This window comes from Anolis sagrei, chromosome 2 (genome assembly GCF_037176765.1).
Source record: "Anolis sagrei isolate rAnoSag1 chromosome 2, rAnoSag1.mat, whole genome shotgun sequence".
Classification (NCBI taxonomy): domain Eukaryota; kingdom Metazoa; phylum Chordata; class Lepidosauria; order Squamata; family Dactyloidae; genus Anolis; species Anolis sagrei.
In genome coordinates, this window is record NC_090022.1 from 102,489,586 (window position 1) to 102,737,939 (window position 248,354).

Consider the following 248,354-nt stretch of genomic DNA (forward strand, 5'->3'; position numbering starts at 1 on the left):
AAAAGATTTTGGGAGTTGTAGCTGCTGGGATTTATAGTTCACCTACAATCAAAGAGCATTCTGAACCCCACCAACGATGGAATTGAACCAAACTTGGCACACAGTTCTCCCATGACCAACAGAAAATACTGGAAGGGTTTGGTGGGCACTGACCTTTGGTTTTGGAGTTGTAGTTCACCTACATCCAGAGAGCACTGTGGACTCAAACAATGATGGATCTGGATCAAACTTGGCACAAATACTCAAGTGTAAACACTGGTGGAGTTTGAGGAATATAGACCTTGACATTTGAGACTTGTATTTGCTGGAATTTATAGTTCACCTACAATCAAAGAGCATTCTGAACCCCACAAACTAAAGAATTGGGCCAAACTTTCCATACAGAACCCCCATGACCAACAGAAAATACTGTGATTTCTGGTGGTCTTCTGAGACTCTTCTGATGCCCCCACAACCCCCCCCCCCAGGGGTCCCAACCCCCAGGTTTAGAAATGCTGCCTAAAGGCCATCCGGTCCAACTCCCTTCACCAGGGCAAGAAAACATAATCAAAACCCTCCTGAGAAAGAGCCACCCAGTCTAGATATAGATAAATAGATATGATTCACACACACACACAAAGCCAGATATAGTATCATAGATTTCAAAGGGACCTCTAAAGAAGGACAATGATATGTTGCATGTTCCAGAGTAAGCAAACCAGACAATCTCTACATCAACACTGACAAGAAATACTGTTTACCCACAAGCCAACACTATTTTCCAGGTCACCAGACTGGGCCACAGGACGCGTGGCAGGGGGCAGCTAGTTCAGAATAAAACTGTGGCAATAGAAGAAGACATTCTCAAAACAGGAACATTTGCAGAACTTTCACATATAGCACTGTCAGAGACCCTAATTTCTGTCAAAGCCTTGAGGAAAAAAAACTTTATATAAGTTCAATTCAGGTATACCCACAAACAAGCAAGCTTGCCAGTTACGTTTTACTAAGACCTGAAATTCAATGTAGTTCAGCACATGGAACCAAACAGAAAAGCATTGCAAGCCACTTTTTAGAGTTTTGCACTCTTTCCACAGATACATTAAGGGATGCAAGCTTCACATATCTATCATGTGTAAGACCCAGAAAACACTCTGATAACATAGGACAAAATGTTTCTTAGGCTGACAAGATTAGGAATTCGGATTGTGTGTTACAGAGAGGATGAGATAAGTGCTTTAGAAGCAAGGCAATAGTATTTTTGCTACTTATTTTATTGGAATTTCCCAGCACTGTAGAGATAATTTCAGTTACCAGAAGTAGGTGATGCTTCTAAAGCACTTGAGATCCAGCGCTTTTGGAGACCATAAAAATTATACTAACAGATCAAGACTCAACAACAGTCTTACTTTACTATTCATCTTCAATGTCAACTGCCTTTCAATTTTCAAACTGTTCAACAAATTGAAGAATGCTTTAATAGAAACGATCTAAAGAAAAACTATTTTGACAGCATTATCTATCAACTTATGGATATCAACTTGACCCCTTCCTAACACAGTGCTCCTACAAGGAGCAAGTAGATTCATCCTGAATTAGGAAGTTTTCTATTCTTTAAAAAATATATTTAACTTCTTTACAAAGCTTTATTTTTGATGTTTAAAGACATGTTTTACTTCACTTATTCTACCTCTTACTCTTCTATCAGTTGCATGACCGAACTGTGTTATAACACCTGGAAATACAATAGCCAAATATTTATTCTTCAAAAACTCACGTGATTTTGTTGATTTTGTCAAAGAAATTCAGTATTACATTCTTAAGTTACATACCATCTGAATCAATGATGGGACATATTGAAATCCGGATCGTTTTCAGGACAAAAAGAAGAAATCTAAAGTACAAACAACATTCCCCAAATTCTTGGTATATTCCACATGCTGAAAATGTTTTTTCGGTACCCCCATTTGCATGGCCACAATATTTTTAATTATTCAGTTTATTTCCAGGGGGCAGGGGGACAATCTTAGAGGTTTTTCAATATCCCACAAGAGAATATACTGTGAAACCCAATTCTGTTATATGAAAAACTGAGGATCAAAAGTCATAAAAACCATGTACACAATAGGCATCTGGCAGCATTTTCAGACAACTTTTTAAATTTATTCTGACATGCTATAAAGGAATAAATTACACTGTTAAATGAATTTGCCAGCAGTAAGAATATCTTTCAGCTGGATTAAGGTGAGAAGGACAGCCTAAGGCAGTAACCAGTAACCCATGTGAACACCACACTCCGAGGGGCTGCCTAAGAACAAGAGTAAATCTGATCATATCCACTTCACAAGAACTTGAAAGAAAAATCCTCCTTTTCAAACCCTCCATATACTTCCAATTTAAATCTGTAAAAGCTAGTTTTGCAAACCAGTCCAGCCAATGTGAGACAACGGCAAGACTAGTGAGTTGCTGTGATGGCTCCAAAAAGATGCCTTTATTTTTATTCAGTCCCTTGTTACAGTGGGCTGGGTATCAATGCAACAGATTATAAAAATGCAAGAGTGCCCCTCCCCATCAAGAAAAAAAATACAAAATTTATTTTAAAAACAAAAGTGAGGAAGAGTTACAACACTAGATCTAAAATGATTAAGAAATAGGACTGTTGCTTTAACAAATGGCCTTGTAGTTGCCTGTTTTAAAAAATGGCGGTGTCTAATTTAGATTGCAAATTATCAAGGCAAATTAAAAAAAATCTCATTTCCTTACAGAAACAGTTTAGTTTTTAATGAATTTGTAAACAAAAAAGCTCCCATTTCAAAATAAAAACAAAATCCCAGATTGTATAGATGTTTACAGTGATTACATTTATCTAAGCAACTTACATACAGTTTCGTTGTAAGATGTTAACTAAATTTGTGACAAATATGCTTTCTCCTTTTATAACAAGAACATTATAGAGTTAATGCAGAGTCCTAAAGATAATCTAGTAGTCGCTAAGTTTCTCTTAAGTCTTCACTTTAGATGCTGTTACTTCTAGCACAGGTAAGCAGGCAGAGTCTTTCATATGCTTAAAAACTGGAATCTTTGGTTACTACCGTGTCAACTGGCTTGTTATGTCATTCAGACACCAGCAATTATAAGAATGTTTTAAGTGTACAACTTTCAAAACCAGGGAGGAATACCCAGAAAGAGTGCACAATTGTGAGCATGTACAATTATCACAACTGTTCCTGAAGACTTGTTCATGCCATTCTTCCAAAACAATGAGATCTTGTAAGCAGTGTGGTTCAAAGTAAAAAGGTTACAAAAATTGGCATATGCACAATTCTTTCCACCACTTTTGTGTCAACCATTCAGTTAACTTTTCCACTTGAAAAAATGCAATAGAAAACTGGACACCATGTTCAACTATCTCAGCAATATTCACAATTACAGCTGCTACAACTCAAAGGTGCAGCATCAACACCACTGCCCAGAGCCAGTTTATATTGAAATTAAGTTCTTTACATCAAGTAGATGGCTGCTCACAACCACTGGCAAGTGTGTTTATGAACTAAAAATTCCTAGGATTTGGGGAGTGATACATCCTGCTCCATTCTGCTCTGCTTCATCTGTTGTCGTCTTCATGCTCAAAAACCTGGAAAGCAAACACAACACTTTGATATTAGGAAATAAGCTGTTTTTTGTAGGGTACTTTAACCAAGAGTTATGGTCTTCTTTAAGGAAAAGGCTGCACTCAGTTGAGTTCATCTTTTTCAGAGGCACTTCCCCAAATGTTCTCTTTACGCATAATTGAGAAAGACATGCAAGAACCCTTTATTCCTTGTCCAATCACCAATGGCTTCAAACTTTGATGACAGATCAACCCTCATAACCCCGGTTCAAATGTTATTAATGAAGTATTTATCATTCATGTTAGGGCTGGCAACAGTTAAATAATTTGTTGACCACCACCTGGTATAGCACATCATCTATTTTGATTATAAAACTGCTAATGTAGGAACACACATAATTGTTTCCTATTATGTTGCTCAGTCACCTGAGGGCTGAGAAGGGTGGTATACAAATACAGTAAATAAATAAATAATAATCTGAACAACTATTTTTTACTCAATTTTGCCTATTAATATTGGCCTCAAATTAATTAAAGATTGCAGCCCTTATTCATGAATGCATAGAAACAGAAAGCAGAATCAGGCAGTTATATTACTAACAATACTATACTACTCAAATATTTACTCTTTGAAACCTGTTATAGCTATATTTGATGCAATCTTAGAATTGTATAACATGGTAGAATCATTTCCTACGTTCTCAGAGCTGTCAATGTGTAGCTGCTACTCTTACATATCTCCAGATATATCAAGATTCAGAATGTGGATCCAAGAAAGGAATCCATTCTGGGAAAGGTCAGATATGGATTTAATCAGTCAGTATCTCCAGTAAAGTATGAGTAACACAAATGATCAAGAAACCAAAAATGATGGGTCCACAACAGAGCAACAGTGCCTTGTTTATTCTTCTGTTGTACATACAAATTCCAGTAATTTCTAATAGCATTCACTCTGCAAGATGTATAGTTAAGACATAGCAAATGAATTAATTCTGGAAGAGATTTTCTGAATAAAAAGGAGGATACCTTACACTAGCAAATTGTTGCACTGTTCATATATAGAAATCTGTTTGATCACAACAAATCTAACATTTTATTGGAGTGATTCTTCAGTCAAGGTATTTGGCTTATGCATGTCTCAAATGGCAACACTACTGAAATCGTCAACAGTGTAGACTGGTGACAGTAAACTGCATTATTCTTAGCTTAAATAGTAAGAATCATAGAGGCATATTGGTGTTACAATGATGAATATTACTCTTTCAAAAGGAAAATTGAAAAGCTGCAACTGCACCTGTTTCAAGTAACAAGGTTAGAGCACGTATCTAAGGATATAAAGTCATAATTCATTGAATGCAAATTAAGGTTACTTAAATATTTTTCAAGTCCTTGTAGAGTTTCTGTAAAGGAACATAACCAATCCAGAAAAAATAATGTAATTCCCCCAAGAACCACAAGCAGAAAAAAATCAATTTCAAGTGTAATTGGTAACTATGAGGCTACTCTACTCTGTATCAGGTGTGGGCAAAGTGCAGCTTCTGAGTGACGTCCAGAAGAGTCCTCCTTCAAAGTGAGAAAAGGATAAACAGCACCATCAGATTGGTAGGTGGGATCTGTCACTCAACAGCTATTTTCCCACCACTACACCTTTTGTCTCGGGCACAAATAAGCTCTCCCCATTCCAAAAGAGACACTCATGCAACTTCCCATTTCTAAAATGGGCTGTTCTTGACAAAGAAACAAAACAAGCCCACGCTTGAAGAAGTGTAGCTAGCCCAGAGCCAATGGATAGGAGTGGTGGTGGGATATTGTAAGGGGAGGTAAGAGCGCTCACCACAAAGAGAGGGAAGGCAGAGAGAACATGAAGATAAACTACACGAATGATTCCAACCTGCTGCAAGCTGGCAGACCATTCCAAAAGGAATGAAATAAATTCCTGAATAGAAAGGAAAACTTGGAAGAAATCTCAAGAGTCCCCAGATGTGAGCACCGCTTGGCCTTATTGGGAACAGAAATTGCAAGGGAGATGCTTTATGGCACATTAAATCTGAAAGAAGCAGTTACTTCCTTCCCTTCTAATAAGGGTTGGAAAAACAGGTTTAAAAACAGCATTTTCTTTTTTGTTTAAAACTGTTTGTTTTTTCTTTGGTTTTAAACAGTTAAGTTTGGGCCCTCTTTATTCATGGATTTCAAACGTACAGTTTTGATTATTTGCGATCTTGTACCGCCGGCCACTGCCTCCTGAAGTCGGGGTTGCTGTTAGAACATCTGTATGGCAGCCTCATCCTCAGGAGATGAGGGATGGCGAGGGACCACTGTCCATGCCATACTTGGCTTCTGAAGATGGGGCTGTGGTGTGAAAATTCGCACAGCAGCCCCACCTTCAAGCAGTGAGCAGGAGGGCTGTTTGGGAGCTGGGCTGTCACTTGTGTCTCCTTTACTGGGTGAAACAGACACATGGCAGACAGGAGGAGGAGCAGGCCTCATTGATCCTGGGGTATTTCCAATCTTGTATCACTGTTCTTTTTAAAGCTGTCAATTTTCGTTTACAATACATAACAAATATGATCTGCATTTCCTTTTAAATATGCATGACATGAGACCTGTCATATAAGGGAAACATGGAACCTAGGAACACAAACACAACACTGCCCTGAGAAACACTCTGGATTGTTTCACTAAACCCGTTCTTTTCAGACACAATCTGCTGGGAGAAACACCATTAATACATCATTATAGCCATGAATTTTAATACCTTTAATGTACTTTCTATCATTCTGACTGCTTGGTGTAACACAGGACTTGTTAAGGCTGGATTATTTTTTTTAAAGCTACTTGAGAGCAGAAAGATATTTTAGAGTTTTATTAATATTATATTTCATGGGTTGATTATATGACTTTTGAAGAAATGCATGCTAATTTGGTATTTTCCAATTGCAGACTTAATACTAGTTACCGAGGTGCACACAGGCAGAGTGGAAAAACTGCTGAGGTGCAAGCCCTATGGTACTGAACTAAGTAGAGAAAAGCTATAATTAAATCAGTAATAGAATGTGCATTATTCATACAAGTTTAAATTATCAGTATAACTCTAAAGGCACTAGTTCCCATTTTATCTTGGAAGTTAAGCAGGATCAGTTCTGATCAGTGCTTGGTTGTGAGTCTGCCAACAAGTACCTTGAGATTAAAATATTACATCAGAATCTATTTGTCACCAGAATCCTTCATTTTAAAGATGGATTTTCTACAAAGTTCTCTGTGAGCTGCCTCTCCAAAGAAGAGCTGAGGCTGAGTGAAGTAAAAAAAAACTTAGCATTTTGTGATTATCATTACATACATGCAAATCTACACCACACAAATTGCCTGATCATCCTACATGAACCCACTTTTTGTTATCAACAAAGCACATACAGAACACCCTTACCCTTACCTTATACTTCTACTCATATTAAAGAAAATGCCCTGTTAAGGTTCCCCACCACCCTGCGAAGACAGGGGTTCAAGAAGACATGAAAGGTAGGGTGAGGCTTGCATACCGCATACTGTCAATCCTCATGTGAACAGGATGAACCCCTCCTGAGGCTACAGTCAGCTTGTGTTTTAGCTGGACCAAGTTGAACAGGACTTCATAAATATACTGTTCTTATTACTCATTTCTAAATTACACTACATGCATTATCAAATAGGCACTAAAAAGAGTTAACTATAAACACTGTATCTAGGATACTGATGTCCTTGTAGACAAAAGTCTGTTTGGAAAACCAGGTGTGCATGTTTCCATGGCTATAATGCCTAACTATCTTCAGACTGTTACAGTGTACTTAGCCAAACTAAATAGCGGAAAAACTAGATGTCAAGCTACATCTAAACAAGTGCTTTCTTACAACTGGTGGATTCAACTCCCATGTGAATTAGTACATCAAGAGAGACATTTACAAATAAAACAATTAGCACTCATAAGTATTGTTGTCATTGTTTCTTGCCAGCCTCTCCCCATAAACAGAGGCAGGGAACAGCAACACTTAAAATTGGCAAAAACACATAAAATCCATACATATTAAAACAGCTACTATATAATTTAAAAATCATAATTTTAAAACCACCTGAATGGGTCTGATGGGAAAAAAGGTCTTCATTGCCGTTTTAGATTCAGACTGCATATTCAGTCATCAAATCTCTTCCAACAGGTCACTTTTATGATGGGTTTATTCAATAATGTTAATTCGAGTAAAAAGAATTACCAGTATTAGGTAATTGTTAAGTTTTTTTCTTTCCAAATTATGCTATCATGAAAGTAAGATAGATACATTTTTGTAAAATTAAGTGTCATGAACTTGAATAGCTGACATACAGCCTTGACGGTATGGATGGGTTGAGAAGAAGTTGCAACATTCTGTCCATTTACTAAGCATCTAATTTGTAGTCTGGATTGAAAATACAGACAAGGAAAAAGTACATGGCCATATAGCCCGAAAAAATCTATAACCCAGTGATTCCGGCCATGAAAGCCTTCGACAAAATAATGAAAAAGTAGTTTGGTCTTTCTTTGTCTTAGAACTGGATTTTGTTACTTTGTTTCTTCAAGAGCTCTTCTCAAACATTTCAAGTGGTTTCAGTAAAACAACTAATTTTCAGCAGCATGCAAACACTGTATGTTCCTCTTCAGCCAACGATGAGCACTACTTCTATTGATGTGGGGTTATGCTTCAGATTATTGATTGAATAGGCATTTTAAACGGTCCACTGATTTATCCACTGACTCTAGACATCTATTATGGGGTAATTTAATTGGATTTACCTCTTCTTTTCAATGATGATGAGACAAATGTTGTTGTGTCCAGGTATTTTCCAATTTCAGCAGTATCCTTTCTACTCAGAGGCTTTAATTATTCAACAGAACAATACTATGTATGCTTAGAAAGCCCACAATACTTTCTGAAATGTGTTTGCAAATTAAGTGAGCAGCTTAAAAGATGAATTAAATAACACTTACAAATATTTGTATTCCTATTATCTTGATGCAGATTTTGTAGTTTCATTAATGTACAGTTAAAATATATGCCTTATCACTTTTACTCCTTTAAAATTAGGAATTTCTCCCATCGGGGTCTGGAAAACATCCATGTCTTTTGCTTCCATAGAAAAATATCATTGTGGATGTTCTTCAGTAAGGAAGACAACCCACCAAGTTATATATCAGGTTTTTGTTTTGTTTTTTGAAAAAACATACAATTCACATTCCATTGCATACACTGTTGCTAGTATTGTTTCAATAATGTTTATTTTACCTGGCAGAAAAATCATGATCTTAACAACTAAAATTAAAACACCTAACCTGTAGCCGCACAAATAGTCTAGTTGCATTTGAAAACATGTTTAAAAATTCATTTCAATCACAACAATTATCTATAATGTACATTTTATTGTCTCGTGTGTTTCTTGCAGTACTGGGTACAAGCAGATGGTATGAAATTGTAGACATGAAACAAGAAGTTAGTTTATGTCTAAATTGGATCTTTGAAACAAAAACAATGAAGGTCTTCTTGCATATTGCTTGAACACCATACTGGACTATATCCACTCAATTTTTAAGCTGATTTGTGGAGACCTGGGAGCTGTTAAAGGAACTATGAAGAAGTTTACAGGAGAACTAGTTTGCTCAATGAAGCTGCTATGCTTCAAAGTAAAGAATGCTGGCTATAAAAAAGGTATGTGTGTGCCATTTAAAGTGAGGATACTTGGCATTCCGATATTTTTATTCAGTGGCCCCATATGCTGTAAAAGATGTAATCTCCAACTCTGCCTTGGACTTAAGATTTAAGACTGAACCTCCTCACTAGTTTCCTGAAGTGTCAATCATATATAATGCACTCACTTCCATAAAATGGACTGAGAAAAAGAAACTACAACCATAAATTGTTAATGATCTAATCCAGTGATTCTCAACCTGTGGTTCCCCAGGTGTTTTGGCCTACAACTCCCAGAAATCCCAGCTAGCTTACCAGGTGTTAGGATTTCTGGAAGTTGAAGGTCAAAACATCTGGGGACCCACTGATCAGGGTGTGATTTAATTACAATGTGATAGCACTCTTCCTGTAGGGTGTTTGATTACACTGATAAAAATTCAGTAGTGATTTGAAATTTGAAATAAATAACCTAATGGCTATTACAACATCAGTACAGCATCAGAAAGAACAATTCAAAGAGCTTTACTGACCAGTTGATCCAGGCTGTTCAGGCATGTCCATTTCACCTGAAACGATGTCCTCTTGAGAAGCATCTCTTATCATGAACCAATCTGTCAGACATTTTTTTTTTGCATTTAATGTATTTCTGTTTTCTTGAACTCCAATAAATGTCTTCCCCAATGTTTGTTACCATGCCAATAGTCCAATTTTTTTTTTCTGGCCATAGCCAGTTGTGACCTAAAACTGATGTTGGTGAGTAAACAATTCCTTCTGTATAGTGTGCTGCTTCTGATGGATCAACCCCACAAGGACAGAATAGCCAGCAATCTCTGGGAGTAAGTATACTTCTGACAACACAAAATACTATTTGTGTATAGAATTTGGAATCGTGTTATTTCTTTTTACCTCTCTCTGTACACAAGGACATACACTTGGATAATGTTGCTGAAAATAACGTAATCAAAAATACAAAAGCAAGATTTACTGAGCAGATGACTTTTCCACATTTTGACAATCTCCAACCATGTTGTTTCATGGGTAAGATTAATAAACATCTATAATTTTTTCAGGGGAATACATTGTACTGCTTAAACAGTGAAGAGGGTATAATATAAGACGGCAAGGGTATGGAACTAAGCAGAATAGAGCAACCTGATACAAGGAAGGATACCAACATCTATGATAACTTGCCACGGCCCTAGAAAAACTCGGTGATTTAGATCAAATAAGCTCAGCCCACCGTGTTCTCCTTTTGAACATAGAATCATAGAGTTGGAAGAGACCTCGCGGACCATCCAGTCCAACCCCCTGCCAAGAAGCAGGAAAATTGCATCCAAAGCACCCCCAACAGATGGCCATCCAGCCTCTGTTTAAAAGCCTCCAAAGAAGGAGCCTCCACCACACTCCAGAGCAGAGAGTTCAACTGCTGAACAGTTCTCAGAGTCAGGAAGTTCTTCCTAATGTTCAGGTGGAATCTGCTTTCCAATAGTTTGAAGTCATTGTTCCGTGTCCTAGTCTCCAGAAAACAAGCTTGCTCCTTCCTCCCTATGACTTCCCCTCACATATTTATACATGGCTATCATATTTCATCTAAGCCTTCTCTTCTGAAGGTTAAACATGACCAGCTCTTTAAGCCACTCCTCATAGGGCTTGTTCTCCAGACATTTGATCATCTGGGTCGCCCTCATCTGGACACATTCCAGCTTGTCAACATCTCCTTTCAATTCTGGTGCCCAGAATTCGACACAGTATTCCAGGTGTGGATGACCAAGGCAGAATAGAGGGGTAGCATGACTTCCCTGAATCTAGACACTATACTATTTACTAGCTGTGCCCTGCCACGCGTTGCTGTGGCCTATAGTAAAACTTATCAAAGTTGAGGTAGATATCTGGACTATTATGAAAGAGAGGTACCTACCTATTCCTTCCCCCTTTTCCTCCCCCTTTCTCTCCTTTCTTCCTTCTCTACCTCTTTCTTTCTTTCACTACTTGGTTTCATCCTTCTCTCTTTCCTTCATTCCCTCCCTCTTTCTTCCTTTGCCTTTCTTCCCTTCCTTGTTTGCTTCCTTCTTTCACTTTTTATTTCCTTTTATTTTACCACCAACATAACAATAACAATAATGCAATGCATTGCCTCTGGGACCTGACACCTCTCCCATTCCCCCTAAAAGGGTCTCATAGGAAGAATAGCATAATAATAATAATAATAGAAATAACAACCTTGCTGTGGCCAATCTTCCCTCTTTCTCTCCTTCTTTCCCTCCTTCCTTCCCTCCCATCTTTCCTTCTCCTCTTCTTTCTCTATCTCTTTCCTTCCTTCCCCCTTTTTCTTTCTTTTCTGCTGTCTCTCTTTTCTTTCCTTCCATCTTTCCTTTCCTTTTCTTCTTCCTTCTTTCTCTAACTTTCCTTCCTTCCCCCTTTTTCTTTACCTCCCTTTCTCTTTCTTCCTTCTTTCCTTCCTTCCTGTCTTTCCTAGATTTTGACAGGGCAGGAAGGGGTGGGGTGGGGTTTGGAGGTGGCGTGAAGTAAAAGGAGGTAAGATTGGGGCGGGGGAGTGATGGAGCATGGGGTTGCGTGTGTGCGTGCGGCGGCGGGGGGAGTGATGGAGCGTGGGGTTGTGTGTGTGTGTGCGGCGGCGGGGGGAGTGATGGAGCGTGGGGTTGCGTGTGTGTGTGCGGCGGCGGGGGGAGTGGGGTTGCGTGTGTGCGTGCGGCGGCGGGGGGAGTGGGGTTGCGCGTGTGTGTGCGGCGGCGGGGGGGAGTGATGGAGTGTGGGGTTGTGTGTGTGCGTGCGGCAGGGGGTGTGTGTGTGCAGGAAGCGGCGCGGCGGGGCTTGGAGTGGGCATGGTTTCCGCAGAGGGAACGTTGGCCGGAAGGCCATGTGCGCACGCCAGGGAACGCCAATGCGCATGCTCAGTTGTTTTGCCGTTTTGTGAGTGTGTTGTTGTGTTGTTTTTCATTTTGAGTAGATATGTTTGTACCTTGTGGGTTGTGTTATGGGCATGGGAATTTTGGTTAAGTTTCGTTGGGGGATTTTTGAGTTTTGTTGTTTTGCCGTTTTGTGAGTGTGTTGTTGTGTTGTTTTTCATTTTGAGTAGATATGTTTGTACCTTGTGGGTTGTGTTATGGGCACGGGAATTTTGGTTAAGTTTTGTTGGGGTTTTTTTGAGTTTTGTTCTTTTGCCGTTTTGTGAGTGTGTTGTTGTGTTGTTTTTCATTTTGAGTAGATATGTTTGTACCTTGTGGGTTGTGTTATGGGCATGGGAATTTTGGTTAAGTTTCGTTGGGGGATTTTTGAGCTTTGTTGTTTTGCCGTTTTGTGAGTGTGTTGTTGTGTTGTTTTCCATTTTGAGTAGATATGTTTGTACCTTGTGGGTTGTGTTATGGGCATGGGAATTTTGGTTAAGTTTCGTTGGGGGTTTTTTGAGTTTTGTTTCTCCGTTGGATGCCCCTAACAAATTTATATATATAGATATGCAAGCCAAAATCCCATTGGCTTTTTTGCCGGTTCATGACATTGTTGGCTCACATTTAGCTTGTTGACTATGAGGACTCCAAGGTTTTTTCACACGTACTGCTGTTGAGCCAGGCGTCCCCCATTCTTGCATTTCATTTTTTCTCCTAAGTGGAATATCTAGCATTTGTCACTGTTGAACTTCATTTTGTTAGTTTTGGCCCATCTCTCTAATCTGTTCAGATCCTTTTGAATTCTGCTCCTGTCTTCTAAGGTATTGGCTACCCCTTCCAATTTGGTGTCGTCTGCAAACTTGATGATCGTGCCTTCTAACCCTTCTTCTAAGTGACTAATAAAGATGTTGAACAGGACCAGTCCCAGGACGGAACCTTGTGGCACTCCACTCATCACTTCTTTCCAGGATGAAGAGGAAACATTGGTGAGCACCCTCTCGGTTCGTTCGCTTAACCAATTACAGATCCACCTAACCGTAGTTTTGCCAAGTCCACATTTGACTAGTTTGTTTGCCAGAAGGTCATGGGGGACCTTGCTGAAGGCTTTACTGGAATCCAGATATGCTACATCCACAGCATTCCCAGCACCTACCCAGCTTGTAACTCTATCGAAAAAAAAGATCACATTAGTCTGGCATGACTTGTTTATGTTCTTATTTACTCTTGTTCCACTATGTTGTGTATGGGTAAATTCAGTTTGAGCGTTTTACTCCTGAATGCTTCTGTTTGTTATTTTGGGTTCCCTTCTTTGTTTTTCAGAGAAAAGAGGGAAATGTAAACTCCCAGTTAAGAATTGCAATGTCCCTCCCTTCTGAACAAAGAAACTGCTTGTTCAGAAGAAATTCACCACTGCTTATAAAAAAGAGCTGCACTATGATATCTGAGGCAAATGTAATCACATCCTCTGGCTTTGAAGCACCTCAAAGTATTGCATATTCTCTCCAGCAAAGAAAACAATGTGGCTCACAAGGGATTACTTTTTAAGTTTCCAAATGTAGAATGGCCCTGCCAGTTGATTAACAGGCATAGAAACAACTGTAATAGCAATTTCCACCAGTCTATATAACCAGGAAGAGAGAAAACCTGGACAAATATTGGGCCATTCAGTAAAGTATCAAAAAGTGGATTTGCTGGTAGAATCCGTCCTCTCAACTTTCACTTTATGAAGGATATGAATCACTTAGATTTCAAACGTATCATTACAAAAATTATGTTTTTGCACATAGAAATAAGAAGCGTAATTTGCTGCAATTAAAAAAACTAACATGGAACACTGGAAATAACACTATGTAACAACATTTGAAAAATATTCTATTCCTGGTTTGAAAGTGTCATTCCTGTTTATTTTTGCAGTGCTAACTTTGAAAGTAGGTGTTATACTCCAAAAACTTCATTTTTGTGCCCCCCACAGACTATGTTGAATTGATTCAGACTATGAGATATTCACTGAAAATCTATAGCAAAGTGTGCTGCAGGATGTCCCGCAGAAACAAAGTTTTTGCAGTTCAATAAACTTTGCCATGTTTTTATGATCGAACCAGTTAGGAAATGACATTTATAACCCAGAAACAAAAATCATGTTACATAGTGTAATTTTTTGTTCAACACTGTCCAGATGGTCACAGATTCCACGTATTAAAGTATACAGTTTCTTCAGTGATGATCATAACCTTTCAATGTTTATTATAAAAAACAAATTATATCATTATGGTTTATTAGTACATATTTACAATTATTTAATTTAAACTTGATTTTAATAATATTTAAATATAGGATTATAAATTTGGATTTAAGCTCCCAAAATTCCCAGTCAGCTTAGCAGCTGTTAGGAATTGTGAGGGCTGAAATCCAAAACACCTGGAGGACTACAGGTTGAGAACCACTGACATAGGCCACCATTTAGTCTCTTGCCTCCAAAAGAAGCTTGTTACTGCATTTCCAGTTTCTTATATTGATCTTTAAAAATGAGGTTTAGAGAAAATCTCCACATATCCCTGTTTTTCTTCAGTTCCAACATTTGCAAAGGGCTCATAATGGCTTTCCTCTGCTTTGGAATTCCTTTGCAAATGCTCTATCACAAGACATTTCACCCAATGACACACACTTCCTCAATGACACTCTCCACCATTCTCTTCCAATCAAAATCTGCCTCCATTTAAATACTACCCTCCTGACAAGGCATCCAGCCCACACATATCTATAATTTTCTAGAACATCTTCTCCCCTGAAGCCACTTTATTTTTCGCCCAGCTTTTTCATCATCCTGAACACTTCACATTTTGAGAACACAATTCTGGGAAGAAACAGAGAGGCTCTCAGTGGAGAATGAGAATCTATAATACTTGTCTCCACAAGATTTCCACCATGGTTTGCTCTTCATGCAGGAACCAGTCCTGACTCAAGTCATCCAATTCAGGCTGAAGAGCTCTACATGTTGATGTTAAGAGGTTGCATTTACCTTAGGATTTCATTTGAGACCACATTCTTTAAGAAAACAAAATTGTACTATAGCTGATATAGAAACTTAGTTTAGATTTAAAAATCCAATTATGTATGAGCCCTGCAGGATAATTCATCCATTATAACTGAAGATGGAAAATTGAGACTCTTAATGCTAATGAATAAAAAACCATCACCCAAATGCTTTAAGCAGAACATCAAATAAAGTCCTATTTAGCTTTCCATCTTCTGGAAGAGTAAGAGTAAGACACCAATTCCCAAGCACCTGCAAACTGGCATAATATAAAAATGAACAGAAATGTTCCCAGTAAAGTGTTAGGTCTAGGATTTTGGATCATACAATTCATCACGTTCCCAACACCGAGCCAGTTTATTTTGAAGAGGGGTTAATGCGGGAGCAGAAGATGCAGTGGTTAAAATGACCCAACATCCCCAAAGAAATGATATGAAAAAACAAGGACACTTGGTTTAAAGTTAGTAGTCAAATTTTCCAAGGACGTCCATTTTCTTTAATACTAAATAGCCAAATGTATGTTTTTATTGACCTCCTTGATCTAACACTTAAGTTCACCGACATTATCCAAATTAGTGTTTATTATTATTTTTGGACTGTAACGTCACTTGGTTCTTGGCTACTAACCTTTCATGTTACTCTTGGATTTGTCAGTTTGCTTGCCTGTGGGGGTTTGGGCTTGTTGCCCCTGCCCACTGGAAGAGGCTGCCTGCTGTGCTGCTTTCTGCTTTAACATTGTCCAGTCAAATGTGTAGTCATACTGGTGATTCAAGGTCCTAGGGAAAGAGAGAGGAAAGTGCCAAACCAAATTTCCACTGCAACACAAAACACACATTACTTTTATATACCAAGCAGGTTTTACTCAAACTAAAAAATAGGTAAGCTAAGTGGAAGTACTTTTCAAGACAAATATGATTTTACTTAAGTTAATAAAACATACCATAGACATTTAGTAACCACTTCAGAACACTATAATTCTAAACACTTATGAGTTATTCATATCTGATATGTTTGTTAAAATGTATATGGCTATTTTTCACTCAAATACTGACCTGAAAAGGATACGGAATAACTGCCTCAGATACATATAATCAGGAGCCTCTTCAAAGCGCAGTCCACGACAGTAGTTCAGATACATTGCAAATTCTGCAGGGAATCCCTGTGAACAGAAGCATTCAGACCATGACTTAAAGGTAGGCTGCCCTCTAGATCGTAATTCCAGAAAGCATTAAACATAATGTAAAAGTATTTTTTCAAAAAGCAGAGAGAACAAAGAAAATTAATGCAAGGTAGTCGAATCATCACTGGCGGAATATCACTATTAATACATGGAATCCAACGCCTAATGTAACAATAATAAATTCACAGAATGCCTAAGATTTATTTGCTGCTTTAGTAAAGAAAATGCTGTCTGTTGCCAAGACAGTTTACCATTTTGAAAATATAGTTTAATAAGCTTACCTTACACAAAACTTCAACAGGAGTAGACATCTTCTTTTCACTAATCTTTTCATACTTCTGCTTCTTTGTTGCAGCCTGTGGAACATGTGGATCAATGTAAGTGACACAAGGATAGTTGCAATATCAGATAGGCTGTGACTTAGAAGGCAAAAGGCTTTGTATGAAAACCCCAAGTTCGGAGTTTAATGTGGAGTTCATCAAGATCATTCTGATTTCAAATTTTTGAATAAAACTGCAGTCTAGCACCTGAATCACGTAGTTATCACCTGTGGCTGTTGTCTGTTGCTTACTAAAGACAGGCTACTAACACAACTGTCTTACAGTATGCACCATTTAAAGGTTACAAAATGAGACTGCACCAGAAGACATGTATTTCCAAGAGAAAATGCTGTTGTCTAACATCTCGTAACTATAGCGAATTATCTGGATTATGTAATTTGTATATCAGACTGACAACTTTTATCACTTATGGTGTTTTGCATTAATTTTTAGTTTTATCTTAATTTTGTATGTCATGTATGTTTATATTATCTAATATGCTTTATTTCATGGTTGTAAGCCACTCCAAGTCCATTTTTGGGAGATAGGGTGGAATATAAATAAAGGTGTGTGTGTGTATCTCACCAGTATATGTTCCTGCCTCACTTTCTACACCACTCTAACGTTTTACAAGTGTAAACCTGTATTTTTAATAAGACCTACAGTAGGCTTCAATTGACAGATATGGCTATTCCATTTGACAAATCCTAAAAATGGAGATTTAATCTTTCCTCCTATACTTAAATCTAAATGGAATTAAATGACAGAAATACTGTGTATATTTTCTGGCAGCATTTCACAACCTGAAGCTTCTGGGACTTGCCAACAAGTTAGCAAAACTGGAATGACAGATGTACAATAGTTTGATTGGCCAATTGTTTACTATGATTCTTTCAAAACAATAGGAACAACCAGTAAGATCTTAAAAGATTACCTTTAATCCTTGCCATGGCAGGCTGGTTCTGTTAAAGTACATCAGTACGTATCCTAGTGACTCCATATCATCTCGACGACTGTAAAGAAAAATGCTATTATATTAGCCTGCTAAAATTCATGACAGCTTTTATAGGGTGTCTTAACAAAGTAGGTTGCTAGTGTTTCAAGTAAAAGTTCCAACTTGTGAGATTAAACAGCAAGAATTACAAAGGGAAACAAATAAACTTTATGGCAGACAAGTTTCAGAATTATGAATTATAAATATTTTAATTAGATTTTTAGAACAGATTGATCTATACACCTGAAGCTTTAGATCTCAAGGATTACAAAGAAGAACTCTGCTGAGCAAAATGAAGCAACAATAGCATGATGCTTTAGCATTGCTGACTGCAATGCTCATAAATGAAAGGTACCAGGAGGCACATCTAAACATTCTAGAGGCAACAGTGTAACTATCACAAGATCTGAGCTGTGAGCAGTTTCATCATTTCTGATGATTCATAGAGATCTGCCTAGCATTAGAGGACATTACTCAACTATCTTCCCAGAAGGAAGAATGCTGAAATTAAATTATGAGACCCAGAGTAGTTTCTTTTTACATAAAAAGACTTAAAGGAACCCAGTGGCGTCTTTGAAGCTGCGGATAAAGGAATTTATAGAATAACATTTAGAGGACTATGGCCCATTTTATCAGTTGCATTTAATGAAGTCGACTGCTAGAAGATTATTTTCTGCAGTACCTCTTAATGGTGCTACTTGATTTTTTTGTAAGTACAGTTTTAACATAAAACAAGAACACTCCTTATTCAAAACATTTATACAGTTTGAGCAAAGCAGATATCTATACACAAGCACAAAAAACGACTACTACAATAATGAGACCAAACAGAATCATTGCTTTGGAATGTTACATGTACCAAAATAATTACAGATCTTTCATGTATACGCGAGGGTTCAACTTTATACTATAGGCAATATTTAAGCCATTTTCATTTCTTAGACACAGAACTGGATATTTATTAGGACAAGATTCATTACAAAATATCATACATGTATACAATTCTAGTATCAAAATACAAACTGCTTGGATATTTACCTCTGCTCAATGCCAAGATGTGCATTAATACTGGCATATCTTGCAGTACCAGTGAGATTTTTGTCTTCTCTATATGGTATGTGTTGTCTTGTCCTGTTGTCCCGGTATTTTTTGGCCAACCCAAAATCAATAAGGAATAACTTTAAAAAGAAGAAGGAACAAGTTATAGTTTCCAAACAGTGTTAGGAACCTGCACATATGTACTGGAGGTACACATTCAAAATCTAACAATATAGGTTAAACCAAGGAAAGGACTGTCATAATTCATAGGAACTGACTCAAACAAAGAATATTAAAATATCCCTCTTTTGCATTTGATTAAGCAGAAACTTGAGTAAGTTATTCAGAATGAGATCTAGTTTCAAATATAGCTATTATATCAATCTATAGAAACAGCAATTAAGCCATGTTTTTTTTAAAGTGCACAAATTTTAGCTACTAAGAAAAAGGCAACATTTATGTAACTGTACTTTGCCATTAGGCTCTTAAATCATTTTTTCTTTAGTGTCATTTACTTATTAGCTAGTAACAACGCTTATTATTTTCATCTTTTTTCAATATGATTGTGTAGTGCTTTTGTTATTATGAAAGAGTATCTTTATAGTAGAATTTAACCTGTGATTGCCACATTATAAACATTTAACTCTCTTTCCCATATTTACCAAGCATTGGAGAAAGACATTTCTCAGGTTCAGTTCAACTGCTCAGTCATAGACATTTAACATCAAATATAACTCAGTCTGTCACAGTTATATGAAGAAAATGCTAAGACTTGGATTATATAGTTAGACAGTTTAAGAAATATACCCTAGGTGTATTGGCACATTCTTGTGATAGACTTTGTAATCAATAACAGTAAATGGATTACAGAGTAAAGAGAAAATAAGTCAGCTACAAAGAGTAAACATTTGACAAGCAAATTCTATTATAAAAATTGGGCATTTAAAGGAAGGTACCATTTCTTTTGCTAAATATAACTACAGTATCTTGCACTTCACTCATTCTGTGCATTACTTATCATTTCTATTTCAGGTAACGAAAAATATGATTAAGTCCAGTTAGGTAAACATGCCATTTCCCTAAAAGGCTGACTGCAATACAACAACCCAGACAACTATGAATAAATGCTTGTATGTGTGTGTGTGTGTGCGCTCGCGCAAGGTGTGGAAAATCATCTACAGAAAAATGTAAAACTAGTGGTATACAGGCACAGATTTAGTTAATGCATTCATTCTCATGTCTATGCAACATAAGATGGGGAACAAGCTGAATTCAAATTAAACAGTTGCAGCTAAACTCTATCAAAGGACTAGACTTCTTGGTAAGGAGTTATAATGTACCAGTTTAAATCCAATGTGACAACCAAAGTCACTTTACAGGTACAGATGTGAGGGCTTGGACCAAGGAATGGACTGTCCAATGGATATATCACATCCTTCATCATCCAAAACCAGCTGGATGGATTGTTCAAATGAATAAGTTGTTAAAACAAAACAAAAAAACAAAAAAAAAGCAATTATCTCCAGATCATTTTTAAAAGGTGATTTGGGGCAACCTGCCTAAAATTTGTACTGCAATGCATTTCTCTGTGCCTGATACCAATTTAACAAAAAAAAAATAAATAGAGAAAGAAAACTAGTGTTTATGACTGCTGAATGAAATTGCTGGGAGGATATTGGTTTTAGCTCAGTGACACCCTCCTTAGTTCCCACAGGATTTAAAATTAACTCAACAGCACAAGGGCTGTGGATTATTATTGTTGTTTATTTATTTCCCACTTTTTTCTCCATAAGGAGACTAAAGGCAGATAATATTAAAAGATTACAATACAATACAACTTAAAATATTAAAAGAGTATTAAAACAATTCAGATTATATCAATAAAAACATATCAAACCACAGCGGCCTCTGACATGATCTTAAAAACCTCCTTTTTTAAAACCCTGTCTGAATAAAAAGTATACATGTCCAGAATAAATGATAAGACTTGGCTCAAACCGATAAAGACATGAGCAGGCTGAATTAGTTTGAGTTACACAAGACCTTTACCACTAGTGGGGCATTATTTCAGGTTAAACTCTGCCCCCCTCCCCAAATGAAAAATATGCTAAATGTGGCATCACATAGTATAATTATCTCCCTTTGCATTAAAAGTTAAATGATCATATATAAAGGTACAGACTGCCATATGGCCAAACAAGACCAACAGAATTCAGGGTTTGGAGAGAAAAGTGTGTATACCATAGAATGAAATGTTGGGACAACATTGCAGAAGACCTTTGCAGAACATATTTCAAATTCAAAATTAATTAGGAAAGTATGGCCTTGGAGTGCAGGAGGATGTTCTTCAATTAGTAAGATTGGCCTCTGTCCATTCATTTGGCTTCTTAGCTGCTGTCTACTTGCGTGGCTTATCTGACTAATTAAATAGTGCAAAATTGTTTAATATTTGCATATCGGGGAGACAGAACATCTAAACAAAACAAAGTGGTTAATTACTTGAGATAGTTATAAAAACCATGACAATTTGGCCAAACACTGAACTTCAATGCAGCCCAAGACCAGGAAAGATTCTACAGAAATACCCAAGGGAATTCCTTGCCATCACTTTAGGCATTTCTGACAGCCTGGTTGACTTGCTAGGTTTTATTTATTTCTTTGATGCTTTTGTCTTTGGTGCCTTGTCTACTTCTTAAGAAAATATTATAATCTTAACTACTTGTGTACTACCTGCCTCTGAATTTAAAAATATTGTCTTTGACTGAACAAGGTGATGGTTTAAAAATATCTGGTTACTTAAACAAGTCAATCAATTTATAGTTTGCATAGCTAGCTCATTTAACTAAATGGAGTTCATTAACCACACCCTTTAGTTTGTGTTGAATCAAAGATTAAGTAACAGCAAAACTGCTTATGTCTTCTTCCCACAATGAAAGAGGAAAGGCAGGGAATGCATGAATTTGGGTTCGTTTTTATTCCTACTCTTGTACACAGCAGTGAACCCATTTAATGCTATCTGCAAGCAGCTGACAGCAGCTTCACAAATAAGCTAGATAGCACCATTTCAATTAGATGCTAATGCCAATCAAATAAGAGGCTTCATATAAGAAAATACTATCACTCCACTTACTGAATTCTGAAAACCAAGAGCCTCCAAAGGGGAAGATTCAGCCTTAATAAGCAAAGAAGAAATCTGCTCAAGACATCTTGTGCCAATTAACTAGAATATACCAAAGTTTTAAGGATTCAAAACTACTTGAGCTGTATTCTGTTAAAAGGCACTACTGAAAACAAATTCGTCCTTGATGGATATTTGGATACAGAATAATATACAAAGCAAGATCTATAGCAACTCATCTGTTTCCTCTTGGAAGAAGTTTTTTTTTCAAATAACACATTGTCAACATACACATGGATTTTTTCCCCCAGAACCTCTACCATTCAGATACAGGCTATGCATATATATGCGATCCTTCATGGTATAGCCTGCACTCTTGACATTGTACTTTAAAGCATAGGACTATTCCTCAAGGTCTAAGACAAACCACTTGAGTAGTTAAATGATACCCAATATTATTCACATTTAAATGGACAAAAAATATTAATTTTAAACACACGCTGTAAGAAAACATCTTAGTAATGTTACATGTTTGCCAAGTATGTCTGAATAATGCCAACATAAGGTGCTTTTTGCAAGTTTACATGTTTTCCGAAACAAAACAAAAAAGCATATGAGTTTGGGATTGAGGTTGGAATAGGAGACAGTTCAGACCTGGTTTAATCCTGAGAAAGATGGATCCTGAGAAGTACTAACAGTCATGCTTCTTTTCCTCTTCCCCACTGGAGATTCTAAACACTGAACAAACAATAGAGGGTGGCAGTGCATCAAACAGTATTGCTTACATTGCAACAATGGCTGGCGCAGACAGGCAACACCGAGGCGTTAGAGAAAGAATAGGGTAGCCAAATGCCATCCTTCTTCCACCAAGCACTACAGTTTTCCAGAGGATATACTGTTATCAGAAAAAAATCTGATGACGTGGCAGGATAAATTTTGAGCATGAGCCACTTAAAATAACACTGCCTTGTACAGGGATAGCAATGGCAATATTTGGCTTTAAACAAAAAGGAAATTTGGATTTTAAGGACAAAGGTTTCCTTTGGCTCCACAAACTGCCCTTCCCCCAAACAACACATAGAAAGTAAATCTTCAGTAAGGAAGAGGTAGAAGGCATTTAGTCACCTTAAGTTCACTTTCATAAGCATGCAGGGCATATTCTAGCAGAGCTCAAAGATTATCTTATGCTCGGAAAGTAATCACTCCAAAAGTGTCAAATTAATTTGCAAAATTAAAAACTCCAATTTTAATCACTACATTTTAAGTTAATTTTAATGAAAAATGTGACTGGAACAAGATTGCCATAACACCCTACATCTAGCTAGTATGACCCCACACAGAAGACTAGAATTCACTAGTTTTTGCTATAAGAAAACTACATAAAAAAGGACCAAAATGCCCTTTAAAAGGAACTGCTATTGAAAAAGGCATTAAGTGAAAATCTGTTTAAAATTTTCTTCAACTAAATAAAGGATTTTACACTCTGATATCTGGCATTTATTCGAATATTAAACAGAAACCAGATGACCACTATTTTGGTCTTTGCCACTGACCCTAACTGGCTTCCTGGGAATAAAAAACATGATCCTCATTTTATTTCTTCCAGTGTGATGCTAAGAAGGGCACAACAATATTTTCCAGGCCACTTTCCCATTTCAAAGAAAAAAAAGGCATTGCAATGCCAACCTAGCATGACGATCAGAAGTAGGGAGAAAGGGCCCTCAAAGAAGAGAAAAATCAGAATGAAGCTATGTTAAATTCTTCTAACTATACTTTCTTTTCCTGTAAGAAAGTTAAAGAACTGTTTTTTAAGGAAAAAGAATGCTACAGTATGAAATTTATCGATAAACAAAGTTTAGCAGATTGAAGACTGTAGAAAGGCATTTTACCTTTTAAAATTGATACACTGAACTCCTTCATAACAGAATTCAACAGGTTGTGGTTGGCTGGTTAGGTTTTGTTCTAAAACAACGGCCCCAAGTTGGCATTCATACAGGCAAACAAAGGTAACATTTTATAGCTAATAGTGTCTAAAGAGTTAAACGTTGATGGTCTATAAAGAACTCAGGTGGGAATCTTGCTCCCAGTAAGTGAATCAATCACATACAGTTGCCCTGTACTGGAGAATTTCTGCTTAACAGCATGCTTAATGCATTGCCAATGCTGCCTGTCTGCCCGAGCTCAACATTAAAGAATAGCAAATTTTATTCCCACAAGCTAATCAAGATATTTTCCAATAAACGTTTCAGAAAGAAACATGCATCTCTAGCTATATTAAAGAATTAGCCCCCTCTGCCCACACTTAAAATCCAGTAAAATGTTAACAGTAGTTTAATTCTCCAACTGTTAATCTACATCTATTAATAACTGCATTCTGAACTTCCACAGGATCATGAAGGCACAGGAAGCAGTTAGGCCAACAGGCATATGTTATTAGAAGCCAATGGTTTTGGTTACAGTCAATTTTTAAAACCCAGGTAACTGCTAGCTGAGGCTTCACCATGCTAACATAAATGCAGTAGACAATAAGAAATTGCAGTTTATGGTAAGTTGTGCTACTGTATTTTCTTTGATTCTCAATAATCAGTTGTATTATTCAATAGACTTAGTTTGGCTAGTCAATCAGGAGTCAATTATGAAGAATAGTAATTTGTATAATTAAGATCTGGTCAAAGGGTGGACCATAGCTCATTTCTGCATGCAGCAGTAGAAATGCAATTCCGGAGTCTTGCCAAACATGACAAACTTAGCAATCACATGATCAATTCAAACTGCACAGCATTTCCATGAACTGCCATTTTCAGAAGCATTATGTTTTGTTTCTCCATGCAATAAATATTACACTAACCTTATTACAGTGACGCCCGATACCCATTAAGAAGTTATCTGGCTTAATGTCTCTGTGTATAAAATTCTTTGTATGCACATATTCAATTCTACTGATCATCTGTAAACAGAAAAAATGGTCAAGACATCAAAGTTTTGGAAGACATTGTAGTTTAAGCATATATTAATAACATGTTGAGCAGTAACCTACAACATAAAAAGCAAGAACAGCAAAATACTTATAAGCAATCAAATCTAATAAATAAAAACTACCACTGATAAAGTTATCTGAAAAGCCACATTCCTCTAAATGAACTAGCTTAGTCTTCATGTTGAAAGAGCTCAACATAGTTAATAGTATGGAACAATGTAGTATCGCTGTGATATCCACTGTGTGAAATGATCTCCCCACTGAATTCGACACTCCCTGAACAATTATTCTGAGCACTAAATCTACACTGACTTACATTTTTAAGTAGCAGCGATTCAACATTCAAATTGTCTTAAGCAGGAAAGAACCTCACTTCTACCTTGCTCTCACTGATATCTCAGGAAAACTGTTCCTAATTACTTCACTACCATGACAATGATAAAGGAAGCTGTACCAAATATTCATTTAAAGGTTCATAAATCTGAAGGTTACCAACATGGTTCCTTTGGTTAATTTCCCACAAGATCCTTGGAACTACTGGATCCATTACTTAACACAAAATGCCATGCCTGAAATGCCGGCTATGTAGCAGTCAGTATTTCCAATGGTAGTTCTCACAGTAAATGTGCAACTGCCAACTGGAATTTAAGAGGGTATGCAAACCATTTTGGAAACAAATAAGTATCCAATGGTTGATTTATATCCTGCCTTTTTGCCTGACCAGGATAGCTGGAAATAAAACTGAATGAAACAAATATAATTCACTATAAAACATGTTCAAGGACAAAAGAATACCACCTTCCAGTTAAAAACCTTTCCACACAAATGTCAGCTGCCAAAGGTCTGCTTCAATTTTTCTGAAGCAAGTTGTACTCTAAATACAAGAATCTTTGTAGATGTCTGCACTATGTAAGATTGCAGTTCGATATCTTTATATAAACATGTTGACCATGCTGAAAGTCTATATGAATGTAGTAGACACTGGTGTTTCTAATTTCACTTGCTTTCATTTTACTACCAATAAATTAGGATATACCATGCATACCCATGTATAAGTGGATTTTATTTTGACAAAAAATCACCCCAGAAAACCTGGGTCAATTTATACATGGATTAGGGGCCACCACAAAGAGGCAGAGGCAAACAACTCCCATGCAGTACCTCTTCCTAGCCAAAGCAGAGGAATATAAGTTCCCTCCTTGTTCATTTTGTCAGTCCAACTGGAGTTCAGTAGCAATACGGTAGAGACATATTTGCGATGGAGTGAAGCAACAACCGCCATTTTTTGTATTTATTTATTTGCCATATTTATATCCCGCCCTTCTTAACCAGGAAGGGGACTCAGGGCGGTGCACATAACATGCACAATTCAATGCCCTACATTATATACAATACATATCCAGTAAATGAAAACACATACATTAAAACACCCACTAAAACATATAGACATTTAAACATACTCCAATTTCGTAGTCCGGGCCATTCCAGTTATCATTGCACCATATAGTTCCCAGTTGAAAGACAGTGGTGCTAATTTTAAACTCAAAATGGGGTCACAGCAGAGAAACATATACATTTAAGTCCCTTAGTTAACATGGCCACCACCACCACCACCACAGTCCCTCTGCAGAGAACCTTATGGACTAAATCTATGACTTAAAATGGCCACCACTGCTTCATTCATCTTAAGGGCCCCAAACCTCTTGCTGCTGCTCTCCATTCGGGCTCACAAAGAAGGTGAGGAAGGAGGGAGGGCTGCCTCTTTATCCAGTCTAGACAAGGGAGGGATGATGGGGTGAAAATTTTGTGCCTCTGCCTCTTCTCAATGCCTTTGTGCTGGATCCCTAAAAGAGGGAGGTTGCTGTCCTTAATCTTTTTCTTCCCCTCGCCTCATGTTGTATTCACATTCTTTTTCCTCATCTGTATTTGTAGAGATGTATTTTTTAAAATATATATATATCAGTAATGAAATTAATCACCCTTCCCAATTGCAATCCCTCAAATTAACAGATCATCTCCTTAAGTATATTTCCTTTCTGCATTTTTTAAAAGGAGAAGAATATATTTTTTGCTATATCCTCCTTTTATTCCCAAATCAGCCACAGGTCATAGCAATAACTTTGTCCCAAGCTTGTCCTCAACTTATATTGAGTATACATGTTAAGTCTGCAATAATACTTTGGCTTTGGCAGTCTCACGGTAGTTCTCCTCTCCAGAGGCAGACAGAATCTTACAACTTCCTCCAGAGGAAACAGCCTGCAAACATGAAGCCAAAACCTAATAAATCTACCTGTATAGCTACATTAAATATTTTCTGTACTACTCTTGTGTCGTGCACCTAAGTTGCCTCTATCTTTTCCTTTGTTGCTTCTATCTGGGTCAAATATTCACTAGAGTACATTTAATATCAAGCTGTGCTGTCTGACCTACTTGGAAGAATGAAGTAAATCTAACTTTAAGGCACTGCAGTATTTCCTGATAAAACATTTGCAGCCATACATACCTGGTCTGCTAACATAAGTACTGTTTTCATTGTGAACCTGCGAGAACAGAAATTGAAGAGATCTTCAAGGCTTGGTCCAAGAAGGTCCATGACTAGAACATTGTAATCTTTCTCTTGACCATACCACCTGAGAAGAAGAGGAAACTGTTAGGATTCTTTCACTATTCCTATAATAGGCCTACAATTCATAATTTCAGTTATGAGATATAATTTTATTAATATTTCTATGAGTACCACTTGCACAGTTTGACCTTTCAGTATTATGTTTAAAATCATGGTTTAAGAAAAAGTGACATAATGGCATATGGTGCACCAGGGTTAGTGTAAAGTTCTGGCACTGTCAAGCAACTGCTCAGGTCGATGATGCTGCTACATGATCACTTGTCCACTTTAAACATTTAAAAAGCAACAAGAGAAAAGAGAAAATAGGCATACAGATATTTATGGAACAACAACTAAGCTATTCTTACTACACAGTAGTCTTATTGAAAAGAAACAGCAATAAGAGGTTACAAATCTCTGAATGTTGTATATACTCCTGTATAAGTTGACCTTATGAATAAGTTGAGAGGAGGTTTTGGGGTCAAAATTATGGATTTTGATATAGCCCCTGGATAAGTTGATGGTCATTCTGCAGAGGGCATAACAGCCAACGCAACCTCAGGGGGGCTAATTGTACCACTATTTTCCCACTAAGGCATTCAAAGCTAAAAAATGCACCATGGGAGAGAGCATGCAGGCAATCACCAGTACTCTGATAACACAGTGGATCGTTTTCTGATAAAATATAAGGTACAATACCCACAATGACACGTGAATAAATGCGGTCAGATTTTTGGAGTTGATTTTTGCATGAAAATTTTTACTCTATGAGCATATATAGTCCTTTATCATTCTAGGTAGTTTTACTAGCTCAGTCCAGAGACAAGTTGCTGAAGAATAGCAGTAACTATTAGCATCTTACTCTTCCTTCCCTTTCTGAAATCCAATGAGATTGCAGCTCACAGTCTCAATTTAAACGAAATACAGCAACACACACACACACAAAGGTTGTTGTTTATTCGTTCAGTCGCTTCCGACTCCTAGTGACATCATGGACCAGCCCACACCAGAGCTCCCTGTCGGCCGTGGACACCGCCAACTCCTTCAAAGTCAAGCCAGTCACTTCACACACACAAAAGAGGTAATGGTATTTAATTAAATATTGGATTTATTTAACTTTTAACAATCCTGTAAACTAAGGATGATGTATTCAGTATGTAAAATTTAAGACACCACTGAAGACCCATATCTTCTGGTAAGCCTACCTGGTCAATTTAAAGTCGTGAATTTTAATCTGCATTTTATCAGTGGACTTGAACTTGTATTTTAACTGTCTATCTAGTTGTATATCTTTTAATAGTACTTTATCTCTTGTTTTAAAGATGATGTATACCGCCCCAAGCCATATGGAAAAAGTGGGTAATAGATTGAAGACGACAACGACGATTATTATTTAATACAACCACTTTCAGGAAGTGATCTCATATGATCATCCAACAGTCTTAAGGGATTTCAGTCTTTCTCTAATATTCTTTAAGTGAAAGCATTTGGTGACCTCAGTCACACTTACACTTCAGGGTCACTTACCACATACATTTACTTGTAGCTCAAAGTGTTATGAACATAATATTTTAACCTAGGCAAAGAAACCTAGAAGAAAAGCGAAGAAACCCTGCAGGGGGTATACATTGTGCTTAGGCAAACACTGAGTCTATCCAAGGGTCCAACCATCCATCATGATCTGTACTCTCTCCAGGCTAGTGATACCCCCCCAAACCTCTGAGAATATATGCTAGTACCCATTTCCTTAAATGTGGGAGACGTAGCACTTCAAACTCCTAGCACTTTCAACGTTCACACTTGCCTCAAGCAGATAAGAGTTCTTTCTCCCACCCTGGACATTCCACAGCTATAAAAACCTCACTTGCCTAGTTTCCAACTGAACTCACAACCTCTGAGGATGCCTGCCATAGATTTGGGCAAAACGCCAGGAGAGAATGCTTCTGGAACATGGCCACACAGCCCGGAAAAACTCACAGCAACCCATCTCTAACCACTGTTTAAGCTAAGTCAAAGTTTTAACATTAGTAAATGACATAGATCAAATAAATTTTTTAAATTTTCTTAAGTATTGGCATGAATTTCAAATACAGAATCTTCAATATGAGCATCATTAAACTATGACTTAGCTAAAGAAGCAGATTTATTTATTATTTATTTATTTACTTCATTTGTATACCGCCATTCTCAGCCCTAAGGCGACTCATAGCGGTTTACAACAAGCAAAAACAAGGCGAACAATCAAGGCAAAAATTCAATGCGGCATCAACAAGGTACTTAAAAACAGTTAACACAGAAACAAACACAGATCTGTTTTGAAACTGCACTAAAATTTGTAACAAATGATGACATTATTTTTGTTTTAAATATATAATTTCGTTTTACATAATTAGGAAAGAGCTCTATCTTACAAGATGGAAAATGTATGCAAATGCTGACACCAAAACACAAGGAAGGATAAGAATGTGATATTAGCATCCTTTACAAAAGGGATGGGCAACTATGTAAGGCTGAAGACCCACATTAGCCCACAAGGAGTCCTTTGAGGGTTGTAGCCCCCCCCCATTAAAAATTATGACACAACAGGTCAAAATATGGTTTTGATAATTATCAGTATTCTTCAAGTGGGGCCTTCAAGTACCAATTTGCTCGACACATCTTGAATTTAACCTGAGAAGGGAAGAAATGGTATAGGACTGAAACAACGGAAGACATGCTGTATCTATACCACCACTTCCAAACTTTTTTCTAAGGTAACGAGGCTGTAAATTCTTCAGATCAGAAATCCCATATGAAGTATCTTCTCATCTGAATGCATGAGCTGTTTTTAGTCAGGGATAGGAACTGAGTAGTCCTCAGAAGGTAGCTTGTTTGCAATTCCCTTCAGTCCTTGTCTGTGCAGACAATGGTGAAAAATGCTGAAAGCTACAATCCATTATCATCTGGAGTGCTACACAATTCCAAATGTAAGAAAAAGTTAGTCCCCACTAATTAACATGCTTAACTTAAACTCTGTTAACTCAATTCAAACCAAATTCATTCTCTGTAGCACATGAGAACTGTTCTGTGCTGTAAAATGTAAACTAAATCAAGAAACCATCTAATAGAATAAAATAACTTTACTGTCATTGTACAACAAAATTAAATGCTTTCCTCAGCACACATCAAAACACATCACACCCATCCCTTCACACTCCAACCACCACCGCACAGCCCCCAATGTCACATTAATGTGAAACCATGGAGTCCAGTACTCACAGCTCTAAGATAAAAGCTATCTTTCAGTCTGTTTGTCCTTGTCTTTGTCTGACAGGCCCCTTCCACACAGCTGAATAAAATCTCACATTTTCTGCTTTGAACTGGAATATGGTGTGTGGACTCAGATAACCCAGTTCAAAGCAGATATTGTGGGATTTTCTGCCTTGATATTCTGGGTTATACGACTGTGTGGAAGTGCCACCAGGTGGTAATAATAATAATATTATTAATAATAATAAAGAATATGCTGAGTGAGATAAATACTAAATAAAAATATCTTCATTTATATCTTGCCCCCTCTCCCGAGAGGGAATTGGGGCAGCTTAAAAAACAGGAGCAATTGATCCTTAAGAATGTTCTGGGCTTTCTTAGGGCTATGGGACTTATAAAGTTCTTCTAAAGAGGGGAGAAGGCAACCAATGATTCTCTGTGCAGTAGTGGTGATCCTTTGGAGCACCTTCCTATCTGTCACTGTGCAGTTACAAACCATGCGCAGATTAAGCAGATTAGGAGACTCTCTAGTCTCTATAGCACAGCGGTAGAAAATCACCAGCAGTTTTTCATTTAATGGTTGATTTCTTAGAAGTACAATCTCTGTTGGGCTCTCTTAGCCAACACTGCTATATGAGTACACCAGGTCGGATCCTCCTAACAGTGACAGCTAGAAGCTTGTTATAATTTCCAGCTTTTTAAAGTTTTGGAAGGTAAACTTCAATATTTAAAACCAGAAACTACTGTTATAAATTCACTGTAGAGTCAGGCATGCCTAAATTCACTGGTTTCAAATTGCTTAAACATGTCTAACTCCATGTTGGACTTATGCCAGAGTTGTTTCAGAAACAGATTCTGATTAAATATTCCTCTCAAGGTTTTCTCTAAATGAAATTTATATTATGTAGCTATACTCGCCCCCCACAGTTAACTATCATACTGTGTAGTGATTATACATTATTTAGAGATCAATTATGTAATATTTTTAATCTCCATAGCCAGATTTACTGATAGCTTTTAAATACTGCAGTGTTACAACAGAAGCAGATACTAGATTCCTCCTATTCTACTATCAGAACCTCTTTAAAGTAGTCTGAAAGAGGATATACATAACACTTCCAATTACTATGAATAAACTGGACAGTTATATGTTTTTTTTCATCATTTCTTCTGTTTCTGGATAATACTAACATAGACAGGATGCTGACTTATACTAGTTCAGACTATTTGCCCAATTAGTCCAATAATTCCTAGTCTAACTGACAATAACTCTTCAAGCGACATTTTTCACATTGCACGTTACCTGATCTTTTCAATAAAAGATGTCAAAGATTAAATCTGTTGCCTTCTACACACAAAAGAGATGCTTTGGAAGAGCTAGAGTAATGTCGAACACGCCATTCTCAGGTCCATTTTTCTGGCCTATTACAATCATTATATCTTCTATTTTGAACTATTTGTTTTTCCCCCTATTTTTACAACCAGTTGCTGCATTCAGATGTCTTTTGAATGCAGTAACGTTTGGATGCAGTACATCAATTTATACACTTAGGATATACATATATAAGAATTATTTGAAATTAAGTTTTAAGCTTTATAAATGTTCCAAGACTACAAGTTTAACTGTTAACTCAGTTACAAGAAACACACTATATACTCTATATGCACTACAAACTATATGTCAATGAAGCTAAAGAAAAGGAGAGAGAACATTTTTAGTAGTGCTGCTGATCTGGAATAGGAAAAGGAACCGAAAATCGGTTGAGGCATGTGTAGGTTATTGGGGGGGGGGGGGGGCTGTCATCAGCCAAAAATCACTTAGCTCTGGATGTCCCATGAAGCACCTGAATAGGTGCGAACCCATTAGAGTGATGCACAAAGAAAGCAGAGAAGAATCACGAGTGGTAAATGACAAATATAATCAGATCTCAGACCATGCAACCACAGAACGTGGGTCTCACAGAGCCTGCAATTATAGCACATGCAACTACAACATGTCACAACTACACGTATAGGAAGGAGATAACAGTTACAGGAAGCACATCATTCTATAATGTTCTGCCACTGAACTGATTGCTGAGGTGATACCTGTCCCTTTTCTCTCTGTCAGCTCTGGCAAACCCTACTGATGATGGCTCTCACTGACATCCCAGGCAAGATGGGACAGGTCCAGAGACTCACCCCACATATGCTAATTGGAGAGAAACATCTTTGGGAACATTCATTCCATTGTGGATTTTCAATATAGGTAATAGCCACCATACTGAGGAGAAAAAGGACATCAATAACCATGGTTTTCATATTAACTATAACTTACTCAGATATTTTTTAGTAATACAATGGCACAAATAAAAATGTGCTCTGAATATATGTAGTCTTTGAAATTCCACTGTGCAAATGGTATGAGTTGACAGTTCATCTGAATTTCACTTCCAACTAATTTTAAGTTGTTATGGAATCTTAGAAAGAGCAAGTGTGATATACTAGTTTGAGTGCTGGTTTAGGTCTCTAGAAGGATCCCTGGTCAGCTACAGAAGCCCAGGGGATGGCCTCGGAAAAGCCATTCTCTCAGTTGCAGAGGAAAAAAAATGCAAAACCTACTCTGATAAGAAAAACATAGATGGATTCACCATAAATTAGACTTGAAGCCACATGGCTATAATGAGGGCATGTGTATATTGGTGACAAACATTTGTATGTATATCATAAATATATAAAGCATGGGAATACTATGGTTGTCTTCTCTTATCAGTACAGAGAGCCATCATGACATAATGGTTTGAGCATTGGAACAAGAACACTGGGAGACCAGGAATCGAATCACCACTTAGCCATGGAAATGGTGGATCTTGAGCAAGTGACATTCCGTAGAGGAAAGAAAGAACAAACCCTTTCTGAATAAATTCTACCGTTCCTCCCCCTTGATAGGCTTGCCTTAGGTTCCCCACAAGTCAGAAATGACTTGAAGGCACGAACAACAGCAATAACAATAGCAACAAAATGGAGAACCAAAGCAGTTTAGATTGAACAAGAACACTACAGGTTCCTGTTCAGTCTAAATGTTTCAAGCAATATGGGTGAAATATTGCTATTCAACACTTCACAATATTGAGTATGAGAGAAATAGAAAAGATCTGCAGAAAAAAAATGTTAAATTGGACAATCATTACACCTTTAACAAATATATAAAAGCCATCAAGCAGGAATAAACAACAATAACAACAATCACCAATGAATTTTATAACTTTAAATGGTACCCACAGCATGCTTATTTCCCCCCAAATTTGACTTTTCTCATGTGAACAGAGTCACATTACAAGGAAACTTTAGAGATATAGAAGGAAAGAAACAAAATTTCAACACTTCATACAGCTCATGGAACTAAATTTTGTTCCAGCACAAAGAATATTCATGAATGAATAATACATATTTTCCTAGTGACTCTAGCCAGATATACTTGCATAGCCATCATTTTAAGACATATTTGCTTGGATGAATTTGTATGCAGTAAGTAAATAATAATCATATTAAGTCATATTGTTTGCATTTAAGATTTGCAAAGCCCATACAGTTGCATTAGTACAAGAAGAAGAAAAATACAGCAACAAAGAATGGAATAATTACTTTAAACATTGTTTCTCACCATAATATAGAGCTTTGTGATTTTACAACTCAAGAAAGTGATTTTGTAAAGACATTATTATATTTATATTTCCCAAACTAACTTTTAAATGAACAAAAACTCTTTGGCAAAGAAAACAAAGATTAGAGCAAAATTATTTCACAAACATGTGGATTGGAAATTGAAGGTAAAAGCATCATAGCAGAGTTTGCATGGACAGCTTCGTTGCATATTCATACAAAACATGGAGTTACAGAAAATACAACTGCCAAATGCTCTTTATCTGAATGACAAAAATAATGTTTACAAAGTCAAATCCAACTAAATATTACTAGCTATGAATCTTCCCAAACTGACTTATAAACTGCCTAACTTTAAGTCTTAGTAGATCACTAACATATATGTACTTCAAATGAACTACTGAATGAAATGTGTAAAAATTACAGGCAGAAGTTACAGATTAGCTTTAACTTTATCCAATCCAGGAAATACCAAGATAAGGTACTTTCTGGGGATGCACACAAATCCATGCCTCTCATACAGAAGGACACGGAGGGGGGAAAGGCTGTTCAAATCAACCATGTTTCTATTTCATTAGCCTTATTAACAGTTTCTGATCTTGTCAAGATGCTCCTGCTGATAGAAGGAGGGCATTTCCTTTTCTCCTGCAGGCTGTGCTTGCTCATGCATGAACTCCCCCCCCCCCTCAAAAAAAAAGTAAAGACAAACAAACAAACAAAAATAAACTTCCACAGCACTGGTAGAAGAATTACCTAGCAAAAAATATTTTCTACTATTTATTTATTTATTTACGGCTTTTATATTCCGCCCTTCTCACCCCACAGGGGACTCAGGGCGGATTACAGTGTACACATATATGGCAAACATTCAATGTCAATTTTAACATACAACATATACAGACATACACAGAGGCTATTTGACTTTTTCTGGCCACCAGGGAAGCTGTCGCTTTAATCGTCCATCTGCGACGCTGATGAAACACTTCCGCATTCCCGCATGTTTCCCCGCTGGAATGCTTTGCTGGAGTCTTCTTTATGGCCTCATAAATCAGTTAATTTAGCCTCCCCACACTTTTAAGGTGGTACCTTATTTTCCTACTTGACAGATGCAACTGTCTTTCAGGTTGCAAAGGTCGACAACAGGCAACACACAATTGTTTGGAAACCCACTCCAACCCGGGCTGGCTTTGAACTCATGACCTTTTTGTCAGAGTGATCTTAATGCAACTGACACTTAGCCAGCTGTGCCATAATCCCAGCAGTCACCATTAAATCGGTTGTTTCCATAAACAGAAGAGTAATTTAGGACCTAATTCAACATTTAAATGTTTCTAGCAATAACTGTAGCAGGTTAAAATATGGGCGAAATATTGCTGTTCATCACTTCACAATATTGAGTATAAGAGAAATAGGAAAAAAATGCAGAGAAAATGTTCAATTGTACAAGAATAATATCTTTAACAGATATCTAAAAGCTATCAAGCAGGAAGAAACAATAATAACAACAATCACCAATGAATATTACAACTTTAAATGGTCCCCACAAAATGTTCATTTTAAAATGTCCAGTATCACTTGTCTATACCTCACATTCTTATAGAAACCCATTGGAAGGACTAGCCATGATCTCTCCAACTGATAAAGAAAAATAAGGAATATTTCAAAAATGCAATATGTTTCAAATGAACTGCCATAAAAATATTTTCCATTTCTGCATCATTCAAAAATATTCAGACATTTACATTTGCCATTTTTCCCCTAGAAAAAAGGCAATTTGTGTTTATCTTATCCATACATATTTAGCCATTTTGAACGTGGCACAGAAAGCAAATCTTCTCATGACTTCTGAAGTCGTCAAAAGTAGAAGTTTGAAGAAAATATTGGACAAGTACTATATACGTTTTTGGCAGTATTCAAGTAGGTTTTTGGTAGTATTCCTCTACAAAACAATCCACTAAATCTTTTTGAATCATCCTGTTGAGAACACCATAACATTTCACATTGTTTCAGTCAAGGTCAAATTTATGAGACCAAAGCAAACTCAATTAGGCTATCTGAATGTATTTACCAGAGTATCCATTTATGTGGCATGAAGGGTTTTAGAATTTTTTCTCATTTCAAATGTGCTTCAACAGTTTATAGAGATTTTTATTTTCCTCTTGTGTTATTACTTCAACTTGAAATCAAAATATACTGTAACAGCTTGTGCATATTCTCATATTAATAGCTCAGGTGTCTGGCAGAACAATTTGAATTTGCCTTCATGAACTAGTGGCAGCCACAGAACAAAGCCAAACTGGGAGTTTGATGTCCAGCCACACCTTGTTAAAAACTGTCCTCTTAAAAATAATTTTCAAGCATTTATGTGATAGCTAGTTATAACAGAATTTTTAACTAACTTACAAATATTTTCTATTACTCAATTCAGTGTGTTAAATAATGTGTAATTACAAAATCAGAAGCAAGGCAGAAGGTGGAGCCTGACTGAAAGCCATTTTTGCAATCTAACAAAAGGAGACAAACCCTACTTGGAAGCTTTAATTTGCATGGCACAGGGTAGAGAGCGGCTGTGTTTTTTGGTTGTTTTTTAAACAACAACAACAACAACAACAACTTCTGGCCTTTTTTAAGCTTTAACATAGCTCTGGCTGACAAGAGGAAAAATGTATCTCCTGTCTACCATTCTCCTTCCAAGCATAAACCCAACACATGTATAGTATTTGTATATTGGGGAGCAGGAAGAGGGGCTTCTCGGTTTAAGTCATTTTCCTTAAATACCATACATAATGATAAATGCAATACTACCAAGTACATTTTATTCCAGTGAATATCAGTCCAAGAATAAACCAAACTGACACTGTGATCCTAATAGCTTCTAACTGTTTGATCCCCCCCCCCCCCCCAAACCTTTCATCCAACACTGTAATAATAGACTTTTTACTGATGGGCTTGTGTCAGACATTATGGATAGAAACTTCAACTACTGATCAGTCAGAGAAAAATCTGAAGCTCATTATTAATTTCTTTACATTTTATCTCACTTTTTCTTCAAATACGAAAGACATGCAGCAGCTTCAGGGAAGGTCCCTAAAAGGATCTACAATATACACACTTATATAGGATATTGAATTAGCAGTATTTGAAAATTAGTGCTTTCTTAGAAAATTGGGTTGATGATCTTTCCTTCTGTAGCTATTTTGGTGAGCTTTTAGAATTTGTCACAGGACAGAAGTATCAAAATTTCCATTTATAGAAGCAGAGAAGATAAATTTCTATGCATTATAGTACACAATAACGACTCAAAATACTAACACTTTATATCAGCTTTCCTACTGAGACAGAACTATCTATATAAGGTTTGATTTTGAAAACAATCAGATTTTTTACAATTATAGTAGCATTATGATAAGACTGACCTTTCCTGACAGGAAAGTGGTTTGAGTTTATTAGAAAAGCTGAAAGTACACTCTGTTAAGTAAATCACCCAAGGCAGAATGCGCAAACCGGAGACACTTGATTAAGATGCATTCACCCTATTAAAGGAGTAATAGTAACAATAACAACAACAGCTTTATATCCCGCCACCACCCCCCTAAAGGGACTCTGAGTAACCTACAAAGGAACAAAATGTGACACAAACATATAAAATACAACAAAAATTACATGCCTGCTTCAGCAGGAAAGAACTTATAGCTTATAGGCAGGGGAAGCTCTAGAAGGGAAGCTAATGGGCAACTGCAATAGAGGAAGCTGATACTTAAATGAGATAACAGCAATGGCATTTTCAACAACATTTCTCAATTCTCTGCAGAAAATGGCCCAGGTTAACCACTTCTAAATACTGTATCTTGCTGCCCCATAAATCCTACAATATGACAATAAAGCATTCTCCAGTGCCAGAAAATGAAACTCCCAGGTCAGAAGGCACTCAACAAACTACAGTGGTATGGCAGAAGACAAATATGAGTATCACAGTGGTTAATGAAGGAACTGGACTCAGGATGAAGGACAATTAGCTGTCGACATGTTCAAAGTTGAAAGGAAAATCCAAAGGTGCACGAACACATATTATAGAAACATGTATACTGTAATGTAGAAACATTTCAATACTTGGGGTGAGCGAACTAAAGTAGACAGGAATGGGACATTCTGAATTAGTGTTTTGATGCAGGAAATGACTATAGAGGGGAAAAATAGGATGACATTTATATTGAGGAGAAATGTAGCAAAAGCACTGAGAGTATATTATGCAAACTATGGCCAAATTATGTCAAGCAGACCAGAGAACACTCATCAATATAAACGTAATCCAAATTTATGCTAAAACTGCAGACACAGAAGGCAGAATTGAAAGAGACGATGCTAAAGTTCAGGAGGAAATTGATCACACATGGAGACAGGACTTCTTGTTTATCACAGGTGACTGACATTTAAACATAGAAAACACATCAAAATGAAATCAAAGACAAAAAATTGAGCTTAGGATTAAAAACTGAAGATTTGCTGACTGAATTTTGAGGACAAGTTTTTTCATTGCAAACATATACAGGCGGTCCCCAAGTTACAAACACCCGACTTACAAAAAACTCAGAGTTAAGAATGGGGGTGAGGCAACCAGAAGTGAGAGAAAACTACCCCTAAGGAAGGAAAATTATGGGATCATGGGAAAAGGTGGCTCCACTTATGTTTTATCACCAATCCTTGTTTCCTCAACAAGCCAATTTTTTCAAAATCCAATTATCACAGGTACAGAAAGTGAGGTGAAATCTTCTGAACAGGGGCACAGTCAGCAAAACAAACACCACAATTGTGTTAATGCTTCTCTATGCTATCCAAAGTGTGTGCATGAGCGTGTGCTGTGTTCTGACTTTATTTCTGTTAACGTTTACTTTTGACTGGGAGGCAGTGGAACTCAGGACTGAAGCCAGTGGCCTTATCAAGGAGGGATGCAAAAAGAGATGCAAAACCCCCAAAGAAATCGCAATGGATGATAGAAGAAACAGTGGAAACTGATAAGGACAAAAGTAAAAGTTGACAGAAATAAACACAGAATGCAACTTGTTCAATGACTGTGCATGGACTAACAAAATTATCTATTATAATAATCAATGCAGAGAAATAGGATCTCAAAACCTGGGCAGGTTCATTTATAATAAGATACTTCTTTAGATAGTCTGGAGCCATCATAACCACAATTTCCTTGACTTTTCCTAGTCAACTTGCATTTCCATTACCTTCTAAAAAGTGGTAAACCTGCTAAAGGTGCTAGCATTCCCTCTGGCACTACCTCTTAATGCAAAATGCTGCCCTTACATCCAAGCAAAACCAGGGCAGGCCTGCAACTTTTAAGTCAAAACACTCTTAAGCAGGGACACTCTTGAGTAGAAGTTTCACTGAAGTCATCTACACAACAAAACCATTTCTCTCAATACTGGTTTGAAATTGTAATAAATGGTCAGCATAGAGGGTCCCTAATGCACTGAATTAGATTCTAATGAATTATCTGGACTTGCTGAACCACCAATCTGGCAACAATAGTTAGCTTTAAAAAATACATATACACATTAAAAACGGCTGCAAGCCAGCTTCAAAATAAGACATTTTCACATCTACCAAAAAAAAAACAAAAAAAAAAAAAAAAACAAAAAAAAAAAAAAAACAAAAAAAAAGGAAAACTGTCCAGAAAAGTTTTTAAAATATAAAGCAGCTGTGTTCAGGCATCCTCAATACCTGACAGCCTTTCTAGGCTGCTACTAGAAAGAATGGGATGAGAATCCAGTATTTTAGTAAGTCCTTACACAGCCTGGGGAGTTCTCTTAGTATGCTCACTTTACCTGCCTTTTTATTGTCACATAATACTGATCACCCCATAGTACTAGAACAAGATGAAAATTAGCTCAATACAGCACTTGCTGAAAAAGACAAAGTATACAGGAACAGTACATATTCTGAAAGCTTTCAAAAGCTAATGTGGCCAGATCGGAATTGGTGTCTGGGAACCTTATTTATATAGTCCCCAGTTTCATGAAATAAAACCAAGCAAGTTCTACAGTTAATAAACTGACATTTTAAAAACACAATCCAGTAGCTGCAAAAGGGAAAGCAATTAATTTGTCACTTTATCTAAAGAGAACTGTATTAGAAATATGCAAAATGTATGGCGCAAACATATCAAGGGAATTTACTGTACTTCTTTCCTGGGGTTAATATATGGCTTGAGTGAATAGAAATGATGCACTGATCTCTCAAGCCATGCCCTGTTTTGCACTTACTTTTTTAATGAATGGGCCATGAGGCCAGCAGCAGGTGGCATGAGACCTTAAGCAAGATGACGTCTACCACCAGAATAGGAAGCCCCCACTTTTATGCAGGCTAGGAGCACAGAACCCTCCCTCAAGAGTGGGAAAACTGACAATAAGAAAGCACTTTAAGCTGAGAAAACGCCTATATAACTGTCTAGGTCCTCTAGGGTGGCTTTATGGACCATTTCCACTGATAGGTGGCCGCTGAGTTACTAGAGATTCCTTCAAGGTCCTTTACCTGCCTCTCACCCTAAACTTTAGACTCCGGGTTGCCCTAAATTTGAAACAACTTGAAGGCACACAACAACAATCCTAAATAACCTGACTCATCGGCCAAAAGCAGGCCCAGACTTCCCACTGAAATACTGGCAGGTTTAGGTTGGTTAAAATTGTTCTTCATTTTAAAAATTGTATTTTTTTTGTGCTTTTTGTACTACAGATAAAATATGTGCAGGGCACAGGAATTTGTTTGTGTTTTTCTTTCAACCTGTACTCTGCCCCCCCCCCCACCCCAAAGTCTGAGACCATAAACCGGACCTCTGATAAAAAGTTTCAGGACCCTGATTTATGTACTGACTTTAAAAACTTGAAATCTATCTATAAATTTGAAGATTTTGAAAGTTTTCCTTAAAGATTTGTAACCAATCTCATTATTTCAGGGACACAGCTGTGTTCTAGTCCAGCGTTTCTCTAAGCAAGCTCTGCAAAGCCCTGAGGGCTCCTCAGTTCCCTCCTCTCTTCTCCCCCACTTTCAAGATTTCCCACCTTTCCCTTGCCCTCCTTGGTCCCAAAACCATTTCCCTCCCACGGCCCAGGGGTTGCTCTGATTGTGCTTTTCTTGCATGGCAAAAGGAGGCTGGACTGCATGGCCCCTAGAGTGCTCCTATTACTATTATTATTACTAAGGCTGGATGGCCATTTGTTGCAGTGTTTTGATTGAGCTTTTCCTGCAAGGCAGAAAAGGGGTTGGACTAGATGGCCCCTGTGGTCTTCCACTGATAGACTATTAAGTTTATGTTGGTTACAATTGTTCTTCATTTAAAATATTGTACTGTTCTTTCTTTCTTTTTGCAATATACATGATACATGTGCAGTTTGCATAGGAATTTGTTCATTTTTTTTTCAATTAATTCTCACAAACACTATCTATCTGCCACTGGCCTGGCCTCTCTGTCAAATTTTAAAACACAATGTTTCAAAAAGGTTTCTCATGCCTGAGACACATCATATATAGGATGAGGCAGCATAACTTCCTTTTTTCAAAACTTAATAAAGCCCATTGTATGAATCAGAAATTTTAATTTATTTTTTATAATGTAGGTGCATACCTAAAGTTTTGTTTTACGTAGTTTTGAAGATCAAATTAGGTAGGTGACATCCCCCATTCTCCATACACTGAGTAAACCGATTTCTGGCGTTTGTCGTGTCTCTTGCCAGCATAGCAGGAGTTATGTTGGCAATTTCTTCCTGGATGTTAGTCTTCAAATCTTGTAGGGTCCTTGGACGGTTCACATAAACATGGGATTTCAAAAAACCCCATAGAAAAAAAATCACAAGAGGCCAAATCTAGAGAGCGGCCAAATCTGCTCGAAAAGTAGGCCTCAATGGCAAAAGCACGCTCCTCACTGTTCCAACACATGATGGCGACTGAACTGTGTCAGGACAAAACTTTATACTCCTGCCTCTCAAACGAGACCAATAGCGCTCCGCTACGTCTTCAACCGATTGAATGGCGCGCATTTTTAAAAAGGAAGTTATGCTGCCTCACCTGTATAATATAGAAATATTTCTTGGTTCTCCATGCAATACTTTCGCTTCAAAAAGGGCTCCACAGCTGAAACAGTTTGAGAACCCTTGCTCTAGTCTACATTACCTCTTGATGTTAAAATACTAAGTGCCATCAGATGAGTATGCCTTGGGGTAAATTATATTCCTTTTCATAAACTATGCCTCTTGACAGGGGCACACTAACACTGGAATCCTATGTATGTTTAGCCAGCAGTTCTTATGTTCAGTTAAAATTACCTAGTGCCAACACCATGGCTGCTTACATTTTTTAAAAATCCTGTATTCTCTTCTCTGCTACACACACCTCAGTGTTCCTTAAAGAACTGCGCTTACTGATTATTAGTTTAATTGCTATTTTTTTCATTTTTTATTTTTTCTCAAAATGCCCCCTGGACAATTTTATCATGCCTCCCTCTCACAATTATTTAGTCCTTTTCAAAAGCTGATGCTATACAAGAAGTGTTCTCTGGCTACTTCCTGCTCTTTAAAAGGCGTTCCTGGGTCTTAAATACCCCAGAAAGAAAATAACAAAATTTGCACTTCACATTCTCTTTAAGTTAGCAATTTATTGTATGAAAAGGAATCATACAAGGTCTACATAAGATTTATTCAAAGGTGTTTTGACATTGCCTTCCCCTAAGTCTGAGAGTGTGGTTTCATGTCTGAGCCAGGGTTCAAACTGATCTCCAGGGTCATATTCCAATGCTCAAATGATGCTGTCCCTCCACTCATTATATAATTAAATTCTTTAAAAAAATATCAAGTGGATATCTGGATAATTATAACAAATGCTGTATTCATCCAAAATGGTTTAATGTAAACAAGGCAACTGTAGCATCTCACACTATTTGAAAATAACTCATAAAGCTTCAGCATCATTTTACCTGAACAAAGGGAATGGCCTCAGAAAACATTTCAAGCAGCTTCCTATGTAACTGTCAGAAGCCTGGCCTGTAACTACTATATTAAAATGAAGCAGCACAGGCCATTCTATATACAAATATGAATAAAATCACTAGTGTAACAAAATGTGTAGTGTGGAATACTTCTGTTCAGGCTTCCTGTTAGCACTGACTAGTTCCAAGACATTTACTCAATTTGATTTCAAACATACACTTCTTTTTCCTCACTTGCATCAAAACCCAGATCGTCTGTAGCCAATAAAACATTACGTTTTCACTGTACTATATAATGTGTGTGTGGGTGCGTGTGCATGAGGGGTGTCCCCCTCCCTGGGTATGCCTGCAAATCCTTGAGATTGTCTCAATTTAACTGATAATTTTACAGACACGGAACATACACTAAAGTGGAAAAGCTGTGAATAAAAAAACTTTTTAAATCTGAGATGACATTTCTCTAGGAATCATACACCACAGAATCATAATGGGGGATCTAGATATTCCAAGAGGTGTTCTCTCTAGGAATATCAAAACCATCCAACACGACTCTATGGTCAACTTTCAGCAGAAGTTGATCAGAGTCACATTAGATGACCTAGAAATTACCAGAAAGAAGTTTTTAAAAATTAAATCTGCAAAAGACAAACATGCAAATGTGGAGGGACAACGGTACAATATTTTCATTTTAATACTACTAAACAATGATTTAACAGCCGCAGACTTAAATGTATCATTTATTACAACATGCATAAAGGGAAGGAACAATTTGGAGTACAGTTATAGCATACTGCTCAATGGAAATAGTCAATGATATCTTATTTGTGCTTACACATTTCCTAGGTTCAGTTCATTATTTGCAAAATAGAATGTTGAATATCCTAAAAAACTCACTTAGGTTGTACACTGATCTTTCAGAATTAAGAATTACTAGTCACAATAAATGTTATGCTCCCATTTTACCATATACAGAACACTCTCTTGCAAAGGATTACCACTGAACACAAGCCAGACTCATAAATTATTTGTAGTCCATGTTTCATCACCTACAGAACCACAAAGGCTGTTTATAACATGTATGAGAAAAAATGTGCAATAAAAAACCAGCATAATAATGTACAGAATAGACTCATAACACATCATATCAACCAGAAATGGGCATAAGAATCTGTTATGATTACAATTCCACTGATATATCAACTACGTATCCAAAAACTATTTTACTGTTTAGTTCATAACCTGAATTTAATAAATTAACTTGGCTTTATAGCACTATAGGAGTAAGCTCAAAATCTTGCAGAAACATTGCTTTGGTCTGTGCTAACAATAATACAAACCACAGACTAAGTTTCCAAATGTAGAAACAATTGCCTTGCTTTATTTTTCATCTTTTCTGAACAATTAAATTTAATCCAATCTCTGTGTGCTGTATCTTCTGGATGTACAGACAAGTCAAATAATGTCTCTGCATACTGCAGCAAATGGCAGTTACTACACCATCTGAAACCCCATTTGAAACTTGGATTTGCTAACTGAAATCCTGGTTTGTCCATTCAGATATAAGCTTTCTACAACTGTAATTTAGTATGATGTTTGAATTGACTTATTAAGGACACAGTAAATATAGCTGGCAACATTCATTCAAAAATATTTGATGTTATTTAGAAGATCAATAGCAAATAATTTAACATTTAAACAAGAATTTTAAAAAAGTGTTTTACAAGCAACTTTTGGTGTTCTGTGATATTTACTTGGTATCCATTTGTAGTAGTCCTTTGACTTTTCAGCATGCCTGACTCACAAGGTTGAAAAATAAAGTTCTTTTCATAACCATTCCATAATCCGACAGCCCCTTACTGAGTTATGACACTTTGCCAGATCAAATAATGTTCATTTACTTATGAATATTAGTATGAACTATTTTTAGATACAGTGATTTAATAAGGTCGCTAAAGTATATTCTGCATTTCTGGAGGATATTCTTCCATTTAATTCCTTCTCTGTTTAGCTCTTTAAAAACACATTTAATTTTAAAATTATAAGCAAAAAAGTACAATGTACAGAAAATAAAACAAGATTTATAGATCTACAGCTGCACACTAATATAGACATATAATACAATCCAATATTTCAAACAGGATCTACGATACTTCATATTACATCTTTGTTATAATAAAAGCTTGGTTTTAAGGCAAAATCACTCAATTTAGATGTTGGACTATTAAGGCTAAGGACAGGCCTAAACACAATTTTATCAAAAGCAGAACATTCACCAAAGAATGTAGAACAGTACGTTGTGTAATAAATACAGTTCTATCTCCATGGCTGCTTTGTGCAATTAAACCTGGGAGTTGCTTCATATAAGTGTGTCATTACATTCTGTATCTCTCTGGCAAGGATTAGCCATGTTACAACACTACTTATTACAAGTGTAGCCCAAAACTACCAGCAGCAGATACATGTCATGACAAAAGAATCAGCATTTCTTGCTGGTTTAAATTGGTAAAGGTCTTTTCTGCTTTAGAGAAATGAACCAGTTTATCCACAAATTATATTTTAACTAAGTTTATTAGGTCACTTCACTCTTGTGAAATGTGAATATCAGATAGCACAATATTATGAGATATAAAAGTACCAAATGTTCCTCTATTAAGAATATAAGTCAGATAAAACAGTGTTTCCAAACTAAATTCAAACAATTTTACAACTTTCATGGTTTCCTATATGATTTGGCAATAATATCCAAATGTAAAAATCAAATTGATTTTTCAAATGTTCATATAAATGTGGATATACAACTTTCAATATAAGTTAAATTTTCTTTATGTAAGAAATGTTTCTATAAATGTACTTGAATATCATTAATTAAAACTGCTTGTTATTATTTCCAATTTGAGGATTTTTTTCTTAGCCTCCAAGAAGAAGTACGGCAGTACGCAAAAGTATCTTGTAATCATAAAGCTGAGCCAAGGAAAGCAGGAAAGCTGCTTAAAACAGGAGCATGTAATTCCTGAGCTCAGTGACGCATATGTCGTCAGCAACAGAAAGGGGCTTCCGTGTGTATCTCTCCTTGTTTCTTCCTTCAGTTCTCAAGGGCCCCCATTCTTCTGGACATAATAACCAATGTCAGAAAGAAAATACAGGAGAGATGCAACAAAAACATGTCCCATTTCTCAGAATGTTTAAGTATTGACATCCGCCATTTTCTGAGCAGAGGAGGAAGACATGTTGGAACAAAAACACAAAAGAGAGCAGCCATTTCCACTAGTTCATCCCAATCGGCACAGTAGCCAGCTACTTCTATTGCTTCAGATAATACAACTGCTTTAATAAGAATTAAATAATTTAATTGGTACTGGAGCTGAAGTGAGGGGGGAGATAATCTGCTGGCTGGGAAGGGCCCATCAATATGCTTTACTAGATACAGTTCATTACAACTCTGAGGAAAGCTTATATTGCTTCAGAACAAAACAAGATACATTGATCCTGATGGGTTAAGAGATAACAAGTATTCTATCTAATGAGAGCTATAATTCTTACCGTATGTGAGGGATGCCAACTCCCCCCTGCAGAATCTTGTACAGTTTGCTTTCATATAATAGCTGGGGATGCCTGGCCTTCTGTGACTCTAACTTCACAGCCACTTCCTGCAGTGGAGAAGGGACAGGGGTCAGACACTCCACAAAGAGAACCACATCTCTCTGACAGAAAAACTGAGGGCAAGGAAAGCCTTCTACAAAATAACATAACATGAAGTAACTGTCACTGTCATCAGAGTCTATAGGTAAATAAATCTCACCCTGAGGAAGAGCCACCATCAGCTTGAATTTTTCCTGTGCCTTTTAGGTGAAGTAACTACAACTGCACCAATAGAAAGCACGGTGCTCTAACAGGATGTCACTTACAAATAATAACAGTGACAATATTATAATACCCTTTCCCCCATCTACCACTACGAACTCAGCAGCGTTGTTTACAACAAACACGATCGCCCTTCAAGTATCATGTTCAAAGGGGGGGGGGGGGTCATTCCCAAAGCTTTCAAGCCTCCACTGCAGTCCCATTACCGCAAAGTCACGAAAGAACACTGCGTTAGCTTTATACTGCCAAAAGTATAAACATTCCCGCGATGTGTCAGAAATTCCGGGGTGTTGTTGAAGAAGAAGAAGAAAACAATTCCAGAATGAAATTACAGAGGCCAAACCTCACTAAATGCTTCCAAAAGGCAAGGGAAGCCGACAGTAGGCGGAAAATGGCAGAGGCCCGGCCTTCAAAAGTGGGGTGAGGCGGGGGAAGGGTTGGGAAAGAAAGGGCTGCGGTGCTTTCCGAGCTGTCCCTCCTTACCTCCCCGTTGGTGATGTTGATGGCCAAGTATATATCCCCGAAGGAGCCCGAGCCGATCTTCCGCACCAGTTTGTATTTGCCCCCGACGATGAACTCGGCCTTGGAGCCGCTGCTGCTCGCCATCGCGAAGGAGGGGTGGGTGGGTGGGCGAGGGAGGGAGGGGGAAGAGGAGGAGGAGGAGGGGGTCTACGGCTCACACGCCCAGCCCTCGCGGAGCCCCGGCTCCTCCACTCTCAGAAAGCCAGCGGGGGGAAGCGCAGGAAGAGGGGGAGAGGGGGAGCGGGGCACTCCGGTTCCTGCAGCTCTGGTCGCACTAGGCCCTTGTCAAAGCCTTCCCCGGCCGCCAGCACACTTTCCGCCCTTCGAAGAAAGCGGCCCCAGCAGCTGGGAAAAGGCGAAGCGGGTGCGGCCGCCGCCGTCAAACGGCGCTTCACTCGGCCGCCGCCGCCATCTTGTCTGCCTGGCTTCTCCTCACAGCCCTGGCGCGCGCGCCTCTCCCTCCTCTTCTGCTGATATCCAGGACACAAAATGCCTCCAGCCCACAGGCGACGCTTCTTCCCCGCGCAGAGGACTCTGGGAAAGAGGCGGAGGCGGCGAACACTGCCTTCCTACGCATGCGCAGGCCCGGATCGAGCGAGAGGAAAAGAGGACACAAGCAGGAAGTGTGCGTGATCTTAACGCCCCGGCAGGGCGAGGCCGGTTCAAAGGAGGCGCATGCGCAAAAACGTAGGTGGGCTGCTTTTTTTTCTTCTTCTCCCAGGCCCCGCTAGTTGTCGCTATAGTGAACTCCTCCTCGAACTACGCACTTGCCATTATTCCGCACGCGCAAGGGAAAGACAAATGGCCGCGAGCGTATCGGTCAAGGGAAGGGAAAGGCGGGTGCGCATGCGCGAGCGGACTCCTCGGCTCAGGTTGAAAAAAACAAAAATAAAGGCCGCACCCAGGCTGTCGTTCCATGCAGTTCGACTCATATGATACAGCAAACTGTTTTATATGGGTCTAGAGTGACGATATACTGCAGTTTGAAAGAAAGTGGAGATGGGGCCAATGGAGTCAGGCAGAAACCCCCAGCCAGGTACCGTGTTGAAGGGACCAGGACCATACATCGCAAGAAAGCCAATTTTCACATTATCGAAGACTTTCACTGGGTTGCTGTGAATTTTCCGGGCTGTAGGCCATGTTCCAGAAGCATTCTCTCCTGACGTTTCACCCACATCTATGGCAGGCACTCAGAGGCTGTGAGGTCAGGAAAGGAGATTCCACCTGCCATTAGGAAGAACTTCCTGACTGAGAGAGCTGTGTCACGGAGGCTCCTTCTTTGGAGGCTTTTAAACAGGCTGGATGGCCATCTTTCGGGGGTGCTTTGAATGCAATTTTCCTGCTTCTTGTCAGGGGGTTGGACTGGATGGTCCACGAGGTCTCTTACAACTCTATGATTCTATGCCGGTCATAGATGTGGGCGAAACTTCAGGAGAGAATGCTTCTGGAACATGGACATACAGCCCGGAAAACTCACAGCAACTCTCAATATTGTTGGTTCATTTTAAATTGGGAGCAAATCCCACTTGGCCCCAACATACAGAGCTTCAATCCGGAGACATGCCAATCAACCAAAATAGAAAGAAAAAAAATCAGCAATACCCAAGGTACAATCTTTTAGAATTTTGATAAGAAATTAGGAGGGCACGTTTCTTTTATGCCATCCCACTTTTACCCAGACCTTTCAGAGTTCTTTCCCACTGGAAGCCTTTCAGGAAAGGAGCCGAAAAATACTTTCTAAAAAAGACCATTGATTGACCTGGAGTATCCGTGGATTTGGCATTCCCTGCTTGAAAATGGCATCCCCCCAAGAAAGAAAAGATTGGTTTTGAAATTTTATATAAGGGATACCATGTTACTGTGCCTTTGTATCCAGAAATGTGGGTGTCCATGAGGGCCCTGAACCAAAACCCCACAGATACTAAGGACATCCACATTCCCTTTCAGCAGCACGTCCAGAGATCCATTTCTATTTCCATGCCTGGGAAGAAATCTGTCCAGAGCCCTGGTGAGTTGTGTACATAGGTGCCTTCGAATGGCCCGTCAACAGAATTTCGCTCAGAGGTGGTATTTGCTCGTTCTTTCCTCTAAAACAGGCATGGGCAAACTTCAGCCTTCCAGGTGTTTTGGACTTCAACTCCCACAGTTCCTAACAGCCGGTAGGAATTGTGGGAATTGAAGTCCAAAACAGCTGAAGGGCTGAAGTTTGCACATGCCTGATCTAAAACATAGCTTGCCTCGCATGATAATCACCGACAGTCTCTCATCCAAGGAATAAATAAATAAATAGGCCAACACTGCTTAGATTCCAAGATCTGATAGAATCGTGTCCTACTGTGGATAAAAGGCATAATGTGGAAAGGTTTCACCTTATTGTCACTGCACCATCACCTCTGTGTACAAGCCCCCAAATGAAGAGTTCTGCTTCTCCTCCCCCGCACCAAAGGGCGGTAGTAATTGGTGACTTCAACAGCCATAGCCATGTATGGGGCTATGCCCAAGAGGACAGAAATGGAGAGGCTGTCCTCTCCTGGTCTGAACTGCACAAACTATCACTCATCCATGATAGCAAGCTCCCACCATCCTACAACAGCGGAAGATGGCACCGAGGTTATAACCCAGACCTTTTATTTGTGAGCGACAGCATTGTACAGCAATGCACTAAAACAGTGGGACCACCAATTCTAAACACACAGCACCGACCAATAATATGCCAACTGTTCCCAACAATAAGGCCTCAGGAAGTTCGATTTAAACGCAGATAAAACTTCAGAAAGGCAGATTGGACTAAATTCTCAGACATGTTAGATGACATGATCACATCGGTCGCGCCAATCCCTGAGGAATACGAGCATCTGTGGTTAAAGAAGGTCAACTGTATGCCAAACCTGTACAGTTTCAGATAGTACTTTTGTGCACAATGTTTAAAAAATGAAGGAAAAACAGAAATCTAACACTGCATATTTAAAATGTAAAAGATCATTTCTATTTTTTAAACTAAGGCTAGTGAAAGGAAACTCTTTTGTTCTAAACTCATGTGAGATGCAGTATTCTATGAATGTAGATGTAGGTGACATTGAAATGAATGGAACAAACACTAGTTTATGAAGTGAGATGATCACATCCGTCTCCCACACATTTTACAGCAAAGCATCTGTCATTTAGGAATGCTTGGACATACAGTACGTATTTAATTTCTCAACCCATTAATTAGTTATGCTTAATCACATAGCTTCAGTCTTATATGCAATGCATTTTTCACATGGCGACACCCTCCTTTTCTGTCATTTAATGTGGCTCTTGAATAAGTAAAAACACATGGCTTTTGCAATGCTGTCTGCTTGCAGTTCCCTCTTTTCCTTCTTATAAAACAAGCTGAGAAACACAGGAAGCATCTGCCTAATGAAGCAACACATTTGTACAATATACAGTAAACAAAAACCCTAAACATTAACATTTTGGACAAATAGCAAAAAACCAGCAATCCCCATTCAGAGTACTAGACCTCCATCTTATAAACATGTTTAATTAGATATTTTATTTAACATGGGAGATTTTCTTTAATGAAAAACTGCCACAGGAGTCTACCAGTTTGATCAGGGGAATTACAAAGAGAAGAGTGTGTTTGGCCTTTTCTTGTCTGTCTAGTTTTTGTTGAAATCATCTTCCCATGTGTTTCTGCCTTTGGGTGAAAGCATAGTTGTACCAGCATCTTTTCACCTGAAGATGATACGGTAAAACACCATGGGTAGGTTTCCGAGCAGGAAAAACAGATGGAAAAGATTAAGCAGCCGCTGATCTCCACGATTTCTCAAGACTTAACTACTGTCTCACATGACTGTATTTTTTTAAAGTTGCACTACTTAGTTTATATCTCCTGTGAAACATAGGGCTTGAGTCTGACTAAGGGGGCAGACTTGCGCCTGGTTTGCTCACCCTTTAGAATGCAGTAGGAAATGTTCCATACTTAATAGAAAAGTTGATGTTAAGGATGAAGCTTCCTCCCTTGCCAAACTAGTTTTTTCTTTGTAGGAATATTTTTCCATTGGGGGAGATTCCACTGTCACCTGCATTTTGACATCATATGCAGCCCAGTCATAGTAGTAATTCATTGAGCACGAGGGCCCTTACAACTTAGCAGTAGTGTGGTGAGGGGGACTAAAATAGGCTAAAACTCTTTGGGCTGAAGATAAGTTTTTAGCACTTTGCTCAGGGTTTATGAGGGCATCTTTCTTTGACAGCAAACAGCAAAACAGAATGGTCTTTTTTTTCCCTGCCTCTCCTCAGCCTGGTTGCAGGTTGCAGTCCTTTTCTGAGGAAAATAAGAAGTACATCTGTTCTTGCCTCTACCACCCTTCATTTCTGTTTGCCTCTGTTGTCTCCTCCATCAGAGTGAAAAAAATACCAGCTAGAGGTGTGCAATTCTGCCAAAAAGCATGCTGTTTCCGTGTCTATTTCGGCTAATCCCTCATTCAGGAGTGTTGCCATTTCCATTTGGCAAAGATTCAGTTCATTGGCTATAATGGTAAACTTTAAAGGCTCAATCCTTAGTCATTTTAAGGCCTATCTGCATGAAACCTCCCTCAGTTTTAGACTCCTTTTACAACTGCAGGTTGTAGACTCCTTTTACAACTGCCTGCCAAGTTTCAGAACAATTCACCAATCTACTGATTCTTTAGCCTTATTTTAGGTTTTTACCATAACATTTTTTTAAACAAGACAAACTGTAAGAGAGTGTTCTGGGAATTGTAATTGTTGGTTGTGTCAGTTCTCAGCCAATCAGAGCATGGACACAACAAGGCCTTTTATTGGCCGAGAAACAGAGAAAGAGGGGAAAAAAATCTTCAACTCCCATCATGCTCCAAGAGGAATTCAGAGACTTTTCAATGCCCACCCCATGCAAGACTTGCTGGGAAGGCGAGTTCCCAGCAGGGCCCTCTCTGGAGGAGGAGTCTAGAGAACTCTTCCGCTGCCAGGGAGGGAGAAAAGATATTGCAGGATCTTCTCCAGGAGCTCCACAGCAGAACCCCCTGCCTCAGGTATATTGCAGACTTAACTCCATCCTCTCCAGTAACCAATAAATCTGGCTCTCTTGATCCGTTTTGTCCAGTTTTTCAGATCTCTCCTCCCCATTCTATTTTTGGGGGATTACACAAAACAGACCACCAAATATTACAAATCACTTTTGGTCAAACTGATCCAGGCCCAAGCCTAACACCAACTCTGCACTTGGACAGTAAAAGCATAGCTTCACCACAAAGACCCTGCAACAAATTCATGATGAAGTTAGGTTTCTCCATCATAAACAAGGGAAATGAATGAAAGTGGTTTTGCCACTAGATGGGGAGACAACAGAGGCAACCCTGAGGCAAAGAAAAAGGAAGAGGAGCAGCAGAAAGAACGGAAGCCCCCTTTCTTTAGCACCTCCTTCTCCCTCTAAAACAGCCAAACTAATGTTAGATCATTTTGACGGAACCTGGAGCCCTAGATTCTACACCCCTCCTTGAAAAAAATGCTCTGATATCCCTGAATTTTTTTGTATTTTAATATGTATTGTATAGAAATACATTTTAATATATATATTATAAAATACATTTTAATGTGTGTATTTGTGGTATTTTTACAATATTTGTGTGTTTTAATTTTTCTGTAACCCACCTTGAGCCCCTGAGGAGAGGGGTAAGAAATGATGATGATGATGATGATGATGATGATGATTATTATTATTATTATTAAACAATCATCCCAGTTACTCCAACCTGAGTCCAACAACCTCCCCAGGCCATGTTTCCAACTGAGACCAGCACTTCCAGCATCCTTACTGGATCTCTCAGTGGTGCCCCCTTTGCCACAGTTTGGTAACTTAGGTACCATGTGCAGAAGTAGTTCACTTGAAGGTTCTAGTTGCTGTGTGTAGTAGTGCTGTGCGTGTGATCTCCCTCTCTCCCTCCCCTTCTCCCTCTCCCTTAGACTCAGAGCCTCCGTGGGCCACACCAAACCCTTGTGAGGGCCGCATCCAGCCCCTGAGCTGCAAGTTGTTCAGGCTGCATCTACGGTGTAGAAGTAATGCACTTTGACATCACTTTAACTGCCATGGATTAATGGTAAGGAATCATTGGAACTGTAACTTTACAAACACTTCAGCCACCTTTACCACAGAGCCCTGGGGCCCCACTAAACTACAAATCCCAGTCTCCTACAGTATTGAGCTGTGGCAATTAGAGTGTCATCAGACTGCAGTGTACAGTGTAGATGTACCCTATGTGATAATGTCAGATCAGTCTGATTGAAGTTAATGATTAATATTTGCATTCAAAGTGTACTGTTATTAAAAGAAAATGGGCACAATGTATATTTCCAATTAGTTTATTTATGTGTTTATGAATCAAGTTTGAATTTATTTACCAAGGGCAACTCTGAGTTTTTAATCCTGTTTCTTAGAATATTATGACAAGAGAAGGACTATTTTGAGCCCTTTCGCACAAGGCAATTATAGCACTGTGATTCCACAATGTATGTTATGGGACTTGAGGATCTACTGATTTAGATACCCTCAGTGGGCCCGGGAACCAAACCTCTGCCAGGGACCCACTATATAATGTATAACAAAATGCATATTATCTCCAGCATTAAACGTACAATTTTCTGAAATGTATTATGTGCTTTTGGAGCATTCAGAAATTTCTGTATCTTCTAAACATTCCGAAAACAACTTATAAATATTTACTAGAAAACTAAGTCCTATTCAGGTCTGTAGTACATTTTCCTGAAGTGAGTATAACATTGGAAAACATAACAATCCAGTCTTTAGGCAAAGCTAGATGTACCAAAGTGAACTGATTTCAAAGTTTAGTATAGATTCAGTGCAGCTTTTATGTTCTTCTCGTTTGTACGTTCTCACATACAGCATTTGCCAATCTGGTCAGTAATAACGTCCATAGGCATTTAAAAAAAATCTATGTTAATGAGCACTTTGGGCCACTTCTTAAAACACTGAAAGAAAACTAGGAGATAATTGGTTATGTGCTCGATCACACAGCAGGAATTAGGTCGTGCTTGCGTGGAAGTTCTCCATTTTCACACTATAGCACTGAAATAGGAGTGTGAGGAAATTGAGTCAAGAGATGCAAGAATAGAGAATAATCCCATCTGTTCAGAATATGATTGCTTCCTGGAAGCTCATGAAGATAGGTGAAATATTCTCCTGGAGAGCCAAGTAACACATTGGTTCACAGAATGCCTGGAGTGCATCTACACTGCCATATTAATGCAGTTTGACTCTGCTTAAACTGCCATGGCTTAGTGCTATGAAATCATGAGAGTTGTAGTTTGATGAGGCAGCAGAACACGTCAGAGAAGGCTAAAAAGGTCTTGGAGAACTACAACACCCCTGATTCCATAGGATTGAGCTATGGCAGTAAAAGTGGTCTGAAAGTGCATTAATTCTTCAGTGTAAATGCATCCTAGTTGGTGGCTCTTCTTAAGTAACCTGACTGCAGTTGTCTCCACCTCCATAAAGCAGCAACTGCTGGAAAATGATAATTTAATTGGAATTATCGTGCACAAATGCGGTAAATAAGAAATTTATTTCTAGTTATGAAAGTATAAGATATGTTTTAATAGTTGGTAATGTATGGCATTAATCTAACCTGATGCATTCTCTTGAAATGTTGACTTCCAGAACTCTGTTTTGCCAGAATTTCTTTCCGTTACTGTTTTGAGACCACATATGTTGCAGTTCTATGCAGAACGCATGGAAGCAATTTGTTACAAGTAATGTTAATTGTAATTTTTCCCAGTTAATACATAGCTGAGTAATAATTAACTATGTAACAATAACTAACAAACAGATAATTGTTATAAGTAATCTTATAAATCGAATCTGGTTTTTATTTTTTTGTGACTGTTTTAATAGGATTTATGTTTATGCCTTATAATGTTTAATTTTGTTGTATGACCTGTTTGGCAATTGAATGTTTTGCCCTATGTTGGAAATCACCCTGAGTCCTCTTGAGTAGATAGGGTGATATATAAATAAAGTTTTGTTTCTTATTTATTTATCTTATTCATGCTCCTCCTTTCTCTACCTTGGGGGGGGGGGGGGGACTCAAGGTGGCTTACAAATGGCACCTAGACAGCGCCTTGAAGCATACAAAATTCATCTAAAATGGTTTGGGTTAAAATTACAACATAATAAACATGATTAAAATACATCAAGGTTAAAACACGTCATCCAGAGTTCAAGGTCTAAGGCCATTCCGTGATCTCTTGCACGTAGTTCCGCATTAAGATTACTGCACTGCTCTATTTTGTGAAAGCCTGCTTCTCAGAGCCAGGTTTTGACTTTCCTCCTGAAGGCTAGGAAGGAGGAGGCTGATCTGATGTTGCAAAGAAGGGAGTTCCCCAACCAAGGGGCCACCACTGAAAAGGCCCTGTCTCTCATCCCCACCAGTCGTGCTTGCAAGGAAGGCGGGACCGAAGTAGGGCCTCCCCAGATGATCTTCATCTCTGAGTTGGTTTGTAGGGAAAGATACAGTCTGACAGGTAGATTGGGCCGGAACCATTTAGGGCTTTATAGGCTAAAGCCAGCACTTTGAATTGTGCTTGGTAGCAAACTGGCAGCCAGTGGAGCTGATGTAGCAGGGGGGTTGTGTGCTCCCTGAACATCGCTCTGATGAGCAACCTGGCTGCCGCTCACTGGACCAGTTGAAGCTTCTGAACAGTCTTCAAAGGCAACCCCAAGTAGAGTGCGTTGCAGTAACTAGAGCATGGACCACCATGGACAAGCCAGACTTCCCAAGGTATGGGTATTTATTTTATCTATAAGGAGCATTGGTTCATTACTTTCATTGTGTTTTGTATCACAGTCCAGCAGTTAATACCTTTCTGGTGTTTTTTAAAAAACTAGTTAACAAGCAGTTAGATAAAAACAATGTTAACAATAATTTGTACTTGAATAATACTTTTTGAATTGCAACTTGGTAACTAGAAATGGAGGGGTCCTTAGAATTGTAGATACAATATTTATATTTTAACGGTAACTTTTAAAGTTGCCTGTTTTTCATGTACAGTAATGTTTGCAGAAGTAAATAACAGCCATTTATACAGAACATGCATTCATGTCTATATTTTGACACCTCTTTTTGCTTTCCTTTTTATTACTCTGCTTTCTTCCTCTTTATACTTCAAATTGAGAAAGTTTTGGCTACAATCCTCCATATAATTTTTGGGGAGTGTACCACTGAATCACTGGGGCTGTTTCCAAGGAGGCATAGATCAAACTGTTGTATCAGTTAATATTTGTTTATGTGACTTCAAGTTGACTCTAACCCCATGACAAAGTTTTCTGGGCAAGATTGATTCAATAGTGACTTTCTAGTGCTTTCCGCTTGGGATTAAGGAATGTGCCTCGGCCAAGATGACATAATTTGCTTCCATTGCTGAGCAGCGCTTTGAGTCCTGGTCTTCTGAAAATCTAGTCCAATGCTCAAATCATTATATCACACCTGCTTTCCTTAAGTGCATGTTGTTTTTGTTGTTTTATGTCTTCAAATCATTTCCAACCTATGAGGTTTCTTGGCAAGATTTCTTCAGAATGGTTTGCCTTCCTCTGAGGATAAGAAAGTGTGACTTGTCCAAGGTCACCCACTGAGTTTCCTGGCTATGTGAGGATTCAGCTCCAGACCCATAGTCTAACATTCAAAACACTACACCATGCTGACTCTCTAAGTGTCTCTTACTTTTTCTTCAAAAGAAAAAAACAACATTCTGAGTTATATTTGGAACCAAGGATTTAGCTGCTATTTTGAGACTGCTGAAGTCTTTCCATAGAAATGTAACAGGCTGAGCTGAGAGTGGAGTATTAGCAGTTTCCCCTTCCATTATGGTAGTATACTTTATAACATAATTGTATTTATTTGGCATGTCCAGACTAGTGTAATTTGATTTCTCCCTCTCATTCTTAATAATCTCTTGGATTCTCTAGATGGCCTTTGCACTCAGCATGAAGCAATAACATTTGGGGATGCTTTTGGTGCGTTCCAGCTTGGAGTTTTCTAAGTGACTGCACTAACATTAGTAATATATTCTGGATCTCATAAGGATCCCAATAACCACACTTTTTAGAGTCTTCTTCTTTGCTCTCATTTGCTATTCTGCACTGTTGTTTTGCAAGGCTCGTGATTTGGAAAATTGCTATTTGTCCAAAACTTGATGCTTTATATATTTTCAATTTCTTTACACTTTTATTTATTTATTTACCCTATTTGTACCCCGCCTTTCTCTACCCCAAGAGGGACTCAAGGTGGCTTACATATTGTGATTATTCAATGCCTAACACACATACAGTAGAGTCTTGCTGATCTACCTTTCACTCATCCAACGTTCTCAGTTATCCAATGCAGTCTGCCTACCACCAGTCTACAGCTGTTCCAATACATTGTGATGTTTTGGTGTTAAATTTATAAATTCAGTAATTACTACATAACGTTACTGTGTATTGAACTGCTTTTTCTGTTGATTTGTTGTAAAACATGATGTTTTGGTGCTTAATTTGTAAAATCATAACATAATTTGATGTTTAATAGTTTTTTCCTTAATCTTTCCTTGCCAAACATTTTCGCTTATCCAACATTCTGCTGGCCAGTTTATGTTGGATAAGCGAGATTCTACTGTACAACATTAAGCTTAAATCCATTGAATTAAAATTAATACATATCAAAAACTTGAAAACTACATTCAATATTAAAATCATGCCATCCAAAATCATAGTCTGAGGCTGTTCCATAGTTATTGCACATATTCCAATTATATTATATGTTTGCACTGCCTTTTCTGCATTACCTTAAATTCTCAAAACAATGCTGGTCCAAGAGTCAAACTTAAGATCCATTTTTTTAAAAAATGAATATTTTAGATGTGTTGGATAATATCCTTCATTTTTATTTCTTCCCAGATTTGTTCTTGTTCTTTGGAACATGATGTGCAAAACATGTAGAGCTGAGAAAGACACAAAGCATTTTTGCCTCACTTTTATAGCTCCTCTTTATGAGATTTCGTTTCTTTTGGAAACTGTTACAGCTTGAGTCATGCCTACTTGAAGAATCAGCAAAAGCAGGTCTCCACTTATGGATCTGTAACTAGACCTTATATGGATGTTTAAGAACAACGAATGGCCCACATGCTTGCTCTTATTGTACAATGTTGTATAACACTGCCACCCAATGGATACCTGCATCTTTGCTTAAATCCTTTTTTGTGGAGAATCCTTATAATATGCCAAGGTGGTCCCATGTGATCAACGTACAGTGTGAGGATGATAAGAAGTGCTATTTCTCTTTTACCACCAAGAATGCTACGGAAATTCTAAATTTCTGTTTGGATGCAGTGAAAGATTGTATTTGAGTGAATAAACTGAAGCTCAGTTCAGCCAATATGGAAATGCTATTGGTTAATGGGAGAGTTAGTTTAGCACAGGATAACAACCTGTTCTGGATGGAGTAGTGCCTTCTGAAAAATCAGGTTTGCAGCTTGGGAGTGTTATTGAGCCTTGGATTACACTTGGAGGACTGGGTGGCTGCTGTGCCTTTGTTTGGTTTGGTTGGGGCACCTAGGAAGATGAGATTGGCCATACCTTCTGTCTTAAACCTAGAAGTCATTGATTTTTATAGTGTTAAATCTTTTTATATGAATTTTATTATGTGATTTAACTTGTTTTAAACAATGTATTTATGTGTGTTCGGCATCTAATTGTTGCCAGTCTATACGCCGGCCTGAGTCGCCTTTGGGCTGAAAAGGGCGGTATAAAAATGTGACAAATAAATAAACACTTCCTGAAGAGACTACCACTATATGGAAGCTGTAGCTAATGCAAAATGTGGAAACCAGACTGCTGTCTGATGTGCATTTTAGAGACCATACAACACGGTCATACAGGAAGTGTCCTGAAGTTTGCTTTCAAGCCTAATTCAAGGTTCTTGTCTTGACTTATAAAGCCCTAAAGAGTTTTGGATATCTGAAAGATTGCTTCCTCCTAGTGGAACTCAAAGATTAGTGGAGGCCATGTCATGTATCCTATCACTCTGCGAGGTACACATGGCAGGGCTTTCTCTATAAAAGCAGCATAATTATGGAACCCCTTCCCAAGGGAAGCTGGTCTGGCTCCATCCCTCCTGAATTTCCAATAGATTGTGGAGACTGTTGATTCAAGTGTCCTAAACATGAATACTTACCATCCTGAGACATTTTCTGTTTGCATCCCTTCTCACCTTACCCAGCAAAGTACATGTACAAGGTGACCCCCACATTCATGGGACTTCACATGGATATAAAATCCATTAACAATAGCGAACCCTATTGAAATGAAATATTTTTGGCACAGGAATAGCTAGCATGATGATGGAGGATCTAGAAAATACCCAGAAAGAACACATCTGATATTTTGTCAGATGTGGATAAATGAAACTGCAGATACCAGTCCTGTGGATATGGCGGATGTATTGTATTTATCTTCTATATCTCTCTTACTAGAATTCAAGGCTCCTTTAAAATTTAATTCCATAGGAAGCAATGGTTTTCCCATTACAATCAGGTAGCACATTTGAAGTGACGCACCTTTGTTCCAGAGTACTCCTCGATTCCTGATGCCTGCTAGCACCAAAAAACAAAAAAACAAACAAACAAAAAAAAAAACCAAACAACCCTGACATTATTTTGTTATTATGACCAGGAAACTGGGCTTCATCCCTACCCAATTCTATAACCAATTACAATTGAGGGTAAGAGAATATATTTTCTCTCTGCCACTGCAGCACAATATTGATACCAGCCAAATGCAATGTTGGGCAGCCCACATTGTCTGCAGCAGTGTAGTTATTTATATATAAAATTATCTCCGGGTGACTGGTTTCACAGGCTTGGCAGGATATTGCTTTCAGGCCACCCGTTCTGTGCTAGGATTCGAAAACACCCTTTCTGTTTCCCCAGCCCATCCCTTTCTGTTATGACTGCATTGTGCCCTTCAAAGAAGGACGTAGCCCTTGCCAATATCAGCTCCATTCTGAAGCAGAGCTGTGGCTTTCCTGTAACCTTGGCTGGTGCATTATTACTACAGGAGATGAGAGCTTGTTTATTAAGTTTCCTTTTAGAGCCACCCATTGAATATGTGGTGATGGCGGCAGATGAAAGGGAGCTTTTGTGCTATCAGAAGTCAAATCATTATAGGCCAAAGTGCAGGAACAGTATCGGGAGAATCGAGGTGAATTGGAAACTGGGCCAGCTCTGCCATGAGGCACAGCAAGGCAGTAAACCTCAGGCAGCAATTTTTGAATATTGTGGAAGGAGGGGTTTTTTCCCCTCACAGGGATGTGTTGAGGGATTTGAGAAATATTCAAAATGGGTTGTCTTATCTTTGGTTACACATTTTGGGTAGGTAATTTATTACTTGATTTCTGGCAAAAAATGTCTTTAGTCTTTGGCTTTCAACTTTTCATAGATGAAAATCAGAATATTATATAGTAAAGCAATATTAGAATGTGGTCCAGATGACAGGTTATTAATGAGGCAGAGCACATAAGCCAGGAGAGGAGTTTATTTTTGCCTTGAGTTTGCTTTTGCTGGAGACTACAGGGAAGGACAAGTTTCCACTGAGTTAATTGAGAGCAAAAGGTCTACAGCGACTGAAGTAAGCTTGAGACAATTGGGACTGGAAAGAAACACTGATATTTTGAAAGCAGCTAAAGAAGTGTGATATTAGAGAATCAATTGGGACTAGCCAAGGTTGGAAAGAAAGCAGGAAGGCCTCACCTGATTCTGTCCTTCATTGTTTAGCAGTTCATACACATTGCTGTTCCTGCAATTCAGTAAGTCATCAAAACTAAAGGATAGGAAATCACTTTTGTTTCAGTTCACTTTTATAAACATTTCACAACATCCACAAAAGAATCTGAAGAGAGAAAATAATAGATTAATCCATTCAAGCCCAGGACATTCAGTCATATGTCTTTGGTCATATTAGCACTGATTTAGGATTGGCGTCTTTATCCAGCCGAGATGTTTCTCCTTTTTTCAGACTATTATTGCAGGCAGGTACAATACGATCCTCTCCATTCTGGAAATAACCACGCCTTTTGAATTTGGGCAGCGAAAATTGGAAATTATTCTACTTTAGTTCATGTTTGAACTTTTCATCAACATTTACAAATTTTGCAAGTAATTTGTATTTAAAGTGACATTGACAGAGTTCTCTATTCATAGTGCTATAGACAGGTCTTTTAAAAAAACTTGGCTTTTTCATACCCTGATCGCTTTGAATCAAGGCAACATATGAGAATACTTCATTGAGCTGGAGGGTACAATTACACATGACTTGAGGCTATTCATGGGTTCAGTTAATTTAGAATTTTATTGAAATCCCAGCAGGTGAACAGAGTATCAGATCTATGAGATAAAGGTACAATATATTAGAAATCAGAAAAGGTGATGAATTTCCAAGTACGATAGTTAACCAACTAGATTCAAAAGTCAGATGAAGTTTTCTCTTACATACAAGACTTAGAACACATAAAATTAGATAGTGTTATATCCCTTTATAACACACGGCTTTTGCCTCTAGCCATCCATCAGAGTCTAGTGAAAGCCTCCTTTGTCACCCTTTGATTTGCAGTTTGGCCCAAAGCTCTAGGGAATATAATTATCTATTCCACGAGGAAAACTCCTGAGGACCCTGAATGAAAATTGAGGAAAACTTATTCAGGCTTTTCATATGACACAGATAACTCCAGGGAGAAATGCGTGTGCGAGCATATGTTAAAATTAAGCAGTGAAGATAGACTATAGCAAATTACCCTCCCAAGTAAACTTCATTCCAAATTTTGATACCAAGGACATAGGTTTTTTTTTTCTGTGTTAAAACTGGAACCACATATGGCTTAAGAATCCCCCTCTCCCTGGAAATAATAATGTGTATTTTCTTAATCTCTTCCAGAATTCAACTGCAAGATGGTCATGTTCATATTATGTCCAGATGTCATCCCTTCATAATAAAAGATCATATATTATTAGCGTTGCCAGGTCAAGACTCTCAGTTGCTGAGATTTCAGGGCAAAGACCTGAGACCTAAAGACAAACCTATTGTGATTTCACAGAGAGGCAAAACCAGGTAATGTTCCCAGGGCAGCTCCTGGTGGTGTCATTAGGCATGATGCATTAATTGCAGTTGCGTGGAGTATGCAACTCAAAAACATTTAGTGTTGGTGAATCAAAGCAAAGGCTTATAGTATTCTTCAGCACTATAACCAGTTAGTTGTTTAGGGAAGCAAATGCAGATAGATTCCTAACCATTCTTTATCTGCATTATCAGGTGGCCTGGGGACATGGAATGACACTTACTATTCCCTCCTGTTATCCTTGCCACAGTGATCTCTGAGTGTGAGAGCAGGAAGGGGGGCTTTCTGCCTTACCTGGGTAAGGAGTCCCAGAGTCAAGGGGCAGCCATCAAAAAGGCCCTCTCACATGTTCCCATGAACTGTAGCCAGTGCCAATTAACAACCTGCCTACGACTCTTTGAACCAGTCAAACTTCCAAACGCTCTTCAAAGATAGTCCCAGGTGGAGTACGCTACAGTAATCCAAATGAAAGGTAGCTAAGCAATGTACTACCGTGGCCAGATCTGGCATCTAAAAGAATGAGTGCCGTTAGTGCAGAAGTTTTAAATGTGCAATGGCAGCCCTAGCCACAGTAGATACCTAGGTTTCCAGGTTCAACACCAAGTCTAGGATTACTCCCAAACTGCAAACCTGTGTTTTCAGGGAGAATGTAACCCCAGTTAGCATCTAGTATTTGGAAGAATAAGAGATATCTAAAGAAGCAAGACATGACATGACATTAGCCTCACAAAACACACTCTCTAATCCTGGCTGGCTAAAAATTATTTATAGTTCCAACTAAGTAGCTTTTAAATTCCTTTGCCAAAATCAACTGGCTTTTAAAATTGCAGCTGTAGGCAACCTTGTCCTCAAAAGAGAAATGTTTATGAAAAAAAGGGTACATATTTCCAGATTTCATGTTGACTGCAGAAATTAAACTATTATTTGAACATATTATTGAACATCTTATTGATTTAGTGATTAACATCAACACTGAATAATTAACATAAATCTGAAAATAATCAAATTTAGATCTAAGGACCCTTCTACACTTCCCTAAAACCCGGTAGGTTTCTGCCAACACCCCCAACACAAACCCATGGCTTCCATTCGGGGGAGGTGGCATCCAACCCTTCTCCATCCCTCATTTTCCCCTCAAATGATGCATCAATTATACACCTCCACCTCCTGATTAATCATTTTCATGCATCAGGAGAACTCTCTGGAGGGGCCTGTGCTGCCAGCAGGTCACTCAGGTAAGTTTATGAGGAGAAAATGGGGGCCTGGGAAGAGGGGGTGCCATCCCGCACTTTTGGGCTTCAGTAGCCCAAAGAACTGGGATGTCTATGAGGATTGAACCCTGGGATTGCAGTCCCAGGAGTTCATCCCCAGGAGTCAATCCCCACAGGCGCAGCACCTGCAAAGATCCAGACCTTAGTTTACAGTCAGGACCTTTGCAGGTGTCAAACTAATCCAGAGAAAACTGGGATATCCCAGGTCCCTTCCACATAGCTGAATAAAATCCCACATTTTCTGCTTTGAACTGAAACATATGGCAGTATGGACTCAGATAACCCAGTTCAAAGCAGATATTTTGGGATTTTCTCCAGATTAATCTGGGTTTACCTGATGCATTGTTTGGACACCTCATGTAAACCTGTGACTCATCACGAGTTTTAGCATAGTGTAATAAAGTGTCAAATGTCTTCATTTCCTCGTTTCTGAGGTAACTCTATTCTTTGATTCCTCTTTATCATTTTGAAAACATAAACTTCAAAAAATCAAGCAGTAGACTTTAGACCTGGTTATGCAACTGAATATTTCTAGAATCTAAAATTCCAATAAATGATTTGCAAGAGCTGGTGTGTGTGTATGTTGCCATGTTAAATAGCACTATCCAGAGACTGGGGGCATTTTAACTTTACTTTCATATTGGCATACTGGTTGGCAATGTGGTTTTCTTGTAAACCAAATTTTGGTCTACTGTTCACAATTTTATTAGTATCTGCAATTCTATATCCACTTACTTGGAATATGTACTGTTCAATAGACTTTCTAATTGTTTTAGAACCATGTGTGAGCTGTTAACTTACAGTGCAATCACTAGTAAAGTCAGTAATTTATCTGACACATGCAGTTACCAGACTAGCAACCCACCTATCCCTTTCTTGCCCTAAGACATTCAGTGAAACGTTATGCGTATTTACTTAGAAGCTGGTTCCACTGAGTTCAGTGGATATTGCTTCTAGGTGAATCTGTAGAGAAGTGCATTCTGCACACTTATCAAGTGTAAGATCTTCCACATAAAGATGCAGAGAAACAGCTTTAAAGTTTTGCTTCTAGGTCTTTTAATGACCTTCACTCGAAGTATGTGATGAAGCAAAATATCAAAAGGAAAACCCCATATTCAATTTGTATGTGTTCAGTATGCCACAGAAAGCAAATCAATAAGAGTGTTGCATTTCAAGACAAATTTGTTAACAATATTTTCTTGCATCTGTTTTTTTCATGAAGTAAAAGCCTCCACTAGAATTAGCCTTATCAAAGATATCTGATAGAATCAGACAGCACTTATAGTTATCAGTGATTGTTGAAGTGGTGTCTTCCTAATGCTCATATACAGTATATAGTATTGTGAAGATCAAAGATACTGTGGATCAGGAATTGAGAGTGTCTAGTCAGGATGTTAATTTTTGCTTATTTCATGCTTAAATGCAAGAACAAGGATTTTCAAAAGTTGCCTCTCTTCTGAGCAAGATTCTAAACACTTTTGACTGAGTTTTCATTTTGGAGACAATTTAGTGAGAAATCTCATTTGCTCAGAAAGGCTTTCATTTTTGTACAGAATATACTGTTTCTGCACAAAAACGTAATAAAAGTGCACTTAAAATAAATCTTATGGCAATTGACCCTGTTTAACCTTTTTAATTGAGAATAAGAACATTTGTGAACATTTTTTATATCTTTAATATTTTTGGACTATTAATTCCCATCAGGGGTCACCACTGGCTATATTAGCTGGGACTGATGCTGGCAACAGTCCAACAGCCACTGGTGGACCACTTATTCTCTACCCAACTCCTCTGCCAATAAAATCTTTATAGAATTTCATCAGAAACAATTCCAGCCACAATAGGATGCTCCTCTTCTTTTTCTTCCCCAGTTTTCATTGCCGTATTAAGCTTATGCCAAAACAGTGGGATTTCCTGCTCTTCCTGGGGCCATTTGAGGTAAGTTTTCTTCTTTATCAGTCTTCTCATCCTGTGATAGGGTGACAGATACTCACAGGGAATGTCCTCCAGGAAAATGAGGATCAAGACATCCTTGTGCTGATCGAAGATGCGAAAGCTTGCCACCTGGATCTCCTTGGAGCACCACTCACTTTCTAGGTAGTGGCGACTTATTACACAGATGGTCTTTCGGCTACTATAGATGTTGTCCACGATGTTTTCCAGAATGAATCGCCCTGGCTCAAAGTCTCGGTGATGGAGACAGAGCTTCCAACTATACTGGTTTTCTAGCACTGGCAGGAGGTAATTCATCACCCATTTTTCATCACAAGTGTTGTAGGAAACAAAAGCATCGTAATTGTACTCCATATCTTGACCCTTCCTTTTTTGCTTCTTGTCAATAAAATATGCAAGCAATAGATGGTAAGTGTAGACCATGTGCCATCTCCACTGACAACAGAAGCTAACAAGCATCAGTAAAATGATTGCAGCTGTGTTGGTAATATACAGGATAAAGTCATGGTTAGCAGTGCAAGAGGATGTCTTGAAGGTCCGCAGTTTCTTCTCTTTATAGGCAGGAGGGGAGGCACAGGTGTAATCAGAGAAATGGAGGACCTGAGTTTTAGGATTCATTGGTGACCATCTGAGGAAGTCTTGGTTACTGCAGCAACAGGTGAAAGGATTGTTCCTGAGATCTAGAAAAAGGAGTTGAGACAAAGCCTTTATTTGCTCTCTTGTGATAATGTCTATTTGGTTCCCAGCTAATCTTAAAAGCGTCAGCCTCGAAAAGTTTACTTGAGAAACAAAGCTGAGGGAATTTAGTCCATTTTTGTTGAGATGGAGTTCTTTCAGGTTTGATAAAGGCACAAACAGTGTGGCGTTAATGGAGTTAAGATTGTTGTTGCTCAAATCAAGTTCTTGAAGAGTAGGTGTATACTTAAAAGTCTCTGAATCCAAAGAAGAGATAGCTAGGTTGCCTGCATGAATTTGTATAATGGACTCTAACCCTTTCAGGAAATTAACTGGAAAATTCTGAAGTCCATCATGACGTTGGCTGTTTATTTGTAGTTTCTTTAATGACTTTAAAAGGTAAAAAGGTGGATAGGCAAGTTTTTGAGAAGATTCATAACTCATGTAATTGTTAAATAGTTCAAGGTCTTCCAAAAAGCTTGCACCTTGAAAGACGCCTTTGTGAAAAGTCTCCTTGGTGATCTTGTTGCTTCCAAGAATAAGAGACTGCAGGTTACTCAAACCTTCAAAGGCTCCTGGTTTTATTGTGACAATCTGATTATCTGCCAGATTAAGGAGCTGCAGAGATGCGAGATTCCTAAAAATTCCTTTGTTTATATGATCCATTTTATTTTGCCTCAGTATCAAAGTTTTCAGCATCTGCAGACTTGCTGAGAAAGGTCCCTTGATCATTTTCAAAGTATTCTCCCCAAGATCTAGTTCTTGCAATCTACACAAGTCAGCAAAGAGGTTTGAATCGACATGGGAGATAGTATTACCGGACATGTAGAGACTCTTAACGTTGTTTAGATGAGCAAAGTCATTGGGAAGAATCCTTTTGATCTTATTAAAACTAAGATCTAGGGTTTCTAATGATGTCACATTAGAAATAGCATTTGGTACCATTGTAAATTTGTTGTATGCCAAAGAGAGAATTTGCAGATAAGGAAGGGATTGAAATACTGATACCGGCAGCACTTTCAGCTTGTTAAATGCCATATTCAAGTGTCTTAGATGTGTGCAGTTTTCAAAAGCTCTTGCTTTAACACTTGTGAATTTGTTTCTTAATAAGTGGAGAGTCTCAACATTTTGATGCCAAAGGCACACCTGCTCTATAAGACCATCGGATTCAGTCAGATTTAAGTGATCTAGGTAGATAATTTCTAGCCCGGAGCAATTCAGTGTTTGAATCACTTCCAATATACCTGATGGATTCATAGCCATTCCTCCCAAATATAATACCTTCAGACCCTTTAAGAAACATGGATCTCGTATTAGCCACACAATGGGGGGTTTTGGGGTAGAGAAAGATAAATCAAGGGAAACAAGGCTTTGCAAAACTGGAGTTGAAACATCAAGGAAAGAAATTGGGTTATGGGATGCATCCAGTTCATGAAGCATCAGAGGTACACTCACAATCTCTTTTGTTGAGAAGTTTTGCAAGTCATTGTCCTTGATGTGCAACTTCTCCAAAGAGTCCATGTTAAACATAGCGTCCATGGCATTCAGGGCATGCAATCTGTTTGAAGATAGATCAATTACCTTTAATTTCTCCAAATGGACAAAGGCAGATGTCTCGATCTTGTCTATTTGATTGTTACCAAGCAGCAGGGTAGAGATGTTTGTGAGCCCAGCAAACATGAGACTGGAGATAAGGTGGAGCTGATTCTCGGTGAGGTTCAAAATCTCCAATTGACCTGTGTTGGTGAAAGTACCTTCTTCAATGTGATGAATTTGGTTCTGAGATATATTCAGAACATGCATGCGAATCAGATTGCTGAAGCTGTTCTTCCTCAGACTTGCAATTCTGTTCTCAGACAAATCCAGGAAAAAAAGTTTGCTTGGCAGATGAGCTGGGACTTCACTCAGGTTTCTGTGGTAGCACAAAACTTTCGTTTCATTTTCTGCATTGTCATGGATCTCACAGTTATCCAGTGAGTAAGGGGTCACATTTTGTTCTAGGCTGACTAGAAGAAGCAATATTGATATAAGTCCCAGGGAAAGCATTCTCTTCTTATCCATGTTTAACGGCTTCGTGAGAATTAGAAAACAAAATGGATTAATTTGACAGCAGTGAAATCTTACGAAACTGAATGACACGCACAATGGGAGGAAACATACCAAAAGAGGAACTTCTTCGTCATGGTTCTGCATTTGAAAGAAGTGAAACTGCAAGTATGCTGAAGCACTGATACTGTGCAATCTCTACCCAGTTTTGAGTAGGGATTTACAATAAAAAGGACTCAGTAGTTTTTCTGAAGAAGTCCCAAACACCTGTTTAAAGCTTTACCTTTCCCTCAATGCCTACCAGCCCAATTGGCAGCAGTTATCATTTTCTAGCTAAACTGGGCCACCAAAGCACTTGTTTGAGTCCACATTAACGGTGGTGTGCTACATAAGTAATAGTGAGGCAGAGAATGTCACCTGGCAGCATTTAAATAAAATGCTTCAACAACACCCACATTTTTGTGTAATCTGGAGCAACTTCCTGATTCCAGGCCTTTCCAGAAACTCAGATTGAAATGAAGCCATGCATACCCAACTGATACAACCTATTTTGTTTTGACATTTGTATGCTAATGACACAATCTCTCTTTGCATACAGAAGATAATACTATTTATCATATTGGGAAGAGCAAGTTTCTGTCCCCTTGTCTCCTTTCCTCCCATTGTGTTCACTGAGTGCAAACTACTTTGGCACCTTGAAGTAAGCTGAGGATGAGGATGGAAGTAGGAAGAGTTGAGAGAAACAGGGATAGTTTAAAAGCAGCTAAAAATGAGATAAGAGAGGATTGGTTGGGTTTGTCTCTGCCAACTTGGAACGGTTGAAAGGTTTGCTATGTGTTTACTGGAGATATGTTCTCTTGGCTCACATGTCTGACATTGCATCAGCACAGGTGGAACGCTCCCTGTAAAACTTGTGTCCTAACAGGCTCAGCAACTTTTCCCTGTTCCCCTTCTACAATGCATCCCTTGAACGTCTTCCCTTCCAGACAGCTCAGCCAATCAGGGAAAACAGATCAGATCTGGTGAACTGTCATGGACTTCAAGTGGTTGGTGTACTTAGCAAATTTGGTACAAAACACCAATGGTTGAAAAGTGAACATCTGACAAGTAGATCAGGGTGAACAGGATTTCCTAGAAAATAACAGAAAGGAGGAGTACAGCTAAGGTAAGCACCTATTTGTACTTGTGCTTTCAAAGGTTCATCTGTAAATAAAACATTTAAAATTTGTGACACTAGAAGTGACAAAGGACTGATAGAAACATTGGCAGTTCTGTCACTTGTTTCTGCTAACTAAAGCAATAATCCCAGTCCTGAGGGATATCCAAGCTCATTCCACTCACCAGTCACCATCAAAATTGAAAATAAATTTAAAATTTGTCTGCTCTTGTCACGCAGCCTTGCACTTTATCTTATGTCCTCTCCCAATTGTTGCAGCTCTGCTCTTCTCTCATTCCCTTTCCCTATTGTTTAGCCTGGCCACATTTACAGCAGCTTACCTCCACTGGTAGTTGAGCACAATTTGATTGAGTTTTACTAGTTGTTGTTTTTATATGTGTATGTGTTTTTACTTTTTCTACTGTATTTTATTTTATGCTCTGTTTTAGGCACCATGGTGCCATGTGTAAGCCACTCCAAGTGCCGTCAGGGAAATTGTGACAGGATACAAGAATAAAGTTATTCTTATATAATAACTATATTGCTTATAAAGTTATGAGAGAATGCTTCTAGAACATGGCCATATAGCCTGGAAAACTCACAGCAACCTAATAAAGTTGTTGTTGCTGTTATTATTATTTATTTATTTCAAACTGTGTTAATTATGCAGTGTAAATGGACAAATAGTCTACCTAAATGGGAGAGTATTTGAGAACCATTTGTGAGAACCGTGCAATAAGAGCAAGGTGTGTGTGTGTGTGAGTGTGTGCACGCACGTGCATGTACTTTCAAGATGCTTTTTCATTTGCAGCAACCTTTTATATTTCCTTGGGTTTTCTTAATTCTCAAGGAATACTCAAAGATGGTTTTGTCAGTTCCTTCTTCTGAAATATATTGTGTGCCTTGGTTTTTTAAAGCAAGGAAGCTCCTATAATAATAGAAAATAGGAGAATGGTGAAGATGAAAGAAATGTCTATATGCTTACCCTAGCAATACAGACACTGTGAGAATCGAATGAGGTACTAACGGTTGCATACCAAAAATAAAAACAGGAACAATGACCAGGGGCAGGATTTTCCATAAAGTGTAGTCTGAGGCTATGCAAGTAATTCACTACGTTTTACTTATGGATTGTGCAGTAGATTGCTCTTATAGATATAGAATCCGCAATATCTTTTTTGCTGATTTCAGAACTTCTCCTGATTTCTTAAATATGTATTTTCCATGTGAATGCAAGTTGCAGTGCATATTAGGGGTGTGTTTTCTAGCCTCCACCCCCACCTCCCCATGCTCCACATCATACTGGATTTTACAGCATGTGTGAGTCGGGCCTGAAAGAAAATTCATGCCTTGTAAAGCCTTGATTCCTCTACCACCAAGAAACACCTAGAACATGGAGAAGTAACCATGTGCTCTTTGTTTTATTTGGATTATAATTCCTATTGGCCCCTATCAGCATGCCCAGTGGTTGTTAATCATGGGACTTGCAGTTCAAATCACGTGGAGGGCAGTTTGCTGCTTACACTTCTTTGAGATAATTTGAGTATTTATTTTATTTTTATAAAATAAAAATGAATAAAAAGGCACCACTTAGATTCTTTGATACAGTCACTGTTCTGTAGATTCTGATGATTATATAGGATAACTGTAGCATGCAATTTGCCATGAAGCGTCATTCTTTCCAGCAGTGGCAAGATGTTTCTTCTGCATAGGTGTGGCTATGGCCCTGTAAGTGGATGGCATAATTCCATCAAACACAGGTTTACTTGCATTTGTCTGCACTTCAGGGGTTTCTCAGTAAGGCTTGCTTTTGTGCATCTGTTACAGAAAAATGTGTGAAGTGTTAAAAGGAAGGAAATATTTTTAGTGCTTTGATCGACACAGTAGCAGCATGAGAACACAAGAAGTAGAAAGGTATGAGGGGGCTATGTGAAGTCAAGTCTATTTAGCATAATAAACTGTAAGAAACGCACAGCAGTAGCCTTAAAAAAAACTAGGGGAAACAGGCAGAAGCATGAGAACAACAATTGGGGAGAAAGATGACCTCAGAAAACTTGACATAGATTTTCTCCTGGTATTGAAACACAAATAGATCATTATACACAACAAGACATGTAGCTGTTGAAGATCATTGTGTTATAGCTTGTGGCTTTTAAAATAATTATTTTTATTAATATTTCATCATGAGCCATGGTGGCACAATGGGTTAAGCCCTTATGCCAGCTGAACTGCTTACCTGAAGTTTGGTGGTTAAAATCTGTGAGACAGGGTGAGCACCCATTTGTCAGCTCCAGCTTCACATGCGGGGACATGAGAGAAGCTCCCACAGGATGGTACAACATCTGGGCATACCCTGGGCAATGTCTCTGCAGACCACCAATTATCTTGCAGTTTCTCAACTGGCTTCTGACACACACAAAAAAATCATGGGTAATGTAAGATAAAGTCTTACATCATTGTATTATAATAATATCTACATCCATAAACAAAAAAACCCATCTTACTTCCAAATCATTGTATTATAATAATATCCACATCCATACATAAAAACCCCCATCTTACTTCCAAATCATTGTATTATAATAATATCCACATCCATAAATAAAAAAACCCATCTTCCTTCCAAACATAGTAAAGTAAAGGTATTCCCTGACATTTAGTCTACTCGTGTCCGACTCAGGGGGTTGGTGCTCATCTCCATTTCTAAGCCAAAAAGCTGGCGTTGTCCATAGACAACTAGGTCATGTGACCAGCATGACTGTATGGAGCAGCATTACCAATAAGTGGTACCTATTTATCTACTCACATTTGCATGTTTTTGAACTGCTAGATTGGCAGAAGCTGGGGCTAGCAGCAGGACCTCACCCCGTTTCCTGGATTCAAACTGCCAACCTTTCAGTCAGCAAGTTCAGCAGCTCAGTGGTTTAACCCATTGCGCCACCAGGGCCCCCCAAACATAACATTCCCCATTATACTATAATACTTCAAAAATGAAATAAAGAAGTGATAGATCACCTCCTCCCCCGGTTATGAAGTGGGGGGCGGGGGGAGAAACATTCCACAGAAAGAAGAAAAACATATTTAAACCACAATTGCACTACTAAAATAAATGAAATATACTAAACTGTGCATATGAAAGTTAAAATTGACTTCCCACTCACCAACTCAAAGATATTTCTGTTGAAAACATTTAAAACATCATCTTGCTATTAGGTATAGTGTAAAATTGGCGTTATTTCTACCCTATTTTATATTAATATTCTTCCATCTTCATATCCCAGAAGTAACGTAAAGGTAAAGGGTTCACCTTGACATGAAGTCTAGTCGAATCTGATGCTAGAGGCTGGTGCTCATCTCCATTTCTAAGCCAAAGAGCCTACCTTGTCCGTAGACACCTCCTAAGTCATGTGGCTGGCATGACTGCAGAGTGCTGTTACCTTCCCTCTGAAGCAGTACCTATAGTTCTACTCACATTTGCATGCTTTCAAACTGCTAGGTTGGCAGCAGCTGGGATTAACAACAGGAGCTCATCCTCTTCCACAGATTCGAACTGCCAACCTTTTGGTCATCAAGTTCTTTAGCTTAGCAGTTTAACCCCATGTACCACCATGGCCCCTGAAGTACCTTTATGCCATAAAAGGTTTCCAAGCAACAGCGGTAGAGTGAATTACCTTTTACAAATATAGAAAAAAGACACCAAAGACCAACGAAGATTAGAGGGAAGTCAACATTTTTCTTCTTCTCTCTCTCTTATTTTTCCTATCTCTCTTTCGGGGCTTTCCCCCCCTTTCCAATATTAAATTTTATTTTCCTACTATTCTCTTATCTATAACGACAATGTTCTCCCACTATCGATGTAATTTCAATTTTATAAAACTTTAAAATAAAAATACTTTTAAAAAAAAGTTTACCAAGCATTTTAAAATGTTTCTAAAGTCTTCACCTTTATTATAATAACTGATTTGTCCATTTCATCCATTTCAAGCATCTTGACTATGCACGTTTCTCTCATTGGTAATTCTATTTTTCTACTTTTGAGCTTAAAGTATTTTTGCAGATAGAACCATATATTGTATTGTTAAAATTAAGGGATTTGCATATTTGATAGTCCTACTAGGAGCTGGATCAAGATTTTTAAAAACCTCTTGCGTTAAGCTTGTGGCTTGTTAATTGTTCTTGCAAGAGCATGTACTTTGGTCACAATATGATGCAACACTTAATGGTGTTTGATGGAAAAACTGAGTCAACCTGCTTTAGGGTCTAGCTCCAGCTACTGTTACGTGCCCAGATAACACCAGTGGAGTTCAAAGTGACCTTCAGTATTTCAGTTGTCAGTGCATATGTTTTAAAAATAGTTCATTCCTTTGGTAGTAAGGAATGGAAAGTCACAGGTTTGTCGGACTCTTTTCTCAAGGAGAAAATTCATGGTTTGTGTGTAAGAAAAAAAATACTTGGTGAAGCTGGAAGAAAGTGTGGCTTCTTCTCACTGGCATATAATTTCTTGTGCCAAAATATAAACTTTCTGGAAGACAAGAAAAAAATCTACCTGAATACTGCAGAACCAGCATACTCACAGTATTAATCCTAGTATAACAGTTATTTTAGAAGCAATTGGTAGGACACAATATATTTTTTGCCCCTAAATCCATTTCATTTATTGTGTTTATTCAATTTACCCCCCCCCCCCCCCCTCCATTCTGTCATGGGACCCACAAGACCTAATAATCTGATTGGCAGCAGAGCAACATCTCTAGGAAGAGCATTGCCGATGCAGTGTGCTCCTGCAGAAAAGATCCTCCCGTGGATTGTGACCCTGCATGGGATATACAGAATACATCTGCACATATAGCTTAACCGCAGCCATGGAATACTGATGCTGATGCTGCTGCCGCTGCTATTGAACAGTCATGGAGTGGGAGGGAGAAGACTGGGAGTGGGAACTTCTTCTCTCTCCCCCTCAGTTTGCTGCAGAGACAGGAAAAGAAAGAATAATGTTGTCTCTTTGCCTCTCTCATGAGCAGGGGAACAAAAACATTGTCTTTGCTACTCTGGACTCTTCTACACAGGGCCAAAACCCATGACGGATCATGGGTTTACCCGAGTTGTCCAAACAACACATCAAGTAAACCTGGATTAATTTGGAGAAACTAGGATATTCTATTTTTCTCCAGATTAATTTGACACCTGAAAAGTTACACACCTCAAACTAAGGTCCGGATCGTTGCAGGTGCTAAGTCTGTGGGGATAGATTCCCGTGAGTCCCACGGTCCCGGGGGTCAATCCCCACAGCAATGCTGGTTCTTTGGGCTCCTGGAGCTTGAAGGAATGGGGTGCTGCCCATCCCCTCCTCCCCCAGTCCCCGATTTTAATAATAATAATAATATAATAAAACTTTATACCCCACCACCATCTCCCCAAGGGACTTGGAGCGGCTTACATTAGGCCAAGCCCAATAACACATCAATAAAACAACAAGCAATAAACAAAATAAGCAATACAATTAGTATAACTCACATGTAGACAATAAACACAATAATTTAACAGCCTATGGCCGGGCCAGATGTAATAGTTAAAACTTTAAAAATAAATGCTGGACATTTTCCCCTCAAAAACTTACCCAAGGGACCTGCTGGCAGTGCAGACCCCTCCGAACAGTTCTCCTGGTGCATGAAAATGATGCATCCAGAGGTGGGTGGAGGAGGAGGGAAATTTTCTGAGGGTGAGTTTTTGAGGAGGAAATAGGGAACTGGATGCCACCCCCTAAAGGGAAAGCTTGTGGTTTGGGTTGTAGAGTGTGGGGACAGAAATAACCCAGTTCCTCTGGGGTTTTAAGGCAGTGTAGAAGGGCCCTCACTTGTCTCTTTCTCTCCCACTCCTCTGTAGCAACAGAGGATAGCCTCTTGCACCATTTTTTAAAAAAGGACACAGGTACATGTTACATGCCATCAGTGGTAAATCACCATACTTTTCTAAATGTCAAAAGTGTAAGTTGAGATTTGAGAATAACTTTCGCTCATTCATTTCTTTGAAACTGATATTTTTGCAAAAAATTCCCTTCCAAAGGCCATCAAATACAGAATGGGTGATGCCTGGCTTGACAATAATCCATGTGAAAAAAGTTGAACATGAGCCAACAATGTGATGCAGCAGCTTAAAAAGCCAATGGGATTTTGGGCTGCATCAAAAGGAGTATAGTGTCTAGATCAAGGGAAGTAATGGTATCTCTCTATTCTGCTTTGGTTAGACCTCACCTGGAATACTATGTCCAATTCTGGGCACCATATTTAAAAGAGATGTTAACAAGCTGGCACATGTCCAGAGAAAGGTAAATAAAATGATCAAAGGTCTGGAGGCCGTTTTAAAGAGCAGGGTATGTTTAGCCTGCAGAAGAGAAAGTTGAGAGGAGACATGATAGCCATGTATAAATATGTCATAAGGAAGAAGGGGCAGGCTTGTTTTCTGCTGCCCTTGAAACTAGGAGTCAGAGAAATGGGTTCAAATAATAGGAAAGGAGATTCCACCTGAACATTAGGAGGAACTTCCTAACTGTGACAGCTGTTCAGCAGTCAAACCTTCTGCCTCGGAGTGTGGTGGAGGCTCCTTCCTTGGAAGCTTTTAAACAAAGGCTGGATGGCTATATGTAGCGGTGCTTTGATGGTGTTTTTCCTGCATGGCAGGGGGTTGGACTAGATGGCCCATGTGGTCTCATCCAACTCTATTATTCTATGATTTTATGAAATATATATTAGGAAATGTGAAGAGCATTTGCACCATATTTGAAGACCCCCGGGTCCATAAGCAATCAAAAACCATTTCTAAAACAAATTCATAATAGGTTTTATTTTGCCCCCAAGTGTCCTTTAGCCTCCAAGTGTCTAAAGCACATTTCCACCACATTTTGATTCAAGAAATTGCAGGTCCCCTAGGAGTAGAGGGCATGTGGGGGTTTAAAAAAGCTTTTTTTTTTTTTTTTTTGAGGAAGCAAGTGGGGTGGAGGGATATGGTCTTCAATATTTCCTGGGCAGACTAATAGCTTCCTTCGCCACTAGTCCCCCTCGGAGTAATAGCTTATTGCTGCTTTAAATACTAAAATGCACCAAACTGTCCAAACGGATTGCCAGTTTCCATTGTAGTATTGCCAACTCTGTAGACATAATTTTGCATTATTTGTCACTTACAATGATGTCATAATGAGAAAGCACCAACTAAAACAAGAAATCAAAGAAAAACATTTAACAAAAGCAAACACCTGCATCCCTTTCACCAGGAAAAGGAAGCGAAATGGATAAATAATTCTTGCATTGTTGAGTAAGAAAATGTGATTAAACAGATGCTGAAAGCTTTGCAGAAGTTCCTGAGTATTAGCATTGTTCCTGTAAAATTGTATAGTGTCAGGGATGTAAAGTATTGAAATAAAAGGGGAAGAAAGGGGGAAATCCCTTTTCATGATTGTTAGGCATCAGACTTCAAACTCTGTGTATAATCTGCATAGTGTTGCTCTCCATGAAACTCAGATTGGTTTGAATTTCATGAAACGTGCTATTTTAGGTTGAATCTACAGAGACTGCATTTTACTACGATCCCACTTCCTTTTGTTTCAATATAAAATGTTCTTTCAACGCATCAGGGCTTTAAGTCAGGGGTGTCAAACTCATTTTCCCCAAACTCATTTTCACATCAGACTTATGGCTTCCTTCAAAGGGAAATTTGTAATTATAACACTGTATGAATGTAACTATGTTGCCCTGGCATTGAAAGCCTCACAGGCCACATAAAATGGCATGGCGGGCCAGATTAGCCCACAAGATTTCAAAGGATTTTTCAAAGGTTTCCGTATAGCCTTCTGTTTTGAAAAAGGACCATTTTTAAAAAACTTGTGGCTTGATCCCCGAATTGGGATCATGATAGCATTAGGAGTGGAGGGTGTGGGAGAGAGTGGGTCCAGGTTGCTGGTGGTCCACTAGATCAGGTGGCCAACTGGACCATCTGATTTTTCTCACTATAAAAGGGTAGCTCCTTTGTTTGGATTTGGTGCTGATAACCTTCACACGCATAGTGTTGCACAAATTCAGAGGTTGGCATTTCACCTCCCCAAACTCTATCGACTTCCCTTTACAGAAACAAAAGTGGGCAATCAGAACAAAGCGAAAACAAAGGTTATTGATTAAGCAAATATGCATGTGTGGCAGGAATCCAAAAAAGTCATGCAGCTCATATGTCCAAACATAAAAAGATACAGTAGAAACACCCCCTTGTGCTGATGTGGCTACATAATAGAGACCCACACTGATTTGGATTAAAACTAGTGTGTGAGATAATAGAGGGGTCAAGCCAAGGCAAACAGAGTACACAGTGGAGCTGAGATACTGCTCTCATATAGATTCAGCCTTACTGACAAATCTCATAATAGAACACTCTGATAGCTTTTCCAGGATAGGTATTATTATATGCACAACATTGTATACTGCATTTGTTCAAGCAATACCAAATACTAATGCCTGTGTTGCAAGGAAACCTTATTTTCCTAGCAGTAAAATAGTTTGGTTTCAAAACTGCAGTTTTCATCCTAACTGCATCAATTATGACAGAAGATACTGTGTCAAATATTACAGCGATGTCACAGACTGTGGTATCACTGATGCAGAACAGCACAAATGGCCTAAGCTTATGCCAATTTACTGCTTTGAAAAATAACAATGCCCCTTTTAGATGCTAATCATTAACCTTTTTTCTTGTTCTTTTCTTCCTCCTTTTGTGTGTGTCAGGTTTGTAGGCTGATATCTTCAACTGTAGTGTCAGTACAGCTCTAAGGCTACATGATTTCTTTTGCCACCTGAAAAGTCCCACTCTTCCACTGTTTAAATGGAGAAGGGAGTGCCTCAGAATCTGGAAGAAGATCTTAGCCAGCTGCATAACTCCATTGGAGGCTGCAGTCTAACAGGTAAGAAAAGTTCTCATTTCCCTCATACTTGTAATCTGAACTGGTACTTCAGAGTGGGCATGGTGAAGGGATATGCCCTCCCAATGTTTCCTGGGGTTCTGATGTGGCCAGCATCTTCTGCAGTTGCCCACTTTTTAGTCTAATCACTTGCTTAGTGCAAGAATCTGCTTCAATTCCTGTTTAAATGACTCCAGTGAAAGGAAATTCAATCACCACCCAGAGAGGCTGCCCTGTGGTCTAATGGCTTTTTCCATCAGTAAATTTCTCATAATGTCTAGTCAGAACCTAAGCTGGTAAGTACCTACCTACCTACTTATCTATCATACTTAATCAAGGTAACTCCAGCCATAGATAGATGGATAGATAGATAGATAGATTTTTTTTGTCATGTCAGGAGCAACTTGAGAAACTACAAGTCGCTTCTGGTGTGAGATAGATAGATAGACAGACAGATGACAGGCAGCTTTGGATATCTCCGGGAGGACTAACTGCCCTGCGGTGATTGTTTTGCTGTCTGCTCCCCTATTCAGAAGAATTCCAGAGTGATGATGTTATGCTAAGTGCAGGTCTGATCACTAAAAAGATCTTTATTCTAAATCATGGGATACCAGAACTACCAAGTGTGTTATCAGATCAGCTCCCAACTCATGAATATTCCTCTTGGAACTAATAGGCTGGCCTGTAATATGTCCGGTTTACCTTAAATCATCGGATAATATTCTAAAAAAAAAAAAACAAAAACAAACCATCACTGGACCCCACTCAATTTGTCAACTTTCGGCCAGTCTCCAATCTCCCCTACTTGGGCAAAGTCCTGGAACGCGTGGTGGCCTTACAACTCCAGGAATTCCTGGTGGACACGGACTATCTAGATCCGTCACAGTCTGGCTTTAGGCCGGGACATGGTACTGAGACAGCGTTGGTCGCCTTAGTTGATGATCTGCGCCGGGAACTGGACAGGGGGAGTGTGTCTCTGCTGGTTCTGCTGGACCTCTCTTCGGCCTTCGATACCGTCGACCATGGTATCCTTCTGGGATGCCTCGCGGGAATGGGTCTTGGGGGTACTGCCTTGCAGTGGCTCCGGTCCTTTCTCGAGGGTCGCTCCCAGAAGGTGTCACTAGGGGACTCCTGCTCGACTCCTCGGCCATTGCACTGTGGAGTCCCGCAGGGCTCAATACTGTCCCCTATGTTGTTTAACATATACATGAAGCCGTTGGGAGAGATCATCCGGAGTTTTGGGGTACAATGTCATCTGTACGCAGATGATGTCCAACTCTATCACTCTTTTCCACCTGCCACTAAGGAGGCTGTTCAGGTCATGAACCGGTGCTTGGCCGCTGTCTCGGACTGGATGAGGGACAACAGATTGAAACTAAATCCAGACAAGACAGAGGTACTCCTGGTCAGTCGTAAGACCGAACAGGGTACGGGGTTACAGCCTGTGCTGGATGGGGTCACACTCCCCCTGAAAGCTCAGGTACGCAGTCTGGGAGTTCTCCTGGATTCATCGCTGAGCCTGGAACCCCAGGTTTCAGCGGTGGTCAGGGGAGCATTCGCACAATTAAAACTTGTGCACCAGCTGCGTCCGTACCTTGGGAGGGCTGACTTGGCCACGGTAGTACACGCTTTGGTTACATCCCGCTTAGACTACTGCAACGCTCTCTACGTGGGGTTGCCTTTGAAGACTGCCCGGAAGCTGCAGCAAGTCCAACACGCGGCAGCCAGATTACTAACCGGGGCTGGGAACAGGGAGCACACCACTCCGCTGTTACGACAGCTCCATTGGCTGCCAATTAGCTTCCGAGCACAATTCAAAGTGCTGGTGTTGACGTATAAAGCCCTAAATGACTCCGGCCCTGTTTACCTCTCTGAACATATTCTCCCCTACGAACCATCAAGATTATTAAGATCGTCTGGAGAGGCCCTGCTCTCGGTCCCACTGGTCTCTCAAGCGCGCCTGGTGGGGACGAGGGACAGGGCCTTCTCGGTGGTGGCCCCGCGACTCTGGAACTCTCTCCCTCTGGAGGCCAGAACCACCCCATCCATCCTAACATTTAGGAAACGGGTGAAAACGTGGCTGTGGAGTCAGGCCTTCGATGAATGAGACAACACCATAGGACCCTGGATGGAAGTTGAGGTAGATCCATCTTAATAGGACGACTGACCACTGTAGTTTTATATATAGTGTTTTTAAAGTTGTTTTTGTAATTGTGATATATGATATTTTAATGAGTGTATATGTTTTTATGGCTGGAAACCGGGCTGAGTCCCTCAATGAGGTTGAGAAGCTCGGTATAGAAAACTGTGAAATAAATAAATAAATAAATAAATATGTTTCCCCTCCTTAGAGTTGTTGAGGTGGTTGTAACACAACACACAACCAATCCGTTTCTACTTTTCCAGCACATTTTATGTGGGTGAGAATGATATGTCAGCATGTTTGTGTAAACAACAGCAACTTGGGCAGGATCTGCTATAAACAAAGTAGCTCTTTTGAAAGTAGAGTTTCTGTCTTTACTTGGTCCAATCCATAGAAAATCAGGTTGCAGCTTGAGCCTTATGAAGTTTTATTCAGATTTAAGTGACTACTTAAGTGCGTACTCCCAAGAAAGTGTGCACAGGAAAACAATTTTAAACATTAGTAAATTTGTAGTTGGGAAAGAAAATCAATGGGCAGACTCTTTTTATTTGTTTAACTTACACAACTGCACAACTGATTATTTTTAAAATTATCTGGACTGACACTAAAACAGAAAGAAAAGTAATAAACATGTATTTTCCTCCTGATTATCACTGGCAGCTTTGCTTATTAAATTGCAAATTAATGTCTCACTTGGCTCAGTATCTTAAAGAGGCACCTGTATTTAAGTTTTAGCAATTATTCACATTTAATTTGGAATTTGTATCAGTTGTTTAATCAATGTCAGAGAGTATGCTTAATCAAAGGGGAATTCTTTACTATGTGACCAGCCCTGTTCTGAGTTTCGTGGTGAGCCCAATCTAGATCGGGGAATGTGTAGCAATTCAGATGTTACTGATTTGCAATCCCTGTTATTCTTTACCATTGGCAATGCTGTGTAAAATGAGTGAGGGCTGCAAGCCAACAACATCACACACTCTCTGTCACAGGTTCTTCCCTCTCCCCTATCCAATATTCTAAACAAATTAGGAATTCAAGGACATTTCAGATTTTTAGCTCTCTTGAATTATTGGTGAAGTGGCATATTTCCATAAACTTTACTATCAGAAATCTGATGGAAGGCAGTTGACCAAGTGCTAATGAAGGTGGTCAGTTGAAACATTCACACCTAGCTCCAGCAGAGAACCCTAGCTCCAGTGAACCCTAGTTCCAAGGGTTCTAGACTCAACTACTGACTATCAAGAGCCCCCTTGTTGGAAATTGCAACCTTCCAAGCCTTCACTATTTGTTTGTTAATGTAGATATTCGCTAACCTGTATTGTATGTATATATTGATTTGCCAGTTTGACTGACGTCTTTGGTGTGAGAGTGGCTACAGACATGTGATTGTACTGAGCATGTTCAGACTCAAGACCCCATTTTGTTATCAGTATAATTTTGGGATTCAATGTGAGCTTTAGACCTCAGTGGAGGTGGATGCAGTATGGTTATGGACTTCAATGGAAGCAGTTTGCATTTGGTCTTATGCAGAACAGTTATTATATGTTTGCTTTGAGAAGCAGTGAGTACAGTTATACAGTTTGGACTTTTATAAGATGTATACTTAAAGAGTTTGGACTATGAACTATTGATTAAGAATGATGCCCTGTGTTCTCAACACAGAGAAACTACATTCTATCTATAAACGTGCCTGTATACTGAATTACTACAGGATGTTTATGAGTAAACAAGATCTGTTACTTTTTAATGAAGATTTTGTTTTTTGTCTCTGAGTGCATATTTTTAAACTAAGAGGTTTCAAGGGAGAGTATATGTTTTGGGCAACTGCAATTTCAACACACTTGAACAGGTAAACCACTTTATTTTAAGATTGTTGTGCATGGTAACAAATAATGCAAAGAAATCCTTATTTGTGGTGAATAAATATATGTGTGAACATATGTGGATGCATGATAAAATATTGCTTTTTGGGTTACTTTAATCAAGAAACAATGCAAGATGACATGGAAAAATGTTTTTTTTTTTTTTTTTAAATGATTTTTATTAAGTTTTTCACAATCCACACAAGGAAAGAGGGGGAACAAAAAACAAGAAGATAGATCAGTGGGAAAGGGATAGGTGCACACAGAAAAGAACAAAAAAAAAACCCCACCATATCTAACTAACATCTAATACATACAAAACAACTACTCAAACTATTCTAAAATGACTTCCACTCCAACCTCAGGATCTTTTCAAAATATTTCTTCACCTTAATTATCTATTCTTATCCCATTGTTTTTTCAACTTTCTTCTCATAATCATGTATCAGGGACCAATCTGTCCTCCTCAAAACTCTTCCTTCATTTCTTCTCAACAAAAAAGTTAATTCGTCCATGTCTCTTATTTCTTTAATTTTCTTCCACCAGTCTTCAATACTCGGGACCTCACCATTCTTCCAATATTTGGCAAAAACCATCCTAGCCGCCGTTGTGCAGTATGTGAATAATTTATCTTCTTTCTCATCCAATTTACAGTCATCATCTGTAAATCCCAGAAGATAATATTCCGGTTTCTTCTTAAAGCTTTTCTTTAATATTTTTTGTAATTCCTCATGAATAATAGACCAGAACTTTGTTGTTTCTTTACATGTCCACCACATGTGGTAAAAAGTGCCTACTTGCTCACTACATTTCCAGCACTTATCTGATATATTTTGATACATATGGCTCAGTCTACTCGGAGTTAGATACCACCTATAAAACATTTTATACCAATTTTCTTTTAAATCCATAGCATATGTATATTTCAATTTTTTATTCCATATCCTTTCCCATTCCCCAAAGTGGATGGGCCTTCTTATATTTTCTGCCCATTTAATCATAGAGGTTTTCACTTGTTCTGTTTCTGTCATCCACTGGAGCAGTTTATTATATAATATTGTAACCGTTTTCCTTTGTGTTTTTAGTATTCTATCCCATGTATTCTCATTCCAATCGAAACCTGTTTTTTGGTCTTGTTTAAAATAATCTTTAATTTGTAGGTAATTCAACCAAGTTATATTGCTAAATAAAGTCTTTAATTGTTCAAATGGTTTCATCTCTGTTGTTCCCTTCACCAATATATCCTTGTATCTTGGCCATGTCCTCCATCCTAGTAGTCTTCTTTGATGCGCCTCCATTGCTGAAATCCATAATGGTGTTGTCTTATAAAAAAGAGCTTTATACCTCATCCATGTCCGTAATAGGGAGGCTCGCACGAAATGATTACCGAAATTTTTCTCCTTCACCTCTCTGTTATACCATATATACGCGTGCCATCCCACTCTTAAATGTTTTATGATTATCCTTTAATTTGTTTTGTAACATGAATTGAAATGAAAAATATGAGCACTATTTTAATATTTTTATCCAGTAAGTCTTTCTCATAACCTGCTCGGGGTGTTGTGGCTGAAGATCCTACACTGAGGAGCAGGTTGAGCCAAGAAAACCCCCTCCATGATTCTGTCACTTTTTCCTGCTTACCTTTATATGTCTTGCATCAAAAAATACTGAATTTTCAAAGTATGAACGTATGGAATTGAGTACAGCAAAGGAGGAAATCCTTGTATGATGACGACATTCTTTTTTGGAAGCAAAGGTTAGCTGCTGGTGGTGATGATGATGACAATGATGATACGTAAGGTATATTAGATAGAAAATGATCATGACCAAAGAGATCTTAAAGTCATGGTCTTCTCTTCATGATGTACTAACACTCTATATTGCTACATTTCTTGCATCTCTCTTTACATGTATTCATCTCAGTGTGGGTGAAGTCATTTTGAATGGCAGTTTTCAGCAGCTCAGACCAAACCAAGCATTTCAAGTCCTTGTTGGCCAAAATAGTTTGATATTTTAACATTTTGAAACATTTCAATCATGTGAACTGTACTGTTCAATTTAATGCAATTTACTGGAGTGTGAAAATGTCACTGTGACAAGCTGATGAAAAAATTGAACTCACGGTGGTCATTTTTAAATGCCACTTTTAAAGGAATGTATTTCCTCAAAGTCTCTTATGAGGTGCTCTGAATAGCTAAGGAGATAGTACATGGACGTTTTCATAAGGGTGGACCAGAAGTCGGAACTACATGGTCTTCCAGCGGTTGCTGAGCTAAAATTCTCAGCAGCTGTAGTTTGCACGGCCAATTCTGAGGTATTTCAGAATATGCTGTTCAACATGTAGAGGGCCACACTTACCACCTGTGCTCTACATTGTGCTGGACATCATCATCCCCATCAGCATGACCAAAAGTCATGAATTATTGGAATTGTAGCCTAACATCTAGAGGTTCCCTACCTATCTGATGTTTACACAGAATGATATTCAATGTTGTTTAAGCAAAGGCTAGCACAGTGGATCTTTCCTTTCTTTCACCCTGCAACCTCATCACACTCCTATTTCTTCAGAAGTCTTGGAGGACCTACTGATCATTAGAGACTATATGCTTTATCCTCCACTACAATGGCAGTGACTGCACAAACACCATGAAGTTGGGGTTGCTGCATTTCCTTAAGAATGTTCAGATTTGTTTTGAGATTACAGATAATTTTATTACCAAAATTTTATCACACACAGATTGCCTACTCACTACCTCCTCCAACATTATCCCTGTCTCTTTTAATTGCTTCTTTTCTGAGAGATGTTGGGGACGGAGGGAGAGAGCACAAGTGAACAGCCCCTGTTTCAGCATGATCCCAATCCAGATTCTATTGGGGTCCCTCAAAGGAGGAGTCTCTTTCACCTTACCTCTTTCCTGCCCATGTTTTGTCATCATGGTGTTGTGAAGAAAGGTCGGGCATTATCCCTACACAGAAGGGGATAAGTAGAAAGTCAAAGTGAAGAATTGTCATCTTTCTTGAGTCTTTATTCCATCCCAATCCTATTCATTCCAGTACTACAGTAGCACTGGGGGAGGGGTGAGAGAGAGGGAGAATGAGGCAATGCCAAGTCATTGTGTGTTACCATTGTCACAACAGACTCTGGAAATAATCTCCCCACACAATGCATATGTCCACTGATTACCCAGAATCAATGATATAACAATTGAACTTTCACATAGGAAATTACATTCTGGCAGAAGCAAGAAAGGAGATCAACACTCGATTTTTCATGTTAATTTAAAAAAAAAACTTTTAAAAGGGTCTCCCATGGGACAACAACAAAAGAGTGGCAAGGTCGTGCAGTAGGCTGCAACAGAAGATGCTATCCAGATAGAAATGTGATTTACTTGCCTCATGCAAAAAGGTTCTGTATCCTCCAGAACATCAGGAAACTTGCATGAGCAGTGCAAGATTCTGCTCTCTGGCTTCAGTGATTTAAATAAAATAGCTATAATTGGTACATTCTCCCGAGTCAAGTTACCCATTTTTGTCATGGGTATGGAAGGGAGAAATGCCAAGGTTTAATCATTTCTTCTTCTGCCATGTTCCCAATTATCATCCATCTCCCCATGTGATATTACTGCTGGAAGGAAAGCTTCCACTGACAACCAAGGATTGCTTTGCTTCTGGATTTAGCAGCAGATGTGGGTCAGAGGGTGATTTTTTTTTTTTGCCAGAACTGTGATGGGAAGAAAAATGTTTGCGTTCCTTTCCCGCATCACCATGGTACAACTGAAAACCACTTCCCCTGCACCTGTTATTAATTTTAAAACCTTGACACAACTCCCAGTGACAAGCTTAGTGTCACATCTAATTTGGACCTCCAATTATTTAGATATACAACAGGAGAAGTGTACCCTGAGCAAAATACGAGATATGACCAGTCAATGCTGACAAATCCCTGAAGCAGAGACTGCAGCAGTAATCAGAATACAAAGCCAGCATGATCTTGTAATGTTATGTAGGTTATGTTGTACAGACGGACCCCCTCCCCAGATTCATGGGTTTGACATCCACAGATTTATTATTCATGAGTTTGCCCCCCCCCCCAGGTGAGGAGGTGTGAACATCAGATCATCATGGTTGTCACCAACCTTCTCCTGAGACGTGATACTATTGTGTGGATGGACACACAGTAGACACACTTCAGGTGGGCAGAGCATCAGTAATCCACCATATCAGCCGTCTCCCAAAACCAGTTGTTGTATGAGGTTTGGTGCTGCTCTTTCCATTCAGATGTGTCAGCTGCTTTCTGGGCTTTGGGAGTTGGTGAAAGCCATCACTGCTGCTCTGCCCGTTCCAGTTAAGTGTGTCATGTTTTGGGCAGCAAGGCATCGGCAATCACCCTCACCAGCTGCTGCAGAGCTGCCAGTGTCAGTCAGCTACATTCTGAGATGGGGGGCTGCTATATGAATGTGAACACAAAAGGGAGGGAATGATTGGTGACTGCTATCCTGTATCATCTCTTTCCTCTGAGATGTGGGATTGAAGTATGAATCTGCATTCACATGGCATCCCAGGCTTTGGGAGTGTGGTAGTTGTGGCTGCAGTTGTGCCCCCCTTCTTCCTTCTGAAACATTTGTGGTTCCAGGTTTCAGAGAACAAGGTGATTGCTTTCCTTTCCCCATTCTTGCCAAGGCATGTGACTGTCATATAAAAGTGCATGACAACACTAGGGTGTGGATTTGGCTACTGGGGACACATTCTTCATGCTCCCCACTTTTGGGGAAGCCCTTACATACACTTGATAGCTCCACAAATCTGATTAGCCCTCCAGGAAGCCTTTCCCCACCTCCATGGTATTCGCATTTCCATGAGGTTCTCACACCTCTAACCCTGCAAATTGGCCACGGTGGTCCGTGCTCTCGTTACATCCAGGATAAACTATTGCAACGTGCTCTACATGGGGTTGCCTTTGAAGATGGTTTGGAAGCTTCAAATAGTCCAATAAGAGGCAGCCAGGTTAATAACCGGGGTGGCATACAGAGAGCATACAACTCCCATGTTACATCAGCTCCACTGGCTGCCTGTTTGCTACTGGGCACAATTCAAAGTGCTGATTTTGGCCTAAAGGGCCCCGGCCCAGTTTACCTGTCCGAACGCATCTCCCTTTACAAACCACTGCGGAAACTACAATTTTCTCGGGAGGCCCTGCTCCTGTTCTTGCCACCATCACTGGCAATGAGACAGGGCCTTCTCAGTGATTGCCCCCTGGTTATGGAACTCCCTTCCTGGCAATATTAGATCAGCCCCCTCCATCTTGTCCTTCAGAAGGATGGTGAAGACCTGGCTGTGGAATCAAGCCTTTGGGGCAGTGTAGTGAGACAAAATGGTGTCCTGAGATGGTTTTTAAGCAACTTTTAATGTTGATATAAGTGATTTTAATATATTGTGTGTGTCTGTGTGTGTGTGTATATATATATATATATATATACACACACACACACACACACAATCGCTGGGAGAGGTCATCCGGAGTTTTGGAGTTAGGTGCCATCTCTATGCAGATGACACTCAACTCTACTACTCTTTTCCACCTAATTCCAAGGAAGCCCCTCGGGTGCTGGACGAGTGCCTGGCCGCTGTGGCTGTCTGGATGAGGAGGAGCAAGCTGAAGATTAATCCCGACAAGACAGAGGTCCTCCTGGTCGATTGAAAACCGGATCGGGGTATAGGGTGGCAACCTGTGCTGGACGGGGTTACACTCCCCCTGAAATCACAGGTCCACAGTTTGGGTGTCCTCCTGGACTCCTCACTTACGCTTGAGGCTCAGGTGTCAGCAGTGGCCGGGAGGGCTTTTGCACAACTGAGACTTGTGTGCCAACTGCGACCGTACTTCATAAAGGCTAATCTGGACGGGATGGTCCATGCCTTGGTCACCTCTAGTTTGGATTACTGTAATGCGCTCTACATGGGGCTGCCCTTGAAAATGGCTCGGAAACTCCAACTGGTCCAACGGTCGGCGGCCAGGATGTTAAATGGCGCCCCTTACAAAGAGAGGTCAACCCTCCTGTTTAAGGAGCTCCATTGGCTGCCGTTCATCTTCCGGTCCCAATTCAAGGTGCAGGTGCTTACCTACAAAGCCCTAAACAGTTTGGGACCCGCCTACCTGCGTGACTGCATCTCCATATATGAACCTACGCATTCCCTTCGATCATCTGGAGAGGCCCTGCTCACGATACCACCTGCGTCACAGGCGCGTCTGGTGGGAATGAGGGACAGGGCCTTCTCTGTGGTGGCCCCCGACTCTGGAACTCTCTCCCCAAGGACATCAGATAAGTCCCAACGCTGGCTGTCTTTAGGAAGAATTTGAAGACCTGGCTGTTCCAGTGTGCCTTTCCAGAATAGGAAACTCCTGGCATCAAGTCCCAAATGCACTTTGTTAGAGATTCAGGGTTATTTGCACATTGCACCTACCTCCAAATACCTCTATATATCACTTGTCAAGTCCAGCACTTTTAAATTTTGTCTATTACACTTGGCCCGGCCCTTGGTTTTAAATGTGTCACTGTGTCATTGTTTTTATTGTTCTAATGCTTTGCTTGATGTTTTTATTTGCTTATGACTTTATTGTGTATGTGTATGTTATTGTTGTTGGTGGCCTTGGCCTTTGTAAGCCGCATCGAGTCCTCTGGGAGATTTTGCGGGGTATAAATAAAGTTAATAATAATAATAATAATAATAATAATAATAATAATAAGGTTTTATGTTCTGGCATTTAATGTTTGCCATGTATATGTTTTGCTTCGCCCTGAGTCCCCTGCAGGGTAAGAAGGGCAGAATATAAATGTTTTAAATAAATAAATAAGTAGATCCAACTGATATTTATGTTTTGATATTGTAGTATATCACATTATATGGTGACTGTGAGTAATGAAGATTGGTGGAAAGAAGGTGGTGCTGTGTAATAAAGATGTGGTGGGAGTGCTTCCAGGAAATGGAGCAAGGATGGGTGATATGCAAATCTGTACCTGCCCAGAAGAGGTTTAAAGAAGAGATGACATTTCAAGGTAGTGAAAAAGACCATTTTATTTTTTAGGCGAATAGTATTTTTCAACATCCTGGAATTTTGTCTCTTCTCTACACACACACTCCATGTGTATATACAGCCTGTGGCACCCTGGGGCTTCTAGCTAGAGAGATTCAGGGAGCCTATGTTCAAATTGCTTCACTGCCTTGCTGAAAAGTGAAACTGAGAGTGTGAATTGTGTTAAGACTAGTTATTTTGTAGTTACCAAGATGAAAAGTCTCGAAACCCATAAAATTGTGTTTTATAAACTCATATTATTTGTTTAATGTAACTATACACTCCTTTGCCATTATACCAATATTCTAGCAAGGTTAGAGACTAAAATCTCACACAATAACCATATACACAGAATTTGGAGGGAAAACATCTAACCAAGAATCATTGAGGCATTTATGAAAAAAAAAGTGAGGATTTTCAGGTGGAATCGCCTTAGAAATTTGAGCATCAAAATATCGGAAAACTTATGCCCTTGGTCCATACACTCCAGTTCTCCTGATTTGGCAGGGAAAGTCATAATTAATCCCCTGTTTGCATTCAGTTAACTCAGTGGAAATATTCTCTGTGCACCATTCCACTGTGTTTTTAAAACTTCATCAGTTTAATTTTTATGCACATGCTAATTAACATATCAAATGTACATTTTGCTTTTCTGTAGAAAACTGTACTTAAAGAAAATCCCACCAATACAAAACAAAGGCGAAACTATCATACAGATAAAGACCAATATCCTAAAACAAAGAAGTATAAAATATCAAAGTCAAAATGAAGCAGCTATGACCAAAGTTGATTAGACAAGTAACCACCATTCTGGAAAAAAAAAAGGAAGGGGAAAAGGGAGCCTTCTGCAATGCTGACAGGAAATTCAGCACAACGGGAATAAAAAACTCCCATGTGAGTGACAGCATATTGAGAGGTTGGCAGCACCATGGAGATGTGCCAGTCTTTCCACATCTTTTAGGGTCACCTTAGGGAAGGTTGGAGGAATAGCCCAAGGGATTACATGACATAAAGGGAGTTGTTGAGGTCGTTTTAAATGCTGGGGAGGGAAGGCTGAAAGGAAAAACAATCTAACTTGGCTCTGAAAATTGAGAGCTATGCCATTATGAAATTGGCTGGAAGGCTTGGCTGGCTGCTACTGTATGAAGTCTTCATTTCCTCCAGCCCTCAAACATGATTATAAAGTTGTGAAAATTTAATAAACATGAATTAAACATGAAACCTACCTCATCTGCTGGTACAATTTGTGCTCCTTCCCAATCAACTCTGTTTTGATTTGGGGCAATTATGGTGCAAAAATGTGCAATTACCAAATGCTCAGAAATCAGTCCCAGGGGATAGGTTATGTCCCCACCTGTCAGCCCTGGCAACATGAGTGCAGGCCATTTATACTTTTTGGGGAGTGTTTTGAAAAGCCAAACCTGCTGACTCATGGCAGTCATAAAGATCCACATTGTGCTTGCTAATAAAAATGAATGAAGCTACTTAAGGAGTGCTGTCACTGGAACATGTGTGGGACTGCCACTCAGTAAACAGGTGAAGAAGTGCATTGGGCTTGGATGTGGCAGCAGACCAACACTGAAATATACTTTGTGGGGCCCACCCTTTTTGCCCCTCACATTATTTGCCCACTTTGTATAGATGTTTGTTCCCTCCCCTGGGCAACTTGCCCTCCTCTCCTCTTGGGCCTGGCTATTGGTTTTCCCCTGAGCAGGACATTCACTACATTCATCCAGCACTCTCCACAGCTGACTGGCTGCCAGTGCCAATGTTTGTTGCTGTGGCTACGTTTTGCAGTAAAAGGGAGTACTGAGCAGGCGGGCTCATCTGACTCTCTGGGACTCTCGTACAGCCTGTAACTGCAGTAAACAGCATAGGGAGAGGATGGCAGCAGCAAATGAACAGAGCCGGGCCGGGCCTTCAGCAGGCACACAACTGAGAAGGCTGTTCCTTTTAGCCCACGTAAGGCTGTGTCACTACTGCAAGTGAAAAACAGTGGGTTGTTCATTAACTCTCTCAAAGGCACCAGCACAAGCAGCACCAGAATCAGCTTGAACAAGTCAGAATTCCCTGGCTAATTAGCAGGTAAGAATTAATAAGCAAGACACAGAAGCGCTTGGCAGCAAGGGCTTTGCTGACAGTGGAGTTATTCTCCATCCCAAACAAAGCCAAGACCTTGGAAATGTGTGGGGTTAGCAAAATCTTCAGGATAGCAGCCATTAATCAGGGAGTGCTGTCTCTTCCTGCTTGGAGGAGAGGAAAGGTTGCATAACCACATTCCAGGTCTTGCCTGTTCTACTCTTCCCCGGGAGGAAATAGGCAGGCGCTTTTCACAGGAGATGGTAAGGGATGTGTGTATGTGTGGAATGGGCATTTCTACCCCTTTAACAAAATCAGCAAATTAGCCAACCATGTACTTTTTGACAGGGCTGCTGTTAACAGCTGCACATGTAGACCTTCAGCCGGGGGAGTTAAGGAATAGCACCGCATAAATTCATGCTGATATGAACAGTACAAGGATCCTGCTGGAAAAAAGGCAACAGCTCAAACTGTTAGGGATTTCCCCAAGGAGAAATAGATGAGGCAAGCTCCTTGCTGCTTGATATCCCTCATCAGAACTTTCCATCTTTAGACAGCACATGCAACACAACCTGTCTGATACCATTTCATAGTGGAGGAGTATGGGGCTATATCTGTGTGCTACTTTTAAGAACACCCATCATATAGAAAATCAGCATGTGTGAAAGAGTATAATGGCTTCATAATTATAACCCTGTCACAATACCCTGGAATAATCCCAGGATATATAATTGGTTTTCTCAAGAAGAGACACAAAGTTTCTCACCTTTATCTGATTTTTTCTAACATTTTCCAGGGGGTGTTGCCTCATTCTACCCAGATGCACCTAGTTTCTGGGAAGGACAGACCCAAGCTCCAAATACACAAATGACAATTTATTAAATTTCCCGCCTCACTTCTGATTGGCTCAGAGGCATAGGTAGACTTGTGCCTCCTCCAATGGGGCTGTGGATCCTAGCCGGCACCCTCCAGGACCAATTAGAAATTGGCACAGCAATTTTCCACTGTTCTGTACTGCTCTGCTTTTCTGTCAAGTGGTACTATAAGTAAAATCAGGTGATTGCAGTTGAGAGTACGTCCGTTTTTTTGAGTGCTTTCTCTGCTGACATTCTCTTTGGCCATTGAAAATTATTTTGCCTTCAACCCATCTGTGTCTAATTCAGCCTTCTGGGAATCTAGACACTCCAGGCCTCCAAACCCATTCCCGCTTCTCTACAACTCCAGTGGTACAATTGTCAAAGTTAAGCCCTTTCAAATCACCTAAAAGTCTTTGGCCAAACCATTGGTCAGTTTGTTCAAATCAAATGTAATCTAGTCCCTTGCATCTTTTTGTCCCTAACCTTTTGAGCAGTTGCTGTGTAACAGTGATGCAGGTATGGTAAAAACTATGAATGGAAGAATTCTGTTTCTATCCAACAGAACTACAGACGCTTTATCAGTCCCGATTCTAAATATAATATGTTCTCTTGTTTCCCTGCCCTTTAGTCCACAACAGCCTCCTTATAGCCCCACTTCCTTTCAGTATCTTTTGTTCTCCTATCAAATTTTAAGTTTTTATTTGGTCCTATATTCTCTTTAGCTCCTTTATCTTTATGCCCTGCCACTTCCATGTAGGATACACTTTTTAAATTTGTTTCTTTACTAAGCTGTGTAATCTGAGCCACTCACCCACTCAATAAATATGGAAAACAAAGCAATTGCCAAGTAAAACAGAAAACCAAAACAACATAAATACAACAACAATAAAAACTAATCCCAGAATTAAAACACATATTGAATAACTGAGGACCTCATCTCATAGAAGTGTCTTCTCTCTGCTTCTCTGTGTTGCTAGCACAGAGTCCCCTGGAGCCTCATCACATTGAAGCTGAGAGGTGTTTTCTCTCCGCTTCTCTGTGTTGCTAGCACAGAGTCCCCAGGGCTAATTCTGGTGGGGCTCCCTGTGGCAGCGCAGATAAATAAAGCCCAAAGGAGTCTGGTGTATACCTGACTCCTCATACAAGAACGTCAGAGGAGGAGAAGAGGAAGTGGGGGACAGCAGTGAAACGTGAGATGGGATACCACGACCCTTGATGACCCCTGATGGGTAGGGAATGCAGAGTGACACTGATTTCCCCCACTGTCCCCTGGCTTTATAAGGGACATCTGATGAAATTCTGAAAAAGCCCGAGTAAGTACTTTGTTTGAACTACTTAGCTGAAAAAAAGGTCTTTGTCTGATTTTTCAAAGACCAGAATATCTGGAAGGGCTGTTCCATCACTAGGATGCCACTACTAAAAAAACTGTCTTTAATGGCAATCCTTTTCATTTGACCACCCTCTAATGGTCATCCTGGAGGGGATATTAGTTCTTGATAATATTATTTGACAACATGACTGTAGTTGGAACATTTTGTCAGCATCTCTTTCTCTTTCATTTTGAAAAAAAAATATTACACAGAATTCAGGAAAGAAACCATCAGACTTCAGTTCTTCCAATTTACTACCAGCAGGAAGGAAATAGGACAAAGGGAGGAGGTATGTTTCTTGCAAGAAATGTTTCCCACCCTCTCTTTTTTCCTGTTAGAAAATAGCAGATATTCTAAAATCAACTTCTCTGTGCTCCAGAAATGTCTTTCATGAGGAGGCCTACTGCAAACTTTGGAGAGTTGATAGGATTCTTTGGAACATAGAGGTTAACACCTTTAAAGCACACATATTTTCACATTTTGGTCATAGAATCACTGTGGTATAGTGGTTAGACTAGGATTTTGGAGATCTAAGTCCTCTGCCTTTCCCAGATCTTGGGGCCTGGACTCTCTTGCTGATGATCAGGTCAAAGGGAGGGCTCTTGGGCCACTTAAAAATAATTGTGGTGCTAGCCCTCTTTGCTCTAGGCTGCTTCTGAGTTATTGCTTTGGACTCACCAGATAATCTGCTTAGCATCTCCATTCCTTCCCAAAGTTTTTCAGTCCTTGCCAGGCACAAGGGCTCAGTGGGAAGAAACAATTAGCACGAGAAGATACTGGAATGCTGAATATGTTACTGGGGGACTATGGCTCTGTTGTTGTTGTTCATTCGTTCAGTCGTCTCCGACTCTTCGTGACCTCATGGACCAGCCCACGCCAGAGCTCCCTGTCGGCCGTTACCACCCCCAGCTCCCTCAAGGTCAGTCCAGTCACTTCAAGGATGCCATCCATCCATCTTGCCCTTGGTCGGCCCCTCTTCCTTTTGCCTTCCACTTTCCCCAGCATAATTGTCTTCTCTAGGCTTTCCTGTCTCCTCATGATGTGGCCAAAGTACTTCAACTTTGTCTCTAGTATCTTTCCCTCCAGTGAGCAGTCGGGCTTTATTTCCTGGAGGATGGACTGGTTGGATCTTCTCACAGTCCAAGGCACTCTCAGAACTTTCCTCCAACACCACAGCTCAAAAGCATCTATCTTCCTTCGCTCAGCCTTCCCTAAGGTCCAGCTCTCACATCCGTAGGTTACTACAGGGAATACCATGGCTTTGACTAGGCGGATCTTTGTTGCCAGTCTGATGTCTCTACTCTTTACTATTTTATCGAGACTGGACATTGCTCTCCTCCCAAGAAGTAAGCGTCTTCTGATTTCCTGGCTACAGTCTGCATCTGCAGTAATCTTTGCGCCTAGAAATACAAAGTCTGTCACGGCCTCCACATTTTCTCCCTCTATTTTCCAGTTGTCAATCATTCTTGTTGCCATAATCTTGGTTTTTTTGACGTTTAGCTGCAACCCGGCTTTTGCGCTTTCTTCTTTCGCCTTGATTAGAAGGCTCCTCAGTTCCTCCTCGCTTTCGGCCATCAGAGTGGTGTCATCTGCATATCTGCGGTTGTTAATGTTTCTTCCAGCAATTTTCACCCCAGCTTTGCATTCATCCAGCCCCGCACATCGCATGATGTGTTCTGCATACAAGTTAAAAAGGTTGGGTGAGAGGATGCAGCCTTGCCGTACGCCTTTCCCAATCTTGAACCAGTCTGTTGTTCCGTGGTCAGTTCTGACTGTTGCTACTTGGTCCTTGTACAGATTCCTCAGGAGAGAGACAAGGTGGCTTGGGATGCCCATCCAACTAAGAACTTGCCACAATTTATTATGATCCACACAGTCAAAGGCTTTAGAATAGTCAATGAAGCAGAAGTAGATTTTTTTCTTAAACTCTCTGCCTTTCTCCATTATCCAGCGGATATTGGCAATTTGATCTCTACCTTTTCTAAACCCAGCTTGAACATCTGGCAACTTTTGCTCCATGTATTGCTGGAGTCTTCCTTGCAGGATCTTGAGCATTACCTTACTGGCATGAGAAATAAGGGCCACTGTACGGAAGTTTGAGCAGTCTTTCGCATTTCCCTTTTTTGGTATGGGGATATAAGTTGATTTTTTCCAGTCTGATGGCCATTCTTGTGTTTTCCATATTTGCTGGCAAATGGCATGCATCATCTTGACAGCATCATCTTTTAAGATTTTAAACAGTTCAGCTGGGATCCCGTCATCTCCTGCTGCCTTGTTGTTAGCAATGCTTCTTAAGGCCCATTCAACCTCACTCCTCAGGATGTCTGGTTCTAATTCATTCACCACACCGTCAAAACTATCCTCAATATTATTATCCTTCCTATACAGATCTTCTGTATAGTCTCGCCACCTTCTCTTGATCTCTTCAGCTTCTGTTAGGTCCCTGCCATCTTTGTTTCTTATCATACCAATTTTTGCCTGAAATTTACCTCCAATGTTTCTAATTTTCTGGAAGAGGTCTCTTGTCCTTCCTATTCTGTTGTCTTCTTCCACTTCCATGCATTGCTTATTTAAAAATAGTTCCTTATCTATGGCTCTGTAGCTTTCCCTATTTTATTCTTAACTGTTCCATTTCTGCTCCCATTTTAGCATTCAGTCTGAATGGTTGAAACGACAATACAGTTGTCTTTCCTATTTTGACACACAAGTGCATCATGGTTAGCAAAAGTATGGTATAAATGTTGCTTTCCTTTTCCTCCCCCACACAGCTCTTGGTTAAGTGCTTTCTCCTTGTGTACTCCCTCACCCACAATTCCTGGCCTAAGCTCTTTTTCTCAGATTACCAAGTTGGTTTCAGATATGTGAATGTGTTTATTCTTATCAGTCTATAAACTGGGGGAGACATTCAAATCGTGTTTTCCAGAAACTCAACCCTGTTCTCTGTAGCTATAATGAAACCTCTGGATCAGTTTGAAGGCAGAGTAGTTGAAATCATCATTGTACAAATATTCATGTGACTTGGGTGTGTGTGTGACAGAATCAGAGTGCTAGAATATCCCTGGGACCCATTCACAGTACACTATTACAACATTGAGATTCCACTTGAACTTCCAAAGCAGCATCCTATTAAAAAAATTGCAATTAACAGTTGAAGGAGAGGTTTCTCAAACCCTTAGCCATCCTCTGGTACCTCTGAGCAAACTACACAATCTAGGATGCCATGAGATGCAACCACAGCAGTTAAAACAGAATCATACCACATCATCAGATGGGCTGATTTGCCCATCATAATCCACTTGGTCTCCAGTTTTTGTTGCTACTAAGAGGTTGCAACGTATTTTATCTAAGTTGTTGTAAGGATCAATGTTGTTTGTGCTATAACTTTAAGTTGCTGTAAGGTTCAAGGCTGTTTGTGCTACAGCTGTTTCAGTTAATTGAAGAGTTAATTGGGAGTGTTATTTTCATGTGTATAAAGATAGCTACTGTGTGTTTAGTTCTTGGCCATTGTGCGTTTATGCTATTGTGCATCTATGCCTCTGTGCCGTTCTGCTTTGTGTAAGCCGGGAACTATGCTGCAGATGTCCTGCGAAGACACAGCCATGAGAAGAGGACAAGGATTCCTGCTTATCTCAGCTGAGTAGTGATATCTCTCAGAAGATATTGTTTCATGTTACTTTTGTGGAAACAGTAATCCTGCTACTTTGTTTTTGTATGCTGCCAATACTACAATATTTTCTTTTCTACTTTAAGCAGAAGTCTCGTGTGTTTTTCTTTTATGAGCCAATTTCATCACACACACAGTTAACTGGGCTAGAGTCAATCTGCATGCTACTCATGCTAATGCATGACAGTTTTGACACAGAACCCATTACATGATACACAGGGACTTCTGGCTGGGCTCCGTGCTGAAAGGGGAGAGCAAGCAGCATACACCTGCAGTTACTCAGGAGCAATTGGGGGCAGCAGGGCAGCAATGCTTCCCCCTATGGGATAGGGGTCCAGGTAAATTGGGCGAAGTGGGGCATGGAGCAATGATATGTGGCAAATCCATACACTTCGGTGATGAGGCCCATCATCCTATAATTCTTAAATATGAAAGGCTCCATAAATAATATTTGCTTTCCCTTTGGATTGACAGTTCAGCAGTGTCAATTTTTCTAAGATTTCACAGCTGAAATCCGACCAAGGGGCTCTCCTTATGATGCCAATAGAGCCGGGGTAGGCAAGGTTTGAATGGAGGTACTGAACTGCTCTGTGAATCAGCTGCTTGCAGAAAGAGGCACATGCAGAATCCAAGTCAGTGGGACTCGAATCTGGGCAAAAGCTTGCTAAATATTATGGCAAACTAGAACCAGGGGGTGGGGCTCATTTTGGCAGCATGGCAGGCAGCAAACAACTGCCAAGAAACTGCACTGGTTGCTACTACCTGTTGAACACATGGCATATATGAACCATCTAGGACCTTAAGATCGTTTGGGAGGGCCCTGCTCTCATTACCGTCTTCATCGCAAGTACGTTTGGTGGAGACAATGGTGGCCCCTTGGCTATGGAATGCCCTCCCTATAGATATTAGATCAGCCCCCTCCCTTTTAACATTCTGGAAAAAAAGTCAAGACATGACTTTTTGAGCAAGCGTTTGCAAATGCAGAGTAATTAACATAGGACAACGGAACGACTAGACCACGAGACCAGACAACATTTTTAACTAGGAGACACTATGGATTTATATTTTATTGATTCTGTTTAGTTTTTATTATATGTAATGTTTTAATTGTATTTATGATATTGTAAGCATTGAATTTTATCCAGTATTTATTTATTTATCATGTCATCAGCAACCAGACATTTGTATTACATTTTTAACAAAAACAAACAAACCCACAGACAAAATACAGAATTTGTAAGCTTGGTAGTTGATTTGTAAGCTTGGTAGTTGTCCTTTGACCAGTAGCTGGCCATTTGGAGTGCCTCTGGTGGCCAGTAAACCTAGTATTTTACCCAGTAAACCGCCTTGAGTCGCCTGCGGGCTGAGAAAGGCAGTATACAAATACAGTAAGTAAGTAAGTAAATATTTTTCCAAACCCTGTATTTCTGAGGATTGTTGGAGGTTCACAAATTTATGGGATTGATCTGCTCTCTCCCAGGTTGTAGATGCTTTGCTTGTGGGTGGGCAGCAAGAAACCATATAGGTCTTGATGCTGTCTGCCCACTTCTTGCCTTACTCCAAAAGGTCCAGTAAGTCTTAGTGCATGAATCCACTAACTTATTGGTATGCCGGTGCTGTATAAGAACAACAAACATACAGAAAATTTCTATTGAGTATGGGAACCAAAAGGGATTACAATAGGTGAAGATGGTTAGGAGGGCAGTATAGGATCAGAATGATCATGATTATAAATAAAAACCTGCTGGATTTTTCTTCTGCAAAGGCCTTAAAATCTGAGAGAAACTGGAATAAAAGGGAGGTGAACTAAATGATGCTCATGGAAAATGCATGCTGGATTGTGGGATCGGCTGAAAAACAGGTGTTTAAAAAGTCCTCTTTAAATTCGCAATCGGCCAAAAATGCACTTCTACAGAGTACTGTAGATCCTTTCAGTAAAAACCCAAAAAACATGAGACTTGGTTGTGATAGGCTGGTGTGAACTGCTCTAATCCTCATTTTATAATCCTGAAATAGATGATGCGAAAGATAAACAAAAGGGGCCACGGACACACAGGTGGCTAAATGGAAGCACAAGAAAACAGTAATTCCCACGAGAACTCTCTTCAACCATTCTTTTGTTCTCATATTTACAAAATTAAATAGTGGGTACCAGCAAGGCAGGCAAGTGATTCCCAAAGGAAAACTGAGCAAAAGAGAGCAAATGTAAAGGCAGCAGGAGAGTGAGGAGAGATAATGACAAAAAAATCTGCTTGTGTGCACATTCTTATGTCCACATCACCATTTATCAGATGCATCACATCTCGGAGAGTCAATTGAAAAAAAAAAAAAAAGAGCAAACTTCTGGCGGATGTCCCATGTCAGTTTTGCAAAATCCGCTAAAACTAAGCCATTTTGGATTCTGGGGGACTATTTACCGAGACTGAGAACTCTGTGTCTGGACATTCCTTAAGGTACCGTGATTTTTTTGCCCCACTTCTTTGGATTAAGAGGCTGTTTGGAAGGGTTCTAAAATAACCCTTTTAACATGTATTTTTCCTCCGACCCTGCGATCCAGTGCACATTTTCAATGTGCATCATCTAGCCACCCCCCTTTTATCCCAGTTTCTTTTGGATTTTAAGGCCTCATACTGTGAATATAAGGCTGGATATACATTGCCCTATATCCCAGGATCTGATCCCAGATTATCTCCTTATCCCAGATTATCTGGCAGCGTAGACTAACATAATCCAGCTCAAATCAGTTAATTTGGGATCAGATCCTGGGATATAGGGCAGTGTAGATCCAGCCTGCTTTTTGCTTTTCAGCAGTTGCTTTTTAATTCCATTTTAAAGCCTCTAAAACATCCATAAACCAAACTCAATACAAATAGAATAAACAACACCACACCTGGTGCTGAAATATTCTCATACAAAGGTGACCCAGTAGGTGTCAAAATCTCTGGGGAAATGAGCATGGTAAGGGTGCCAACCTCCTACTTCTGCCTCTCTGTTTCATTAATAAACAGTTTTAAATTATTCAAGTAAATGATGCTTCTGTAAAAGAGCCCTCTACAGTTTCCCCATTTAGATTCCAAAGATTTTTAAATGTTTTTTTGCAGCTACTGGCCTGCAGTGAATACAATTGATCATCATCAGCAATCAGTTAAAAATAACCTCACACTATGGATATACAACAGAGTCTGGAACATAGTTTTTGGATGTAATGCTTTGATGTAAGGACATGGTTGTGTGCTGCATGGCGAAAGGCAGACCATTTGCTTTCGCATGTCTTTTTTATATAGATTATTTTCATCCAAATCTTTTAGTTCAGTTGGGTGAAACAGAGGTTGGTGCTGAATAAGAAGTATGCATGTTGCTCATTTTTATATGACATCCAGAAATCTTTTCTCAAGGCAGAATTTCAGCTGAAGGGATGCTGATTTCCATGCTGCATACAAAGCGAACGTGTAGTCAATGGAAAACATTGTTTTCTTCCACCCACATTTCCAAGCAGTAAGGAGCTCCATAGTTGCAATGCATATCATATTTCACTTTCTTCTGGAAAGAGGCTTATTAGCATTTTGTAGCAGTTGTACTTGTTTATTTACCATAACTGTCTAAATGTGTTTTGCTGCCTCAATTGGAGCAAGCAATGGTAGCCCCTACCCACTCAGACCAAAAAGTATAGTTCAGTACAGGTATGTTAATAAATGATGCAAGAAGTCCACAGGCATATATCTCAACCTCTGACAGTAAAATGCAATAGTACCAATTGAAATAATTAAGAGTTTGCTGTGCATTCATTCTGCTACACAGCTGCTGCTTAGAATCATTTCTGCACTGTAACTAATAGAAAAGTGTGCCTTGTTATCTAAAAGTACAACAGGTTGAGCGCAGCTGCAGATTATATCACCAAATTAACTTTTTTCTTAACTGTCTGCAATCAAGTCAACTTTGCTTTTTGGCAATCCCAAGAATGAGAGATTGTTTGGTCCATTCTTTAAAAACTTTAATATCCTGCCTGAAGGAAAAAGGCTTTTAGCCTGCTGCTGGAAGGACAACAGGGAGGGCACCACCAAGAATTCACAGAGGCCAGGGGCAACCACTAAGAAGACCCTCTGTTCCACCACTACTTCCAATGGTGCTGGAATTGAAGGACCTTTCAGAGTCCATGTTGGCTAATATAGGGAGATATGACATGCCAAATAACCAGGCTGTGAGCTAAATAGGGCTTTATAGCCTTTGCTTTGAAATGAGCCCAGAAACACATTGGCAGCAAGTGGTGTTGTTGTAATAGGGGGGTTGTGTGCTCTCTTTAGCCAGCCCCAGGTAACGGTAGGACTGCAGCTCTTTGGACCAGCTGAATTTTCCAACATTCTTCAAAAGCAGCCCTAAATAGATCGAATCACAGTAATCCAAACAAGATGTTATTAATGTAACTACTAACTAAGGTATGTACCACCATAGAGATGGCTCCTAAGTGTGTGTGTGTGTGTGTGTGTGTGTGTGTGTGTAGAGAGAGTGAGAGATCACTACCCTAAAAATATAGTGAAAAAGTATTAGAATCTAGAAAAAAATGAGAAAGGACGTGGAAAGGTTAAGTTTGAAAATATTGCAACTTCTAACAACACAGAGCTGTTCTGACTCTTGTTTGTCCTTCCCCCTGCTATCTTAAACCATGATGTATTGGATATAACCATATAATCAATTTAAAAATTTGCTCATTATAATTGAGGACTCAGAATATGCTTATTCTATGAAGAAATTTTTAAAAGGACAAAATGTATTTTATTAAGGTCCCTTATGCACTGTCATATAATCCAGAACATCAAATCAGATAATCCACATTATCTGCTTTGAACTGGATTATCTGAGTCTACACTGTGAGATAATCTAGTTCAAAGCAGATAATCTGGGTTTTATGCAACTCTGTAGAAGGGGCCTAAGATGTAAGGAGATAATTAATGTGTATACTTGTGGTCAGCAGTAGTCTCTAGACTGGCAGGAATGCTAATCTGATGAACTGTGAATATCGACAGCATATGAAATCATCTTTTATGAGATAAGACTTTCAAAACTCCTGGTAACCACAGATGGTCAAATTAACAAACTTGTCATAAAACCTACTAAATTGTATTTGTCACCCTTTATTTCTGCTTTGTTCCTTGAGTAGGTGTACCTTGATTCTGACATGAATGCCATCAGTTTTGTACAACTGGCCCACCACATTTGTGGATTTGACTTTTGTGGATTTGATAATTCATAGAATTGATTAAATGTTCTCTCTAGGAATCTTGAAGTCCTTAAGTGTGGCTTTATGTCCAATTTCCTCTGCAGGTTGACAGTAAAGTTATACTGGAGGACCTAGAGATTCCGACAGACGAATATTTCTAAAAAAAAAATCTAACTCCTCCAGTGTGATTCTATTGTCAGCTTCCAGAAGAAGTTGACCATAAAGTCATGCTAGATGACCTATAAATTCCCAGAGAGGTATTCTCCCAGGTTAATTTTTAAAACTGTGGTTTTTCACATTCACAGGAGTCCTGTGTTCCTAATTCTAGCAAATGTGGAGGGCAGGTTGTAGTTGTTCATACTTCCAGGAATTATATCCTAAAAATAAAACCATATAGAACGTAGAGTGAATGCTGGGTGTCTCATGAAGCAATAATCCATAAGTAAAAATGTTTTGAAGGATTTTCTCAGCATCCCAAGGACGCAACAAAACCCACACTCTTTATTGAATCTTTATATATGTGCCTGATGCAAAGCTGTCATTTTAAGTAATATAGATAGCTGAAGTTGATTCAGAGCTGTTTTCAGGAAATGGTTTTTGGTCTATTGGCAAACATAGCTTGGTCGTATATTCATGACAATTTTATTCATGTGTTGATATACCTGAGTGTATAAGGCCAAAAAATCAAGGTGACCACTTTTTATGATGCATTATAGACCAGTGGTTCATAAATTGATGACCTTGAGTGGGCAGAATGCAATTCTAAGAACTCTCAATTCTTGCTCATGTTGATTCAGATTTCTGGGAGGTGAAATCCAGCAACATCTTGGGGTTGATGTTTGTGAATCACTGTTCTTAGAAAATATACAAATGCTAACAGAAGGAGCAGTAACAACACTATGTAGAATGCTCAAAGGGCCAAATCACATGTTTTGCACAACACCTTATATAACTTTCCTCTGTCTCAATAACTCTCTTTCCTTCCCCTTCTTACCAGGCAAAGAAGTTTCGTTCATTGAAGGGGCTACCAGTTTGTATAGCTGGCTTAGCCCAATATCAGACAGTTTTTCCACTAAGACCTACGTGCCATGAAGTTCTATCTATAAAACGCTATGCCACATAGATTCCCAGTTGCACATACTCATTTTTTTTTTGCAAAGAATCTGTGCACAGTGAGTGGGTGGATGAGAGCAGGAAGGAAGTGTGTTATATCACACAAGCCCCTCAGCCCTATTTCTTCTGCAATCCATTTTGCATGAACCATATGTGAAAGGGAAGGCACACATTTGGAAGAAAATGAACTGTGGGAGGTTGGAATAATGAGCAGAGAATTGGAAGGTGATGGTTAACCATCTTACATCAGACTTTTTTTTTTTTGTTCAAGACCACCCCCATCCTCTCCTCTTCCTCCTCTTTAGAATTCCTTTTTCCACCACAAAGTTGGAGCAATTGGAGGAAGAACATAGCCCTGTGTAAAGGTTTAATTAGCACCATCATTATGCTGAATCAAGATTCCAGATTTATGTGTCTGCTTGCATTCAAAGCAATGTGTATTAAAAAAATTACTCACAATTGTGTTTGGTTTCCATCAGTTCACATCACAACCCTATTAAGTAGCAATCATCATCCTTTCACAGTAACTCCCTCTGAGTTTGTCTTGATATGAACGGTAGAAATGGGAACAAGCAAAGTGAAAACACAACAAAACCATTGATTCAAATAAGTGAAAATGAGGGTATCATTTATATAAAATTGTTAACATAGAAGACCTCTGCCAATTTATCATGACTTCCAGGATCCTCAGTCATCAACTCTCAAGTTTTGCAAACTCAGGGCCCAGAGCTTGATTGATTGAATCAATCCACCTATACTGTGTTTTCCCTCTTTTCCTCTGCCTTCTACTTTACAAAGTGTTATTGTCTTCTCTAATAAGTCATTTCATCTCATGATACATTCACAGTACGACAACCTCAGCTTAGTCATTTTGGCTTTGAAGAAGAATTCAGTCTTGATTTGCTCTAAGATCCGTTCCTCATGTACCTTTGGCAGTCCATAGTAGCTATTGAATTTCTGCCTATTATCTTCCCTGTCCAGCTTTCACAACCATACAAATAAATTGGAAATACAGTGAAGATTCAGTCTTTGATTTTTAATAATAACATGGAGAAAGTTAGTTAAAATTTCTATTCTCTTCATCACAAGTTCCTTGTGAGTTCTTACATGTTATATCTATATTACAAACAAGGGACTAAGCCAATAAGTTGTCTACAGATATAAGCCTTTATAAGTTTTTATAATCTAAACCACTTATGGGGGTTCAGCAAAAATGAAGGCAGTAAGAAAAGAGGAATATTGCACTACAGGTGGAACTGATTCAATAAAGGCTCTAAGTTTACACTTGATGACTTGTGTCCTTGGATGTCTATCATTCATAGGATCACCATTAGCCAGCTAACTTGAGGACACATGAAAACAGCAGATTGGGTTTCAGAGCCAAACCAAGAATATCCAAGGAATTTCCTGGGTATTTACTCAGTCTCTATAATACATGAGTTTTATGTTAAACTACTCAAAGTCACTTAAATTACAATCTTGGCTCAGGTTTTAATAAGATCATATTGACCAAAGCTCACTTTTATGCTTTCTTTACAGCTCCTAGCATGGCAAATGACAACCCTGAAGAACTCCCGGCCACAGAAGCTCCTGAGACTGACCAACATATATATGACCCAGTGTCCTGCCCTGACAGAGTGGAGCAGAACCAGCGACTGGCAGTTGAAGAGCTCATCAACACAGAGATCAGCTATGTACATAATCTTCAACTGTGCATTTCAGATATACATAGACACCTCCAAAATAAGCAGGTGAGAAAAAGAGAACTAAGCCTCAACATATTTATTTGGAAATAAATGTTTAAAATGCAGCAGTACATTTAAAAGCCTCTGCGGATTATCTTAAATTGTATAAACAGAAATGCATTTCAGAGATGAAAAAAGTGAAGCGTTCAATACTTTTAGTGACATTCAAAGTTATGTGTTGGTAGTACAGAGGGAAAACTGACAGATAATTTGACTGAATATAATCCATATGAGAGGATACTGCACATTGTGGGCTGCGATAGTACATAATTTACAAGCAGTTTTTATAATGTTCTGTAATTCTTTCAGCAGGAACAGAGAATGCATAGATATTCAGAGGTTTTCTTGAAGATTACTTTTGGATCTTGTTTCCATAATGTTTCTTCCATAGTTTATAATTTCCAGAATCCTTAGACAATGTGATCAGTGAATTCTGGAAATAGTTCAGAAAAGTAACTTTCCAAATTCTGAATTCCTTTAGTAGGCGCTCAGGGGCTACTGACTCTAATAGCTCTCCAGTTCTTTGCATTAATTTTGTAATAACTTGATCTACTTCTCTGCATTCATAAAATAAGCAGGTATTTGAGATAGTATTGGGAGAAGAGATGGAAGAGACTAATCATTATGCAAGTCACTTTCTTGTATAAAATAAAGGCACATGCTTAGCACGGAATAGGACATTGTGCACAGTCCTGTTGTGTTTTTCAGCTGCCTGAACTCAACCTGGAAGATCTGTTCTCAAATATTGATGATGTTCTACAAGTTTCCAAACATTTCCTACAAGGACTTGAAGCTACAGTGAACCAGGAACATGATCAGCTTTTTCGTATCAGTGAGTGGGAAAATGCCTATGGCTAAGATCATAGATCAGTTAGGCAGAATATCAAACCACAAGAGAGACTTCTGCTGTTTGTGGTGGAGAGGGAAGGGGGGGGGGCAACTTTGTGATGAAGGAGCAGGTGGTCATGGCTCAGAGGGATTAAAACAAAACCAAAGGTGTACTTACACATGGTATCTTTTTCCCCCCTTTCCCTTGGAGCCCGGACCAGCTCCATATACACTGTCTAAATTGTCTCCTTCATATCTTCTCTTATTACTGGCCAACAGCAACAGCTTGATATCTTATGGTATACAAATACAGTGAATAAAATAAATTTTGAATGCGAGTCAGTCTGTATTAGGTAAGGTTACACTCCCGCTGAAAACCCAGGTTTGCAGTTTGTGGGTGCTCCTGGATTCGGCTCTGAACCTGGAGGCCCAGGTATCAGTAGTGACCAGGAGTGCATTTGCACAGTTAAAGCTAGTGCACTAACTGTGTCCGTTCCTAGAGAAATCAGATCTGGCCATTGTGGTACATGCTTTGGTTACATTCCAGGTGGCCTACTGTAATGCGCTCTACATGAGGCTGCCTTTGAAAAGTGCTCGGAAACTTCCATTGGTCCAATGAGCAGCAGCCAGACTGCTAACTGGGGCTGGCTACAGGGAGTGTATAACTCCTCGTTTACGACAGCTCCACTGTCTGCTAACATGTTTCCGAGTGTGTGAGAGATAGGAAAGTTAAAAAAATAGGTAGCTGGGAAGAAGGAAAGTTGGAGCAAATACAGTACTAAATCGACCATAGATGGGGGGAAAAGATAACACAGGAAGAAGACCAGGTGGAAAAGTAGGCTAGGGGTGGGGAATAGAAGAACAGGGAACTGGGTAAGAAAGGACCAGCAAGGAAGGATCTTCTGAAGAAATCTCAATGCACTCAAGATGAAGGGGAGCAACTGTGCCATATAAAAGGGAGAAAATATTGATGGACAGATAGTTGAAGTCATAAAGAGGCTAAGGAAATTAGGACAAGGTAGGCAGTGACATGAAAAAGAGAAAGGATATAAAAGAAGCAATGAGTTATGAGGGTAAAAGTTTTTTGACAAGTGGCAGTAAGCGCGCGCCGGGGGTGGCGGTGGGGGTGGGGGGGGGGGTGACTAAAGCCTAGAAGAGCTATTGTTGCACCGCAGGTCTTCACCTTGCTCAAAGCACTCACTAGGAAACCAGACATGGTAATAAACAGTTTATTGATAAAACACATATAAGAAAGGGCCAAAGGCACCTTAAGCAAATAATAGAGTAAAAATCCAAGTATGCCTATAGAAAGCAAGTCCTATAGGCAAAATGTAAATCCAAAAACACTAGCTAAAACTTGAACACTAATCCAGCAAACAAGGAACAAAACAAGAGCATGAATCCATAGGTAAATCCTTAAAGCAGGAAGCAAAACTTGACTAGGAATCTTGGGCTGTGAGCTTAGAGTATGAACCAGGAACAGCATAGGAGTTTCCCACTCCAGTAGCAACGTTGCTTGATCTGAAATCCTCACAGCTCTCTCATTTAAAGACTGCAAAACATGAATGCATTCTTTTGACCTCGAGAGACCCACTTCTGCCTCTCCTTCCCATTGCTTTGCTTGCACCCGAATTTCTTCCCCTGCATGAGCAGCCTGGTATCTCTGTCTAAGCCAGCTGTTTCTTTGGATGAGCTCATGTTATCCTCCCTTCCCTGCCTGTCAGCTTCCAAAGCAGTTTCATTTCCACACTCAGAAACAACATCTTGCTCCAAGACCTCTTCTGTCTGGGCACCCACAGAACCATCAGGCCTTGAGCCCCCAAACCCCTCATCATCAGCAACTGGCTGAACTACAACAGCTATACTCTATGCAACTTCAAACAGGGCATGGCCGTTTTCCTTTTCTGCGCCTGCCAGTAGGCCATATAGCATGTTTCAGCACACCTGAAGTTACATGGTGTCTTTTCTGGCTGCCATTTTGGCCAGTTTTTAACCACTCCCCCACTTTTTTGGAATGACAGGGGAGAAAACTGTTGCCTTTTGAGAGATTGGGGTTATTTGGATGCAAGATGTTCGAGGGACTTCTGCGAGAACCTGGAAGCCATATTTAGGGGCCTCAAGGGCTAAATGTTGTCTGCTGGATTTCATTTTGTGCACATGCTCTATTGTCTATTGTTCTCTGTCAGGAAAGAGAATGGTCAGGGAAAGTAACAAATCATGCAATGGCAAAATTACTAGGGTAAAGTTTTAGAATAGGGAAAAACAACTTCCACAAATGAGAAAACCGTATTGATTGTACTGATGGCTGTAGCTCCTGCTGCCACATTTTGTGCCTTCTGTCTGTTTTTCTGTGTACACATAGACACACTCCATGACTGCTATCCATTGTATCTACCATGTCACTAGCACATTAAAGCCAAAGTCCTCAATTTGCCTTTGACAGAAGGCACGCGGGGAGGGTGTCTTTTAAAATCAACTGATGGACATTATTGGAAAGTTTTCAGTGGTGTGAATCACTCTCCAAACACACTGTATGTTTCCTAGTTTAAGGAAGGTGACAGGTTTATTTCTTGCCATGACTGTAAAAGTGGAGAGCTTGCAAAAAGGTAGCTCATAGCCATATATTGCCCACCTGGATTTAGCCTGCAACAGGGAAATTGTGGCTTTTACTGTCACTTGTAAAATTGCAAGCCAGCAACTTCGAGAAACTAGCAATGCTCAATAAACAGTGGCTGATAGTTAATCAACTCTGCCAAATTCTAGCCACTAGTTAGTTTTTGCTTTAATTAGCCAAATATTACTGCAGGTCTCAAATCTTTTCAGTAACATGTGAACTTTCCCTCATATATTCCGGATAAATATGGAAGAATTAATTGCAAAGGTTTGAGGACAATTTTGTAATTATTGCTTTGATGGCCTTTGATATTTTTCATGGGCATCTGTCATGGAAATCTGACTGAATCATTGATGTTACTGTCTTATAACTTGGCCACTGTAGGCACCTTATTCCAAGACTTCAAAGAAGAGATGGAGAATGTCTATAAAGTGTATTGTGCCAACTATGACCAAGCTCTACTATTGCTGGAGATTTACAGGAAGGATCCAAGATTGCAAAAGGAGATTATAGATACACTTATTTCCACAGTGTAAGTAGTTTTCTTGGGGATATTAACAATTGAGTGACCCACGTACTGAATGTGCTAATGCCTCTTATAACTGAAAACTGTGTTGGATGCCCTATTCTTATTGACATGATTGACTCAATTCAACATTGTTTGTGAATCAAATAAGAGAGTTAAGAAAATTAGAATGCAAAGTAAATAATAATAATCAGAAAATGGATTTTTTTTATTGAACACTCAAATGCATAATTCACTGTATTGTTTAAGAACATGCCATACTTGGACCTACTGATCTAACAAGTACAGTTATGTTATTGAATGAGCTTTCTGCAATATGTAGAAATCCATTTATCCATCCATCTATCCAGTCTGTATGTATTCTTCTGATAATAATATTATTCATTCTAAGTATTCTGTTTAAAGCTGGTAGGGCTGGCTGGTGACAGTTTTCTTTTCCAAATAACTAAGGAAAACAAACTGAGTAAATCTGCCAGTGTCTGCATACATCATGCCAGTTAATGTCAGCTGATGTCAGCTGATGTTTCCTTTTCAATATGGAGGAGTTTTACCATATTAAGGTTAGAGTGTGTGTTAAATGTGCAAAAACAGGATGTCTGCTTTTTCAGCCTATTCAAATGTATTTTTGGAAGTATATTTTTAAAAAGAAGGAAAGCAGAAGATTGTGAGCCTTGCCTTTGTGCTAATGCTGTTGCAAGCACCTATTATTGAGCACCTGTGTTAGAGAAGGATCAGTCCCAGAATGAGTTTGTTAGCTAAACAAACATGACACTGTGCGATGAGGCAAGGCCTTCAATCAGTGGCTGACAACATCTGGGTCACTCCATCACTTCAGCTGACTGAGACACTTATCTGAGTGACTGACCATAGAGGTGACAGTTTTCTTTTCCAAATAACTAAGGAAAACAGACTGAGTAAATCTGCCAGTGTCTGCATACATCATACCAGTTCATGTCAGCTGATGTTTACTTTTCAATTTGGAGGAGTTTTGCCATATTAAGGTTAGAGTGTGTATTGAATGTGCAAAAACAGGGATTGCTTGACCTTCCTGCTGTAACAGATTATTGGTAGTTCCCAGCATCCACAAAGCACTCTGCACCTGCATACCCATATTTGAAAACATCTAATGCTAAGTGGTCTTTTGGCTCTAGCCCTGTCCTTTCTAGACAACTGCAGATCAAATCCTGTTAGCTTTTGTCCATCATAGTGGTACTGTGTACTGAGGATGATCCTGACAACAGAAGGAAGGAGAGGGATTTTCTAAGTCTGTAAAGGACCACTTGGAGAATCACAGTTACAGATAAGCAACTTTATCTTGTTCGTGGTCTCCATAATTCATGATATAGAAGGAGACCAGGCAGCACCATGACTTATGAAAGGGATCTTCAAATAAGTGAGAGAATTCAGGGTTCCAGGGCTTTCCAGCTCAGGTCTTAATCACCAAGAAGTTAGCCTTCTTGGCCATCATTCTATATTCCTTCACCCAAGTAATCATAATCTAACAAAATTCACTGTTGGAAAATATGATGACAGTTGGCTTAGCCTAGTTAACCAGAAAATTGGATTAGACACATTTATGGAGGATAAAGTCTGTGCCTATTACCCAGGAGACCAAGAAATTCTAGAATCGAAAAAGTCATTTTAAAGCCATTGTATGTTACTGAATCCTGGTTGCTGAGTAGCAACTATAAGAAAAGGTGTCTCTTCCCATGCCTTGTTGATGGGCTTACCAAAGGCATTGTTTGGCTAGGCTAGTGGTGAATAATGATGGATGCACTCTTTCTCCAGTCTTCCAGGGCCATTCTTTTATTCTCCTATGCTGCACTGCAGGAAGTAGATACCTTGGATGTGATGGCATGGATGGCCACATTTTTATTGTTGATGATACAGCAGCAGCAAAACCCTGCAAATGGCTACGTGGCATCTATAACCTAACTTGGCAGTGATGTAATTGCACGGCATTAGGCTTGCAATGCACCAAGGCCTACACAAGTCACCTGTCCTGATTCAGGCTCATTCTATATGAGATCTTTATTACCTAAGGTTCTGTATAGTGTGTAATGAGGATCTGTGAGTAATGAAATTCTCTATTCTGCATTTATAATCCCAGTTTGATGCCACTTTCAGTAAATTGAGATACCTGAAAGCATTCTGCAAAATGAAGCTACTTTGCTTATGAGCCATCTCTGTCCTGGTAGCAAAATATTTTTTCAACTTCCAGCAAACCAGGTACAAATAAAAAGGCACATTTTCTACTCTTCTAAGAGCAGAAACCTGGGGAGTTAGGTGTTTCTAAATGCCAGAAAGTTCTGAAGGTCCTTTTAATTTATATAGATATTTTTCTTGGACAGGCCTCACACTAGTGCTTCAGACCTGAGCTTTTTCCTGGTGATGCCAGTGCAACGGATCACAAAATATCCACTCCTGCTGCAGAAGATTTTGGAAAACACTCCAGAGAATGATAGTGCCTATGGAGCCCTTCAAGCTGCTGCTTCTGCTATGTTAGATGTCAATGTCAATATCAACGAGTACAAAAGACGGAAGGAAGTAGGTGAGACTTGCCAGTGCTTTCTTGTGCCTTCCCTTGCATAGCTGCAAGAGGCCTGTATTGCAAGGCTGGTTTCAGCCACATGGAGGTATTTCTTCCACTGGAACTGTTTGGCCCTCTAGATGTTGGGGTGGCAAGTCTCATAATCTCTAATGATTGCCCATGCTAGCTAAGATTTCTGGGCATTTACGTGTGAAATATGTTGAAGACCAAAGGCTCACAATTCCTACTCTGTGTGGTATGCTTGCTATCTCACTGCAGAACACTGTGGCCTAGATTCTATGAGTTAATCTGCACATAGCTCAGAATCAATAATGGCAAGGAGAAATTGCTGACAATGTAGAAAAAGAAACAAAAAGTTGAAAAAAATGTTCCATTCGTTGTTTTTCTTATTCTTTTTGCTGAGTAGTTTTCTCAGCTGGTGCTTGTGGATTCAGATCTTAACCATGGTCTACTGCAGCATTATCTGCAGATAGTTAATTTCTCATGGACATGAATGGCCCCGGCCCAGTTTACTTGTCCAAATGCGTCTCCCTTTACAAACCACCATGAAGACTAAGATCTTCTGGGGAGACCCTGCTCTTGGTCTCACCACCGTCATAGGTGCATTTGGCAGGGCCTCCTCAGTGACTGCCCCCCAACTATGGAACTTCCTTCCTGGCAATATTAGATCAGCCCCCTCCCTCTGTTTTTTAGAAGGATGGTGAAGGCCTGGCTGTGCGACCAAGCCTTTGGGGCAGGGCAATGAGGCAATAATAGAATGGTGTCCTGAGGTGGTTTTATACAACTGATTTTAAAGTGGATATAAGGGATTTTAATGTTTGTATATATGTGTGTGTATATATGGTTTTATGTCCTGACATTGAATGTCTGCCGTATATACGTTGTGCTCCACCCTAAGTCCCCTGCAGGTTGAGAAGGGCAGAATATAAATTTTTCAAATAAATAAATAAATAAATAAATAAAGCCTTTCTTGTAAGAAGATGCCTTTCAGTGAATATGTTTGTTTTTTGGAATTCAACTGCTAGCAAATCAATAGCCTGAGAATGGGATAAAAGATCACTTGCCAGAGGAGGAAAGGAAAGTGAATTTTTTAAGAGAAATAAGTAGAAAACCTTGCTGTCAGGACAGAGATTAAGTTTAATCCTGGTATTGGTCTTTTCAAGTGAACATTTTTGTTGCATTGATTATTATGATGATGATAATTATGCTTGTAAAGATGTGTTTATTATAAAGTGTTATTTATAATGTGTTTAGACTGTATTTATAATGTTTATTATAAAGTGTTATTTATAATGTGTTTAAAACTGTATTTGTGGTTTACATTTGTTGCCATGGCCTAGCTGTGAGGGATAGGTTGCCATGGTGACAAGACAAGGCAGAAGAGGAGGTGGGCGGAGCTAAAGGAGTAAAAGGTTTGAAAGTGGCAGTTAAGCTCCAGTCCGGTGGAAGAGACCCGGGGAAGAGGATAGCCAGTTAGGGCTCTGTTGTGAAGCTGTGAGAATTCAGTAGTTCCTAGAATTCGTGAATATTTCTTCAGCAAGAGAGCTGAAGGTGTTACCTTGTTAGATTGCTTAGGTTAAAAGAATCTAACAGAGGGGGTTTTCAGGATTGCCAGTAAGGAAAGACTGGTGATCAGTGGTTTGTTCCGAGTATAGGGCAAACAGTGTGGACATTCACAATAGGGAACTCTGAAGTAGTATAAGCACTTCACTAAAGAAGAAGTTTGTAGAATTGTATCATCAGAAGCATGTATCTCAAACCAGCCATTTTGTAACATCAAGCCTTGTGCCAAGTTCAAATTCTCAAAACTGCAACAATTACGTTCTGTTAACAATAAATCTTGTTCTCTTTATATTTCAAACCTGCCTCCTCGATTGCTGTCATGCTTGGTGCATTCCACACTACCAAAGTCACCTCACAACACAACTAAAGATAAACAGAGACCTAAACCAGCGTCTCTAAACATATTGGTGGCAGCTTAATTGATATCTAAAAGAAGGTTCCTCACAGAATATTAGTGGCATTCTAGTGAGATTAGCGCTGCTTCTTTACATTTCTGTTGACAAGCGGTGGGATTAGTGCTTCTTTACATAATTTGGTGGCAGACGACGGGATTCGTGTAACAACTAATCGAGTGCCTTAAGTTTAATTTTAAAATAAGTTGTGAGGTAAAAGTTGTTGAAAACATGGCTACCAGGCGGCAGAGAAAGCTGGCTGAAGAAAGAGAGGGAGACCAAGGAGAAAGTTCGGGCTCTGAGATAGAGACAGAGCCAGTGCCTATGTCAGAAATGGCTTATAAATACAAACTGGAGATGGAGGAAAAACGATTAGAGATGAAACGATTGGAGGTGGAGAGAGAGGCGAAACAAAGAGAATTTGAAGAAAAACAAAGGGAAAGAGAGTTTGAAGAAAGACAAAGAGAGAGAGAATTAGAACGGGAGTTAGAATTGAAGAGAATGGAGTTTGAGCTAGAAAAACAAAGGTTGGCTTTGGCACAAACATCCAGTGTTGTCCAGGAAGGGAGATCTGGAGTGGATACCCCAGATTTGACAAAGAAATTCCCAAAATTTACCAAAGGAGATGACCCAGAGAAATTCCTTATATCTTTTGAGAGATGTTGTCAAGATTTTGGGTTAGCTAAAGACAAATGGATGATATACCTAAGGCCTCAGATAAATGAGAAGCTTTTACAGATTTATGGACAGATGCCGGAGGAGTCTTGTAGAGACTATGATCTGTTTAAGAAACAGGTTCAACAGGAATATAGATTGACTCCTGAATATTATAGATTTAAGTTCAGGACGTTGAAGAAAGATAAAACACAAAGTTTTGCTCAGGTGGCCTCTAGATTGTCTCAACTGTTCGATAGTTGGATAAAGACGTCTGAGGTAGAAGATTATCAACAGCTGAGGGAACTGTTGAAATTGGAACAATTTTTCCAATTAGTTCCTTATGAAATTCGTTGGGTGATTCAAGATCGCAAGCCATCCACGATTGTAGAGGCAGCGGGTATGGCAGATCAAATAACAACCTTGAAAGAAGGATTTAAAAGGGAAGATCTGCCAGGGGACAAAAGAACAAACAGGCAGCCATTTTATTCACAACAAAAGCGCCCACAGCAAGAAAAGGGTGCTGACTTAGAAGACACCACCTATAGGAGGCAGAGTGTAATAAGACCAACTGCTCCTGAGGTAAAACGTCGGTGCTATCAATGTGGAAAATTGGATCATATAAAATATCAATGTCCTCTGTTAAGGAATGAGAAAACAACCCTCTTTGTGAATAAAATGAAAGAAACACCAAAGGCAGAACCGGTTACTGTTGCAAAGGAGAGTTCAAGCTCAGAGCCTGGAGAGAAACAATGTTTGTTCATCCTGTCAGGCAGCCCATCTAAGGACTATTTAGAAACCATTTCTATTGATAACAAAGACAGGAAAGGACTCCGAGATACAGGTTCCGAGGTGTGCATAGTGCATCCCGAAATAATACCTCAGAGATTTCAGCAGCCAACCTCTGAAGTAAGATTAAAAGGCTTAGGTCCTGCGATTCCGACAGCGGTCGTGACTTTGCCAATACAATATGAAGGATGGAAGGGTGTGTGGGATTTTGCAGTCAGTCCTGACATACCATACCAATGTTTAATTGGAAATGATTTGGCTGAGGAGATTAAATACTGTAAGATGGCGTGTGGGGAGAAAAAATGTATCAACAAAAGCCCTGAACAGAAAGCCCTGTGTTTTGCCATCCGACAAGATGGGGATGAGAGCCCAGAAGCCAGTGCTACAGTTGCTAAGGTTGTTAAGAAGACAGGAGGAGTTGAGGAAATTCAACAGGAACAAAGAGCAGAAGAACATCCCTATAGATTTATTGCTGGAGATGGTGTTCCAAATATAAAGTCAGAAGTGTACAGCCAGGAGAGACCATGCAAACGAGGAACAAGCCCTGCAGCAGAGCCGATTCCAGTGGCTGATTATTTGAGAACCAGTGAAGAGAGTATAGAAACAATAGGCCTGGAAAGACAAGTGATAAACTCTGAGGAGAAAGAGGAATCCTTGACCTTAAAAGATGTATTTCCTTCAGCGCCACGTAAAGAAATTACCTCAGCTGAACTTTTTGACAAAGACAATAAAATAAAATCTAAAGGGAAAGCTGAAGAAAAACAAACTCTAGATGTGACAGTAGAAGCTGATGCGAGTTCAGAATATCCAGGGGTCTTCTGTGAAACAAAGATCCATACATCTGAAGAGAAAGTGAACAGAAAGAGAAGATTTGGCCATGTGTCGGAAGAGAGATCTCCTTTATCCTTGAACGGAGAGGAAGGAGAGAGTGGAGGCCGAGCTGATGGACTGTCAGGAGAGCTGATGTACGCAGACTATATTGGTGGTGATAAAAAGAAAAAGCTGCAATTTCTAGCTTTAGAAGTTTGTCCAGATAGCAGTGATGAGCTTGCCATGAAGAAGGACAATATTCGTGTTCGTTCTTCTAATGACAGTGAATTCTCTTCAGTGCCAAGAAAAGATGCTAGAGGAATTCCAGATTATTCACTACAACCTGATGCTTCATGGAAGCAAGCCATTGTTCAAGCCCTGAAAATCGATGGAAACAGAACTGTTCCTGATAATTGGAAGGTCAGATTAAAAGAAGATACCCCAGCAACAAAAAAGAGAGGAGAAAAGACTTGCAGACATCGTGTGAGGAAGAAAACCATATCTCCAGGTAATCGAAAAGACATCAAGAGACAAAAGAAGAAACCTAAAAAGAAGAAACGAAGAAGTGGAAAAAAGAAGCTAAAAGATCATCATAAAGAGACATTGCTGTAGACAGTTGGTCCAGTACAACTGAGGTTGTGTTTGAACCATGGGACATTGGACACTAAGACATCTATGTCAATGATCAAATGTGGGAGTTTAACTATTGTGTGGGCTATTAACAAATTGGAACCATATATATAGAGAAAAGTTATGGTATGGTATATAGATAAATGTCTTATAAATTGACCAGACTAGGTAGAAGGTCAATTATATATGTTAATGAGATAGAAACACATTTGGACAAGGATATTTGATGTTGATATGGAGAATTGGATAGAGAATGATCACAGATAGATCCAAATTATATAAAGGTAATGTATGTGTAATATAGTATAAAATAGTATAGTGTAATATTTAAACCAAATGGGTATACTGTTTTATTATAGACTTATAAAATATAGGATGTTATTACAGTGGTGAACTGTATATGTTTCATACCATAGATATAAGATATAATCCCATTATAATAAAGTGTGGTAGGTATATATGTTTTACAATAGGCAATAGATATTTACGAATATATGTATAAATATAAAAATGTGAGACTTGGATACCACATCCATAGATGATACTAGAATTTCGTAGGTTAAAGGTTTGTATATAGGTATAATTGAAATGTACTTAACTATGATGTGTTTCCCTTTCAGAATTGATGTATATATATTTATTGTTAAATAATATGTGGAATTATTTTTGCCATTCTAGGATTAAGAAATGTGCAAAAATATATTTCTGGGGAGGAAGGTGTAAAGATGTGTTTATTATAAAGTGTTATTTATAATGTGTTTAGACTGTATTTATAATGTTTATTATAAAGTGTTATTTATAATGTGTTTAAAACTGTATTTGTGGTTTACATTTGTTGCCATGGCCTAGCTGTGAGGGATAGGTTGCCATGGTGACAAGACAAGGCAGAAGAGGAGGTGGGCGGAGCTAAAGGAGTAAAAGGTTTGAAAGTGGCAGTTAAGCTCCAGTCCGGTGGAAGAGACCCGGGGAAGAGGATAGCCAGTTAGGGCTCTGTTGTGAAGCTGTGAGAATTCAGTAGTTCCTAGAATTCGTGAATATTTCTTCAGCAAGAGAGCTGAAGGTGTTACCTTGTTAGATTGCTTAGGTTAAAAGAATCTAACAGAGGGGGTTTTCAGGATTGCCAGTAAGGAAAGACTGGTGATCAGTGGTTTGTTCCGAGTATAGGGCAAACAGTGTGGACATTCACAATAGGGAACTCTGAAGTAGTATAAGCACTTCACTAAAGAAGAAGTTTGTAGAATTGTATCATCAGAAGCATGTATCTCAAACCAGCCATTTTGTAACATCAAGCCTTGTGCCAAGTTCAAATTCTCAAAACTGCAACAATTACGTTCTGTTAACAATAAATCTTGTTCTCTTTATATTTCAAACCTGCCTCCTCGATTGCTGTCATGCTTGGTGCATTCCACACTACCAAAGTCACCTCACAACACAACTAAAGATAAACAGAGACCTAAACCAGCGTCTCTAAACATATTGGTGGCAGCTTAATTGATATCTAAAAGAAGGTTCCTCACAGAATATTAGTGGCATTCTAGTGAGATTAGCGCTGCTTCTTTACATTTCTGTTGACAAGCGGTGGGATTAGTGCTTCTTTACATGCTTATACCCTCTTTTTTCTCTCTGAAAGGAGACTCAAATCAGCTTTATAAAGTTTATATCCTATGTTTTCTCTAATTAATCCAAAACATTGTACATGGCTCTTCTCCTCTTTGCTCCATCCTCACAATAACCCTGTCAGAAACCTGGACCACCTAACTTTTCAGCCAGTACACTAGATGAACTCTTAGTGTAATATCTATGAATCTTTAGCTAAAGATTCAGAAGTTGTGCAACAGCCTGCTAAGTATATATTTTCTGCCTCTTAGATTTTTTTTTGGGTCAAGAGCTACTTGAGAAACTTCAAGTCGCTTCTGGTGTGAGAGAATTGGCCACCTGCAAGGATGTTGCCCAAGGGATGCTCAGATGTTTTGATGTTTTACCATCCTTGTGGGAGGCTTATCTCATGTCCCCACATGGGGGAGCTGGAGCTGAGAGAGGGAGCTCATCTGCGCTCTCCCCGGATTTGAACTTCCAACCTGTTGGTCTTCAGTCCTGTCAGCACAGGGGTTTAACCCATTGCACCAGGTGGTGCCAAACAAGCTTTCCCTCCAGACTATTTGGGGACTGGTTTTTGCTATTTATTTGTAAAGTCCATAGTAGAAGCTAAAAATGGAAATGGAGATATTTTGGGATGATACAAATCAGACATTGGAACATGGAACATGTTTTAATATTTATATTGGAAAGTGCTTATGGTACTTTTAGAGGTTGTATATTTTATGTCATGGCCTTTTGGCTAGTACAATAAACCATTCATTCTATTTATTTGTTTATTTTTATTCATTTGTATCCTGCCTTTCTCTCAACATGGGATTCAATGTAGTTTATTACTAAATTAAAACAAGAGAGAGCTGAAAACATATTTTAGAGGCAGCTGGTGTTCCAGAATAATTCAAAAGATAAAGTTTCTCCAGGAAGGCCTCAGAAATAAGGTCCTCTTTCATTTTTTTAATCTGGGACAAAGCTTTGTATGGTGCAATGCTTGTGTTGTCAGATGCATAGGACTTTCTTTCCAGCCTTGTATAATGTGTGCTTTTCCTGTTTCACTCCATCTTATCCATGTGACTGGAATCAGCAAATAAATATAACAAGCCTGGTTACCTGACTCTGCGGGACCGTCTGGCCCGCTTGAACCCACATTCCATTGCCAAGAAGACCACACGACTGAGCCGCCTCTTCATGCATGAGGCAGGAATTGTGTCTAAGGTGGGTACTGCACATTGCATTCTCATCTTGTCTCCTGTTTTAGGTTATGTTCCCCTTTCATGTGGGAGGCCTGGCAGTGTTCTAGAAGTGTGTGTTGTGTGTATGTGTGTGAAGGGGAAGTAGAAACAAATGGGAACTGTCTTCTCTTGGGAAAGAGTTCTTCAGGTGCCCACCTTCCATCACCCATAGCTTTTATGCCATCAAACTGAACTCACTGCTGGCTCTTGGCCGCTTCGTATATAGTAATAAGGAATTGGATTTTAGCCTCTCTGAGCTCATGGGTTCAATTTCAGGATTGTGACACCAGTCAGAAGCGATCACATAACAGCACTTGCTTGTGACCTGGCTGTGGGTGTTCCTTGTGTAATGAGTATGACAACATGACTCATTTATCTCAGCAAAGCTTTTGCCTGTCTTCATCATACCCCTGTTGCAAAACACCAGGCAAACACTGTGGCAGTTTTGGGGAGGTTGGAATGTTATGACTATGCTTCAGACTACCTTTATCAAGAATGGATCACAAGCTGAAGAAGCTTGAGGCTACTGAACTGAATTAATCATATTTTATTTCTATTATTCCAAAAATATAACATTAAAAGTTGCCATATTTGAAGTTGCAGCCCAAAAAATCCGAGCTAAATTAGTATAGTCCATAGCAGAGGCTAGAAATGGAAATAAAGATCATTTGGGATGATACAAATCAGATATGTCATTGTTATCATGTCACTGCTACTATAATTTTAAAGAAACAGTGTATGGAATAAGTTTTAATATTTATATTGGGAAGTATTCATTGTACTTTTAAAGATTGTATATTATTTAATGTCATGGTACTATAAACCATTCATTCAGTCATACTTCCATTAGCAGGGCAATACAGACAGGCCTAAATGACTTCTGAAATGCAGGAATGGATTGTAAGATTGGGGATGGGAAACTGAAACAAATCCAGTGGGAATAGCCTTGCTGCCAAACTTGTTGAATTTGTTTCATTATCAATTCCATATCTTAGCTGTTCAGTTGGAAAAGCTAGTTTTAAGAGGTGTTAATATAATGCTGTGTCGAAGTCATCATACTATCAACACTCAATTACTGATGGAGTCAAGATATATCCATTCTTTTTAAAAGTAACTTTCCAAGCTCTGTCTAAAGAGCACAGCTGTGAAATTTATACCAGCTAGGCATCATAACTGCTCAGAAGTATACTATAGAGGAAGCAACTGCCTATAATTTCTGTCTATAATTTATAGTTATTGAAGATTGCCAGTTTCAATGTGATGCTCTTCAGATATTTTGATTATCTATTATTATCTATTACCGTTAGCCACGCTAGCTAAGAGTTTTAGTCCACAATGTCAGTAGAATATCCCAATCCAGGGTGTGCATATGGCATCAAAAATTGAATTTCCTGGAAGTCTTCTAAGATGACAGGCATCTGTCTTGTGTTCATCATAATCATTACTGATAATCTGCAACATACAGTACTTTTAAAGCCATGGTTCATGTGTACCTACTGGAGATAGGTAAATCTATCAAGATTTGTTTTACTAAGATTCTTATTTTCCTATTAGTAAACTTATTCCATCTTGGTTTTGCATCAAGGAGATTTTTACACACACACACACACATATACATACAGTTGCCACACTATGCAAATATTTTGTATTTATCTGTATGAATAAATTTTAAAATGTAGGTATTTCTTGAATAAAACACGTTTGGCATCATTTTTTGCATGTAATATATTTTGTGTGGTGCCTCACAAATGTGAAGAAAGTAGGGCATTTTAGCACCTAATAACTTTCCAGTTGACGTTCAGGAAGGGGAAGGATATGATCAACTTGTGATAAAAGGCAAACCAAATGAATGTGCACCATCCCTCATATGGAAGTCACTATCTCTTGCTACCATGCAAGCCCTTTCAGTGTGTCATCTTTTCCCTGTCATCTAAGAGTTCAAGAATAATCCTTTACTACCCTAGGACAAAATGATAGTGAAAACTATAATTCAACTTTCTTTCCGTTCTTCAGACAGAGGACAAGGAGTTTGATGAACTGGAAGAAAAATTCCAGCAGTTGGCATCAGCTGTTGCTGATCTGAAGGAGAATGTAGAAACCTTCTTAAGCAATACAGAGGTAATCTTCCTTTCTCTCACATGGAAAATATGTCATAAAAAGGCAGGGTGAAAATCTTTATTTAAAGGGGTGTGTGTGTGGGGGGGGGGGGAGGGGGAGCGGTTGCAATGTTTTTTATGACAATCTGTCGTCTCTAACAATGTTTCAAGAATGGAACTTGGATAATCATCACTGAAGCCATATGTGTGAGGAAGAGACACCATGATGTGGTGGGTTGACTGGAAAGATATGTGTCAGCAGATAATTGGCTGAGCACGCCGGGAGCCAGAGTTCTGATTGGCTACTCTCTCTAGCTTGCTGCTGAGACAAACGGCTTTAACTGCCACTTTCACTTTGGAGAGGGAAGAGAGTGCTGACTGAAAACAGTCAGGAAGGAAATGGCTGCCAACTCTCTGAAGCCTGATTATTTTTAAGGCATGAAGCATATTTTTAAGACTATTTAAAAAAGACTGTTTAATCCCTCTGTTCTTTGCGTGAATTCACAGAGATTGCTGTTTGATCTTTTGAACTGAAGTAAAGATACTGTTACTTGTTACACAAGCTCAAGTGACATTTTATTCTACTGCAGGGTATATCTTGATTCAGAAAATGTGGTAAAGCTTCTGTTTATTTATATTTATGACCCCCCAAAAGATTATGGGACCAGTGTTACCACCAGTCTTTTTCAGTTTTCACTCTCCAAGATGAAACCATTTGTCTCAGCAACAAAGTTTTGAATGTAGAAATGGAAAGTAGATGCACTGGCTCATTAGGTGTGATTCCCCTTAGACAGCTTGGCCAAAAGTCAGGAATTCTGGAAGCTGAAGTCCAAAACTTCTGGAAGATGAAAGTTTGCAAAACACTGCTTTTCATTTTACTAAACCACAAAACAATCGAAGGCACCTCTTGAAAAAAATGTATGGCACATTTTTGTGTAATGTTGTTCCTTTTTTCCTATCTTAGCTGTAGTTTCATTCATTTCACACAGACCTTATGGATGAAGTGGCCCATTTGTGACTCTCCCGATCACAAATGGGCTGGCATTTATCCCACCTTACTTATCAAGGCAACTCTGATTAGGGTTGATGGGATCCACCATCAAACAACATCTAGAATTCCCAGAATGGCAGTTAAGCTTGTAACCTACATCTTGAAAGACCCTTTTAATTATTACTAATGGATACTCATGATTCAGAGCAATAGCTTAGAGACACACATGTGAGAAGCACAAATAACTAGAGTGCTCCTCTACTGTTACCTCTTCTTTTTCTCCAAGGCTCTAGTGAACACAGATATCCTCCATCTATAAAGTTTTTTAAAAACTAGAAAGGGCCAAACTGCATCGCACCACTTCCACTACACCTTCACATTGTTTGTTGTTATTGGAAAACTTGAAGAGTTGTTATAGTCTTCTTTATGGACAAAGTCACTGAAATGTAGCCAAAAGGCAAAGGAGCTGAAAGGAGTGGGAAAGAGTGTCCTCTAAGATGTTAACAATGCTCTGAATGTGCTAGAATCTCCTACACTTGAAATTTGGCAAGCTGAACAAGTTTTAGCAGACTGCTACCTTAGGGAAATCATGTCGAGATGTGTATAAACTCCTGGGATAATATGACACATGAGCAGAAGTAATGTTGCCTAGAAATGCATTGTTAGATGCATTGGGAACAGCATTCTAATCTCTAGTGTCTGTTCATTTTTGTCCTCTTTTATATGTCCACAATCATCAAGATGAACTCCCATGGGCCACCAACAGAGGCAGCAGGAATATTCTCCCAGCAGTAACAGAAGCAACCCCTGAGAGAGCTTACCATGATAAAGAAGGAAGGAAGATAGATCCAATAGTCCTTTTTTCTTGTTAGTCTAGAATAAAAAACTAAAGCTGTACTGAATTGGGAAATGCCATTTTTTAGCCAATTTGCCATTTTTCTAGCTATATTTTGAGGATGAAGCATATATATAACCAGGGTAAAAGACAATGTGAGAAGCCACCATTGTGGTTTTCTTAGAAAATCATTTTCTTACTTGCCTTTTTAAAAATGTGGAGATATTCAAAATGGCTGCCATTATAAAAATATGATAGCTTCCCCCTTTGCTGTTCTACACTATGTCACTAGGCCCAGTCTGTTCTGTTCTTTTACTTTATTTACACTCTTGGATTCAAGAGGATTTACAAAATAAATTGATTGTAAGATGCCATCGATTCTAATTTGCAGCCTGATTTTGGAGCCCTGATTTTTTGGAGGGAAAATGCAGCCCGATTTTGGAACTCTGATTTTTGGGGGAAAGGACTTTCTTGCTGAATTTCTAAGGATGAATTTTAAGAATCAAATAACACACTGAAATATATTTAACTAATATTTTAATAACAATAGAATTATATATAGTAAATACAACAAAAAGAAACACAGTAAATGTAGAAAATGAACCACATGTGGTCTTTAATTCAGTTCTTTCAAAGGAACAGGTAGGATTTTTAAGTCACTTCTGTCAATAGAAGAGTCCGGATCTGTCAATCACTTATTTCAATGCAACAGACAGGATCTTTAAATCATTTCTTTCAATGGGGAGAGTGGGTTTTCTGCCTTAACTGAAACTATCATAACAGGAAAAGTGCACAATTCTAGAATGCCACCAATTGTAATACTGGAGTATTCCCTAACTTCTGGTTAAGCGGCATAAAACCAGGTTAACTGGTTTCACCCACTATTGTATAGTCATTGTAGGTTGCAATTTGTGCAGCAAGAAGGGATTTGTGCAGTAAGAAGAGGGGCTAGGCAGGCATACTCTGATCTTACCCAAGATGGGTTTATCATGGGAAAACTCATTTTAGGAGACACGTGTGGTGATGCTCTAAAACTTATTTCCATGCAAGTGTGCTGATTACCTATTCAAATAATTCAGTAGAAGAAAGTCTTGTGAGAACAGGTAGGCACAAACAGAAGATAGAATTTCACAGGACAATATCTCCTGCATCATTATTTCTCTCAAATCCTCATATACACTCTCTACACATACAAAGGGGGACACACATGCACACACGCACACAATCTGCAGCCCTATCCCAGAAAGGACATCAAACCAGTATCTAAAAAAGCATTGACAATACAACATCAATGTAATAATAATCTGTTTCACTGATTCTCTAAGCAGATTTTTGTGTGTGAAGAAAAACAATTGCAAAATCAGAAATGAAAAGATACTTTGGCTCTTTTTAGCCTGGCAGTAGGAGAAAGTGTTGATGTACAATCATAGCCCACTGATTCCCAAATTCTCTAGATTTGTGCCTAGCAATAGGGTGCAGAAGGTTTTCTATTGTTACATAATCAGAGCTGACAGCAATAAGTGAATAAGACCATTTAGTAGAAGGGCAAAAAGAGTAACTTCTGAACTGAAGATTAAGCTACCTATGTGCACTCTATACTGATGGAAATATTATGCATTATCCATGTAGAAATCCCTGCCATAATTCCTGGCTTCCTTTTCAATATACTGTTAGTTGTTAGTTGTTCAATTCTCTGAGCTGCCCTATGTTTTAGAGAAGCAGACCAGCAAGTGGTGAATTAATTAAAATGTTATTTCTCAGTTTCTTTTCCTTCCTTCCTTCCTTCCTTTTCCTCCCACTGTTTTCCTCTTCCTTTGCTGATTTAATTGGTATGATTTAACTAGGGACCTACTTAATGGCTTTAATATGCAACTTGGCTTATATCAATAATGAATAATGGTGGCATATTTGTGAGCCTGGTGCAGCATTTATAAGTAACATGGTGCACATTCTAATTGGACCTTATCAAATCATTGCCCAGCTTTACGTTTTGTATTTTGTTTCTACTTGGATCTCCTGAGTACCTATGAGACTTTGATCTCAATCTTGCCACTGGCTATGTCCCAAACAGAGTCAGTTTATGTCTTCTGATCCATTTCTTTATCCCTTAGGCATTCCTTAGTTCTAAACCACATGAAAATCAACTGGAAATAGGAGCAGAAACTACCCAGCTATATCGCCAAATTGCAGGGAAACTCCATAGCACTGTCTTTCCTGACCTTGTAAGTATTGTTTTTTTCTTGATTTTCTCCCCTAGTAGGGGAGAAATTGTGCTGTAGTAGTTTGAGGTTGGACTAGGACTCTGTAGGCCAGGGTTTGATTCCTCACTCAACCATGGAAACCCAATGAGTGACCTTCAGTAGGTCACATATTCTCAGCCCCAGAAAATCCGATAATAGTGTTATTCCTACTGCTTAATCCATGGCGGCTGATAACTTGTTATGGGGAATCATAATAAGTTTCTGGTCCTTTTTGAACAGAAGCTCCCAAACTGTAGCATCTCCATAATTTTTTCACTATGCAGGCAGAGAGGAGACTTCAGCTTCCAAGAATTCTAACTCGAAAAGGTACAGAAAACCAGATTTTTAGAAACCCCTTCCCCTTTCTTTTCTGATAGTGGAAGCGTCTGGAACGCCTCGTGTATCGCCCACTGTGCAACTTGACAGAGGTCCTGAAAGGGCCTCAGAAGCTGATCAAGAAGCGCTTGGACAAGTTGCTGGACTACGACGAGTTGGAGGAAAAGCGGAATGAGACAGGCAGTGTGACATACGAAGAGGAAGCTGCTATGAATACCTATCTGGCCATTAACTCCTTGCTTGTGTCTGAGCTCCCTGTGCTCAATCATGTGGCCCTGCAGTGGCTGAGGCATATTTTGGTTTCTTTTGTGGCCATCCAGCGAGACCTGGCCAAGCAAGTTCTCCAGGAGACAGAAGGAGCTGTTGCCCAGGTAAAGAACCAGAATGGAAGAGGAGGAGGATTGTGTAGGTTTCTGCCATTGTTCTTGGAGCCCCACAGTTACCCATATTACTATTCAGGGTTTGCAAGGCAAAAGTAGGGTGAAAAGCTATCATAAATATTGATAGCAATTTTAGGTTATACCTCTTGGTCATATCTCAGCACATTCAAGAACTACACTCCGGTTTTGAAATTATTTTGTTATTTGCAAAAAGGTTGGGAAAACAGCAAGTACTGCCCTCACTAATTTCCTCATCCCCAGAAGAAAAAAATCACTAGAGTGAGGATGTTTCTTGAGTAGTGTAGAACCTAGTGTAGTGTAGTGTAGAGTAGAACCTACACGTTCCTCCTTTTAGCTGGTTAATTCTGGAACATCATGAAGACTTGGTATGTTTCTCAGCAAAGAATGCATTGAAATACTGTCTCCCCATCTCCCTCTGCAACCCAGATCCCAATAATTATGGAATTCCTTGCCTCCCTATTTGAGAGCCATGCGTGACTTAGGGCATTTTATCCTAGCACTTAAGACCTGGCTTTTTACTAGAGCATTTGACCCATGTTAATTTAAATATTTGTATGTATGTGTTTTATCCTGTATAATTTCTGCAATGTAAATCGCCTGGAGTATCTTGGATGGAGGGCGATTAATAAGTAATTAATGATGATAATGATGATGATGATGATGAATATTAGCTAGATTCTCTGTCTCCTCTTCCTGGTGAGGGGTGCCTTGCAATGGTATAGTAAAGAACTAAAACTGTTCTTCTAGTTTATTTATTTACTGCATTTATCTCCCGCCTTTCTCATCCCGAAGGAGATTCAGGGTCGCTCACAACAAAGGCACTGTGAGGTCTGTGATACTGTCTGTGAGGTCCTATAGGCCTTTTCTTTGTATAGTCATGTCTATTCTGGGGGCCCTGGTAGCACCGCAGGGTAAACCACTGAGCTGCTGAACTTGCTGACCAAAAGGTTGGTGGTTCGAATCTGGGGAGTGGTGTAAGCTCCTACTATTAGGCCCAGCTTCTGCCAACCTAGCACTTCGAAAACATTCAAAAGTGAGTAGATCAATAGGTACTGCTTCTGCTGGAAGGTAATGGTGCTTCATGTAGTCATGCTGGCCACATGACCTTGGAGGTTTCTATGGGAAATGCCGGCTCTTCGGCTTAGAAATGGAGATGAGCACCACCTCCCAGAGTCAGACACGACTAGATTTAATGTCAAGGGAAACTTTTACCTTTACTATCTGTTCTATCCATCCAAACAGAGTCATATTTCAATACATTTACATTTTTGCCCAAAACCAACTGGGATACCACTGTTCAAAGCTTCACCCAAAACTATCCCAAGATCCCTTCCTTACCCTCAATTGTTTTCAGATCTTTGCAACACAATTTTAAATTGTTAATTCCTTAACAGGCCAGAATCTGTAATTTCTCCCTGTTTCCACTTAGTGATGGCAAGCATTCTACGTCCTCTCCTCACAAAGCTACAGGTGCATGCATATTGTTTGTTTCTTTGTTTATTCGTGAAACGTCTTGTTTGTCTTTCCATTGTGTACTTAAGATGATCAAAGAGCAATAAAATTAACTCCAACCGATGTTCTGGCCATAACTGTGAAATTCATAAAGCCGCTAAAGCTGCTTGAACAGTGTGTATTATTTAAAACTCCAGAGATGTGAAATTCTCTCCCCCTTCCAAAAAACAAAACAAAACCAAAAACACAACCACCCATGGAAAATACAGGCATCATCAGATTTCTCAGAAGTTATTTTTTTAGCATAGGGCCCATTAGTCAGAAAACTCTGCTCTGTGCATTAAAAACCTCTTATCGCTTTAATAAATAAACACATCAGAACTGAGGAAAGTCACTTATTTTGGACTTACTCCTAGAATCCCTCAGCCAGCATAACCCTGGGCTAGGAATGGGAAAAGTGATGCCAGTAAGCTTTATGTGGTCCCAAATGCAAACTTCATATTTAGCACCCACATCCCCTAAGGAGTATGTTTTAGATCAGGGAGGATGTTTTTATTTCAAAACTGGAAGTGACCTAATGTGTGTGGGGTGCATTTTGATTTAAATAACAATGTTAATTTTTAGTGGAGTGTTGTTGAGAAGTTGGTATCCAAGATCCACTGAAAAGCAGGTACAGCACCCAAACCTTGAGAGGTTGCCCACCCTTCCCCATGACCATTGGCATGAGAATTTAGGAGGATTTGTGGCAGAAATAGCAAGTCCAAGCTCCAACTAGTTCTTATAGTGGCCAGCCTGATGGTTTCTGAAATCCTACCAGCTTGTCAAGAAGGCCATAGTCACTCTTCCTTTATCCCTATTATTTATTTACAGTATTTATGTACCGCTATTCTCACCTCGGGGGGGGGGGGGGGGGACTCAAAGCGGTTTACAAAAAATAATAGCAAAAGTCAATGCCTTACATAAACCAAATCATAAATCTAACAGCATATGACTAAGCATAAAATACAGTGTCTAGAGATACATTGCCACCTTTGATCATGGTGGACTTATAGTTTTCTCCACAATTAGCTTTTGATAAATCTAAGCACAAGAAATTCCACCAATCCTTTTTTTAAAGTCAGATTAGACCAGGCTTGGGTTTTGCTCAGTTTTTAACTTTTCAATCCTCCATTAAACTTTGTGCCATTTTGACAGCATTTTGCAAATTTTAAAAATATGCTCCTCTGAATATGCTTCTTTTTCTATGTAATTCTGCATAAAATTGCTGCCAGCACATTTCCCGAATGTGGTATATTTTTTGTCATGCGCACCTATTAATTCAATTAATTATCTAAAACATGTTACAATAGTGATATGCTGTTTTATTATTAGAAGCATGCTCATTTCAAAGTAGAACTGCTGTTTGGTTCACATTTTGCTTCATAATTAGATAGATTCGTATTAAAATGCAAGGTTAATGCTTTTTCTGTATCATCTACTGTACAGTATTTTTAATTCAGTAGACTTGGCCATGATTTTTATAAATGATGAAATACTTCCTTTGTAGAGTGAAGGGTTATATTTTAGCATTCATCTGGGAGTGCAGAGAAAAATCTCTGCTCACCTGCACCATAGATCATTTTAATAAACCTTCTTGGGCTGGCATAGAATGCAGGACTTCCCCAGCCAGCCCAAGGGCAACTTGAGTTTACTTTCTTCCCATATTTCTTTTCTTTTTCACAAAAGCAGTATAATTAATCTCTGTCCTTATTCTCGCAACCGTAATGAAAACAAGAGCAGGGAAAATACAAGGTAAGCAACAGTGCAGACCTAGGCAGCCTACAAACAGACTCTTGACTGGAAACCTGCAATGAGCAATTCATTTGCTAGCAAAAAAAACTCCAACAAAATATGGGTCAAAAACCACTTGCAAAAACTCGCTCACTATGGACATCTAAGATTTATCTTCTCTTTTTCAAAAATAGTTTCTCTACAGTTTCCAGACATGCTCTCTTTAATTGTAGATGGTTCCTCTTTACAGTTGCCACATAGGCACCTTCCTGCAGCTGATTTTTGGAAGATGGTGAAAGAGTCCTTAAGCCAAGCTGAAGGTCAACTCAACTCCCTCCGCAAAAAAATGGAGACTGTTGTACCAAGTCCTGTTGTGCAGGTATGATACTGTGGGAAAATACCAGAGCAGCCTTTCCTAGCATGACAGGTGTATTCAAGCTGCAACTCTTATCATTCAGGCAGCATAGACATTGTCTAGGGACAGGTATGTAGCCGGGGGGGGGGGGGAGGGGTTGAGGGGCTTCAGCCCCCCCCCCCCCCGAAATTCTCTTGGTGGTCCGTGAGAAGGCCTTACTGGTACATTATTTAAACTGTTTATTCATATCATGATCTGATCACCTTGCTCAACATATCCCATATGCATGGGGGTAACAATACAAAAGGTCTGCTAGAGTAGACCCTCTCTCACTCAACTCAGCCCCCCCCCCCCCCGAATCAAACTCAGCTCCCCCCAAATCAAAATCCTGGCTATGGGCCTGTCTAGGGATGATTGTTCTACAATGCATATGAAGAGCACTAAGCTGGAAATTGTTACGCTCCTAATGTTATCACCACCAGGTTACCAGTTGGTTCAGACATTGATATCTGTTATGTGCTATGGAGGGTGAAGGTCACTTGTCCCCAGAGAAACTATGGGTATATTCTAATGGAGGCTCACATGATAACACTCCATCCCATAATACTCTTAACAGATGTGCTAGGTTGGGGCTATTGATGGATTTGTCTGTTGATGAATCATTGGCGCATGAATGCTAGAACACATAATCCTCTCCTTTCCAAAGGAGAAAACTGAGCCAGTTCTACCACTGGGCAGGCCAAAGCAGACCTTCTCTTATAATCGGTCTTGAGAAGACTTTAAATGGCATCGGATTGCCCATAATTTAATTCTATTTTATAGTTTTACCATGCTAAACACAAAATATGTTTTGTGGGCTGTCTCTGATTAAAAGTATTCCCATTTTCAGTGACGTGTGAACATCATATATACATTTGATTGTATGTAAAACTGTATTTATTTTATTTCATTTTAAGCATTTTACTCATCAGTTGACAAAGCTCCCAGAGCAGTTTATAAGGAGATTAGCAAAATTCTATGGAAAAATCCAAACACCAGGGTTCAGCAAGAAATGTTTTCTTTATGATTTCCCATCCCTTTTTGTAATGCAGAGCAAAGAATATTCCCAGAACAAATCATACAAAGGCCCAAGGGCCTTCTACACAGCCCTATATCCCAGAATATCAAGGCAGAAAATCCCACAATATCTGCTTTGAACTGGAATATATGGTAATGTGGGCTCAGATAACCCAGTTCAAAACAGATATTGTGGGAATTTCTGCCTTGATATTCTGGGATACAGGGCTGTGTGGAAGGGCCCCAGCGTATTTGGCCCATGTAGAGAAGCCCATCATCTCTTGCTTCTCTCCCAAAGATACCTCCTTCCTCTGTACTTTTTCGCAGTTTAAAGTTCAAAATCTCTACAACTTGGAGAGTTTTTCCCTCAGGATATTTTTTGCTGAGAGATAGTTGCTGTGCCTTGCTTCTTATTACTCATCCTCCAGTCCACCCACATGGTAGCGCAATTGATTGCAGGAGGATTTTTCTGACCCACTTCTCCTTCTGCCTTTTCAACAGCCTCTTAGTGTCGCAGAGGAGAGGAAGGTCCTTTCGCTTGTGAACAAACATGGCCCAGACAAACTATACCAGGTAACGGCCAACATCAGCGGCAGCAAAGACATGGACTTGACACTGCAGAGGGGACAGGTTGTGGCACTCTTACATGACAAGGACACCAAGGGCAACCCTAACCGATGGCTGGTGGACACTGGAGGTACTGTGACAGTTACAGATGTCAACCTTTTATCTGATTGACACCAAGTATAACCTTATGGTCAAATCCATTGGAGTTATCACAAATTTTGACATGACATCTATTAAGGCACACACAAAATGTGTTCATCGAATTATGTGTGAATATATAATGTGGCACTAAAATTGTTTACTATATATCTTCCTTTCCCCAAACATATCTTCTTTTTCAAAGCTAACACCTGCATAGTAAGGATGTTTAATGTAAGAAGAGCTATAGTGATGGATTGAAATAGTCAATAAATGGTGTCCATTTTATAAAATATAGTAACCCTAACTAAGAGAATGTCATCGCTCCTCCTCCAGTGGTGTTTTGTATTGGAGTAGCTGAATTGTGTGGTCATTGCGGTGTTATGTGTCATGCAGGACCAAGAGGCTATGTCTCCCCTGGAAAGCTCCAACGGTATCATGTAGTTCCAAACCAAAGGCCTCGGTCAGAAGTGAGGACTGAAAGTGATGGCGCCAAGAAGTTACACGATTCATACAACTTGCCCCCACTGCCGAGTCCACCAGTAAATTTCAATACTCCAGTTTTACATGTGAGTGGAGAAGTTTTTTTTTCAGTGATGGTTGTTGTTTTCTCTCTTTTCTGTTTCATCGTTTGGATCCATGTGATCAATATATACACATTGAATCAGTTATTCAGGATTTGACACTGAAATCTCAGTTTTCTTGTCCAATCCCACTCACACTTTGATTCCTAAAATATAACACAAGCCAACAAAATCAAACTTTTTTTAATAATCGGAAATGAGAGTAGCACAGCTTCAATCATTTTTATGCTTATTTTAAGTATGTTTTTTTTATTTTTTTCCATCACATCAACTTTTTAAAAATATGATGAACAGTACATTACAGTGGACTACAATAAAGTCTGCACATTTCACATCATATTTATGCAACACAAGCCAACAAGTATTTTTCATCAGATATAATTTTAGGTCATTCTTACAGAGTTTTTTGCATTCAGTTTTTTGAATTCAGATCTGTGTTTATTTTTTCTCTATCATGTGTATTTTTTTGTGGTGTGGCTAATTGAATAATTAATCCATTTATGCACTGATACCAATTATATTCTATTGACATCAGTGCGTAAATGCATTAATTATTTGATTTGTCTCATCACAAAATCTACACGTGATAGAGAAAAAATAAGCAGAGATCTGAATTCAATGCAAAAAACTCTATAAAGATGACCTAAAATTATATCTGATGAAAAATACTTGTTGGCTTGTATAATCAGCCAAGATCTACTATAGCAAGGTTTGATCTACTGTAGGTTTTCAAGACTTTGTCTACTTGCCTTAAAAAAATAAAAACTTACCTTAAGAAAAAATAAAAGTGGAAAAGAGGTTCTTATGATGCTTTCTTCTGTGTATGGTACCAAGTTTTGCTATAGCAAGGTGCCGTAGTGAAATAGCATGACTCTATACCAGGGGTCCTCAAACATTTTAAACACAGGGCCAGGTCACAGTCCCTCAAACTCTTGGAGGGCTGGATTATAATTTGTAAAAAAAAAAAACATGAATTAATTCCTATGAACACTGCACATATTTTATTTGTAGTGCAAAAATACTTTAAAACAATACAATGATTTAAATGAAGAACAATTTTAGCAAATATAAGCTTACTAGCTTGGGGACCCGGCGTTGCCCGGGTTATTAGAGAAAGTGGGTAATGGCGGTTCTGTATGCCAAGTTTGGACTTTATTGGTCTTTGGATAATGACTGCATTATTTTAAGGAAGTGAGTGAAGGTACCTGAAGTCCCATCATCCATGGGCCATCCTCCTACAAACAGCAGCAGGATATAGAGTGGGTCATGGGGGCTCTGTGTGCCAAGTTTGGTCTTTATCAGTCATTAGATGAGGGTGGCAGTGGTGTCAGTAAGTGAGTGAAGGTACTGCAAGTCCCATCATCCATTGTCAAATTCTTCCAAACCGCACCAGGATGTAGAGTGGGTCATGCTGGGTCTCTGTGTAAATTGTGGTCCTGATCCATCATTGTTGGCAGTTGTAATGGTCTTAGGAAGGGAGTGCAGGTATTGCAAGTCCCATCATCCATGGTGCACCCTCCTTCAAACTGCACCTGGATGTAGAGTGCGTCATGGAGACTCAGTGTGCCAAGTTTGGTCTTTATCGGTAATTGGATGAGCGTTGCAGTGGTCTCAGGAATTGCGCAACAGTACTGCAAGTCCCATAATCCATGGTCTATCCCCAGCCAAACATACACCAGGAGGTAAAGTGGGTCATGAGAGGTCTATGTGGCAAGTTTGGTCCTGATCAGACATTGGATGAGGTTAACAGCGGTCTCAGAATGTGAGTGATGGTACTGTAAGTCCCATCATCCAAAGTCGATCCTCCTTCAAACTGCAGCAGGATGCAGAGTGGGTCATGGGGGCTCTGTGTGCCAAGTTTGATCTTGATCAGACATTAGATAAGGGTTGCAGCTGTCTTGGGAAGGGAGTGGTGGTACTTCAAGTCCCATCATCCATGGTCTGTCCTCCTCAAAAGTGCACCAGGATGTAGAGTGGGTCATGGGGACTCTGTGTGCCAAGTTTGGTCTTGATCAGTCATTGGCGAGGGTCTCAGTGTTCTCAGGAAGTGAGTGAAGTGACTGCAAGTCCCATCATCCATTTTCAAATTCTTCCAAACCACACCAGGATGTAGAGTGGATTATGCGGGCTCTCTGTGTAAATTGTGGTCCTGATCCATCATTGTTGGCAGTTATAATGGTTTTAGGAAGGGAGTGCTGGTATTGCAAGTCCCATCATCCATGGTGCACCCTCCTTCAAACTGCACCTGGATGTAGAGTGCGTCATGGAGACTCTGTGTGCCAAGTTTGGTCTTTATCGGTAATTGGATGAGCGTTGCAGTGGTCTCAGGAATTGCGCAACAGTACTGCAAGTCCCATAATCCATGGTCTATCCCCAGCCAAACACACACCAGGAGGTAAAGTGGGTCATGAGAGGTCTATGTGGCAAGTTTGGTCCTGATCAGACATTGGATGAGGTTAACAGCGGTCTCAGAATGTGAGTGATGGTACTGTAAGTCCCATCATCCAAAGTCGATCCTCCTTCAAACTGCAGCAGGATGCAGAGTGGGTCATGGGGGCTCTGTGTGCCAAGTTTGATCTTGATCAGACATTAGATAAGGGTTGCAGCTGTCTTGGGAAGGGAGTGGTGGTACTTCAAGTCCCATCATCCATGGTCTGTCCTCCTCAAAAGTGCACCAGGATGTAGAGTGGGTCATGGGGACTCTGTGTGCCAAGTTTGGTCTTGATCAGTCATTGGCGAGGGTCTCAGTGTTCTCAGGAAGTGAGTGAAGTGACTGCAAGTCCCATCATCCATTTTCAAATTCTTCCAAACCGCACCAGGATGTAGAGTGGATTATGCGGGCTCTCTGTGTAAATTGTGGTCCTGATCCATCATTGTTGGCAGTTATAATGGTTTTAGGAAGGGAGTGCTGGTATTGCAAGTCCCATCGTCCATGGTGCATCCTCCTTCAAACTGCACCTGAATGTAGAGTGCGTCATGGAGACTCAGTGTGCCAAGTTTGGTATTTTTTGGTAATTGGATGAGGGTTGCAGTGGTCTGAAGAATGAGCATTGGTACTGCAAGTCCCATAATCCACGGTCCATCCCCAACCAAACCACACCAGGACGTAAAGTGGGCCATGAGAGGTCTCTGTGCGAAGTTTGGTCCTGATCAGTCATTGGATAAGGTTAACAGCGGTCTCAGAATGTGAGTGGTGGTACTGCAAGTCCCATCATCCATGGTTCATCCTCCTCCAAACTGCAGTAGGATGTAGAGTGGGTCATGGGGGCTCTGTGTGCCTATTTCGGTCTGTATTGGGAGTGTTCTGACCCAGCCCCCTTTGGCCTTTCCTTTCCTCTCTTTCTCATCTCGGAATGTTGGATTTGAGGCTGGCCAATCAGAGACCATATGCAAATTTCCTTCTGTCATGCCCCGTTTCTGCCATGAACCCTCTTCTCCACCAGGGGCTCCTATTGAAGCTGGCCAATCAGAGACCATATGCAAATAGCTCCACAGCGGCAGCCAATCAGAATCTTGGAACTTTCAGGCTAGCCAATCCGAAAGCTGCCACAAACACGTCCGCCCTCCACACTTCCGCCCTTCGCATACAAACACTCTTCTTTATTATATATATAGATTAGTATTTCAGTGGGAAGTATGGGTCTGCTTTTGGCTGACGAGATAGGATTGTTGTTATTGTTGTGTGCTTTCAAGTCATTTCAGACTTAAATTGACCCTGTATGAGGGCCGGGTAAATGACTTTGGGGGCCCGTATTCAGCCCTTGGGCCATAGTTTGAGGACCCCTGCTCTATACAAATACCTACTTATAGCCAAAGCAGGAGTTTCATATTGTACCTGCACCTGATCCCAGGATTGATGCAAATAGTTTTACTGTCCTGGAAGGCAAGTGTAGTGGACTCATGTTGATCAGTAAGCAGAAGCTGGTTGGTCATCTCTCATGAATGCTTTAGGAATACTACATGACAGGGAGCTAGTTTACTTGGTTTGCTTCTATCATTAGTCCAGAACTGTCCCAATCATTAGGCACAGGCAGCAAAACATCTTGAGCCACCCCATTTCATCACTTATGCAGTACTGTAAATGCTTTTTTTCTTCCTCTCTCTCCTTTCCTTAGATAATAGCTGCATATGCATTTACAGCCCGGAGCAGTCATGAAGTCACCCTCCAGGCAGGCCAGCCAGTCACTGTCCTGGAACCCCATGACAAGAAGGGGAGCAAAGAGTGGAGCTTGGTGGAGGTGAATGGACAGAGGGGCTACGTGCCTTCCAGCTTCTTGGTGGCAGTGCCTGCTGCCTCAAAACCTGTGTGGCCCTTTCCAACTCAGCGGACATAACTGTGCAGTAAGCCTAGTTTCAAGACATCAGTTGCACTATTCATGTTCTTATTCCTTCAATTTCTCCTGTGTGGTTTTCCTTGTGAAGTGAAGAAAGAAATAAGGGTGGTGGCAGGAAGAACTGTTGATTGCCATGAGTCTGTGCCATTCCAGAGTGTATATTTCTTAGGAAAAATATGAAGGCCCGTGTGTGTGGAACCACTCAGAGTGCGTGGGGTTTCTGATTTTAACTTTGTTTTTTTTTCCTGACCTATTGCCAGTGATAAGATTCACCCCAAAGTTGTAATTGGAAAATGATCCAATAGAGGACTCAAGAATCTCTACATCATTGGGTTTATTTAATTAATGGAGATTCAGAAACCAAAGGTCCTTGTGAAATGTCTCCAGTGAAGGAGATGTTTAGCAGCTTGGTATATTCATTCCAGAAGGATCCCGCAAACAGCAAGAGTCGGCTACTGACACAAAGAAATCCAAATCACAGTCTAGTAAAAAGCCCATTCTCTTTTCTTTCAGCTCCTTGATAGCCAGAGAAAGCAATTTTGTGTTAAGCTCTGATGTTTGTGGACCATTTTCCAAGTTGCTAAATTCAACTATCACCTGCTCATGAACCAGATTTAATAAGCTAGACGCAAGTGCTGCATTCCTTGCTACCTCCAGTGAAGATTGATTATGTATTTAATATGTATCTATGCTGTGATATACAAAGTGAACTGCCTGAAGCCTAAACCAAATAACAAAGCTGGGGATATTCCTGATAGCTTTATTTTTCTATAAGTAGTTAGTTGGCTACCTCTGGGTGAGAAGGTCAGGCCACAAAGTATTATTGGGGCTGTGGAAGAAGTACTGATGGGTGGTTAATGCAGCATATCGTAACATGAATAGAAACCTGTCATTTGTTTTTAATATGCTTTCTTCAAGCAAAGAATAAAAAATGATAAAAAAAGAGACAATATGTGAGGTACTTCCCAAGATCAAGGAAAAATATAGTAGTATGGTTTAGGGTGCTGAATTTCAGTTTCAGCCATGAAGGTTATTAGTTAATATTCTCTCAGCCCAGCCTAATGTGCAGGGTAATTGTGGGGATAAAGAAGAGAAGTATTATGTGAGACAAATGTGGTCAGATCCGGAAGAGGATGCTGCTAACCACATTATGGAGGATGAAATTTCCATTTTTAATATGACCATTAAAAGTTCTGTATCTCTGGCTTCTTTTGCTGGATAACTGCCTTGACCTCATTGGAGAAAAGTCAGCATGTAAAAAGAAACTGGAAAAAGGGAATAAAAACACCTAAGAACAAATAGAGAAAACACTTTTGTAAAAGTTCTAGAAAAAGCAGCAGGGTCTAGACAAGTAGGGCAACACCAGGCTCTTAGGTCTGTTGGGGCATCACACTAGCACAGCTCACCCAAGCCTTCTTATGCAAGTTATTCCCTGGTGGTGCAGCAGCTTGTGGAACTCCTGGTCTGATGTTTAAAAATTGCTCTATCCCAGTTCACCTGTTACCAGGAGGCTGTCTCCATGGTGGAGTCTTTTCTCCCTGGTGGCACCCAGTCTTAGAATGAAGGAAGCAGTAGCTTTGAGATGACCATGCTCTACATTTATGTTTGAAAGTAGACTGTTGCATGTCTTCGCCCTTTCTGACTTATGATCACTCTGGAGCTAACCTATCATGAGGTTTTCTAGGGCTGAAAACATCTCACCTGCACAAGATCACTTGGAGTTTCCATGGCCAAGTGAACAATTGAACCTTGGTTATCTGTATTCATAATTCCATGCTCAAAACACTATACCAGTCAAAATAATATGCTTATTTTTCTTTTTGCATTTACACCCAGGTACTCACAATAATCTCAGGACAGTCATAGCATCCAGTTTACAAAGCAGAGGTAGAAATAACATGGAAAGGATAAATATTCCTCTGCTGAAAAGGAGAGAAGTACAACATGTTTCAGAAAACTTTGATTTCAAAACTAAACAATTTGCACAGTGAAATGAAACAACCAGGTCTGCAGAGGTGGAGAAAGAGAACATTTTGAGCTTACAGCAGGCACACACGGCAATAGTGAGCAGGCACACATGGCTATAGTGAGATCAGTGACAGTAGAATGCCACCCTTTCCTAGCTCAAGTGTTGTTGCTTGCAATGGTAATTGCAGATGCTGCTGAAACTTAACACTAACAGCCCATATTTCTGCAACCCTCCTTCATCCTCCTCCCAGTGCTGATGCCACTTAAAAAATGATACAGGGAAGAAAATGGAGGCCAGGTGAGTCTTTGTCAGGACCTTTGTTAACTGAATAGAAAATCAGTGGTTCCATTTAGTTTGAAAGATCAAGACCATGCAAAACATGTAACTGTATTAGTGCTCCTCTATGTGCCTGTCAATAGAGCTCTATTGTTTAAAAATTTAGCAGCAGCTCTTCAGGTGTAGCTCTTGAAAAATGCATGGATTAGCTCTTTGATGTGTGGTGTTTTATGCAAGCCAGAGGCCAAAAGAACTGGATAACATTATGGTGTAACTGACCCTTAAGAGAAGAGCTTTCCATCTCCTTATCTCATTACAAGAAGCTTGCCTCTCTGCTTTGAAAAGGATCGGTAGGATGAGGGGACAAGAGCAGATTTTTGCTCTTGTTTTGTTTTTAAAGTTATGATTATATTGCAATTGCTTCTTTGGGTTGGTGTGAAGCTTGCAGGTAATAAGATCCTCAAAATGCGTTCAACAATTCTGAAGTCATCAGCCTGGGCAATCTTGACTGTGTGAATTGAATCTGAAATGCTTGACCCTCCCCCATGTTCCCAAGAAAGGGCATTTCCAACATGCCACAGCATGCGGATGCTGATGTGGAAGCAAGGAACAGCCAGCCAGGCTTCTTGCAATGCCTACTATGCCTACATCTCCTAACAGAGTATTTCCCTCTTCTGTTTCAGGCTCATTTATTCTTATTTATAATTGTCGTTTTGCAATGTATTAGTATTTTTGCGAAATAAACAGTATTGATCCGCTGTTTAGTGGTGGTTTTTTATCATTGTTCAAATGCTGGTTATCAACAGTCTTCTCCCTGTCTATGTCATTTCTTATTATATGTCAGTGCATTCACAGTTTTACCACCAGATGGCTCAGCAACCTCATCTGTCTCTTGCAAATGCCTGAGAGCATTAGAATTTGGACTCCTCTTCAGCTTTGAGTGAAGATTTACAGAGCAGAGCAAGAAAGGGCCCAAACTGTGGCTTGTTTTTAATGTTTCACAAAAGCAGGCTTTCATTACAACTTGGCAACTCCTACTTATTTCCACTTGTTACAACCTGGAAATAAAAAAGGTAACTGTTTCCTCTTGACATTAAGTCTAGCTGTGTCCGATTCTGGGGAGTGGTGCTCATCTCCATTTCTAAGCTGAAGAGATGGCATTGTCCGTAGATGCCGCCTTGGCCATGTGGCTGGCATGAATGCCATTACCTTCTTGACGAAGTGGTACCTATGGATCTACTCACATTTGCATATTTTCCAACCTCTAGGTTGGTAGAAGCTGGAGCTAAAAACGGGAGCTCACCCTGTCCACAGATTTGAACAGCTGACCTTCTGATCAGCAAGTTCAGCAGCTTAGCAGTTTAACCCACTGCGCCACCATGGCCCGTACCTGGAAGTTATTTGGAAGTAATTGGTACAAATAAAAAGTTACACGTGGCTAAATTTATTGTTCCATTACCAAAAGTATAACCATATAGCCACTTTGAGTATCCTTGTGGAGAGAAACAGCAGGGTATAAACAAACATAATAATAATAATAATAATAATAATAATAATCTCAGCCAGCGTTTGGAAACAATAAACATTGACAAAATCATGATCCGTCAACTGCAAAAGGCCACCTTACTTGGATCTGCGTGCATCATTTGAAATAATACATCACACAGTCCTAAACGCTTGGGAAGTGCTTGACTTGTGATTTTGTGATATGAAATCCAGCATATAGATCTCATTTTCTGTAACATACTGTGTTTTTGTGTCAGTAAAATAATAATAACAAGCACTATATTGCAACTAATTTAACAAATGATAACTTTTTAGATTGTAAGCCTTTGATAGAGCTGGCTGTATTTTTTTTTTTACTGTTGTTTTACTTGCAAAGCACCATGTATGTTGATAGTGCTATATTTCACAACAAGAACAGCAATAGTAACAACAACCACTCTTTTTATTGTGTAAAATGCTTGATAGTTTAATTGTTGCAGGAGTGCATCCTCAGTAAATTGGTAAAGGAAGAATAATGGTTCAGCTGTTGGTTTACAATATACTTCAGGCTGCTTTTGCGGGTTTTAATTTAACTAAAAGTAGCTGTTTTAGTCACTGCTGAAAATAGGGAATTAAAGGATTGCTTTAAAAAACTGCAATGTCAACTACTGTGAGTTTAGAACAGCAACTGAAACTCTAACAAGTTACTTAAAATTAAAATTAACTTTCTGAGCTCTCTTATCCATTTCTATAGTGTGAGAGAGGTAGGTTTGCAGTTGATGGCAAATAAACAGGAACATCCCTTTGAGGTCCTACAAAATGCAAGCTGTACGAAGCAACAGACCCTGTTACTCAGCCTGGTATGGAAAGTTACTTTTTTGATATTGTAACTAATAAGATATCATTGAAGAGAGACAGAGTGACTCCAGTTTCCACAATTTAGTGCTCCTCAAGTGGATATTGTGCTGCAAATTCCATTATGCAATGGCAATTATGTTTGGGGATGATGAGAGTTGGTGGAACACCTCTGAAGGTCACCAGGCTGGGGAAAGTCCACGGATGTGGGCATAAGGCGGATGCAAGAGGAGGTACAAGGGGTAGGACAGAATTGGTGCTTATATATGGAGTCATAAACATTTTGCACAAGAGATACATATTGGCTGCTGCCCGTTTTGGGCAACCTCTCCTCGCTGCACCTGCTGTTGCTCTGGATTTGGTAATGTTGGGTGGTGATACATTTGTAATTTTCTTTGAAAGTAGGGTGGAAATTGTATGGCCCTCCAGATCTTGTTGGGCTGAAATTCCTAGCACTTCTAGCCAACAGAGCCAATGGGATCAAATGCTGGTAGCTGCATATCATCAGAAGCATCAAGATGGCCACATATTCCCACCCTTGTCATAAGAGGCGAAGGGGGTATAAGCATCAAAATTCTTTTTCCACATCCCCAACAGCAAGGTAGGATATGATACAAGATATAGTGTGATTTGCCAAATGGATAGGGCAGGAAATCAAGGATTTATTTTTTTTTAAGGAGAGGGGTTGTGCTCAGAACGCTCCATAAATACGATTGCTATTATTTCTTTCTGATATTTATTTATTTATTTCACATATTTGTATTCACCCTTTCTCACCCTAAAAAGGGGGACTCAGGGTGACATTAGAACAGACAACGATTCGATGCCAATACACGTAAATATAAAAATAAGCAAATACAATTAAAACCATACAATTAAACATTAATTATTAAAACATCAGTTAAAATCATATAATCCAGATCATAGTCCAAGGCCAGTCCAATTGTCAATTCCATTAGTCAATTTTCCTTATTGCACTATTTACTAGTTGAATGCTTGGTCCTACAGCCATGACTTAAGCTTCTTCCTGAAAGACAGGAGGGAGGAAGCTGACTTGATTTCATTGGGGAGGGAGTTCCCATAGACAAGGTGCCATCACTGAGAAGGTCCTGTCTCTCTTCCCCACTAATCACACTTGCAAAGATGGTGGGATCAAGAGCAGATGGGATCAAGAGCATGTGAGATGTCCAGCTAGAATTCCTTATGTTGCAGCAAGATTCAGGCCAGGGTTTTTTGTTTTCTTTTCCAGTCACCCCTGCCACAAATGTGCAACTGTGCTTAAATACCTGTGGCTTTAATATTCCTCCATTAGCGCACCCACTGATTTAACTCATGCTATCACAAATCAATCTCAAAGGTGCTGCTGAATTCTTTCCTCTTAACTTTTAATCCTGAAACCTACTACCAAGTCTGATTGACTTTAAAGAGTCTTGCTATTCTTGATTATGGCTGATCCTATGGGCAAGTTTTAAGGATGAATCAACAGTTCACAAACTCAAACATATTCTTGGATCCTGGCATGGGCATCTTTCAGGCTTGTGACTAGCAAGACAAGGGTTGCCAAAATGGTATGTGAAACCAAAACCTCAAACCTGAGCTATACAAGTATAGGATTAAGGTCATTGTGTCCATTTATCATTAAGGGGTATTAGAACACTGTCTGCCCATCCTGTCCCCAGCATCAAACACACAGCTGTTTCTCCCACTCTTTCATCCACACATATGTATCATACCCAATAAGGTTTCATATGAAGCTGGCCCCCCTTTTGCTTTATGATAAATTGTGTCCTACCTGCCAGGGTCATTATCAGGACATAAGGAATAAAAGGTGCAATTTCATTCCTCTTAAAGGCAGGCAGGGCTATGCTTTCATAGTAAGAGGAGGATAACGGCCAAAGACTGTAGAGGGGCCGTATCAATTATTTATATATATGAAATATGAAATGTGCTCATATTTACTTTGGCATATAAAGCAGGCAATCATTCAAGGCAGTTTGCTGCAGAGATTTTTTTTAGCAGACTAGTCAAATAGCTTTTTATACCAGTTGATAGTTAGCTTGAGAGACAAGCTTGAGGGCTAAAAGTCAGTGAATATATGGTCAAAGCTCTCTTTCAGCAAGTGGGGGAGAGACTGCCAGTTCACCCATTCAGAGGTGCTTCCTTAGCTTCTCACCTGAGGATTGCTGTGAAGCATTGGCTGTCATTAAGCAGAGGAAACTCAGGTGCTCATCTTGGATGTAGACTGGGATGTTACAATCTCTCAGTTTCTCTGGATTCCATCTGCCTTCACTTTCTAATTCCTTTTTATATGAAGACCATGTCCCTCTCCCTCCTCTTCCTGAAACACATCATATTTTTGTACATAGATTGTTTAATGCATGCGTTTCCCAATGTATTTTCCATTTTCACTCCTTGATTAAAGGGAGCCTGGATGCATTTTTCAGTTTTGAGTTGTGCAAATTGATTAGCAAACAGTTCAAAAGGGCACAGGGGATGGATTAGCAAGAATCTGCCACTCACCGATTAGATAAATGTATTTTAAAATCTGGTTCATGCTAATTTCTTTATGATCGTCAATGTAGATAATTTGTAGATCAGTCATGGGTGCTTTTTCCCAAATAACAACCCCCTTCCCACTGAGCAACTTTTCTTTCTCTGTTGAACAAAGAAGCTGGCTACATTTTATTTCCCTTCTCTAGTATTTGTTGACCACAGGTGACAAAGATGAGATGGATAAAGGTTCGGTTGCTTCATTATCTGTTTCTACCAGTGGTTTAAAGGGCAAAGCAATGTTCCAATTGCCAACCAGGAAGCGTTTTTTAAAAAATCACCATGGGAGACAGGAACATTCTGCGCTGTTAAGCACCATCAACAGTGCAACCATCTGTGAAGTCCGGAGTACCATAGATGGCTTGCCTAGAGACCACCAACGCCGCCAGCTGTGGCAGCACATGCCCCTTCTGTGCCTGCATTTATGGACTGAACATGATTATCATCACACAGGGCATGCCATGTTTGTTGCTCTCCCCCTACTTCTTTCAACTGTGATAGAAAAACAGAAGGACAAATATGGAAGAGTCCCTCCATTCCCCTGTCCCTACCAGGTGGGCAGTGCTTCTTGCCTTGATCTTCTCTAAGTTGGAGACTAAGGTCAGGCCTTTCCCAGCCCCAACATGCGGAAGAATAAAGGGCAGCACACATGCCTTTAAATAGCCTTGCAAGGACATACTCTTCCACGAGGAATGCTTTGACAGACAGATTGGAACATGTTGTGTTTGTATTTTAGAGGACAGCGGATGGTGGAAATATAGCACTGGAGAAGGTTAGGATAATGCCTTAACCCAGCTGGTCAATTCAACTTGTAGCAGTCCAGACAAGGTGAAGAATCTCTTCCTTCATACTTAGCAGCAACAGCAGCAGCAAAGACATCTGTTGCGGCGCTCATGACTGGCAACCCACCCTGGTCACGCTTGCCTCCAAGGTCATAGCAAGGGTGGCTCCTTTTTTTCTGCCTGTCTCCAGCACTTTCAGAGTCCAAAGGCTCTCCAAAGATATCAGTGAGCCACAAGGAGACTTCCTGTCTATTTGTCACCTTGGTTTCTCAGCTTCACTCAAGAGTACAGCCAAGGAGCTCACCGTAGCTGAGAGAGAGAGAGAGAGAGAGAGAGACTAGGAGCATGGTAGGAAAAAGAAGACAGGAAATGTTTGCAGCAAAAAAGGACACAATCAGCTGCAAGTATGAAAAAGAAAGAGTAGTAAGAAGAGGGAGAATATTATGCTGTAGTGTCTCCTAGCAAAGTCCATAGGAATGCAATTATCATTCACAGGACTTTTCTAAATTTTGCAATGCTGTTCCCATTTTTTAAAAACACGCAAACATGTGTAATGAGAAAAACAAATGCAAAACATGTATGTTAAGTAAAATTGTACAAAAATGAGTATTTTATAGAAAACTAGCTGTGCCCTGCCACGCGTTGCTGTGGCCTATAGTAAAACTTATCAAAGTTGAGGTAGATATCTGGACTATTATGAAAGAGAGGTACCTACCTATTCCTTCCCCCTTTTCCTCCCCCTTTCTCTCCTTTCTTCCTTCTCTACCTCTTTCTTTCTTTCACTACTTGGTTTCATCCTTCTCTCTTTCCTTCATTCCCTCCCTCTTTCTTCCTTTGCCTTTCTTCCCTTCCTTGTTTGCTTCCTTCTTTCACTTTTTATTTCCTTTTATTTTACCACCATCATAACAATAACAATAATGCAATGCATTGCCTCTGGGACCTGACACCTCTCCCATTCCCCCTAAAAGGGTCTCATAGGAAGAATAGCATAATAATAATAATAGAAATAACAACCTTGCTGTGGCCAATCTTCCCTCTTTCTCTCCTTCTTTCCCTCCTTCCTTCCCTCCCATCTTTCCTTCTCCTCTTCTTTCTCTATCTCTTTCCTTCCTTCCCCCTTTTTCTTTCTTTTCTGCTGTCTCTCTTTTCTTTCCTTCCATCTTTCCTTTCCTTTTCTTCTTCCTTCTTTCTCTAACTTTCCTTCCTTCCCCCTTTTTCTTTACCTCCCTTTCTCTTTCTTCCTTCTTTCCTTCCTTCCTGTCTTTCCTAGATTTTGACAGGGCAGGAAGGGGTGGGGTGGGGTTTGGAGGTGGCGTGAAGTAAAAGGAGGTAAGATTGGGGCGGGGGAGTGATGGAGCATGGGGTTGCGTGTGTGTGTGCGGCGGCGGGGGGAGTGATGGAGCGTGGGGTTGTGTGTGTGTGTGCGGCGGCGGGGGGAGTGATGGAGCGTGGGGTTGCGTGTGTGTGTGCGGCGGCGGGGGGAGTGGGGTTGCGTGTGTGCGTGCGGCGGCGGGGGGAGTGGGGTTGCGCGTGTGTGTGCGGCGGCGGGGGGAGTGATAGAGTGTGGGGTTGTGTGTGTGCGTGCGGCAGGGTGTGTGTGTGTGCAGGAAGCGGCGCGGCGGGGCTTGGAGTGGGCATGGTTTCCGCAGAGGGAACGTTGGCCGGAAGGCCATGTGCGCACGCCAGGGAACGCCAATGCGCATGCTCAGTTGTTTTGCCGTTTTGTGAGTGTGTTGTTGTGTTGTTTTTCATTTTGAGTAGATATGTTTGTACCTTGTGGGTTGTGTTATGGGCATGGGAATTTTGGTTAAGTTTCGTTGGGGTTTTTTTGAGTTTTATTCTTTTGCCGTTTTGTGAGTGTGTTGTTGTGTTGTTTTTCATTTTGAGTAGATATGTTTGTACCTTGTGGGTTGTGTTATGGGCATGGGAATTTTGGTTAAGTTTCGTTTGGGGGATTTTTGAGTTTTGTTGTTTTGCCGTTTTGTGAGTGTGTTGTTGTGTTGTTTTTCATTTTGAGTAGATATGTTTGTACCTTGTGGGTTGTGTTATGGGCACGGGAATTTTGGTTAAGTTTTGTTGGGTTTTTTTTGAGTTTTGTTCTTTTGCCGTTTTGTGAGTGTGTTGTTGTGTTGTTTTTCATTTTGAGTAGATATGTTTGTACCTTGTGGGTTGTGTTATGGGCATGGGAATTTTGGTTAAGTTTCGTTGGGGGATTTTTGAGTTTTGTTGTTTTGCCGTTTTGTGAGTGTGTTGTTGTGTTGTTTTCCATTTTGAGTAGATATGTTTGTACCTTGTGGGTTGTGTTATGGGCATGGGAATTTTGGTTAAGTTTCGTTGGGGGGTTTTTGAGTTTTGTTTCTCCGTTGGATGCCCCTAACAAATTTATATATATAGATTGCATAGAAATGCATATTTTAGAAAAAATGTCAAGGCTGATTCTCCTATTAAGGGGATAGTAATTATGCAGTGATGTCGACCACAGCCCACATGTGTTGCCACATTTTGTGTAGACAGAACCTAGAAAGGCAACTATGAACTGTAAAAATAAGGTATATTCCTTTGTACAATTTGAATGTAGAATTTAAATTTGAATGTAAAATTTATAATTTGGATGTAGAATTTGAACTTGAATTTGAATGTAGAATTTGTAGAAATTGACTAAATTTGTTCCTGCTTCTCAAATATAGCAGTGGCACTTCAGTCTTAGTGCTCCACTTCACATCGTTTTTCTTCCTCCACTGTGGGCTATCTCAACAACTACATGCCGTCCTCTATTCTGCTTCATAGGAACGGGTGGATCCTCTGTTTCCAGATACTTTCCTCCTTACTTTCTGCAATTCTGCATTTTGTAAATACAACGGTTTACATCTTAAAGACATGTCTACATTGGGCAGGTTAGTCCAGTATAAATCCGCTCTGAGGTATTATCCAGATGGGCCAAGACTACATCAATTTCACTTTCCTGTCACTACCACTGTGCTCCAAACCAGTCCATCCAAGTGCCTGCCTATTGCAGTCATGTCTGTTGATGTCAGAAAGGGCCACTGCACAACTAGAAAGGAAGAGGTAGTTGCTCTTGTTTCCTCCTCCTTGCTGGTTATGCAGGTGTCCCATTGTGACATCATAGCCTTGGGATACCTTCCAGCAAACTGGGGTATCTTTGCCAAAAATGGAGCAAAATTAGTTTAAAGTAAGAAAAACAAAAAACAAAAAAATGGGTTACCCACTGGAAGCTGCTATGCATCAAGAAGATGCCCAGCAGTCCATTCATGGTGGATTCAAGTTTTTGACCCAGTGTAGACAAGCTTCCCACATTGCTTGAGGTGGGAGGAGAAACCCTGTCTCCCAGATGTCTGCAGCGACCCACCTGCCTCCTATCTCACTGTAAGATGACAGGAAGGAAGGAGGCAGGAAGGCCAGAGCCAGCTGAGCCCGAATGCCATTATCCACCACTAGCTCTAGAGAACTAGAACCAGCTGCTGTCCCATAGTACAACAGTGATGGGAGATCTTTCCTCAGACCACCAATGTCCTGTTCTAGAGAGTCTACCCTGGCCACAGTCAAATTGCTCTGGTTGAGGTTCTCCAGTGCAGCGCAGGTGAGGGATTCAGGTTGCTCTGTCCAATCCACTTTGTCAAGGGATTTACCACAGAGCAAGATCTCCTGTTGCTCCTCTATGTTGTTTATTCAACCATTCTTGCTCATATTCAGAGGCGGCCCTAGGTAATTTTCAATGGTAAGCAAACAGTATCCCCCCCCCCCCCCAACCAATCACTGATATATATTTTCTGTTCATTGTGGGAGTTCTGTGTGCCATATTTGGTTCAATTCCATCATTGGTGGAGTTCAGAATGCTCTTTGATTATAGGTGAATTATACATCCCAGTAACTACAACTTGCATATGTCAAGGTCTATTTTCCACTAAGAGCACCTCAAGAGCGCCCCTGGGCAAAATCAACTATACTGCAAATGCTTACTTTGTGTAATGGGTTGAGCCGTCCCTGCTCGTATTTTATTTTATTTTTTATCCTGACTTTCTTCCAACTTTGGGATTTTACAATAAGATTAAAATGAAGTTGAATAAGAAAACCTGATGATACAAAAGTGAAAAACTAAGAAATGAGGTGTTATCTTAAAACAGGTATTATTTTAAACAGGGTAGAAATGGTTTTTAAAACATGACTACAAAGACAAAAACGTAGCACACAGAAACTCTTCTGCACAACCAAATAATTGCCAAATGGTTTTTTAAACAGAAAATCTACTTGTAGCAGGAAAGCAGAGGACAGAACAGCCTAATTTCCCATGGAAAAGAATTCCCCAGGCCAGGAGCAGTCACCAAGAAGACTCCTTCACAGGTTCCCATCAAGTGAGCCTGTGGTAATGATGGGACCATAAGGAAAGATTCCCATATAGGTCTGAAGACTTCTCTGGGCTCATACAGGGAAACACACTCTTACAGATAGACCCAGAACCTAAGGGATAGGTAGGCCATAACCAGCACTTTGAATTGCACCCGGAAACAACTTGGCAGCCAGTAACACAGTTTCAAAAGGAGAATTGCAGTGCAAACTCACAAATCCACAGGGGATATGTTCCAAGACCCTCATGGATACCTATAGCCATGGATAATATAGAACTCTATATTTTGATTATACTTGAGTCAGAAGCATACAAACACTTCCAGGGGTGGGCGGAAGGATATCTTTTTGAAGATAAGTGAAACTACAGATATTGAATCCATGGATAAGAGGGTTGTGTTGTATATGTTCTGTGTAACCTCAATGTAAGCAAGTATGCAGATGGCAAGGAAGGAGGAGCAGTGACTATTGTTTGCTTGCTCATATGCCCTGTTCCTCTAATATTGGTGCCATGCTTGAATTAAAATTCAGATTAGACTCTATTTTAAAAAAACAGCAAACAAAACTATGAAACCACAGAGCTGTAAAGGAATCTCAGATGCCATCTACTTTAGCCTGGTGTTTATGCAGGAAAACACACAAGAAAAATCCTATATGTTGGATACCTCTCCACATCAGACTTCTCTTCGTTCTTTTTCGTCTTCTGTGTAATGCCTCCTACCTAATAAGAAACTTATCAGAGTCCCTTTCTTCACTGGAAGAAAAGAATGGCTACCTTCACAAAGACATTATTTGACCTCATTAGGTGTCCTGTGTATGTGTGTGTGAGAGAGAGAGGGGGGGGGGGGAAATCTGTGTTCAATTCATAAGCAAAAAGTTGCATTTTGTGAGAGTTAACTGGATGGCCTTCTAAAGTGAATTCCTGCTGCCCTTTTCTTTCAGCACAGAAGTGTGCTAGTAAAATCTTTCATTTCTTGACATTCAGTTACATGAGAGAATAAATGCTTTTGGGAAGGGCTTACTCTATATACAAATTCACTCCTAATGTATTCCCCTCAGCAAAGAACGCTCTGCCCAAATCTGTAGTTCAGTAAACAGGCACAAGAGGGAGTGAAGCCAAGGGAAAACAAAGCATTAATTACGAGGAGTTAATGTTAAGACTGTAGCATCAAGAAGACAAAGCGTATTTTCACACCTTAGGGACTAATTAGTTTATTGCATCAATGAACTACAGGTGGCAATTTGCGCATTCCAGGAATGAAATTAACAGTGTGCTGTACTGGTTCAGCTGCAAGCCCTGTATCTACTTCTCAAGTTTTTACCACTTCTTCCTTATGTTTTCCATTGTATTTATGGCATTACATGTGCCAGCATAAACACCTTGATGTAATTACGGCATCAGGCGTGCACTTTGCATCTGCCAACTACTTCCTACACATCTTACCCAGAGGGCCAGGTGTGATCCCAGCAAGGTGAACTGGGCCAGAACAACAGAAAGGATTCTGGTGAGCTGAGGCAAGCAGCAAATACTGACAGGCAGTGAGATGAACAGTAGGGCTGGTCAATTCGTTTCGTTAATTCGTAATTCGTTAAAAAATTCGTTAATTTTTGAATTACGAAACGATTACAAAACATTTTTTTTAACCTGGAAGTGTTTTTAAATATCGAAACGGCAGGCGCCAAAAAATTTTGTATTTCCGTCCATTTCGGAAATACCTAAGATGGCCGCCTGCCGATGCTTGCTGAGAGGGGCGAGCGAGAGGGGCGAGCAAGCGGCGAGCGAGAGGGGCGGAAGCACTCTCTCCTGACATTTCACCCACATCTATGGCAGGCATCCTCAGAGGTTGAGGTCTGTTTGAAACTAGGCAAGTGGGGTTGATATATCTGTGGAATAATGTTCAGGGTGGGAGGAAGAACTCTTGTCTGCTGGAGCGAGAGGGGCGAGCGAGCGGCGAGCGAGAGGGGCGGAAGCACTCTCTCCTGATATTTCACCCACATCTATGGCAGGCATCCTCAGAGGTTGTGAGGTCTGTTGGAAACTAGGCAAGTGGGGTTGATATCTGTGGAATAATGTTCAGGGTGGGAGGAAGAACTCTTGTCTGCTGGAGCGAGAGGGGCGAGCGAGCGGCGAGCGAGAGGGCCCGCCAGAGTGAGTGCCTGCCTTCCCTCCTTAATAATAATTAATAATAATTAATCCCTATTCTACTAAATTAATAATTAAATTTAAAAAATATTTAAAAAATATTTTTTTTAAAAAAGGGCGCCATCTTTACAAAATGTTTTGTAAATATTTACGAAATTTCGTAAATACCGAAACTTTTTTTTGGGAAAGTTTTGTAATTATTTTAAATATCGAAACAAAAAAAAACCCCAATTACAAATCGATTTTAGAAACAAATTTTTGCGTTGTTACCCAGGCCTAATGAACAGGCATGTCCAGACCAAGGTGGCCTCTTGGTCCAGAGAAAGTGCAACAATAGGCTGTGGGCATGATCTACAGTAATGAATAGAAAGTGGATGTGTTTGTGTATATTTCTACTTTCAACGCAGTTCCAAAACTCTGCAATTTGCACATCTGAAAGCTGAAAAGAATGCTAAGAGGAACATGGGATGTGCTTGGAGTTATCTTTTTAACGAATTAGTCAATTAATACCCACTTATAGTTTGCAATACCATTTTTAGATGCAAGGTGTCCCTAGTGATTCTTTTCTAGAAAGAAGGTTGGCCTCTCAGCTCCGAAGTTTCTTGGATGAAATCGATTATTTGGATCTATTTCAATCTGGTTTCAGGCCTGGCAATGGAACAAAGATAGCATTGATTGCCTTGGTAGATGATTTACAAAAAGAGCTAGACAGGGAGAGTGATTATAAGAATGACTTTTATATGATGTTTTATATGATGTGTTATGTACTGGTTGTTGACTGTTTTAATTGTGATAACTGTTTTAATTATGTTTTTGTATATTATGTGTAATTTGTATAGGCATCAAATTCTGCCTTTTCTGTAAGCTGCCCTGAGTCCCCCTTCGGGGGTTGAGAAGGGCGGGGTAAAAGTACCAGAAATAAATAAATAAATAAATAAGAGTGTGTCCCTGTTGGTTCACCTGGACCTCTCAGCTGCATTCAATACCATCAACCATGGTATCCATCTGGGTTGTCTCTCTGGGATAGGGCTAGGAGGCACTGTTCTACAGTGGCTTTGTTCCTTCCTGGAGGATTGGACCCAGAAAGTGGTGCCGGGAGACTCCTGTTTAACCCCCTGTCTGTGGCCTGTGGAGTTCCCCGGGGCTCTGTTCTGCCCCCATGTTGTTTAATATCTACATCGGTAATTGTCAGTGTTGACACAAGGCCCTTCCACACAGCCCTATATCCCAGAATATCAAGGCAGAAAATCCCGCATTATCTGAGTGTGGACTCAGATAACACAGTTCAAAGCAGATATTGTGGGATTTTCTGCCTTGATATTCTGGGATATAGGGCTGTGTGGAAGGGCTCTCAGGCAACTTCTACACCCTTATATTCCAGAAAATCAAGACTGGTGAACAACAATATTTGCTTTGAGCTGGGTTATCTGAGTCCACAGTGCCATATAATCCAGTTCAATGTGTATTTTATACAGCTGTGTGGAAGGGACCCTAGCAAAGCAGAAAAAACTTTGCACACAAAAACTTGTGGATTATTTTTCAGAGGCACTAAAAGAAGGGTGATGAAACCATCACTCATTTCATAGAATATGTGGTGGCACAGGACTCAGGTCGGAGTAGTGGTTTGAGGGGCAGACTATAACTTTATGGACCAGGATTCAAATCCCCCTTTGCCCAAGAAAACCCATGTCAGCAATTCACTTTCTCTTAGCCTCAGAGGAAGGCAAAGGCAACCTGCCACTGAACAAATCTTCCCAAGAAAATTCCATTATAGGTTTGCCTTAGGGTCACCATAATGTGGAAACAACTTGAAGGCTCAAAACACCAACGTGGTGGCATAGGAAGAAGAGCAATCTCTATGTTGTCAAGGCTACCAATGATCCCTCTTCTCTTTGTGCTGCCTTTGTAGCATTGCCGCAGTAGTGCAAGGTGCGCAGCATGTATTTCCATTCTACCCATGTGTATTTCAAGAATGGAAAATGAAACTACTATAGAGCAATGCAATTAGGGACATTTGTTGATATTATTCATGTTCAAAGCCTCAAAAGAGCATATTTTCTAATGCAATAAACAAAGTGGGGCAGAAATAGAAATCTGACCTCACATTCTTGGAACTGACCCAGTAATTTAAAATGGCCCAGTACATTGAAATGCAGAGAGTCAGTGTGGTATAGTAGTTTGAGGGTTGGACTATCATGCTGTAGACCAGTTTTCAAATCCCTACTCAGCCATAAAAGGTCACTGGGTGATGTTGGGCAAGTCACACTCACTCAGCCTCAGAGGAAGTCAAAAGGCAAAAACCTCTCTGAACAAATCGTTCCAACCAAACTTTATGATGACCCCATGGTTTGGGTCATCATAGATCAGAAACAACTGGAAAGCAACAACAGCAATTTGAAATGTCTTTTTGAAATGTCAAAGCTGATCATCTCCTGAGATGCCAGGACAGCCACCTGACCCCATCCTTTACTGGTGACTTCGGAAGCATGAATTCCCAGAGCCCAGTGCCAAGGCTTTACATGGCCAGCCCTGCACCCACCACTCCCCCATCTACCCACCCATTTGCCTTATTGAGGAGGGAGGACAGAAGACAAAAGTGGCTCTGTGGACCACCCAAAATGGTTTGGGATTGTATGCGACTCACAGGTCACATGTTGTGCCCCCCTGCATAACGCCACAGCTTAGAGTTTCATTTTTCAAAAGACAAAAATTGCCACTGCAGCCTCTCATATTGCAGAAGAGATGTTCCAAAAGTCATTTTAAATATAACAGTTTTTCTAACAAAGCTTAATATGTGTTTTGGAACAAAAAGATTTGTAGATTTTTATCAGATGTCCCAAAATTTATTTGGGAGAGGGGGGAAGGAAGATATTTGGGAGTGGTGTGGAGAGGATATGAACAGTCAGTAAACATACCTACTATATCTAACAATTAAGATAATTCTGTTCATTATGTACCAAACAGGCACTTACACCAGGGAGTCACTGTTAGATACATACATTCTTAATAAAGAAGATTGTATGGGACTTAGAATTGTATCACACAGGTGGTCTCTCTCTCTCATTCTCTCATTCTCTCACTCTTATTACTTATGCTTCCATTGCCTCCCTCCCCCCCCCCCCCCCCCCCCCCGATATCTCACCAATACTATCTGTTCTCTTTCCCCCTCTTTGGCTACTTGAGTCTGCCCCACAACAGACAGTGCTTGCAAAGTGGCAGAATGCAGGTCAGAAGGACCTTCTCATAGTACCTCAGGTCATGTTTAAAAGCCACATACTATCATCCCCACACCAAGACCTGATAATCCCATTATCCTAGTGATGTCGCTCCTGTTCCTCACCCGCCTGTTCCTTGCCACCAGCATGACAAGCCAGACTGTGCAGCAAAAGAAGCGTGCCTATGGACCAGCAGCACAGCTGCAGTAAAGATGACATTTAGGATGCAAGGGAAGCAGTGCATTCTGAGCACAGACTACAAATGCAGAGGTACTGGCCCTTGGCCAGGCAACACATTAACTCAGAATTGCTGGCTGATTTGTACAGCAGAAGTCTCCCTTTCTGCCTCCTTTTCCTCCTCCTCCCCTCTTCACTCTGTCACAGGATACATATCTGTCATGGGAACCTAATTCCTCTCAAGGTTCCCAAGAAATAGAATCAACATGAGAGACTGTTGAAGACAGGGTGATCAATTTGTGGCTCTCAGGCTGCGTGAGATTTCCCAAAGTTGTTTTGGAAGTCTGATCCCTGCCTCTCCAATTTTGTGTCCATATAAAAGGGTGAATTGCCCAGAAGACTTCAGGAACACTGACTATAGATTTCAGCATACTTTTGCAAAATAATTTTCAAAATCCAAAGATTTCCAAAACTCCAAAATCCGGAGTGGATTTATAACCCCTCTGTTATGAACTGACCAGATGCCACCATCCAGATCTTTTGTACAGCCATGAGGCTACTCAGATTTATGTTCTGGGCTAGTCAATACTTTCTAATAATGAGTGTTGCTGGACTCCAGTTCCTGGCATCCGATCATAATATGTTGACAGTAGCTGATGAGAGAAGGAGAAGGAGACTAACAACATGCAGAACGAAGCAGGTTGCTTCTTCTTGTCTTTGTGAAACCTGCTGTACAAGGTTTTTGCTGGAGAACCAGTGTGGTTTACCAGTGAGAGTTGGGAATTGGTTTTAGAAGATCAAGGTTCAAGTGTCCTTTGATTTATTAAACTCACCAGGCGACTTCGAGTCAGCCAGTCTCATAGCTTGATCTGGTTGACTTGTGAGGACAAAGGCACATTGAGTTTATTGGAGTAAAGGTGTAACTACTAACTGATAAGCATAAAGATAAGAATACTCTGTGCATGCTACTATAAGTTTCCCAGGTAAAGAGTACAATTAAGATACAGATTTATGTGTCTCTGTATGAATTGTGTGTGTGTATGTGTGTGTGTGGTAGGGGCAAAGTTAAGACTTGGAAATTCAAATATGAAGGAATGACTTAGCTGGACTGTGAAGAAAGCTGATGGGGAATAGCTTCAACTCTTTAAAATATGGTACTCAAGGAGAGTTCTATGGATACCAAAACAAATAAAATAGCAAATAAAATAAACAGAGCCCTAGAAGGAAAGATAACTGCACTAAAGGTATCATATTTGGACATACCATGAAATTATATGACTCATTGGAAAAGATCATGCTAGGGAAAGTGGAAGTCTGTAGGGAAAGAGGAAAACTGCATTTAAGGTTGACCAGGAAGCCAGAGCTCTCAGTTTGCAAGACCTGAGCAGGGTTGTTAATGTCCAGGGCTCTTGAAAATCTCTCATTCATGCATTCACTTTAAGTTAAAGTCAATTTGACAGCAAACAAAAACAACAGATGGGGAGGGACAGAAAAGGAAGTACTCAGAGAAGATGAAAGATGGCCAGAAACAGAAAAATGATGTGACACTGGGGATGATGCAGTTAATTACTATGGATAGGAGACCTTGTGCTGGAATATTTTTATACATGCAGAGCATGTGTACAGAGACAGTAGTTTCCAATGGCACAATGAGATACAAAAATTTCATATGGTACAAGAATGCCCACTACAACCATAGTGTTTCCAAAATGAAAAACTATGGTTATAATTTAATACAACTTACGTGTGATTAAAGCATAATGATATTAAGAATCGACATTTTGTGCTGAACACTGAGGCTCTGGAGGTGGAATGCAACCTATTATATTAGGATGAGTGGTCCAAGGACCTCATAACATTAACAATTTTAAGCATCCTGGGATGCTTGGAGGATGCTGAAAGCACAGAGCCTGCCGAAGCCCATCAGACAACTTTTGCTGGGGCTCCTTGAGTCCAGCATCCTGCAAGCATCCTAGGACACTGAAAAGAGAACACAGGAGGCTTCTTCTCATTGAGAAGAATGGGGAGAGTGTGGGGAGAAGCCAGGTGGTGATGTTTTCCCCAGTGGGATGTGTAAGTGGGTGAAGCGGAGGATGCGAGGCATGGGTGAATCACCTCACTATTGCCTACCATTTGGAGCTCAATGTGATGAGGTCCATAGTTCCATGGCATATGGTTTAAAAGAAAGATAGGAAGATGATACCTTTACCTGAAGAAATCTTTTTGCCTCTCAAAAAGAACTACCATATTCACACCAACTTCCAGATACTTTATATGCAGTTACCTGTTTATCACTGGATCATGTTGAGGTTCCAACAGATGAATTCTGTGAAATATTTTGCAGCAGAATTTTAACGATTGTAATGCTTATTTCATGCTAAGGATATGCAAAGACACTCTCCCTTGTCCCACCAGAAGATGATAGCCCACAGAAGGGCTGAACTGAAACCACTACTATTCCATGGCTATGATGGTTGAAGCAGATTGAAATTGTAATCCAAGATGTGAAGGGTGCTAGGTGATGTCTGCAGGCTCTATGTCCCAGTGGATTCTCAACCTCTCCCCCTCATTCTTGGCTGTTCACATGTTTTGGTTTCTTGCTGAAGCAATTCCTTCTCCCCCCCCCCCCCCCTGCATTACTTGACACTAGAAAGCTATCACAAATACACACAGGTGGATTTTTCCTCTAGGGTCATGCAATTATAGACAAAGAGATGTTTTAGCTTTGAATTTCTATCTGTGTGGATACAACTAATTGGTCCCTGCTGAGGGGCCATCTACACTGGCTTGTGAATAGAAAAGCACAGTGGGGGACATTAAAGTAGTGCTGGATATATAATCATGGATAGAACTAGGAGTGTTTTTCAAATTACACCCAGAGTTAGAAGTGCAGAAACAGCTTTCAATAAAAGCAAAGACAAATGGAAAGCCATGGATGGCACTGAGATAAGCTAACCAAAACTGAGGTCGGACAAAAGAATAGAGAACATGTGGGTCTATTTTGTGATTAAGGGATTCTAATTAATGAGAAGCCAAAGATAGCTTCATTGGCTAGCAGAATTCTCAAGCACTGAGTGGAAAAGATGGTAGTGAGTATCCAAACTCACACTGAAAAAAGTAAGGAGGAGCTGGGAGCAGAGATAAAATATCACACACACCCCCAGAGGCATTTAGACTCTCCTTTCTGTTCTTCCAAACTTCCACTTCACATTGTCTCTTTTTCTGAATGTTATCTGCACAATTGTTGTCCTCTTTCAGGAACCACAGGGAACACAGATTCTTCTGTTAGCATAAGTAAATAGAAGTGACTTCAAAAATTAAATATCATCATGCTGAGCAAACTGGCTTCTCTTTCATTGATCTGTTTGCTTCTATTTGCACAGTGGATAAGTTTGAAGAAGGTTCAGTGTGTGGAATCATCTGAGGGAGGCAAAGAGTTGAGACAGTGGTCATCTGTCTTGCTCATGCTTCTTGCCAAGTTTGTTCCAGTTCCAATGAAAAGTCACAGATAAATCCACGGAAACAGAAGCAAATGGTCAAAACTCACCAGAGCACACCTTTTACAAGGTGGAACACACCTGATCTAGTTTCTTATCTTTGATAATTTCCACAACAACTCTACTATTGTAATCCTATGCACATCTAAGGGCAGAATAATCCCTATATTTAGTTCACCTCCAAGCAAACATATGCAAGCATTCTTTTTCCTGATACATGGCAGTAGAAGAGCTGGAGTTGAGGAAAGCAAAGAAATCTCACGACTGTTTTTAAAGTCCTACTTGTAATTGTGAATCACATGGTACCCAAACACATAGATATCTTCAAACAAATTGATATCTGTACAGATAGATCAATGCAGCAGCAAAAGGCTATGCTCTACATTTGTAGCAATGTTATGTCCAATGAAGAACAGTGCAACTGATATGTGCACCATCTCTCTCTCACACACTGTTTACAATTCTTATAAACATAATATATGTTCTCATCATAAACACTATTGTTTCTCATTTGCCTGGCCAGCCTGTTGGCAGGAAGGCTATGGCTACCAAAGGCCCAGTGTGCTGTGTTTTTTTCTTGTGTGATTCAAAGAAAAGAAGGGTCTCAGCAAGCCTGATTCTACCACTAGTGAAACAACCATATGAGATGGCAGATACTGGGTGAGAAATGCAGGATGGCAGCAAGATTTTAGAATACAATATTGTGGGTGCCATGCAGTCTGGGTTGTGTTTCTCTATTTACCTTCCCGACCTTTCATCAATCTTGAAATAATATTTGACAGCTGTCCTGCCCAGCTTCTGAACATGGAATGTGAGAGCCAAGTGTCTTGGGCTAAAGCTGGTTCTTCTCTGACCTCTATTACCAAATTGTTTTTGAGGACAATGAGGCAATCACATTATAATGTATTGGGGTGGGGCAGGTTGTCATATATAGTAGACCCTTGGTATCTGTTGGGTTTTAATTTCAAGAGTCCTTGTGGATATCAAAATCCATGAATGCTTAAGTTCCATTATATATAATAGTGCAGTAAAATGGGATCCCTTATATGAAATGGCTAAATCAAAAAATTGGTTTTGCAATTTTTTTGGGTCAGGGGCGGGAGGAGAATATTTTCAAGCTGTGGACAGTGTAATTCATGGATGAAGAATCTGTGAATATGAAGGGCCAACTATAATGGATTATCACAAATGAACTACAATGTTCATTTTGGAGCTACAATGTCTTCATTCATACTGGTGGTACTTGTAGGAGACACTGTTGGTGTGTTCTGTTAATTCCTCTACAGTATGTTTACCAGTCTTCTGAGGACTGTACAAAACTTTGGGCACCTGGCTTTCAAGGAGAATCATTCTCAGGCCTGGAAGGTGGCTCACTTCCTAGTATCCACAGCACTTTCTTTGCCCCAAATCTTTAAAAACTACACTGGGGCAATGGACATTTTCCTCCTCTAATGTACTGCAAAAGACCCACAACAAATACTTCCTTCTACCTTGGTTTGTGGGGAGATGTCAAATTCATGACATTTTAGATAAATGATCAGTGTGGTTCAGCTCCACCTTTCATGATTTGTGTAATGAATACATACAATTTTCTCAGAAATACTGAATGGTCTTTCTTTAAAAGACTGTCCAGATTGTGGAAACAGGATATTATTGTTTCAGGATTTGAGCAATTGGCACCTGAATTGGCTAATAAAGTGTGAAATTGGTTTCATGCTCCACTACTTTCTCAGAGATGCATTGCCGTTAGAGTTGCTCCCAATCACTTCCCCTGTGGTGATCCAGTTGCTGCCAACATCTTTTTCAACTGTTGGTGGCTGGTAGATGAACGGGTCAGCTGTTTGTGTCTCTTGGGCCACATTAGAAACACTGCCAGGAGGACCATCACACTATTGTCTCAAAAGACCATTTATGGCTCAACAGGTACACATACATTTGTCAAATTCTGCTATTATAAGGCAGACATGTCACTACGGGACAGTCGTTTTCAATGGCTCCATATGTTGCTGTTTCTTTGGCTCTGGAAAAGGGCAGAGGGAGGATATTCAGCAACTGAACAAGAAGTGACACATTGGTGAGATAAGCTCTTGCTAAGCACACCCCCCCCCCCACGTCCATACTAATAAAACCTTTTTGTCTGTCCAATCCACAAATAGCTTCATAGTGTTGAAAGAGATTACAAAGACTGAATGGCCCAACTCCCTGGTGTGTAGGAATACACAGATCAATCCTGAAGGAATCAGAGGTGTGCAGTAGGGCTGGGCGGTTTCGTTTCGTTAATTCGTAATTTGTTAAAAATTCGTTATTTTTTTTTATAACGAAGCGATAACGAACCATTCTGGAGCAACTTAAAAACAAAACGAATTTTTAAATTCGTTTCGTAAATGCTTCGGATTCGTTATGTATTCGTTTCGTTATCGGTTTGAGGTCGTTTCGTTATTATTTCCGCATGTTTGGGGCAAGTTTTATAGTTGTTTTTTGTTTAATTAGTGAAAAAAAATTATAATATCACACCAACAGTCAACAACAGAGGGAGAGGGAAGCTTCAGAAGTTCCCCCTCTCCCATTTGGAGGTTTTTTAGCGTATTGCGCGGTCGCGTCCGCCATTAACGAATTGATTCGTTATTGTTTCGTAATTGTTCCGTTAATGTTTCGTAATTTTTTTTAAATTTACGAAATTTCGTAAATATCGAACTTTTTAAAAGAAAAATTTTGGAATTCTTTTAAATATCAAAATGCAAAACCCCCCAAAAAACGAATCGATTTTAGAAACAATTTTTTCTGTTGTTACCCAGGCCTAGTGTGCAGTCTACATCATACAAGAGAGTGTCCCTCATAAGAAAACACAGAACTGCACCATCTGCAGCCTAGCGATTGCTTTGGGGGAACTGCCAAGGGTATGAGGTTCCACCAATTCTTACTGTGCGGGTGTATGCTCTCCAATCTACATTCATTTCTAAGGGTTGCTGTTGGAACAAGGATATCATATCTGACTGTGTCTTGTGTCCAAAATGTTGGACAGGATATAACTCCTAAATAGAAGACTATATCAGAGGCTGTTAGTATCAACAGGTATGAATGCTGACACCACAAAAGAAATTTACAATTAACTTGAGAAGTAGTAGAAGTTTCCCATTTCACCCCAATCCAAATTATTGAGATAAAAGTAGACAGAAATGCCCTTATTAAATATTTACATTTTCAAAGTGAATTTGTTTTTTTAAAAAACCCCTAAGGTGATGGTGGTGAGAAGCAGATATATTAAATTGTCAAGTGATGTTACTATTCAGTCGTTTCTAATAACAACTGTGAATCCTTTACCTCTAACCCCAGCGAATGTGGAGAGCTAACTATACATTACTTTAAGAATTCACCTCCTGTCCCACACACACTCAGTCAATGAACACTTCTAGTAGCAGCACTAACTGGCACAATATGCAAAACTATAAAGGATCCCACACAATACTCTCACCCCCATGTTCACATAACACTTGAACATTATCTCATAAATAGATTTACTGTCTTGGACACCTCCTTCAAAATGATCCAGAACCTGGAGTAGATTCACCATTCCATTAACACTGAAGCTACCATTCACCACTGCCTCTGAGGACCACTACTCCAAGGTGAAACAAATATCTACCCTGTAGTCTCACTTTATAGTGGGGTGGGTAGAACCAGGCAAATAACTGACTACTCCTTTCTGTTCTTGGCCTCTCTTTTTCTTCTTGGCTATGACAGTTTGCTTCTCCATTGTTTTGAGCTAGAGAATGGCTACTAAAGGTTTTGGGACTATCATACCATATCAGGAAAACAAACTAGGAAGGCCATGGCTTAAGTCATAGAGTGCATCTACACTGTAGAATTAATGCAGTTTGATATGACTCAACTGTCACGGATCAGTACTATGGAATCCTGGGATCTGTAGCATGGTGAAGCACAAGCACGTGTTGGCAGGGAAAGGTAAAGACTTTGAAAGTTACAACTCAATGATTACATAGAATTGCACCATGACACTTAAGTATCAAATTAATTCTGCAGTCTAGATGTACCTATAATCTGTGTCCATGATGTGATGTGGCAATGCTTTTGTTTTAAAGAGATAAATGAGATGATGAGAGGTGAGCATATATCTGAATATATGTGTACATCACATCATTCACATGTATCTGTGTACACACAATAATATTGTACATAGTTGCTGTCTGAGATAACCTACTGAGAAAGCAATCCACACACACACACACCCCACATTCCATATAAACAACAGTTTTATGGCTTCTACAAACCTCTGTTCCTCTCTCATACATCTTCCAAAGAAGGACATTTAGTTAAAAAAAGCAGTTATGTTGAACAATTGTTTTAGCATTTCTATCCTTGGCCCAGGTCACTGGCTGTTGCTTGTAGGGGTGGAGGAATTGTGAACTCAGTGATGTCACAACATATATTTTTTCATTAGATGTTACCAGTGAGACACAGGAGAAGATGTAGGTCAAAGCAGTCATGTACTCCCTATGATGTCTTTGGTGGTCCCCTATTCATGAATTTAAGCAATATGTCAAGCAACAATCGTGTGACAGAATCTCTCCTTAGGTAGTGTCCAGGAAGAATATTGATTTTACTGTCAAAGAATAGTTATGTTAAAAAAAGGATATTGCTTCTATACAAAACCCCACAAAACTTAACTCCATTAATTCTCCAGAATTGATTCCATTAGTATTCAGGTAGAGTATAGATGGCCTACATAAAAGTTTTGTCTTAAGGATTTCACTTCTAATTAGAATTAATTGCTAGTTGTTTGCTTATTCTCCTGATTTGAGAATCCTACTCAACACTTCCAGGAATGCCAGGAATGATGAGGCCAGAAAAGAGTCTGAATTAAATGTCTGAATTAAATCAATACGAAAAGCTTCTCATTGTTAAGTACTAGAAGCCCTGGTAAATACATGCAGAATTCATGTATTAATATTAATATTAATTATTATTATTATTATTATTATTATTATTATTTCAAACATTTATATTCCGTCCTTTTCAATCCCCGAGGGGGGACTCAGGGCAGATTATAAATGGCAACCATTTGATGCCAATAAAAACATCAATCACATTACAAGACAAATTGACATTAGATGAGCAACAAGATTACAAATATACATTAAAATATTTAATTTCTGGTGAGGAAAGAGACAGGAAAATTAAAAACAGAGCCAAGCCCAAATCAGAAATCCAAATCAGAGTCATGAGTTCCAGTCCAAGGTCTATCCATGGTTAGTTATCATGTCAATTGCAGTTACTGCTCGGTCAGCTACCCAAATGCTTGGTCCCAAAGCCATGATTTTACCTTTTTTCTAAAGGAGAAGAGTGGGGGAGTTTCTCTGATTTCACTGGTGAGTGTGTTCCATAGGCGGGGGGCCACCACCAAGAAGGTCTTATCCCTTGTTCCCGCCAGTCGCGCTTGCAAGAGTTTTTAAGGAGGACCCAGAACAATTATGCCCTGGCAATGATTGCATTTATTCATACATTCACAGTGCACATATAATTCATGCACTGTAAAATTGAAGCCTGCTTGGGAATACTGTTGTGCTTCAGATTCATTTTGTAGTAGTTGTTACTGTGACCTTTTAAAGATTTTCAGTTGTCCTCCATGTCTACAGATTCTGCATCCATGCATTTCCCAATCAACAGCTTGAAAATACTTCTCCCACCAATTAAATAAACCCCCAAAGCCCTGTTTTTGCCATTTTGTATAAAGAACACCATATTACAGACCTCAAAACCTCTGAGGATGCCTGCCATAGATGCAGGCAAAATGTCAGGAGAGAATGCTTCTAGAACATGACCATATACTGTAGTCTGAAAAACCTACAACAACCCAGTGATTCCAGCCATGAAAGCCTTCGACAATACATATTACAAATTGAAAGCCATGGGAATTGAGTATCCATGAATTTTGGGATCCATTGTGTATGTACGAGTATGTGTGACCTGAACTCATCTGCAGGCGATTTTTCTGGTGAGGGTGCAATTCCTTCCTTCCTTCCTTCCTCCTTACTTTGTGCTTTAAAAAGAGATTTACACACAATCTATCTTCTAGTTCAATTTGGCAAAGTTACGTACATATCACATTTCCCCCTTTTTTCATAAAAAGTTGTGTACAAATCAGATCACAACAGCCAGAATTCTATTGCTAGTGTTTATTATGCTATACCCATAGAAAATAATGGGCTCCACCTAAGATGATTCCCCATTCAACAAGGAATTCAGTGTATTTACTCTGTTTAGGACTAACAAATAGGATTAAATCCACTATCAGCTTTACGTAATTAAAAGCAACAATTCAAGATGATTTGCAAGATAACAACATTTAAATCATCATGCAAATATTAATAAATGTACAATGTCATAAATTCAATTTTTGTCCCAACAAAAGTAAACCCACTGAGTTAATGAAAACTTGATATGTCAACACGTGTAAGTTCTGCTAATTCAGTGGGTGTGTTCCAAGCATAATAAGTGGTTTTAGAACCTGGGAGGGAGAAAGAAGACCCAAAACAGAGAAAATGCTTTTTTCAATTCTCTGTTGGCTCACACTAGTAGGAGAGAATGGGGTTGGGATAGAGGTTTTTCTTCTTTCTCGTCTTGTATTTTTTCACACTTGTTACTTTCTTCCTTTTTTTTCTTGCAGCTATCTTTAGGGTGGATAGAAAAACAAACAACATTCCAAATTTTAGGAACATGTTTGGAACTTGGAAAGATTTTGAATCAAGACTAAATGTTGTTTCCTCCAGTCAGCAACCTCTAAAAGTGGCACCTTCAGCAGGAGAAGCTGGTTTTGTGGCAGGAATCCATCAAGGTCAGGTGCAAATGAGCCCTAGAGCCAGCAGGAGCCAACACGGAGAACACAGTGTCAGTATGTCAATATGGATGATCTAAACATGCATTGCTTCATGCCTAAATATTGATGTTATTGAACTAGTATAGGGATCCTTTGGTTCTTCAGATTTTTCAGACATCCATTCTTACAATCCCTGACCAAAGGAGTCCTATGTTGGCTAGGACTCCTGAGAGCAGATATCCAAAATATCTGGAGGATCCCCACCCACGCTGTGAGAAAAATCAAAATCAGCAAGGAGTTATGTAGCATAAGTGTTAACTAAGGCTCCTTTCACACAGTGTATAAAATCCACATTGAACTGGATTATATGATAGTATGGACTCAAAGAATCCAGTTCAAAGCAGATATTATGAATTATCTGCCTTGATATTCTGGGTTATATGGCTGTGTGGAAGGCAATTTCACACAACAAAATAAGAAGGTAAAGCAAGACAGTAGAAATTAAAACTAAGGATTGCAGGAGAAAATTGCAGAATTATCTCACATCTGTTTTCAGATGGTTGCATTCTATTAAAAAAGGATGAGATTTGATTCACTGACAGCCTACAGGATTGGTTTTGCTTTCCTTTTGTTCACTTGTTGGAGGGATGGTTGAATACAAAAAAAAACTATCTCAAAGGAGTACAACTCAAATATCATTCCAGGGTCAAATTACTTTCTGAATGCAGAACTACCCTACTCTGTTTGTCAATAGTTTTTACAGAGATCATGTGAGGTCTATAGAAGGATGACCACCACAAATAGATCATCCCTAAGGGCCCTTCCACACAGCCCTATAGCCCAGAATATCAAGGCAGAAAATCTCACATTATCTCCTTTGAACTGGGTTATCTGAGTCCACACTCAGATAATGTGGCATTTCCTGCCTTTATATTCTAGGGTATTTGTATAGGACTGTGTGGAAGGGCCCTTAGTTTCTTATTTCCTTATCAGATGGGAGAGCCCCCCACCCCAGTGCTGTTTTGCCAACAGAAGAAGCATTGCCCAAATAGGGCAGAAGTGTGCTGGCTTCATTGGAGCCAGCACAACACGAGAAGCCTCCTGTGTTGTGGGGTGAGTGTCTGGCAACGTTGGGGGCAGAGACACAGCTGAAAGTCATATGATATCATGTGATGGCTACTGTGAGACTCTGACCCTGAAGAAGGCTCTACCCATCCTAGGACGCTTATTGTCATCAATGTGATGAGATTCCTAATGGATAGCATTATCTAGATATGCATGTGTAGGAAAAGAGGGAGGGATATTATGAATGTGGATGGAAGTAGTCAATGAAGCAAAGAATGAAAGGCAGAGGTTTCTGTGTAAAGAAAAACAATAGATGAAAATAGCAAGCCACTCGGAACTGAGCCAGAATTGAATTCCACCTGTAACACTACCTGTCAAATTCCTTTGTTTGGCTTGGAGCTACATCTAAAGGTTACAGAGTGTACATGCTGAGAGTGCCTTTTATTTCTATTTGTTCCTTTTGTGAATGTGATGGAGGGATACATTCTACAGGCTGGTCTAAATAATGGGCCTGTCTACACATACTCAAAAAATAATAAATAAAGCATAGCTGCCTTTATCTTGACACACCTTATATAACAAAATTCATTTCTTTGTTTGAGGTTTTTGAAGGAATCTGGTCTGCTGCTGTGTTCTGCTTCACTCTAGATTGGGATGGTTTGAGGGAGGGCTTGTGACATATTGTGGGGTGGCAATCACTGCATTATTTCTCCCTCATATGTTATTTGTTGGGCTGTGTTCTCTCTGACATTAAAAATGTCTTTATTTTTTGTGCAGGGAAATGGGGGTGGGAGGACCCTTTCTGCTTGAATGTGCTACCGCTACAACCAAACAACTTCTTAGCAAAGCTTCAATGGGGAAGTCATGTTGCTAAATATGAAGATGAAGGAGGGCCAGCAGGGGAAGAAGGGTGTGTGTGTGTGTGTGTGAATTATGCTCCCACAGACCACTGGTTGGGAACTGCTGTTCTCCCCAAACTCAGGCCCGCAGGCTGGATGCAGCCCTCCAAGGTCATTAACTCAGGCCCAACTCTTAGACTTAGTGCTACCCTAAATCTGAAATGACTTGAAGGTACACAACAACAATCCTAATGAACTTGATTATCTCATCAGCCAAAAGCAGCCCCACACTTCCTATTGAAATACTGGTAAATTTATGCTGGTTAAAATTGTTCCTTATTTTAAAATTGTATTGTTCTTCCATGTTTTTTGCACTACAAATGAGATATGTGTAGTGTGCATAGGAATTCATTCATTTTTTTTAAAACAAAACAAAACAACTACGGTAGTCTGTTCCCGCAAACAGAGGACTATGAACTGGCCCTCTGTTTAAAAAATTTGAGCACTGTGTCTGGTCCTCCCTATCCACAACTCAGATGGGAAAGAAGAAAATCAAGGGGCCTGCAAGGATGGCCTCAATAAAAAGACACACTCCAAAGTCCTCTGTCTATTCTCTCCTTTGCATCACTACTTAAGGCATAAAGGAGCGGAGAGGAAGAGAGAATAGGGTGGGAGACATGACTCATTCTGAGCCACAGAGAGAGCAGGAAGCTTCTTCACTTGGTTTCCTGCCCACTTTATCTGTCGCATTGGCTGAGATCCTGAGGTGGGCAATTTTATGCAAGCATAAATTTTGGGATTAGAAACTCACATGGCAGAATGGTATTAAAAGACAACAGAATCACTCTTCAATATGATGAAACCAAATGCCAAAGTTGCAATTTTGTTTTTCATTCACTTTCCACTATGGACTTGAACTTTGGATTGGAGGCCAGTGTTTCCAGGTTCAGTTGGGTTGTTTTTGGAGATGTGACGTTCGAAAAGAGGATAATGCAACATAGGCCAGATTACACAATATTTCTTTGAAGCCAAAGCACACGCCAGCCCAGCACTTAATGGACTGAGGCCATCTTGGGGTCTCACTGGTTGGCTCCCTTTACTCTACTGACCTTGTTATCCTATCTAGAGCAAAGATCGGAAGCAGGGATTAGCAAAGGGCATCAACAACAACCCATGGCATTGAGGGTGGTGTGCTGCTGCTCACTCTTTGACCCCTTGAGACCATTTGAAGATTGAAACATGCAGAGGCAGTGGGACAGAGGGGTTTCCGAGCTCTTCTGTTCTCATATTGCCGATTCTTTTGCCAGACTGACATCATATTGAAGTCACTAGAACCAGTTAATCTGGCTCACTTATATAAAACAACCTTCCTCAATCTGGTACCCCCCCCCCCCCCCCATGTATTTGATGGAAATTCTGATCCTTCCCCATCTAACATAGACATGCTAGCTGGGGATGATTTGGAAGTTGGAGAAAGTATTTGATGAAGCAACTGCCAGTTGCTCCTTCTTGCTGCTGATCTGCATCAGTGAGAATTGTTCTCGGGATATGGATGTGGCACTCTAATGGATGCCTTTGGGATAGGCAGCCCTACCAGTATGTGGATCTGTGCTCCATGCATTGTGAAATCTCTGCTTAATCCATAGCCAGCAAAGTTTTCTTCATTCAACATAAGTGCCAATTTCTTTCTCTTTCAGCCTCAAACTTATTTCCATTCTCCAGGAGCTGTTACACATACAAGTATATGTTCAGACTCTCACTAGAAATTATCACCATGGAACTGTCATGTTCTCCAGCTTTTAATACCCTGGCCAGCTTTTAATATATATATTTTATGTACACAATGAAGAAACAGTGGCTGCTCTCAAATTGTGGTATTCCTTCTCACAGGAGGCATACTTGGCCCTACTCTGCTCTCTTTCTGCTGACAGGAAAATACCTTTTCATTTAGGCAGGTCTTGACTTTTACCAAGTGGCAGCAGTCTCTTTTTTGTGTTTGAGTGTTATACATTTTTTCTTTGTTTGTTTTAGTGTGCTTTAAAAAGATTAATTTAGTGTTTTCTATCAATTTGGTTATTTTCAAACTTTTGCATTAAAAAGTTTCTGAATTTAAATTTGTCTTAAGTCATCTTGCTAGGGAAATTGTAAGATATAAAATAAATCAATTGAAATCATTTCTGCAAGTTTGTGATTTGAAGGCAGACAATGTCAACATTTCAACCCATGCTGATCCCTTCCTTCCACCTATAACTCAGATGGCATTGATCTTGGTACCAGAATAGGAGCCCAAATATTGGCATCCTGGAGGGGGGAAAAGATGTTGATGTGGGGATAACTTCTTCCACATTCACCCCATTGTTCTACTTCTCCCTTTGGTAATATACCACTAAGTGCTGAGCAGGAAGGACTACAAAGGGCAGATAGGATAAAGGGAGAAACAAGAGCTTTGCAGATAAGATATAATTTCAAAATGAGCTGCATAGGCAGAAATGTAAGAACTGCAGGAAAATGTTCAATTTCTGATGAGGAAAGAAACAGGAACCTTGGAAAATATATGCCACCCAACTATCCCAATTTCATGAGGTCAGCTCCAATGTCATCCCACTTTTTCATTTTTTAAATGTCCCAGTTTCTCTCTCCCACTTTTACTTTTCTACTTTGTTCTCAGCTTCATTTGGTGAAAACTGATTTCAATGTGCAAAAGTAGTTTGCACTCAATTCACAGCAGAGAGAGGAGAGCAGATCTTACCCTTCCCAGTAGGCTTGAGCAAAATCAAACTGCTGTAGCCACTCTTAGCTTGTGTACCTTGTATCATATTAACTGCACTGTGCTGTTGCTTAGAGTCACATGAGTCCTGGCTTTCATTTGTGAAATGTTGGATTGCAAGGAGAAAAGATGAGGGTAGAATACTCCTGTTCAGAAAGTTTAATTCTTTTTGCCTTCTCCCCTGTTTTTCCAACAATATACCCTACCCAAAATCAGAGTTCAATAACCATCAAACACAGCCTGAATCAAGCCATTTTGCTGTGTTGTTCTGTTGCTTTCATATTCACCATAAAGAGCTTTTTCGACTCTTGCAAACCTTGCAGCTTACCAAACTTGTATAGATATCTTGTTTGCAGATAGTATCATTCTGCCTACATAAGGACTGGCACTGGAGAAATATAGATAGTTACTAGTATATACAATGATACCCTTTGCCCTCAGGGAGTGGTTTTGTGCTTTTCCAGTTCTTCATAACATTAAAGTTTAAACATTTGTTCTGGCTGAAAGTTAAAAGTACACCACTGAATATTGTCTGGTTTGTACAAAGGATGGGAAGGAAGATTATCCCCTCCCCTTTCTCTGTGTTATGCATTGAGATACTACAGCAAGGAGAAGGAAAAGGAGAGTGGGGAGGAGGAGGAAAGACGGAGTTCACAAGGCTTCTTTTGGCGGGGCTAGAATGACAAAGCTATTAGTGCTGCATAATTGAACACATTTGCGTAGGCAGAGGCTGTTGGCTAGTACTACCTCATGATCAAGCTGTCTCCAGGAAGATAGAGAAGACGGGAAGTATCCATGGGCATTTGATCAGACGGGCCAAGCATAAACTCTCAAGGACAGAGCCAACTCTTCTTTCAGAATCAGGCAGGTAGTAGTAGTAGAAGGAGGAGGAGGAGGAGGAGGAGGGGGGGGATCTGTGAGAGAGGGTCAGAGTGACAGCAAGCAAACAGGCAAACCAACACTCAAGAGATGAAGAACAAAGGTAGCAATCTTTTTGACTGGCTCAAGCATTCCAAAATCTGTATGAACATAAGACTTTTCTTTGATCAACCCAGGCAGATTTTCCAATGTCTTCATCAGGCAAGATGTTAGAAAAATTATTTGATTGGATGGAGGAAGACCGGAGCCGACTTGGTGTTAAAATCTTTGTGCCAGAACATATAATCATGGCTTTCAGGGGGGTGGGCGAGTCTGAAGAGATGTGTAGATCCTGTGCAAGGACTGGTATCCATTCTCATTATGTCTAGGGCTGCTTTGGAAGCACATAGAAGCAACTTAGTAGTGACTTGGATGGGGAAACTCCATTTTATTTGAATGAACAAATACTTTAAAAAAATTCCATCAGGTTTCTAGGGCATAGACCAGAACAGGAGGGAAAGAAATGTTGAGATTGCATGTTCTAATGAGCAATGACTTGCACAATGCCTCACCACTGACCAGGATTGCTAGTGCTGATGAGGAATTAAATTAACAAATGGAGGGCCAGCATCTGGTCGAAAGCTAAGGACAGAGTTATTCCATGTTTGATGTTTCACCTGCAAACATCCTTCTTTAAAACCAAAGAAAACAGCTGCATTCAGGCTGACTAGAAAACTGGAACAGGGTTCAATAAAGAACTGTTCTAGTCCCACTTTTCTCAGCTGTCTGTTTGATCAAAACCATGCCCTGTTGCTTTTCTCCCAGAGAGATAAAAGGACATATAATAGAGTTTGTATCTTTTACGTTAAAGGGAAAAAATCATTTGTAGAGGACTGATTTTGAGTACATGGGTAGGAATAAAATGGTTAAGCAATCCTTCAGCAACTGCAAAACGCCACCTGATTTCACTGGTCTTCTCTGCTCAATCTGAAGCCACCTACAACTGTGTTCTTAGATAAAACAAAGCCTGCAGGCGAAATGAATCACTTGCTTCATGCAAGCAGCAGATGAGCTTATCTAAACCTGTTTCTGGACTGTTCCATTGCAGATTGCCCAGGAGGAATCATGTTGAAAGGGGAAAAATTCCTTTAAATACAGTCAGAAGAGGAGTGTGAGTCTACACACACATTAGGACAGCAAGAAGAAAAGTAGTCTGGAAAGCTGTTCCTTACAGGACAGAGATTTGTTGTCCTTGCTGTTTCATGAAAGAGCTTTTTGCCACCCTTTGTCACTTGTCATTTAGCTCCAGTCATGGGACTAATCCAATTGTTTGCCCCCAGACAGAACAGATCCACTATATCAATCACCAAATAATAACTCAGGCCCCTTCCACACAGCTGTATAAAATCAGCATTGAACTGGATTATATGGCAGTGTGGACTCAGTTCAAAGCAGATATTGTTGATTATCTGCCTTGATATTCTGGGTTATATGGCTGTGTGGAAGGCCCTCAGCATTCATAAAAAAGCTCTTTGATTCAATGGTCTACTCTGGTTGGGACTAGTGACCAAATTTACGCCATTGTAGGGTTTTCTTTCAAGGAATGTTTTTGTATCTGCAGAACAATAGCTGTCATAAGTATAAACATCTGGCTGAAAAACATCATGCAGCCTTTACAGAAAAAGAATATCTGACTTAGACATTATCAGTATCTGTTTATTACTCAGTCCTGTAGAACCCACTTTAGCCAACTTTTCTACTTGGATATCTTCATCATACCTAAGTTGAAAGCTTAGTTTGATGATTCTTTCAAGCATATTTTTTGTGCATCAAGAAATGTCATTGAGATATAAGGTGTCTAAAATCCTTCCTACAGATTAAAATGTGTGGCTGAAATCCCTTCGCAGTTATCTGGGCACTTCTGCACCATGAAATGGGTCAAAAAACCTACCTGTGCATTTGATTTCTTGAGTAGCAGCTGTAGTATGGAGGAAAGATGCTAAAATAGATGGCACGTGAGATAAGATGAGCATTCATGCAACACCCCTTCAATACACATGCTTGTTGTTCCCTTTCTGTGCTACACTGAGGAAAAAAGAGATGGAGTTTACTGTGAAGGGACATCCTGTCTTTTCCCTCATTCCTACTGTTTCCTTTAACTGAGTTTGCCTACAATTGTGTCAATTCTAGATGCAGAGTCAATAGAATCTGAATGTTTGCCATAACCTGGAGATGTTACTTTCTCAAACTATAATATCCTCCTACCTTTATAAAATCTCCCAGCCAGCAAACCTACTGGCCATATTGCCTGCTTTTTTGCCCCCAGAAAAATCCACATTTTAAAACAGGGATTCTCCCGTGTTAAAGGCCTGCCTGGATCTGGCCTGGGTTATCTGAGTCCACACTGCCATATATTCCAGTTCGAAGCAGTCCAAAAATAATATTTCTTTGCTCCTTGCTTCACTGTGTTTTTTAAAAGATTACAGTGTTTAGAAAATTTGCATATTAGCTTAAGACAAACCTATAAAATGTTTCCTGTGCTTTGTATCAAAATTAAAAACCAGATTCTTGGCACCCACACATTTGGCATTGTGACCTCAGCATGACGTATTTCAAGAGTCAGAAATGCATACTGCTTTCATGGATATTAATGACCTAGTTTTGACAGAACAGCTTGTGTGTAGAACCCACATTTTTAATGGATCCAACTTCCCATTTAGACTTCACTGAAAAGGCGAGAGTAACACTATTCTTCTTAAGCTGCTTGGCTTCTAGACACACAAAATTATTGCTGCTATTGTTTGATGCAAAGGAACGTTCAGTCACGTGATCCCTCACCTGTATTAGGAACTAGGACAGGCCGAAACAGAATGCTGTACTGCCTGCTTCTTTTTACAAGCTTGCAGCTTGGACTCTGAATTGCTGGCTGTGTCTCTAGGAAGCCTCTGGTCTGCATTGATGTGAAATCCAATCCCAGGACATCCAACCCTTCTGACAGATCACGTAATCATAATCCTTCCCATGCTGTTCTGCTCCCACTTCTCACCTTTCTCCTAGGCAGTTTTTCCTAGTGAGACTAGATGTGTTAAGAATGTATCTGCTTCAACACGTACATTCAGGATTTTCTCCTCGTGTACACCCTCCCTGATGGAATATCATGCTTGCATTGAGTCAAGTGTAGGCTTTCAAATTTGGGAAGGCAGGATTAAGGGGAAATCACAAATGTAATTTACACAACACCGCCTTGATTAAGGTAGGAGAATCTCAAAACCTCACCTTCAGAATTTTGTAAGAGGAATGTATATCCCAGATTATAGGTGGGGGTGGCCATAAATAAGCTTCATTTAAAACAGTTGGATTCCCATATCTGTATATCTGGAACTTTAAGGGTGACTCAGGCAGTTACATAACCCCGTAGGGAAATATATATAAATGTGAGCTAAAATAGAAAGGGTGTATGTGTGTATGTTTTCCATTTTATCTCATTCTCAAACTGTCTAAGGGCCTTTCCACAGAGCCATATAACCCAGAATATCACGGCAGACAATCCCACAATTTCTGCATTGAACTGGGGGCCCATCCAGACAGGACCTTTATTGTGGTATCTACTGCAATAAAGGAGGGGCTGTCCAGACAATGCCCCCCACCCACCCCCGCTCTCTTGGCGTGTCATTTCTTTGTGCCGGGAGAGCCAGCTGACGCTTGTAATGGAGGCCACATAAGTTTTTATTACTTTCCTAAGGGGTCTGGGGGCTTGGGGGGAAGGGGTTAGGGCCTCCAGATGTTCTCTCAGGCTAGTCCTGGAAGAACATCTGGAAACCCACCCCAGAAAGCGCATGCTTTCTGAGGTGGGTGTGGACAGGCTCCCAGGAAAATCCACATTTTTAAACAGGGATTCTCCTGGGTTAAAGGCCTGTCTGTATCTGGCCTGAGTTATCTGAATCCACACTGCCATATATTCCAGTTCAAAGCAGAAAATGTGGGATTTTATTCAGCTGTGTGGAAGGGGCTTAAGTGTCGTGCTTCAATTAACAAAATCTGAGTTTAAATCAGAAAGCATTAGAGCTAGTTTTAGGCAAGCAATGCACACAACATATGACTGAAATAAATGGGACAATTTTGTCATAGCTACCTGATGTTCATTAAGTTCAGTGAGTAAATCAACATTTCAAAAGATGACTAAAGCTAGTTACAAAACAGAAATGCAAATGTTTGAGGCTTATGTATCACCAGTTATTGTTGTGTTACTTTTTTAGATATGTATGGATAAAACTTGCATGCAATAAATGCAAAAACAGAACAGGAACAACTCCAGCCTAGGGCATCAGATTCATATCAGATGCATGCTATGTTTGAGAAAGAGCCCTTACATATCACTAGATTTTCTGGCACATATACTCAGAAGAAAGTGTCACTATGCTCAACAGAACATACAAATACATGTGTAGACCTAGAAATGTTAGAGTGATACCACTGGCAAAAACAGCTGCATGGAAATATTTTCTATGCTAATAAAGAAGACTAAGAGCATTTCCCCACTTTAATCCACTTTAAATGATGTGAATGTCTCCTGCAGAATTCTGGAGTTTGTAGTTTAGGGAGGGGCCTTTAAACTGCTCCTCCAGAGAAGCTCTGGGCCTCCCTAAGCTACAAGCCTCAGAATTCTCCAGGAGGCAGTCACGGCATTTCAAGTGGATTAAAGTGGGAAAATGCTCAAGTGTGATGAGGCCCTAGGAAAGACACAAAGTGTACCTCTGTTCCCCTTTTCTATGATGATCTAAATTCTGCTTTAAAATGGTATGAAGAAAGCTGAAGCTCGGACCCAATTGTATCTAAAGGTGACTTCAATATCGGTGTGGTACAGAACCCGTTCCAGGTTTTAGACTGAATTTGAAAGGAGCCATTATTATGCTGAGACATATCACGAATTAGTTTAACACTTTGGGTAGATCCTCATAAGTTCAAATTAAAACCAAAACAGATTCACTGTTTCACTGCCATGGAAATCACCAGCCAACAGAGTATGTTAGCATTTCCTTGAAGCTGAAAGTGGGAAGATGTTGCCACAGCTTCTGCTATGGACCTCATCACATTGGAGTCCAATTTATGGGTGATAGCAGGGGGATTTGTCATGCATTGTAGCGAATCCAGTGGGCAATGGGAGAACTCATCAGCCCACATTGTCCACACCATCCATTTACCCATCCTACGGGGGGGCGGGAGAGGGGAGCATCACTGATCCCCCCCCCCCCGTCCTAGCCTTGTTTTTCTCCATGCAAACATGGAAAGCTCTTTGTGTCATCTTTTCAGTGTCCTAGAATGCTTGTAGCAATCTGGAAGAACAGGGTCGCACCTTAAGTAGCTGTGCATTGTCTGATGGCATCCGGCAGAATCCATCCTCCCGGTGTCCTCCAAGCATCCTAGGATGCTTGATCATCTCTAATGTGATGAGATCCGTAATTTTGCTGGGAAACAAAAGTGGACAAGATACATTTGAGATACATTTGAATGCAAGGAGGGGAAATCTGCCTATCTAGAGCATTGCCAGGCCTTATGAAGTGGGTCTTCATGAGTTTGGTGACCTAATCTGTAGATTGTACAGGACAGATGTCCATACATCTGATATGTACTTTTAAGAAACTCCAGCCTTTTATTCAAAGACATTTAGTGCATGAAAAAAATCAATAGCAATGTGATTACTTTTACTGATGATACCGTAATAACCCTGTAGCCATCGTTATTCTATTAATGGTCATTTTTGCAAGCCATTTCCTCATAAAACAGCAGATTTTTTCTAAGGTTACGCTTTATGATGACAAGTGATATGCTTACAAATATTTTCAGTGAAACAAGCTATATCCTTATTGCATGAAATCATATGAGACTCTTGTTTTCTGCTTAGCTCAAGCCATTTAAGGGCTACATGGGAGGTTTTAAATGTATTTCAGCAGTTTTTCTGCTTTCTGAATGGTAACATATGAAAAGCATTGCTGGATCAAAGTGAGGATCCATCTGATTGGGTTTTTAAAAAACTCTTAGATGGTAATATGTTTCTAGCCAAAATTTCTAGGATTGGCATTACGTCAGTGTCCAATGTAAGGCATTGGATTTTTGCCAGCTATGTGTAAACCGCTTTGAGTCCCCCTGGGGTGAGAAAACGGTATATAAATACTGTAAATAAATAAATAAATAAATAAATTTGGGCTTTGCCTTTGTAAATACTAATCTGGTAACCAGAGACAACCTTCCTTTCTACATGGAAGGTCCATTTAGTTGCTGCTGCTCCTAATAACTGGTGAGGGTCCTATCAGGCAAGAATGTAATTAACCCAAGCTTTTATTGGTACTTGGGCTCAGCTCTGGCATCTGAAAAAGAACAGGAAAAATGACTTTTATAGCACAATTAACACTATGTATGAATTCAGAAAGCTCTAGGCATTCAGTTTAACCGTCTTGATCATTCTTTCTCCATCTGTCTTCTATAGACATCACCTCAGGATGAATGGACAGCTTACAAGTGTCACATTTGCTACAGAAATGCTGCTTATCATACAAATACCTACCTTATGAGTATCACCTTTGCTGTAAACACTATGTGTCTCAAGATCGATGTGTCGTACAGCTTCCAAAACTGTAGCAGAAAAGATTCTCCTGGGATTCTCACACATAATCATTCATTGTTTTTTCCTTCCACATATGTCATTTTCTCCCTGCAGGAAATGTAACATGTGACGCAGTTCCATCTTGCTTATGTGGCTAGGCCAATACCGCTTGTTGAACATGAGCCCAGCAAAGCAGCTTTCTGATGCCAGCTACTTAGAACAATAGTAGCGGTATATGCCTGTACCTTTCCTTTGGCACATTGCCGCAACACTCAAACTTTTCTTTTCTTTTTCCTGATTTGCATTCTTTACGTCTGGACCCGCAGAACCTGTTGTGAATGCCACAGATGCTAACTAAATTGCTTTTTGCACCTTCAGGCAATGAAACATCTGCAAGATGCTTCTCACTTTTCCTGGGAATTTTCATTCCTAGCAGATACATTACTCATTGCTTTCCTTTTTTTTATAGAGCAGCCAGCTGTACAGAGAAAAAGCTGCCAGGCTTTGGGCAGCCAACAAGAGTAGTAAGTCACTTGAGTCTGAGCTGGGGCCAGGCAGTGGGGGCAAGCCAGCCTTTGAGAAACTGTAAGTCGCTACTGGTGTGAGAGAATTGTGCATCTGCAAGGACGTCACCCGGTGACACCTGGATGTTTTTGATTTTTTTTACCATCCTGTGGGAGGCTTCTCTCATATCCCCGCATGGGAAGCTAGAGCTGAGACGGGAGCTCACCCCACTAGCTGGATTTGAACCATCAACCTCTCATTTGACAGTCCTGCCAGCACAAGGGTTTAACCATTGCACCACCGGAGGCTCCATTCAGACAAGTAAACCCACTGAGTGATCCAGGGCACATGATATTCTTTCAATCTTAGAGGAATTAAATGGAGAACCCCTTCTAAAGCAATCTTGCCAGGAAAACTCTGGTATAAGATCAACATAAGAGTGATCTTGAAGGCACCTTACAATAATAATAATAACAAGTTTCTTGTGTGTCAGGCAGGCATGTAGCCGGGGGGGAGGGGGGGGTTGGGGGGCTTCAGCCCCCCCCCCCCGAAATTCTCATGGTGGTCCGCGAGAAGGCCTTACTGGTACATTATTTAAACTGTTATGTTTATTCATACCATGATCTGATCACCATGCTCAATATATCCCATATGCATGGGGGTATTGGGGTAACGATAAAAAAGGTTTGCTAAGGTAGACCCTCTTTCACTCAGACTCAGCCCCCCCCTCTCCCGGAATCAAACTCAGCTCCCCCCGAAACAAAATCCTGACTATGGGCCTGGTGTCAGGAGTGACTTGAGAAACTGCAAGTTGTTACTAAAACTGGGGCTAACTAAAAGAATTTGGGTCAGATTCTGCACTGATGGTTTGGGAAGACTACAGGACATACTGCTATTGTCACCTCTGGAATACAGTTGTTAGACAGAAGGGAATATTCATACTATTCTCATAGACATGGATCATCATCCAGAATAGATTACATTTTTGCTACTAAAGAATTGGTAATTAAAACTGAGAAGGTGGAATTCCTTCCCAGAGTGTTTGCAGACCATAACCCGATGCTGTTACAATTAAAAGGGGGAATTTGGGAAAGGAAGCCCTGGAGACTAAATGATTATATACTGAAAGATGAAAAAATTAAGGATAAGATCAGGTTAGGAATACAAAATTACATTAAAGAGAATAGTAACAAGGACATAGCGGAAAAGACAATTTGGGATGCAGGAAAAGCGGTGGTAAGAGGTTTACTAATTCAACAACATGCTATTTGGTGTAAAAAAAGGAAATAATATGCAACTAGAGATGCTTACCAAAATTAGAGAGAAAGAAAAAGAATTAGAGAAGACTAAGAGGGATAAGAAAAAAGCAAAACAAGAGCTAGCCAAAGTTCAGCAGCAATATGAATTATTCTTATCAAATGAACTAGAAAAGAAAATTATGTATAATAGGCATAAGGTTTTTGAAAATGCTAATAAACTAGGCAGGCTCTTGGCATGGCAAGTGAGATTATAGGAAGAGACCAAGATAAGGCACAAAGGAGAGACAATTACGAACATAAGAAGAATTAAAAAAAAATGAAGACTATTATAGAAACCTCTATAAAAATAATCCAATAGATACTAAAAAAAATAGACCAATACCTAGCTGATATGAAGGTCACCAAGCTTACAGAAGATATGAAATCAGATTTGGATAGACAAATCGCATGGGAAGAATTGAACACAGCTATAGATAAAGCTAAATTAAATAAAGCCCCAGGTCCAGATGGTTTCTCTGCTCTGTTTTATAAGGTGTATAAAGAAGAATTAGGCCCGTTATTGCTTTCTACGATGAATCAAGTGCTCCAAAAAGGAGAGATGCCTGAGTCCTGGTAGGAAGCTACAATAGTTCTTTTACTTAAACTAGACAGAGATATTGAGCAAGTGAAGAATTATAGACCAATTTCATTGGTTAATAACGATTATAAGTTGTTCGCAGAAATTCTAGTGAAAAGGTTGAAAAAAACCTTAACCAAAATAGTACAAGGGGATCAAGCAGGCTTCCTCCCAGGTAGGCATATGAGCCAAAATGTGAGAACAGTGATAGATATACTAGAATACGCTATGGGTATGAATTTAAAGGGAAGGCGTATGCAGATGATTTGGCCTGTTTTTTTAAGGGAACCTTTAAGAAGCATACATGCCTTATTAGAAATTATTAATGAATTTAGTGTTGTGTCAGGCTTTAAAATTAACAAGGAGAAATCGGTATTTCTAACTAAGAACATATCTAAAAGCGATATTGTTCAATTGGAGAATATAACTAATTGTAAGGTAGTCCCCAAAGTAAAATATCTTGGACTATGGTTAAGTAACAAAAATAGTAAACTTTACTAATATAATTATGACAAAACCTGGAAGGAGATAAAAAGAGATCTTGAAAATTGGCAAAGACTTCAACTCACCTGGTTAGGGAGGTTAGCAGTGGTAAAAATGATAGTACTGCCCAAAATGTTGTTTTTGTTTCAAAACCTACCAATTATTAAGGAAGTAAAGGTGTTCGGAATATGGAAACGAGATCTGGTCAAATTCATTTGGAAAGGTAAAAAAGTGAGAATGGCCTACAGGAATCTTACTGATGGGAAAAACAGAGGGGGCCTGGCACTGCCAGATCTCAGGTACAAAGAATTCAACAGACATGTAATAAGAGCCAGCCTTTTAGCAACATGGAAAAGAAACAAGAAGGCTATGGAGCAAAAAAAAAAAAAAAACACCCCTATGGCTGTGCCCACTGGAAGCAGTCCAGAGACCAGCCACACATGCTGACTCCGGCACATACAAGGATTATCTGGTCAAAGAGAAAGTGCAATTGATACTTAAAAGCAGAGAAGAATCTGGGTTAAAAGATTGGTTCAGTTTTTTTCCAACTACATGACAGATTTTGGAAGGATGCAAAAGTAGGATTTGCCTCTAATAAATCAGAGTTAGAAAGTATCTTCGAGAAGGGCAACAAAGGCCTAATATCCAGGCTTTACAAATATGTTCTAGAATACAATTTAGTAGACAACCAAATAAAAACTGTTATGATCATGTAGGCAGAAATATCGATCTGAAAGAGTGGGAACATCTTTGGAATAAGGGCTTTAGATTCTCAGTTGCCAGCTCAATTAGAGAAAATATGTTTAAAATGTTTTACAGAACCTACATAACTCCAGAGTTACTAGCTAAAATAGATAAAAACAGGACAAGGGGCTTGCTGGAGATGCAAGAAGGTGAAGGGATCTTTTTTCCACGTATGGTGGACTTGCAACATAGTTAAAGAATTCTGGAAAAAAGTGGTGCAACAAACAAACAAAATGATTAGCAAAAAAAAAAAAAAAATCAAGAAAAACCCAGAAATGTGCTTATTAGGAATATTTAGTATTCGTGCCAAGTTTGGTCCAGATCCGTCATTGTTTCAGTCCACAGTACTCTCTAGATGTAGGTGAACTACAACTCCAAAACTCAAGATCAGTGCCCACCAAACCCTTCTAATGTTTTCTGTTGGTCAGGGGACTCCTGTGTGCCAAGTTTGGTTCAATTCCATCGTTGGTGGAGTTCAGAATGCTCTTTGATTGTAAGTGAACTATAAATCCCAGCAACTTCAACTCCCAAATGACAAAATCATAATTTTTTGAGTGATGATCACTCCTTGTGTTGTGAGATGTTTTGTTGCCAAATTTGGTGTGATTTTGTTCATTGGTTCTTTTGTTTTTAAGGTACTCATTATGCACTGAGCATTTATATATATATACTAGCTGTCCCCTGCCATGCGTTGCTGTGGCCCAGTTTGTTGATCTGGAAAATAAAGTAATGAAAAAGTGTTGGTTTCTAATATATGTAATTTCTTTATGCTTGCGGGTAAACAGTACTTCTTGTTTCTTTGACAGTGTTGATGAGGAGAGTGTCTGGTTTACCCACCCCTGGAACATGTAACATATCATTGTCCTTTTTTAAGGGTCCCTTTCAAATCTATGATACTATATCTGTGTGTGTGTGAATCATATCTATCTATCTAAATATATATCTATGACTGGATGGCTCTTTGTCAGGAGGGCTTTGATTACGTTTTCTTGCCCTGATGAAGGGAGTTGGATTGGATGGCCTTAAGTATTTTCTGTTGCTCATGGGGGTTCTGTGTGGGAAGTTTGTCCTGATTCTGTCATTTGTGGGGTTCAGAATGCTCTTTGATTGTAGGTGAACTGTGAATCCCAGTGACTACAACTCTCAAATGTCAAGGTCTGTTTTCCCCAAACTCCATCTGTGTTCATATTTGGGTGTATTAAGCGCTTGTGCCAAGTTTGGTCCACATCCATCATTGTTTGAGTCCACAGTGCTCTCTGGGTGTAGGTGAACTACAACTCCCAAACTCAAGGTCAATGCCCACCAAACCCTTCCAGTATTTTCTGTTGGTCAGGGGTGTTATGTGTGCCAAATTTGGTTCAATTCCATTGTTGATGGAGTTCAGAATGCTCTTCGGTTGTAGGTGAACTATAAATCCCAGCAACTACAACTCCCAAATGACAAAATCATAATTTTTTGAGTGATGGTCACTCCTTGTGTTGTGAGATGTTTTGTTGCCAAATTTGGTGTGATTTCGTTCATTGGTTCTTTTGTTTTTAAGGCACTCATTATGCACAGAGCATTTTTAAATATATAGATAGATAGATTACTCATCCTATTAGTAATAATTACCGTTAGGATTTTAGTATCTTGTTTGGTTAATAATATTGGTCTACAAGACCCAGGGTCTATCAAATTTTTTTTGGTTTGGGTATTAATATAGTTAATTATTGCCTCCATGATACTGGTATTATTTCTCCATTAGTCATTACATTATACAATTCTAATAGTTTCAACATTGCTTCAAATGTTTCATAATATTCTGGGCCCAGCCCATCCGGTCCAGGTGATTTCCCATCTTTTAATTTTCTAATTACCTGCTCTATTCCCTCTTTCCTGATGGGTGCCTCTAGTACAGTGGTTCTCAAACTGGGGTCCCCAGATGTTTTTGGCCTACATCTCCCAGAAATCCCAGCCAGTTTGCCAGCTGTTAGGATTTCTGGGAGTTGAAGGCCAAAAACATCTGGGACCCCAGGTTGAGAACCACTGTCTAGTATCTCTCTGTCCAATTTGCTTCCATATATTTATTTATTTTGTCCTTTGAACATTTTCCAGCCTGATTAAGTTCTTTATAAAATGTATCTTAATGTGTTCAGATTCATAGGACATCTTCATGGGGGCCATGCCATTGCACCAGCAGTCACCTGTAAAGGGAAAGTGCATGGGGTGCCTTGTGGAACCCCATGTGCCCTTTGTTCTTCCACCATCATATGGTGCGGGCAGAACAGGATGCATTGGCACCTTGTCACCATTATATGGGAAAAAAGGCAGCAACGTGCAACAATGCATGTTGCCCTGCCACTCTTTTCCCCATCATATAGGGAAAGGGGAAGAAAGTGTGGGTAGCTGTGACAGAGCTAATTGAAAAACACTTCCTTCCCCGTAGAGGAGGAGGGACCGCCTTCTGATTCTTCTCTTTTACTTCAGGAGAAATGTGGGCAGGGTCTGCTGATCATTGTCTGAAACAGTTCTGCCCCAGCTTACTTGTCTGAACGCATCTTCACTTATGAACCTGCTAGGACTTTAAGATCGTCCGGGGAGGCCCTGCTCTCGATCCTGCCTGCCTCACAAACATGTTTGGTGGTGGCCCCTCGGCTATGGAACACCCTTCCTGGGGACAGTAGATCGGCCCCCTCCCTCTTAACATTTTGGAAGAGAGTCAAGACTTGGCTGTTTGAGCAAGGGTTTGAAAATGCAAGGTAAAAGTCATAGGAATTGGAACGACTGGACAATGAGATGGGACAATGTTTTTATTAGGAGACACAAATGATGTATGCTTTTAGTATTCTTGTTATGGTTTTATATTATGTGTTAATGTTTTTAAATGTTTTAATGGTGTTTTGGGGCATTGAATTGTTGCCATTGTAAACCACCCTGAGTCACCTAAGGGCTGAGAAGGGCGGTATACAAATATAGTAAGTAAGTAAGTAAGTAAGTAAGTAAGTAAGTAAATAAATGAATAAAATATGTTTGGCAGTTCACGTCCAGGCCCTGGCCAAAAGCAGCAAAATGGGACTATTTAACTCCATGTGAAGAGGTCCGTAATCAGGACTGGGAAATACAAATGACATATATTCATATTGTAATGTGATCATACTGAATTTCTCATCTGTCCCTAATAATTTCTGCTGCTTCCATTTTATCCTTACCACAACCTGAGAGCTAAGCAAGGCTGAATGTAAAGTTGAACCTAAGTCTCTGTAGTCATTGCTGGGCACACACAGACCAGAGAGCTGATGACTTGATGCTGGGTCATGGTTTAGCACCATTTAATGCTGCCAGATTGCCCCTTATATTTTCATGTATGTGTATGTACCCACAGAGAATGTCCACAGCCAGGAACAATTCCTCACTGACATTACATTCACATCTTCCTCAGATTCATAGTGAGAGTTTGGCTTCTATTCTACATACGAATTAAATAGTAAACCAAACCCTTTGAATAAGACTTGTGAAGAGAATTGCTATTTACATTGCAAGCAAACTAAGCCCTTGTTTGAACTGTGTAAAAGGAGAATTTTAACAATGTACATAAGGTCTGTGCTTTCTACTTCCTCTTATCATTTTTTTTAATCTGGTAGCTCTAGCAAAGTATTGAAAATCTATTGCCAGTGATGCTTGCTGTATCATTTCTCTAGGTGCTTGGCTTTTGAAGAAAATAAAGACTATGCCATTTTATATTTATTTTTAATGACTGAGATGGAGATAGGAGTCGCCCTTTTTACAGCAAATGGCTTTACTGAGGTCCCCATGGAATTTCACAGACACAAACCCAGGCAGACAGGAAAAACCATTGGGCTCCACCTTTTGCATCCTGTTTGAAATTAGAAAATATTATGCTGTGGAGACCATAAGTCTCAGATTTGCCCGTTGGTACACAATCCAAAACTATTTCATGATCTGCTCTTCTTGAATCGTTCTTGCTTTGCTGGCCCAGATGTATCATTCGACCATGTCTACACTCATCCAGTTAATCTGGAGTAAACCACTCCTGAGCTGCCCTGATGCAGCCCAGGAGAATAGCCAGAGCCCTTTGGATGTCCAGATAGCTGACTAGCCTGAAAGCACATTGGGACTACCGCCATTGCATTGCCAGCCACAAGCAGCTCCGTGCCAGAAGCTTGCTGGCAGGGTCAGGAGACTGAGCGCAATTGTGCAAAACTCACCAGTACCAAATTTGGCAGCAAAGGAGCTGCTTGTGGTCCACAGTGCATCAGTGAGTCCACTGGGTGTGTGGAGAGTAGGTTGAGCTGTCTATACCTCCAAAATTCTGGGATCACCACAGAACTTCCTGGAAGCTCCGGAGCAAATCCTGTTTCCCCTTGAGCTATATTAACAGTGTTTCTTCTACCAATCGAACCGTGCATTGTGTGGACTTCCTGAAAGAGCTAAGAGGTGAGTCTATATTATTTGGCCTGTGCAATCTAAATATAACTGTTATATAATAGTTATATAATATAACTATGAAATTCAGTTCATAGAATTGTCAAAGAAATAATCTATAGAAGACAATATTCGTTAATTGCATAACACTTGCCATTCTGGAGCTTTGCTACCTGATTAGACATTTAGACATCTGTAAGCTGCTGAGCTGTTGTGGAAATCCAGCAGCTGCACCTCTACCTAAACTAACTAATGAAAGATCAAGAGAAAGACAGGGATGTAGAATCATTGGAAGATAAATTTACAAGCAGCAAACACTGAGAAATGGAAGTAATTGGAAGATGTAGAACAAGTTAGTATATTTTTCCCAGTCTGAACTTGCTAATCTCTTAGCTTGAGGGGCTATAAATTTAGCAGTCTCTCAGACACGCTTACCGAGACATTGTAAGTCCAGGTACATGTCAGGAAACTAGACCTTGGAGAGTGGAAAAAACCCAAATTACTTCATTTCTGTGAATGCCAGTGGCATAAGAGGAATTCTCTTCTCCTCCACTTTTGCCTTGTCATTTGGAAAGCAAATTTTGCAAACATGAAATTTTCAAAAAGTTTAAAATGTTGCAGGTAGTACATATGGATGGGCTCTGAACCCAAAAATATTGGGGACAAATATATTGTTAGATTGAGTTAGGAGCCTGGCAGATTTTATTCCTGGTTTTTTGATGTATTACAGAGTTAAAACAGTGGAAAGACATGATACTACTGATCTTAAGTGCTAACAGAGATAATTTGGATTTCTTCAAAAAATGTAGTGACCATTTATTCACATGTTTAGTCAATAATTCAAGTATCGGTTCCAGATACACTGAATAGAGTATTGGTTCCACTTCATGGGTCTTTGACCAATAAACCAAGAGAATAACTCTTTGTACAGTGGGACCTTGGAATTCATTGGGTTTGGTTCCAGGAGCACAGCGGCTATCAAATTTGTGGATGCTCAGGTCCCATTATGTACAAAATGCTGTCCCTTATGTAAAATAGCAAAATCAAGATTTACTTTCTGAAAATGTTTTGAATAATATTAGGGTGTGCATGATTCAATCCATGGATGCAGAATCCATGAATAAAAAGGAATGGTTGTAGTGCCAATTTGGCATCTTTGCAATAAGTTTTCTTATATTACAAAGTTCAGAGTTCAAACTTGAAAAAATGTTCAAGAGAGAGCTTTCTTTCTTATGTTAATGTTTTTTGCTGTTTGTTTGAAAGATGATCCATTTTTAGCAAAGCTGTGAGAGATCCTGTGCCTCTGAGTCAGGGTTTACCACAAGAAGTTTCAGATTGGATGGATGAAATGAGTGATGGAGAAATCAGGAAGCTCTTTATTAATATCTTGCTTCTCTAGATGTCCCAGTTAAGAGTTACCTTCTTGGATATCATATGGCCAAAAGGATTAGCCCAACCTACCAACTCCAATTGTGAAAAATGCTCTCCAGCTAAGTTTTGTGTTGTACAGACTAGTCTTGTGCATTTGTATAGAATCACAATCTGTTTGTTTGTTTCATTTGTAATGCCCCGTTTTAGTTTTCGAGCACCTCTCCCGAAAACAGACGCCTTTCCAAATGAGGTTTTTTTTGTCCAAGGTCTGAAAAAAATGAATACTTTTGGCCCATTGACAGCAATGGGTGGGCTTCCCATGCTCCCCTTCCCCTCAGTTTTAGGGCTAGCACTAGGTGTTTGGCTGCAGGCCCTGGCAGGTGCTGGTGCTTTGGACCTGCTCACCACACATGCATTCTTCTTGAAAAGAGAGTGCATGTGTGGCAAGCAGGCCCAAACTGCCCGTACCTGCCAGAGCCTACAGTAAAGCACCGAAAATCAGCTGAGTGAATGGTTACCGTTCCCACTTCCGTTCCACTGATATTTCTGTACTGTGTGTGTGTGTGTTCCGTTTCATGCCTTTCGAATGAACAAAATTTTCTGAAAATCTGAATTAAATGGCTGAAACAGTAACTGGGCTCATGACTAGTACAGACCATTGTGCTGTGCAATCTATAGGTAGGTAAAATTCCTAGAAAGGGAAATCAAGGTTGCCTTGGTTTGATGGGGTCCTTTTGACTTTTTAAAGCCTTTTGCATAATTCACATTGGTACTGCCTGTTTTGCTCCTTGTGACATCTAACAATCAAGGACTGAATAGCTCCATGATTGATTAACTCAGAGTTTCATTATATCCTCTGATGAATCACTGCCTGTTTGTCTGCTTAACTGATCAGCATTGCTCTGAATCTTACTATTACATGAGGCTCTGTCAAAGAAGCAGATGGGTGAGGGAGAAGGAATGTTTCCTGAAAGAGGTTGTGTAATGCTGCTTGTAGATCTTCTCTTTCTAAGGGCTTATCTACACCACCAAAGTAATCCAACTGCAATTCAGATTAATCAGACCTAGAGCTGCCCCAGATTCACCCCATTAGTGCCACGCATACCTGTAATGTACTGCACTGAAATTGTATTGCTGTCTACACCTTGCATTCGAATCAGCACCATTTTTATTTCTCCTCCTTCAAAGGGAATTGGCCACTGCTGCCTCCCTGACCAAACAGCTTCACAGTAGAGCCCCGCTCTGGAAGTTGCTTGGATAACAGGTGCCCAGCTGTATGATAAACAGTAAGGAACGACCTGATCAACCACCTCATTGTTGATCCCACAGCTGGGCACCACATTCAGAGAAGGGAACTTCCACAGTGTGGCTCTGCCAGGAAGCTCTTTGGCTGGGAAGGCTGCAGTGGATCCAAACAGAAAGGAAGAGACAGGGGCCTTCCCAACCACCACCACTTCCAGAACTAAAATAAAAGAGAAGGAAAGGCAATAGCAGCTCACTTTAGAGGAATGGTTCTCAACCTTCTTAATGTTGTGACCCCTCAATACAGTTCCTCATGCTGTGGTGACCCCCAATCGTAATATTATTTTCGTTGCTACTTCATAACTGTAATTTTGATACTGTTATGAATTGCAATGTAAATATTTGATATGCAGGATGTATTTTCATTCACTTGGACCAAATTTGGCAAAAATACCCGATATGCCCACATTTGAATACTGGTGGCATTTTGGGGGGGGGGGGGTGATTTTGTCATTTGGGAGTTGTAGTTGCTGGGATTTATAGTTCACCTACAATCAAAGAGAATTCTGAACTCCACCAACAATGCAATTGAACCAACCTTGGCATACAAAATTCCCATGACCAACAGAAAATACTGGAAGAATTGGTGGGCGTTGCCCTTGAGTTTTGGTGTTGTAGTTCACCTACATCCAGAGAGCAATGTGGACTCACACAATGATGTATCTGGACCAAACTTGGCACTAATATTCAATATGCCCAAATGTGAACACTGATGGAGTTTGGAGAACATAGACCTTGACATTTAAGAGTTGTAGTTGCTGGGATTTATAGTTCACGTACACCAATGATAGAATTGGGCCAAATTTCCCACACAGAACCCCCATGACCAACAGAAAATACTGTGTTTTCTTCTGGTCTTTTGTGACCCCTCCGACACTCCCTCGCAACCCCCAGGTTGAGAAACACTGCTTTAGAGGAAGTAATTTGCCATTGTCTCCCTCCCCTCTATGCCACTTTCCAGCACAAAAATAAAGGCATATTTAATATCATGAAGCACATACTTCAACAAGTAGCAGGTAGAGGTGTTTTTAAAATGGTGATGCTTGCTACCCAGCAATCTGTCCTGCTTTACTCTCCAAAAGCCACATCACTCTAGATTGTACACAACAAGCAAAAGATAACAACAGATCAGATTTTCCTGAAATATATTGCATTAAAGCCTAAAAGAAGTGCTTTCACTGCTAAGAGGTGTGTGCTGTGTATATCGTGACAGCCAAAAGGTCAGTACAATTTATTTTTCCATGTAGGCAGGCCTGCACACAATAAACAGTTAATGTACTATGAGAATATCTCTTTTCCTCCTGTTTGAGTAATGGAAATATTCACCTGTGAACACCAAAAAAGAAGTTGTGAGACTTGGATTGTTACAGATTGGTAATGTAAATATTTTTAATGCATGAATAAACACATCTGAACTTTCTTCTGTGTAAAGAATGAAACACAAATGCTCAATAAGGTTCAAGTGACTGGTTTTGGAGGCATGTCTCAAAGTGAGAATTTCAGAACCCAAGCAATGAAACCTAGACTGCCAGGTAGATCCTAAGAAAGTAAATGTTCAAACTGAGGGGTGCTGAGAAAGAGTGAATAATGTTGGAGTAAGATAATATGGAAGAACACAAAGATATCAATAAATCCATCTAGGTCTGAAAGACATCTTTATTGGATCAACAGTCATACCATGAGAATAGTCACAAGAAGGTCTGAACAACAAAGCCAGAACATTGTCACACAGTACTGTATAACACACATAGTGTTCTTTAAAGACGGAAGGAGATACATTTTCCCACCTCTTGACATTTTGCCATATCGCCGTTGGCATTTATTGCATTTTTCTCAGAAGAATCTGAATACCCTCACATAAAAAGTGCTGTCTTAGAAGTACAGCCAACAAGCTTGTCATGCTGTTTGCAGACGTTATGACTGTGTAAGGGAGCAAAGATTGGTTTTTGCCTTCAGGCTGCTGCCGTACAGGGTGTATGGGGATGGAGCTTGAGGGCATCTAACAGGAATTCTCTCCTTACCACACAATGCCCAGCACCCAGTCCCTACTGGCATGCCAGCTGTCCCCTTTCTGTGACTGTTGCTCCTGTTTCCGTTGCCTACATTCACAATCATTATGTTTTCCTAGGCACAGATGTAAACCATAAATGCTGGAACTAAGCAAAGATTCTGGCACCCACAGCTATGCCACCAAATACATGGGAAACAACGGGCAGAAACAAATGGGTTTGCAGTGAGGTTGGGGATTATTCTGAAGCTCTGAGCCACTGTGGGAAGACAGTTGAGACTTCAATTGGCCCGATCAGCTTCCAAGTGCAGGATTTGCTTTCTCATTTCATTAGGCACCTGTGTGTGTTCCAGTGACAAAAGAAACCTAATAACACTCCACGCCTTCTCAACAAATGACAGAACTGAATAGCTGCTGACATTAATCTTTTCAATAGGAGGTGAAAGCCATCCTTCTCCATCCCTGTAACTTTCAGTGCCACACTCATTTATTTATTTCTTAAAATATTTCTCTCACCTACATCTGATAATTTCAGGGTGATATGGAAGACAGCCAACCAATAGCATATGTTGAAGGCTGTATTTGAGAGGAGGAAACTGGCAAAACCATGTCTGAATATTCCTTGCCTATGAAAACCTTAGGAAATTAATGGGACCACCTAAGTTGACAGAGGACCTGAAGGCACATACATGCACACATGCAATGAAACCAGTATTGAACACTGCCAGGGGACTCTCATTTTTTGGAGGTATTTAAGCATTAGTTGGATGGACATTTCTCAGGAGTGGTGAATTTTTGTTTTCCTGTATGGCAGACTGCATGACAGACTGCAGCCAGGCAATCAGAAAACATTTACTTCTTGGGAGGAGAGCAATGACCAGTCTTGATAAAATAGTGAGGAGCAGAGACACCACACTGGCAATGAAGATCTGCATAGCTAAACCAATTGTATTTCCATACTAATCTATGGATGCAAGAGCTGGACCATAAGGAAGGCTGGATGAAGGAAGATGGATGCTTTTGAACTGTGATATTGGAGGAAAATTCTGAGATGGCCTTGGACTGCAAGAGGATCAAACCAGTCCATACTCCAGGAAATAAAGCCCGGCTGCTCACTGGAGGGAAGGATATTATAGGCAAAGATGAAGTACTTTGGCCACATAATGAGAAGACAAGAAAGCTTGGAAAGATAATGATGCTGGGGAAAATGGAAGGAAAAAGAAAGAGGGGCCAACCAATAGCAAGAGGGATGGATGATACCCTTGAAGTGACTGGCTTGATCTTGAAGGAGCTGGGGGTGGTGACAGCTGATGGAGCTCTGGCATGAACTGGTCCATGAGATCATGAAGAGTAGAAAGCTATTGAAGAATAAACAACAACAAAGGGGGGTTGGACTAGATGGTTCTTATGTACCATTCAGCTTTATTATTCTATGAATCTGTGAAAAATATAGAAATGATTTTAAAAATTGGGAACTAGCACACATCAGTTATTGAGAGGTCCAATGGATGAACAAGAAGTCTAGAAATCAAATCCAACAAGTATGTCAGAACTATAGAACAAACCCAGAGGCACGATGAAAGCTCAGCCAAAGCTTTAAGAACATACTGGAGCTCAAGAAGGTTTTATTGTTCAAAAAGGGTATTAGTGGAACAGAAAGTCTAATCTTTATAGAGTTTGGGCTACCTTAGATTGGCCAATCCACTGAAAACTGGTTTGGACTCCAGCAAAATTTTGTTCACTATCACCACCTCCCTGCTAAGTTACCAGGTTTTTCAGAGAACAAAATGGAACAGCCTTATCTATTGTCACGCCAGTTGGAGGATGGGCTGGTACACTTGAGGCAGGCTTATATAATTTCTCCCCTCCAGTCTTCAGATTAATGCCTGGCTTATCTGTTATGGTCTTAAACACCCTAAAGCAGAGCTTTCCAAACATTTCATGTTGGCGACACAGTTTACAGACTTGCTTAATTTCATGAAACAGTAATTTAGTTTTAATAGCAAACCAGAGGTTAACCCAACCTCTTCTAGGAGATACAGGCGCATACATACATTGTAATAGTGAAATATATGCATATATAACATATCTCATGAAAACCTTACATTTATATTATTCACAATATATAATTTGCAAGATAATAACATACATTTTCAAGATTTTTGTCATATCTTGTTATCTACATACTCTGCAGCCGACAAACTAACATGTTGCGACACATAGTTTGGAAAGATCTTCCCTACCGGGATTAGATCCCTCTAAGCAGGCATGTAGCTGAGGGGGGGGGGGGCTTGAGGGGCTTCAGCCCCCCCCCCCCCCCCAATTCTCATGGTGGTTCGCGAAAAGGCCTTACTGGTGCATTATTTAAACTGTTATGTTTATTCATATCATGATCTGATCACTATACTCAATATATCCCATATGCATGGGGCTATTGGGATAGCGATACAAAAGGTTTGCTAGGGTAGACCCTCTTTCACTCAGACTCACCCCCCCCCCCCGAAACTCAGCCCCCCGAACCCCCCCTGAAAAAAACTCAGCCCCCCCCCCCCCCGAATCGAAATCCTGGCTACGGGCCTGCCTCTAAGCCCTGGTTAGTAGTAGAAATAGAAATTTATCAGCTCTCTCTCTCCCCCCCCCCCCCCCACATTCTTCACCTCAGTTGTCTGGGTCTGTAGAAATTGAAGCAGAACCATACAACCTTGGTATGCAATTTGAGACCACTTTGCCACATGCCAAATGCTTCTCATCCGTCTGCAGTTGAGTGTGGCTGGTGCTTGTATCACTGCTCTCACTGATTAAAAAATACAGAATTTGGAGCTGCTCTAAACAAGCGTTCCTTCTGGGCTGCAAGGATCCAAAAGGATCCGGCAGACCTACCCAGTCAATTTTAACCTGTGAATTTTAGCCTTCATTTTATCAATAAAATTTCAGTTGCATTTTACCAGTGTGTATTTGTTATATGTATTTTAATAGAGCTTTGTTCTACATAGATATGTGTATCCCACCTTGAGCTGCAAGGGGAGGTGGGTAATAAATTGTTGTTGTTGTTTGCCTGGTTCCCCTGCCTGCCGCCTGCCTTAGTGCAGACTGATGCTGTAGCATGGAGTTCATTGACTTGCCACTTGGGACACTGACACACAGATCTGAGGACTCCAAGTTCATTCTCTCTGAGAAGAGGCAAGAACCAGGAAGTTTCTTTTCAACTGAATTTCAGCTGCAGGCTGTACAAGTCCTGCACCTCTGCAAAGATTGCTCACCAAGATTGCACTTGATAATACTAGCAGTTGTTAAATATGGACAAAGGTTGTTACAACACAGGCTTGAAGGGTTTGTTTTTTTAATGAACACTTTGGAATGATGCAAATGATAGGCCCACATTATGGGAAGAGGATCATATTCCTCACAGGGCCTATGTTGTGTTCCATGTTTTGGTAAATTGCAGCAACCATGGTCATGTTGAAACAAGGGGGAAAGGGTTTACTTAACAAACCACCTGAGTCAGCCAATTATGAACAAGTCACTGTCTTTTAGCCTGGGAAGATATACCTGTTTCCATTGCCTTCAAATCTGCTTTGACTTATGGTACCTCTTCCATAGTGTTTTCTTTGCAAGCATTTCAGAAGAGGTTTTTCATTGTTTTCCTCTGAGCTGAGAGAGTGTGACTTACCTGGAATCACCAGTGGGTTTTCATGGCTAAGACAGATCTTTTAGAGTCCTAGTCCAACACTCAAACTGCAGATATATAATTATATTGATAAAATTGAAAATGAAAATCCTGAAGGTACCTCATGGTGTCACCATCAAAATGAGTTAGATGGGGCATTAAGTCCCTGCAGTATGATATTTTCTGTGAGATTAGGCATCTCAGGTGTAGTGACAGAGGGCTAGGTGCCGTCTCTCCTCCATGCTGCCCAACAGTTCCAGAAAACAGCTGAGCAAAATTGTCCAGGGATCAACATGCAATGTGGTTCTTCAGAGTTGGCTCTCTGATGTATCTGCATAATTTCCTTCCAGTACTAGGCAAATAGTTGATCTATCAATCTCTTTAAAATCATACAAGTACTGTTAAATACCTGCTGCAGATTTATATTAACATTTTAGTCTTGACTTTTTATAGCAAATGGAATGTCTCTACCATTACAAACTTGTTCAATTCTCTGTAGCTACATCATCACACTGTTTTTTTGTTTTGTTTTTTGTTGTTTTGCATCTCTGTTCCTCTTTAAGACAGGCCCTGCCAAGTGCATCACATGACACTGGCCATAGCTCCACCCCACTGATCACTGACGTGGCAAGGAAGCGTTTCAAGTTGCTTCCATGCCACCAATGGGTGGCGACATCTTTTGGGTAGCTCTAATGGAGCTATCTGCACTTTTGGCCCTCCCCCCATTTCTAAATACTTTTAAAACAGTAAATAATTGATGTATGACAGAGTGATATGACAGGTGATTTGATTCAAATGCCTCAATTATTTTAAGTTGGTTAATGAAAGATATGTGTGCTAAGTTTGGTCCAGGTCAATCAAGCCATGTATGAACCTTGGTAAGTGCCGGTATATAGATATGGGTGGGTATGGGACTGGTTGCTGTTCAGCTTCTGGCTTGCTAATTCATTAGTCTTCTGGAAAGATTAATCATATCTCTAACATTTCAAAACTCAACTGGGTTAGAAAAAGAAGGTAATATATATACACGCAGTTTGAGATAGAGAAGACAACCCCAAATGGACATGACAAGACTTAACTGCAGCAATTCACAAAGCAACTGCAGGAGTCACAGCCTGGAGGCAATGATACAATACACAAGCAGAACAATAACCAGCAGGGAGTCAACATTCCTGCTCTTGCATTGGTCTGAAAATGTTTGGATGAGTTGTTGATGGTAAATATAACTTGATTTCCCCCAGGCAAGCCCTTTTTGCTTTTTTCTGTATATCTTGTTCATACCTGAGTCAAAAAAGGCAAGAACATCAAACCAGAAATAAAGCCATTAACTCATTGAATGACCATGGGGAAAATCCTGACTTTCTGTATCAAAACAAGACTATACCATCCCAAACATTTCTTTCTTTCAATTAGGCATAAACTGTGGCCACTTGAAGATGTAGGGCACATCTACATGGGGCAGGTTAATCTGGGGCATTTGTGCCTCACAGCTGCCCTGGATCCAGCATGTATCTGCTAAATCTGGGGCCAAGTGTCCAGATGAGCCAGCCAGCCCTCTTTGTTCTCCAGTACCACCACTCCACATTGGTCACAAAGCTCCCAATGAGCATCTGGCCATTGCCTCTTGTGTCTGCTGTGATCATATCATGGCACCTGTGCAATCAGAGAGGAGGGAATAGAGTGACCCCCTCCTTCTTTCTTATCATGCAGGGACCCCATTGTGATTCCAGCAGACATGATCCCATTAGACATGTGGACAATGGATCAGACCAAACTGGGCCTGATCCAGCTATCCAGATGACTACAAAGCCAACAGATACTCTATTGTTTTCTGTAAACTCTTAAATATTTCCTGAATTTTCTTAGTGTGAAGCAATGCTGAATTAAGGGCAAAAATACTTCAGATACTTACAGGCTGTCCCCATGCATTGTGAAGGCTGCCACTGGATTTGGTGTGAATACAGATTTTTTTTAACTAATGTAGACAAGTCCTTAGTCTTTGAGTGAATGCTCCCTCTTTTCTTCTTAGGAAATATCCATGGACTAATTTATTGTTAGTTCTGTTTGTATCCTGCTCCTCCCACCCCCTACAGTTGGGACTCAAGCTGACTATGAGATACAGATCTCATTCCACAAGACTTTATCACCATCCTCTACCTTTTTTCAAAAGGATACATGGACAGACAAAGATGTTTTAAAGGGTAACTTAAGGGGAAACTGGCTTCTTTGCTCAGCATCTGAGGAAAAATAGTTCCTTCCCTCTTGAACTGGAAATCCATCTTCTGCTTTCTCCACCATCCCAAACCTTCTCAACAAATTGTATGGATTTGTGACTTCTTTCCTCTTTTAAATCAATAAATGTAGGCCTTTTCCCATAACCCCTCATCACCTGCTCTTGCAGTCCTGGCCCTCTGTAACCAAGTGGCCACAAGCTGTGCAGTGATTCCACTTTTTGTATCTGTCCCCTGCCAATTTGGTAACAAATGGCATTAATTTGAGGATAGGCAGCTCATTTTTTTTTATCTCTGTTGCCACTGTAATAAGATTTCAGAGGGTATCTCACCCGTCAGCTACTCATAGCAGCTGTCTCTTTCCACTTGGAAAAATGCTGTCCACTCTTACTCCTTCTGCTGTGTCTCTCCTGTGTGGTTCAGCCTGCCTACTTGAAATGATCTTTGTATTTTCCAAAGTGCTTATGGAAAAGCACAGGCAGCTCACTTCTCGAGTGTACTCTTTTTCTTGTTTATCAGAATCCATCAGGCAGTGAGGGCTTCGATGTGCACTCTCACCCTGGCCCCAGCCAGCAGGGAAGTTAGTTGGCAACCAATTTGTGTCAGCAAAATAAAGCATCAGGATCTGGAAGAGTCATTTTTGTACCAGCTTCCCAGAGGAGGCATGTACCATTGCCTCCAGCAACTGGTGTGCAATTTCTCTGCTGACCCAGTTCAGTGCTGGGTCAGCTGCACAGGCAGAGAGGGTGATGTACCCTTCAGGCTCTTGGGCCATTCCTAGAAAAATGCTTTATAAAGGAGATGCATCAGTGGCAGCAAAGAATTTCAAGCAAGTACTAAATGGTGCCCAGGTGTATTTAGAGCCAGAGGAGGCCAGATCTCCTGAGATAAAACATACTTGGTGATTAAAGAATTAAGATATTCACATGGCTCAGTCATGTAGTATTAATATCAGCCTTGCTTCATGGTTTGTGAGAGCCAGTGATTGTAGTATACCTTGTGGGACTACATTTGCTTTAGCGCTGATTAATCATGGGGCAGCCAATACAGCTACTTTTCCAGGTACTTATAGTCCAGCAAATGCACACTAGTTGCTCATTTGTTGCTCACCCCCCACCTTCATGGATACCAAAATCCACAAGTGCTCAAATCCCATTATAAACAATAGTGTTTATAATGGGATTCCTATAAAAATAGCAAACCAGGGTTTGCTTTTGGAACTGTTTTAAAAAATATTTTCAAGTTGTGAATACAGGAGGCCAACTGTACTGTGTTACTGGGAAAATGGAATTATTTTCCCAAATAGATAAAATTGCTGTCATTTGGAGTGGCAGCTGACCCAGCTGATTGTTCTTATGACTTCACTAAAAATAAGCAAGCAATGGAAAAGTGGTGCTAGGTGTCATGACATGTTGACTAAGAGCATCCTCTATCTTTCTCCTCAAGATTTTGTGTCAAGATAATGCCAGAGAAGAAGATGGATTTCCACAGTGACAGTGTATGGATGCAAGCTATCCCTGTTGTACATCAAAGCATTATGGAGTCAATTGCTCCAACAATAAATAAAATACCCTTCCTAGCATCATAGAGTTTAAGTTGGGAAGGACCACAGGGAGTATTCATCCTAACTCCACCATGCAGGAATACATAATCAAAACATTCCTGAAAGATGGCAATTCAACCTCTGTTTAAAAATCATTAAAGATTGAGAAATTACTGCTGAGGCAATCTATTCCACAAACAAATAGCTTTAAGAGTAAAAACAAAAAAATGTTTTCTAGCGTTTCAGTGAAATCTTTTTTCTTGTAATTTGAGTCCAGTTGCTTATGTTCTAGTCTCTAGAGCAGTAGAAAACAAGCTTTCTCTATCTTATAAAAGGCATCCCTTCTGAAATTTAAAGATAACTATCTTGTCATTCCTTGGTCCTCTCTTCTCCGATCTGCTTCTAAAGGGAAGAAAGCTGCTAGAACAATTGATTGTATCTATCTGCCATTTTGGTCTCTCCAGAATAATGAGTATTATGAAGATATGAGTCTGAAATTACTGCAAGCCACGTGTATCTTCAAATTCCAAACTCTGATCATAACACCATCTTGAAAACAGTAAGTGGTGTTACAATTGGTGTCACTCAGTGTGGTAACTCACGGTGTCACTCCCACAGAAGGGTATTGTTGCACTCCAGACCAGGAAAGCTCTTTGACTTTAAACACCACACAGCTGAGTAAAAATGCAAGCAGTTTATTGAAGATAATTAAAAAGCAGTAGCAGTAAAAAATACTCCATAAAAATAGGTAAATCCAAGTAGGTAGGAAGATAAGCAGAAACAAATAGTCCAGGGAATTAGTCCATCAGAGTTCATGGAAAACAAATACAGAAACTTCCAAGGTAAAACTTCAAAGCTTAAATCATGAAATCAAACAAGGAATTAACACATGAATCTATCCAAGGCAAGACTTCCAAGGACCAGGAAAGACGTCTTGATTCAATTCCAACGTTGCTTCATCTGACCATAGATTCTGTACTTGGCACTTTTATCCCCAAATCTACTCCAAAACAGCCAGAAATGGATTTCGTTTCAGCTTTGACTCTGTTATCAATCTCTCTATCAGTTGGTAGAATGCCCGAGAGATTGGTTATTTTGCCTGTGTTGGCTGAAAATCTGCCTTCGATCTACTAGCTCATTAATTTCTGCAGCTGGCCCAAGTGCCGAGGTCTTCTCAGGCTCAAAGTCCTGGGAATTTTCTGGTACTTCATGAAGTGGCAACATCATCCTTTGGATAAAGAAAGTGGTAGACCACTCACAAGCCAGGGTGATAGAAGAGAAGTTGGGGATACCACAGAGTCTACATCCTCCATGCTCCGCCAACTGAGCTAGTTGTATGGGGTAAAGCAAGAAAGATTTCCACCAAAAGAGAAGTGAGGTGATTATTAAGAATTTAAGGCACAGAAGAGTCAGCAGCATGGAAGAGAGAGTGTCCATGTCATTGATAGTCAACAAAAACTTGTATGGGGGGAGAAACAAGAAGGATGCACTGGACAGATCACCAGGATATTTCATAAGAAATGATACTTTTATGCTCTAACACTGCACCACAATTTTATAGAGAGTCATTTTGGTGTATATAAAATAAATCACATGTCAAGGCAATTTTTTTAATGTGCCACATATACTGTTTAAGATAGTATATAGAATGGTAGAAACTTAACTCACTCGAAGGCAGGATTTCCTCTTCTAAGTTGAGCCCCTGTCTTGATATTAGTAAGACTCAGCTCCTGAGGGAGTCCCCTCTTCAGATCTGGTCCTATTATTTGGCAAAATGAATCAACCAACTCACGCAGCAGACTCTGGACCAGGTAAAAATGAGGAGTTGAAGAGCAAAGCTTTTCTGCATGTACTCAGATGTAGTAGAGGCATCCAATCTGAAATACAATTCAACTACCAGTCTGAATGGTAAAGGTTTCTTGTCCCCCACCTCCAACAAGAAAACATCAATTTCCTGATAAACATGCAGCTCTTTTTTTAAAAAAAGTGTAAGTGTGAGAGAGTAGGGAAGGAATCGTGGCTATGGCTATATAAGCTCTGCTAAAAGCTTACTTTATATGCAATATGTTAAACTGGATGCTGCATTTCTGGCACTGAATTGCAGCTCGGCAGACAGAACTCTCTTGCAAAGCCCACGGAGCAGTTATAAGGCCTATGTTATTGGGATAAGTGATCAAAATTACTTAACTGCTGTGTGCAGTCTTATTCCACAGAACTCCTTTGGATTAAATGGCACTTGCAAGCTGAATTTGACTATTAATGGGCAATTATTTCTCAACCCTAGCAAGATGTGAATAATTTTTGTGGCAATTTTGTGTGAGAGAGCTAAAACCACTGATCAGTATTGGTTCATTAGTTCTCTGCTTTTCTGATGTTCCACAGCTATAGACTCACAGTGGAGCAATGCTATACAAATAAAGGGAATTTCTCTGAAGCCTGCTGTTTGTGATGCACTGTTATAAGAATACCCTTTAAAAATAAAATAAAAGAGGACACCTTTGGAGGATTGGATTTTCTAACCTGATTTTTTCCCTATGGTGCGACAAAGGCTGTGTTGCTAGCAATGAAAAAGAAAACGTCCCCAGTTTGTTCCTGTTGAGCCTTCAAGACTCTTTCTAGCGTTCATGCACTTAGAATACAAGGGCTATATTCACAAAAGAAAGGCAAACTGTTAAGAATGTGTCTGAAATGGCATAGAATTCAAATGCAAAGGCCAGCATCAGAAGATCCTTCAGAGAACTTGCATAAAAGTAGATACTTTTTTTTCAAAGCTCAGCACTTAGCATACATCCCACACTGTTCCTTGTTTTTCGACAAACAGCAGTTACTGTCATTCTGTATATGCATTTCAAAAAAATCTGCATATGTATTTTTAATGTACATTATTTATCTATTTCTCAGTTGCATTACATCTCTCATTTTGGCCAATGTTCCTAGAATCATAGAATAATAATGTTGGAAGGCAGCACATGGGCCATCTAGTCCAACCCCCTGCCATGCAAGAAAATCACTATCAGAGTACAGTACCCCTGACAGATGGCCATCCAGCTTCTGTTTAAAAGGCTTCAAAGAAGGAGCCTCCACCACACTCCAAGGCAGAGAGTTCCACTGTTGAACAGCTCTTACGGTCAGGAAGTCTTCCTAATGTTCAGGTGGTATTTGAACCCATTGCTCTGAGTCCTAGTTACCAAAGCAGCAGAAAACAAACCTGCCACCTCTTCCTTATGACATCCTTTCAAATATTGAAGCATAGTGATCATATTTCCTCTTAGCCTTCTCTTCTTCAGGCTAAACATACCCAGCTCTTTAAGCCACTCCTCATAGGGCATGGTCTCTGGATCTTTGATCATTTCAGTTGCCCTGCTCTGGACACCTTCCAGCTTATCAATATCTCTCTCGAATTGTGGTGCCCAGGACTGGACACAGCATTTGAGGTGAGGTCTAACCAAATCTGAATAGAGAGGCAGCATGGCTTTCCTTGATTTAGACACTATACTCCTTTTGATGTAGGCCAAAATTCCATTGGCTTTCTAAGCTGCTGCACTGCATTGTTGGCTCATGTTCAACTTGTTGTTCACTAAGGCTCCAAGATCTTTTTCACATGGTCTGTTGTTGAGCCAAGTGTCACCCATCCTGTATCTCCCCCATCCTGTGTCATTATTTTTTCCTGTTTTGTCTTCTTTAAACTGTAAACTTGGGGACAGTAAACTGGCAAATTACCCAAGAAGGAATTCTGGAGACCTTGGTACACTCCTTCTATACCTGGAATGTTGTCCTGTTCCACCAAGCATGTAGCTTCATGAGGGACACACATGGAGTGGTGAGGGAGGAAGGGGATACCCACCAATCAGCCAGATCAGCCAAATCAACCCTGGCAATCAATGGGGTGATAGATGTCACAGATCTTCAATCCCGGTTATACAATAGCTGCTCTCCCCTGCTAGAACCTCCACACTGGCAAAATAATTATTTGTAAGCCATCCTGGATATCTTTTTGCCTGAAGGGTGAGATATGAATAATCTAAAAATGAAGATATATCTACTAGAAATGTGGCTAGATGAAGGGCAATCTACACTTGCTGTACCATCCTGTCCCTCAACCCACTGCCAAGATGTAAGAGGAAAGATTCAGACTCTTTCCTACTATTATGGAACAGTTATGAACAACGATAATAGCCAATGCTTCGCCAGTTTTTAATAGCGCTAACTATGTTATATGTCTTATTGATGACTATGCTTTTAAATTGTATTTGTTTATTGCTTAGCTGTTCTATGTCTTAATTTTGATATTTAACTTTATTTGATTAGAATGCTTTTATTATTGTGTATTATGTTCTATTGCTGTAATGTTTTGCTATATGCCGTGCACTGAATGTTTGCTTCTGTATGTGTAAAATGCCCTGAGTGCCCCTGGGGAGATAGGGCAGTCTAAAAATAAAGATGATGATAATGATGATGATGATGATGACTAGTTCTCACCTCCTCCAAGAAAGATACTATTCCCCATTGCTCTTTTTCAGTGTAGATGAATTGAACTGCATTATATTGGTCTTCACTGATCCTGTGATGAAGTTTCAAACTGCATTGCATAACAACATAGATGGCACCTTGGATACCCTCTTGTCCTTGTGATTGGCTGAAGAAGTAATAGGTGTCAATCCAAATCACCCCCAAAGGGTCCAGAATCAAAGCCTGCCAAAGGTCACCTTCCTTGTCTTTGACCATTTATCTTGAACAAAGCAAAAGGTAATGTGAGCCTGAAACCCTGATGTAAAAGTTCCATCCTACATAACTGCAGAGAAAAGCAGCCTGGTGCTGGTTGAGGGGACTCCAGCTGATCACTGAGAACAGCAGGAGGGATTGTGGCTGATCTTCTGCGTGAGAGAATGGAAGAGGTGCCAGGAGTACCAAAACAGTAAGGGCACGAGGTGTGTGCTCAGACAGATATGTCTGGAGAGCTAGGATTTGAGCATGGGAAATATAAGAATGCACACAGTATTCAAAACAAACACTCTTCTCGTCTTTGTATCATATTAATAAAATTTACAGGTGACACTGGGAAGAATAAAATACAGGTAAGCATACCCTTTTATGTTGGCGCCGTAATACACACAAATAAATAGCCACAAGAGATGCTTTTTAAAACCATGCCTGGCTGCTTCATTAACTAGTAATTTACACAGTTTTGATTGTTTGCACAGTAAGTTGGTTATTTTACAAATGCAAAGTTAATGCTTTCACACCAGCTGTCTGAATAGCTGGACTCTCTGGTGAACTGCTGTTTTTGGTGAGGAATTTCTTGAGTGGAGAGGGGTTTAACATCTGTTACCAGTGGAAAGCTAAAGTATTAAAACCTTAGATCATTGTTTGATTAAACAATCTTATTTTATTTACACTAAAGATCTTTGGGAAGCTAATTCCGCTTCATCATTTATTTATTGCTCATTTGATATGGATTTATTCAGCCTATCAACAACATGAAAATGCCTGGATTTTTAAAAAGTTAACACAGCTGTACACAAAACAAATCCCCTGTGATCAGGAAATAAAACAAAGCTTTGTTGTTGTGACTATCCAGGAATTGATATCCCCAGCAGTTACTTGGATGTTCCTCAAATATTATGAAGTGTTCAAAAGGAAAAGGATCTTCCAATACAAAAGGATGATTAATGGGTGATATCATGACCATATCTGAAAATCTTCTATGTATAAGATGGACAAAGCTGTTTTCTGCTGAAACCAGACCATGAACCAATGGACTCAAATTACAAGGGGTTCCACCTAAACTGTAGGAAAAACAATATAACAGTGGAATAGCCTGCAACCAGGCATGTAGCCGGGGGGGGGGGGGGGCGCTCAGGGGGCTTCAGCCCCCCCCCCCCCCCCAAATTATCATGGTGGTCCGCGAGAAGGCCTTACTGGTACATTATTTAAACTGTTATGTTTATTCATATCATGATCTGATCACCATGTTCAATATATCCCATATGCATGGGGGTATTGGGGTAATGATACAAAAGATTTGTTAGGGCAGACCCTCTTTCACTCAGACTCAGCCCCCCCCCCCCCCCGAAACAAAATCCTGACTACGGGCCTGGCTGCAACAGACTTTAGGAGTGGGGAGATGGACTCTCCTTCTTTGAAGGACTCTGAACAGAATTGGATGGCCTTTTCTTAGGCGTACTATGGCTGTGTATACTTGCATGGCAGGAGGTTAAGCTAGATGAGCCTTGTTGAATCTTCCAGATATGTGATTCCTTTAATTCTATGATTCAGAACATCCCAGTGTTTCAGACAATTTCATTCTGAAAGTGAAAATGGATGAATTACTTTCACATTTTTTCACTTTGCCTTCATAGACTGGGAATCCAACACCAATTTGCTGCTGTTATATTTAGGTTCCCACTTTGGGAGAACACTTTATATCATTAAAAGATGCTTTGTGTAGTTCTTGTTCTGTTGAAGATAATAAAAACAAAGACTTTGAGACAAAACTGCTGCTTCTAAATAGGAAAATACCTCTATCCCCTTCCCCCAAATTACCACCTGTGAACTGAGGGTATTATAGCCTTCTCCAGATTTATACACTCCAGACTGTATTTGCTTGGCTGTTAAATTCATATCTTTTTCCACCAATAAGCTTAGAGCAATACACTCCCCACTTTTATCCTCACACCAGCTCCAAAAGGCAGACCAGGCTGAGAGAGAATGTCAAGAGTATGGGAAATTACTGTTCAAAAATAATTTGTTTAATTATTCATTGCAGTGTTTAAAAGGTAACCCATTCCTATTAATCAATAAAATGTTTCAAGAGTAAATTTGATCCTATTATTTTTGGGACATTACTTTTGTAGTACTTTTTGTTACTTTTCTCAGGATTTTTTTGGGGGGAGGGGATTGCTCAACATAAAACATTCAGCCACCATTCTAATATGTAACTAAGTTGTGTCTCCTGTCCTGTACACCTCCATCCTGACTTACTGGGCATCAGCTACTGTGCAGGATAGTGGAATATTCTTTTGTTGGTCGGGATGGAGCAGACTGATGTTTCCATCCCCATCCTGCCAATGATCTCTGGTCCAAGAGGAAATTATAAGACGGATTCTACTTCCATCTCGCTGGGGACCATTCATGAGAAGACTGGAGACAGGGTCTACTGTGTCCTGGTCAACCAGAGAACAGATCCTCATTGGTCACAGCATTAATGCCCAGTAAACCAGGACTGGGGTCACTTTTATAATCTCTAGGTATTGCCTGTGCTATTGAATATGTGGAGAACATGAATACAAAACAGTTATGGATATGCAATTCTAGGGCGCACATTTGTAGCTGTGATTGTGAATTCTAGCTTTACTGTCAATATGTATTTTAAAATGCCTATAAAAGAAACTTCTGAAAACAACTTGAAACAATTACTTGTTAAGTAACATTGAGCTTATTTGTTGCATTGCTTTGGGAAAATGTAATGGTTACAGCCTTTTTCCTTCCTCCAAAAGTAAGTGGTTACTCCCATACTCTGAGAATAACTGACCTAAGGTCACCAAATGAGTGTCATGGATCAGTTGGCCTTTGAAACCGGATAACCCGATTCCCAGACCAACCTTCTAACTAATACACCATAGTTATGCCTCCACATGGCAGGCATGTTGGAGGACAGCTTCAATTTTCCAGATCAATGGAAATTTTATCTCAGTAAATACAGAAGGATGTGGTAGGCTGGAAAGTCAGGGGATGTGGCTTTGCATTCCCTGGGGGAAGGATGATCAGTTTCATCTTCTCTTTCTTTCTCAGGGCTACTCCTACGGATCTATCTGTAGATCTCTGCACCCAAGTCAGTTCTATTTGCTAAGAGAGACATCTGTCTTTTAAATAGTAAGCATACATTTATTGCCAAGTAAATATAAATGAATAAATGGAACTCATGATCTGTTCAAGATATAGATTTACAATCCAATTAAATATGGATGGATGCATGGCTTTACCTTTCAATTTAATTTAGAGATGATTATGGTGGGGGGGAGTACAAAGTCTAGTTACTGGAACACAGATAATAGTTCCTGAGTTACCCCTGTGTCTTGTCATAGGCTGCCTGAAGCTGCATCCATGTTGAGCCCCTAATCTGTTTTTAACTGTGTTTAGAGTTTAAAGTGCTCCCAGTCCTTGATAATTTGCACAGGTCCAGCCACAAATGAACACTGAATGCATTCTAAATTACTGCTAAACTTGATTTCCACTGCTATTCTATTCTTCTGGGCAGCAAAAGCAATGAGGAAAGTCCCAGTATGGGAATTATTTGATGCAATCAGCTAGGACACCCCTGTTTTCCTCCACTCTTGTCATTGTGGCCCCTTTCACACAACTGATTAAAATCCCACATCTGCTTTGAACTGGGATATATAGCAGTGTGGATTCAGATATTGCAGTTCAAAGCAGATATTGTGGGATTTTCCATCTTGATATTCTGGGTTAAAGTACTGTATATGGCTGTGTGGAAGGGCACTATATCAGATATTATCATCCTAGGAGTATGCTTTCCATATCCTTGATTTTACTGGTTTTTACCTGGATTCTAGCCATGCCACCAGTTTATTATTTGGACTATTACCTAGCATGACTTCCAAGTTTCATCTATAAAGAAGTAAGTATCCAGCCCTTATTGGAACCAAGACAGGAGGCACCATACAAAGGCACTGTTCAGTGAATTGTTTTGCATGAACAATTGACCCTCAGAGGCAGAAGGGAAGGGGCAGAAAACCCTATAAGTGATGGGGATGTGTGAGTTGAGCTGAAAGAAGGAGCTGGAGAAAAAGGAGAGTAGGTGATGTGAGTGGTGAAGTGCAAGAGGTAAGAGATAAAGGTTTCTGAGGACCTTAGGGATCCATGGGAAATTATAGGAGGGGACTTAGAATGTGTGCAATAAACATGGATGACATTTTTAACCTGGCGAACTGTTTTAATGTATATTTATAATTATTTTTGTGGGGTTTTTTGCTATTTTTATCTGTGTTTTATAATGTGTCAGGATCTAATTGTTGCCTGTTGGAAGCCATCCTGAGTCCCTCCTCGGAGGTTGAGAAGGTCGGGGTATAAATGTTCTAAATAAATAAATAAGAGTGTAAGGTAGGTTTGCCGGGAGGGATCAATGGCCCAATCGTTGGGTAAATTCCAAAGAGAGATTTAGGTCTCCCTGTTCCAAGCCCAGATTTGAAACATTAGTCTGTCTTAGTTCTCTCAGATCCATTGTGCAAGTAACAGCATGGTATGAACGTTAAAACACAGGGGAACAAGAAAAAAACCTACAATTTATCTCCTCAATTTGCACAATTAAAATGCAAATTTGCATAATTTGCATAATTAGAATAATGTGCATAATATGAAAATTAAATGCTCAGGCATGAGGAAGTGGAATATGGCAACCATATTCTAAATTTGTTTTCAGCACACACAATCCACAACCCCAATTCATATGGGCCAGCTTGCAATCTGCCTTGATTTGTACCATTCCACTTGAGGTCCATCTCAGCGCTTAAGAAGGCATGAGAAGTGGTTTGCTTTTGCCTTGGTTTTTTTTTTTTTTTTGCCTTGTGATTGAGAAAAGTATGATTCACTCTCACAAGTATAGGTGTCCTATGCTGACCCATGAAATAGAGGCTTTCACCAAATTTTGCACATGCATCCCTCCCAAAGTAGAACAAGATTGCCTGATTGGTAACCCAGAGAGTTGTACAAAGGCCAGGATGGGAGAGATGCACAGAATTGCTAAAAGAATCCTACATTGCTCTATGAAATCCTTGTCATCCTCAAACAGCATTACCAGAGATAATGAAAATTATAATTCATCATACATGAAAGACAGCAGAAGGTTAAGGCACTGGGGGGGGGGGGGGGGGAGAGAGAGCGGCTAATCTTGGAAAAGTTTAATTTCTGCAGTATTTCCAAAATTGGATGGGGTCCATATCATAACTATAATGAGGTAACTACTTTTTTTGTTACTTTTTCATTAAGTTATTGTGCCAATAGGGAAACTTCAGAAGCTCTTTCCCCCCTCATTGTTAGTGCTATCGGCATGAAACCAGCTACAATTATAGAATACATTTACCACTAGTAGCCCACCAGAACATTTCACTCATCCACTGATTTTGGGGGGATTTTTGAAGTTTTTGCAAACAACTTTTTTTAAAAAAAAACTACAAGAGTGATCTCCTTGAATTTTCTATACAGTGACACAAGATAACAGGAATCATCCTCTCTCCCCAAGTTTCAGAAAGATTAGCACATCTACTGATTTTTGGGAAATTTTTAAAGTGTTGACAAAAACATTTTTAAAATCCACCACAGCTATCTCCTTGACACACCACACAACATATATGACACAAATGACACAATACACAACATAACCCATAGAAATTCAATTTAGGGATTTCCTCTCAGTCCAGCACAGATTTACTTACTAGTATCAGTGAGTCCTCTTTGCAGATTCAATAATTTATTGCAACTCTGGCAGCTGCTACAAACGGACATTGGGGATGCACGCAGAATTGTGTGGAATGTAGTTTAAGACAGGGCCTTTTGAATTTTCTACCATAGGAGTCTTCACCTATGCCTCACTTGCTTGCACTGAAAATAAAATTGACTTTGGGAGGAATCCGAAGTTTACAGAATTTAAACAAAAAGTATTATAGAGGTTTAGCATTCCAAAATTGAAAATACCTCAAAATCTGAAATTGCCATCTTTGCTTTTTCAGTAGATACAAGCTACAGCACAGATTCCAGTGAAGGGATGTTATCAATTATCAAAGAAGTAACCACCAACAACCAACCACATTCCAAAGCTCTGACTGAGATTGTGACTCCTTTCCATTTGGCTGTGCTAAAGCAGTGGGTAGTTGGGAAGAACCAATTCTTCTTTTGGAAGGAGGAAGGAGAAGAAATGTCCCGCCTCTGCTCCTTCTGTGATTGATGGTAGTGAGTGAGCGTAATCTCCCTCTTCCCACAAAATGTTTTCATGACATTTAATAAATATGATATTGGTATTTAATTATTCATCAAATCTGTTTCATTTCAAATAGGTTGATGTGATTATTTTGTGATAAGGGATTTATTCCCACCAGCTAGTAGTATGCTATACTAGGAACCTGCCTATTTTAATTGGAACTGAAACTTTTGCATTTGAAAATAGAATGTCCTTTTGCCTTCTGGGCAAAAGTATTATTTTGTGGTTTAAAGCACCGCTTCTTAAAGTATACATCCTGAACCCAAATGGTGTCCCCTTAGCTCAATGCTGAAGTCATGAAAAAGTTGTCAACAGTAAGGGTTTCTGAATACCCTGAATTAATAGAAAAGAATTAATTGTTAGCAAAAATGAGTAGTGTTTATAGTGGACTCTGCAGAAAATGCTTCAATTGTACTTCGCAAAAAGGAAAAACAGACTGTTTAGTAAACCTTGCAAATCCTGATTGATTGTAAGTAAAGGTTTGATTTTTATATCTATTTTATATCCCTATATACCTGGGGTCACACAAAAAAATATTGGGCAAAAAAGTGCCATGGAGGGCAAAGTTTAAGAAGCCCTGATCTAAAGGGCAACATATGCACCAACTTCATACTTTCCAACATTTCTTGGTGAAAATCAAAACACATGTGGACAAAGCAAAGTCAGAGTATGCTAATGATATCATTCAGGAGAAAGAAAATGCGAGCTTGAAGAGGTTGCAGTAGTCTGCTTTTATCTCAACTTACTGGGAAGGAAAAGGTTCTGCCTTCTTTCATTTCTTCTCTGCTAATTGAGGACAACCTATTTTGCACTTTGAATTCAGTTTGCAGGAGTTGAGGTAAGCTGAAAACAAAGTAGGAAGAGGAAACAGAAACATTTTAAAAGTAGCTTAAAAAGTGGGACAAAAGAGGATTAATAAGCAGCACTGACCCTGCAAAGGCAGGACAGTTGGAGAGTATGCCATTGTGTGAAAAAACAAACCCATTGATGCAATGACTGCCAAATGTTTTAAAAGTTCTTGGAATTACAGAACACACAAAGCCATGATAGCAGCCTTGTGAATAATGAGGTAAGAGCTGTGGGGTGATGCTTGCTTGGTCTGATTACTGTAGCAAAGAGCAAGTCTTAAAATAGAAATGAAATTAAAGCACAAGAGAAAGGGCTGAAGGACTTGCTTATTTTGTCCCAGAGCCATCCCCTTTGAACAGCCTGCTGTGAAGAATGGCCCCTGCTAAGAAGATATTTGTAGGAGGAAAAAGACGGCTTTATAACATGAGAAGATACAATCATACTTAATGGCTTTAACAAAAACCTTCTCCAAGAGTGATATAAGGGAAGTTCCTCTTGTAAAAATGCCCAGAGTGACTTTTTCATTCTCCCAAAGGAAGGGACAGAAGCTTCATCAATGGTGTCATCTGAAAGGGAACCAGACAAAGCTCTGGAATCATATCCTGTAGTAAACAACCCTGCTTTGCTTCCTGGGAGATTGACAGCATGAGAGCTTTAGTCTCTCTTTTAATTCCAGATGCTAAAAATAACCCCCAAAAGCCCTGTAAAACTTCAGGCCAAGCACCAACTTGAAGAACTGTAGAAGAGCTGAGAAAAGCCAGAAAAATAGAAAAGCCATGAAAACATACAGTGATATCTCAGCATTTTGCTATATGGCCAGGGTTGTAATGGATCATGACAATATATAAACAGAAGTGAGGGCCTATGCACTGGTCATTCAGTCAGCAATAAAAATTCCTAGAATACTGAGTAAAAAGATAAATATTCAGATTTCACAGGAAGTCATTCTATATGCTACAAATGAAAGTTGGGAGGTTGTATGATTTATTTATTTATTTAGCAGTATTTATATTCTGCCCTTCGCACACTAAAGGGAACTCAGCGGATCACAGAACACATATATGGCAAGTGTTCGGAGGCTGTGCTCGGTTCTGGCCATAGGGGGATTCTCTTGCTCCACTTTTGCCTGCTAAAGAGCTTTGTTCGTAAACTTACTCCTTGATCAAATTACTAGCATTTTTCTGGCATTTCTTTATTAATTCAAGGCAAAGTAGGAAATCCCTGTTTCATCCCAACTTAATTAGATAACTCATTAGACCTGGGCCTTTGTGAAAAGTACAGGTCTAATGGAGTATGGACCCTGTGGGGACAGGCTCATGGGTAGTCCTGGGACTAGCTGGGGGCTTGTCCACATACCCATCTCACACCTTTTGGGCTCCCAGAGCTCAAAGATGCAAGATGTGCCCACCCCCTTCCCTAAAACCCTAAAAGAAAAAGAACACATACAGGGCTCCATTAGGCTTCTCTTCAGGCCTGCTGGAACGTACCAATGATGCACAAGGAGATGGGAGCCAGGAGCTATTCCCCCCGGTCTCCTCATACATCATTAGTATGTTCTATCAAGCCTGAAGAAAGACCTAATGGCACTCGGTAAGTTTTCTCTTTCTTTTTCCTTCCCCAATGAAGTTAGATCTGCCCCCTCCCTCCTGCCCTTCCGGAAGAAACTTAAATCTGGTTTTGGGATCAAGCGTTCATAGAATAGTTGTTTTACTCGGAAATACAAGATTTTATTGGACCGTACTTGGACTACTTTGGATGACGATTTTAATTCTGGAGATTTTATTCCGGCAAGTGGATTTTAATGTATATTTATAACTATTTTAATTGTATGGATGTACTTATGTTTTTTATATTATGTTTGGCATTGAATTGTTGCCTGTTTGGAAGCCGTTCTGAGTCCCTACTCGGAGGTCAAAAAGGACGGGGTATAAATGGTCTAAATAAATAAATAAAATTTGAAGGGGGTGGGTGGGAGGGGGGTTGGATGGTCAGATGCCATCCCAAAAATTTGGTTCCAGAACATCTAATAACTGTCAAAATCTGTAGCTGCTTAAATTCCATTATATACAATGGTGTAGTAAAATGGTGTCATTTATATAACATGGCAAAACTAAGATTTGCTTTCAGGAATCCTTTCTTCTGTCTTTTTGGAATATTTTCAAGCCATGGGTGGTTCAATTTGTAGATGCAGAATCCACTGATATGAAGGGCTAACTGTATTTAACTGTAACTGTGGTATGTGAAAGACTGTTGCAATATATGATCACAGCAACCAAATTGCTTTTTGCATTGAAATGGAAGAATTCAGCAACACCAGCAACAGATGTTTGGATGATAAAAATGATGGACTTGTCCGACATGGAGAAATTAAACTGTTCAAGAAAGAAGGGAAATTGGAATTTTTTTTTTGAAAGACTAGAAACCTTGTATTCACTTTTTCCATGAGGAGTTTTGAGTTTTGAAGAATAATTTGAAGGGGTTTTTTTGTTTGAGAAAGGACTTAACATTGGGAGGCCTAGAGGGTGAAGCTTATGTTGTTTTCTTTTGGCTAGGTAAGGATAGATCAGAAGTAATCTACTTTTTCTTTTCTTCTTTCTTTTTGGCATTTTTTATGTTTCTACTCTATATTTCTTTTCTTGATTCACTTTTTTGACTTTTAATATAATTTTAAATGTTTAAAATAAAGTTAAAACATAAAGACATTTGGAAAAGAAAGGGGGGGGGGAAGAAAAATTGGACCCCAAAATATGAATTATGAGGTGTGGCTCCATGCCTTCTCATATTTTGCCCTGTGATAACTCCACATGGATTTCTTTGGACTGTTGCTTCCTAGATTTCAGGAAATGTTTCACCAAATTAGCATAATCCTTTTACAATTAACCAGATGACTTGGGGGGGAATGTGCAATGGGTTTGGATGGGCTCTTGGGTCTTTTTCCTGTTTCACCTGATACAATCTGGGTTACTGGTGGGAATTATTCTGCTTCCATGCACCCAGGCAGACCTACCTTGTGATACCCATTGGGATCGCCATTACCTAAAGCACCCATTGTATATCTGTTCTAAACCCATTGTATCCATTGGAACCAGGTCATTAAGCCTATTACCAATCACCACACTACATTCCTTTCCAATCACAGCCTTTTCAGGGGCGGATCAGCAAATGAGCAGATAAGAGTTTATTTGAGTTTCCTGCCACAGAGGGGACCAAGTAATAATGATGTTGAAGGGAATCCTGGACCAACCTCAGAGCAGATTCTAGCAAAACACTTCATGTACTGATCAGGACTTAGCCTGGGAGACTTGAATGTAATTAATATGCTCTGTATTCACAATTGTGGTATGTTGGTTCTTTGGGGTGCCTTCTCCACTGATTTCTTCTCTGGTCAGTGAGACTAAGCCTCTGATTTTGCCTTCCACCCATCTGTGTCTCATGTGGTCTTCTGGAAAGCTAGACATGCTGGACTCCTGTGGTTTTTGTGGTAGCTGAAATCACACACCAATACCACAGGAGAGGGACATCACAGTTCTGTTTTTATACTTTTCAGTATGGTGATCATTCATATATATATATATATATATATATATATATATATATATATAGACAAGATATAGACCTACAGCTATATAATGGTCCCTCTTCAACATGATACATAAAAACCTAAGCATAAAAGCATAATGTCAGAAGCTATTTGTTCATCATCCCCATCCTGCTCTAAATAGAACCCATTAGTCATGGTTCAGACATGAAGCTTGGCTCTCAAATCTCAGGTTTCCTCTTGCTTGATGTAACACCTAGAAGAAAATGATATGAAGCTCACGTGATTCGGTGAAGAGTCAGCCAACGAAACTGAAACTTCACAATGTAAGTGGTTCTATGTACTCAAGAGAGTTAGACCTTTTCAAATAGCAGTGTCCTTCATGGGGGAACGGGGAGCTATGAACATGCCCAGTAACCTAAGCCCGTTTAGTAGCCCTTTGGCTCCAAGCCGCTGTTGTGGAACTGAGCTCACAGGAATGATTGGAAGCTGGGTTAGGGTTGTCAGTGTGAAAACTTGAGGGGGTCCTTTCCCTTTAGTGCAGTGGTTCCCAACCTTTTTTTGACCAGGGACTACTTTAACCAGGGGCTACTTTCCAACATTAGTATCAAAAGAATTTTTGGTCAACTTTAGATTCAGTTTGGGGTGCTTTTAGGCTATAACTGGATTCTTAGATGATAGTCTTTGCTTAAAGATCCCTGTCTATTTCCAGCTCTGCAAAGATACAGGGATGGTAGCTTTTCATCTGGGATACAAAGTTTGCCATAGATGTTTCACTTCTTTATAACTATAATATTGGGATATGAGCTATTTGGAGCTGCCTTTGCAAAACCCTAGCTGGTACAAAATATAGCAACTCAGATCTTAAAAGGTACTGAATCTGAGGGAACATTTCAGCAGCACCCATTTCAGTTGCTTCTCGGCTGTTTTAAAATGATCCTTTATTGACAGAGCCTTTGGCAAGTAATGAATTCAACAACACCATCTCATAATGCATCTTCTTCATAGTTGCTAGGATGGGATGGAACACTCCACGATGAGATGAAAATTGCAGATTGTATTATACGAAAGGCTTGTATCTCTAAAACTTTATGCCACCAGTAGAATATTTTTTGAACCTAATTTAGTCATCTTCAAAAAAATGTTCCTCGGTTCACCAGGGGGACCAATATGAGACTTATGGTGGTGAGGCTGAGTGGTATAAGTGGCTGTCATGTTTTCCAGATCATTCCTACCCCCATCAGGGCTATGTCTGTTTGACTGGCCCTTCCTTTGATTGTGCTTTTCTTGCATGGCAGGGGGTTGGACTAGATGGCCCATGTGGTATCTTTCAACTCTATGATTCTATGTTTCCTCTTGGGAAAGAAGAAAAGCCCAGCCAAACAAACATAGCCCTGAAAGATGAATGGGGTTGGAGCTTGGGAATGGGCTGAGGCTTCACTCTGGTCCATCCCCAACCCATTTCAGTACTGCCAGATTTACTCTTGTGCTTAGATGTACTTAAGCACAGGGCCCCATTGGCCAGAGGGGGTCCATCTTCCTGTCAAAAAATATTTAACGATGGGTTTTGCTTATGTGGTACAATTTTAAATTTGAAGGTGTCCTGTTTTGTAGCAATTCCAGACATTGTATTGTTGAAGGCTTTCATAGCCAGAATCATTGGATTGTTGTAGGTTTTTCAGGCTCTATGGCCATGTTCTAGAAGCATTCTCTCCTGATGTTTCACCTGCATCTATGGCAGGCATCCTCGGACATTGTGAGGTCCTGGTTCAGACAGAGGTTGTGATGTCATGGTTGTGAAGTCATGGTTCAGACCTCACAACCTCTGAGGATGCCTGCAATAGATGCAAATGAAATGTCAGGAGGGAATGCTTGTAGAACATGGCCATATAGCCCGAAAAACTACAACAACCTAGATTCCAGGCATAATGATAGTCTATGGGAGTGTGTCAAAGGCAGGCAGTGTAGCCACTTCATCACATTAGGTTTTTTTTTTTTTTTTGCCTCTTATCCAGGGGCTCTTCTTCATCCACAGATCCTGACAAATGCCATCAGATGATGCAGGCCATGGCCCCACCCCATCGATGGATGAAGTGGTGAGGAAGCATTGCAAGAAGTTTCCTCTCCACCATGGTGAGTTTTCCATGTTTTGGATAGCTCTGATGGAGCGACCCGCAAATTTAGGGGGGTCTGATGCAGGAAACAACAATGCACCAACATGCTTTGTCACACTTTCCTTTGTTTGATGGGGAAGGGACAGGATGCTAATGCATCTTGTCCTGATCTGCCACCCTTTCCACATGTAATAAGGGTAGGGGTGAGGGTGTGTGCATTAGCATCCTGTCCCTTCTCCATTAAACAAGAGAAAGTGTGATAAAGCATGTTGGTGCATTGTTGTTTCCTGCATCAGACCCCCCTAAATTTGTGGGTCTGCTGGATTAGTAGGACAAGTTTATTCAACTGTCACCATTAAAGGTGGGGCACAACATGCTGCAGAACAGAAACAATGGTATTATACTCAAAACTGACATAGCCAAAAGTTGATGAAGGTATTTGTATTCTGGTATTTGTGCATGAGCTTTTTTATATCTATGTATATAATTTTGTGTTCTGTCAGTGCTGTTGTGTTCATTTAATGTTTTTGTGGCCTTGGGGCTCATAATTTATATTATTTATTTCACATGTTTTGCAATTTTGTGCTTTTATAGCATTTTGATTGCTTCATTTTTGACTGCTGCCTCCTTTTGTGATTTGTACCAATAAAACTGCAGTCATTCTCATTCTAACAAAACATTTTTTTGTGTTGAGTTTTAACAAAGTTTTAAATACTACGCATTGATTCTGCAAGTGGGTCAAACCGTTTCAACAGGGAAGATACTGCAATCCTTCATCTGTAACTTATTTGCATTTCCTTTCTTTAAAAAAGGTGTACAATGCCTTTTGATCAGTCAGGGTTAGGAACCTACTATCTGAAAATATAATTTTTGTGTTAGGTTTGCTTGCTTTGCTCAGCCTCGTCATTCACAGTGTTGTACGGGATTCTAGATATGTCTGCTTATGAGAAAAACAGTGGCCTATATACTGTACACTTGTTAGTTTCAAACAAAGTTGATCCACTGAATCAATTGAAGAATGGTATGTTAATGCAAATATAAATCCAATTGATTCATTGGGTCTTGTCTAGCTAAGGCAAACAAATAGATTTAGGCCATTATCATAGAGGGATTTGAGTATCTTTCTTGCAAACAAAACCAATTGTATGACTATCTTTTTGAAACAATTGCCTTACTTAGAAACATAGTATAAGATGTGTCTTCTGTATGATCATTGGAGTTCACATAGTAGACTTTTTAAACTTCACAACTGGAATATCTATTTCTCTGAGAGTATGATCCATCCAAAACTCTAAGCTGTTTAAGTAATAGTATTTTCAATGAAATAAATTTAAGCAAGAACTTTAATTCTTGTTGTTGTTGCTGCTATTGTTGTTTATCTTCAAGTAGTTTCTGACCTATGGAAACCTTACAATAAATTTAGCAGTGTTTTCCTGGCATTATTTGTTCAGGAAAACTTTGTCATTGCCTTCTTTTGAGGCTGGGAGAGTGTGACCTAATGGTTTTCATGGCTGTGTAAGAATCTGAATCCAGATTCGTAGTCCCAAACTCAAACCACTACACCATGTTGGCTACCTCTTCCATTAAAAACAGTGGACCATGACCTTTATATTTGATAATCATTTCCTCAGAAGCTTTTTTGCAGAGTGGGGTTTCTGATTTTCTAACCTTTGAGGGGGAACAATAACTGCAAAGCAGAGTGTTGAGAATATGCGGCTTATAAACTAGTTAGACAGCTTAGTTCATGTTACATTTGCAAATGACTTAAAGATTAGTGAATTTCACCTTACTGATTTTTTTTGTATTCGATTGTGTGCCAGCTAGTTCATCATTTAACCTCTCCCACTTATAATTGCCATCTCTCAGAGAGAGGAAGATGCTTTTCTTGAACAGAAGGGCACAGAACAGTCATTTTTAATTTTTGGTTCTGTTAGATTTTTTTATTTGCTTCTTGTATGTATATACATCACACATTTCCTTGTTATAAAGTAAATGCTGCAAATCAAATGCTCTGAACTGGGTAGGGGGAGTCACACCATCTTTAAAACATCAACAACTTGGGATTTCTGCATATTCCTGTGCCAGCCATAAGCCAGATTGCACTGGCTCTCTGCTTATGGAAATACTTTTGCCTGTGTATATTCATCATCATTATCCATGTAAATTAGGTGTGGAATTGTCTCACATTTTGATAACCTGGTGCTGCATCAACAAGGAAAAACATGGATTATTATACAGACATGGCCACATACTGCAGCAATGCTCTTTCTGGAACAAAACGCTGCATTTGGATGAGTCATCCACAACAATTCCACCCGAACCCACCGTGCCAATGTTCACCCACTCACGCTGTTTTGTGTTGAATGGCAGAATGAGATTGCCTTAGAAGCTAACTTCTGACACGGCTTGTGTCATGCAGTAAAATATTTATAAATGTCTAAAAAGTGAGGAGTTTGATGGAAGAAATCAGATCAACAGGAAATAGAGAGGAGGACTTCGGGAGGGATACTGATGAAGAAGAGGGAATGTGGTGAAAGGAACAGAGTGGTACCTGAGAGATTAGCATAGTATGTACTATGCTAGTACATACATAACTCTGAAATCTTTATAGCTTTGGAGGTAGAACTATAGCTCTTTCCTCAAACCATTTCCTCTGCAGAACACAGTGCTGGGTTTTGTTCCAGCACCTGCAAACTATTCCAGAGTTGATAGCTAAATATTCCCTACTTCCCTTTGAAGTGAGAAGTCTGGGACAATGCTAAAGGGTTTCATTTCCTTTGGGTGAGAAAAAAAATGTTATAATATGTATCTACTTTTTGTTTACTATTTGTTTAATATCTGGCAACACAAACACTATGGTGCTCTAGATTCCTGGAGGAACTGCTCTTCAACTGCTCTCATTTTTCTTTATTCAGCTGCAACTAAAACTCTGCTCTCTGCCTTAAAATCCAATCCTGCCACAAATTATTTCTTTTGCATTGCTAAAATAATGTCACTTTTCATAAGCATGGGGAAGAGATTTCCAGTCCTGACGAAACATTAATGTCCTTTCTCTGAATTCCCTGATCACTCATTAGTTGCCTAATGATAGTCCAATCACAAAGGAGCTGACTTCTGACCTTCGTAAACCTGTAGAGAATATATAATTTAAGTGCCTCTAAATCTTGGGAATGTGAAAAGAAATCAAGATCTATCAGCATACTTAGTGGAACTGCTCAGCTGTTAGAAGTTTTTGGATGAAATTACAAGTATTTAAGCATATTTATGACTATTCAAAGTTTCCTAGTCATGTTGGCTACTATGATACCATTAGGATCAGAGGTAGTGTAAAAATCACTTTTGGTTAATTTTTGTTTGGCTTTATTCTATATAAATCATTGAAACACTGGAAAATTTCATTAAAATGTTAATTATTTTAATATTTGCCACTTGGTATCTTTAATTAAATATTTAGCTGTGATTATATGACACATGATCCACAACATAATTGATCATATTTTGCATTTTATTTAATCTATGTTAATGTTAATAAATGTGTCAGTAGAACTGAATTAAAAAATGAATGGAAATCTGTTTTCTGCACTTGCTGTCTTGCACATATTAGAATAATATGTATACAGATGCATGACTTTTATAATAGCAAATGATTGCTGTCAGTTGAGAGACGGGCAGTTAGACAGATCATAGATCAATAGATAGACCAAAAGAGATCAAAAGAGAATGAGAGCAACCATTTCCTATTACAAGATACATGTGCCTGGGCATCTAGTTGTGGACCTGTATTTTCAAATATACAATGTGAAAATCAGCCCTAAGATGATATAGGGATATCTGGTGGCTTCCATGTAGCTGTGGGGAGGTCTTAGGACCTTATCATATTAAGTGATGGATTCACTACACATTGTGGTGAATCCGTGGGGTCCTGGCAAGGTGTGTGGAGAACCCATTGCCCCATGCCTTGCATAGCCCAACAGCTGTTTTCATCCCATGGGGGAAGAGTCTGGCACCTGGCTTCCCCCCATTGTTTCAAAGAAAACATGGGAAACCTCGCATGTTGCTGTAGTAGTGGTATATGGCACTTGCTCTTCCCTTTCACTACGGAGTCCAGCCGGAAGTAGATGTGCAAGTGGCGCACAACAGGCAAATTGCCCTGCCTGATGAGGTAGTAAGTCTGAACTTTAATGAGATGTCCAGGTTACTGAACTGTCTTGAATGTGTATTTTGTATACCTTCAAATTGTATTTCAACTTATGACAACCCCACACATTTCATTGCCCTGAACGGTTTAGGTTCATTTACCTTCGTGATTGCATTTCCATCTACGAACATGCATGAACTCTTTGATCTTCCAAGGAGGCCATCCTCTCACTCCCACCTCCTTCACAAGTGTGGCTTGTGGGGACGAGGGAGAGGGCCTTCTCTGTGGTGGCCCCTCGGCTCTGGAACTCACTACCCAGGGAGATTAGGCAAGCACCCACCCTGGCAGCCTTCAGGAGAAGCCTAAAAACTTGACTTTTCCGGTGTGCCTTTGACGAATGAACAACAAATCCACATACCATGTCCATCTCACTGCAAAACTGTCCTTCTGATGTAGCTTGTCTCATCCCTCAGTGAAGATTAACCCCATTGTTCATCCCATCTGGGTCTCCCACTAGTTACACAACTCTATTTATCTATCTCATCCAGGGGTTTTATAATTTTATCCTTTGTATTTGGCCCAGCCCACTGTGGAATCCGCTGGCCACCATGTGGAGGTACTTTGGACTAAGCATTCAAGCAATCAGGCTTCTGTGCCATGTTCCTAGCACCACCAGTACTTCTGCTTTCCCAGCAACCCTAGCAGACTGAATTCTTTGGTTCAAATGCACTATCTTAAGTAGAATGCTAGCCTGTCAAAATATATGGTCTATTATTAGGCCCATTGCTTTTTGAAAGGATATCCTGTTGATTATGGAGCAAACTTGTTTTTACTGCTTCTGTGACTAGGACATGGAACAATGGATTCAAACTACAGGAAAAGAGATTTCACCAAAACATTAGGAAGAATGTTGGTTTGACAGTGCAACATGCTGCCTCAGAGTGTGGTAGGGTCTTCTCTGGTTGACTCTCTGTTGGGAGTTCTTTGATTATGTTTTCCTACATGGCAGAAGGAGTTAGAATGGATGGCCCTTGTGATCTCTTCCAATTCTATGATTCTCTGGTGGACTTGAGTCATTTCATTGGTTAAAGGAGGACATTTCATTGATTAAAGGATGACACTGTCAAAGTTTCCTGCTTTCTTAATCTTACAGCCATTTTGCATTTTGGTCCCTTGAGTTTGAGAAAATACCTCCTTCAAATTTCTCTGGTCCCTGATGATTACTTTAGAATATGACCTCTAGGAAGTTATTGCTGTGTAACACATCTGCTTCTGACCCATTTGGCTGTCAGCCACCTTGCCAGGCTCCTGGAATCTACTGCTTACACAGCCTGGCTCTCCTTAAGTTCTCAGACAGGGAGAAAAAATGGGAAGGAAGAGAAGATGAGTTGTTTTCTGCATACAGAATGGAGTAGCTTGTAATTACTGGATTACAAAACATTATTGGTAACTAGTAAAAGTAAAAAAATCACAGTCACTACAGAGAATACCTAGTCAAGAGGTTATTCCATTTCTTCCACCCTGCCTCACACTGCCAACAAATGTATTTGAATTAGGTCTACAATGTGGGCTTTTAAAATATACATATTGAGACCATAACATAAGTTTTTAGAATGTTACTAGGTTTTGCAATCACATTCTTTTCTGGTAGATTTAGGAAAGACTTTCTCCAGGCTTGAGTTGTCCATATATAGTACACCTATTCTCCCTCAAAATTGTGTTTATGTTTTGGTTAAATAGGGCTGCTTAAAAATATGTCATACTATAGCATCATACTTCCACTCCAGAACTACCTGACAGCTGTCAAAGTTACAATAACTTGGGGAATAGATGTTGACAGGGTACATCTTAGAATGTGTGGAACGGCTAGTAAATAATGGGATATAGTGATGTGTCTCTCCTCCAAAACAAAACAAAACAAAACAAAAAAGATCCCAGCTGCTTAAACTTTTGTGCTGATGGAAGCATCAGGAGGGAGAAACCAGATATGGGTTTTCCTGTTGAATAGAGATTGCCTACAGGCTTGTTTTGCTGCTTTTGAAGACATTGTCACCTGTTCAATATGGTATACCTGGAATTGCGGTGGTTAGAGCAGCTTTATCTACTGATTTCTCAACATTTGGCATGCTTACTTGGGGCTGCTATCAGGGCAAGGTCAACATCATCAGGCCTGCATTCAGCAGAGAGATTCACTGCAAACTCTGTCATAGACAGGCTGGATAGCAAGGGTAAGGAGATTTTGATTGGAGGGTCTGCATTGGAGCCCATCAGCTCCCATCAGCTCTTCTCAGCCAAGCTGAGAAGAAGAGCCTATGGAGGTAGCTAGCTACTACTTCTCAACCTGCAGAGCAAGTACAAGCAAGCTCCTCTGAGTAGGCAGATGAAAGGTTAAGTGTTCCAGCTTTTGTGTACCTGCAAAGAGAGATAGTTCAACCTCTCAGGTAACACCTGAGAACCTAGCTCAAGTGTGGCACCTTGTTGCTGGCAGCAATATCAGTGTTGGAGCTGTGACCTCAAACCTCTTTGGATTTACTCTTGAACTCTGGAACTTTGGATTTTGTATTGCCTTGGACTCTAGACCCTATTGGATCCAACTTTGGACCTTTGAAACAGGCTATCAGCTTCCCTGGTGTGTTTCCCCGTAGTTGTTGTTTCTTGGCCAGACTCTTTGGCTTGAACCCAGACTGTTCATTAACCCTTTGCGGAGTGTGTCCATGTCTGCAGAGAGTTTAAACTCTGTTTTAGTAATTCTGCAGCCAACTGTACTATTGTTAAACCTTTGTTCGTGTCATTTTTAAATTTCATTTTTAATGTCCATCAAATTACTGCAGTAAATGGGATAATAATGAGCCATTATGAGATAGCTATTAAACATGATGTTCAGTTGGTATCTCATAATGAGATGGTTTCCATCAGGACTGTTTAGGAATTATTATGTGGGTAATAATAATAGTTCATAGTAGGTGTGCCCACATTGTATATATGTGCATAAGAAAAAGAGACTGACATATTAATATGAATGCATGTGGTTGGAAAAAAAAGAAATGTTTCTAGAAATTCAGAATGTGTAAAAAGTAGAGGAGTAGACACACTATGGTTTGCTGAGATGCAACATCCTCTATATTGTTCTAATACATCAATTACTTATTAGAGGACCAGAAGTTTTTTGCCTCCACATCCGTAATTGGGCAGCACTGAGTGAAGAATGTGCAGTGAGTAGAGAAGTGTGTACAGCTGAGGAGGACTTTTAATGACTCTGGACTGAATTGTCTGCTGAGTTCACATATCAAAGGGCAAGAAAATCACTAAAATCAATTGGAAAAGCCATTTACCCAGAGAGGGAAGTGTGACTTTATTTAGGGAGGCAGCTTGAGCCATCTCTTGTATCCAGACAGAGCAATTTCACTCTGCGTGAGGTAGTTGTAGAACATTAGGGGGTCTGCTCATACAAGGCAGTCAAGCATTGCAACAGACATTTGTGTTGAAACATGACATATTTTCCAAAGCTGTACAGCAGTCTTAACCCGGCTTGCACTGGAAGGTTGCCATGAAATAAAGGCTTAGTGTGTTCTGCTCAGAACTGACTAAATGCATTTGGGTGGGAACATGCTTGCCTTATCTAACACCCTCTTCCAATATATTTTTATGGCCCTCAACCTGAGCCTTTAGAGAATCCCAGTTTCTCTCTCTCTCTCTCTCTCTCTCTCTCTCTCTCTGTGTGTGTGTGTGTGTGTGTGTGTGTGTGGAGATGCACAGGGTGCTAAGGATAAAAATTAAAAGGGCTCATGAGCCATCAAGAATGGTATACATTTGGGCTGGGCGGTTTCGTTCGTTAATTTTGTATATCTTTTTTTCCGTTAATTTTCCATATACGAAACGATATCAAACATTTTCCCAAATCCGGAAGTGTATTTTCAAAATCGAAACAGCATGCGCCAAATATTTTTGTATTTCCGTCCATTTCGGAAATACGTAAGATGGCTAGATGCTTGCTGGGAGCTCCGGGAGCCAATCAGAAGAACCCACGGAGCTGATTGCCCTGTGGGTTCTCCTGATTGGGCGGGCTCAGGGGCGGCTCAACCATTACGTGAAGCAACTAGCAAGTAAGCTGTTGCGGAACACTTTATTTTGTCAGGGGCGCTGAGAGCGAGGGACGCGGGAAGCTATCAGAGGCCAGAGGGACCTTGCTGCTGGTGGTAAGCCTGCTGCTCCTCCTCCTCCCATCCTCCTCCTTCTCCGCCTCCAGCAGCAGCAGCAGCAGCAGCAGGGTCCCTCTTCCTCCCCACCCCCACCGAGCGGCGCAGCCTGCTGCTCTTGCCCTGGCTGCTCTTGCCCCGCCCCTGTGGATGGCCCCTTCCACTGCCGACGCCCCCCGTCACTCCAGGCTTGACAGGGAGCCAGGGGCGGGGACAGCTCAGCTGGCCACCACCCCGCCAGTCTCCCTGGTCATGGGGCCTTCCGTTCCCCCCCCCCCCAATCCTCATACAATTATATGAAATGAGGAAACAATCTGCTTTTCAAGGCTGTCAAAAATTTTGGAAGGTATTTGCATTGTACCCAATTCACTGGTTTTAAAAGTCACAGTTAATGTCCTCCTGGGAACACACGGGGAGTGGGTGGCTGGGAGTGGAGTGAGGAGGTCGGCAGGAGAGGTCGCCCCCGGCTGCTCTTGCCCCGCCCCCATGGATGCCCCTTCCTGCTGCCGCTGCCCAGTCACTCCAAGCTTGAGATGGAGCCGGGTCATGGGGCCTTCCGTTCCTCCCCCCCCCCCAATCCTCCGACCCTTTCTCTTCTTCCTCCTCCTCAGGCCGCGCCGCTCAGAGATGCCGAGGGCGAGGGGGGAGGAAGAGGAGGAGGAGCGGCAGGCCCGGTTATCAGGGAGACTGGTGGGGTGGTGGCCAGCTGAGCTGTCCCTGCCCCCGGCTCCCTCTCAAGCTTGGAGTGACTGGGCAGCGGCAGCAGGAAGGGGCATCCATGGGGGCGGGGCAAGAGCAGCCGGGGGCGACCTCTCCCGCCGACCTCCTCACTCCACTCCCAGCCACCCACTCCCCGTGAGTATATGGCAGTGGAGAGGGAGGTTTAGGGCAATCTGCACAACTACATGATCCAGAATACCAATGGCAGGGGGATGTACAAAAACAAAAACAAACCCCAGAGTTGATTGGATTATCACAGGGCCCTTCCAGGCAGAACTTATATCCCAGGATCTGATCCCAGGTGTTCAGTTTATCCCAGATTAAAAATTAATAATTAAATTAAAAAAATATTGAAAAATATTGGGAAAAAAAGGGCGCCATCTTTATAAAACGTTTTGTAAATATTAACGAAATTTCATAAATACCAAACTTTTTTTTAGGGAAAATTTCGGATATATTTTTAAATACAAAACGCTGAGGCACCCTAAAAATGAAACGATATTAGAAACAATTTTTTCCGTTGTTACCCAGGCCTAGTATACATCTTAACCAGGCTGCTTCCAGGTTCCAAGGAGGTGGCATTGGTAGTCAGTTCAAACTGAGATCAGAGAAGTCTCCAGTTCAAGTTTAACCATTCTCTCACACGGACACTGTAATCCTGTGCCCTTGACTGCAAACTTTCAAATTGAATTCAGTGGTGTTTACTTCTGAACTGACATATATAATACTCTGTATGCAGAGTTCCCTCTCTGCATACAAGGATAATAATACTAATACTGCCCGAATATCCCAAAGGCACCAGATTCCATCTGATCTTGGAACCTAAGCAGGTTCAGCTCTGGTTAGAGCTTGGTTGGAAGGCTGCCAACAAATACAGGTGCTGTAGGCTATATTTTAAAGGAATAAACTGGCAAAACCAACTCTCAGTATTCTTGTCCATGAAAACTATGAAATTAATGAGCTCACCATAAGTTAAGTGTGACCAAACTTGCTTCATATAAGAGCCACATATGATAAACTTCTTTATTTGAACAAAAAGAAATAAGAAAATATTGCACACAAGCTATTGTGTTACTGTTATAAGAATATATTGTTACAAAAGTTGATAATAATATTAAGAAAAACAAGTTTATTCATACATGTAGTTTTTAAATTGTTACATTGTATTCGTTTCAATAGTCAAATATGCATCTATGGCTACCAATTAGTTTCCGGGCAAAGAACAAAGTGTTGGTTTTGATCTTTAACGCCCTAAATGGTTTGGGTCCAGGATACCGACAGGATCACCTTCTCCCATACAATCTGCCCTAAACACTTAGGTCCTCTGTGGGGGCAGCTACTCCAACCAGTTAGAACCCAACTGGCCATTGTTATCCAGACGACCTTTTCATCGGCTGCCCCAAGACTGTAGAACAACCTGCCAGAAGAGCTTTGACAGCTAAATGAATTGTCAGAATTTAAAACACATTTGAAAATCTATCTCTTCTGGTAGGCCTACTCAGTCAGTTTTAATCATGAATTTGGAGGTGTATTTTAATATATGCATTATTATTTGTGTGTATGTATATGTGTGTGTGTGTGTCAGGACCCAGAAGACTTAAACAATGGCAGACACAAAATAAAGGTTCAAACACAGCTTTATTGCATACAAATGGACCTACAAAGCACTTAACTTCAGTGCTAAGGGTCTCAGAAGTGATTTGGCATCAAAAAGAAGTCGTTACAAGAAACAAAAATATAATCCGGATTATAGCACTGCCTTATAATCTGGGTTAAACAAAAATTAAAGCAAACTGGTTGAAAATCGAAATGGCACCAAAACACGGTCACAAAAGCAGGAAAAACGTGGTTTCAAAACTAAGAAATGTTTCAGTCACAAAGATATTAAAGTTCAAAGTCTAGAAAAGCCAAAAGCGTAGTCAAACCGGTCCATGGTCAATCCGTTTGTAAACAAGGCTGGAATGCTGGAATCACCGAGGAAACAGGAGTACAGGAACACATGAATGTATAGCCCAGGACCCAAGGTAGAAAGTTGGCAGCACAAAGAATTATGTCCAATAAAGACACTTTGCCTTCTGCGAAGTATAGTCCAAACTGAACCCACTTTTATCTCAAAGTTCTTCCTCTGAGCTTGATGAGCTCCTCACCCTCTCGTCATCACTCTCAGCTGCCCCCAAACCTGCAGCTGAGTGCCCATCCCTCCACCTCTGCCAACGATTGTCAGGGTTCAGATCCTGCCAAGAGTCCCCTGGCTGCCAATCCCCAGTGAACCCCTCAAACTCCTCACTAGAGGTGGGTTGGTTACAGATGCCCCACACAGGTCCAATCTAATTCCTCCTCCTCTTCCATATCACTCCCAGACCCAGAACTCCTTTCAAACCCAAGGAAATCTTCATCCTCTGTTGGTGCACAAAGTATTTCCCGAATACGTTTCCTTTGTAATTCCCCCTCAGACTCTGGCTCGCGAGCAGCCCTTTTTACACCTCTGCTTACTTCCCCATCCCCCATCTCACAAACAGAGAGGCCTGGAAACGTGTCAGTATCACTTGGAGCCATAATGATTTCCCTAATGCGCTGACGCTGCTGTTCTCCCTCTGACTCCAGAGTAGACCCGTTCTCCCTGCTACCAGGAGTAGCAACTCGACCAACACGCTGAACTACAACAATGGGTGTGTGTGTGTGTGTATATATATATATTCAAAGTCCTAGTTGATAAAGCTTGAAAATTTCTAAAGTTAACTTTTAGATGAATTGTAATGCAAAAAGGAGCTCAGCTAACATATTTTTGCAAAATGCACATTACATGTCAAAGAGCCACATGTGAGCTACAGTTTGGCCAGCTCTGCCATAAATTAACAGATTACTTGAGGCTATATATACATTCTCACAATGCTACTTATTTACTTGAGTAGGGCTGTTGTAAGCGTTAAAGGGGTAAAGTATGGCAAGAACTTTGAACACTCAAAGATGAATCGATCAGTTTTATAGTCTCATAATTAAATATAATTAATAGCTCTGAGTCTACATGCATACATATTATCATTCATCTAAAGAGCATGAGACAGATTTATGCTTGCAGCTGAACTTTCCTGCATGCCTTCCTTTCAACTCCTTTGGCCAATCCTCAGAAAGCTTGCTTCTAAGGACAGTAGGATGCTTTGGAGTCAGTACTGATTTACCATTGTGTTTAGGTGCACTTAAACACAGGGCCCTATTGGCACGGGGGGGGGGGCATCTTCTTGCCAAAAAGAAATTATAGTGGTGGCCACGGTAGTCTACGCTCAACTTACATCTCGAATAGACTACTGCATCATGCTCTACATGGGGGTACCTTTGAAGACTGTTTGGAAGCTTCAAGTAGTCCAACAGGTAGCAGTCAGATTTCTCACTGGAGCATGGTACAGAGAGCACACAACCCCCCTGTTATGCCAGCTCCACTGGCTGCCAGTCTGCTTCCAAGCACAATTCAAAGTGTCGGCTTGACCTATAAAGCCCTAAATGGTTCCAGCCAGCTTACCTGACTGAACATATCTCCCTCAATGAACCAACTCAGAGATTAAGATCATCTGGGGAGACCCTGCTCTCTGTCACACTTCCTTCGCAGGCGTGATTGGTCAGGACGAGAGACAGGGCCTTCGCAGTGGTGGCCCTTCAAGCTATGAAACTCCCTCCCCAGTGAGATTAGATCAACCTTTCCTCTCCTGACCTTCACAAAAAAACTTAAGATGTGGCTTTGGGACCAAGCTTTTGACAAGTAATTGGAGCAGTGCAATAAGTGATTATGAAACAATGTGATTGGCAAATGGGAAAGCCCTGGATTATGCTTTGGTTGGCGTGACTTTAATTGTTGTTTTTAATAATTCATGTTTTAATTGTTTGATTTTAATTGTAATTGTTTATATGGTATAAAATTGCTGCCTGTTGTAAGGCTGTGGTGAGTCCCCTCTGGAGTGAAAAGTATGGTAAATAATAATAATTTTGCTTATGTGGTACAATTCTAAATTTAAAGGTGTTCTGTTCGGAGCGATTCCAGACATAATGATAGAGTTGCTAGTCTATGGGAGTGTGCCAAAAGCAGCCAGTGTGGGCCTACCAGGCTAACCTCCTTCAGAGCCCATAGCTGAACTAGTACAAGGCTCAAAATCATTTAGAAGTGAAAGGAAGGACAGTGGAAATCATGCCTTCCACATATGTCAGGGACACTTTGGATTCAAGCCGTTGCTTATTATTACTGGTGTCATTATGTATAGGCTATCTGAAAATTATCTTTCCAACTTCATTTCTATGTAGAATTGAAATTCTATGTAAAAGTGAAATTGTAAAGAAAATTTTCAGATACCCTGTATTATTCCAAACAGTCTTGATAGCTGTTTTTCTGATGGATATTGTTGCAATCCAGAGCAGGGAACGAGGCCCTAAGATAACTATCCACCACACTTGGCTGTGAAAAACAATCCTTTTTTATTGAAGAAAAATGGTTACAAAATAAAGGAAAAATGCAAGTCAAAAGCCACAGCAAAATCAGCAAACATGAATTTAAATGGACAAAGCAAAACCAAAAGCCTCACTGTGAAATACTGGAACCTGCTAGCAATCCACTAACCGTACTTGATATCCTAGAAATCTTCCCAAACTATGGCCAGGGAACCGGGAGAACTGCCAAGGTCCTCATCAATTCTGAAATGATGCCTGAACTGAGACAGTCAGCCCGGCGTAAGGCAATTAAAACTCAAGAATTGGTTCCGTGAACCGCCCTTCTTTTTTGAAGCCAATGTTTTTAATTCTTGAATTCGGGAGGATCGACGCAAACTGAGTGATTTACTTCTGTCTTCCCAAATTTGGCCCCTTCTGTTGTCATTACAGTTAACAGGTGCAGAAGGGAGGGAAAGTTCAAGGTCTCCCTCTGAAACATTCTCATGAACACTGGTACTTTCATTTTCCAAATCTACAGAAGTTCCTTCCTCACTAATTTCAGGAACATTGGCATTTTCCAAACCTACAGTTTCTTCCTCACTAATTTCAGGAGCATTGGCATCAAAAGGTACATTTCCATTAGCATCAGTAAATATACTTTCATTAGCATCAGGAGGAACAAACAGAGAATCAGGTTCAAGTTCAAACTCAGGCTGAACCCCAACAGATATCTGTCATCACTGGCAATCACTCATGTCTGAGTATGATTGCCTTCCAACTGTAGGATCTTGGTGGTGGGTCTGTAAGTGACTGTATATTGATCTATTCTTGACCTGCATGTTCTTTTACCATGAGGATATTGATTTCCAGGTGGAAGGCATTCATGGACAGGGTTGGTTTGATGCACTTCCTCTTGACATGTTTTTCCCTTTCTCCTTCCATTCATGCCTCTTCCAAATCCACAGCACTGTTGGTCACTGCTGACCTCTAGTTAGAACTCTTAAGCATCAGGGCTTCCCAGTTCTTGGTATCCATGCCATTTTATAAGGCTGGCTTTAAGCCCGTCTTTAAATCTCTTTTCCTGTCCACCAACATTCCATTTTTCATTCTTTAGTGGCCAGTCAGGCGAAGTTGGCCGTGAAGGATCATTATTTCAGTGCTGGTGGTCTTTGCTTCTTCCAGAACACCAATATTTGTCCACTTGTCTTCCCAAGAGATTTACAGGATTTTTCAGAAGCAGTGCTGATAGAATTGTTCCAGAAGTTGAGTGTGACATCTGTAGATGGTCGATGTTTTGCAGGCATAGAATAGGTTTGGGATAATATTTTAAAACTGGTAAAAATGTTGAAACCCAACTCAACAATGTGAAAACACATCAGAAGTTCTGTTATTATTATTTTTTAGCATCTATCTATAGATAAAAAATAGCAGTACGCAATTCAGGGCATTCACTGCCTGTATTGTCTAACAATGTCTTTATGTTCCATGTTCCAAAGTTCATTTTTCTTTTTTGGACACAAGGTGGTTACCATTCTGGACATGGCAATCTAGTCAGTGACGAGAGAGATGGACTATGTTTCAGGCACCTTTTCTAGCCCCTTCCACATGTGGAGTGAGCAGAGTGAATCCTAAAAAGGGCTGCTCAATCATGGATACAGCTGCCGGACTGCTCAACTGCCTTGGAGATTGAGGTAGAACAACTGAATCCATTTCCTCCACCCATGTGCCAGTCCAAGACTAGGGGCCTCCAAATTTCACAGTCCTACCCCTGTTGTCACTTGCTGATCACCATGGGACTTTTGTTGGGTTTTTACATTTTTTTTCTTGGAAGACTCCTGTGCATGAGTTTTTTTTATGTGTGGAGGTCAGTACACAATCGATCAACACACAGTCTTCACAGAATAAGGATCTCATCCAGTGGCAGGGTTAACATGACAACAGTGGCTTCTCATCTGTTGCAGCCTTCTTCTGCCTTCACAGCCTTTGTAACATGTACCATGTTGTTGTCTGCCTTTTCCGCTATTGAGGTATTCTGATTGGTCTTGCTCTGGATCCTCCCCTGTGGCCCCTCCTGGGAGTACATGACTCCAACAGTTAAATCTGCAGGTTCATTGGAATGGACAAGCCCTCTCACCATGACAGGGTGACAATCCATCAAGGGGGGCAGCGTGGATGTCTGTAGTACAACATCAATTGGTGGTGGTGTTTTAACCTACCCACTCTTGGTCCTCTCCTCCCCAGAAAATGGAGCAGCAAATTCTTAATTTTAAAAAATCTGTCAGCTAGAATTGAAACAGTTCATAGAGGAAGAAACCAAAGAATACTGGTTTCATGGAACTTCTAACTGTGCTAAAACACAAAAGAGACATGCACAAGAAGTGGAAAAAGGGAGAAATCACCAAAGAAGAATTCAAACAAATAGCCAACACCTGTAGGGATAAGGTCTGCAAGGCTAAAGCACAAAACGAGCTCACGCTTGCCAGGGACATTAGAAACAATAAAAAGGGCTTCTTTTCTTATGTCAGCAGAAAAAGGAAAAACAAGGAGGCAATAGGGCCTCTTCAAGGAGAAGATGGAGCAATGCTGACAGGGGGTAGGGAAAAGGCAGAACTACTTAATGCCTTCTTTGCCTCAGTCTTCTCACAAAAAGAAAGTCATCTTCAACCTCAGCAAGATGGAGTGGATGAGGAATTAGAAGACATCCAATTCCAAATTGGGAAACAAGTCATCCAGGAATACCTGGCTGCTCTAAACGAGTTCAAGTCCCCAGGGCCAGATCAACTACACCCAGGAGTATTGAAGGAACTAGCAGAAGTCATTACGGAACCATTGGCAATCATCTTTGAGAGTTCTTGGAGAACGGGAGAAGTTCCAGCAGACTGGAGGAGGGCCAATGTGGTCCCAATCTTCAAGAAGGGAAAAAAGGATGACCCAAACAATTACCGTCCGGTCAGCCTCACGTCGATACCAGGCAAGATTCTGGAAAAGATTGTTAAGGAAGTGGTCTCCAAACACTTAGAAACAAATGCAGTCATCGCTAATAGTCAACATGGATTTATCAAAAACAAGTCATGCCAGACTAATCTGATCTCTTTTTTCGACAGAGTTACAAGCTGGATAGATGCAGGGAATGCCGTGGATGTAGCATACCTGGATTTCAGTAAGGCCTTCGACAAGGTCCCCCATGACCTTCTGGCAAACAAATCAGTCCAATGCGGGCTAGGCAAATCTACGGTGAGGTGGGTCAGTAATTGGTTAAATGGATGAACCCAGAGGGTGCTCACCAATGCTTCCTCTTCATCCTGAAAAGAAGTGACAAGTGGAGTGCCGCAGGGTTCTGTCCTGGGTCCGGTCCTGTTCAACATCTTTATTAATGACTTAGATGAAGGACTAGAAGGCATGATCATCAAGTTTGCAGACGACACCAAATTGGGAGGGATAGCCAATAGTCTAGAGGACAGGAGCAGAATTCAAAACGATCTTGACAGACTAGAGAGATGGGCCAAAACTAACAAAATGAAGTTCAACAGTGACAAATGCAAGATACTCCACTTTGGCAGGAAAAACAAAATGCAAAGATACAGAATGCCTCGCTTGAGAGCAGTACGTGTCAAAAAGATCTTGGAGTCCTCGTGGACAACAAGTTAAACATGAGCCAACAATGCGATGTGGTGGCAAAAAAAGCCAATGGGATTTTGGCCTGCATCAATAGGAGCAGTGTCTAGATCTAGGGAAGTAATGCTACCCCTCTATTCTGCTTTGGTTAGACCACACCTGGAATATTGTGTCCAATTCTGGGCACCACAGTTGAAGAGAGATATTGACAAGCTGGAATATGTCCAGAGGAGGGCGACTAAAATGATCAAGGGTCTGAAGAAAAAGCCCTATGAGGAGCGGCTTAAGGAGCTGGGCATGTTTAGCCTGAAGAAGAGAAGGCTGAGAGGAGGTATGATAGCCATGTATAAATATGTGAGAGGAAGCCACAGGGAGGAGGGAGCAAGCTTGTTTTCTGCTTCCCTGGAGACTAGGACACGAAACAATGGCTTCAAACTACAAGAAAGGAGATTCCATCTGAACATGAGGAAGAACTTCCTGACTGTGAGAGCAGTTCATCAGTGGAACTCTCTACCCCGAAGTGTGGTGGAGGCCCCTTCTTTGGAAGCTTTTAAACAGAGGTTGGATGGCCATCTGTCAGGGGTGATTTGAATGCAATATTCCTGCTTCTTGGCAGGGGGTTGGACTAGATGGCCCATGAGGTCTCTTCCAACTCTTTGATCCTATGGCTGCGCTGGTGGAGTGGCCCTGCATTTGTTTTCTCCTTTGTTTAAAGCTGATAGAAAGACCACAGCTAAATGAAGCAATCTAACTGGCCTAAGCTTGCTGCCAGATGACAATTGGTGGACAGAGGAGACTGATGGAGATATATTTTCAGAAGAGTTAATGTCATCCTTACTTCCCCTTCACCCTCACTGGAAGGGCTGTTGCCATATGATAGTGGGCAACTGTGTTCACACAGCTAACTTTCCTTAGGGATCCAGGTCATTCATTTCTTTCTATAGTACATTCCACACGTGGAAGGAGTGGGACAGGGGGAAGAAGACAGATGTCAAAAACTTGTGTGTCCAAACTAGCCCTCGGTCATTGCTCCTTATGGGCCAGCCATGGCATTCAAATGACATTCCTACAGCTGGTGCCTGGAAACTGCGGCAGTTGCTGTTGCTAAGAAGCACTTTGAGCAGGAAAGCAATTATCCAAGCATAGTGTATTCATTTTAAATAAATGGCATTCTAGGGAGCACACAATAAATTGCTGAAGGCCTTGTAGATAGAGCTGCTGGATAGCCCACTTTTTGCTGGTCACCCAGAGGATCAGAAACCCAAACAAGTGGAACTGGCTATTTGCATTAATGCAAAAGTGTTATTCTGATGACTTGCCCGTAAGTCCCTATGGATGGCATCAGAACATGATTATATGATTGCCAGTACACACCGCTCTTGTGTGCATTATTGCGTACATAATTCAAATTGCCTGTGTCCAACCTGCAGGTGATAAGCCATCACCTTTGTAAGCATTTGTATGGAGCTCCAGTAGTTCAGTACAATGGCACAGAGTCTACCTTCAATTTGAATGAGGAAAGGGCAAGGTAGCTATTAATGACCCTGTCAATGCCAAGATCAAAATGCTCTTATGTCACGTTTAGCTCAGTCCATTGCTATTCGCTCTATATCCCTTTTCACTCATCTGTCAACAGTTGAGGATACCAAGAGAAGTTCAGAGGCCTCGATCTCTAAGATATACATATCAGATAACCAGAAGGAGGTGAAGGAAAGCAGCAATCTTAGCTTTCTGGGAAGAAAGATACCCCAACAGTGCTCACTTTGCCTGAAGGAAGATGTAATAACAACAACAACAACAATTCTTAAATTTAACCCACCCTCTCTCCCTGAAGGGACTCAGGGGAGAGAGAGCGGGTGAGTGAATGTATCCCTGGGGGATTTATATTATTTCTATAACATTTCTAAAGAAATTTTGTTTATACTCTGTATGACAACAAGAACCTCCAAATATCATAAAATGTATTGGGCTTATTCAGTGGGGTAGCATGGATGTTCATCTGTATGCAAATGTGTATAATCTGTACATGCATCTGAGTAAGATGGCTTAGGGTATGCCTACACCATAGAATGAATGCAGTTTGACTTCACTTTAACTGCAATGGTTTAATACTATGGAATGATGAGAGGTGTAGTTTGATGAGGCACCAGGACTCTTTGGCAGAGAAAGATAAAGACCTTGCAAGAGTACAGCTCCTATGATTTCATAGCATTGGGTTATGCCAGTTTGAATGTCACATGGCATTCATTTTACAGTGCAGATGCACCCATGGTCCGCAAAAGCTTGTTCTACAAATATCATTCTTTCAGTCACAAAAATGCTACAAGATCCCTTTGCATACTGTTATTCCAGACTAATATGTGCATTTCTTTGGAATCTACAAATGGCTTTCTCTGAACGTGGAATAAGTATAACTAATTTTACTGATTTCACAAAGGGAGGAGGGAGACAGAGCAATGTGGATGCAACTAGATAGATTATTACTAAGCACATTTCTGAAACCAGGTCTGAAACACTGTACAGAAGACAATGCCAATTCCTACAAAAATATGTGCCAGATTATGTGGTCTAATAATATAATTTTACGATTTGGAAACTAGAGCTCACTTGATTGCTTCATCAAATAGAAAGAATTTGCTTGCAAAAGGGAATGCATCTCAAACTACAAATTTTCATAGGGGGAATACTCCTGCACACTCATAAATTAGATAGGGAAAATCCTCTTGCATGAAGAAATTAGAGTTTACACAGTGATACGAGCACTTGGGGACCATCTGTGTGTGCATGTGAGGTATACCCTGGAATCTTAATGCCACGGATAGAAATAACATCAAAGACAAAAGTACTGAGACAACCGCATAGGCACATCAATGCACACATTTGACGTGACTGGAAGGCATCTGATATGACTATAATTCCACATTGTTACAAAATCCTCTGATTGTTCTCATGACAAGATGCCTGTAGCCTGATTATTTCAGTTCTGCAGCTTCTGGATATTTGATTGCTTTTCTCTAACTGTTTTCTCTTTTAGTGATGAGGAGTACATTTGCACAGTTAAGGCTTATGACTCCAAACCTGGTCATGGTAATATTACATCCCATTTGTAATACTGTTATATGTTATGTGTGGGCAGGGGCGGCTCAACCCATTACGCAAAATAAGCATTCGCAGTATAAGTTGATTTTGCCCGGGGGCGCTCTTGGGGGAAAATAGACCTTGACATATGTGAGTTGTAGTTACTGGGATGTATAGTTCACCTAAAATCAAAGAGCATTCTGAACTCCACCAATGATGGAATTGAACCAAATATGGCACACAGAATTCCCATGACGAACAGAAAATAGATATCAATGATTGGTTGGGGGGGGGGGGCAAAATAGTGTTTGCTTACTGTTGAAAATTACCTAGGACCTCCTCTGTGTGTGGGGCTGCCCTTGGAGAGTGTTTGGAAACTTTAACTGGTTCAGAGAGCTGCAGTCAGATTGCTAACTGGAGCAGACTACAGGAGGTACCTGGCTCCCTTACTCCAGCAGCTCCACTATATACCCACCTTTATTGGAGTAGAATTCAGGGGGCTGGTCATGCCTTATAAATCCCTCCATAATTTATATATAGATTATTTGAAGGACAGTGCTCTCTCCTATGAACTTTCTTGTGTCTTGAGCTTGTCTGGGGAGACCCTTCACTTTGTCCCACCATCCCCACAGATACATTTGATGAGAAAGTGGGGAGAGAACCTTCTCAGTGATGGCTCCCAGGTTCTGGAACCTCCTTCCCTAAGAGGCAAGATTGCCACCCTCCTTACTATCTTTCTGCAAGTGATTAAAATCCTTTTTATTTTGGCAGGCACTTTAAGCATGGATTTTTCAGGAGCAAAAGGCCATGTACAATGTGTTCAACTTTTATTTGTTGTTGTTTTGTTCTAGCTGATGTCATTTTTAAGCTGATTTAATTGCTTTTTCAGTTTTGTATGCTGTTCATTTTTTACTATCTTTATTTCAACTCTTGTAAGCCACTTTGGAGCCATTGTGGTGTAATGGTTTGAGCATTAGATTATGACTCTGGAGACCAGAGTATGAATTCATTTTCAGCCCAAACCCACTGGTTGACCTTGGATATGTCACAATTTCTCTGCCTCAGAAAAAGACAAAAGCAATTCCATCTGAGCAAAGCTCACCATGAAAACCCTTCCTTATAGTTACCATAAGTTGGACCCAGCTTGAAGAGACAGAACAACAAAATTGCCTTGACTCCCAATCTGGGGAAGTGTTAAGTAGTAGTAGTAGTAGTAGCAGCAGCAGCAGTAGCTGTTGTTGTTGCTGCTACTGCAGCAGCTGTTATCCTTCTTCTTTCTTTCCTTCCTTCTCTTCCTTTAGCATTCACGTGTCCTTAGTCTCCTCATTCCTCTGAACTACTCCAATTTCAACGCAACCAGAGACTACATGCCCAGCCCAACTCCTGAGGAAGAAGTGGGGCCCTTGTGACGCCTCCTGCTGCCCACCTTCTGAATTTGAATGATGTGTTGTCAATAGGGAAAGGCCAGAATTTGCCTTTGAAGAAAGGCATTCAGGAATGTAGGATGATGGTTATGTGCAATAGAACCGTCTGTAGCAGCAGCTCACCTCTGGAGCTCCCACTCCAGGAGGTCAGGCAATCTTCATGTTCTCTAAATTTTTGGAGGGCAGCTAGAACTGTGTCATTATGTGTTTGTCTTCAAAAGTGCTCTGGTTGTTTTAAGCATTCTTATCCCACTCTTGAGTCAAGAAGGCTTACAAAATGGCTGACACCAGGTCAATAATATGTTGCGACAATTACAGCTCACTCCTTCATCTCTTTTTTGCAGACCCTATGGAAGGATGATATGCCTAGTTCCAGCTTGGTAAAGCAACAGGTAATGGGAAAAGCAATAATGGCCAGTTTCATCCTGACTTATGGTGGTTCCCTGATATCATGGGGTTTTCTGTTTTTTTCAGAGATTGGCCTTCCTCAGAGACTGGAAACAACAAGGTCACCCAGTTGTTTCCATGACTGAGAGTGTTTTAACCTTGGTCTCCAGAGTTCTTGTTCATCGCTCAAACCACTACAACATGCTGTCTGTCCTGTGTTTTTATGAGTACATTAAAACACAGACTGCTGATTATAGGCTTGCTACCACAGATGGCAAATATCTTATTTTAAAATTGGGGAAGCTGAGTTCCTTTTAAAAGTTCTCTGGTGATTTCAGATGGCATTCTCAAATAATAGACCAGAGCAACACATATCAAACTTGTTCTGTTGATGGAAGTATCCCTCAGAATGTCTCAGCATGACTCAAAGCACTTTTATTTGAACATGACTGCACATTGTTTATATGCACTTATGGTATCCTCCAAATAGATGCATGACCTTCTTTCCTGCTGCGGACACCTGCACTGAGAATGCAATGCTAAACATGCACAGAACAGAGAGTGAAACAATGTTTTTGTTACTCTTATTAGTTAGAAGTCATTGAATACTCAACAGGAATTGTGATGCTGAACGATTTATATATGAATCACGAAACCAAGATCCCTGCATGGTATAATGAAGTTTTGAAGTCTCATTCAAGGAAGTTAGGAATGTGATAGCACCAATTACTTTGGAGTCATGTTGACTCTGGAGATTGGTGAATGGTTTCAGTACTTCATGTGATATATCAGAGAGAGGACAATATTTACCCTAGGCAGTTTATAGCAAACCTCCTTACTTTGGGTCCTTCCACACAGCCCTATAGCCCAGAATACCAAGGCAGAAAATCTCTTATTGTCTGAGTGTGGTCTCAGATAATCCAGTTCAAAGCAAATATTGTGGGATTTTCTTCCTTGATATTCTGGGATATAGGGCTGAGTGGACGGGCCCTTTAAAGTAAGAGAAGTGAAGGACTGCAATTTGAGTTTAGATTCCTGAAGTTTGGGGAGTTCAGAGATTTTTGTGTGCCTTAGGACCTTTCCACACAGCCCTTATATCCCAGGACATCAAGGCCGAAAATCCCACAATATCTGCTTTTAACTGGGTTATCTGAGTCCACACTCAGATAATGTGGGATTTTCTGCCTTGATATCCTGGGACATAGGGTTGTGTGGAAGCCCCACCCCCCACCCCCCGAGATTTGTTGTTGCTGCTGCATGCTGTTAAGTAAGTTACCACGCAGATTGCCAGATTGAAAATAGGAGGTGGATTCTGTACCTTGAATGGTTGTGTAGAAGAGAGAATTTCAGAAGGCTTCGTTCACCCAGTAACCTAGTAACAACACCTGTTGAAACCCCCTCTTTTATACAACAATTAAAGAATCAGGAATCCTCTCCAGTTTTCACTGTGGGAGGCATATAAGAAGGGTACAATATTAGACATATGTCTACTAAATTTTCAGTGTTTCATGATTGCATTCCATAATCCAGATTTAATATGCTTCGTAGTTAAGATAACCTGAAGGGTAATTTAAAGGTTGTTCTGTGGTGATGGGAAAGAGCCAGTACCACTCCAGTCTAGTCACCCCCAGCTGCCCCCTCCCCTTTCCAAATTCAAAATGCCACAAATGGGACTATGGTAGAGAGAACAGTATGGGTGGGTGATTCTTTTAGGTTCTGGAAGGGACTAAGATCTTCTTTTTTTCCAAACAGAGAGGGCAATAGTTTCTTCTGATAAGAGTTAAGATAGAGAACTTACAATGATATAATATAATAATAATAAAATATAATGCAATACAATATAATATAAAACTTTGTATTCCAACCTATCTCCCTGAAAGGACTCAGGGTGGATTCCAACATACAAGAGCAAACATTCAATGCCTACATAAAACAAACAAATACTGACATAAAATTCCAGAAAAAAAAACCCCACATATGAAAATAACATTAAAACCTAACATCAAATTAAAGCTTAACATCAGTAAATTAAACTTAACATCAATAAATTAAACTACACATAGTCACATCGACCATGGATAAGGCAACTGAAGTTGTTAGATTGAAGTTTTGACCCAAAATCCTAGTCTTATATATGAATAATATATACAGTAGACAGTATAATAATCAGAATTGACAAATCCATGGTGGAGAGAAATGAAAATTAAGTAATCTATAAAGATAGCATGCAAATGTGTGCAGACATGTGCGTGCACGCACACACACACACACACACACACAAAGTGCCAGAAGAGCATTATCTTATATTAGCCACCAAGCCCAGATGGTGAAATGAACTGATTGCATGAGAAGCCAAGGACTTGTGCTGGAAGGGAAGAGGACAGGCAGCAGGATCAAATACAGCAAGGCAGCACATTTAGCCATACAACACAGTGACATCAATACAATATGACAGACAACGTAAGCTGAGTGTAATAGCCTGCAGTGGTGGAGTGCAGCGCAGCAAGCAAAGTTCATTTGGAGGGTGAGAGACTGAGTGAATGTGTGAGCAAGGTAGTGTGAGCAAGGTAGTCTGGGATGCAGCTATGTTTGGTCGCTTAAAAGCAAATAGCTTTCCATCTCTATCTACCTAGATCTTCTTGAAAGGAACAAATCACTTTAGAGGGGGATTAGGTGAGAGATAGAAAGTAGAAATGAAAGAGGAGCGTCAGTGGCTCAGAGTCAGACAAGGACACAGCCAACTCCTGAGACGAAGACACGCGTCTCCCCCTAATTAGAGGCAACCTAAGCCTCCCAGATTTCATCTCAGATTTTAAGAAATACAAAGCAAGGAGCTAAATACTTTTATGGCCTCTCTGGCCCTGGGACAATATACACAGTCAAACAAGGGGAGTTTGTCTACACGTACAAAACATGGAAAAGAACCAGACAGTGTCTGATTCCTTTGATATTAGGATTGAGGTCTTGCATGTTAACTGTGTTAAGCCTAGTCATGAAGGTGGACTGGTCCTTTATGACAGGATCATATAACAAGCTTTTAAGGGGTGGGGGGCAGCAGTCCCTCAGTAATTGAGGGGTGGATGGGGGTGGGGATGAGAAAACCCAGCAGTAGCAGAAAGGACTTTCCAAAAATTAAATCATTCTTATACAATTGGACCCACACCCACCTTGTCCACCTTCCGAAAAGAACTAAAGACATGGGTGTTCCACTGTGCATTCGACTAGATAGTTCCCCAAATAATTCTGGCTCCCAATTTGATCCCTAATTAGATCTTACACATTACCACTGCTCCCTTTTAGAGACGTAGTGCTCTCCTTACACTACCTCCAGGTCCTAATCTTGTCATTTGCCTTTAGCACTTTATCCATCAACCTTATCCTTTGGCAACTGATTTGCATCAGTCGCCCACCTGAACTCAGAAGTGTGCCCTACTCAGACCATTGAAGGTTGTTAGGTGTTCACTATGTATTGTATTCTGTGGTTGTTTTATATTGTTGAAATGTTTTTTAATGAATTTTGTTGTTAAGTTTTAACAATGTTGGTTCTCGGGCTTGTCCCCATATAAGCCGCCCTGTGTCCCTTCAGGGAGATGGAGCTGGGGTACAAAAATAAAGTTATTATTATTATGTTATTATATTTGCAGGTTTGACTTTTGCAGATTTGATTATTCACAGATTTCATTAACATGTTCCCTTTAGGAATCTCTAGTGCAACTCTATGGTCAACTTCTGCCAACAGCAACAACAATGTATGTGCACAGAGGCAGGGTAGAATAGTGGATGCAGCGCTGAAATATGGCTCTGGAAATCAGGGTTTAAATCTCCATCCTGCTATGCAAACACACTGGAGGTGACTTTGGCAAGCCATTCTCTCAGACTTAGGACCTTATCACTACTGTCTGTTGTCTTGCAGCAATCTCATTGTTCAAGTAAATGGAAATACACCAATATGGAAATGATCACTATCACAGTTCTCTCCAGTTGGTAATGCAAAGTCCCACAATCACTTTTCAGCACTGCCTCGTTAAGTCTGCCTTCCTACCTGTGTATGTCCTACCCAATGCATGCATACCTTTTAGTTTTTTTTAATTCTTTTACTTTGCAGTAATTGCACTTTTATGGCAAAATAGATAGATATGGTAAGAAGCTAGATAGATAGATAGATAGATAGATAGATAGATAGATAGATAGATAGATAGATTATAGATAGATTCACACACACACACATATATATGAAAAGAATAATGAAGTAATTACAATTTCACTCTGCTTTGGAAAAGCAAGGGAGACAGGAAAGAATCAAGTCCAGTCATGTCATGTGACTGACAAAATATCGGAATTCCAGTAGAGTGTACTCATTACACCAGAGGCAGTATTGGAATAATAATAATAATCATCATCATCATCATCATCATCATCATCTTTATTTACACCCCACCACCATCTCCTCAAGGGGGACTTGGGCCAAGCCCAGGAATTACCATAAAACAAAGTAAAATACAAACAAATAATAAACATCAAAGTAACATGCAAATAATAATAAAATATACAATAAAGAAAATGCAAAATAAAATGGTAGAGGAATTAAAACACAGTGGGCGGGCCAAATGCAAAGGATAAAATTTATAATAGCAGCAATATTAGGATCCATTGACAGGTTTTCCCATCAGTGAAACGATATACGCCACTAGCAGCAACAGGAGAGACACGATGTACTGTGAGAAGTCCCAGCCAAATATGGCACTACATTGTTGTAATTGTATTTTTCCAGCCTTGTGTGATAAAACCCTTAGAAGAAGGCCTCTGGATGAACCTTGCCACGAAAACCCAAGGATGGGGTTGCCACAAATCAGAGTTTACTTGGAAGCATATAACAACAACTACTACTACTACATATACCCATAACCATGGTATAGGGTGCTTAAGAAGCTCAGCAACTAACTCCTTGTTAAGCTTCTGAAAATACAACCATCAACTATTGTTGAATTCCAGGAATTCATGAAAGATTCTGTCAGACTGAGCAAGGATGTATAAGATAAAGCAAGATTTGTGCAACACTGCACAGTAATTTCTAGAGACTGTCAGAGTAGTGAAGCAAAGGGGAATTTTGGTCACAGTCAATTTCAGCAAGAATGAGAAAATTGGAATTTGGGCAATTCTGGATGCTGGAAATGGGGAGAAAGGATGTTGTAATTTTGAATTGGCATTGAAACATTTTGCCTTTCACCACATGTCATCTCTGTTGTTACAACATCTATGTTACAAGTATCAGAGACATCTGCAATCTGAAGCTGAGCTGCAGAGTTTACACAGCATTTGGGGTGTCTCCTGCTGGGCATTTTTTCATTGGCTCTCTTTTCTGTGTCACTCATTCAAGCTTCTGCAGGCAAAGGGTAGAGATAAACTCTGCGACTCCTCCTGACCAGTGGCCTAGTGACATCAGCTGGTCTCTGAACCAGCTGAATTTTCAAAGGACATGGGCAGACTTTTCCTGTTGTACTTTAAATTGGTAACTTTATACCCAGTCTCCCTGGGCCTAGATCACATCACAGCAGCTGGCTGTAAAGCCATTTAATCTCTTGGAAATGGCTGTGGTTATAATCCATGACTCATAACCATGTAAAATTATGGCCAAGGAAAAGGCTGTGAACATTTTCTGTAAAGTATAAAAGGCCAGTTGACACTTGAGCCAGTATGTCTTGCAGATGTCTTTGGACTCTTCATATGATCTGAACACTGGAAAAATAGTTGCTGCAGCCAGCTGTATCAGACGATCTGCAGCAACAGTATTCATTTATTTTTCAGAAGCCAGGAAATAACTTGGTCCTTTCACCAAGACATCTTTATAGCACCTTCCTAGGTTCACTGGCACTGCTCTAATAATAATAATAATAATAATAATAATAATAATAATAATAATAATAACAACAACAACAACAACAACTAGTACTACTTTATTCTTATATCCCACCACCATCTCCCTGAAGGAACTCAGGGTGGCTTACAGATGGCACAAAGTGCCTAAAAACAAACATTAAATGAAGCACAATATAAAAAACAATAAAATAAAACACATATGCATATAAAAATATCACCTCAGACTCAATAAAACTGAAATCATCAGCCAGTGGCAGAGCTGCTGTAAACATGGCCATGTTGTAAAACAGTAGTTCCCAACCTTTTTTTTTTTGACCAGGGACCACTTGGCCAGGGATCAATTTGACTAGGGACCACTCCCCAACATTAGAACCAAAAGGGTTACAAATCAGTTTTTGGTCAACTTTAGATTCGGTCTGGAGTGCTGATTCAGAAAATTGTATTGGATAGACCACATTAGCTCTAGTTTCTGATACAGAACATATGCCATGGTCTGCGACAGGGAAGGAGTGGCAGCTAGTGCGAGAGGAGTGGAAATAAAATGAATAAAATCAAATAAAGAGGAAGGAAGCTCATGGATCAGATTTTCATCCTTGCAGCCCATTGGTGGTCCATGGCCCACAATTTAACAACCACTGCTGTAAACAATAGGAATGGGATAAGTACATGCTACTTTCCACACCTTGCCTAAAACCAAATGCATCGTTTCAATTCTCCTAGGATTATAACTCACAAGTGCTAGTTTGAAAGGTTAACTAATTAAAGCACCAGAAAACAATTATCATAATAAAAAAATAAATTCCTTAGACCAGTTTAACCATTTTTTTTCAGTCCTACGAAGTCATGAAACAACATAAATGTAAAGGTAATTGGGTATTATTTGTGACTCATATTCCAGTGAATTTGGAATGAAATTTGTATTTTAAAGATAACTCCACAATTCATCATTGCAATAAGCACATTTCCTAGGCTTGGGCGATCAAGAAAAAAATTGGTTCTAAACTTGTTTCGTTTCTAGGGTGCGCTAGCGTTTCGAAATTCTGAGGACTTCCGAAATTTAAGATTTCAAAATTTCAAAATTTCCAAAATTTCATAAATTACGAATCGATTTGTTAATGGCGGACGCGATTGCGCAATATGCTAAAAAAACCTCCAAATGGGACAGGGGGAACTTCTGAAGCTTCCCTCTCCCTCTGTTGTTGACTGTTGGTGTGATAAAACAAAGAACAACTATATTATATTATATTATATTATATTATATTATATTATATTATATTATATTATATTATTATATTATATTATATTATTGTATATTATATTATTATTATATATTATATTATAATATACAATTATAATATAATATAATAATAATATAGTAATATAATATTTAATATAATAATATAATATAATATACAATGCACCAGACATATGAAAATAATTACGAAATAATTACGAAAACTGGAAAAAATTGTTTCGATTCTTAATTACTCCTCACACTATTCCTGCATGGCTCGATACTGGATTGTAAGCTAATTTAAATATGAATCAATAACGAATAACGAAATTAACGAACTGGATCGCCCAAGCCTAACGTTTCCATATTTCCCAACTGACAACCTTGTGTAAACTGAATGAATTCTACCCTTATTTCCTCAGAAAAAAATGTCTGCTATAGAAGCAAGTTGACTAAGAAAGAAATGCCACACCTTGACCATTCTATCCTGGGAATACTATCAACTTTAGTCAGGATTGTGTGTCTAGATGCTTGAATGGGGAGTGTAGTGCATGTTGCAAGGTTTACCCCCCACTTCCCCACTGCCTCCCATCCTGCCCCTGCCCTTCAATTGAAATAAAAACCATGCATGCTAAAGAATTTCACACATTTAAAATCCTGTGTATGGCAGATCTTTATTATTTCCACATCTCTGTGAAAAAATAAGTACCTTGATAATGTAAGCTGCATTAATACAGTTTCACATCACTTCAACTGCCATGACTTGATGCTATGAAATACTTGGATTTGTAGTTTAGTGAGGTGCCAGCACTCTTTGGCAAAGAAGGCATTGCAGTACATTAATTTTATACCACAGATGCACCCACAAAAACAATATAGCCAAACTTGGGGAAGAAAATAGAGTTAAGGTCACAGTTTATCAGATGGAACAGTGCTTCATTTCTTTTGGACCACTGTGATTCTGCCTTAAATGAAACTATGGCAAAAAGCAAAATCATGGCATATGATGTCAGGTAGATCCAGATCTTAGCTAGAGTCCACATCGTCCTCACAAGGCTTGTTTATAAACAGACATGGCTAGACTCAGGTGAATGGAATGCAAATAGGGAGGGGGGTTCTCAGTATAAAAAACTGACCTAGAAATTTAGTGTCCAGTTAGAAGGTAAGCATGTTAATTGCATCTGTTTTGTAGCTGGCATTCAAAACCATCATAAGAAATCACTCTCTCTGAAAAATATTGCTAGTATTGCCATGCAGCAACCTAGGAAACATTTACAGATGTATAAATTCTCCAGCTCTGCAACGGACAAGAAATGCTGTCTACTTCCCATTTTCATCCCTAATTCTTCTGTCTCTCTTGTCTCCTCTGGTAAATTGCACTACAGAAAGAGGAAATAGGGAAAGAAACACTGTTTTGGCTCTTGTTGCATCAAAGGAGATAAAGTGATGTGGATTTTTCCCTAGCGCAGTCCTGCCACCCCTCCTCTAATCATTGGCTTTTTCTTCCTTAAAGTGGACTATAATTTACACTTATAGTGCCTGTATGCTGATAGATAGATAGATAGATAGATAGATAGATAGATAGATAGATATGGCTTGCAATGTACCAGTTAGCTGTCAAATATCATTGTTCTCACTAGGTTATAACAGTTTTGGAAAACAATCTGTTTTTTTCTGTCAAATAATATCACAATTTTGGTTTGTTCTTATATTTTTTTATCTTTGGTTACATTTTTCATCAAGAACACCTTGGCTGTTTTTAGATCAATTTGGAAATAACAATATGAGAAAGTATACAATGGTGAAATTCTGCTTCATGAACTGCTTGGAGGCCTTTTGCTATTATTTATTTGGAGATCCAACAAATGCACAGTGTTGCCATTAGTAATTCAGCTTAAAGGGGCTCTACTTTTCTTCCTCAATTCTGACAAAAAAAATGGAAGTAGTCTACCATTTTAAAATAGAAAAGACTTTGGATTAGCTACACTGTACAAATAACACTGTTTGACCCCACTTTAAATGCTATGGCTGAATGCTATGGAAACCTGGGAATTGTAGTTTGGTGAGGCACCAACATTAGTTGGAAGAGAAGGCTAAAGACACAGTAAAACTACAACTCGTATGATTTCATAATACTGAGCCATGGCAGGCAAAATGGTGGCAAACTGTATGAATTCTGTAGTGTAACTGCATCCTCAGTCTAGACTTGAGTGAATTCCAGGTTCCATCTACACTAGTCATTTAATGCAGTTTCAAACTGGTTATTGAAGAAAGTGGTTTTGATGTGCATATGATTACACAGGACATTCTGGAACCAGCTTAAGGCCTGGATGGTGATTACACAAACTATAGAGTACTGATGCACATCTAGGGCTGTATGTCATGCACTTTAGTGGGCCACCACAGCTTGATGCTAACCTTGAACTCCATTAAATGGTTAGTGTAGATGGGATCACTTTCCTTTCCCAATTCTTTCTCCTTTCACTTAGGAGGATCTAACTACATGTGAACTTTAAGAATGGTGATTGTAGTCCTGTACTGATAAATAAACAATTAATTTAATATATTGTACTTTCCCCTTTTGGTTCTGCATTTTTATAAGCAATCTTGTGTAAGCCAAGCCTTAAAGTCTTGCTGGCCAGCAGTCACATTCTGGTTCACCAAAATATCCACACAGCTCTACCTCCACTCCAATTTTGGGCTGTTTCAGGCAGTCAACAAATATAGGTGACTGAATAAGTATCTGGTAAGCTACTGTAGATGACCATGGCCTTGCTTTCTTTGATAAATCACAACAACAACTAAGGCCATATAAAATCCAGATTATCTGCTTTGAACTGGGCTATATGGCAGCGTAAACTCAGATAATCTAGTTCAAAGCAGATAATGTGGATTATCTGATTTGATAATCTGGATTGTATGGCAGTGTAGAAGGGGCCTCTATTTGCACCATGTTGGTCTACAATACAGAAGAACAAGGTTCCAATCTTGGCCGTGAAAATCCACTGTGTGATGTTGGGCATGTCACAGACTCTTAGCTCCAGAAAACCCTGTGATAGGCTCATTTAGGGTCACCATAATTTGGAAACAACTTGAAGGTACACAAGCCTAACAAAAACAACAAAAATATAAGTTGTCTCCATTTACAACACTTTAAATGTGCAGTCATCCCTCTATATGTTGCAATCCAGAGCAGGGAACGAGGCCCTAAGATAACTATCCACCACACTTGGCTGTGAAAAACAATCCTTTTTTATTGAAGAAAAATGGTTACAAAATAAAGGAAAAATGCAAGTCAAAAGCCACAGCAAAATCAGCAAACATGAATTTAAATGGACAAAGCAAAACCAAAAGCCTCACTGGGAAATACTGGAATCTGTTAGCAATCCACTAACCGTACTTGATATCCTAGAAATCTTCCCAAACTATGGCCAGGGAACCGGGAGAACTGCCAAGGTCTTCATCAGTTCTGAAACGATGCCTGAACTGAGACAATCAGCCCGGCGTATTGCAATTAAAACTCAAGAATTGGTTCCGTGAACCGCCCTTCTGTTTTGAAGCCAATGTTTTTAATTCTTGAATTCGGGAGGATCGACGCAAACTGAGTGATTTACTTCTGTCTTCCCAAATTTGGCCCCTTCTGTTGTCATTACAGTTAACAGGTGCAGAAGGGAGGGAAAGTTCAAGGTCTCCCTCTGAAACATTCTCATGAACACTGGTACTTTCATTTTCCAAATCTACATAAGTTCCTTCCTCACTAATTTCAGGAACATTGGCATTTTCCAAACCTACAGCAGTTTCTTCCTCACTAATTTCAGGAGCATTGGCATCAAAAGGTACATTTCCACTAGCATCAGTAAATATACTTTCATTAGCATCAGGAGGAACAAACAGAGAATCAGGTTCAAGTTCAAACTCAGGCTGAACCCCAACACTATATTTGCAGTTTTCACTTTTTACAGACTTGATTATTCATGGATTTAAAAT

General features: G+C 40.0%; 3 protein-coding genes across 8 annotated transcripts; 1 reads left to right on the forward strand and 2 right to left on the reverse strand.

Moving 5' to 3' along the window:
• Positions 1–2,120: 2,120 nt before the first annotated feature.
• Positions 2,121–48,214, reverse strand: CSNK1A1 (casein kinase 1 alpha 1). 4 transcript variants are annotated; one of them, XM_060765057.2, is made up of 11 exons: positions 47,670–48,214; positions 46,866–46,972; positions 27,347–27,473; positions 24,715–24,813; positions 22,521–22,604; positions 18,749–18,888; positions 17,651–17,729; positions 16,678–16,752; positions 16,269–16,375; positions 15,880–15,992; positions 2,121–3,613 (listed from the first exon to the last, which is right to left on the reverse strand). In XM_060765057.2, the coding sequence occupies exons 1-11, from the start codon at positions 47,790–47,792 to the stop codon at positions 3,606–3,608; spliced, it is 1,062 nt and encodes a 353-aa protein (XP_060621040.1). In that variant the 5' UTR covers positions 47,793–48,214; the 3' UTR covers positions 2,121–3,605. The 4 variants fall into 4 exon arrangements, with proteins under 4 accessions (XP_060621040.1, XP_060621038.1, XP_060621041.1 ...); XM_060765055.2 differs by having other exon boundaries at positions 15,844–15,992; positions 47,670–48,212; XM_060765058.2 differs by lacking the exon at positions 22,521–22,604 and having other exon boundaries at positions 15,844–15,992; positions 47,670–48,207.
• Positions 48,215–48,311: 97 nt separating this feature from the next.
• ARHGEF37 (Rho guanine nucleotide exchange factor 37) lies at positions 48,312–140,368 on the forward strand. 3 transcript variants are annotated; one of them, XM_067463720.1, is made up of 18 exons: positions 48,312–48,395; positions 49,656–49,716; positions 53,679–53,812; positions 66,015–66,081; positions 68,773–69,982; positions 78,739–78,914; positions 105,823–106,034; positions 106,737–106,860; positions 109,855–110,002; positions 112,348–112,547; positions 120,063–120,193; positions 122,224–122,328; positions 126,244–126,354; positions 126,750–127,079; positions 130,582–130,710; positions 132,244–132,439; positions 132,844–133,016; positions 137,147–140,368. In XM_067463720.1, the coding sequence occupies exons 6-18, from the start codon at positions 78,836–78,838 to the stop codon at positions 137,363–137,365; spliced, it is 2,157 nt and encodes a 718-aa protein (XP_067319821.1). In that variant the 5' UTR covers positions 48,312–48,395; positions 49,656–49,716; positions 53,679–53,812; positions 66,015–66,081; positions 68,773–69,982; positions 78,739–78,835; the 3' UTR covers positions 137,366–140,368. The 3 variants fall into 3 exon arrangements, with proteins under 3 accessions (XP_067319821.1, XP_067319820.1, XP_060621037.2); XM_067463719.1 differs by lacking the exons at positions 48,312–48,395; positions 49,656–49,716; positions 53,679–53,812 and adding an exon at positions 62,097–62,865 and having other exon boundaries at positions 66,015–69,982; XM_060765054.2 differs by lacking the exons at positions 48,312–48,395; positions 49,656–49,716; positions 53,679–53,812; ... (1 more) ...; positions 68,773–69,982; positions 78,739–78,914 and adding an exon at positions 91,766–92,070.
• Positions 65,198–67,596, reverse strand: LOC132765573 (toll-like receptor 13). Its single transcript, XM_060759853.2, has one exon. It carries the CDS (start codon positions 67,594–67,596, stop codon positions 65,950–65,952), a length of 1,647 nt encoding a protein of 548 aa, XP_060615836.2. The 3' UTR covers positions 65,198–65,949.
• Positions 140,369–248,354: the final 107,986 nt, after the last annotated feature.

Coding starts and splice junctions, on each gene's coding strand:
- LOC132765573 (XM_060759853.2), bottom strand. CDS start 67,596: ATGTCCGGTAATACTATCTCCCATGTCGATTCAAACCTCTTTGCTGAC.
- CSNK1A1 (XM_060765055.2), bottom strand. CDS start 47,792: ATGGCGAGCAGCAGCGGCTCCAAGGCCGAGTTCATCGTCGGGGGCAAA. Junction 46,973..47,669: donor TCAACATCACCAACGGGGAG/GTAAGGAGGGAC, acceptor TCTCCACTGCAG/GAAGTGGCTGTGAAGTTAGA. Junction 24,814..27,346: donor TACTTATGTTAGCAGACCAG/GTATGTATGGCT, acceptor TTCTGTTTACAG/ATGATCAGTAGAATTGAATA.
- ARHGEF37 (XM_067463720.1), top strand. CDS start 78,836: ATGGAGAAGGGAGTGCCTCAGAATCTGGAAGAAGATCTTAGCCAGCTG. Junction 126,355..126,749: donor GCACTGTCTTTCCTGACCTT/GTAAGTATTGTT, acceptor CTTTTCTGATAG/TGGAAGCGTCTGGAACGCCT. Junction 130,711..132,243: donor TACCAAGTCCTGTTGTGCAG/GTATGATACTGT, acceptor CCTTTTCAACAG/CCTCTTAGTGTCGCAGAGGA.